The following is a 268,508-nucleotide window of genomic DNA, read 5'->3' as shown; positions in this document are numbered from 1 at the left end:
GTATGTATGTATGTATGTATGTATGTATGTATGTACATATGTATGCATAATCTATCTATCTATCTATTCAGTGATTTCAGCCCGGTGCAGATAAGATGCTGGAGGCGAGGATCTGGTACAACATCTCTTTACTTCAAAGAACAGGTAAGAGCCAGAACACAGGAATGGGGAAAACTGGGGCTTATATAATAACAGAGGACTAGCATGGGACCCAGGTGGCGCTGTGGGCTAAACCACAGAGCCTAGGGCTTGCTGATCAGAAGGTCGGCGGTTCGAATCCCTGTGACGGGGTGAGCTCCCATTGTTCGGTCCCAGCTCCTGCCAACCTAGCAGTTCGAAAGCACATCAAAATGCAAGTAGATAAATAGGAACCGCTATAGCGGGAAGGTAAACGGCGTTTCCATGTGCTGCTTTGGTTTGCCAGAAGCGGCTTTGTCATGCTGGCCACATGACCTGGAAGCTGTACGCCGGCTCCCTCGGCCAATAATGTGAGATGAGCGCGCAACCCCAGAGTCGGTCACGACTGGACCTAAAATGGTCAGGGGTCCCTTTACCTTTACCTAGCAGGGAAAAGATACATTTTGGCGGGAACCAATGGCACAGATTCCCTCCCACAGAAACCAATCCGGGAGAGGATCCAAATTCTGCACCCTGAACCAGCAAATGATAGACGTTCCCGCTGGAACTTGTACATTCAAATAAACTCTGTAATACAATACAATAAACTCTATATTACAATACATACTTGGCTGTGCTATTACTTTATTACACAACACTATCTATCTATCTATCTATCTATCTATCATCTATCTATCTTATCCTATATTATCTATCATCTATCTATCTATCTATCTATCTATCTATCTATCTATCTATCTATCTATCTATCATCTATCTATCATTTCAGGAAACATTAAAGAACAGGCACATTTCCTTGCAGCTAATAATTTCAAGGATGCCAAACACAGTATATTTCAGCCATCATATGCCAGGGGCAAACAGGAACAATTTTTAATTACTCCTGCTGGCTTGCAGGACATCTTTGGGAGACGAAACAGCTAAGAAGTGAACCTGACACAAATAAGGAGTGGCGTCAAGCTGGTGTCAAACATCTTGCTCTGCTTTCCTTTGGACCACATCAGCGAAGCTAAGAAGGAGTTCTTGTCATCTGGGCAGCCCAGGACTTCCATACCCTGTTTCTCCAAAAATAAGACGTAGCCATAAAATAAGCCATAGCAGGATTTTTTAGCATTCCAGGAATATAAGCCATGCCCCAAAAATAAACCATAGTGATAACTCTACCATACTTAATAAAAAAAATAAGACACCCCCTGAAAATAAGCCATAGTGTTTGTTTGTTTTTTGAGGAAAAATAAATATAAGACGGTGTCTTATTTTCGGAGAAACACGGCACACAATGCCTAGGCCTGTGACCCAGGGAAGTCGCTTTGGTGCTACAGGAGGCAACAGGCAGCAGTATATCAGTTTCTGCAGCCACAGCAAGTGTATTTCTTCAGCAGTTTGATTTCACAGCAAGTGTATTTCTTCAGCAGTTTGAGTTCACCCCCGGAGGCACACTCCATTGTAATAATAATTGCCTTTCAAAATGGACGGATGCCAACAATATTTATTTCATTTCCATACCACTTTATGTGTGTTTTTGAGGGGGATTCAAAGCATTTTACAACCTACGTTAAAACTAGAGGAGACATTCCAGAAATGAGGAGCCACCACTGGAAAGGCCCTGTCATGGGTCAGTGGTGCCAAACAACCTACAGCAAATAGCATCTTGAAGGGAGCAATTTAGGGAAGGTTTCTCCGATGCTGTGCTGCTTCCCCAGTCAACTTATCCCTCACCCCATGCTTCATGTAGGTTTTTAAAAGGGCAAAAAGTCCACTAGCTCTCCTAATATATCATAATACCATTTTGGCCCAGGTGGCAAGAGTAAAACCGCATTGAACTCCTGGGAGTTACAACTTGTGTAACTGATGTCATGAGGAACACGCTACACAAAGGGGGTAGGTGGTGATGTATAAGTTAACTGTATTGTTTTGTAGCACGGTAAATTTTTCATCACTTCTCATCTATGTTTTGGATCAGAAAAGAAGAAGAAGAGACATGGATCAGAAGGGCATAGAAGGTGATAAATATTTCACACGTTCTCTCCTAAAAATAAAAGGAGTCGGGTGGACTGCTTCATGAATTTATGTGTTCATGTGGCTTAGGATGATTAGATGTATTCATGAATGTTGAAATACAAAGGAAAGAACAGCAACAAACAACTGTATAAAAGAACCGGAGATGCCAGCATTGCTTATATTCATTGAAAAATGCACTTGTATTTTTGTGAGGCAAGAAGCGTGTTTCTCAAACTGGGGCAGAGAGAGAGAGAGTGTCTCCGGAAGGAGATGAAAGGCAAGCAGTGAACGATTTTGCGTATCTTATTGATAAAAGATTGGGATAGTCCTCACAGCTGATCCCAAGGATGAGAGGGACCATGGCAGGATGATATTTTCAGGGGGTGCTGGCAACTGCCTGAGGAGGCCTGCATATCATCATTTTCCCCAGACCCAAAGCCAGGGCACTTATCTTCCTGGATGTGCTCCACTGCGAGTCATGTGACCTGCGCCTCGCTCTAGCCCTGGAAAAGTGCTTTATTGGGGCAATATCTTGCATGGTGTCCCCAAAAAACCATGCATTTTGGGGTGCCACGTGAGATTGCGGCCCAGAAAGAGTGCTTTTTTCAGGGCGAGAGTGCAGGGCAACAGCACACAAGATGGCGGCACCCAAAATGGCTGCTGAGATCTCATGCGGAAAAAATGGAATGTGACTATTTTCCGGGGCATTCGGCAGGTAAGTGCTGGCTGGTGATGTAGGGCCTGGCCCTCCTGTGTGTAAGCAACAGACCTACCAGAATCACAGAGTTGGAGCTACAGGGTTTTCAATCCCTTACTTTTACAGGGTCAGAGGGTTTACAAGCATCTTAAATCGCCTTTGAGCTTCTCTGCTACTGTTTATTTCACGGGTAGAGGGAACCTCAAGTCTGGGGATCAAATGTGTGCCTCCAAACTTCTCTATCTGGCTTTTGGGACTCTACTCTAGAACATGCGCCCTCACCAGGCCTGCCTCACCGTCTCTGTGAATTCTGCAGAAGAAGCCATGACTGTCTAAATCGGCATGACACTCCTTTAAATGTATACAGGTAGCAACCATTTTGGGCGCGTCGGCTATGCGCATGTCTGCGCATGCACACCTCATGCCAAACCCAGAGGTGACCCAAAAATGTCGCAAAAAGGGGCAGAATGGGGTGGGGGTGGCCTGCTTTTTTCAATGGTGTTTCGAATGCACACAATTTCATTTATATCTGTGGTGCCTCAGAACGTAACCCCCGAGTAAATGGGGGTGGGGGTAGCCTGTAGTACAGCCGGGCGTGTCGGTCATTAAGTGTGTGTGGGAGGAGACGCTACCTCAGGTGGCACACACCCCTTTGGCGGTGTCCCCATCATACCTGCCAAGTTCCTCTCTGAAAAATAAGGGACCGGACCGGAAGTAGCATACCGGAAGTAGCGTGTCAGCCATTTTGGAACTGGGCGGAGCATGCTCAGAAGTGACTTTTGATGCTGCTGTACCCAGTTCCAAAATGGCCGCCGCACCAGAAGTCGCGCTGCAGCCATGTTGGAACTGGGCAGAGCAGCATCAAAAGTCGCTTCTGAGCATGCTCCGCCCAGTTCCAAAATGGCCGCCGCGCCAGAATAAACCGGGGAAAAACAAAAAAAATCCATTTTTTCGGCTGGGGACAGCTGGAAAAACGGGGGTTTCCCGGGGAAAACGGGAGACTTGGCAGCTATGGTCCCCATGGGCTGACTCCCCACCCACCCACTCACTGTCTCCCATCACTGGCAGAGAAGCAACACTGACATCTTGCAAGATCATGCAAGATCATGAGGGGGCTGGCTAGAAATCAGTGCCAATTCCAGTGCCACTGCACCGCTGGCAGCAGACACGGTGGGTGAAGAGCACAGGCAGCAGCGGCAGGGCAGGGTGGCATTTCTCGTTTCGCCTCGAGTGGCAAAATGGGACGTACCGCCCCTGTAGTGCAGAGAAGGGCAGAAGTCCCTTGCACCTTGTTTTTGCATGGATCTGTATCCAACTAAGCTTGATCCAGAGCAGACCCATTGAAGTTTACAGGCCCAACTTAGCCATATTCTTTCATTTCAGTGGGTCTACTCACTGAAATGAATGAAGTTGGGCCTAAAAAATTTCAATGGGTCTACTCCGAGTCAGATTTAATTGAATACCACCCCATGTCTTCCACTTAAATAATAATAATAATAATAATAATAATAATAATAATAATAATAATAATAATAATAATTTATTATTTATACCCTGCCCATCTGGCTGGGTTTCCCCAGCCACTCTGGGCAGCTTCCAACCGAATATTAAAAACAGTACAGCATCAAACATTAAAAACTTCCCTAAACAGGGCCGCCTTCAGTTGTCTTCTAAAAGTAAAATAGTTGCTTCTTGCCTTGACATCTGCTGGGAGGGCGTTCCACAGGGTGGGTGCCACTACCGAGAAGGCCCTCTGTCTGGTTCCCTGTAACCTCACTTCTCGCAATGAGGGAACCGCTAGCAGGTCCCAGGTGCTGGATCTCAGTGTCCGGGCTAAATGGTGGGGGTGGAGACGCTACTTCAGGTACATAGGACCGAGGCCGTTTAGGGCTTTAAAGGTCAGTACCAACACTTTGAATTGTGTTCGGAAACGTACTGGGAGCCAGTGTAGATCTCTCAGGACCGGTGTTATGTGGTCCCGGCGGCCACTCCCAGTCACCAGTCTGGCTGCCACATTCTGGATTAATTGCAGTTTCCGGGTCACCTTCAAAGGTAGCCCCACGTAGAGCGCATTGCAGTAGTCCAAGCGGGAGATAACCAGGGCATGCACCACTCTGGTGAGACAGTCTGTTTTCTAAATAATAATTTTTTTAAAAAAAAAGCCCACCAAACATTGTAACTTTTCCTCATAGGAGAGTTGCTCCAGCCTTCACAAACATATGGAGATGCACAGACACACAGAGAGACACTTCTCTCCCAACCCACAATTCTATGCTTAGAGTTGCTTTGTTATTTTAATTTCCCTTGCTCTACGGACGGCATAATCTTTGAAACAGGCTGTAGGATTATATAAATATATAGCTAACTGTCTCCACAAGCCCATTGGAGAGATGGCATTTCCACTGTAGCATTTCGTGACAGTGTTACCTGATGAGATGAAGCCATTTTATATATATATTTTTCGGTCAGAAAAGGGAAAAGGGAAGAGTTGGTGGTGTCAACATAAATCGCGTTACTCAGTTTCATGCTGAGATCAAGATTCCTAAAGGATCCTTCCTTACTCAACAGAAGAAGGGGGTGAGAAAAGCCAAAAGGAAGAGAGAGAAAAGAGATACTTTTGAAGAAGAAGGTTGATCAATTTTGCAGCATTGCTTTGACTAATGCACACATTTTGGGCACCTATCATATTTTATTTTAAGAATTTTGCCAGAGTTCTTTTTTTAAAAAGCTTGAGAAAAAAAATGAAAAGGGGGAAGAAGAAGAAGAAGAAGAAGAAGAAGAAGAAGAAGAAGAAGAAGAAGAAGAAGAAGAAGAAGAAGAAGAAGAAAGGGAAATAGTTCCCTTCATGCCAGCAAACAAAAGCAGGGCCTTAAAGAAGTACTCTGTTGCCCTTGAGCTGAGAGGGAAATTCATTCCCATTCTTTGACCTTACCTACAAGACTTTTCCAGCTGTTGTTATACAGGTAGAGCAGTCAGTGGATGTGGGTCTTCTAGGACGAATGGCTCAGTGCCCCCCAACCTCTGCCTGCCCCTCAACTAGCCCCACTTCTTACTTCCACCCAGTCCAAGGAGCAGCCCTACTTGTCTGTTTCCTCCTCCTTTGTCTCAGTATTACCTTGTAGACCTCAGCAAGGAGAAGGAGGGGGGAACTGTTTTTCACTGGCTCTGATGCCACCTACTGTTGGCCTCCCTCCCAGCACCTTTCCAGACGCATCACATGATCAGTGGTGAGTAGGGTTAGAAGCAACAGTGGATGGAGCCACAAAGGCATGTGGCCTCAGGAAAGTCCTGCTACAGTGTCCCTGGATCAGGGACTGTACCTAGCTGTCCACAACTTGTGAGATTTGCTGGAGCCGATCAATAGCTGCATCAGAGTACAGTACTACATGAAATGTTCCAAACAGGCCCTTTCTAGAACACAGCGCTTGTACTGTTAAACTAGGACTTGTTGTTTTAAAACATAAGGACACAAGAAGAAAGCTGCTGGATCAGACCAATGGCCCACTTAGCCCAGCATCGCAGTAGCCAACCAGATGCATGTGGGAAACCCACAAACAGAATCTGAGCACAAGAGCAACTCTCCCTTCCTGAGGTTTCCAACAAGTGGTATTCAGAAGCATTGCTGCCTCCGACTGTGGAGGCAAAACAGAGCCACATTGGCTAATTGCAGGGGCCGGGCAGAGGATGAATGGTGGAGACCGCCTCCCCAGCCTGACCCTTCCAGAGAAGGAGACAGTTCAGAATTACGACAGGGGTTTGAGGGAGGTCACAGCTCAGAGGCAGATGAGGGGGAAAGCTGGGAAATAATGGGAGGGGGGGAGGAAGAATAAGCACCAATGTTTTTAGAAAGCATTCAAGACCCACCCCTCTCTCCCAGAACACGGCGGGCCTTGAAAGTAGGAGAGCAAAGAGCTCAAAGGCAGAAGACACTTTCCAGCACCCATATTGATGACACATGTGGAAGTGGGAGAGACCGAGCTGGTGGAGATTCACTCGGAGCAACGCCATTATTCTGAGAGGCCACATTCCCAAGCCTGTCTCTGTGAATATTGAATAAAAGCGGATGGTAAGGTCTTTTCCTTGTCTTGTCCATTCCTGGAACCTGCCATGGGGTTGGTTCCTCTGCCGCCTGACACGAGTTGCCAATAATAGCCCTTTCCTCAATAATAATAATAATAATAATAATTTGTTATTATTATTTATACCCCAGCCACTCTGGGCAGCTTCCACAGAATATTAAAATACAATAATCTATTAAACATTAAAAGTTTCCCTAAACAGGGCTGCCTTCAGATGTCTTCTAATGTCTGGTAGTTGTTTTTCTCTTTGACATCTGGTGGGAGGGCATTCCACAGGGTGGGCGCCACTACCGAGAAGGCCCTCTGCCTAGTTCCCTGTAACTTGGCTTCTCGCAACGAGGGAACTGCCAGAAGGCCCTCGACGCTGGACCTCAGTGTCCGGGCAGAACGATGGGGGTGGAGACGCTCCTTCCATGAACTTGTTAGACCTCTTCTAATGCCATCTAGGCTGGTGGGCATCACTGCCTCCTGTGGGAGTGAGTTCCATAGTTCAACAATATGCTGCATAAAGAAATACTTTATTTAAACTGTCCTAAGGGAAATTATGACGCATATGTTTCCCTATGTGCCCAAAGTTCTCTGTGCACAGCCAGGAAGGCTGGGGGGTTTAAAGCATCATAATAACCATGGACATTGATCCTACAGACAGTAGGAGCCAGTTCTACCGATGGGATCTTTTTGTCCAGACAGTGATCTGAAGGCAAAAGAGGCTGTTCTCCAGCTGATCCCTGGTAACAGCCTGGTTAAGAGACTGCCTAGGTGCCATAAACAAGAGAGAGAAGCAGTATGGTATAGTGGTTAGAGGGCTGGAGCTAAGCCCAGTAACAGCTGGATTCAAATCCATGTAGTGAGTGACCTCGGACCACTCACTCTCAGCCTAATCTACCTCACAGGGTTGGTGTGAGGGTTAAATGAGAGTAAAGGACCATGTGCGCTTTATTAATCCCCTTGGAGAGACTGTGGGATGCAAAGATGATAAACTGATGTAAATTTAAAGATGTAAATGACTCCAAACTCCTCTGAAGGACAGAGAGCTATAAACTGGGATGAGTCAATGAAGTAATTTTATTACTTTACGGCCTCGGTCCTGTATACCTGAAGGAGCGTCTCCACCCCCATCATTCAGCCCGGACACTGAGATCCAGCGCCGAGGGCCTTCTGGCGGTTCCCTCACTGCGAGAAGCAAAGCTACAGGGAACCAAGCAGAGGGCCTTCTCGGTAGTGGCACCCGCCCTGTGGAACGCCCTCCCATCAGAGGTCAGAGAGATAAACAACTACCTGACATTTAGAAAATATCTAAAGGCAGCCCTGTTTAGGGAAGCGTTTAATCTGTGATATTTTAATGTATTTTAATGTGTATTGGAAGCCGCCCAGAGTGTTGGGGGGGACCCGGCCAGATGGGCGAGGTATAAATATATTATTATTATTATTATTATTATTATTATTATTATTATTATTTGCTCAAGTAGGCTGAAAACCCTCCTAATTCAACCAAAAGACCCACTTTTTCAAATTTCCACGGTGGCCTGAACCACATGCTACTAAATTCCTTCAGAAGCTCCTTCTCTCCTTCTCTCTCTCTCTCTCTCTCTCTCTCTCTCTCTCTCTCTCTCTCTCCTTTAACCCCCTGGAAGACTCCACCTCAAAAGCACAATAAACACTTTACAAAGGATAATCATAAGACTTGCCATTCCCACAATAGCAGATAATCACCTCCAATTTCTAGATGTGTTTTCATCTGTTTCTCTCCTTCTCTTTCTTCTTTTCATCTTTCCCTCCCAGCATCTTTTAGGTTTGTTGTTGTATGCTGTTTTATTTTCACTTTTATTTGAGAACTCCCCCACTCCACCCTGCTGAAATGAGTGAAATATGGTGTTTTAAGTGAGCTGATTTCTCTCTTCTGGGTGGTCTTGCTGTCCTTTGATAAGCATCTCTCTCTCTCTCTCTCTCTCTCTCTCTCTCTCTCTCTCTCTCTCTCTCTCTCTCTCTCTCTCTCTCTCTCTCTCTCTCTCTCTCTCCTTCCAGTGTAGATAGAAATCTAGATAAATAAATAGGCAGACCGGACAGGCACCTACGCTGGGTAGAAAGGATCAAACAGCCCTGCTCTTTCTCCTGTGTAAAGGAATGCAATATTTATCACAGCTTACTCATGGGGAGGAAGGATCTGAGAATATTCCCTTCTTCTGTGCTTTGGTCTAGGGGCTGCACATGCACATCCCGGTCCATTCTATTGGGTGAACTCTGTGCTCATTTCTCCTGCTTAGCCACTGGCTATTGGGGAGGCGGGAGCAACGCACACAGCACAAACCAGCTTGTTAGCTCTCATCTCCTCCACCCAAATGCTGGTTTGTGCTGTGTGTGGAGGGCTGAGTTTGAGGAAGCCTGTATTAGAGACTCAAGTCACATTGAGCCACACAATACATCAAAAAGCACTGATATGCAGTCGAGGGGAATCCTGGGAACTGTAGTTTGCTAAGGGTGCTGGGAGGTGTAGATCTGTGAGGTTAGCACCCTCGGCAAACTACAGTTCCCAGGATTCTCCATCGCTGTTAAAGTGGTACCACAGTGTTTTATATGCATGCTGCAGGCATACCCGTCAACTCGCGGATTGAAAAATACGGGATCAGCAGCGGCGCGGCACCGGAGGTCGCTTCTACGCATGTCCAGACATGCGTAGAAGCGACTTCCGGTGCCGCTCTGCCCTATTTCTGGTGCCCGGACATGGGCAGAGTGGCACCCGAAATTGGTTCTGCGCATGTCCAGACATGCGCCAGAAGGAGCCTCCCTGGCCAGCAGGAGCGGCTTTGAAAATCTGGGGGAATTATGGGATATCTCACCATTCGGGATAACAGCGGGAAACGGCTTTAAAAACGGGGGTTTCCCACGAAAAACGAGAGACTTGGCAGCTATGGCTGCAGGTGTGACCTGAGAGATACGGAGATTTAAAGATTCATCCATCCCTACCTGTCTGCATACACCTGGGAGGCCCACTTTGACATCGCCACACCCCATTCCACACCTGCTGCCTTAGCTGCCAATGCAAACAAGTGGGAGGCATGTTTTACCTGCGTCCCTGTCCCCCCAAACTCAGCGCAACTGGAGTCTGCATGCATCAAGGAAGGAGTGTGGTTATCTAACTTGATCGTGGCAAGTTGCTAAATAAATTGGAGAGCCAGAGAAGCGGGGGTGCTATAAATAACAGCAGCATCTGCATCAAGGGTCCTCCAAGACATGGGGTGGGTGGAAATTGTCACAAACACCACCTGTGCTGTGCGCTGATGTGACTTTTTCTTACTCCGTGCAGCAGACGTTTGTAAAACCCAGCTGTGGGTATAGTGCTAATTTAATAGGTGGTTTTCTGTTGTGTGTGTGCTCCAATACTCTATTGTACATTGTTATCCCCTCCCTTCTCCCTTGCCTTAATTAGGTTTACAGATACAGTTCAGGAGTGGAACCAAAGGCATATGAACCCCCGAGGTATAAGTCTCAAAAATGCAGGTGTTCAAGATAAAGAGGTTGGAATTGGGTGGGTTAAAGGTAGTCTCACAAGGTTCTTCCAAGAACTCATCCTAGCTCTGGTGCCAAGAATGGCTTCAGGAATCAACCAGGAGACTGAATATGCAGCAGAGTTTAATGGGCGACACAAACGCTGTAGGGAGGTTTTTAATGTTTGAGGGTTTTTGTGTGTTTTAATATTTTGTTGGAAGCCGCCGAGAATGGCTGAGGCAACCCAGTCAGATGGGCGGCATATAAACAACAAGAACAGCAGCAACAGTTTGAAGGGAAGGCTTTAAAAAAAATCCCAACGAACAAATAGCAACATGGTTAATTTTGAAAGTTTTAGACAATGCAGTGTTGCACAGGAACAAAACTGCAAATCACTTGCTAGGCTGGAGGTGAAAAGATGCAGGAAACCTTCACAGATATCCTATAATACCCATTTTTCCGATGTCAAAATGGCTCCACCCTCACAGAAGAGGAAGATATCTATGGGCTTGAAAGAACCGCAAAGATTCACAGAAGTACACTGCAATGAAAGCTGGGCATGCTCAGTGAGCATGGAATGTTGACTGCTGGTGAATGCAGAAAAGTGTGTGCTGTTAAAGGAAAGGAAATGGAATTGAGCGACTGGCATGGAAAGGAGTAATTTGAATCCAGAACAGAGAGCACTCCACTCTGCAACATTCTGTTACCGGTCCCATTTGTACGCCTATTCTTCAGGGGATCTTGGCATGAAGAAACTGGATAGAGATATTTTACCCCTCCCTCTCTCAAAGCACTAGAACTCGTCGACATCCAATTAAGCTGAATGTTGGAGGATTTGGGGCAGTTTTTTAAAAAAGCACTTCTGCATTCAGCACACAGTTAAACTACGGAACTCACTGCTGCTGGAAAACAGAGAGCAGAGGGAGAGAGCTTGATCCCTGCTTGTGGGTTCCCCACAGATCAGCCAATGTGAGAATATGATGCTGGACCTAGAATCATAGAATCATAGAATCATAGAGTTGGAAGAGACCACAAGGGCCATCCAGTCCAACCCCCTGCCAAGCAGGAAACACTATCAAAGCATTCTTGACATATGGCTGTCAAGCCTCTGCTTAAAGACCTCCAAAGAAGGAGACTCCACCACACTTCTTGGCAGCAAATTCCACTGTCAAACAGCTCTTGTTGTCAGGAAGTTCTTCCTAATGTTTAGGTGGAATCTTCTTTCTTGTAGTTTGAATCCATTGCTCCGTGTCCGCTTCTCTGGAGCAGCAGAAAACAACCTTTCTCCCTCCTCTATATGACATCCTTTTATATATTTGAACATGGCTATCATATCACCCCTTAACCTTCTCTTCTCCAGGCTAAACATACCAAGCTCCCTAAGCCGTTCCTCATAAGGCATTGTTTCCAGGCCTTTGACCATTTTGGTTGCCCTCCTCTGGACACGTTCCAGCTTGTCAGTAACCTGGTGGGCCATTGACCTGATCCTGCACATGTTTCTTAAGTTCTTACATTCAGGTCGGAGAAGCCAGTGTTTCATCTCTTTATTATTCCGGCCACCTGTGTTGGGGGCCTAGATTGCTCTGCTCCTGCCCGAAACTCGTGTCTTGAATGGCCCCTGAAATCACAGGTGTTCGCCATGCTTGCTCTGGGGTTGACACGCTTTTAGGTAATCCCCTGGGGGAAACACTTTAGTGTTGGCGCGAAGCACAGATTAGATAAAGGAATAGTTTTCCGCACTAATTGGTCTCTTAAGTGTTCCTCCTCGCCCCTCTTGTCACCAGAACCACTCACACCTGTGGGAACACACACCCATTTATAGCTTTGTCAGGACTCTTAGCAGGCTGTCAGAGTCTGGGGTGTTCGGTGACGGTGTTAACCTTTGGAGTACAAACTGTCTTTAATGCAACTACAAGGGAAAGAACAAAGATTTGAGCACACCGTCTCTAGAAAGCTTGTGGATGTTATTCCTGGGGGGACTTGGTAATCATCATTATCAGGCAGTAAGCCTTTCCCATTTGCAAAAGGGCACCACTTTGCAAAAACTGGAAAAGGGACCCCCACAGGTAAATTAATCCAAAGGTCTTTGGTATTTCCAAACCCACGAACCATCTTTAACACCAAACTGCGACCCGAGAGACACGTTTAGTTTTGCTTTATGCATTATTTTATCTTTATATAATGTTCCCACTTCCTTACTTTCCTGACTAGATTTGCCAAATTATCTCCTCTTCTCTGTCTCCTCTCTTTTGCCCGACCCTTTTCTTCTCATCTTTTCTCTTCAAAAGTTGAGGTGCCATCCAGTTTAGGTGCAGCCCAGTGGTGTACAACTGGAAGACCACAAAGTACCGCATCCCTGTCTCGGGAAAGCATATACTGTATATCGCCATGTAACATACGAACTCTCCTGAGTCTGTCTGTCTGTCTCTCATTCCACACACCCACACAACATCCTAATCCATGGGTCCCCAAACTAAGGCCCAGGGGCCGGATGTGGCCCAATCAACTTCTAAATCCGGCCCCCGGACGGTCCGGGAATCAGCATATTTTTACATGAGTAGAATGTGTCCTTTTATTTAAAATGCATCTCTGGGTTATTTGTGGGGCCTGCCTGGTGTTTTTTCATGAGTAGAATGTGTGCTTTTATTTAAAACTAGCTGACCCGGCCACGCGTTGCTGTGGTTCTTTCCTGTGATTCCCCCCCCCTGTCCCGATCCATGACGTATCCTGCCCCTCCTCCCTCCACCCCGGCTCATCCCTGTGTTTCGGTAGGGTACCCTTCCCTCTGTTGTCCCTGGGGAGTGTTGGCCCCTCCCCCCTGTATCTCCATACCTTGGCCCCCACCCTTTGAAAAGGAACTGTTAGGTTCTGGGTTCTATTTCCCAGAATGCACTTTTGTCTGAACCCTCTGTTGTCCCTGGGCAGTGTTGGCCCCTACCCTCGGTATCTTCCTACATTGGCCCCCAGCCTTGGAGAAGGAGCTGTCAGTTTCTGGGTTCCATTTCCCAGTATTTACTTTTGTCTGAGCCCTCTGTTGTCCCCTCCCCCCTGTGTCTCCATACATTGGCCCCTGTGCACGCATCGTGAACATTTCTATATATTTAGATTAAGGATCGGGGGTGATGATGCGCCCTAGGACACAGAGAACTACTTAAAGAATCCCAACCCAGGGGGGTCAAATAGTGAAGCCCCACAGCCCTGTAGCAACAGACAGGCCCAGACAGAAGGAAGGGGATCATATGGGCCACTTGGTGCAGGCCTCCAAATCCAAAGGGGGCCTCGGTCAGCATATTCACAATCAGTAAAATGGAAAAAAGTAACAAAAGGGTTAAAAACAGGGTCACATTATCTACCTGGTCCCGGCCTCTGTCTGGCCCTGCAAGGGCCTGGCAACAGAAGGTGCGTTCTGAAGCAACCAAGTTGTTCAGTTCCATAAAAAACCCAGGAAGTGGCAAGGGGAAGGTAGGGGATTGTAAATCGAGGGGGTTGGAATTGGGCATTGCATGGAAAAAAGTAACAAAAGGGTTAAAAACAGGGTCACATTATCTACCTGGCCCCGGCTTCTGTCTGGCCCTGCAAGGGCCTGGCAACAGAAGGTGCGTTCTGAAGCAACCGAGTTGTTCAGTTCCATAAAAAACCCAGGAAGTGGCAAGGGGAAGGTAGGGGGTTGGAATTGGGCATTGCAAATATCTGAGGACTTAAACTGGGAAGAGAAAGTGCATGGTTGTTTTTTAAAAAAAAGACGCAGAGGGTTGCATTCCGTCATAGTATATGTGAAATGGAGGGTAATAGCCCCCCTTCAGATCCCCCTGAGCCTCAGAGTCCCCCTGAGTCGAGGCGAGATACTGTGGAGAGGGCAGGTTTCATCCCTGTGTCTCCCCCCCCCTGTTCTGACCCATTACGTATCCCTGCCTTTTATTCATTGGACCTTGTTGCTGGAAAAGGCCTGTTTTCAGTTGAAACAAAATAAAAATATTCCTTCCAGCAGCACCTTAAAGACCAACTAAGGTGCTGCTGGAAGGAATTTTTTTATTTTGTTTTGACTACGTCAGACGTTGTGACTAATCCCTGTGACTGCCCCGTGTCCCGATCCATGATCTATTCAGCTTGTCTCCCCCCTCCATGACCGGTTTTGAAGGATGGTATTTATTTTTGTTGTCTTGTGGATTTTTTTTGGGGGGGGGTAGTGTTGCTAAATGGTAAAGTAAAAAGCCCTTGCGGTGCAGGGGCCTACATAAATCAAAGGCCGTGCTGCGGCCTGTGCCACCCCCCCCCCCGGCAGGCCCCGACCTACACTTGGAAATGTTGGTTTTTTGTTGGGGTTTTTTTTGGGGGGTAGTGGTGCTAAATGGTAAAGTAAAAACCCCTTGCTGTGCCCCCAAGTGTGTTGCTGTGGGTTCCCCCCCCCCGGGCCTGTCAGGGGCCTACATAAAACAAAAGCCTAGTGGTTGGTCTGATAATGGCCGTCTTGGTTTTCAGTTGCTTGGTTGATGATGATGTCATTTGGTTTGTGGGTGTGGCTTAGATTTCACAGGAAGGGAGGGGGTGTACTGTGGGAGGAATTCCACTTGAGGGCGCTGTTTGACTTGGTGGAAAAGCGGGTCAAATCCTGCCGAGGTGTGTGATTTGAGGTTTTTCATGTCCCCTACAACCCTCGGGGAGTGGCCTGGATCGCTGTGTCAAAATTTCAGGACGATCGGTCAAGCGGTAACGGAGAACATAGCGGCCGGCAATTTCAAGATTTTTACATTTTTATATATATAGAAGAAGATGCATCTCCCGGTTATTTGTGGGGCTTAGGAATTCGTTCATATTTTCCCCCAAAATATAGTCCGCCGCCCCCCCCCCCACAAGGCCTGAGGGACAGTGGACCAGCCCCCTGCTTAAAAAGTATGCTGGAATGGCATACGAAAGATGAGCAAACAAAATGTGTAATGATTAAATGGGCAAATGATGTAGGACATAATATCATGGTGGAAGATTGGGAAAGGTTGTGGAAGTATAATATGAAATTTACCACGTGTACAGTGTTAAAAGAAAACTTAATGAAAATGATGTATAGATGGTATCTGACTCCAGTAAAGTTAGCTAAGATTTATCACAAACAAGATAATAAATGTTGGAAATGTAAAAATCAAGAAGGAACTTTCTTCCACATGTGGTGGACGTGCCCCCAAGTGAGAGACTTCTGGGAAAAGATTTATAATGAATTGAAAAAAAGTGTTGAAAAACACCTATGTTAAGAAACCAGAAGCCTTTTTACTTGGGATAACGGGAGATGAAATACCTAGGAAGGATGTTACTTTTTTTCTGTATGCCGCAACAGCTGCAAGAATTCTACTCACAAAGAATTGGAAGAATGAAGAATTACCAACAGTGGATGAATGGCAGAAGAAGCTGATAGAATTTATGGAACTGTCTGAGTTGACCGGGAGACTCCAGGATCGGAGTGAAGTAGCAGTGGAAGAAGATTGGGGAAAAAATTAAAATTTATTTAAAGAATAAGTGTATAATAGATTAGAATCAATGGAAGTGAGGGAGATACAAAGAGGTTGTAGATAATACAATGGTGTGAAATAAGTATTGTTAGAAGATAGTTATAATTGAATTAAAAGGAAAGATATAGATAGCGTGTAAAATGGTAAGATATAAAATATAGAGAAATAAGGTAATATTAAGTAAAATTTAGAGTTTATATAAGATTTAGAGATTACTAAGGATGATCTGTAAAGGAACGCAGAAGGAGGTGGAATGAGGAAGGCATTAGATTAGAAATAAGGGTTATAAATTAGAATTTTTGTTTCTGTATTTTTGAATTTTTTGTATTTTGTATTTTTGTGTGTTTTGTATTTTTGTATGTTTTTGTTGCTTGTTAAAAAAAAATCTCAATAAATACATTAAAAAAAGAAAAAGAAAAGTTTGCTGACCCCTATACAAACGAAGAAAAAGAAACACTGAAGGTTTAGAAGGGGAGATCAGCTTTGTGGCTACAAGCCCAACTAGCAGAAGGTCTGTATGGATGTTCATTACACACATACACACATGCATCCGGCCCCAGGGCCTTAGTTTGTGGACCCCTGGGTTAGTGCGTAGGCAGCCTTAATTGCCAAGTAAGTTTTCCTGCTTTGCCTCTATTCCTCTCACCTGCTCAGCAAACAACTGTTACAGCACCACCTAGTGTCCAAGATGATCATTTCATCCGCTCATCAATGCAAGCAAGATAATACTGTATTTAGGCGAAACTCATTGCAAATGAGAAGGGGAGACGACAGAGGACGAGATGGTTGGACAGTGTTCTCAAAGCTACAAACATGAGTTTGAACAAACTGTGGGAGGCAATGGAAGACAGGAGCACCTGGCATGCTATGGTCCATGGGGTCACGAAGAGTCGGACACGACTAAACGACTAAACAACAGCAACAACATTGCAAATGCTCTGCTACTGTATATACGGCCTGCCGGAGACATTCTTAATTATTATTTTTTAGTCTATCCTATTGCAGTTTTAACTTTCTATATGTTTTAAATCATGGTTATAAGTCTTTCAGTGATAATTTTATTGTTTTACCTGATTTGTTAAACCGTTTTGAGGTTTCTTTTCCAAGCAAGTATATAAATCTTATGAAATGAAATTAACAAATAACAGCGGAATCAATGTACTTCATATAACGACTTTATATAGCGACATGAGGGAAAGGGGTGGGCAGGACTCAGCACCACCCAAACAGCATTTTGGACAGTGGGATGATAACAGAAGGGGAATAGGGGCAGGCAGGTTAATCTGTTTCTGTTGTGTGTTAAGTTTGCATTCATAGGCCCCCATCTGCATTGTACCTTTAAGGAAGAATCGTACCACTTTAAGCAGCATGACTACTTCCCACAAAGAGTCCTGGGAACTGTAGTTTGTTAAGGGTGTGGAGAGTTGTTGGGAGACCCTTCATAGAACTGCAATTCCCAGAATGGCGTAACAATCAATCCTTCTTCCCAGGGAACTCTGGGAATTGTACCATCCCCCAACAGTCTGTCAAATAATATATCTCCTGCCAAGTTCTTTTACTCCAAAGTTCTCACTGGAGACCTTTTGGCTCCACCGTACATACAACAGTCACCATTCATTCCTGTGGGAGAAAATCAATGGGCATGGCAACTTCTCATGAGTGGAAGCAGACCTGCTCTCCCTGGCAGTGGGCAGTGGTGTGTGTGTGTGTGTGTGTGTGTGTGTGTGTGTGTGTGTGTGTGTGTGTGTCCCCTCCACTCCTTTGAGGTCTTCTGCTTCCTTGCCTGCCCTAAATACTGTTTCCCAAGCACAAGGCAATTACAAATTGTCCCTTGAAGTGGCCGGCAGCCAGTACAATGGACCATATTGTTGCGCCAGCTGCAGCTTTCCAAACAGTGGTGGCTACGGGTTCCTTCAAGGGCCAAACCTGCCCCACCCTGGCCCTCTCCACTCTCATTCTACTCTAACTAGCATATCAAGATGGCAGCCTGTAGGGCTCAGGTGCAGAACCTCAGGCATCCTTGAGGAGTGGCGTTGCTTCTCGCATTGCTTGGATAGAGAAGTCTCTCTGTGTAGAAACCTCTGGCTGGAACGTAGCCTGCTGTACACAGGTGAGGATCGCTGCCTTTGCTCCTCCCACTTTTCCCTCTGGCCCTGCCCACCACTGGCACTCGGAAGGTTCCTCGGGGAAGAATGTGGCCCTCTGGCTCCAAAATCCCCCCAACCCTGCTGTCCTGTGGAGCGTGAGGTGTCTCGATTCCTTGTTCCCAACTGTGATGTTTCATGCGATGGGAGAAGCATGAATAATTGCGCTCCTTGAAAGAGCATAACGCGCTATGAAAAACTCCTCCTGCTTCAGTCACCAGAAGTACATGTGGCACATTATGCCTCGTGTGATGGATTGAATGAGAAAGCAGCGAGGGAAGGAATCCTTGCTCTACCCAAAGCGTTGGGACTCGGAGTGTGTGATTATCCTAGCCCCTGGCAGCTGGCGAATCGGTCTGTGTCAGTTTATATATATATATGCATCCCATTTGAAGTTTGTCACTTAACAAGTGTGATTTTAAAGCTTTCTGGCGGGGATCTGTACTTGCAGGGGGTTTTTTTTGTTTGTTTTTTTCCCCTCCCCTTCGCTTACCATTTGTTTTAATTATTCCTGATGTTTTTGCCTATCAAATTTCACATTGTAGGCTTCTTCAAAAGAGGAGAGACTGTGCAATTGTCATAACAACAAAGCTCTTCATTACCATAAGAACTTTTTGACAGCTTTATTTTTTATTTTTGGGTGTGTTTTAAAAAAAATAGGGTTTGGGGTTTTTTTATATAAAAACAACAACAGCAACAACCAATTACTTTTTATCAGTCTGATTCATGTTCTTCTTAAACAGATTACAGTCTTTGCTCCAGAAGTTACAAAGTGATGGGGAGAATGCATTATGCATACTTATGGAAACACACTTCTGGAAAACACAACAACAAGGAATTAGCAAGTCTATTTTCACAAGAAGGCGTTGCTGGCATCTTTATCATCATTGTGGCGGTTTGGGGTATTTGCAAAAGTGGGCCAGAACATATCAGCTCATTTTGCCCCCACCGACGGGCAGAAGCTTTCCATTTCTGTGTCTGAAACACTGGGCTCTTTCCGCCGCCTCCAATGCCACGTGCTAAGCAACCTTTGAAACTGGGGCAGAGAGTTTTGGCATAACACTGTTGTCATGATGGTACAGTGGTACCTCTGGTTACAAACTTAATTCGTTCCAGAGGTCCGTTCTTAACCTGAAACTGTTCTTAACCTGAGGTACCACTGTAGCTAATGGGGTCTCTCTCTGCTGCTGCTGCTGCGCGCGCCGCCACCGCACGATTTCTGTTTTCATCCTGAGGTAAAGTTCTTAACCTGAGGTACTACTTCTGGGTAAGCGGAGTCTGTAACCCGAAGTGTTTGTAACCTGAGGTGTTTGTAACCCAAGGTACCACTGTACTGCGGGAAATGGCAATAGCAGGTGCACAAGAAGTGCTCCTGGGCCCTCTGTTTTAACTATTGGCAGTGCCATGGAGTTGTTGAGGGAAGGTGGGGTGGAAATGTTTGGGAAGGTCGTAGCTCATTGGAAGATGTCGATCCAGAGTCGATCCCTGGCATCTCCAGGTAGGGCTGAGAACATCGTCTTACTTATTCCCTGGAACATTGCTGCAGATAATACTGAATGTTGTTGTTGTTTAGTCGTTTAGTCGTGTCCGACTCTTCGTGACCCCATGGACCAGAGCACGCCAGGCACTCCTGTCTTGCACTGCCTCCCGCAGTTTGGTCAAACTCATGTTCGTAGCTTCGAGAACACCGTCCAACCATCTCGTCCTCTGTCGTCCCCTTCTCCTAGTGCCCTCAATCTTTCCCAACATCAGGGTCTTTTCCAAGGATTCTTCTCTTCTCATGAGGTGGCCAAAGTATTGGAGCCTCAACTTCAGGATCTGTCCTTCCAGTGAGCACTCAGGGCTGATTTCCTGCAGAATGGATAGGTTTGATCTTCTTGCAGTCCATGGGACTCTCAAGAGTCTCCTCCAGCACCATAATTCAAAAGCATCAATTCTTCGGCGATCAGCCTTCTTTATGGTCCAGCTCTCACTTCCATACATCACTACTGGCAAAACCATAGCTTTAACTATACGGACCTTTGTAGGCAAGGTGATGTCTCTGCTTTTTAAGATGCTCTCTAGGTTTGTCATTGCTTTTCTCCCAAGAAGCAGGCGTCTTTTAATTTCATGACTGCTGTCACCATCTGCAGTGATCAAGGAACCCAAGAAAGTAAAATCTCTCACTGATAATACTGAATAAGATGGACCAAATGGTTTGACTTGGTATAAGGCAGCTTCCTAGATCCCTGGATGATGATAGCTGTTGTTGTTGACATTCATGTGTTTTTGGAGTCAAGGGAGGAATGCAACTTTGCATTCAGACTTTAGGAGAGTTACAGCACCTGCTGTGGCTGTAGAGAACAATACAGGAGAGACATGTTTTGTTGTAGACAGGGCAGGCGAAGGTATCCGGTTGTGCTGATGCAAGTGTGCCATGGCGTTCCTCCTACGTTCACTCCTGTGGTGACACAACCTGATTTGATTGTCTCCAGGTGCTGCGGTTGTCTTCAAGGGATTCCCACACGGAGGGTTTAACTCTGCCAGCCTTCGTGTCACATTTGCAGACATCTTTGTAACTCAGAGATGGGCGGCCAATGGGCCTGATGCCTGAAGCATCAGGATCCTTGGGGGTCCTGCCATCTTCCATTCCGTGGGCATGACCAAGCCAGCGTAGACATCACTGAGGCAGGAGTGTGCAAACATGCTGGGAATGTGGGCTTGGGAGAACACATCTTTGTTTGAGACTCTGTCCTGCCATGTGATGCCTAAAATCTTCCTGTGGAAGGCATTGAGGCATCACACACACACACAAACACACACCCATCCTTAGCTTATAGGCTTGGTGCTAATGCCGCAAACTTCATCTGTCCCGGGTAGTACCTGTGCAGGAGATTAGACACCTGAGCTGCAGGTGGTCAAAGGTCAAGAGGCAGATTGGACTGTATAATGGGGAGATGGGGAAAACAGAACCAAGGAGAAATCGAATTTCTCCATTCAGCACTCATGAGACCCGAGCTGACGGAGTACCGTAGTCTGGCCGCCACCGTCGAAGCCGAGTGTTGACAAATTGAAAAGGGCTCTCAAGGGGGAGAGAGATTACGAATGACAAAAGATCCAGATTATTCTAAAGAATATAAGGGGGGAAAGGAAGTTAAATTAGTGTCAGAGTGTGCTCCGTTCAAATAAGAGCTTCTCGTATGCCAGCTTGTCTCCTATTGTTTGGTAATTGCCCGATGGGACGAGAGAAAATGATCAGTGACAAATGGCCCATGATAGCATTTTTAAAAAACATCCTTGAGTTTTCCACTAATAGCAGCAATTTACCGCATGGGAAACAACCTTACTATGGAATGGGGTTGAGGGTTAGCCAACGAACCCAGGCAGAGACTAGGATTTAGGCCAAACTGGGCAAATACTTGTTAAATAAACATGTGTACGCTGATTTGCCTATAGAGTGGGGTTGTGGGGGGTTACTTTCAGGGGCGTACCCAGGATCAAAACTAGGGGGGCAAGGGGCGGGGCCAAGGCACGGGAGGGGAGGGGCCACAAAGTGGGAATGTGGGCGGGGCTACAGAGCCCAGGTGAAATCAAAATAAACCTGAAGCGACGGCGGCGAAGGGGAGAAAACCAGCGGCCGCCTAGAGGAGAAGAGGGAAGTCTGGGGGTGGGCGGGGGGGGAGAGAAGGGAACCAGGCTTGGATCGGGGCCTCCGCGGAGGTCTGGAGCAAAGCCCTGGCCTCCGCGAAGCTATCCGAGGCTCCGTTGCTGCAGCGGTCTGGCAGGCGCTGAACGACTCCCGACGTTCGGGAGACCTTTGAGCACAGCCGCGCTGTGCGCATGCGCCCTGCACGGCGGCCGCCGGAGTCCACAGCCGCGCTGTGCGCATGTGCCCCGCTTTGCGCATGCGCAAAGGTCTCCCGAACGTCGGGAGCGTCAGCCCTTGCCCCCTCCCACACAGCGCGGCTGTGTGGACTCCGCACGGCTCGGGCGCAAGAGACTGCTGCGGGCGCCGAACTCGCGCTCCGCTGGGCTGTCCTCCGCCTCTGCCCACCAGCCCCGCCGGCAGCGCCACTCTTGCCCGCAGCTGCCCGACCGGCCCTGCCTCTAGAGTAGGGCAGCGGCCCCTCCCTGCCCCGCGGTGGGTACGCCCTTGGTTACTTTAGAATCAAGGATGTCAAGGAAATAAGCAGCTATCCTATTTTTAAAAGACATCTGAAGGCAGCCCTGTTTAGGGAAGTTTTTGACATTTCATAGAATCATAGAATCATAGAGTTGGAAGAGACCACAAGGGCCATCCAGTCCAACCCCCTGCCAAGCAGGAAACACCATCAAAGCATTCCTGACAGATGGCTGTCAAGCCTCTGCTTAAAGACCTCCAAAGAAGGAGACTCCACCACACTCCTTGGTAGCAAATTCCACTGCCGAACAGCTCTTACTGTCAGGAAGTTCTTCCTAATGTTTAGGTGGAATTTTCTTTCTTGTAGTTTGAATCCGTTGCTCCGTGTCCGCTTCTCTGGAGCAGCAGAAAACAATCTTTCTCCCTCCTCTATATGACATCCTTTTATATATTTGAACATGGCTATCATATCACCCCTTAAGCTTCTCTTCTCCAGGCTAAACATACCCAGCTCCCTAAGCCGTTCCTCATAAGGCATCGTTTCCAGGCCTTTGACCATTTTGGTTGCCCTCTTCTGGACACGTTCCAGCTTGTCAGTATCCTTCTTGAACTGTGGTGCCCAGAACTGGACACAGTACTCCAGGTGAGGTCTGACCAGAGCAGAATACAGTGGTACTATTACTTCCCTTGATCTAGATGCTATACTCCTATTGATGCAGCCCAGAATTGCATTGGCTTTTTTAGCTGCTGCATCACACTGCTGACTCATGTCAAGTTTGTGGTCTACCAAGACTCCAAGATCCTTCTCACATGTACTGCTCTCAAGCCAGGTGTCTCCCATCCTGTATTTGTGCCTTTCATTTTTTTTGCCCAAGTGTAGTACTTTACATTTCTCCTTGTTAAAATTCATCTTGTTTGCTTTGGCCCAGTTGTCTAATCTGTTAAGGTCATTCTGAAGTGTGATCCTGTCCTCTGGGGTGTTAGCCACCCCTCCCAATTTGGTGTCATCTGCAAACTTGCTCAGGATGCCCTCAAGCCCATCATCCAAGTCATTGATAAAGATGTTGAACAAGACTGGGCCCAAGACAGAACCCTGTGGCACCCCACTAGTCACTACTCTCCAGGATGAGGAGGAGCCATTGATGAGCACCCTTTGGGTTCGGTCAGTAAGCCAGTTACAAATCCACTGAATGGTAGCATTGTCTAGCCCACATTTTACCAGCTTCTTTACAAGAATATCATGGGGCACCTTGTCAAAGGCCTTGCTGAAATCAAGATAGGCTACATCCACAGCGTTCCCTTCATCTACCAGGCTTGTATTTAATGCTGTATTGTTTTTAACACTTGATTGGGAGCCACCCAGAGTGGCTGAGGAAACTCAGCCAGATGGGTGGGGTATAAATAAATATATTATTATTATTATTATTATTATTATTATTATTATTATTATATACAAAAATTTGCACTGCCTCATGGACACTCTTAAAACTCACAGGCATCCAGCTGAATGTTGAAGATTCAGGGTGTATAACAGAAATGACTTCTAGTTACAGGTAGGTAGCCGTGCTGGTCTGAGTTGAAGCAAAATAATAATAAAAAATTCTTCAGTAGCACCTTAAAGACCAACTAAGTTTTTATTTTGGTATGAGCTTTCGTGTGCATGCACACTTCGTCGGATACACTGAAACAGAATCAACCAGACCCTTATTTATATTCAGAGGGTGGGGGTGGGGGGTGGGAATGGGTGATGGGCTGATAGGAGTGGTGAACCTGTTGATGGCTGTTAACGACTGCTGATGACTGCAATTGGTCCTGCGGGGGGGGGGGGGGGGACAAGGCACAAAAGAAAGCTAGATCATGCATAATGAGGCACAAAAGAAAGCTAGATCATGACTTCTTCACACAGCAGTTAAACTAGGGAACTCGCTTCTGCAGGAGACATTAAGGGCCACCAACTTGCAGGCCTTGAAAAGAGGGTGGACAAATTTGTGGAGGAAAAGGCTACCAATGGCGACTAGCCATGGCGACTAGGCTCTGCCTCCATGGCCAGAGGCAATAATACTTCCCCAAATACCTGTTGCTGGAATCCACAGGAGGGGGAGAATGCTCTTTCGCTTGGGTCCGGCTTGCGGGTTTCCCCACCGGCATCTGGCTCGCCACTGAAAAGAGGGTGCTGCTGGGCAGTGGGGCAGACTAACTTATGGGAGGAGGATTGTGGGCATCTATGACCCTCCAAGCGTCTCTATTTTCCAGGGACAGTCCCAGATTTACAGAGGCTGTCCCGGTTCCTGATTTGATCCCGGAATGTTCCCTTTCCGCTTAGGACGTCCCTATTTCCATCAGAGAAATGTTGGAGGGTATGAGACGGGCCATTGGCCTGATCTAGCAGGGCGCGATCTTATGTTCTTGTGCTCTTACAATCTCGCCATGATCCTTTAGATTCTGATTAAACAATAAAACCGACAAGGAGACAGAACAACATGTTTTATTTATAGAGGATGTTTCCTTTGCGTGCGCGATTCCTGTGGCACATGTAAGAGGCGCCTAGCTCTTTCCCTTTGAGAGATATAGTTCTGGTTCAGTTGTTACATGAGATGGCGTGGGGGGCAATTATTTAATTATGACAACTACACACATACAAGACGTTGCATTAGGAAACACATACGCACCATCTGCCGGGTACCATGATTTAGCTGTAGGCGTACAGGAGTGGAGACTTGCGGGCATTGACTCAATTCTGGGAGGCTATAAATGCAAAGTCTCGCCTGCTGAGCATTAGCAAGGGAGGCAGAGGCATATTTGGAGGGACAGTTACTATTACAGCTTTGGAAAGATGTTGATTTTGACAATCAATAAGTGGCATCCACTTAGCGCGAGCCGCTTTCAGAAATAAGCAGGTCGTTTTTTACGAGCTAGCAAGATGCAATTCAAAAAGAGAAGCGTCCAAGGTGGTATAAATAGCAAGGCGGTTTTTGCAGGCTAAGGTAAGGCTGGACTAAATACTGGAAGCAACAAATACTACCAACGATTGATGAGTGGCAGATGAAGATAATGGAATTTATGGAACTGGCGGAGATGACCGGACGAATCCGCAACCAGGGAGAAGAAGCGATGGAAGAAGAATGGAAAGATTTCAAATTGTATTTTAAAAAATATGCTAAAGTAACATATTAGACTAGAAATTAAGTTGTAATTAAAACTGTGGAATATGTGAAGATGTTATTTGATATAGAATTTGCTAATTAGAAATGTATATAAGAAGCACAGGAACGGGAACCCGAGGAGGTCCCAAATGTACAATGTGAGGAGATAAGATATAATGTTTTAAATGTTTTTGTTTTTTGTCTTCTTTTTGTATTGGTATTTTATTTTTTATTTTGCTGTTGTTTTTTTATTGTCTTGTGAATTTTTTTCTCTTTTTTGGAAAATTAATAAAATATTATTATATATAAAAAAGGCTGGACAACTTATTCAGTTCAGGGAAAGGCTTGGCGGAAAAACTATCAGGAGCTGGGGGGGGGGTCTGTTGGACTTGCAAGCCAGGATCTGTATGAATGGAATCCTGGCTCCCTATTGTATGGCCAGACGGATGGCAGGTCAGGACACTCCTATGGCAGCCCAAAACCCTCCTCCCATAAGTGATATGGGAAGTCTGGGTAACTTGTCAGTGGAGGAGCACAGACCCCCCAAATGTCCCTATTTTTCAGGGACAGTCCCAGATTTACAGAAGCAGTCCTGCTTTCTGGTTTGATCCCAGCATGTCCCACTTTTCCTCAGGATGTTCCTATTTTCATCGGAGAAATGTTGGAAGGCATGAATGAGAGAGAGCCAACTTGCAGGGGCAGACCTTGAGGTCCCAAATTTCAGTGGCACCCTGTGTGATGCTGAAATTCGCACAGGGCACCCCATCCTCTCTCCTTCCTTTCTACATCATAGTTACGGCACCCCCTGCAACACTGTTTTGGCTTCACACCTATTGCGACCAAACCGGTCGCGCTCCCCGAAATCAGCCTACGCAACTTGCCCACTCTCTGCGTTAGAATGAACCAGCCACCTACTTTTTGCACTGCTGTTGCAAACCTTTGAGTACAATGGTACCTCGGGTTAAGTACTTAATTGGTTCCGGAAGTCCGTACTTAAACTGAAGCATACTTAAACTGAAGCGTACTTAGACTGAAGTGAACTTTCCCATTGAAAGTAATGGAAAGTGGATTAATCCATTCCAGACGATGAAAAACACCCCCTAAAACGGCAATTTAACACAAATTTTACTGTCTAATGAGACAATTGATCCATAAAATGAAGGCAATAATCAATGTACTGTACTATAAAATGAATAAGACTGTATTGTAGATGATAAAAAATAAAATTATTACAGTGGTACCTCGGGTTAAGTACTTAATTGTTTCCGGGGTGCCATTCGCACCCCGAAAAGTACTTAATCCGAGCGGCAATGGTGCGTGTGCGTGAAGCGCCGATAGAGCGCTTCTGCGCATGCGTGAAGCACGCAGGTCGCTTCTGCGCATGCGTACGCTGCGGAACCCAAAAGTAAACACTTCCGGGTCCGCGGAGTACTTAAACTGAAAGTACTCAAACCGAAGTGTACTTAAAGCGAGGTATGACTGTATGTGGGACATTATTGCAGTCAAGCCAACAATTCATGTTTTGCCAGATAGCCACGTGAAAGGGCTGAGGCTCACAGAGCTTTCCAGTAAAAATTGCTAGAGAGAACTCTGTGAGATCACTTTCTCTGTCTGCCTTTGCAGGAAGCTGTAACAGTACATCCTTCCTTCCTGCCTGGGCATCTCTCTCTTTCATGCCTCCAAGCTGAGCACATGTGCCTGTTTGAGCTCTGTAGCTCAGACACCATTTTGAACTTAGATTTTGTAAATTAGCAACTTAGATGGTAGTTATAAACCTGCCTTCATTTTGCTGCTGTAACTGCTGCTTCAAGGCCTGAATTATGTAAGTAAATATTACTTTTACTTCTTGACAAAACAATGTGCTTGTGATGGTGTGTGAGGTGAAGGATAAAGTAGCTAATCAGCTGGGCCATACCCTGGACTGGATGCAGATAATGCCTGTTCCTTGACAGGATGGAGAAAGGCGTGTGAAGAAATCTCTGCCTTTTTCAAGACTGCACCATGGTAAGAATCGCACCTGTTGCCCCACCTACTTTTCCCTCTGGCCACACCCACCATTGACATGCGGCCCCTGGAAGACTGTCCCTTCAGCACCACTGATTTATCACGGTGTATTTAGGATTGCAGCCTGGGGTAGAGTAGGGCAGGGTGATCTGGCACTAAAACCAAGGACTTGGTGGTCCTTACTGTACCCCCAAATCCCTCACTGCTAGGTTGTGTTGTTGTTGTTTTAAAAAAGAATCGCATCATTCAATATACCCCAATTTATTTAAATCTGTTCTTTTTATTTCAAGTGCTAATTGCCTTTCATAACAAACAGCCTCTTCGGCTACAATTACTGGCACTGCACTAGACAGGCATCCAGAAAGTGTGGCTCGAGGCGAAAAAGGTTGCCTTGGTTACCTAGACCCCCCCCCCGGCAAATGCTTAATGCTTGCTTCTCATGCCTGTATTCCCTGATATGTGTGACTCAATATCATAAGCATGGGGGTGGGGTCCTTCCTTTTCTCCAGTCTCCCTCCATGCCTCTGACACATGTGGACTCACACCTTAATCCATGGACCCCCTCCAGACTAAGAAACACCCACATCTGGCAACAGGTGCCGTTCCCTGCTCCTGCTCCCACAAAACGCTGGTCCCATCCTCACTACAGTATTGATTTCAAGCGCTCTCATGCCACTTCAACTGGCCTGACCAAAGAATTCTGGGAACTGTAGTCCTGTTAAAGGTCCTGCGACTTATTAGAAGACCGTTCACAGAGCTACAGTTCTCAGCACCCTTAAACAACTACAAGGTAAGCTCGAAACCAACCCAAATGCCCTGAGAATAATGGCAAAATGGAAGCCACTTTCTCGGGGGAACTTGCAAGATAAAGGGAAGGACAGAGTTCCAAAGAGTACTATTTTTCATTTATTTAATGACAATTGTTGATCATTAAAGTATTGAAGAAATATGAACGTCTTAGCCTTATGCTTAGATGATCCAGCGCCGAAGTCCTTCTGGCGGTTCCCTCGCTGTGAGAAATGAGGTTACAGGGAACCAGACAGAGGGCCTTCTCAGTGGTGGCGCCCACCCTGTGGAATGCCCTCCCAGCAGATGTCAAGGCAATAAGCAACTATTTTACTTTTAAAAGACAACTGAAGGCGGCCCTGTTTAGGGAGTTTTTTAATGTTTGATGCTGTATGGTTTTAAATATTTGGTTGGAAGCCACCCAGAGTGGCTGGGGAAACCCAGCCATATGGGCGGGGTATAAATATATTATTATTATTATTATTATTATTATTATTATTATTATTATTATTATATCATGCAAACTTCTCTATTGGGGGGGGGGGTTCCAAAAGGAAGGTGCCACCACAGAAAAGGCCCTCTCTCTTCACTTTGGGGAGTCTCCACAAGGAGATCATCCCCTTTCTCTTTTGCATTTGTTTGGTTTCTTGCTCTGTTGCTCTTGTGGAAGAGCAGGGTGGGTGCTGGGTGCTCCTACCCAGAGGCAGATTTAGAGTGACTAGTTCCACCATACTGGGCAACAAGGTTAGGGGGAGCCACAATTATGACGTAGTGAATTGAGCAGGACAGAGGGCGAGAGGCGGGTGACACAGAATTTTGGTGTTGCACAGGGCGCTGTTGAAATTTGAAAGACCAAAGTTCACCCTTGCTCCTACCACTGAACCATAGGACCCAACTCCTAGGGGCCAATGTCCCTTTGTGTCAGGGATCATGCTGAGGAGTTCTGCACTGGGGAAGAATGGTGGGAGCCACACCCTCCCCCTGATGTGTCAGAACAGAAAGCGCAGGGGGTACAAGCTCAGATTACAAAACATAGGAGTGACATGGATTAATAGGGGGGGGAGTGACCTTAATTGGGAGCAATTTTGTCCTTTACCATGTTTTTCGCTCCGTAAGACACACTTTTTCACCTCCTAAAAACGAAGGGGAAATGTCTGTGTGTCTTAAGGAGCAAAGGCACTGGACAGCAGCGGGATCCCTCAAGCGGAGGGATGCCTCTGCCACCAGAGCCATGGCTCCCAGTGGCGGCAGAGGGACGAGCAGACCAAAATCGGGCTGCTGCTCCCTCCGCTGCCCCTTTGCCGCTGTCGGCAACTGCGGCAAAGGTTCGAGCAGCTGGCTTTGGGGCTCCTCCTCCCTCCCCCGCAGCAACCAACAACAACCTCTCCCAATAGTTTAGTAGAACATTTGATTCAGAATATATATTTTTCTTGTTTTCCTCCTCCAAAAACTAAGTGTGTCTTATGGAGCGAAAAATACAGTAGCTGGAAAGAATTCCCTTTCGTTTCATCTGCTCATTTACAGCCAGGAGGGAGGAAGCCGATTTCCCGAAGCCTGACGCTTTGTGGCCCCAAATAAAATATTTGAGGGGGCCAGGGCCCTCCAAAGTTGCCATTCAAATGGTGTGTGTGTGTGTGTGTGTGTGCGCGCGCGCCATGACTTGTGATGGATTAGATGGGACATCACTTACCTGCCCCCCCCGCTCAATATTTTATTCAAGTTGGCACCTCAGCACTGAGCTTTGGCCCTTTGCTATAGTAGAGAAGAAAGAAAACAAGGCTCCAGGTTTTGTGCACTGGGCCTAGATCTCCTACCCTACACCCTTTTTTTTTAAAGAAAAAGAGAGAAAATAGTAATAATTACAGGGAAAGTGCAGTGCCAGAAAGACCTAACTAGCTGCCATCTTAACGTACCCAGAGGCACATTGGTGTCATGGGTCTCTGCTCTGAGCCTTTTAAGTACCTAGCAATGCCCCTATGAAGAAGCCAGATGACTGCAGACCTGAACGGTGGAAGACGGACCTCTTTGATACGCTATCAAGCAGAGCTCTTAAAGAACCAGCCGCTCATGGCTGGTTGGGAGCTGACAAGCTTACCTTCCCATAATTGCTGGAGCAGTAGTTGGAATCTCCTTGAATTACAATATCATTTCAATTAAGAAACAGGCGGGGTGGGGAGGGGGGTAAGAGAGGGAGAGGACCATGCATCTGAAATAGCAGCTCCTTTGTAGACACAGCTGGCCTGTGTTAAAATTTTAACTGTTGCTTAAGATTCCATTTCTTAATTAGAGATAAAACTTTAAAACAGCCCAGCTGCCATCAAAGCTCAGCATCTGGTATGGAGGCGTGAAGGAGGTGAGAACTGATGGAAAGGGGTCCCTGGGGAGCAGAGATGCAGGGAAGGGGGGGCGGAGGAGAGATATGGACATTTGAAAGTGGTTCCTGGAGTGGCTAGTTTGCTCAGCCGTTCCTAAGAGACATTGCAGATCTATTTTTGTTCAGGACACTGTGTGTGTGCTGGATCGAAGCCATCAGGAGGGGATATCAGTTAGGCATTATGGGGGTGGGGAGCAAGAGAGATTGCTCCATGCCGCAAAAAACTGCACCCACTGATATCTGCAGGTCGAACTGCTAAGGGTGCAAGGACCAGGTGTTTAGGAATCCGTATCTAGAATGCTTGTGGTTTATCATCGCATATGAAATTTTATAGGTTTTCAGGCAAAGGTATTAGATTGGAAGACACGTGAGTAGTGTGGGGTCTCAAGGATCTGAAGTTAAGCTGACAGTATAAAGACCACTTTGCAAGTTCTCACCCGTTTAGGTAAAATTGCAAACTGCTAATTTTTGAATTACCTTGAGTTATCAGTGACAGGCCACCCAAGCACTTAATGGCTGTCAAACGTATGACTGACGAGTTTGTGTGGCTTTCTCTTGAGAAACCAGCCATTGTTCCATATTAGCGGTAACTGAAAAGCCCTCCTCCAGAGTAGACTGGATTATGCACTTTGTGTTGGGGATTAGCGACGATTTGATGTACTCTTTCAGTGCTATATGTTAAATGGCACTTATGCATTCAGCACAAGTGGTTTCATTAGGATCAATTATTTTATTTGCGTGCCACTTTCCGTTGGGACCGAACTGAAGAATTCACTTTGCATAAGAATTGGCTATCAGTTTTAAATTAGCTTTAACAAAAAATAGTGCAGCCAGCCTACTCAGAAACGCTTCCGTTCTCAAAGTCTCCACTGATTTCTTGAAGGCCCCAAAGGAATTGGCATGGGGAGCCTATCAGATAAAAATCCCTGCCACTCAGTTGTGGTAGTTATGCTGTGCCACCTCTACTTAACTGGCAAGTGGCAATGGTGCAGAGCGACTGACCTTGGAAAAGATGCTGCTGCTCTTTCGGAGCTGCTGTGGTCCAGCATCTCAGAGCAATATAGAGGTAAAAAGAGGGAGGAAATGTCCTTGCTCCCACCTCCACAGATGCCAAGAAGTAACCAGAAGGGCTGGCCGGGTGCTTTGGGGCATGAGGAGGGCTGGCAGAGTCAGCGAGGAAGAAACGGGGAATTTTTCTATGGCTTGGATTTTGATCCGAGCCGGAAAATGATATGGTGGGGAAAGAAACTTCAGCTTAAAAGTTTGCTGTTCCTTTCAAAGTGGGCTTTAACACCAAGGTTGCAGGTTCGATCGCCATATGGGACAAATGCATATCCCTGCATTGGAAGGGGTTGAACTAGTTGATCCTCGGGGTCCCTTCAAATGCTACAATTCTATGAACTTCTGAAATTTTCAAGCAAAGCTCTGGTGGATTTTCCAGTGTCACTAAAAAGGTGCTGCGGGCAACCAGGAAGTCTCATGTCCCCATTTAATAGAGGCATCCAGTTACTCACTGCTGGAAACTGACTGCTAGGCTAAACAAACTGCCGGATTAAGGCTCCAATCCTACACACGCTTACCTGAGAGTAATTTCAATTGAACTCATTGTTTTTCTTCTGGAGAGAAACGTATAAGCTTGCATTGTTAATGAGCTTTTGTTTTGATCCTGCAAAACAACGCTTCTATTCTTACATTTATTCTTGCATTTAAAACCTTTGGGCCTCTGAAGGAGAATTACTGGATAAGAGCAGTTTTTCTGCAAACAGAAGGAAAGTGTTGGCTTGGACACCCAACAGAAAGAATATCTTTTCATTGTCCCACAAAGCAACTTGGCCCGACCCCTGAGATCCATCTTAAGCTGCTCTACATTTTATCTGCCAGTTGTTTGAATTTATTCGTCAACGCACCATGTCAACATGAGAAAGTGACCATATTTTTATTTTAACAATTTAGATGACTTTTTGCAGGGTGTCCCCCCCCTACTCTGCTAGGAGGGGAGAAGAAGGTGGGGGGAGCTCTCTAGATCTCTTTTCGCTTTGGAGTGTTGGCCTCATTTTTTCCCTTGTAAAGATGTCTCAATTTATAGATTTTATTTTGTACTCTTGTCTTGAAGACAGAATGTATCTGGTTGCTTTTTTTGCATTTGCTTTTTTTTTAGTCCCCCTTTCTCTGTTCTGTCACTTCTAATTCACAGTTGCTAAGCGTTCCAAGAGCTCACCAGAGGGACCCTCTCATAGTGTGATTTGAAAACTTTCAGATAACACCTACCGACAGAAGCACCATATGCTCTGAAGTTTCATGACGCACCAACAGGAGCATTCCGTATAGCGTTTGAACAAAATTCCCAAAGATAGCATTCTTTGCTACCAACAAAGACCTCTTTGCGTAGGGTTATATATCCCATGCTAGCCAATTGTTACAGCATCTCCTTCCCATGTTCCCCTTCCATTTTATACTGTTCCTGGTCTGCACAATTACACCACACAGGTGCCATTTAGGGGCGGGTGAAAGGTTTTAGGGGAGGGGGATAAGATTGTGCAAGATCCAGTGGCCTGCTGTTGAATATATTCAAGGCCCGGCAGGCCTCCTCCTCCTCCTCAACCGCCTCCTCCTGCGGGCGGTAAGTGCCCCCTCCCACCCCTGCCCTGGGTCCTTAGGGTAAGGGGCGGGTGACGAATAAATTCATGGTAATAGGAATAATGGTAATAGGAATAATAGTAATCGACGAGGGGGGGCAGGCGGTGTGAGGTGCTGGAGGTGTTGACCCCCTCCCCAATATTATTCGCTTCAAAAGGAGGGGGCGTAAGAGCCTTCAGCCCCCTACCCGTCACAGGGACGATCCGATTGCATCGCCGCCACCACAATCATCATTGATTACAGTACTATTGAACCCCAGGCCCAGTTTTCTCCCCGAAAAGGGGAGGGCGGCACAGAGTTGGTGTGCCTCGTGATTTTTTTCATGGAACAAGTGTGCCGTGGCCCCAAAAAGGTTGAGAAACACTGGTTTAGAACAATCAGAAGAACATGGGAGTGATCAGGGCAGAAGATTGTCAGGAGAGAGCTGGCAGTAAAGTGCAAGTTGGAGTTAACTCTTTATTAGTAAGAACATGATCAGCACAGACTTGGCAGAGTGTCAGGCCTAATGAGCACAGCAGCTCATCCCCGGTAGGTCTTGCCCCGTGGATCAGTTGCTGAGAATGAAAGCTCCCGCTTCTTCTGTGTCGTCTAAGTCCCCTCCTGTCCAGAGATTTTCTCAAGCAATTGGGGACCTGCGTGAAGCCAACCTCTCTTTTCATGCCCTTTTCATGCTTCTTCAGCTTCTGGGAGACCAAGGTGGAGGGGAGCTTGTAGCAGCAGGAGAGGGAGACACCCGGGGCTCTTCACCAGCCTGAATCATCTCTGCCTCTTGGTTTCTCTCTTCCCACTTTCCTGCTTCAGCTACTGCCTCTGATTCTGGACTTCCCTCTGCCACTGACTCTCCCAGCTCACTAAGCCCCGTTACGTCTTCAGCTTCTGACACCTCCTCTTCCCAGTTTGCTCCCTCTTCTACCTCTGGCCACTCCTCCTCATTGTCCCACCACCATTCCCCGGGCTCTGAGCCTTCTTCCCTTGGTGGTCCCCCAGCTGGTTCCTCCCACCATTCCTCTGCCTCCAACCAGTCCATGACACAGTTGCAGTTTCATTGATGGCTGGTGCCCATTGGGACTGTTAGGGCAGGAAGGTCAATAACAGGTGGAGTCAGAGCCAACTCATTATAACTTTGTCCCCATCCGCTTCCCCGATGAGCTCTGCAAAGGCACCCACAAAGACCAGAGGCAGTAAGAAGGCAGGTAGGTGGGAACTGGCTGAGGTTGGTCAGATCCCTGCGCAATCCTCATCCCCCCCTTCCACCTGTTCAAGGAACGCCTGAGAAGAACAGCAGTTATTTGTGAAGACTTCAGATCCTCAGCATAGCCTGAAAATTGGATGTATGACCTCTTCACCCACCAAACTGACCACCTCCGTCGGTGATAGTGGTGGCCACATTAAAATCTAATTGCCTCCATGTTGGAATTGCGACCGAATTCCAAGGTCAGCTGGTGAATTTTCTCCCTCCCACCCCCATCGGCTTCATCTGTTGTGACATGTGGATTTCTTTGCTCTCTCTAACACTGATAATTCCATGTACCCTTTTTTGATAATAAGATGGAGCATTGAGGAATATCTTTTTGAATCAATCAAAAGCAAACTCCACATAAAACGCAAGCTGTTCCCTTTGTGGTTAATTTTCATCCAGCTGCACTTAACTACTGATGGAGCCAGCAGAGAAAACTACTTGGCAACATTTCCTAATTAGGGGACGTTAATTACTGCTAAATACTATACAATTTCAATGTTAGAAGAGTTCATCTCCATCAATGTTATTACAGTACTAAAGGAATTAATAATGATTTCAGACTTGGAAACTGTTGCCAAAGTACCCATTAGTTCAGAGTTTTAAAAGTGGTTCAACAATGCAGTTTCAATATATGCACTTCACAAAAGGCTCGGAGCCAGTCATTCTCTGCGTTTCCATCAGACAGTGAGAGCGGCCTGCAACCCTGCATTTGACAAGTTATTTCAAATAAATATGTGAACTCCAGCCTCTCTTGCCTCTGTAAACCTCTCATGTATGCTATTGTCTCTTTCTTCCCCAATCAAAATTTATTTCTTCCTCCGGTCTTTTCTTTACTTCGCTAGATCCAACTCTCCTTTCCTAAGACAAATGCTTTCTTTCAGCTAGTGCAACTCAGAACGTACCTCTTAGGTGGGTGCCACTGAGGGCCAGTGTTCCCAGGGGTGGAGGAAGCCTCTCCGCCACTGGGGGGCGCTAATGGGCGGCACAAGCGCAGTGCCCATACGGATTGCGCATGTGCAGTTGCCATACTGTGCATGTGCAGCGCCTGTACAGACGGCAATCAAGCGGCAGCCTGTATGGATGGTGCAAGCGCCCTTGGCCACTCTACAGCTGGGGGGAGGCAGTGGGCCATCTTGTCACCCACACCAGGGTGGCACCTGGGGGGAACCGCCCCCTGGGGGGAACCGCCCCCTTCATACGCCCCTGTCTGCTTGCCTTTACATTCTTCCAAGAAGCCCAAAACAAATATTTCAAGTCAAAACGGAAGCTGGCCAACGTGTGTGAGGCTTCACTTTTTTTTCCAGATCTTTGACTCCACCTAGCTCCTAGTCACGATTGACCAAACTATGGGGCAGGCCCAATTCATATTTCCATTTCTTCAATCCATCTCCCATGTAGGAGAGTTCCAGCACCTATTTTTCTGGGGGGGGGGGGGGAGAGAGCACTGCCTAGGACTTTTCATCTGAGGCCAACTCTAGATTTAATGTGGCCTTCACAAAGTGCCCTTAGTGGACCATTTCTAGGTTCATGGAGGTTCACGAGTTTACCTAGCAGCTGTAACGGGCTACTACAAACTGCCATTTCAATTTCCCACAATGCCCCACAGCAGTGCACCATAGGAAATTGTAAAAAGTGGAGTTGCTGATGAGAGGTGTTTTGTTTTTTTTAAAAGCACATAACACACACAACTTCCTATATAAAGCCTTGGAGAATCAGACAGAAGATCTGTCAAATCTAAGCATCTTGTTCTGAGTTGCAGCCGACCAGATGCCTCCATAAGGGCTGGGAGAGAAATTGGGGTTGGTTTGCAAATTCAGTTCTGCAAAGGCTGTGATGCAGTTCACCATCCAGAAGTTGTACACAAAAGTGCATATATTAAGGGGAAAGTGTGCATAACATCAGCGAAACCAACAGACACAATTGCATTGCATTATATTTGCGTAAGTTGCATACAAAAATGCTGATGAATTTATACGAGGATGTTATTGAGGTTAAGACGGATCACAACCCGATGTGGAAATGTGGCAAACTGAACTTTCGCTTGGGAAAACACAGGGGTGCCAACTTAAATTAAAAAATGGGGTGTGGGGTGGAGTAAGCCCCACCCTCCATAACTGATCACATGGCGCAGCACAGACACACTATTTAAATGGCGACGCCCACCAACTTTAGGGGGTCCCCCTCCACCCCCTTGGAGTTGGCTCCTATGTGCCAAGAGAAACAAAAAATGGCAGATTTGTCTATCCCTGGGCTCTATGAAGCTCCAAGTCACTCCATGTAGGGAAAGGTCCCAACTAGTATACTGCGTATGAATATGGAGGTTCAATATAGCTGTTATGGAAAGTTTTTGATAAGACATTTTCTTGGGAAACAGGGTCCCTCCAGATGTTGCCAGACCACCATGCCCATCCTCCCTGACCATGAGCTATGGGGCAGGGATGGTGGCTGTAGTCTAACTTGTTCACTATTTGTGCAAGATGCCATGGGTTTTCTTATGGGGTGTGTGTGAAAAGGTTCTCCATTTTGTCGGCCCTGAATCTACTGTCAAATCAGCTTCTTTGGATGACCTCAAAGAGGGAGCAGAAACCTCTACCCACTTTCTCCATGCCATGAGTACTTCTATACAACTCCATCCTGTGTCTCCCCCTACCCCAACCCCACAAACATCTTTGATGACCCTTTTCTCCACCACCTCTAAAGCCCAAAGTCCCAAATTCTGTGGCTGTCATTCGAAAGGAGCTTTCTCCAAGCTCCCAATCACTTTCCTTGTCCTTTTCAAGCTCGACGACCCCCGTCTTTGAGGTGGAATGACCAGAACTGTGTGTATGATAGTTTTATTTTCAATCCTCTCTCCTATACAGTCATACCTCATGTTACATCCGCTGCGGGTTACGTCTTTTCAGGTTACGGATGCGCCAAACCCGAAAGTCCCAGAACAGCTTACTTCTGGGTTCGGCACGTGTGCATGCGCAGAAGGCCAAATCACGCTTTGCGCATGCGCATGCGCAGAAGCGCCGAATTGCGTCACGCATGTGTGCAGACGCAGCACTTCAAGATGCGGCCTTTTCATGTTGCGAACGGGCCTCCAGAGTGGATCTCTGTATGCTGGTCTCCGACCGTAATAAATTATCTATCTATCTATCTATCTATCTATCTATCTATCTATCTATCATCTATCTATCCTCTCTCCCAATAATCCCTAGCAAAGAATCTGCTTTTCTCCCAGCTAATGTACTAAACAGTAACAGTTACCGTAGCCTAAAATCTCATATAGGACACAAACAGAATAATTTTCCTTCTTCTATGCGAATTTAGAGCAGCCAGGATATTAGCTCAAATGGTCATTAGGCATTTTAAACACGGTGTCCTTTTGTACAGTTAGAATCCTCTTGGTTCTCATCTGCCCTATTAAAGAATTGACCAGATGGAGATTTTCCTCCCCACCCCACCCCCGGCAAATCCTCATCTTTTTTTCTGCACAGGTTGTATTTAATTAAAAATGATTCTTCCTTTTAATCCTACCCCTGACATTTTATCTATCATCCAGATGTTACCACTGATCGTTTCAGCACAGAATCAGCAGGATAAAACTTACTTCTGTTCTCTGAAGGAAAAAAAAAGGGAAACCAAAGTTACAACTGAGCAAATTAAGTTATGGAGGTAGCTTCTTCTGTTCTGGTCCTCCTCAAAGTTATAAAGAGCCAGGCTTTATGGATCAGCTTGGCAGACATGAGTGGATGGGCATGGAGAAGGAAAGCTATTGCCCCCAAACTGAGATTTATCTGCTAAGAATGTCGGAGCACCAATTGAAGCCCATGCGCCTGATATTAGGGGCTGCTGCTTCTCATTTAGGGTGGCAGATTTCCAGCTTGTCTGATCTACTTTGGTTTTTACTAGAACCCCAAGAACTACCAACCAGGGCCAGATAGGTAAAGGTGAAGGTAAAGGCGCCCCTGACCATCAGGTCCAGTCGTGTCCGACTCTGGGGTTGCGACGCTCATCTCGCTCTATAGGCCGAGGGAGCCGGCGTTTGTCAGACAGCTTCCGGGTCATGTGGCCAGCATGACAAAGCTGCTTCTGGCGAACCAGAGCAGTGCATGGAAATGCCGTTTACCTTCCCGCTGGAGCGGTACCTATTTATCTACTTGCACTTTGATGTGCTTTCAAACTGCTAGGTGGGCAGGAGCTGGGACCGAGCAACGGGAGCTCACCCCGTTGCAGGGATTCGAACCGCCAACCTTCTGATCAGCAAGCCCTAGGCTCTGTGGTTTAACCCACAGCGCCACCTGGGTCCCCAGATACAAAAGGCAAATAGCTAAAATAATAATAAAACAAAGACCAGGATGCTTCCAAGTGCTCTCTGAAGCCTAGGAATTTGTTTTTCCATACCAGTGCAAAACTGAGCTCACAAACCTTTCACACACAAGACTGCTCCCGAATAGCTTTCTTCATGCCAGCAACATTATTTACAGGTGAAACTCGGAAAATTAGAATATCGTCGAAAAGTGCATTTATTTCAGTAATGCAACTTGTTATTTTTTATTTTCCTTTTAATTTTTACAAATGCTTTCTTTTGGAAATTCCGCAGTAATAAAACAAATAGTTACAATAATACAAAAATAAACATCGCTATTACATTTCATTAATTACATTCCATTTATAATTGACCCGCCTAAAGGTAAAGGTAAAGGGGCCCCTGACCATCAGGTCCAGTCGTGTCCGACTCTAGGGTTGTAGAGCTCATCTCGCTCTATAGGCCGAGGGAGCCAGCATTCGTCTGCAGACAGCTTCATTGACCCGTCTAACGACAAATAATTACAACAAATCAAGGCTTGACATATCTTGCTTTGCATGTCATGCATCTATCTCATATATTGGTTTCACCTTTTAAGTTGCATTACTGAAATAAATGCACTTTTCGAGGATATTCTAATTTCCCGAGATTCACCTGTAGATGCAGGAAGTCCTGTTATTGTTCCTGTTAAACTGGGAGTCAGAAATCCTTGTCAAGCTACTACAGATCACTCAAGAGATTGACCAGTATACCCCAGTCTACCCGTCTTCATCTCAAATTTGGGTCTCCAGCTGGACTACAACTCCCATCACCCCTGACCACTGGGACTGCTAGCTGTTGGTGCATGAGCATCTACTCTTAGATTTTCATTTCTGTCTGCAGCAGAGTTCTTTTTACAGAAGTTTTCCTGCATCTTTTATTTCTTTACAGCAGCAGCAGCAGCAGCAGCATTCCAGCTATCTCTTAGTGAAATTCCCATCACAGGAAGAAACACCATTTGGTTTCTGTTTCTAAGAGTCTTTCTTATTTACAGAACTTTACATTGGTCATTAATAAAGGGAGGGGAAAGCAAATAAAGAAACATAATCTTTTTCTCTTTTTAGCCATCCAGCCAGAGACCTGATCCTGACTCATTCACATAGCTGTACTCATTTACACTGACCCAGACTTAAGTTGATTGCATGCCCTGCTAAGGACACCTGTTGCTGGGGGAAATTTCCATTGCCTAGCATCTTGTCCAAGGCCATTTACAAGTTTCTTCTAGAATATTCCAACACTAGCTTGGTTTGATGGGAGTTGTAGTCCAACAATGGCTGGAGACCCAAGTTTTGAGAAACACTGTTCTAGGCAGCCCTGCAATCCTGCACCCCCCCTTTTTTTTAAAGCAAGCCAAATGTTTCTTTTTGAGTTGGCAGTTCCATGCAATGGTGGCAGCGGGAACTGGAAGTCTAAGAGAGAAAAGGGGGAAAATCCGAAGTCTGCCCCAGTGCCTGAGCCCCACTTCCTTCCCCAGCAAAAGGCAGCAACAAAATAAGGCACAAAGCTCGTGGTGGCCTGATCTTTAGAAAGGTAGCGATTATTTTTAGTTAAATCGCGTGTGCACGGTAATTAATCTCAAGCGAAACAGGAGAACAATCCCTGCACAGAATATTTTTTTTATTTAAACATATGTTCTTAAAATGTCAAGCAATTTATTTCTGCAAAGTTAGAAGTTGAGACAAGATTTCATGAAGTATAATCCCATCCTTTCTTATATTTTTTTTTAAAAAACCCCACCAGAGGCTCAGATTTAAGGCACGTGAAACAATTCTGCACAGTATTTGTACACGATTCCTCCCTCCGCCAGCCTACAAAGAATTAAAAGGACTTTAAAAGCAAATGGGAAATTTGTGGACAGGTCTGTGTACTGCATTTCAGAGTTCTGTTGAGTTCCTGTATGTGCAATGCTCTCTGCGAAAGCAGGAGAGGTTTCCAGCTCAAGAGCAGGTCGCTTGCATGCCTGTCGGGATCGCTCATTCAGAAAAATCCCCCAAATATCTCAATGAACGGGAAAGCTCCTGCTTTTCTGTGTGCTGCTGCCCTTTCCCTGTGCTCCAGAATCACTGGGCTCAGCTCCAAGGCATGTGCTTGTAGACTCTTGTGTAAGGGTGCGGCTGAGGTTGAGTTATGGTTTTAGCAGCCCGTAAATGCCATGCACCTTGCTGGATCTCAAAAAAAGTAGAGTACAGTGGGACCTCAACTTATGAACGACTCGACAACTGAATTTTTCGACTTACGAATGGGGCTCATGGCCGCACGCTTATGAATGTCTCGACATCCGGGGGGGGGGAACCACAGCGGTTTTAGATAGGGATTTTTCAACTTACAAATTTTTAGATAGGGTTGCTTCGACTTACTAATTTTCCCGTTTCCAATGCATTCCTATAGGAAATCGCGTTTCCAATGGCGTTTTTTGACTTATGAATTTTTCGACTTACGAAGGTGCCTTCGGAACGGATTAAACTTGTAAGTCGAGGCACCACTGTATCCTGTACAATGTGGAGTACAGTAGGTTGCAATCCAGGACGGAGGAACTACTTCCCACAGTCCAATCCCGAGTTTGCTATTCCATTGGCTGTCTTGTTCTTGGGGGGGGGGTAAGACTGGTCCTGCGTATCTGCGTGCAGAATCTGGCTACCGTCCGAGTTAACTTTTGCTCCTTTCCTAATAGCAGGGCATTTAGTTTGGTCTTATCTGGGAGGTCGGCCAGGCTCTCCAGAATGGGGGCGATGGTATCTCTGCGTGCCTTATCGCACAGAGGGCATCTAAAAAAAAAGATGTTCAGGGCTGCCTACTTCCCCCAATGGGCAGAAGCAGAGTCTCTGCTCGTATGGAAGGAGCCTAACAGCACTGGCAAGGGCAATGCCGAGCTTTGGGCAAGCGTGAAGGCTCTTCTTGAGTTTCTGGATTCTAGGTAAAAGAGATACGCTTCCGGGGCAGCAACGTATTTCTCGTTTTCAGCTATGTTGAAATCCGGGGACCTCATGCTGTCCAGCTGTCTCTCCGTGTCCACAATTCTTTGTCTGACCTATATAAATGAATCTTTTTGTTCTTGTTTAGACTAGTAACACCTCCCCGGCTCCCACTGAATACATCAAAAGTTGCTTCGGAGACTCTGGAGACTTTCAGATATCACTTGCAATTCAGTTTAGGTGGCAGGTGGGCATAAATAAGAGCTTCTTCTTTTTAATGCCTGCCGTTTGCATTATTTTGGGAACAGACCTGAAGCCTGCAGCCCAGCTTTAGAGAAGGGGCAGGCAGTCTCAGACACTTGACTCTCAAAAGAGTATGCAACTCTGTCCATCCTGATATTGGAGACCATGTTATAGTTTATTTCAGGGCCACCTTAAGGCAGCCTATGCAATGGGGAAGAGGGGTGGGTGGGAAACAGCAGTACAAAAAACAAACCCATTAATACAAAATTCACACTAAATTAATCATTTGATCATCTCTTTGCCCCTCTCCCCTCCCGCTGGTATTAATGTTGCAGTGAATGAGGCACAGCAAAATTGACCTGGGAAAACCTTCAAAATCCAGAATTTCTCTTATAATCATGAGCACTTGTCCGGCTTAGTGAAAAAGTGAGTCAGAAGCCCCTTGCCCTTTAATCCTTTCCCAAGCACATCTTGGACTTGTTTGCAAGAAAGGATTCGAGGACGTTGCTTGCTTACGCCTCTTCTGTGTATCCCCCTTTTTCTTCTTTTTCCTTCTCTCTCTTTCATATCATGAATTAGTCGCTGGTCTAAGCCATAGGCAGGTCATAGTAAGCTGCGTATCTGCCGGTCACATGGTGGTAAATCTGCAGAGTGGGGGGAGGGCAGTTGGGGAGGAAACGAGTTTACCGGAGCAGTAATGGAAAAGATGGAATTAAACAGGTGTAACAAAGCCGACAAATTAAGGGCAGGTTAACAAGAAGGCGGATGCAATTTATAGACTTTTAATTACTCACACCGATAAAAATAGCACTTCACCCAAGTTTTCTGAAGACATCTCCTTTGAGCATAAAATACACAAGATGATCTCATTCTGTCCTGTTTTTTGCTCCATATTTTATTTATTTGGGAAAATTTGTGGGCCGCTCCTCTCCAAGGAACAGCAGCACACATGGGGCTCATTTAACATTGCGACAACCCTGCAAGGCAGGTCAAGCCAAGAGTGTGTGGTTTACCTGAAACTACCTAGGAGGGCTTCATGGCCAAGTGGGTCTCTAGTCACTCCACCTCACTGGCCCTTTCCAGGGAGAAAGTGCAATTTGTGTTTGGGTCCTGCCAAATTGGGGTGTGTGTGTGTGTGTGAATAACAATTTTTCAAGCTTGGTCTGAAACCACTTGATTTATTCCAAAAAATTGCATTGGGCCTAATACATCTGTGAGGTTCTCTCCTTTCCCCTTTATGTGACTGTTGCCTTCCCGTTTACATCTTTTGCACATCCAAATCCATCTCCCAGAGCACCAGAGCAACTCTCATGACTGTGCCATTCATATTACAAGCCTCAGCCCTCAGCAGTGGCAAAGTTACTTGGGGCTGATGCGCTTACTCAAACCCGAAATCACACAAAGCATGTGGGGTGTGAAGGATCAGCCATCGCAGTCAGTCCTGGGGCTTGCCTCCCCCCCCCCCAGGAAGTCTTCCGCTTCGCACATTACATGCTTCCAGTGGTGGCTGCAAAAAAAAACCCTATTCCTCTCAGAGAGCTACAATCCCCAGAATGGTTTAGCAAATCAATCCCTCTCTTCCCAGGGAACACTGGGAATCGTAGCTTTGAGAAGGGGAATAAGGTAAAGGGCAAATGCACCCCTGACCGTTAAGTCCAGTCGCGGACGGCTCTAGGGTTGTGGCGCTCATCTCGCTTTACTGGTCGAGGAAGCCAGCATACAGCTTCCGGGTCATGTGGCCAGCATGACTAAGCCGCTTCTGGCGAACCAGAGCAGCGCACGGAAAGGCCGTTTACCTTCCCGCTGGAGCGGTACCTATTTATCTACTTGCACTTTGATGTGCTTTCAAACTGCTAGCTGAGCAGGAGCAGGGACCGAGCAACGGGAGCTCACCCCGTTGCAGGGATTTGAACCGCCGACCTTCTGCAAGCCCTAGGCTCTGTGGTTTAGACCACAGTGCCGCCTGCATCCCTGTGAGGGGGAATAGAGGTCTCCTAACAACACACTTAACAAAATAATACTTCCCAGAATTGTTTCGGGGAAGTTGCGGCTCTTAAAAGTGGCACAATACTGCTTTAAATGTGTAGTGCAGATGGTGGCCCTAGTTGGGTAGAGTTTGGTGCTGATAGTGCCCAAGGTTACAGGTTCGATCCCCATATGGAACAGCTGAATATTTCTGCATTGCAGGAAGGTGATCCTCAGGGTTTCTTCCAATTCTACAATTCTATGATACACACACACATTTGGCAACAGATTGTTTCCAAAAGTGTTTTTTTTAAGGAAAATAGGAAAGTGCCCTATACCGAGTCAGGCTACTTGTGCATCAAGCTTAGAGTTGTCAACTTTGACTGGCAGTGGCTCTCCAGGATGTTGAGCAAGCACCTTTCCCATTGCTCAGCTGCAGAGTGTGTGGGACTTTGTATGCAGAAAAGTTCAGGTTCCATCCCCCCTATCTCCATTTAAAAGGATCAGGTGGTGGTTGGTGGGGAATAGACCTGAGAGCTGCTTCCAGCCAGAGTCGACAATATTGGGTTTGACAGCTTCCGCTATTCCATCATCCGCTACCTGGGTTGTTGTTTTTAATGGATATGTCAGGGATTGAACCTGGGACCTTCTGCATGCAATGCAAGTGCTCTTCCTTTGAGCTCTCGGCCTTCTCCATTAAAAACCTTCCAGCACTTTGAATGAATGAATGAATGAATGAATGAATGAAGCTGGGGATAAAGGAAAGGGAGGGAGGAGATGGCAAGAGGGGCCCAGACTCACACTGCTTGTCTGGGGTCTCTTGAAAAGCAGATGGTGGGAACTGAATCTATGGCATCACAAACGCACAGCACAAGATCTTCACATGGGTTATACGATGGGTAACATGGTACAAAATGAACATATTACAACTGTGCAGAACCACCTTGCCTCCCCAAATGAGGTGGATCAGAACTACTGTAATTGGTAAACACCGCCAATTAAAAAGCGAGGCTCCATTATAAGCAGCAGTGTTAAAAAAAAGAGAGAGAGAGTTCTCAAAAGGCAATTTTAAAAGTCTGTACTACAAAAGTTAAAACCACATGGTTTTTTATTGGAGGTGGGATAATACACCATTAGTAGGAATAATAACCTAAAAATGTAGCATCAACACCAACAACTGGGAAACACTGGCCTGTGAGGTCTCCAGTTGGAGAACAGCCTTTACCAAAGGTGTCATGGGCTCTGAAGATGCTCGAACTCAGAACAAGAGGGAGAAATGCGCTAAGAGGAAGGCACATTTGGCAAACCCTCACCGTGATCAACTCCTGCCCGGAAACGTATGTACCCACTGTGGAAGGACGTGTGGATCCAGAATTGGCCTCCACAGTCACTTACGGACTTACTGTTAAAACCGTGTTCATGGAAGACAATCTTACTCAGCTACAAGTGATCGCCAAAGAAGAATTAGTAGGAATACTAACCTGTCTCTCAATATCTCCCAGCAAAGTGCTGGCCCCCAGGCGAAAGAGTTCTGGCTTTAGCCACTCATCTCCTAGTTCTTCCTTCATCAGCGAGAGCCAGATCAGGGCATCTTTGGCCGTGCGAATGCCTCCCGCAGGCTTAAAGCCAACCTTGATTTAAGAAAGAACAGGAAACAGGAAATTAAAATAAATACAGGAAATTGGCCTAGATAGGAATCTGCATATCCGTATACAATATCCGTATAATGGTATCCTGCCCCCACTGGAGACTCAGTGTCTACATGCGCCCCAGTAAGATTTGGAAGGCTGTCAAGAGATGAGGCCTCATCTGTGGTGGCCTCTCATCTATGGAACTCGCTTCTATATGAATTCCCTACTTAGCCCCTTTTGGTTCAGGCATTTATATCCTATGATTTTTATTCAGCTCTGTAAAAGCGTAACACATACAGTCGTACCTTGGAAGTCGAACGGAATCCGTTCCGGAAGTCCATTCAACTTCCAAAACGTTCGACTCCTGCAGCCAATTGGAAGACACGATGGACGTTCGGGTGCCAAAGAACGTTCACAAACCGGAACAATCAATTCCGGGTTTGCGGCATTCAGGAGTCAAAATTTTCGTCTCGCAAGGCGTTCAGGATCCAAGGTACGACTGTATTGAAAAAGAAACAGAAAATTGATAGCACCGCATTCATAATTGGGTATTTCAGCATCTGGGGGATCACATACTCCCTGTCTCTAGCTTGTCCGCCTTACTTTTCCCCAAACACAGCTCCTCTCCATGACCTTTCCTCAAGGGGAGGGCCATAGGTTCAGTGGGCAAACATCTGTTTTACATGCACAAGGCTCCAGGTTCAATCCCCTACATGAAACCCAAGAGTTGCTGCAAATCAGTGTATGCACTGAGCTAGATGGACCAATGGTCTGACTCTGTGTCAGGCAGTTTCATATAATGTACCGGAGGCTCCTCCTCATGTTCCCACAACTTTCAGGAATGCGCAGAGAAGCGGGCCTCAGAAACACCGATATACAAACAGTAGCTCTGTCAGGGGGACTCCTTACAGGGAGTCTCCCCCCATCATCCTGACACCAGCACTTCGCCCAGCAGCACTTCGCCCAACAATGCCTTATGAGGAAAGGCTTAGGGAGCTGGGTATGTTTAGCCTGGAGAAGAGAAGGTTAAGGGGTGATATGATAGCCATGTTCAAATATATAAAAGGATGTCATATAGAGGAGGGTGAAAGGTTGTTTTCTGCTGCTCCAGGGAAGCGGACACGGAGCAATGGATTCAAACTACAAGAAAGAAGATTCTACCTAAACATTAGGAAGAACTTCCTGACAGTAAGAGCTGTTCGACAGTGGGATTTGCTGCCAAGAAGTGTGGTAGAGTCTCCTTCTTTGGAGGTCTTTAAGCAGAGGCTTGACAGCCATATGTCAGGAATGCTTTGATGGTGTTTCCTGCTTGGCAGGGGGTTGGACTGGATGGCCCTTGTGGTCTCTTCCAACTCTATGATTCTATGATTCTATGAGTCAGGAGGAGGGAATGAGGAATGGAGCGGAATGGAGAGAGGGCTCAGTGAGGTGTCTGAGCCCTGGCAACGCTAGGGGGAACAGAGCGTGCAGGAGGGGCTCAGAGATGTGTCAGAGCCCTGGCACTGCTCTGGTCGAGGGTCAGCGGATGAGGGACTCAGCGAAACGTCAGAGCCCAGGCGCCGCCCCAGCCAGCAAGAGGGGAAACCTCTCCTTCCGGCGCCCGAATTGAGGCGCACGCCAACACGTAGGGCGAAGGGGCAGCGTTTTGGGGTGCCCAGGCTTTTACGCTGGCCGAAAAGCAGGAGGAAGCCATTGCCGGGTTCTGAATCGGACTAGGCAGTCATGTTATCTGTTATCTCTGCACTGTAAATAGTATGCACAATAAAATCCTTAAAGACAGTGCGGACCAGAGCGTCTTTACTCAAGAGTGGCCGCAACAACCCTCCATCTGCAACCCTTTGGATTCTGGCTGCCATCTTGGGTTTGGTTTCTTTTAGTTAAAACATTCATGTTCCCCGCAAATAATTACATTTATTTTCACCCAAAGCTACCTATTACTATCCTGTCTCTCATTCTGTTTGCCGACTTTCTACAGAATCCATCTGACTGCCAGAATGCACCACACACACACATATATCTATATATAATAAATGTTTCATTCAAGAGCTGAAAAAGTCGGGCTACTTTCCCCCTGCTGTTTCACAGCATTTCATTATTTTGTTTAATAAGTTCATCTCCTTGAGAATTTTTTCTCGTCACCTTATATTATTAAAAGTAATAAGTTTCTCTGGACTGGGGGATTTCCCAACAGAAAAACCAATTTGTGTGTGTCCTTCAATAATGACAGGAAAAGATTATTTCCCATTATGCTGCACACTTTTCATATCACTGCCGCAGCTTATCATTCAATAAATGTTACCCTGCCACCCGCTTCTGTCCTCGGAAGAAGTTTAATTTCTACATTAACCTGTTTTTATTGGCCAACGCCTTGTTGGAAAAGCATCTGTACAGCAGCCAAATTGGTTTGTTAAGGAAACCATTTAGAAATCTCTTGTCAGTGATAAAATTGTCTTCGTTTAATAAAAAGGATATAAACTCAGTTTACATCTAATTTTTATTATTATTATTTCCTGAGCAGGTGCATGCACCACACACTTTTGGTTAATAGAACTTTAAACACACACACGTCTGCTTAAATGAACGATAAATTAAACAGTTATTTTAATGACATGCAAAACCTCCATGGAGGCAAGGCATAGGACCAAGTTACATGTGCTACCACCGCCCAATTACCACAGAGCCTTGAGACAATACACAATAGTTGCCACAGCAGCTCAAAACAAAAGGTGGCGCCTTCTATGAAGTGCCCAAGTATCATTACTTAAAGCCCAGAGGATTCACCAGCTTGCACAATGGTTAGGGAGGGTATCTCTATCCAAGGAGTCAGGTGTGTGTTTATATGCCAAGCAGCAGGAGTTGGCATTATTGGCACGTGATGAGGTCCATCCCCAAGCAGAAGGGCTGGGTCATGACCCTGGAGTCACATTTCCCATCTTCAGGGGAGGAGACCAAGGATTCGACTGAAGCAGAGTTGCTCCTCCTACCGTGTTTCCCCTTTTTTAATACGTAGTCATAAAGTAAGCCAGGGCAGGATTTTTAAGCAGTTGTGAAATCTAAGACACCCCCTGAAAATAAGCCATACCTTGTTGCGTTCCTTTAGAGCGCAAGCGCTCGCCTGGCAGGGTAGAGTTACACGGAGGGATGCGGAGGAGGGAAAGCGTTCCCCCCTCCCCCATCCCTGCCAGTTTCCATGTCCTGAGGCTGAGCGGCGGCGGGAGGCCCGCGGGTCCTTCCGCGCCGCCAGGGCGACGGACGCCGGCGAGAGCGCTGCTGGCTCCTTCCGTGCCGACGGAGTGTCGTGGGCTGCATGGCCCAAAGCTGAGCGGCGGCGGGAGGCCCGCAGGTCCTTCCGCGCCGCAGGGGCGACGGACGCCGGCGAGAGCGCTGCTGGCTCCTTCCGTGCCGACGGAGTGTCGTGGGCTGCATGGCCCAAAGCTGAGCGGCGGCGGGAGGCCCGCAGGTCCTTCCGCGCCGCAGGGGCGACGGACGCCGGCGAGAGCGCTGCTGGCTCCTTCCGTGCCGATGGAGTGTCGTGGGCTGCATGGCCCAAAGCTGAGCAGTGGTGGGAGGTCCGCAGGTCCTTTCGCGCCACCGGGGTGACGGGCGGCGAGAGCACTGCTGGCCCCTTCCGCCGGATCAAGGAAGCGGCCTGCCGGGTCGGTGCCCAGCAGCGCCGCGCGGAGCACCAGATCGAGTAAGCGGCCTGCAGAGTCAGCGCCCAGCAGCGCCGCACAGAGCACCGCCTCCTCAATCCAGCTCGGGGCTGCTGGGCACTGACTCGATCTGGTGCTCCGCGCAGCGCTGCTGGGCACCGACCCGGCAGGCCGCTTCCTTCATCCGGCTGAAGGGGCCAGCAGTGCTCCCACTGCCATCCGTCATCCCGGCGGCGCGGAAGGACCCGCGGACCTCCCGCCGCCACTCAGCTTCGGGCCATGCAGCCCACAACGCTCCGGCGGCGCGGAAGGGACCAGCAGCGCTTCCGCCGGCGCCCTGGTGGCAGGGAAGGACCCGCGGACCTCCCGCCGCCACTCAGCTTCGGGCCATGCAGCCCACGACGCTCCGGCGGCGCGGAAGGGACCAGCAGCGCTTCCGCCGGTGCCCTGGTGGCAGGGAAGGACCCGCGGACCTCCTGCCGCCGCTCAGCTTCGGGCCATGCAGGCCAACCAGACCCAGTAGGCCGCCTCCGGGATCTGGCAGCAGCAGGAGGCGGCTTGCTGCGCGTCCCGAGCCCTGAGCCAGCAGGACCCAGTAAGGAGGTACCGTACTTATAGTAACAATAAAAAAGACACCCCCCGAAAATAAGCCATAGGCTTATTTTCTTGAGTGAAATAAACATAAGACGGTGTCTTATAATGTGGGAAACACGGTATTTGAGGTTCGGCCAGACGGTGACTGCTGCTGAAACAACATTCCTGCTCTGCTCGTTTTTGAGCCCTGCATGGAGCTGTCCAGGGTGCCAATGAAGCCTCGCTTCTGCACTGCTGAGCCCATTGCTCAACGAGAAAGAACTGCCCAAGGCAAAAATCTGGAGCTCCCTGCCCCTTCTGCTCCAACTCTGGGCTGCCCCAGCCTCTTCACCTTCTATTTCTCCAAGTAAGAGCACAGCAACAGGCGTGAGGAGGAGCTTGCCACACCCTCTCCCTCTGGGCCATAGTACAGAGTGGGCCCCAAGGGGGTGGCACTGAGGAGGACGTAGGCCTGTTCCAAGAGCAGGGCATATTGAGGACATCTTACACAGAGATTCCACCAAACCCCAGTGCCAACATTGCCAGATATCAAGGCGGTGGTGCTCTCACCATGCTCACTGAAGAATTGAGCGAACATTTCTCCACCCCCCCCAAAAAAAACATGTTTCAAGGGAACCTCAGAGCAGTGACCATTGAGTAAAAGGCCGAAGGAATGGGGTGCGATGTCCCTAGTGAAGAGGTGGTTCTCTTGCAAGAATCAGAGAGCAAGTACAGGATGACACAGCCAGGTTACTCCTACTGCCAAACTCTATGCCTTCCACCCTTCCACATACACATGACTAGGAAACAAGCCGCACCAGCAACAAAATGTTGCTGCATAAAATGCTCTTCTACAAACTCTGCAATCATACTATTTCCCATTCTATCCCTGCTCCTGCCCACTTTTCCTGCCCATCAGTCAGTCAGCGTTCAGCAGCCACCAAGCAGTCCTCGCTGGAGCGTTTTCAGGGTTCGCAACCTCCGTCGTCGTAGTATTTTTCCTCCAAATGTATTTTTACTTCTGCAAGCCTCTGGGTTCTCCCAAAGCTACTAATATCACCCCCTTGTGGCCAGATGGTGCTGCTTGGGCTACGTAAGTCAAGAGAATGAGTTTTCTATTAGAATACAAGATTGGAGATATTTGCTTCTCATTCTTCTGAGATAAAAGGTCTTCAAAAAAGTCCTATTCTGTATGAACCCTCCGTCCTGTCTCTGGGCTTCCATTCAGAAGGAGAAAGCACTACAGCTCTGTGTCACAGCCGGTCAGTGTGGTGTGGTGTATAACTTAGAGGAGTGTAGCTCAAACTTGGGTCCTGAGCTGTATTTGGACTACAACTCCCACCATCCCTAACTATCAGCGGTCTGGGATGATGGGAGTTGTAGTCCGACAACAGCTGGGGACCCAAGTTTGAGAAACACTGGGTTAGAGAGTATCAGGCTAGGAAGAGGAGGAGGAGGAGGAGGAGGAGGAGGAGGAGGAGGAGGAGGAGGAGGAGGAGGAGGAGGAGGAGGAGGAGGAGGAGGAGAAGAAGAAGAAGAAGAAGAAGAAGAAGAAGAAGAAGAAGAAGAAGAAGAAGAAGAAGAAGAAGAAGAAGAAGAAGAAGAAGAAGAAGAAGAAGAAGAAGAAGAAGTGGTAGAGTAGGAGTATGGATTTGATATCCCGCTTTATCACTACCCTAAGGAGTCTCAAAGCGGCTAACATTCTCCTTTCCCTTCCTCCCCCACAACAAACACTCTGTGAGGTGAGTGAGGCTGAGAGACTTCAGAGAAGTGTGACTAGCTCAAGGTCACCCAGCAGCTGCATGTGGAGGAGTGGAGAAGCGAGCCCGGTTCACCAGATTACGAGTCCACCGCTCTTAACCACTACACCACACTGGCTCTGAGGAGACACCAGTTCAAATCCCCCACTCTGCCAGGAAGCTCACTTGGGTGACCAGGGTCTAGTCACCATCTTTCAGTCTCACCTTGCTTATAGGGTTGTCATGAGGAAAACAATGGGTGGGCGGGGGGGGGGGGGAGAAACGGTTTATGGCACTTTGGTGGAGCGGCAGGATAAAAATGTAGGTAGTTAATAAATAGGTCTGGCAGTTCAGAGACCCTAAAGCATGGATAGAGGAACCTGTGGCCTTCTAAATCTTGCTAGATCACAACTCTCATAATTCCCGACTGCTAGCCATGCAGGTTTGGGCTCATGGGACTTGGAGTCCAACGAAGTCTGGAGGGCAACAGGGAAGCTTTTCATATTCGATGTTTTGGTGTGCTTATTGTTGGGCTCCTTGATCACTGCAGATGGTGACAGCAGTCACGAAATTAAAAGACGTCTGCTTCTTGGGAGAAAAGCAATGACAAACCTAGACAGCATCTTAAAAAGCAGAGACATCACCTTGCCAACAAAGGTCCGTATAGTTAAAGCTATGGTTTTCCCAGTAGTGATGTATGGAAGTGAGAGCTGGGCCATAAAGAAGGCTGATCGCTGAAGAATTGATGCTTTTGAATTATGGTGCTGGAGGAGACTCTTGAGAGTCCCATGGACTGCGAGAAGATCAAACCTATCCATTCTTGAGGAAATCAGCCCTGAGTGCTCACTGGAAGGACAGATCGTGAAGCTGAGGCTCCAATACTTTGGCCACCTCATAAGAAGAGAAGAATCCTTGGAAAAGACCCTGATGTTGGGAAAGATTGAGGGCACAAGGAGAAGGGGACGACAGAGGATGAGATGGTTGGACAGTGTTCTCGAAGCTACGAACATGAGTTTGACCAAACTGCGGGAGGCAGTGGAAGACAGGAGTGCCTGCCGTGCTATGGTCCATGGGGTCACGAAGAGTCGGACACGACTAAACGACTAAACAACAATTGTTGGAAGCCGCCCAGAGTGGCTGGGGCAACCCAGTCAGATGGGTGGCAACAATAATAATTATAAGAATTAATTATAAGAATTACAATGATTCCCCACCCATGGTCCAAAGCCTGTGCATCACACCAACATTGCTTTCGAGAACGCAGTCTACAATGAAAAGATGGAGATGGTACGAAGTTACCTTATAGCCAGTTTTCCAGAAGAAGTCTCTAATAGCTCTCACCATGACGAGCCCAACGGGAAAGGTAGCATTAACTGTTTCTTTTCCTGTGGAAGTCTTGATAAAATCAGAACCTGCAAGGGTGATAATAATAATAATAATAATAGAAAGGTAATAAACAGATGTGTCAGCAAAATTATCATTCTGGTTCTTAGTATGTGCAGATCCCGCTATCAGAATGCTCGTTAGCTGAAAATTCAGTTATCCAAACATAAATAATTACGCTCAAACTTTGCTGCTCACGCAGATGATTCAGATATCTGAACAGCCGGAGTTTGCCCACTTCCGTACTTGTTAGCTGGTCGGCAGCAGCCATTTTCGGGCAGGAACCACGGAGAGAGGGAGCAGTGAGAGGGATCAGGCAAGTCAGAGAGCAGGAGAGATTGGACAAATCAGTTTTCTCTCTTTTGCTGGTTGGCTGCAGCCATTTTTCAGATGAAACCATGGTGGGAGACCACAGATTAGAAATGTCCCCATAGGAAATGGTGGAAATCGTCAGCTCATTGTGCAAACGCTGACCTAACAAACGATTTCCTGGGAACGCACTGTGTTCGGAAAGCGAGAACTCCATGTACAATAAGCTTTACATTCGTCATCTGAATGTAACACCTTAACAAACCAGAAAAAGAAAGAAGTAGGAATTGGGAGGGGAGAATGTTCCTGCTTGTGAGAACAGGATGCTGGACTAGATGGGCCATTGGTCTCATCCAGCAGACTTGTCTTACGTCCTTAAATTGTTCACTGTGGAGTGCTCCTGTTCAAGATCCCAGCCAGCCAGCCACACCTTTTTCAGGATACTCCATTCCACCCCGGCCCCTGGCAATCCTTCAGGGCTGTTTTGGGGTTCCCAATCCCAATTTCAAGATATTTTTTTCCTAAACACTTTTTTATTTTTAATTCTGAAAACCTTTGGGTTCCTGCAAATTTTTCCAGTAGTATTTCCTTCTTGGGTAGCATAAGACACAGTGTCAGAAATGAGTTTCAAAAGAAGAACATAGGAAGCTGCCTTATTACTTGGTCAACCTATTATTCCAAAGGTCCGCATGAGACTTCAGTGGCAAAGGACACTTTCTGCATGCAGAAGGCCTGAGATTCAATATTTGGTGTCTGCACTTAAAAGAAGCATTCCCCAAGCGGGTGCCCTCCAGATGTTTTGGGCTACCATCATCCCTGACCATTGGGCCATGCCGGCTAGCAGTGAATGAAGGGAAGGTCAAACTAACAGCCTTCAGTTGGGTGCCATATACCAGTGGTCCTCAACCTTGGGCCTCCAGATGTTTTGAGACTACAATTCCCATCATCCCTGACCACTGGTCCTGCTAGCTAGGGATCATGGGAGTTGTAGGCCAAAAACATCTGGAGGCCCAAGGTTGAGGACCACTGCCATATACCACCGAACTACTGCCTCTTGCTGAGCTCTCTCTTTAATTGATGACCTCTTCTTCAGACAAGCAAGCCAAACTTCCTCGCACCAAATCCTACTTTTCCCTGTATTTCATTTAATTGTGGCGTTTAAGCCCTTTAGCACAATACTCCCACCACCACCACTACCACCCCTCCTCCTTGCAGGGTAAGGTAAGTCAAAGCTTTTATAAGTCTGGTAATTAGAAACCTCTATGGTACAGTTTCATTAAAAACATTCATTAAACAACATCTGCCCTTGTGTAGGGTCCCCTAATCAATTTGGTCAAACAGAAGGCCTTCTAATCGGCTGTTGATAAAAATAGAAGATGAAATTTTAATTCTAATAGATTAACCACAAACTCAAAGATAGTCTTCAAAATCCATCTCGCTCCATTCTCCAGTGGATTTAACGACTATTCAGCAACTCATTACTAAATAGAACAAGATGAACATTTTCCAGTTCATTAAAGAAATGTACTATGTATTTTTGCATTGTCCTCATGATTCGTTACAGGGAGTCTTAATTACAAGATAATGGATAATGGTTATTAAACGCAGGCTCCAGTAATGAAGCTCTATTCATTTGCGAGCCTTGGAGACTGCAAAGAAGGGAAAATAAAATTACTAGCTTCAAAAGATTAACGGATCAAATTATTATTCAATTCTGAAAATCTCATTCAGACTTTGCAGAAACAAGAAGGGTTTTTCCCCCCCAAAAAAATAATACTAGTATTAGGACTATAGTGATGCACTTATTTTTATTTTTTAAAAAAATAATAATATCTTAAGGCTATTAGCAGAATAATCAGCTTGAGATGTGATTATCAAACATACAGCCAATTTAGCAGCATCTTCAAACAAAGAAAACAATACATATTTTTTTCATTTCGTGGAACAAATTCTATTTATGATACGAGTGAGAGCTTGCTAGCAGGATTCCATAAAGAACATGGAAGATAAATGTCGCTCCTGAGCACTACAGTATAAAGGTATTATTAACATTTTATATTCCACTAATGAAAACAGAGACTTTGGAAAAAGGCGGGGGGGGGGGGAGAGAGAAGCAAATAGCTTGCTTTAAAATGGAGGCCATTAAACATAATTCACACTAGCTTTATAAATAACGTATTTCTGGTCATATTGTTCAGCTGTCAGTGCCTCTCTTTTTTAAGAGTGGTAATATAAAGGGCAAAGTTTAGGAAAAGAGAAAAGGTTGAGAATCTGATTCCACGGCAGTATGGAAGGGCCGTTCTTCTGTGATCCAGCATCTTCTGCTTTGCATGCAGAAGGTCCCAAGTTGAACGCCTAGCATCTCCAGGTAGGGCTACTGGAGAACCTCGATCGAAATCCCAGACAGCCTCTGCAGGCCACTGTCTTCTTCTTTGGCAATCACTCCTAGCCAAGTAAGATTATCTTCCATAAACATGATTTTAAAAGTAAATCCCTAAGTGACTGTGGAGGCCAATTCTGGATCCACACGTCCTTCCACAGTGGGTACATAAGTTTCCGGGCAGGAGTTGGGTCACGGTGAGGGTTTGCCAAATGTGCCTTCCTCTTAGCGCATTTCTCCCTCTTGTCCTGAGTTCAAATGTCTTCAAAGCCCATGACACCTTAGGTAAAGGCTGTTCTCCAACTGGAGCGCCTGCAGGCCAGTGTTTCCCAGTTGTCCATGTTTCACAAGCATAACAGTAAGATTGGTAGTACAATAGCTTTGTAAACAAGTGTTTTGGTTTCCCTGCGAACGTCCCGGTCCTCAAACCCTCTGCACTTCAATAGGGAGAGCCACTGTAGAGCTAGATGAACTAATGGGTTTGTCTCAGCATCAGGGAATTTCCAATCTTCCACTCTGTCCTCCTGCGATTCCCAGCAAATGGTATTCAAAGGCATGTTGCCTCCAACAGCTGGTGAAGATCACAGTCATCAGGGTTAGCAGCCATTACTAATCCTTCTCTGAAGAAATCCAAGTTGGTGGCCATCACTACCTCCTGGAGAAGATTCCATAGTTTAACTATGTGCTACATGAAGGAGTGGGGACGTGGGTGGCGCGGTGGGTTAAACCACAGAGCCTAGGGCTTGCCGATCAGGTCGGCGGTTCGAATCCCCGCGACGGGGTGAGCTCTCGTTGCTTGGTCCCAACTCCTGCCAACCTAGAAGTTCGAAAGCACGTCAAAGTGCAAGTAGATAAATAGGTACCGCTCCAGCGGGGAAGGTAAACGGCGCTTCCGTGTGCTGCTCTGGTTCGCCAGAAGCGGCTTTGTCATCCTGGCCACATGACCTGGAAGCTGTACGCCGGCTCCCTTGGCCAATAACGCGAGATGAGCGTGCAACCCCAGAGTCGGTCATGACTGGACCTAACGGTCAGGGGTCCCTTTACCTTTACATGAAGGAGTACTTCACCTTTCTCTGTGCTGAACCCCAACATCCAGCTTTGTTGGACGTCCACAAGTTCTAGTGTTACGAGAGAGGGGGAAACCTCATAGGAGAGTCACTCCTGAACAGTTTAGCTGCACGTTTCTGAACGTTTCCCAACTCTACGATATCATTTCTGAGGCGAGGCAACTGGAACTGCACAGAGTATTCCAAACATGGTCGCACCATAGATTTGTATATTGCCATGACGGTTATCAGCAGTTTTCCTTTCATACTGATCCCAGACACATATACTTTTATCTTTTTCACAGCTGCCACATACACTGGATCAACATCTGGGTGCACAAATTGTAACAAGAAATGAAGGAGAAGCAGGCCAGGCCAAAGAAGGTCAGGATGCAGTTTAAGGATGCAGTTTTGGAAGTATTTAAGTTCCAGCTGATGAATCCAACCATCTTGGGTGAGAAAATATAAATCCCCCAGGGTGGGTTAGCTAGTATAAGAGAAATTGGGGAGCAAGTAGAAGGAAAATACACACAACCTTTTGGAAAAGTCATTCTGGGCCACGTGTTTTTGTGGTTTCTTTTAAATCCTTCCTGGCCTACGTCTAGAAAGAGAAGGAAGACTACAATGTGAACTCATCCCGATTTCTTTTCGGTGATGGCTCCGACCTGGTGGAATGCTCTGTCCCATGAGACTAGGGCCCTACAGGATTTAACCTCCTTCCGCCGGGCCTGTAAGACAGAGCTATTCCGCCTGGCCTTTAATTTGAACTCAGCCTGATCTTTTATTTCCCTTCTCTTCCCCCCCTCCCCCTTTTTTATGAAGATTACCCGCTCTGGGACCCCACAGCTAATTCTCCCCTGGCCTCCTCACTGGCCCAAGTAGGACCAATTTAGCCAGCTAGCCCTGGTGACTATCTAATGTTTATTGGATGGATCTTCCCCAAATTGATTCTTGAATTTGAATTTTATTGTTATTCATGCTTTTATACTGTATTTTATGCTGCTTTTATGTTGTATTACAATTAGGTGTTTAAAATTTGTTATTAGCCGCCCTGAGCCTGGGTTTTTGAACCAAGATGGGCGGGATATAAATAAATTTATTATTATTATTATTATTATTATTATTATTATTATTATTATGCCGCTCAGTTCAAACAATGGCCAAAAAAAGCCTTTTGCATTTGTAAAAACGGTAACCATTTACATGATTAAAACTGGGAGAGTGGTTTTCAGCTCGCTATATCCAAAAACAATATTATGGTCCCATTATTAAGCAGTAAAGAATAATAAGCAGCATAGCAATCACAGAGTAATCACAATCTTTACGTTTCAAAGTGCCATAAAAACCCTGGGGACGTGATTATCTCCTGATAACCTCAGACTCCTTAAAGTTACTTTACGCTTAATAAAGAATGAGGACACAGTCTGCAATTTAAAATAATGCAGAGCAATCTGGCTGATGCATAATCTTTTGTATCACAGTTTCCCCTGCAATCCTTTCAACCGCACTAATGAAAGTCCAAATTGGATGGCCCTGCGACAGAGTGTTAACCAAAAGCAACACACTCCTCCCTCCACCCATGAGCGTAAGGGGTGGGGATCCTGTTGGGGATCTTATATCCCCCCAACCTATGTGAATCAAGTCTCGCAAGAAAGCCAGCACAAGGGCTGCTGCGCTCACGTCCTGCTTGCAAGACTTTCCGCTGGCAGCCAGTTGGCCACTGTGAGGATGTTGAATCCAGCGGGGTCCTTCTTAGGTTCTTAAGGCTGATTGCGGTTTCAAAGCCCCTTGCACAGCACTTCGCACGGGGCTTTGCAGGCTCCGCTAACCAGCAGGGCCTGCAAACCCCCCACCCTTTCAGCCCAACTGCATTTTAAACTGCCCCACACCTGAGATCATATACCAGGGGTCCCCAGACTTACCGCGCGGCGGGCCGGTGCCCGCCGCGCCGACCGCGCAGTGGGCCGGAGGGCAGGGGAGTGCGCGCGCAGCGGGCCAGAGGGCGGGGGAGTGTGCGCCCGTGCGCATGCGCACACGCACACGCGCGGGGGAAAAATCGCCAAAAATCGCTTGTGCGCATGCGTATGGGCCTCCCCCGACCCAGAAGTGCACCAGAAATGACCTCTTCCGGGTCGGGAGAGGCCCATACGCATGCGCACAAAGGATTTTCGGCGATTTTTTGCCGGTTTTTTAGATCGTCGCTGCGCCGCGCGCCGTGAGAGCGGGCGGCGGCAGCGGGCGCCGGGGGTCGTCGCGGGCCGGATTGGAAGGCCGATTGGGCCGCATCCGGCCCGGGGGCCGTAGTTTGGGGACCCCTGTCATATACGATGCCAAGTGTAGGGGCAGGCTGCCCTGACTTGGCTGAAATGGCCTCTTGGGTCCAATGGGGTAGTCTGGCATGGCCCTAAGGTATGCAGGTTGGAGATTCCTCAATGGTGTTTCAACCCAAGCAAGGCCGGCCCAATACGTTTTGTTGGCTGACCTGGAACAGCAAACACTCCTCCCCCCCCCCATGCACAGACACACCCTCATGGGTCAAGGTACATGGTACTCCTGAGCTTGCACTGAACTGGCATTAACTATTTTAATTCGGAACATTTTTTTTAAAATGAAACATTAGCTGTCTGCCTCGTCTTCCCCAAAGGCCAAAGATATGAGGCCTTTAAACCCAACGAACCGAGGAGGGATCCAGTGGTAAGCATTTGCTGAAAGGTGTTGATCCTATTGAGTTAATGCATTTTTCTCCCTCCCTTTCGTTAAATAAATCTGGCGGGGAGGATGCATAAACACGTATATCATACACACAGACACACACACACCATTCATTCTCCTAAAGGGAGCTCAGGGCAGCTAACTAAAATATAGTATATGCAGCAACAGAGCAAGAAACTTCACTTAAAATATTAATAAAACGATACAAAACACCATAATGAAACAGAATAACACAACAGCAATATCAGCAGGGAGTGGCGGGCGGGAATCTTACACTTCAGAGGCCTGGGGGAAGAGACATTTTCATTTGTTGGCATCCGTCCGTCTCTTGAGACAATGGAAGAGTGTGGCATCAGGGGTGAAGTCAAACAGTTGGAGAGTTTCAATGCCTGCTGTGGCTGTAGAGACAGATACGGAAGAGACATGTTTTGTTGCAGCTGGGGGAGATGAAGGTGTCTGGATGTGCTGCAGCAGATGCACCAGGGTATTTCTTCTCTCTGCTCTCCTCCCAGCCGTCATTCCTCCTCTGGTCACTGCTGTGGATACACAACCTTGACTGTCTGTCTCCAGGCAGTCTGAGGTCATCTGCAAGGGATTCCCACATGGCGGAGTTACTGTCGCCAGTCTTCATGACACATCTGAATACATCTTTATTACGCAGAGTTGGTCTGCCAACGGGCCTGGTGCCTGAAGCCAGCTCCCCATAGAGCACGTCCTTGGGGATCCTGCCCTCGTCCATTCTGTGGACATGACGAAGCCAGCGTAGACGCTGCTGAGACAGCATTGTGATCGTGCTGGGAGAACCCATCTTTGTTTGAGACTCTGTCCTGCCAAGTGATGCCCAAAATCTTCCTGACATATAGCCAGGGTCAGATTACTTGTACGGTCTTACCCTAAGATAGGGACCCAGGTGGTGCTGTGGGTTAAACAACAGAGTCTAGGGCTTGCCGATCAGAAGGTCGGCAGTTCGAATCCCCGCAACGGGGTGAACTCCCGTTGCTCAGTCCCAGCTCCTGCCCACCTAGCAGTTCGAAAGCACATCAAAAAAGTGCAAGTAGATAAATAGGGACTGCTCCGGCAGAAAGGTAAACGGCGTTTCTGTGTGCTGCTCCGGTTCGCCAGAAGCAGCTTTGTCATGCTGGCCACATGACTTGGAAGCTGTCTGCAGACAAACGCTGGCTCCCTTGGCCTATTGACTGAGATGAGCACCGCAACCCCACATTCTGACACAACCGGACCTGATGGTCAGGGGCCCCTTTACCTTTACCTTTACCTTTACCCTAAGATAGACACCTCACTTAACCTCATGATAGGGCCAACACTGACTACCCACCATGGCTGGGACAGTCGTCGAAAGGGCTGTAGCTCATTGACAGTACATCTGCTTTGAACCCAAAAGGTCCTTGGTTCAATCCCTGGCATTTCCAGGTGAGACCAGGAATGTCCTGGCTGAAAATCCTGGAGAGCCACTCCTAATCAGCGCAGGTGCCGACAGTGCTAATCTAGATGGATCAGTGATCTGACAAAGCAACTTGTAATGTTTCTAAGATTTGGTGTATATGGTACACTGCATTGCACAACTTTTTATTTTTAAGCCCATCTTCCAAATGTATTCATTTGCTCATAACCTAGCCTTCCTTGAATAGCTCTGAGGAACTTACATGGGGCTCTCTGGCAGTCTCTCCCAATCGAGTCCATACCAGCTCAGCTTCAACAAAGCAACAATGCTGGATGTTCCCAGACGATTCCCTTCAACTTATATTGCACGGAGCTACGGAACATTTCCAGCAACTCGATTTAACTTTGATGCTTTCCAGTGTCAGCAGTAAGTTGTTAAGTAATTTTATTAATAAAAGCCTATTGTCTACCAAACTTGGAGGAAAGTTGCTGAAATGGAAAAAAATGAGCTGCTTAAAATGGATTTAGAAAAAAATATATTACACTGAACAAAGCAAGCCGGGAAATTAGGCTCCTTTATCAGGCTCTGAAAGTGCTATGAATTTTAAACAACTTTTTTTTTTAAAGGCAGATTTTTTTTTATAAAAAAACCCGCACACACGCAACCAAGATCACCACACTTCAATGTCAACTTGAGTGTATTTTTCAATGGTTTCTGATAAAAAGCACTCGAATTGCAATAAAAGTTCATGCCTTGAAGGAAGGCAGAAGTTATCTTTGCTTTGAAACCTTTAGTATAAATGCCTTGACTGTGTCAAAAAACAGCAACAACCCACACACACAAAGTCTGCACCCAAGACATTAAAAAATATTTGCAAGGGATATAAGTGATGAAACTGACAAAAGCAAATGTATGTCCTTGTTAGCTATCCATTTCTACAAGCATACAGGGCATTCTACAGAATCGGATATCGTGGGACAAGTGCTTGCCCAAAAGAGCTTTCTTTCCATAATGCGGGAGGGGGAGCATGAAAAGGTGGGTGGGAGAGGCAGGGGGACTGTGTCCATGCACATTTCGGTATCTACCCCCATATCTATAAGGAATCGATTTCAGTGGTTCTTAAGTAGATCTAATGCAACTAGCTCTTTATCAACAGAAAATAACAACACTCTGGTTCGCCATACTCCAGCTAAGATGCCGCTGAAAAGGTAAAAGGTAAAGGACCCCTGGATGGTTGTCCAGTCAAAGGCGACTATGGGGCTGCGGTGCTCATCTCGCTTCAGGCTGGGGGAGCCGGTGTTTGTCCACAGACAAGCTTTACGGGTCATGTGGCCAGCATGACTAAACCGCTTCTGGCGCAACGGAACACCGTGATGGAAACCAGAGCAGCGCATGGAAACACAGTTTACCTTCCCACCTACAGTGGTACCTCTACTTACGAATAACTCTACTTACGAATGTTTCTACTTACGAACAGAGCTCCGTCCGCCATCTTGGATGCGGTTTAGACAGGATTCTTTCTACTTACGATTTTTTTCTCCCAATGGGATTTGACTTACAATTTTTTTCGACTTACGAATGTGCATTCGGAACGCATTAAATTCATAAGTAGAGGTACCACTGTATTTATCTACTTGCACTGGCATGCTTTCAAACTGCTAGGTTGGCAGGAGCTGGGACAGAGCAACGAGAGCTCACCCCGCCGTGTAGATTCGAACCTCCAACCTTCCGATCCAAGAGGCTCAGTGGTTTAGACCACAGCGCCACCCGCGTCCCTTTACCTTTTTGATACCGCTGAAACTGACCACTAGCTCCGCCCTCCCCTTCTAGCTTATCAATTTGGATTCCTCCCAAGCAGACAAAGGCTGCATCGAGCGGGCGAGCTCCTCCTCTGGGCCTGTCTGGCCTATTGCTCCGCAATGTGCAGGACTTTCCTCGATTGAGGTGGCAGGACTTGGACTGTTCTGCTGCTGGTGCTGGTGCTACTGTGTAGTTGGGTCAATCTGACTTGTCTCTATTTTGAGTCTGTGTTCGCACTGCGACTCTCAGCCTCAGACCCTGTCCTGACCCCCCTTGATCGCCCAAAGCCCTGCTTCCAGCACCTCCCAGCTCCTTCCTTCTGCAGACTGTCCTTTAGTGTTCCACGGCCAGGATCCAGGACCCAAGTCTTCTTATTCCGTGCCCTCCCTGGGGTGCTTTTGAGCAGGCGGTTCCCACCACTCTTCCTCATCCAGTCAGTCCCAGACACTCTGCCCTAGACCATCTACCATCTCCCCCTTCTGTGTCTGTGTTGCATATAGAAACTACCACAGGAAGTTCTGCTGAAGCACAATCGCCACACACAAAATCAGAGCACTGCTGAGTGATCGCTGTAAACACAGGAGGGAAGCTGCATTTAGAATTCCTGGCTTCAAGTTGATTTTAAATAATGTTATGCCAGCCCTTCGCTAAAACAACAGGCAACTCCCAGGGTGGTTTACAACAAGGCAATAAAAACAAAGAAACATAAAAACCAACAAATATGGACAAACAAACAATAAATCAAAATCGGGGGAAACAGCAGCGGAGGGAAGGTGTGGGGGAAATTCCCCTTGGGCTTTCGAGTACGGATGCCCACGCCCAGGGCCGGCGCATCCATTAAGGCGAACTAGGCAGTTGCCTAGGGTGCCAAAATGGAGGGGGCGCTGGCACGATGGGGAGCGCTGCTGGCTTCGCAGCACTTGCTCTGCCGTGCGTCTGCTGCGCCCCAATGCCACCTACCCGCGTCCAGGGCGGGCGGTAGCAGCGGCACTGGTGCAGCCCAGGCATACCCGGAGCGCCGAGGGCAGCAGCGTGTGGAGGCCAGTGGGGCAAGAGTAGCCCCTTCCCGCGGCGCACGCGCCAGAGCCGAGCCTTTGGCTCCAGACGCCGTTGCTGTGCTCTACTTCTCGGGCAGGTGGGAGCAGCTGCTGTTGCGCCCGGGGGTCCGTGGCTGAAGCCCGAGGGCGGCCAGAGGAAACCAGCCATTGACGTCACAGGTAAGCGGGAGGGGCGCTGGGAAGGGAAGGGGGTGAAGGCTGGGTCCAGGCCCGCAGGGAGGAGGCAGACGCCCGGGGGGGGGGCACCAGAAGGTGATCTTGCCTAGGGCACAAAAAACCCTAGCACCGGCCCTGTCCACGCCAAGTTCCCAGAAGGCCAGGCTTTGTTCAGCAATGCATTGCAGGACAGAGTCCAAAGAGCCTGAGAAAACTTTCCATCGCAACACACTCTCTACAGGAAAAATAAACGTCACCTCGGCTGTTCGTCCTCCGGCCAACTCCCTTCTGCCAGCCTATCGCCTCACTATGCCTTTATCCAACCACAGTCCTTGAAAACGCAGACTCAGCCCATTTTCTTTTACATGCAGAGGGCTCCTTGTGCCTCACCTGGAGTTGTTCTTCACTCTAACAGTCAGCGTTCGATCCCTCCTAAACCAGTTCTTACTGGTCTTATATGGTCAGGCTGCCCTCTTGCAGACGTGACACCGACCTCGGCGATAATGGGCCTTTCATTCCACGTCAACGGTCGGCAAAGAAATCTGGCAAGCAAGATGGCGGCGAGGGCATCCAGGTCACCGAAGATGACCCTAGTGTTCCGCCGGGTAGCTGATGTTACAGGAGGAAACTTGGGTCCTAACCAAGTTCTCAAAGTATTTAAAAAGCAACTCTCTTCAAGCCCGCCACCACCACCCCCTGGCCCAGCCGCTTTGTAGCATGAGGGAACTGAAGGAACGACATTCACTCGAGCACTTCAGAGAATCCACACCCTGCCTTTCTCAAGGCATCTGAAGTGCCCTGGGAGATCCTTGGCTCTTCTGCATCACCTGCTTCTTCTTCTCCTCCTTGCCCTTGTTCTTTGAAAGGCAGGAGCCGTTTGATCAACGAGTGGCCCAGATCAAGTCTTTTGCGACTTCAAAACACAGCTCTCATTTGTACCTTTCCCCACCTCCTAACACCCAGCTGACTTCGTCCGGGAGAGTTTGGGCTCCGGAGAACAAATGAGACTTATTTGAATAGCTTTATATTTTAAAAAAAAGTCCATCATAAGCATTAACATGCAGCCCCTGTCCCTCAAAAGAAAGGAAAATTTTAAAAAGCCCACTAAAAAAAATTAGCACAAGGGAATTAAATATTTATATCAAATACAACTCTTATCTATATATCTGGAGATAGGAGGGAACGGGAAACCTGACAGAAAGTGAAGTTTAAAAGAATGGGTGGGAGTGATCATTATTTTAAAAAAGGGGGGGGGGAGTTTGTTCTTCTCTCCTGCAACTGATTGCGGACTAAAATATCCATTTGAAAACGCCAAGCATCTGTTCGGTGGCAGCTGTAAGTAACATTACCCACACTCAAGACAATTTATATCTTTCCCTTTTATTAAAAAATAAACAGGCCCCTTTAAATTATTCACCAGCAAATTAAAACAGACACAACTGCAGCAGCAGCAGAAGCGGGAGCGATGGGGATGGCTCGGGAACCCGAGAAAGGAAGGGACCCCACCACCTCCTCTGGAGGGGAGACAATCCAAGACCTCTTCCATTGGACTGAGCAGCAGCCAGCAATCCATGCACTGACCCAAGCAATTTTCAATACAAGAGAAGCTCTGAAAGCCTCAGGTGCTATATCAAAAGCCGCATCTATAAATAACAATAATAAAAAAAACACAGATGCCAACTCTGCAAGTCTTTTCCTCCCTTCACAAAGCAGGCTGCGTGCTCTCTAACTTTGGTTTCCATTGCACCTTTTCAGTGGTTTTGGACCATCCTCTCCCCCCCCCCCCTGCCCATTTTGCTGGCTTTCCTTTTCACAAGCATTGCCTGCTTGTTTTCTGAACGGGTTTCAAGTGTTTTATATAACTGTGCTTTAAAGTCAGCTCAAGTGTCTAAATACAGAGATGCGGGAGTTTTCTTTCTAAAGAGAGTTGGACCTCAGTAGCAGCTGCTGCAAAAGCACTGTCCTTTTAATGCCCTTTTAAAATGTGGGGAATTTTTTGGGGGGGGGAGGGGTTATTGGGTTGTTTTTATTTTGGTTATGTATTTTGTATTTTTATACTGTCGTTTTGTCTTGTGAACTGCCCTGAGACCTGCGGGTATAGGGTGGCATACAAATGTTAACAACAACAACAACACCAACAGACCTCCTTCCTGGAAATTGCACAGCAATCCAGGGCGAAACAGCCTTCCCAGCCCAACCTCAGTTACTCTGGAAGCCTGGCATGAGACTGCAGGCCTTATTCAAGGCTGTATAAAAATGAGGCATGCCATTGATAAAAGTGGATTGGGAGAGGTTTTCTTCCTCTCTTGTGCTATTAGAACCTGGGGACTTCCAATGAAGCTGAATAGAGTGGTTCAGGACAGAGCAACATTTGTAACATACATTTAAAGCACTATTCTACCACTTTAAACAGTCATGGCTCCCCCCCCCCCAAGCATCCTGGGAACCGAAGATTGTTCGATTGTTGTTACCTATTCCACACACAGAGCTACAACTCTCAGAGTTCCTGAGGTAACTCAGTCAGCAGAGCTTGAGACTCTTAACCTTAGGGTCGTGGGTTCAAGCCCCACATAAAAGATTCCTGCACTGCAGAGGGTTGGGCTAGATGACTTTTGGGGTCCCTTCCAACTCTATGATTCCCGGGAAGAGGGCTTGATCGTTAAACCACTCTGGGAATGCTACCCCTGTGAGAGAAATAAAGGTCTCCTGGCAACTCTCAGGGCCCTTAAAAAAAACAAAATACAGTTCCCAGAATGCTTTGAGAGAAGCCAGGAGGTGGTTTAACAGGGCTTTAAATTTATGGCGCAGGTGTAGCCAGAAAAGAAAGAAGTAGTAATTTTTCACACAGCACATGATCTATGACAGTGATGGGCAACCTTTTGAGCTTGGTGTGTCAAAATACACCAAAAAACCGAGCATAACTCGGGTGGTGTGTCACTTCGAGAAAAAAACCCTAATTTCGCGATATTTATAGTTTAAATAACAAAAGTGTATAATTGTAATATATAACTGTATTTAATAAACCAAAAACTAATTATTTAACCAAACCAAAAACCCCTTATTTATCACAAAGTGCCCAGAGTTGTTGAGCATTTTGGGGGGAGCTGCTGATCAAAGGTTTGGAGGTTTTTTGGGGGGGGTGCAAAAGTTGCTTTGCTTTTGGGGGGGATGCCGCAAAGCTGCCGAGCTTTTTTGGGGGAAAGAGAACAGGAATAAATGACAAATACTACCTTCCCTGGAACTAACACGCAGCACCGACATAGTCTGCCAAAGCACCAAAAAACCCAGCACAGAACAGGTTAAAAACCGAACGCTGTTACGCCCAAGCATAGTCTGCCAAAGCGCCAGAACAACAGCACAGAAAGGGTTAAAAACCAATCTGGCTACCAGCAACAACAACAACAAAAAGGGATCCAGGTTTTAACAGCAGAGACAAGCTGTAGCGGAGACAAGCTGTAGGAGGAGTGGGAGAACAAATGGGGGGGAAGCAACAACAGCGCGAATGGGCCGATGGGGCTCGTGCCAGCAGTGAGGGCTCTGCGTGTCACGTCTGACACACGTGTCATAGGTTCGCCATCACTGATCTATGACTTCACAAGAGGCTTACCTTGTCCAGGGTGCTGATTCAGCAGCCAGCCTCTTTTTAATGTCCTTCCATTAGTGCTGGCTTATTATTATTAATTACATTTATATACTACTTTTATCCCCCTTCATGGATCAATGCCTTGTCGTGGCGAAGGGGCTTGAATAACTCAGAGAAGCTATGAGCTATGCCATGCAGGGCCACCCAAGATGGACAGGTCATAGTGGAGAGTTTTGACTAAACGTGATCCACCTGGAGAAGGAACTGGCAAGCCACTCCAGTATCCCTGCCAAGAAAACTCCATGGACAAAGACAGCAGGCATATAAAAGTTATGACGCTGGAAGATGAGCCCCTCAGGTCGGAAGGCGTCCAACATGCTACTGAGGAAGAGCGGAGGACAAGTACAAGTAGATTCAGAGCTGATGAAGCGGCTGGGCCAAAGCCGAAAGGACGCTCAGTTGCGGATATGCCTGGAAGCGAAAGGAAAGTCCGATGCTGTAAAGAAAAATATTGCATAGGAACCTGGAATGTAAGAACCATGAGTGGAGGTAAGCTGGATGTGGTCAAAAATGAGATGACAAGAATAAATATCGACATCCTGGGCATCAGTGAACTAAAATGGAAGGGAATGGGCGAATTCAGTTCGGGTGACTATCATATCTACTACTGTGGGCAAGAATCCCGTAGTAGAAATGGAGTGGCCCTCATAGTCAACAAAAGAGTGGCAAAAGCTGTAATGGGATGCAATCTCAAAAATGACAGAATGATCTCGATACGAATCCAAGGCAGACCTTTTAACATCACAGTAATCCAAGTTTATGCACCAACTACCGGTGCTGAAGAAAGTGAAATTGACCAATTCTATGAAGACCTACAACACCTTCTAGAAATGACACCAAAGAAGGATGTTCTTCTCATTACAGGGGATTGGAATGCTAAAGTAGGGAATCAAGAGATAAAAGGAACAACTGGCAAGTTTGGCCTGGGAGTTCAAAATGAAGCAGGGCAAAGGCTAATAGAGTTCTGTCAAGAGAACAAGCTGGTCATCACAAACACTCTCTTCCAACAACACAAGAGAAGACTCTACACATGGATATCACCAAATGGGCAGCATCGAAATCAGATTGATTATATTCTCTGCAGCCAAAGATGGAGAAGCTCTATACAGTCAGCAAAAACAAGACCTGGAGCTGACTGTAACTCAGATCATCAGCTTCTTATAGCAAAATTCCAGCTTAAACTGAAGAAAGTAGGAAAAACCACTGGGCCAGTAAGATACAATCTAAATCAAATCCCTTATGAATACACAGTGGAAGTGAGGAACAGGTTTAAGGATTTAGATTTGGTGGACAGAGTGCCTGAAGAACTATGGATGGAGGCTCGTAACATTATACAGGAGGCAGCAACGAAAACCATCCCAAGGAAAAGGAAATGCAAGAAAGCAAAATGGCTATCCAACGAGGCCTTACAAATAGCGGAGGAGAGGAGGCAAGCAAAATGCAAGGGAGATAGGGAAAGATACAGGAAACTGAATGCAGATTTCCAAAAAACAGCAAGGAGAGACAAGAGGGTCTTCTTAAATGAGCAATGCAAAGAAATAGAGGAAAACAATAGAATGGGGAAAACCAGAGATCTGTTCAAGAAAATTGGAGATATGAAAGGAGCATTTCGTACAAAGATTACCATAATCAAGGACAAAAGTGGTAAGGACCTAACAGAAGCAGAAGACATCAAGAAGAGGTGGCAAGAATACACAGAGGAATTATACCAGAAAGATATGGAGGTCTCGTACACCCCAGGTAGTGTGGTTGCTGACCTTGAGCCAGACATCTTGGAGAGTGAAGTCAAATGGGCCTTAGAAAGCACTGCTAATAACAAGGCCAGTGGAAGTGATGATATTCCAGCTGAACTATTTAAAATCTTAAAAGATGATGCTGTTAAGGTGCTACACCCAATATGCCAGCAAGTTTGGAAAACTCAGCAATGGCCAGAGGATTGGAGAAGATCAGTCTACATCCCAATTCCAAAGAAGGGCAGTGCCAAAGAATGCTCCAACTACCGCACAATTGCGCTCATTTCACACGCTAGCAAGGTTATGCTTAAAATTCTACAAGGCAGGCTTAGGCAGTATGTGGATCGAGAACTCCCAGAAGTGCAAGCTGGATTTCGAAAGGGCAGAGGAACCAGAGACCAAATAGCAAACATGCGCTGGATTATGGAGAAAGCTAGAGAGTTCCAGAAAAACATCTACTTCTGCTTCATTGACTATGCAAAAGCCTTTGACTGTGTCGACCACAGCAAACTATGGCAAGTTCTTAAAGAAATGGGAGTGCCTGATCACCTCATCTGTCTCCTGAGAAATCTCTATGTGGGACAAGAAGCTACAGTTAGAACTGGATATGGAACAACTGATTGGTTCAAAATTGGGAAAGGAGTACGACAAGGTTGTATATTGTCTCCCTGCTTATTTAACTTATATGCAGAATTCATCATGCGAAAGGCTGGACTAGATGAATCCCAAGCCGGAATTAAGATTGCCGGAAGAAATATCAACAACCTCAGATATGCAGATGACACAACCTTGATGGCAGAAAGCGAGGAGGAATTAAAGAACCTTTTAATGAGGGTGAAAGAGGAGAGCGCAAAATATGGTCTGAAGCTCAACATCAAAAAAACCAAGATCATGGCCACTGGTCCCATCACCTCCTGGCAAATAGAAGGGGAAGAAATGGAGGCAGTGAGAGATTTTACTTTCTTGGGCTCCTTGATCACTGCAGATGGTGACAGCAGTCACGAAATTAAAAGACGCCTGCTTCTTGGGAGAAAAGCAATGACAAACCTAGACAGCATCTTAAAAAGCAGAGACATCACCTTGCCGACAAAGGTCCGTATAGTTAAAGCTATGGTTTTCCCAGTAGTGATATATGGAAGTGAGAGCTGGACCATAAAGAAGGCTGATCGCCGAAGAATTGATGCTTTTGAATTATGGTGCTGGAGGAGACTCTTGAGAGTCCCATGGACTGCTAGAAGATCAAACCTATCCATTCTTAAGGAAATCAGCCCTGAGTGCTCCCTGGAAGGACAGATCGTGAAGCTGAGGCTCCAATACTTTGGCCACCTCATGAGAAGAGAAGAATCCTTGGAAAAGACCTTGATGCTGGGAAAGATGGAGGGCACTAGGAGAAGGGGACGACAGAGGACAAGATGGTTGGACAGTGTTCTCGAAGCTACGAACATGAGTTTGACCAAACTGCGGGAGGCAGTGCAAGACAGGAGTGCCTGGCGTGCTATGGTCCATGGGGTCACGAAGAGTCGGACACGACTAAACGACTAAACAACAACAACAACTACTTTTATCTTCCAAGGACCTCATGGTGGTGGTTTTCTTCCTGCCCATTCCACTCCATCCTCCCAACAAGCTCATGAGGGAGGTTAAGGCTAAGAGATGGCGACAGGCCCAAGGTCACCCCGCAGCATTCATGGCTGAGTGGGGATTCGAAACCTGGTCTCCAGGGTTCTAGTCCAACACTCTAACCATTACGCCATACTGCCTTCCAACGGAGGGCTCGTTTCTCAGAATTTCTGAGGAGAAGGAAACGCTCCGCTTTCACAGAGCGGTCTGATGTGTTTGGCCGTTGCACTCGATTCAAATGGAAACAAAAACATGCTTAGCCGCTAACAAAGCCGTAGATCAATGAAAGCTATTGTGTGTATTTAAAAATGGGAAGCTGCCACGGTGCTGTTATAACAATGTGGGCAGAGGAGGGAGGGGGGGATAGTGTTAACAGCAGAGCCATCTGCTGTACTGCAGTGAAACTGCATTAAAAAAAAAACATGGTGGAAAGGAGAGGTGAACTTCGGAACTTACTTTTATTTAAGGAAAAATCAAAACAAGGATTTTGAGAACCCCGCAGTGTTAAATTAACCAGCAGCCCCGTTCTAGAAGTTCTGTAGGAAAGGCTGCTAATTCTGCAGGGCTAACTGCCTACTTAAGGGTTATTTTCTGAATTTGTTCCCTACCCTTCACCGTAAGGTCTGAGTGCGGGTTACAACAATATAAAAATACATTAAAACCAGTTTCAAAAATTAGGAACCGGAAGAATAGGGTGGGTCCTGAATATCTATGGGTGGTATTTAGCCAAGAGTTATTCAAAGTAAACCCGCTGAAATTAATGAACGTGACAAAGTTAGGCTCATAAATTTTAATACGGCTACTCTGGGTAAAGCTTAGCTGAATACCACCCTTTATTTTAGGAGTCAAAGGGGAGGGTGGAGAGGTACATCATCGGATCTGCCTGGGATCTGGGCCATTGTACGTGGTGTCGTAGATGTTCAAGCTTTTTGGTTCAATTTTTCCTGCAGTGTCCCCTAGTCCTGTTATAGCAGATCTGACTGCTTTTCATATGGCCTCTCTTTCATCTTGCCTTGGTGCACTCTGCCCCACACAAGGCCTCCCACAACCTGGGCTGCAGTGGGCTTTGTTGCCAAAAAAAATCCGGTCACAACAGCCATTTATTATATCATATCCTCCAACATGTCCAGGCCAAAAACTGTGTGAGTCACGTGACCCGCGCAAGATCGCGGTCCCGAGGAAAGTGCAGGTGATGCAGGGTGGGGGATAACAAGCAACTAGCAATTGTATTTATTAAATAATAATAATAACAAGGACAGATCCTGAAGCTGAGGCTCCAATACTTTTTGCCACCTCATGAGAAGAGAAGACTCCCTGGAAAAGACCCTGATGTTGGGAAAGATTGAGGGCACAAGGAGAAGGGGACGACAGAGGACGAGATGGTTGGACAGTGTTCTCGAAGCTACGAACATGAGTTTGACCAAACTGCGGGAGGCAGTGCAAGACAGGAGTGCCTGGCGTGTTCTCGTCCATGGGGTCACGAGGAGTCGGACACGACTAAACAACAACAATAATAACAAGAAATAATTGAAGTTACCTGCCATCATGGCTACAAGGCTTGCTTTGTAGACATTAGTAAGCGATCCCAGCTCTCCTGTCCCCAAAATAGTTTTCATATGAGCTTCTCCACAGGCCTGACGACACTGACGTATTTCTTCGTAGAGACCTAGCGGAAAGGAAACAAAATTCATTTATAATAATAATAATAATAATCGCAATAGTAGGGACCCAGGTGGCGCTGTGGGCTAAACCACTGAGCCTAGGGCTTGCTGATCAGAAGGTTGGCGGTTCGAATCCCTGTGACGGGGGGAGCTCCCGTTGCTTGGTCCCAGCTCCTGCCAACCTAGCAGTTCGAAAGCACGTCAAAATGCAAGTAGATAAATAGGAACCGCTACAGAGGGAAGGTAAACGGCGTTTCCGTGTGCTGCTCTGGTTCGCCAGAAGTGGCTTTGTCATGCTGGCCACATGACCTGGAAGCTATACGCCGGCTCCCTCGGCCAATAATGCGAGATGAGCGCGCAACCCCAGAGTCGGTCACAACTGGACCTAATGGTCAGGGGTCCCTTTACCTTTACCTTTAATCACAGTAGTAATAATAATAATAATTTTAAATTTATATCCTGCCCATCTTGCTGGGTTTCCTCAGTCACTTTGGGCAGTTTACAACATATATAAAAACACAACAAAGCATCGAACACTTAAAAACAAAATATCCTATATGAGCAACAAACAAACCAATAAATCAATAGAAACCAATAATAACAACAACAATAAGAATAACAGTAATAAACAGTGTGCAGTTATAGCCAAATTAAAATAACCGCCAACCCCACCTAAACATATAACTCTTGTTTAGCATTAAATTCCTGTTCTAGCTCAATTGAAGAATGCTGCTTCATTCTAAAAGAAAAACCCAACAGCTAAGTTTAGTGTCACTGATCTCCTGTCTTGGAATATTCTTCCGACAGATATCCTCACCGCTAACTTTCCGGCACTTCCTAAAGACCTTCTTATACTGACACACCTATTCTGTTGATTAAACTTTATTCAGATAGACTCATAGAACTGTAGGGTGGGAAGGGATCCCTAGGGTCATCTAGTCCAACCCCCCCGGCCATGCCAGAATCTCAACTAAATCATCCATGACAGATGGCCATCCAACCTCTGCTTGAAAACCTCCAGGGAAGAAGAGTTCACCCTAAGGAGTTCATTTCCACTTTCAAACAGCTCTTATTGTCAGAGAGTTCTCCCTGATGTTTAGTTGGAATCTTCTTTCTTGTAACTTGAAGCCATTGGCTCGTGTCCTTGCTTCCAGAGCAGGAGAAAACCAGCTTGCTCCATTGTGACAGCCCTAAAGATATTTGAAAAAGGCTATCTTATCTCCTCTCAGTCTCTTTTTTCCCCCAGGCTAAACATACCCAGCTCCTTCAACCATAAGGCTCGTTTTCCAGGCCCTTGGTTGCCCTCCTCTGCACACATCCCAGCTTGTCACAGCATCTTTCTTAAATTGTGGTGCCCAGAGTTCAACTCACTGTTGACTCATGTGAAGCTTGTGGTCTATGTAGTAGACCCCTAGATCCATTTCATATGAACTACTGGCAAGCCAGGTGTCCCCCCATCTTGTATTTGTGCATCCAGTTCTTCTTGCCTAAGTGCAGAACCTTACATGTCTCTCCATTGAAATTCTTTTTGTTGGTTTTGGCCCAGTTCTCCAGTCTGTTAAAGTCATTTTGGGGGAGGCTGCACTCTTCCGTATCCAAAGGCTAGGTGTTCAAAGCTTGGATCCTAAGATGCGGTGGTAAAAGTGTTGGGCTAGGACCTTGGATGCCAGAGTTCAAATCCCCACGCAGCCATGACGTTTACGGGATGACCTTGGGCCAGTCACCATCTCTCAGCAGACTTACTCCACAGGAGTAGGGTAAAAAGGGGGGGGTCAAACCATGTACACCAGGCACGTCCAACAGGTAGATCGTGATCTACTGGTAGATCACTGGACCTCTGTGGTAGATCACTGGCTCCCCCCAAAGAAGTTAAACAAGTTTTGCTCCCCTCAAAAAAGCACAACATTTTTGCCCTGTACCCCTAAAAACCGGGCCTTCCTCATCCTAAAAAGCTCAACAACTTCGACCTGAACCCCTAAAAAATGGGCCTTCCCCCTTCCTTAAAAAAACTCAACAACTTTGACCTGAAGGGGGTAGATCACTGCCAGCCTTTAACTCTGTAAGTAGATCACAGTCCCTTGGGAGTTGGCTCCCCCTGGTGTACACTGTACGCCATCTTGAGCTCCTTGGAGAACGGGTAATAATAGAGAACTACACTCACTGGGTGACCTTGAGCCACTTCCTGCCTCTCAACTAACCTACTGTGGAGATTAAACGAGGAGGGGAAGAATCACAAACACCACCTTGAGCTCCTTGGGGAAAACGTAGGGCAGGCATCGGCAAACTCAGCCCTCCAGATGTTTTGAGACTACAATTCCCATCATCCCTGACCACTAGCCCTGTTAGCTAGGGATGATGGGAGTTGTAGTCCCAAAACATCTGGAGGGCCGAGTTTGCCAATGCCTGACGTAGGGTGCAGATGCAGTAAATAATAAATAGGAAATTCAGAAGATGAAAACCTCTGGTCCCCTGCTCCCCTGACAACACATCCTACATCGTTCAAGCCACTCTACAGAGGCAATGGTGGCTGCTTCTTAAGCTAACATTTTAGGATTGAAGCCCATGTTCAGCGCTGCATCACATTCTTTGTCCCTTGGCCGTGGTATATTAGTAGGGGTGGGGGCAAGCTAATGCGTGCGAGAGAAAATCGTGTGGGGTTTTTTAACATTTTCTTTGCACTAATGGAAAATTGTTAGGGGAAAGTCAACTATCAGAAAGGAGTTCAGTAACTCCCGTGCAAGGACTCGGCTCCTAAACTCAAAGAGGGAGCCGACACAAAGCAGTTGCTTTTATATTCCAATCCATTAGAGAGCACTTAAAATAATTGTTAAAAGACCAGGCTTAGACAAATTATAGTTCAAGTGGCGTGAAGATACTCAACAATAGGTAACAGCAGATTTAACTTAAAGCTTGGCGTAATTGGACGTACACTAAAGTACTTAACATTTTCAGCAATTTTTGTAATGTATTAACAACGTGGGGACTTGTTCCGAATGGCCACCAGTCATCCATCAAGCATGACCCTCAACTTTGCCATGGGCTTTTAAAAAAGCTCTTTAAAAAAGGGAAAGGAAAGACAGGAGAGACCGAGGGTGCTGCTGCTGCTGGAGAGAATCAAGGACGTTTTTCACCCACATTACGAATTTTACAAATGCAGAGTGCGCCGTAGAATTTCAAAGCAAGTGTGCTATCTAATAGCAGGTGCAAGAGGCAATTAACACACTCACAGCATTGTAAATACCCCCCCCCCAAAAAAAAAACTTCCAGCCAGCCGATAAATAAATCAACAGGGGCTAGTCTCGCTAGGGGTTGGCAGAAGAGGGAATCCAGCTGCTTTCTGTACTTCTGTGTTAAGAACACAAGAAGAGCCTGCTGGATCAGGCCAATGGCTCATCTATTCCAGCATCGTGTTCTCACAGCATACAACCAGACACCTGTGCGAAACAGGATCTGAGCACAAGAGCCCTCTTCCCTCCTGTGGTTTCCAGCAACTGTTATTCAGAAGCATTTTTCGAACCAGAGCAATAGCCACCACAGAACCGCCAAGTGTCCCTATTTTCCAGGGAGATCTCTGATTTAGAGAAGCTGTCCCGGGTTCTGATTTGATCCTGGAATGTTCCGCTTTTCCTATGTCCCTATTTTCATTGGAGAAATGTTGGAGGGTACGGAGTTATCTGACCCCTGAGCCGTCTGAAGGCAAGCTTGTATAGGGAAGGTTTTGTGTTTTTTAATGGTTAATTATATTTTTATATAGGGACCCAGGTGGCGCTGTGGTTAAACCACTGAGCCTAGGGCTTGCTGATCAGAAGGTCGGCGGTTCGAATCCCTGTGACGGGGTGAGCTCCCGTTGCTTGGTCCCAGCTCCTGCCAACCTAGCAGTTCGAAAGCACGTCAAAATGCAAGTAGATAAATAGGAACCGCTACAGCGGGAAGGTAAACGGCGTTTCCATGTGCTGCTCTGGTTTGCCAGAAGCGGCTTTGTCATGCTGGCCACATGACCTGGAAGCTGTACGCCGGCTCCCTCGGCCAATAATGCGAGATGAGCGCGCAACCCCAGAGTCGGTCACGACTGGACCTAATGGTCAGGGGTCCCTTTACCTTTACCTTATATTTTTATATATGTTGGAAGCTGCCTAGAGTGGCTGGGGCAACCCAGCGAGATGTGTGGGATATAAATAGTAAAATATTCATGGAATGGGACGTCCCTATTTTCATTTGCCGCTTCCTCCGCCGCTGCCCCACAGCAACGATAAAATGGTGCGGGACGGGGAGATAACTATGTGCTCTCCTCCCTTGAGCTCCCTGGAGGAAGGGAGGGTGGAAATAAATAAATAGCCCGCTTGAGTTCAACAGAACAACGATGCTACTTGGTAAAAGAGCCCTTTAGCACCACGTCTTCCAGCTAAAGAAAAGTTGCATTGTAATGGAAGGATGCTAATTGTACAAACACAGAGCTTAGTTACTGGAGCACTGTCAGCATTTAAAGGCAAACCATTCAAGGTACATTAAGAGAAAACCAATTACAGAGAAAAGCCTTCTCCTACTGTATTAAAAAGCTTGCTAATTAATAGCATTCCAGGGAGACAACTCGCAACAGCAATCTAAATGGTACTGAGTGTGCAGTGAGATTCTGCGAACACCAATTAGAAAACACAGAGATTCTGTTGTCAGGAACCAAACACACTTTCCTTCTTTCTTTTCTTTTTTACAATAACACTGGGCCAACAACCCCTCGAGTTCTTTTTAACAATTCTGTTTGGAAATAATTAGAGCGCTGGCACCCATGTAGTTTCCTTTCCCCTCCCCATTTCACATTAAGTTAAGACAAAAGCGGGAGAAAATTTGTTTTTCACAATATTCCTTTGCGGAAGGAAAGCTTTGTTAAAAAAAAAAGAAAAAGAAAAGAAAATCTTGCCGATACACGGGCCTGATCGTTGTCAGCGACAAATGCATTGGGGTAACGGGCTCCCCCTGCCATCACGAGACAGGCTGCAGCAAATTGTGCAAAAAGAGGACAAAGGCTCCGGGTTCAAATCCCACATAGCCAGGGGAAAGGATCAGGAAAAAGACCTGTGCTGATTAGCTTCTGGGCTCAAATTGAAGTGCTGGCATGGTACAAATAATAAAGTTATTATGATTACGATTGTTATTATTATTATCAGTTGTGCTTCAACTACAAAAGAGTTGAAATACAAATAGTTAAACAACATTGGGTTAATTTTTGGCTCATAATATCCAGAGCCCGAGGTAACCCAAGGAAGCTGGAAGATGGGAGATTCAGGACTGTTGTCAAAAGGAAGCAGATTTTCATTTGAGTGCGTTGTTAAATCGTGGCATTTGCTACCTTAAGATGGAGCGAAGGCTGCCATTTTGGATGGCTTGAAAAGGGGACCAGACAGATAATCATGAAGGAAATGTCCACGGGTCATGATGGCTATAATATCTCCAGTATCAAAGGCAGTACTGCATATGCCTCTTAAAAAATACCAGTTGCTGGGGGTCACCAAGGGACACGTGCTATCGTGTACATTTTCTGGGCAACCAGTTGGCCACTGTGAGATCAGGACGCTGGACCAGACAGGCCTTTTGGTCTCACCCAGCAGGGCTCTCCTTAAGTTCTTGCGACCATTTTTCTGTCAGGACTCCCTTAACGCTCACCTTCCCACTGGCCTGTCAGGACTAAGGTTCTGTTAATGACAATGTCGATCTCTCTGGCGCCATCTTCCACGGCGAGGCGGATCTCCTCCAAGCGGGTTTTCAGATGTGTCTGTCCTGCTGGAAATCCGGTTGCCACTAAGAGAAAAGGCATACACAGTGCAATTTATTAGAATACCCACAGGATCCTGGCCAGCTAGTCTTGGTGCAAGCAGAGAGGTAGGCAACAGGTATGAGCTTGCCAGATCTATAGAACTGGTTCACCACAGTCAGGTATTTCCCACAATCCAACCATCCACAATCCCTCCCAAATTTCCAGTCTCTGTTTTTCCTCAACAAAAGGGGGAAGTGTGAAAGTAAGAGACTGAACTAGCACCACACATGATATTCTAAAACAGAAGAGGCCAGCATGGTGCCCTTCAGGTCTGTTGAGACTACAACTCCCATAATTCCTTGCTGTTGGGTTGCGCAGGCTGGGTTTGATGGGAGCTGGCAAACCCTGGTTCACATATCGATGATTTCCAAGCATTCTGCCCTCATGTAATATAAACAGAAAAGGGGGGAAAGGAGAGCTGCAACAAGCAAATTAACTTTCATCAGCGCTGCGTCACATGCATATATAATCTTATTCGTATGCCACCTTTCCACAGCTCAAGCCATGCTCAAGAGAAGCAAAGCTACAGGGAACCAGGCAGAGGGCCTTCTCGGTAGTGGCGCCCGCCCTGTGGAATGCCCCCCCCATCAGATGTCAAAGAGAAAAACAACTACCTGACATTTAGAAAACATCTGAAGGAAGCCCTGTTTCGGGAAGTTTTTAATGTGTGACATTTTAATGTATTTTAATCTTTGTTGGAAGCCGCCCAGAGTGGCTGGGGAAACCCAGCCAGAAGGGCGGGGTACAAATAATAAATTATTATTATATTATTATTACTCAAGGTGCTTTACTAGATAAAAAACCCACATAACTACAACATAACAAAAGTAGTTATAAACAATGAATAAACTATTTAAAAATATAAAACCAAACTGAGCAATCTCCACGTAAATTTCACAACGAAGTCTAAATTAAAACACAAACAGCAAAAGCAGCAACAGCCCCCACAACAACAAAAACCCCAAACAGTGGTACACATTGTTGTCGCAGCCCCTATACCAGGGGTGACTAATAATCTTTGGCCCGGGGGCTGCATTCATCCTTCGTCAATCCTCCGAGGGCCACATAATAGGAATCCATGCGGTCAACTCAGGCTCCACATGAAGATAGAGGGCCTATACTAGGGCATTTAGACTCCCCTCTTGAAGCACAGGAGGAAAGCTTACCTGAAGCTACTGGGATGTCACAGCCAGCAGCCTTGAGTGCTTTCACTGCATCAGAGACTCTTGCTGGATAGACGCAAACGGCAGCAGTAGTAATGCCTGGAAACAGATCAAGAATATGGTCCACTTTAGTTTCCAACTCACTTTCAGGGCCAGCCTTGCCACAAGGCAGGGCAAGGCCCCTCTCCACCATCAGAGGGCAGCAAATTGCCCAATGCATAGATTATATACAGTGGTACCTCGACTTACAAAGGCGATCCATTCTGCGGCGCTCTTTGGAAGTCAAAAACTTCGGAAGTCGAAGCGTCCATTTTGCGCATGCGCAAAGCGCGATTTTGCACTTTGTGCATGCGCAGACCGCATGCGCCACTTCTACACACGTGTGGCGAAAATACTTCCGGGTTAGCGGACTTCGTAAGTCGAGGCATTCATAAGTCGAGGTACCACTGTATATAATTTCTCTGGCGGGGCATCATTTTGCTTTCCTGTTTCACAAACAGTAACCCTAAGGGCCCATCTCTCCCATTCCCCAAAGCAAGAATTCAGTGTTGAGAACTTAAATATTGGATTCATTAAGAACCTAAGAACTATGTTCTGCTGGATCAGGACAAAGGCCCATCTAGTCCAGCATCCTATTCCCACAGTGGCCAACCGGATGCCCCTAGGAATCCTGCGAACAGGACCTGAGGGCAACAGCCCTCTATCTACTTGTGAGCCCCAGAAACTGGCATTTGGGGGGCACAACGCCTCTGGCAATGGATGCAGAACAAAGCCACATCTTATTATGTACTTCCCGCTTCTCTTGAGCATCGAGAAGTTCCAGAGTTTCAAATCCCTGCAACACACCTGACAGCTACTGCATTTTTGTAATTCTAGCTTTATTTGCTAGTATGAAGACAGATCACAGCTGGAGACGAAGATCCCCTTTTAGAACTTATAGAAATTCTCTTTCACAGGTTTTTGCTTTTTTACTCTGACGCAGTTTTTTGTTTTGTTTTTTAAATGCCCCAAGCCATATTGCATGTGCCTTTGCTGCGAATCTGTAAGAAAACCAGAAAACCTTTTGCTTATGGGTGGTATAAAAATGTTGTAAATAAAATAGAATTCTTCATTTTGTAGAAGAACCTTTGTTTAACAAAACACAAAAACTACAGTGTGCGAACAGCCTGATTTGTAGCATGGCAGATACCCACTGAAAAAGCTAGGCAACTCAGCCGAAGAACCTGCGTTATACTGCCACCTAGCTATTTTATTGTATCTGACGGAGATTTGTTTAGCAGGAGACTGAACTTGGGACCTTTTGCAGAAAAAGCGGGTGCCTCGAAAAGGCAGGCAGACACACACCCCACTTATAAATGGGTGATGATGGGAGGCAGGGAGGGTGTTTGAAGATTATCGGGCTTACTCATTCCACGATTCCAACCATCAGGAGTAAAATTTCATAACAAAATGATAGCAAATATAACAACACACCAAAAAGGGGACAACGTTTCGGTACTATAACGAGATTCGCCTAGAATCATTCCACCTCCAGTTCGGCCACCACTGGCTCTTCTCATGTTCTTATGGCACTAGGAAAAATAACAAGGGAGCCTGATAGTTTCGCCTGGGTCCTAGAAACACCCCTCCCATGATTTTGCTCACAGTCCCTCTCCTGTAGCAACTTGCAAGGCTTGCAAAGGCAGGGAATGGGGTAGCTGAAACACAGCTGCCGGGGTGTCAGTTGTCTACAGTAGCTTGTAGAAAATCTGGTCTAGGGACCGTTTTTGCCCTTTCCCTGCTCAAAATTATTTCATTTGGGGCTTTGTGCTCTCGGTGCCAATCCTTAGGTAGCCAAAATGGCTATATCCATACACTTATACAGCGGTCTAAGCCGCAGAGCCTAGGGCTTTCCGATCGGAAGGTTGGCGGTTCGAATCCCCGCGACGGGGTGAGCTCCCGTTGCTTGGTCCCTGCTCCTGCCAAGCTGCAGTTCGAAAGAACGTCAAAGTGCAAGTAGATAAATAGGTACCGTTCCAGCGGGAAGGTAAACGGCGTTTCCATGCCCTGCTCTGATTCGCCAGAAGCAGCTTAGTCATGCTGGCCACATGACCCAGAAAAACTGCCTGCGGACAAACGCCAGCTCCCTCGGCCAGTAAAGCGAGATGAGCACCGCAACCTCAGAGTCGCCCGCGACTGGACTTAACGGTCAGGGGTCCCTTAACCTTAAATACAGTGGTACCTTGTGTTATTTACTGTTCCCCTTACGAATGCTGCGGGTTACGCGCTCCGCTAATCCGAAAGTAGATGCCCCTTGTTGCGACCTTTGCCCCGGGATGCGAGCGGAAGTTGGCGGTGCAGCAGCAGCGGGAGGCACCATTAGAGAACACACGCCTCATGTTATGAGCGGTTCCCTGTTACGAACGGACCTCTGGAACGGATTAAGTACGTAACACGAGGTACCACTGTACAGGATATCCCAGGCATCCCCAGACTTCAGCCCTCCAGATGTTTTGGACTACAATCCCCATCATCCCTGACCACTGGTCCTGTTAGCTAGGGATCATGGGAGTTGTAGGCCAAAACATCTGGAGGGCCGCAGTTTGGGGATGCCTGGGATATCCTAACACGGTAGCTAGATTGCTGACAGGGGCAGGTGGCCGACAGCACACAACATCTCTGCCGAAACATCTATGCTAGCTGGCTATATACAGGGTGAGTCCTTTAAAAGAGGCCCCGCAGAGTACACATGTTCCACGGGGCCTCTTTTAAGAATCACCCTGTACTACCAGGCCAGATTCAAGGATTTGTGTGGCTATACAAAGCCCTGGACCAATTTCGTCCAGGATGCTTTAAGGACAGCCCAGGCCCTTACATCCCAGGTTGATCACAGAGATCATCTCCTCCCCCCCCCCTCCCAGAATGGCTGGTGCAACCCAGTCAGATGGACAAGGAATAAGTAATAAATTATTATTATTACCAAACAAGGGAACCCTGCTAGTTTCCCCCCGTGTCTCAGAAACATGACTGTCTTCAACCTGAAGTTGGCCATTAAGTGTGGCTCTTCCAGCAGAGATCTGCCAGGCGTCCTCACTGCTAACTTTCAGACGCCTCTCGAATTCTTTTTTTTTTAATGCAGAAAAGCCTATTCCGTTCTTTAATTAACTCCCACTTCAAATCATTTTTATGACCGTTTGTTTCCGTGCTTCGTTGGATTTGTATGTACCACCTCGATGTTTTATACAAGTGGGCTGCGTATAAATATTTGTATAAATATAAGTAAAATAAGGAGGTATAAGCAGGAGTGGGGAAATGTCTGCAGAAGTACAAGGGGTGGGGTGACTTTAAAAGTGGGAGGGAACCCCAGAAACAGAACTGTTGCATGCTCTGTGGCCAAAGAATGGTTAAGACTATTGGGGCAGTGGGAGGGGAATGGAAAACCAGAAAGGGAGAGGAAATGCAGTGGAGAATTCTAGAAGAGGTTAGCACCCTCAGCAAGAGTGCTCCACACTGCAACATTTTGTTGCAGTTCTCACTTCTTCAGCTGAATCCCTGGAATCCAGATCGTCCTTCTGAGCGGGTCTAACCGTTCAGCAGAAATCATCAGGCACCAGAGGATCGACCCGAGGGCGTTGGCACACGAATAGCCCATGTGTCTTTTTCCAGATACACATGACCTTAACAGAACCAAGGTTCCGTTCCTGATAAGCACAGAAAGACCTACCTTTGTCGTCCACGTTCATAGCTTGCAACAGATCCCCTCGGATGGGATGCTTGGCTTTGTAGCACAATCTGCAGACGTTGGAAGGGGCGTCATCACCCGAAAGGGTGGTGAGGTCGATGCAGGTGACGGCCCTCAGGTGCCAAGCTGCCTTTGATCATTTAGAAATATACATATATATTAGGGAAAGGCCTTATCATATAGCTGCATGCCTAGAGAACATCTGGGACTTCAGAGGCCAGGACAGATATAGAGAGCTGGTACATAAACAAGCGACAATGAACCACAGACTCTCACTTTCCCGCCTCTCATCTATTTTCTGTGCCAGGAGGATCAGAAGCTTCTGGTGATATATAAACAAACCAGTTTGCTGAAAATGCTCCCAACCGCAGCTGACCAAACCCTGCTTTCAACAGGGATCCTTCTCATCGGTCCAGATCCTACTACCGTAGAACGTCCCCAGACCTTTTTGCACCCTAGTGCAAAGTGCTGAAAAGCAGACGTGCTATATTGAGAATGGATGTTATGAATCCAGGTCTCCTTGAGAATCATTTAGATTCCCTATCTCATGGAGAAAGCAGGGGTGGATACAAAGGATCTCTTCCCTTTTTGCTCTGAAGCGCTTTGTTTTGCTTTTTGTAAGTGTAGAAAGGAGACCCCCAAGTGCACTTTTATTGTTGTTGGAATTCCTATTCCAGCTAAAATAAATGGAATGAAAATTGAACGCATAATCAGCTCCTAGGAAAGAGATTCTGGCCTCCACAGTTGAAAAACGAGTTGTGAAGACAGATGTAGCAAAAACGGTTCCAAGAATTGGTGTGAACTTGTAGGGGGGCTTTTTGGGGGGTTGTTGTTTAACCAAGAAGCTATTTTTGCAGAAGAGGCTGAGCTATGCGAGTCTGACTACATATTCCATAGCCAAACCTTCAACAACACTCACGATATTTCAAAGAAATACGTCAGTCTAATCCAAGTTGACATTAAAACCCACTATTATCAGTTTTTAAGCAGAGACATTCAAATATCCATATTAGGGCAATGCCTTTAGCTGAGCAACCAAACGGGATTTTGTGATATTTCAGTCGGTAATATTGCTCTAATGTGTATGTTTTAATTAAGAAATTCTTTTTATTTCGGTAAAAACAAATAAGGCAAAGCCCATGAAAACCACACAGAATATCAACCAACGATGAAAAGAGGAAGTCCGATGTTCTAGGCTGCAACAGAAGTCTAGTGTCCAGAGTCCAGACCAAAGGAAGTAATAGCACCTCTCTATTCTGCCCTGGTCAGACCACACCTGGAATACTGTGTGCAGGTATGGGCAACTCAGTTTAAGAAGGATGTTGACAAGCTGGAATGTGTGCAGAGGAGAGCAACCAAAATGATTCAGGGTCTAGAAAATAAACTCAATAAGTTTTGGACTTGAACTCCCAACAGCCCCAGTTAAGGTTGCCAGGCCCCCACGGCTGACCAGGAGTTTCCAAGTATCATCATCATCATCATTGCTTTTTTTCTGGGGTACGCAGGGGTACGCATACCCCCTAAACATTTTGTGAATCTTTGTACTTTTGTCCATTTACTGTATTTTTTTCCCAATTTGAAAAATAAAATTGTGGTGTTCTTGAGTCAAAATGAGAGTACTCAAAAAAAGTTTTTAAAGGGGGAAAAAATACACTGATAATAATATCAGAATTGTCCAAGAGGTGGCTTAGAAAAGGCACTCCTACCCACTCGTGATTCAACACATTTAAAACTAATTTGTGGTTTTGCCCCTCTCTGAGGTGCCTCAACACCCACCACACATGTACACAGAAACTTGCTGTTGGAAAAGAATCTTTTTACCAGTCTCATTACCATGGTCCTCAAAAACGAATTATTAAAAAAGGCAAGCACCATCTTTTATGTCTATAGGCAACTTGAACAAAATTCAATACAGTCGTACCTTGGATCCTGAACGCCTTGGTACTCGGACGTTTGCGAACATTCTTTGGAACCCGTTTCCGGTTTGCGAACATTCTTTGGAACCCGAACATCTGATGGGGCTTCCTTGGCTTCCAATTGGCTGCAGGAGCTTCCTGCAGCCAATCGGAAGCCGCACTTTGGTTTCTGAACGTTTTGGAAGGCAAACGGACTTCCAGAACGGATTCCGTTTGACTTCCAAGGTACGAATGTATTAAAGCCCATGGAGGTAGAACGGACGTCTGTGGAACACGAGAGCAGAATACTCAAGGGGCAAAAGGACCTTGTCAGATCACTGGCCCATCTTGTGCAGCATTAACTACACTGACCGGCAGCCAGAGTTTCAAGCAGGAGATTCTCCCAGCACCTACTTGGAGATGCCAGGGAGCAAAGCATTTTCCCTACCCCTCGGACACGACCCTCTCCTGGGAGCCACTTACCTGCCAATTCTTTTTCACAGCCCGTTGTGTCTGAATTTGAGCTGCCCGCCTCAGGACCGCTGGCTGGTTCACCCGGACTCTCGCAAGCCAGCTGAGGTCTGTGAGGAAAAGTGCCTAGTTCTGTTTAGTACATTTATTATTATTATTATTATTATTATTATTATTATTATTATTATTATTATTATTATTTATGCATTCTTATCGCATCTTATCTATGCAACCCAAATAATAAAGCAGAACAAAGACATGAAAACTAAATGGCACCCCCAGATATGCTGCTTGGTGCCTATTAAGGCCCTCTGTCCCACTGTTTTTTTCTTTTTAAATTACATGTAGGATTATTTGGGGTCCCATTCCCCCCCCTTTTAACCTGGGCAGCAGCTGGCAGGGTGGACAGATCCATGCAGAGGAATGTTCCCCAAATTGCCAAGGATTAAAGGCTACACTTTGCAATGATGATGATAAGGAGGAGGATGATGATAATAATAATAATAATAATAATAATAATAATAATAATAATAATAATTATCACCATCATTTGTATGTTGCCCATCTAACTGAGTTGCCCCGGCCACTCTGGCCACTTTTGAATGCATCACCCAAATTCAGTAGCCTTTCTTATCCACACATAAGTTTAATCAGAATTAGATAATGCGAGGAAGAAAATAACAATTTCAATCCCCGAGCCGTTTTGCAGTGTGACGTCCATGCCAGTTTCTCAGATTTCAAAATGTGTCACCCAGGGACTGGAAAAGTTGGGGAGAACTGCTTCACAAATAAAGTTTCCCCCCCATAAAAGTATATACAGATTATTCCTAGGTAAGCAGGAGAAGACATATTATTATTAATTGGATTTCTTACTTGCTGTACAGGGTAAGGTCCCAGGGCAGCTTACATCAATTTAAAAATAAAGTATTAAAACCTTTTTTTAAAAAAAAAATTCAGTCAAGAGAAAAGGGTGGTTTCTAAAAAAAATATGCATTTCAGGTATACAAGGCTGGGAAAGATATGCAACCCTCTGTTGGGAACTGCTGTTTCAGAGTTCAGCTTTCCAGGCAAATGCAGGTCAGAAATCTGGGTATACAGTATTGGGTGGGTGGGGGGCCCCCCGGGAGGGAAATCATGTGTGAATCATCTCAAGTACCTGCCAAAGGAGGAGCGGGGGAAGCAGCTTAGATATTCATTAAACATGGAGCGTGAATAGTACCATTTTTTATATGTCATCTGCTCCATCTAAATATTCATGGGGCTTCAGGGATAAAAGTAATTAAAGCAGTTAAACTACAGCTAATTAGCCAACTTTCTTTTAATCCTCCTCTGGAAGGAAAAAAAATGTTTTACTCCCTATGAAGACGTGTCCAAAAAAAGAAGAAGAGAGAGTGCGGGGGGGGGGGAACAATCTTCAAAACTGTATTTAGAAGTTTCATGGGAGAGTCAATCTTTCTCTCTCTCTCTCTCTTTTTTAACTTGAGGGCCTGTGTCTGTAGGCAGCTTGTCCCATTGTGCCTTAGGGTACCGCAGCATCATAACTGCCAAGTTATCCCTTTTTTACAGGGATTTTCCCTTACGCTGAATAGGCTTCCTCACGAGAAAAGGGAAAACTTGGCAGCTATGCGCAGCATAGCTGGTATTGCGCTAAAGAGAAAAGGACGTTAATAAGATAGCTTTGAACTGGATGGCTACAGAGTTACAGGCGAATTCTCTTTAATTGGTATAAAACGGTGCCAACCCACGAAGCGACGGATAGTGGAATATCTGCCCAAATGGCTGGCAATGAAGCGCTGCACTTCATGAGGGGAGAGATGATAGCAGTCTTCACAGATCTCAAGGGCTGTCACATGGAAGATGGAGGGTAGGACTCGAACGGACGGCTTCAAGTTACACTACTGAGCAAGGGGGACCCAAGGCCTGTCTTGGTAGAAGCGAGATTTCTGCAAGCATTCAGAGATACCCATTTTAGACATCTAGGGCACACTGACAGCCTAAAAAAGATGTTGGACTCCAACTCCCATTAGCGCCAGCCAGAATGGCCCAGAAGACAGGGATCATGGGAGTTGTAGTTCAATACCACCTGGAGGTCAGAGGTCCCCATCCCTGGCCTAGAACCTCCACTAAGAAAGATCAAGTAGCCAATAATGGGAAATGGGCTCACCACTAACCCGGAGACACTGGCTGCTGCCAGTCAGAGTAGACAATAATGGGCTGGAGGGTCAACTCATCCGATCTGGTATAAGAGAGCTTACCATGTTCCCTACAATTCTCAGGATTTATTCACAGGGCCTCCTCAGTTGTGGTCCCAACACAATTTGTCTTTTGAGGATGCCCAAAACCTAGGGCTGGATTTCTACCCTCAGGCAGTTCTTCGGTGATATTTTGCAATTGTAGATGAATGGTGACTTTCTGTTCTATTCGCAGTCGTGAGCGTTCTTAGAATTTAATCTTTGATTCTTTTATATATGCATTGAGTTTTTGTTTGCTTTTTTTGGTTGTCTTTTAAAAGAAGCTCGTAGGACTCGTTAGCTTGCCTGAATGAGCCTGGACTGCTAACCTACATATGTGATGGTTTTGCCTTCCAATCTCTACATTTTTGGGATATTGTTTTTCAAATACATATATCCTGATTAGAGTTATAATTCCTGCATAGCAAGGCACTAAACCAGGCATAGGCAAACTCCAGCCCTCCAGATGTTTGGGACTACAACTCCCATCATCCCTAGCTAACAGGACCAGTGGTCAGGGATGATGGGAATTGTAGTCCCAAACATCTGGAGGGCCGGAGTTTGCCTATGCCTGCACTAAACCTATTACTGCCTTTTCCTTACTCGATCTTTGAACTTGCGAGTTTCTTTTATTATCCCTATATACTCAAGGTGTACATACACGTACCAAATCTGGTGCACTCAAGATGCTTCTGGACTAAAACTCCCATGACCACTGCTCATGCTGGCTAGGGCTGATAAAAGATTATTATTATAATTACTTACTAAATATGTATAAACCCTTGGGGTGTCTGGGGTGGAAGGGGAGTGGTAGTAGCTCTGGCAGGGTGCTCCTTCTGGTGTAATATGTTCACCTTTTGTATGTATGGTGTAATATGTTCACCTGTGGCTGCTAGAAACTGTCAGCATGCGACAGTGGCCACACCCTGGGAATGGCTTCGACCAGGTGAGGGTAGCCAATGGGTCTAAAACCCTTGGTGAGTTAGGGACATCCCCTCCAGCAGATTGAGAGGATGAGACCAAGAGTCGGTCAAATGGTCAAGAAGGCATTTTCTGCACATGCTGTAGAGGGAAGTGAATGGCACCGGTGGGGCTTGTCAACCCGGGAAGGTAGCCCATCTAGGAGAAGGAAAACTCTGGTCCTAAACCTCTGCTGTTGTCTTTGTCCATGGAGTTTTCTTGGCAGGGATACTGGAGTGGCTTGCCAGTTCCTTCTCCAGGTGGATCACGTTTAGTCAAAACTCTCCACTATGACCTGTCCATCTTGGGTGGCCCTGCATGGCATAGCTCATAGCTTCTCTGAGTTATTCAAGCCCCTTCGCCACGACAAGGCATTGATCCATGAAGGGATCAATTTCTTAAAGAAATCAGCTCTGAGTGCTCACTGGAAGGACAGATCCTGAAGCTGAGGCTCCAATACTTTGGCCACCTCATGAGAAGAGAAGACTCTCTGGAAAAGACCCTGATGTTGGGGAAGATGGAGGGCACAAGGAGAAGGGGACGACAGAGGACGAGATGGTTGGACAGTGTTCTCGAAGCTACGAACATGAGTTTGACCAAACTGCGGGAGGCAGTGCAAGACAGGAGTGCCTGGCGTGCTATGGTCCATGGGGTCACGAAGAGTCGGACACGACTAAACGACTAAACAACAACAACAACAAAACCTCTGCTGCCTTGTGGGATATCTTCAGGAGATGAAAAGGCTCAGGAGTAAAACCCCACAGAAATCTGGAATGGAGTCCCTAAGACAGTTTGGGTGGCACCTTGTATGCCTCCTTCTGGCAACTCCCGCAGCCAAGCTGATGTGGTCCAAAGGAAAGTAGAGCAATATGTTTGGCATCAGCCTCCCTAATGATTGGATGATGCCTTGCATGCTGGTGCCAAATGTATTGCTCTGCTTTCCTTTGGACCACATCAGCAAGGCCGGGGGTGTGTGTGTGTGTGGTCTTGATGTCCTGGCAGCCGAGGACCTCCAGACACACTGCTCAGGCTTGCACCCCAGGGAGGTCACTTTGGAGCTGGTAACGCAGCAATTTGATTTCACCCTTAGAGGCACTGTCTCTCAAAACAGGCAGGGTGTATATGTATATGTATAAATAATAATAATAATAATAATAATAATAATAATAATAATAATGTGCAGTTTTTGCAAGAGGATCCATGCACCAAATTTCCACCAACGTACTAAACCCACGTGCGATTCAGATAGATCTGCTCCCCTGGTGTGGACTTTAAACCCTTTCATAACAAGAGGAATTGTTGCCAAGGATGAGCAAAGGTAAAGGGAGAAGGGAGGCAGGGAGGAAAGGGAAGGCAGCTACCTCTACAATACCTGTGTAGCAGAAGGAGTTCAGATACTACGTGGACTCCCACAACCGCCCGTCACAAGCTGCAGTCTCTTCTCTCCCCAACTATTACAAAATTTTCTTCCTGGGGTCACCAGCAGGCTTGGGCAGTAAATAAAGCACACTAAGGCACAAGTTCCACTGACCTCAGCAGTGTTGCCTCTCATCTGCAGTTAGCATGCTGCCCTTAGATTTGGGAGACCAGGGTTCAAATCCCCACCCAAACAAAGCTCACTGGGCCATTTGCCAGCTCTCAACCTGACCTACCTCGTCTGGCTGTTGTGAGGATAAGACAAAGCATGCTGCTTTGAGCTGCCCCTCTGAGGAAGGACAGGATACCAATAATAATAATAATACTTAATATACTAGTGCTTAGGATTGCACTGCATGCTCTCACTGGATAGCAAATCTTATTAGCAGAATTTAAGGACATATACAGAAAATTGCACTGTTGGATACTGTATGAAGACAGTGGAATCCTTAAATATTTTTGGATTCTGGGATGCAGGGTCTTGCCAAGCCAGTTGAAGAGTGGGACACACACCCCAAAATACGCCAGTCCTGTTGCGCCTGGGGGGTCACCCCTAATGAATGCGCCCCCTGACAGCACCGCTGCGCATCCTTAATCAGGCTGGCACAGGATATCCCAAACCCTGGTGAACTCAGTGGGGCTTCTCCTGCAATCCCAGCCCCCCATTGACCTGGAAGTAAGCCACGCTGACTTGCGCAGGGCTTGCGTCTAAACGGGCACAGCTGGGATTGCTTGTGAGTAACCACGCGCGGGGCTTGCAGCGACCCTGGCGCCTATCCCCCTCCCGCTCCGCAGTGACCCAAGCAAGCCTTACCTAGTGCCGTCCCCTGGTTCCTAGCAGCCATGATCGTGGCAAACCCGCCTCTCCTTCCAGAGCAACGAGCTTCCCGCACTTCCTCCTCCTCTTCCTGCTGCCTCAACCCGCCTCCCACCCGCGCAAAAGTGTCTTTGCAAAGTCCGCGCCGAGTGATGATGGAGGGGGCGATGCAAAACAGGCTTGTCTTTTTGCTGCGCTTGCAAGCCGGCCTCAATCTTTCGCTGTTTTGTTTTCAAGTGCAATGTTTCCTACTGCTTGTTTGCTTTGAGTTCGCCCTGCAGCCTGATCCCAGGCTGATTTGACTCGGGAACAAGTGTCCCTCATTTGCCATGGGAACCTAGGAAGCTGCCTTTGGATAGAGTCAAAACCATCGGTTCTCCGCCTTGCTCAGTAGCAGACACACGGTTTCCAGGCAAGGGTCTTCCCCTTTGTCCTATATGGAGATGCAGGGGGGGGAGGGGTTGAACTTGGGACCTTCTGTATTCAAGGCAATCTATAAATGCAGCAGCCCCTAAATTGTGGGGATTCTCTCTGCAGAAGTGCGTTTAGCACTTTCATGTACAGCTTTCCTAGTATGCTGAAGGCACACCTCTTTAACCTGGCCTTTGGCACTTGGTGTGTGTGTGTTTGTTTAGGATCCACTTTAGTTGCAAGTGCAATTTGTTTCAAACTGAAGCCAATAAGCAGTCTTTGGCAAAAAGATACCTGCATTGCATTCCTCCAAGGAGCTCAAGGTGGCGTATATAGCAGATGGAACAGGGTTCTGGGTTTCCATCCGACCCCCACCTTGAGCCAATTTCAGGGGAAACACGGGGAGATGGGGAGGGGGGGACTACCCAGCCTCTTGGCCTTGCCAATCAGGTTGGTGGTTTGAATCCCTGCAATGGGGTGAGCTCCCATTGCTTTCCCAACTTTTGCCAACCTAGCAGTTCAAAAAGCATACCAGCACAAGTAAATACCATAGGTATCGTTGCGGCAGGAAGGTAAAGGGCACTTGTCACAGAGTCCCGTGTGCCTGAAGCAGTATGGTCATGCTGGCCACATGACCTGGAAAAGCTGTCTGCGGACAAACACCCATTCCCTCAGCCTGAAAGGGATGAGTGCCACACCCCATAGCCTAACTTTGACTGGACTTAACTGTTCAGGCATCCTTTACCTTACCTTAACAAGTAGAAGTCCCTTTCCAGACAGAGCTCACTAGGTGAAGCTTGCAGTATTGTCCCCATTGCCTACAGCGAGTTTCAGCCAAAAGAATAGGGCACCATCTTACAGCGAACACACATTTGGTGTAGCAGAACAGTAGTTGATGGATAGGGTGAGCCAAAAGCAATATTTTAAAAATATAAGATACACCAGAACACTGCTGTATATATTTCCTTCGAACCATACTCTACAATAAAGTTAATGAATACCTTTTCCACGCATGTTTCAAATACAGTCATACCTCGGTTTAAGTACGCTTCGGTTTGAGTACTTTCAGTTTAAGTACTCCACGGACCCGTCTGGAATGGATTAATCCACTTCCCATTACTTTCAATGGGAAAGTTTGCTTCAGGTTAAGTACGCTTCAGGTTAAGTACAGACTTCCGGAACCAATTGTGTACTTAAACCGAGGTACCACTGTATTAGAAAGCAAGTATAGCTCAACAGTAATAGGACACGGGTGGCGCTGTGGGTTAAACCACAGAGCCTAGGGCTTGCCGATCAGAAAGTCGGCGGTTCGATTCCCCGCGACGCGGTGAGCTCCCGTTGCTCGGTCCCAGCTCCTGCCAACCTAGCAATTCGAAAGCACATCATATTGCAAGTAGATAAATAGGTACCGCTCCAGGCGTGTGCTGCTCTGGTTTGCCAGAAGCGGCTTTGTCATGCTGGCCACATGACCTGGAAGCTGTACGCCGGCTCCCTTGGCCAATAAAGCGAGATGAGCGCCGCAACCCCAGAGTCAGTCACAACTGGACCAAATGGTCCTTTACTGTACTATATTTTGATCTTTTGGCTTCCCACCGTTTATTCATTTTAAAACACTTCAGAAACCTTATCAGAATGGAACTGTCATATTTGAGAATATCAGGGTCTTCTTAGAATGTACAGCTTTGGCCACAAATACATGAAGCACTCCAAACACATTAGGATACAGTGGTGCCTCGCTAGACGAATTTAATTCGTTCCACGGGTCTTTTCTTATAACGAAAAGTTCATCTAGTGAATCCCATAGGAATGCATTGATTTTTTTTGATTTTTTTTTTTGCCCATAGGAACGCATTAATTGAATTTCAATGCATTCCTATGGGAAACCGTGATTTGCTAGACGAATTTTTCGTAAAACGAATTCGTCTAGCGAGGCAACCTCCACTAGAAAAAAAACCTTTCGGTAAGTGAAAATTTTGTTAAGCAGGGCATTCGTTAAACGAGGCACCACTGTATTTGCAAGTTGCCTATATAATGGCACTTATGCACATTTAACTTGTGCACATTTAGCAGAAAAGCGGTGGGCACAGAGGAAGACAACTTGGGAAATCCCCCCCCCAATTGAACACAGTGTGACTATACACAATTTTGGCTTCATGCGCTAACCTCGGAACATAACCCCATATAAGTTGAGTCTCACCTGTATGTATTTATGAAAGGCTCATATTTATATTTATTCTCCAGTTAATACAGATTGCCCCCTCAAAACCACAACTTTATTCCTATACACCATATGTATAATCTGATGACACACAAAAGACCAAATTGAAAACGGAAAAAACAAAACTTATTTCTGGTGTAGAAAGTGGATGCTTCTGGGAGAAATTAAGATTGGCCCAAGATTGTTATTTTAGAGAGAAGGTTGATTAAATAATTTTTTTCAAGGTGGAGTGGGGAAAATAAAAGCCTGAAGCAGAAGCGAATTCAGCCACCTACATGCAAAAACTACCACCAGTCTTAGCAGACTTATCTCATTAAAACCTCAAAAATGCTCAGCGCTGTTAGTGAACAGATGAGTTAGCTTGTACAATTTATAAGCTCTCTAAAGAGGGTTGTTGTAGAGGCATTTTATTTATTTAGATGGTTGAAAACAGATTATTTAGATGTGGTGTACAACAAAAGGGGGAAAATACCAAATCCACTGTTTTTCCACAAAACCCTCTTTTTGCCAATTCTTTCCACTTTCAGAGAACACTCTACTAGAAGCCATTACATTTCTCCTCAATTATTAACACTATACTGAGTTAACCACAGTTGGAGAAACTGGGTCGCGACTGCCATGTTACATTCAGACATACAACAGGCAGCGGCGCTAGAAGATAGCGAAAAACCGTTACTGCTCATCTCATTCAATACTCTCAGCTCTCTTGAAAGACAGCCAGTTCCAATACATTCTCATCAATTACTGCCCATCTTAGCCTTGGGGTACAGTGTGCACCCTGGGACGCTGCTGCATTCCACTGCTTCCTTGATTTCGTCTCAAAATGTCCATGTGTTGCCATTGACAGCTGTGAACTTAAGCCTTAACTTCAGGAGTTGTGCTGTAGATGGAATCTGAGTTTTCAGAGCCAAGGTCTTCTGCAGAGTCAAGAAAGGAAACACCGACATAATTATTTTTCAGCAGGCAGATAAATTCATCTACTTTATTCAAGCATTCTGTCACACAATTATTTCAGGTACTCTTATCTATAGTCATACCTCGGGTTACAGACTCTTCAGGTTGCACGTTTCCGGGTTGTGCACCACACTGAACCCAAAGTACCAGAACGGGTTACTTCCGGGTTTTGTCGCTCGCGCATGCGCAGAAACGCTAAATCACGCTGTGTGCATGCACAGAAGCGCTGAATCACAACCTACGCGTGCGCAGGTGCGGCGCTGCGGGTTGCGAACGTGCCTCCTGCATAGATCACGTTCGCAACCAGAGCGTCCACTGTACTTAACAAAGAGCATTGCACTCATTAAGTGTGCGGCCCAATCATGGCTCTAGCAATGCTGTTTTGGCCACAATAGCAGCACCTGTACATATACTTGTCCCCATTCAGTGTTAAAATGGAGGGAAACTTCCCTGCTATGACTTCTAGACAGCCCTTGGAGCCATCTCAGATCACAAGGAGCTAGCTGCTTCTCTGCCACCACTCGCTTCCCCAAAAGGGTCTTCCTTGCACTCTTTCACTTGGTTTTTGAAGTTCCTGAAACTACATGGCTAAGCATGGGGTAGGAGGTATGGACCACCACTTTGCAGTGGTTGAGCATTTCACACTGGTTCCTATTCCACACCCACAACCCGCTCCCCCCCAACTGACTTAACACACTACACCGTAAAAACATATGTTGAGGCCATTATCTAAATGACTCTGGCACAGCTGTCAGCTCATTACCTAGATCTTCCTCCGCAGTTCCTGGAAGGTTGGCCTTTGATTTCGCCAGCTCTACACCTTCTTCTTCTACAGGGAAAGAAAACAGAGTCCTCTTTTCGTATGCTCAAACTTGCCAAACTTTGTTGTAAAAAGCGTAAATGCATGCTGCAGAACTGCAGGAATTCTGCAATTCACCAAGCAAATGGCATCACTGCTTTTCTGTATTTGTTGAATTCACCAGTGTGCTTTTCCATTATACGAATACTATGCTTTATGGGCCAATTTCAAGTAACTCACTGATGTGATCAAAAAGTGGCTTGGCATCCTCTTCCAGTTCTGGAAGTCCAGCAGCAGCAAAAATGAAATTTCAAAAAATCAGGAACTAAAGTGATGTATGTATGCTTCTAAGGTAGTAAAGCTTTTTCCAGGCTGCACCCTCTTCCTCAAGATGGCTTGTGTGGGCTCATACAGCAATCAATGCTGATCCGTAACACAAAAAAAACCAACCAAAAAGAAAACTAAATGTTAAGCAGGAAGATTAAGTTCTATCTAGCCTTCTCACCCACAAATCTGTTGTGTGGGCAGATTTGCTTCATTCTTTGGTGTGGAGCAGCGCACACCATGTGAGCCCACACCTGCTGTATCAACAGGGACAGTCCAGAGGTTTACCACCTCAGTGACTACTAGGCCTTAACAGATAACAGTTAAAATAGATGTTCTGCTGGTATGCAATTCAGTAAGATGCCACCAAGCTATTAAAGTAACGGAGTAAGATAAGATTATTATTACTATAAAACTGCATTGAAAATATTAAGCTTCTTGAATTTTACAGTGCACTTTTGTTCCATCAGTTCTTACCGGGGATCACACATTTCCAGAGACCATATGTTTTCCCGACTGTTGTCTGCCACAGTCTTAGCGTTCCATCCTCAGAGCCACTAGAATACAACTCTCCGTCTGGGCTAAATCTGACGCAGTGAATAGGCCCAAAGTGCCCCTTGTAAGATTCTGCAGGGAAATGGCAAATCAGTGAATTTCCAGGCAACAAGGAATGCATGCATGTGTTTTAACATGTAGGCTTAGGAATTCAGGGGGGGGGGGTAATGTCTTGATTCCTTAATGAATTTACCGGTCCAAGTCATAGGACAGTAATGAGACCCAACTGTTTATAACATGAAGAAGCCCCCACCTAATTTGTGTGACATGGAGAGGTGCTCTACCACTAAGGGTATGGCTTGCCACCCGAACGTGGATGTGATACTGCACCAACCACAAAGTTCCCTTGAACATTTTACTCTCAGCATGGAAACATTAAAAAGAGAACTGCCTGCAGCTATTGGAGGGTCACTAGGATCAGAAGCTCAAGCTTCAATCTGGGCACTTGCTTAGCTTGAGACATTCCTTACCCAGCATCTATGCACAGAAGACCTGCAAGGCCAAACATTAACAGGCTAAAAAGTTCCCAGAACATGAATAATTCTTAGTCAACACTTGAGCCATTTCCCAAGCTCTTAAATTCCATTTCTCCTTGGCCTGGCTACATGCCTCCTACTGCACTCTTGGTCAGAAGTTGTTGCCAGTGAATGTATTTCTTTTGGGTTTCCCTTACCTCCCCACTAAATAGTATGCAAAGGGTTCCCCCCCCTTCCTCTTGCACCCCATTTCTTCCAGCAGCCAGCACTGAATAAAAGACGTGAGTGTAGGGAAATACGACCTCGGGGAGGGAATGACTGGGAAGTAACAAGAGATGGCTGTGCATCACTTTTGTCTCTTTGGGATCTTAGCCATATGAAAACTGATCAACTTTGGTTATCTGGACAGCAATTACAGTCAAGGTCAAATTTAACTAATCCTATTAAAGCCTGCTGTTCTGACTGATGTGCAATGACAATCTGAGGAAGTTTGTGAAAGTGAGCCTACAGACATACAAACAGACCAAGAGAAGTAAAATGAAATGTGGCTTTGTAACAATGGCTTAGGAAGTTACCGTCTCTTCGTTATACCAATCACAAGAAAACCTGAAGGCTCCAACCTTTGGAATGACCAGTTAAGCAGGTTTTATATTTTAGCAAGAAGGCAAATGATAAAAACATGCTCTGGAGGTATTTCGAAACATGTTGGAACATACCTAGTTCTTCACCAGTATTATAATCATACTTATAAAGTTTAAAGTCCTCGCCACCCGCAACTAGACATTCTTTCTCAGGGTGAAGGGATGCGGAATTAATTGTTGCAGGAGCCTCAAAGGATTTAATCTGTTCCAGACTAAAGAAGGGAAGGAAAAAGGCATTAAAAACTAGAACTGGACTCTCCACAGAACCCTATACCAATGCATTTAAAAAACCAAACCCACAAAAGGTGGAATTCCATATAGAGGACTTACACCCACACTTACTAGGCCAGGGTCTTGTCATATTACCTAATGATTTTTCTACCTGTTCTAACAATAGTAATCAGGGTGGATAAAAATCAATTTCTTTTTTTAAAAAATTGGATTTTTTAAAATTTAAATCGGATTTTTTTAAATAAAATGTTTTTTGAGGAAAATATATTGCCATCCAAAGGTTATTCCATCATGAAATAAAGATTAGTTTTTTTAATTATGTAGAATAAGGTTGTATATGTTTAATTTTTTGGGTAAATAAATTCCATTAATCCATTCACAATGTCATGCTCTTCCAGAGGTTTTTGAAAGATTATTGGGCAGTTTCTCTGCCTACAAGATATTATCACAGATGCTTGGTTTACTTTTGCAGTTCTCAAAACTGAATTTGACTCAACAGAGATCACATGCCTCTTCTTCACAGCAAAAATGTTATAACATGAACAGAGTTGAGAAAAAGACCTTAATCCTATTGTTCTACAAACCTATGAATACAGAAACAACCCCTTCAGTGCTAAGTTTCAAGAAGTTCAGTGAATAGAATAGAAACAATATTTTTCTGATTGTTTGGAGTGGACAGTATTTAAGTTTTTCATGTGTAGGCTGGGCTGACAGTCTAAGTTTCTTAAAATATATATATTTTGTTTTTGTTTAGCCAAATTAGTTAACAAACATGGATGTTTGTTTAAGCAAATAACATATGCTGTAATGTTACTGTTTCAGTTGAATAAATCTATTTAAATTGTTATTATTAAGGTAATGATTATTTTTCTCCTTCCTAAGTACAACAGTAAAGTTGTCCAAATATGAATGATTAACCTATTAAACTGGGGATGAAAAACTAATATGAAAAGTTGTTATTCTAAAAATCATCTACTTGCATTATTAAAGTTATACCAGCAAGAATTAGTCTTTATGTAGAAAACTATGATTTAAATCAAGCCTTACTGACTCTTGATTTAAATCGTAATTTAAATCAGTTTGATTTAAATCAAATCCACCCTGATAGTAATGTTTTGTGCTAGCTGTTGTATGATTAACTGGATTTTTATGGCTGCATTTTTTATATTACCAGGCCTTTAAATGACTGATTTTAGGGCCACTCTCATTTTGGGTGTTTTTAGTGCTTTGTGTTTACCCTGATGTGCTTTTGCTATGTTTTTGTTTTGGCAGCAGGTTCAGAAATTATGATTAAAAACATTGTGTTTCGGAAGCAGGTTCAGAAATTATGATTAAAAAGCAAGGTAAGCTTTAAAATTAAGGAAGATGAATCCATTTCACTCACATGAGAAAAACCAAGAGGTTGTGAAAGTTTTCCAATCTGAATGATGATCTGCACATCCTTAATCAAAACTACAGAGACTTTCTTCAGGATCCAAAGAACTAAGGATTATATCCAATGCTAGTTCTCAGAGCAGACCCATTGAACTTAATGGCCATGACTAATCTGGGTTGATCAATTTCAGTAAGTCTCCTTTGAAAAGAACTTAGTTGGATAAAACATGAAGTATTTCTGATATTAGACCTAGTATGGCAATATACACACACTTCTCAACTGTTTACGCTACTCCAAAAAGTTGCCAATTAAGTTTCTTTCTTTCAAAACTAACCACATTAAAAACTCAACTTACGTTTCTGCACTGTGGAACGCAATTGTTTTTCCATAGGTGATTACTATTATCTCCCCTTCTGGAATATATTCCATACTGCTGACAGACATAGCAACATTTATTGCCTTCACTTCTGTGTATGTATTTCTGTCCCAGAGTCTGCATCAGGGACACAAAGGTAAAAATCTGTTTAGCTTATCACAAGACCAGCGCCATAGGTTAGATCTCCAAAGCCCTTATGGGTTGCATGCTTCCCTGCACTGTCATCACCTCCCCCAAGACATTTACAGTATGGCTTAAGAGCATTTCATGGTTTCCCTCCGAAGCAGCTCTGTGATTCTTCTTGCTTCTCAGCCTGGCAATCAAATTGCAGCTTTTTATGCACTTAAGCATTGTATACCTTACGTAAATCCAGCAATATTTAAGTCTGTCCTTTCCTGGTGCAGGGGACTGTATTGGGAGACATATACTCTGTAGGATAGCTCAGTCAATAGAGCATGAAACTCTTAATCTCAGGTTTGTGAGTTTGAGCCCCAAACTAGGGGCGGGGGGGGGGAAACCTGCATTACAGGGGGTTGGACTAGATGACCCTTACGGCCCTTTCAACTCTACAATTCTATGGTTCTATGGCAGAGCACACTAGCTGAAAAGCTAATTATATATATTTGAATTCAAAAGAGGGCCCTATAATGAACACCAATTCCAGAAACACATAAGGCAGCTCTGGTGAAAGGGAGATATTTGTTCCTTCCTACCTGACAGTTTTGTCATCTGCTGAAAGGATTTGTCTGTCATCACTGCTCCACAGAGCCTTTTTAATCCCAGACGTGTGGCCGCTGACGATTTGAGGGTCTAAACAGTAGGGGAAATATGGTGTTATATCAAAAGATCTCTTCTAGCCATGCACACCATCAAGGTAGTTTTCTCAACATGAGTTACGCTTCAATACCAAGTAGATTTACTAAGAGAATAGTGGCAATACAAGTAAGCACTGCACATGAGATATTTTATTTCCCTGCATAAAGTTACATAATGTAATTGCAAAGGGCTGCAAGAAATGATATTCAGTGCATATTCCCAAACTTATTGTGACTGGAATGAGCAGCAGTAGCTGCAGCATAACCACAAGTAAATCAGAAGCATACAGGGCAACCAAAGCAGTTTGTACCAAAGCCAGGCATATAACCCAACTGAAATGATCTAGAAAATAAAGTTTCCTCCTACAGCAACTGGATCTGGTCCACAATCATCCGCTCAAGAACTGTGCCCAAGAAGGGGAGATTAGCGATTGACTGGCTGGTAGTTACTTGGATTTTCCAAATCCAGGGTTTCTTGAGGAGTGATTTTCCGAGCACCTTGTCCACGTCCTTAAGACTTACTAGCTGAAACTCACCCAACACAACAGGGCTAGACAGTGCTCTGGACACCCCTTGAGATTCATCTGCTACAACAGCATAGGATTCCGGCTGATGCAACAAGTTTGTCCTCAAAATGCTTTGCAAACAAGTCACAGTGAGCTACAGTCGGTTCCACCAACTCCTTCGTACCATACTGTGAGAGGATCCGCACTACCCGGAAAAGCTCTGCCAGACATCATAATGAGGAGGCAATGGAAGAAGCACGGTATACTTTCTTTGCTGCCTTCACTGCCACATACAGTAGGGTGTGAGGACTAGTAAGTAAGGATGTGCCCTTACCCTACCCCAATCCCCAATGCAGCCTGGAATTACAAAACACACTTTCTATTGGGGGGGTTGAGAAGAGGGGAGTGCTTTGCAAGGAAAGGCAACAGCTTGCAAAAGGCAGCTTTTTTCCTCTCCCGTTTCAGGAAAGGAAACGTGTTTCCTCCGTTACCTTTACTGGCAAAAACAGCTTGTCTCTTCCTCCCATCTCCATCGCTTCTGCACACCCCACACAAGTATTTTGACAAATGGGTGGGCCACCCACCTGTCAATCATGTGACATCAGAACAATGGGATTGACAACTGGGTTGTTCTGCCCACCTGTCAAAGCTGGTCTGCGAAGAGGCTCCCCAAGCCTGAAATAGTGTAACCGAATGCAAAAGAATTTCAAAAAGAAATTATAATAATTAGTTTCACCTACTAACAGTAAAAACCCACCTGCCTCTGGCTTGTTTAAGTCATAGATACGCAACAGTTTATCTTGACCACCTGTCAGCAGGTAATTGCTGTCCTAGAACAGAAAACGAAAGCCACTGTTTTCATTGGCACAACAGTAATATTATATTAAACATCACTACTTTTAGAAACTGGTCTTTAAAATCAGTACTATTTTATTTATCATTATTTATTTAATACTAATAAAATCAGTACTAGTTAGGAATATGAAGCTGTTCGTTTGATGCCCTTGAGAAAAACATAAGAAAACAAAGGCATGCATTCAACCCTGAAACAAAGATATTTAGAGTCCGTTTTACCTGAGTAAAGTCCACAGATTTGACAATGTGCTTGTGGGCTAAGGTGATTATTTCATCTCCTGAAACACCATCCCACACTTTGCTGAAAGGAAAAAAAACATATAGCTATTGATATGATATACTGACTATATTCCAGACTTGAAATAATGCTTTTACACAGCTCTTAAAGATTACACACCAGGGGTGGGAGATTCAAGTGCATTAAGTGAGCTGCAAATGTAGTAGTAAAGAACTACTGGTGTTAGATACAAGACTTTCTCTTACGCAGTGAAATCTGCAGCTGCTGTAGCTGCTTTAGTGGCATCTTTATTCAAAGTGGCACCCCAGACAGCTCCTTTGTGACCCAGAAATGTTCCAATCCAATCTCCTGTGTCACCCTGGCGAAGCATAGGCTTCCCATCTAGAAAAAAAGAAATAAAACATAGGAGTTTAGTTTATCAACCAACAATCAAATAATCATACAAAGAGTATCTGTGAAATTAGGATTCAGGAGAGATTCAAGAGAGATTATCCAGCAAGAGGTTTGGGCAAAACCCACTGTAGGCTTTCTTGGTCATTTATACAGTATGTCACTATTAATCTCTATGAACTTCACCCATCAGAGACCCCTTGCTTTTATACAACCACTTCTTTACAGATGGGAAAAGCAAGGCAAGATCATGTGGGGGACTGACAATTCAAATTCAACCTCTGATCTAAATAAATTTTCAGGTGGTAAATCAGAGGTTGACGGTAGGTTAATCCAGGATGATGGGTCGTATCTACTACCCCTCAGTTGCCCGGGGGGGGGGGGGAGAGATCGCCTATGATCTTTTAAGGCAGCACTGCAAATAGGTTTATGGAAATGTTTGGAAACTTGTCTCTTTTCTCAGGTTGACAGATTCAACACAGTCTTATAGGTGCACAGAGGGGAGGGAAGGCACCAGGAATTTCTGCTCCATTCCCCCCAAGAAATCCCAATGGCTTTGCCTGTCTGCTTGCAAGAGCGCCAAGCAAAAAAGTTACTTGAAAGGCCACAATCCATTACAGGATTTAAGTGTGTTTCAGCTCAATTAAACATGTTTAAGCCAGCACTGAATTGTGGCTCAAGTGCCCAGTGTATAATAGATAATGCATGTACTTTAATACATCAACAATATTTGAAAGGCTCTGGTGGCCCTTGCATCATTTAACAGTTTAACAACCAACTTTAACAACTCAAGGCATTAGACACAGCATTCCCAAACAATACCCTATCCAGGCACTGGCCAGCTTGACTTCAGCAATGTTTCTGAATGATTTAGTCAAGATTCCTGCATCACAAGGGATTGGACTAGATGACCCTAGGAATTCCTTCAACTCTACAATTCTATGATTCTATAACCAGAACCATGGCATGCATATAGTTAAATATTAGGTACAGACACATTATGTGGCAAGAGATAAAGTGACTAAAAAAATTGGCTCATTATTGTCTCCATAATATCATCTACGTTCTTTACAAACACCAGCTTCAACAGGTCTCTACTCTCAAAGGCCTTACAATCTGAAAATAGAAACAACAGAGGAAAGGGAATACATAAAGGGAAAGCAGGTACAAGGAGGGGGTGGAAGCATTATTATTTACACACACTCTGGTTGAACAGCTTTCCCTGTGAAGGCTGCACCTTCAGCACAAACATAACTTTGGAGGACCCACTTCTTAAAAAACTAACACAACATGGCATTTGGGCAAGGAGGCTGTTTCAAAAGCTTTCCCAGAAAAGCAAGGATTCGAAAGTGGCAAGTAGTATGGCTGCTTACAAGGCAGGAAAAGGAGGACAGGGGAGGGGAAACAGAATTGCCTTCAGTAAAATTAAGAGTTTCCTTGTAGCCATTTCGGTTCAATGAGCCTTATACCCAAGATAAAGTATAAACCGCTGCAGTATTGCTCCAGCAATGTTTGATTCAACACTTAACACTCAGAACTGTAGTCAGAAGGGGCCCCCAAAGGTCATCTATTCCAATCCCCCCGCAACACAGGAATCTTTTTGCCCAACGTGAGGCTCAAACTCTCAATCCTGTGATAAACAGCCTCATGTAAGAGTATACAATTTTATTTATTTTTTGTTAAGTGAAGCAGAATAAAACAAAGATAGGACTGTGGACACACTGAGGTACGTAAGGTGGGTGTGTATAATGTATGTTACTATTAATGAAATTTGTACATCACCCTTCATCCATAGATCTCAGGGCGGCTCGCAGCCTAATTTTCTGAATACATAAAAACGACGTTATTATTATTTTTGAAACAGGCGAGAGGGAGAAAGAATTCGCAGTATTATTTCCATGCCTGCCACCCACCGACCCCTCGCAAAGAAGCCCCCGCTGGCCCCTCGCCTCACCCTTGCAGGCGCTGATGAGGAAGTACCCGTAGGGGGTGATGCCGCTGAAGGCCAAATCCACCACAGGCCGCGTGTGGCCGGAGCACGTCAGCGGGGTCTGTCTCATCGCCATGGCGGCGGCGTAAGGGAAGGAGAAGCGGGGGAAGAGGACGAGGGGGGCGACGCGAGGAAGGACGAGGGGAGAAAAGGCCGCGGCAGGGACGGAGAAGGCGGCCACACCGGGGGAAACGCCGCTCGCCCACAGCCACGCGCAACGCTCTGGCCGCCAAGGGAAGGAGGGAGGGATAAGACGGCGCCGGCGCCGGAAGCGACGTCGTCAGAAATGGCCGCTGCCGGAAGTCCGCGCCCATGTCGGAGGAAACCATAGCGACGCTTCCGGTTTCGCCCTAGAGCACCATAGAGTTTTGGGGATGGAGCGGCGCTCCTGCTCTCTCGAGCTGTGTGAGTTGTTGGTAGATAAATATACAAATTATCGTGAACGGCAAGAATATATGTAAATCATAGAAATATGAACCATAGACTTATAGCCTTAGAAGGGTCCTATGTTCCAACCAGGGATAGACAGGTGGCCCAAGGAATTCGAACCCGCAAAGTTGGCTTTGTCAGCCCCATATCATATATATAGCTCGCTAATCATTTAAAACCCGGAGCTAAGAAAGTGGAAGAAATAGGAAAGCGACTGTTGGGATTGGACTCCGCCCCCCAACTCAATTCCTTTTTTGAAGCTGTTTCTTTAAGAGGGGAGGGGACACTCCCCAGGCCACGCCCCAGAGGGCCCATATGTTTGCTCCCATTGGGCGCACAGCGCCGTATGTACTCTGACGCAACAGGTTGAAGCAAAGCGAAGGATGCCATAGGGTCCTCATGTGGTTGGGGGGACTACCACTTCAGCCTACTGCTGCATGTGAACAATTCCTTGCATTAAGAACAAAACTGGCTGACATCTATTGTTTTTTAACCCATTTATTCATTCATCTTTCAAAACGCAATCTTTCCTGTCTGGAACATATTATTATTAAGAAAACTAAATACAAGAATAATTCTCAAGGGCAGCTTAACATGAAAAGAAAATGCAAAAGCAATTAAAATACCAGTTAAAGGTGGTTGAGGGGGTCAAGGTAAGACTGGAGAGAACCCAAGGTCAAATCCCTGCTCGGCTGTGAACCTCACAGAGCAGCTTTGAGCCGCTTGCTTTATCTCAGCCTAACCTACATCATAGGGTTGTTGTGAGGATAACAATAACAAGTACTGTAGACTAAAATTCTCAAGCAGCTGGGCCTGGTTTTTTGTTTGTTTGTTTGTTTTACTTTCCCCAAGTAACAAAGTACTGTATTCACATTCTCACAACAACTTTGTATGTTGATTGGGCCAGGTTGATCATTGGTTTTTGGGGGGGGGATTGTTGTTTTAAATGAGAAATGTAACCAAATGATTGCGGCTGCACTGTTATGCCCAGCTTCCTGGGAGTAAGTACTTCTGAGCGTAGCAGGTGTCCTCACCCTTTAAAGACCTAGGACCCACCGCGCTGAAAGCCTTGGATTTATTTATTCAAAAAAATAAATAAATAACTCAAACATGCATTTTGGGCGCCCGTTACTTAATCTTTCGCCATTTATTTGCATAGGTTGTGACCTTCCTTGGATCAGGCCACAGACCCGCCAGTTGAAGTCTAGTGATGTATAGCATTGCATGGTGAATAAGTAAACAGATTCATTTTAAACCTATCACTACCCATTTATCCATTATTTCACCCAAGGGGAGGACATTTCAATTCCCTTCAAGGTCCCCCCCTCCCCCCGCTTCAGCCTCTTGACAAATGCAATCTATTTTTGTTGATTTCAAGTGCCATCTGAGAATTGTGTCTGATTTAATTAGTGGAGCTGTCTTCTTAAATTTTTAAAAGGCCCTTGGGTTGACTATTATGGAGAACTATGTGGTGCAGCCTCCGAGAGAGAAAAGAATAAAACCCAAGGTTGGCAAAGCTGACTTTGTAGGAAAACTTGAAGTAAGCAGTACAAACTGTGCAGCCTGAACAGCAGTGGCAATACAGAGCAAGCTGTGTGCTCCTCAAGAAAGTTTGATTTAATTATTCCCAACAGTTGGCTTGTAATTTAATTTTCTGTGCAATTGGCCTACAATTTGCCCTGTAGGCAAAGCAGCCATATTATATCCAGTTAGGGAGACATAAGCCTCCTAATAGTCAAAGGATAGTCATAAATAATATCAGAAGCACAAATGGAAAGACAGAGCCCTGGAGATAACAGGCTCATTAACATTGGGCTATAGTAAAAACCATGCCTGCTTTAAACCTATTAAAAATCATTCATTCATTCATCGCATTTATACCCCATCTTTCCTCTCAAGCAGCTCAAGGCAGTGTACATAGTTCTCCCTGTTTTTTCCCTCACAACAACCCTGTGAGGTAGGTTAAGCTGAGAGACTGACTGACCCAAGGTCAGTGAGCATCATGACCGGGTTGGGCTTTGAAGTCCCGCCTCCCAGGTTTTAGTCCAACAATCTACCTACTACACCACACTGGCTCTAGTGATACTATTGCTGCCTGGTTTTTTACACGACTTCTCTTCATAACTTTATAAGCCACCGTAGAGACTTAGCGTCTGATGCAGAAAAGGACACGGTTGAGTTGCTAGTAATGGGGCAGAGGTGCTTACCTGACATCCCAATTGTTGAGTCCCTGCTTCTTACTGGGAGGGGGCAGGTTTGGTGTGCTGCAAACAGACCAGCAATGCCGATCCAATGCTGCTGGTGGTGAATGCCTCACCCCTCTCCTTCCCAGTAAGTAATAGCGACTCACCTGCCGGGAGGACAGGCAAGCATCTCCACCCCGAACACCGCTGAGGGTTTCTGCCATAAATAAAGCAAGTAAGTGTGGAAGTGCTGGCAGCTTCTAGGAGCAACAAATGAGAGCAGAGTGCAGGGTGGAGACTAAAGGTGGACAAAATATCCCAGAAGAAGCACGGCATGCCCCCCCAACCAGAGGAACAACCCTTCCCTATTGCCAATGGGTCTCAAACCCTCAGTGAGTTAGGACTTCCCCTGCATGCAAAGACAGGCTCCAGCAGATTGAGTGGACGAGGCGAACAGTGGGTCCAATGGTCAGGAAGGCAGTTTCTGCATGTGCTGTAGAGGGGAGGGGGCAGGTCTTGATGTCTGGGCAGCCCAGGATCTCCATATGCCATGCCCAGGCTTGCACCCTGGGGAGGTCACTTGCGTGCTAACACAGCGGTTTGTCTTCACCCCCAGAGGCATATTCCATTGTCTCTCAACCCACTATTGGTCTTGTGCACTCAATCTGCCAGAGCCTGTCTTCCTATGCAGAGGAATTCCCTACCTGAGGGTTTGAGACCCATCAGCTACCCTCACCTGGTCTAGCCAGCTAGTTGAAGCCATTCCCGGGGTTGGGCTGCTGCTGCATGCTGACAGCTTCTACGAGCCATAGGTGAGAGCTGAGTAATAGTAATCAATAAAAGACCGAAATAACTCAGATTTCCTTGTACTTAAAAACAAACTAAACAGGAGCCAAAAGCTTATTCTGTAGTGCAGGCGTCAGCAACGTTTTCCGGCCGTGGGTCAGAGCATTCTCACGGACTATCGTCCGTGGGCTGGACATGTGCAGAAGCGATTTCTGGCGCTGCCCATGTCTGGAGTGCCGGAAATCACTTCTGTGCATGTCCGCAGCGCCGGAAAGAGCTTCTGCGCAGATGCCAGAAATCAGGCCTGCGCAGAAGTGATTTCTGGTGTCTGTGCAGGTGCCATTTCTGGCGCCACTCGGTGAGTCCCAGCGCTGCGCCGATTTAGTGCAGCGCACAGGGGACTTGCCAACCAGGCGGCTCGGTGATCAGGCGGCTCCTGGGCTGGATAAACGGCCTCCATGGTCCGGATCCGGCCCACAGGCTGGAGGTTGCCTATGTATGTTGTAGTCATAGCTGTCAACTTTCGGATTTGAAAATAAGGGATCAGCAGCCTCACCTGTCCTGGGGACAGTCTACGGTATATCTAACAATCCAGGATAGCAGCGGGAAACGGCACCGGAATAAGGGAATTTCCAGCAAAAAAAAAAGGAAGGTTGACAGCTGTGGCTTGGAATAAGGAAGTTTCTCGCAAAACAGTTGACAGCTAACCATGTTTCTCCAAAAATAAGACACTGTCTTATATTTATTTTTCCTCAAAAACAACAACACGGTGGCTTATTTTCAGGGGATGTCTTATTTTTTAAATTAAGTATGGTACAGCTTAACCTACAAGGTTAAACTGCCTATCACTATGGCTTATTTTCGGGGTATGGCTTATTTTTGGGGAAACACGGTATGGTTGTAGTGTTTATCCTTGAACACAATGTGCCCATTGCCACTAGATGGAGCTCTACCTATCATGTTGGACACCAATTTGCTTTCTGCTTGGAATCACACAGTTGTATGTTTCTGTTACTCATATGTGATTTATATATTGCATGGTTTAATCTACTTTGGTTGACCTACTGATCTCTAGGCAGGTGCAAGCAGGATAGGAATGAAATGAGGAAATGCTGGATCTTCCGTCTCTCTGCTTCACCCGTTTGCTTTATTCTCCTTATTAAAGCAGGTGATCTTTGTCAACAAGAGTGGAGCTGACAACATCTCATAAGAAGTAACCATTGCATTGTAGGAACCACCAGCCTTACGTCTGACTTCAGGACAGCTACTTGGTGATTTGCGGCCTTCAACTGCTGACCCCGTTCCACTTTGTGAGTTCATTTCGAGGGAGGAACATACGGTTGACAAGAAGCAGAGACGGTCCAAGGATTCAGCTCAGCACTGTTGCGCGAGCCTGGCGTGGCGAGAGAAAAGGTCAGGGGAGCCTCATTTGTATTCTGTTCTTGGAGCACAGCTAGAAGAGAGGCACATCAAAGATGAAGCCAGGTCAGCTTGTGGTTTTCTGCTGAAGTCACAGCAAAGGTTAAAGGTATTGCACGATTCCAGTCTCAGTTGGAAAGGGACTAACCCCAAATCTATGCCTTACATCAGATTGGGCTGCAACTTTGTGCTATTGCATCTACATGAATATGGAACAGCAAAAGGTGTGTAGCCCCTAATGGAACACAGGTAGGCCCATTGGTCTATGTAGATTGTCTATACTGACTGGCAGATGCTCTCCAGGGTTTCAGAAAGGGAATCTCTCCCCAGGCCTGCCAGCAATTGCCAGAGATTGAACCTGGGACCTTCTGCATGCACGATCAATGCTCTGCCACTGAGCTACAGCCCTGCCCCCTAATGTCCCTTGAAAATGCATACAAAGGATGAATGGCAGAAGAAGATGATAGAATATATGGAATTGGCGGAGCTAACCGGGAGACTCCGGGATCAGAGGGAAGAAGCGGTGGAAGAAGAGTGGAAGAAATTTAAAGTTTATTTAAAGAATAAGCATAATATTGGATAGAATTAATTGAAGTGAAGGAGGTATAATAATAATAATAATAATAATAATAATTTATTATTTATACCCCGCCCATCTGGCTGGGTTCCCCCAGCCACTCTGGGCGGCTTCCAACCGAATATTAAAAACAGTACAGCATACAGGTACAGAGAGGTTGTAGAAATATAAAGTGTAGAGGAGTAAATATATTTAGATGTAGTTATAAGTTTGGAAAAGGATTTGAAATATATGTTAAGATACAATAATATAATATAAAAAAGGCTTAGTTAAAATGGAAAATAAGTTTAAGGCCAAGATGTAGAAATTACTAAAGATGATTTACAATGTAACACAGTTGGAGGAGGAATGAGGAAGTCAACAGGGTTAGATTTGAACTAAGATATAGAAAGTTGGAATTTTATTTTTGTGTTTTTTGTATTTTGTATTTTGTATGTTTTTGTTTGTTATAAAATCAATAAGTATATTATTTAAAAGAAAGAAAGAAAATGCATACAAAAAGCAGCATGCTGCACTACTCATGGTGCTACCATCGGCCAAGATCAACACACACACACGCCAGTCGCTTTGTTGACCATCTAGTGCAGGCTTCCTCAACCTCGGCCCTACAGATGTTTTTTGGCCTACAACTCCCATGATCCCTAGCTGGCAGGACCAATGGTCAGGGATTATGGGAATTGTAGTCTCAAAACATCTGGAGGGCCGAGGTTGAGGAAGCCTGATCTAGTGTGATGAGAATTCCTGGAGAACTCAAAAGCTTGTGATATTTTGACTGCCTTAATAAATGCATTGCCGTAATATGGTTTTTTAATCAATATGATTCCTCTTTTTCAAGAGCCACAGAGAAAGACAGCAAGTTCTCACGCTGATAAATTGCCTCGATCTGTTCTGCTGATTACAATTCCCCAGCTCCATCTTCAGTAACTTTGCTCCCACACAGCTCCTTCTAACTTGCAGTAATTACTATTCCATGCAGAAGTTGCACTCCAGATTGTTGTGTTCCTTCTCCAGCTTTCCTCGAATAAATAAAACTGACCGCTTTACATTTTAATGCTGGGTAGGTGGATGGAAACTTAGCATGCCTGTGTCTGGTCTCCCCACGTACGGAGGCGTTGTCACAAGAAACCAAAATATAGCAAGAGAAATGCTTTCTTTAAGAAATGTTTTCTCTCCCCCAAAGCCATTTTACTTGCATTCCTTGAAATTTCTCAGACATCTGAGGTTTTGTTCCAAGGTATGTTGCTTTGTGCAATCTTGGGTAGACATTGTGGGTTGGATCCATGTTGCTGTCAGGTCCCATTGAAATCAGTAGAGTTCTGGCTAAATGAAGCCCTGCTAGTTCTGCCTTTAATGTCCCCAGGTGGCATTTTATCATAGAACTGTAGAGTTAGAAGGGACCCTGAGGATCATTTAGTCCAACCCCAGGAATATGCTGCTGTCCCATATGGGGATCAAACCTGCAACCTTGGCATTATCAGCACCATGCTCTAACCAACTGAGCTATCTTGGCTTGCCCCCTGCTCCCCTGGGGTTCCCGCATTGAGCAGAAAGATGAGCCTCTTCATGACCAGAAACTCTGAGAATGCAGGGGAAGCCAAAAACACACTTCCAAAGTCCCCTCAGACCTCCACGCTAAACGTGTCAAGAAGGGGTGTGCGGCCGGTCAACATCTGCAAGTACACTGGAGCCTTGGCTCCTAAATGACCTCTGGCAATTGGAAGGTGATTCACCTACCTTGCGTGGAACATATTGGCCATATTTTACCTGACCTGTATGTGCAGGAGGTGATAGTTTTCCAAGGATGCAGCTATTAGCCACACTAAATACCACTGGGAATGATGCAATACATCTTTACGAGGTCGTCCCGGTCAAAACTTATTTTAACAAAAGAGGTTTTCTGTTCTTTCTGTTCTTGGGGGGGGGGGGGAAATCCCTCCCTGTTTATTGGCATCTGCCCCAATGTCTTGCAGCTGTTTTCGAATTGGGGATATGTTTGTTGACCTCACGGGCCACATATTATGATGATCTAATATACTAGAGAACGGATGACACACTGGATTTTTAAAGAACCACCTAACGTGTGAAGAAAGAAAAAGATTCCCATGAGCATGGATTTATTGCATGCAAAAAACATGCAATAAATTTTGGAACTTAAGCCCCTTGTCGAATTAACTTGCTTGCTTGCAGTGGCCGCAGATGGGAGGCCATGGCTGCCTCTAATCAAAACCAGCTGGCATGTGGCCATTGATTTCAGTCATGTCTGCAGGTCTCGTAAATACAGATGCAATGACACTCTAAAACCTGCTTGCCTTCTTCTCCAGCTGAGTGGAGTTCAGGGCCAAACTACGCTGATGCCAGACCTGATTTTAAATGTGTGCTTAGCCTAGACCTAGAGAAAGGGACGGAAGCAATGGGGGGGAAAGTAACGGGGAGGTGACCCATAATGCTCCAAGTAGTGCAGAATTTTGGGATGTCAGCATTTGAACTTGTACAGCCAGGTTTGCTCACGCAACTCCAATTTTAAAAGATCTGTGCGGCTTACCTATTTGTTTCAGGGCTCAGTTCAAGGTGCTTTAACAAATTTGCGGACTGTAGGGCAGCAGCAGAAACACTCCTTCAGGTACGCAGGGCCGAGGCTGTTTAGGGCTTTAAAGGTAACACTTTGAACTGTGCTTGGAAACATAAAGGTAAAGGGCCCCCTGACCATCAGGTCCAGTCGTGTCCGACTCTGGGGTTGCGGCGCTCATCTCGCTCTATAGGCCAAGGGAGCCAGCATTTGTCCGCACACAGCTTCCGGGTCATGTGGCCAGCTTTCAAACTGCTAGGTGGGCAGGAGCAGGGACCGAGCAATGGGAGCTCACCCTGTTGCAGGGATTCGAACCGCCAACCTTCTGATCAGCAAGCCCTAGACTCTGTGGTTTAACCCACAGCACCACCTGGGTCCCTTTGCTTGGAAACATACTCGGAGCCAATGTAGACTGGTGTAATATGGTCCCGGCGGCCGCTCCCAGTCACCAGTCTGGCAGCCGCATTCTGGATTAGTCGTAGTTTCAGAGTTGCCTTCAAAGCCCCACGTAGAGCGCATTGGAGTACATATATTGGTATTTGTTTATTTTTTCTTGAAAATTTTACTTAATTGATGCAATTGTTTAAACTTTTCTTATGTTCGTAACTGTTTTATATATGTTTTTTATTATATAGTAAATCACTTCGGGGTGCCTCATGGGAAGTGATTCATAACGAAAATAAATCACCATCTCCTTTCTTTTCTTGGCAAAACTACCAATGATCATCTCCCACCCCCACCCCCATGTTTATTTTTCCAGCTGTCTTAACGCAGCTTTGGATTGCTGTCCCTTTACTAGGTTTTATTTTTAAGGCTGTATCTCATGCATTTTTCAAAAAGGTGCACCTGATGTCTATTTTCCCAGTCTTTAGATGCCAGGTGAAAACATACACTGCATGCCGCAGTGTGTTTTGTGGTGTTAACTGCTGGCAGTTATTATGTTTGCTGCTATTATTTTATTGTAAAGGTAAAGGGACCCCTGACCATTAGGTCCAGTCGTGACTGACTCTGGGGTTGCGGCGCTCATCTCGCGTTATTGGCCGAGGGAGCCGGCGTACAGCTTCCAGGTCATGTGGCCAGCATGACAAAGCTGCTTCTGGCGAACCAGAGTAGCACATGGAAACGCCATTTACCTTCCCGCCTTTGACGTGCTTTCGAACTGCTAGGTTGGCAGGAGCTGGGACCGATTAACAGGAGCTCACCCCATCACAGGGATTCGAACCATCGACCTTCTGATCAGCAAGCCCTAGGCTCAGTGGTTTAACCCACAGCGCCACCTGGGTCCCATTATTTTATTGTACTACTATATAATTTCTGATTTATCATGTTGTATGCCACCCTGAAATCTGATGCAATGAAAGGCAGGTGTAGAAATGTTTCAAATAAATAAATACAGGCTAGGGGGCCGCACACGCTGGTTTGCTGCTTTAATCACCCCCTGCCAGATTACAATATATTCCTGGAAGGTGCTTCATGCCGGAAAACAAGACTTTCAGCTGAGTTCACTATTACAGGGAGTGATTATATCTGCAGGATATACGTAACACCTTTAAAAATGTTCCCTCCATTGGCCCTTTTCTCTGAGTTGGTAAATAGCTTCTCCCCCCTCCCCCCGTCAAAATCAGTGGGAGCTATTTTGGGTAATGGAAAGAATGTATGGTTGTTATTCCAAAGTTTGGCAAAGCGGATCTGCTTCATAGCCTAAATGGTCGTAAACCAGATAAGCTGAGGCTAAAGAGTTTGAATGGATCTCCAGGGAATTTCCATTTTCAATGCAGCACTTGACAATGCTATTTGCTGGGGCCAATGTTTTGGGATGACTCTTCAGGAAAATAAACAGTTTCACCCGTTCCCATGATCTTAGTGTCATGAGAATTTGCAAACCATAGACATACAATTGATGCAGAAACGATTTCTGGCCTAGTCCAAAGTAATTGAGTTGTTGTCATTGGGGTGGGTGGGGGGGGAGACCTCTGTGAGGTGAGTGGTGAGATCAAGTGTCCTTCGGTACCAGGAAATCGCCCCCCCACCACCACCCGATTGTACAATTTCTGGGTAGCGCTCCACCCTTAAGAGTTCCTTTTGAGAAGATGCTATCGTGTCTAGGGCTGTGCCAAACATTTCTCCTGATTTTTTTTCCATCATGTCATTCCATTTGAAAGCTATGAAGGGGGGGGAGGAGAAATTCACTGAAATTCTCATGAGTGGGGGCAAGAGATTTGTCACACTTATTTTTGAGGTGGCTGACTGGGTGTTTGTGAGGGTCTTTTAATTCTGCAAATCATCTCCCTGGTGGTCTACACTCTGCAGCCTCCCTGGGTGCTCTTTTCAATCAGCACCTGGGGAGGCTGTAGAATGCTGGAGAAATGTTTAATGGGGATAGATAGATTTCATTATGGCACTAATTATGGCCCTCAGCACGAGCAGTGTCTTGGATTCTGACACAGAGCGGGGTGGGGGTGGGGAACCAACTGGATCAGAAAGATCAGGGGAGATGCTCAAAACAGACTGAGGCCATGACACCAAGCCTGAGCCAGGAACCTGAAGTGCTTGAACTTGAAATTGCAATTTTGGACCCAGGTTTCCCTGAGGAGCTTGATCACTTTACATTGGAGGGATACATGACAGTGGGAGGGGGGTCTGCTCACCCATTCAGGCAGTGCATAGGGTGGGAGCTGACTGCTAGGCTCCACTCCCAGGGGCCTGTCCCTTTAAGGCTTTGTGATGGTCTGGAAGGGGGCGGGGCCTGGGAAGGTCTCCAAACTGAGCTCCAAACTTCCTTGCAGCAAGCTATTTGCTTGGAACTATCCAAGGTCCTGTAACGCCAACCTCATTTCCCCTTTCCTGACCAAGGCAGGTATCTAGCGTCCCCTATAGCAGTGCTCCCCAACCTTTTTATCACCGCGGACCAGTCAACGTTTGATAATTTTACTGTGGCCCGCTGAGGGGGGGGGGCGTTTATTGTTTATATTTTATTTACATTGTTTTGATTTAATAATTTTAATTTAATTGTATTTAATGATCCTTAGGTGGCCCGGTACCAATTGATCCACGGACCGCTACCGGTCCGTGGCCCGGGGGTTGAAGACCACTGCCCTATAGACTCCCCTTTCAGGGTCTGGATGGGTGCCCCTATAAAAGGGCAGGAAGGTGTGCTTCTTCAGCTTTCGGTTGCCTCCTTTGGGTCCCTAGGGCAGTTCTCAGAACCATACTGGCTCCAGCCAGTGGGCCGGATCCTTACCTGCTCCACCCAGCCCAAGCTAATGTTGATAGACAGGTGGGCTATGTGCCTGTCAATCAGCTGAAATCTCAATGATATCACGTGACCTGGTTCCCACTGTCTGTGCAGTTCGAAAATTTTAATGAACTACATGGGGAAGTGGAGTGTTACTGAGGTTTAAGGGGAGTGGGGAGCAAGTGATGTTGGCAAGCAACTCAAGCAGGAGCAGTAATCACTCCCATAATTATAATTATAACTATTATTAAAATTTTATTATTATTAAAATTTTATTATTAAATTTGTATACCGCCATGTACGCAGGTCTCAGGGCGGTTCAGAAGATAAAATCACAATATAAAAACACAAAATGCATAATCAAAATTAACAAAAGCAACCCAATAACCCCCCCACGACACATTTTAAAAGGGCACTGGATGTCAATCAGCCAAAGGCCTGGTTAAAGAGGAAGCTTTTTGCATGGTGCCTAAAGGTGTTTAATTTATAATTAAATAAATTTGTTAGCCGTTTTATTTTGCCCAAGGCAACTCAAAGCAACCTGCAACCCTGAGTTTATAGACACAAACAGACAGAGGCTGTATTTTAAGATAGAAATCAGTTAATTTAATTGATGACTGCTCGCAGTGCTATTTTTCTAGGAAAAGTGCTGCTGGAACTCATCGTGAATGCCTTCTTTGTTGTCATATAATGGAAATGGTGCCCACCTGAGAGGTGCCAGAACTGAGTTCTGGTGAGTTCTCCCTGAAAAAAAGCCCTGGCTGTTCCTATGCTTTCCAAATATTTTTTTCAGTTATTATTATTATTTTTACAAGCAGACAGCCCTTCCATATATGGAAACAAACAGTCTGTATTTTTATTATTATTTAACACTTCTTAACTCCTTAAACCCTTTGCCCTTGAAACTTGGTGCTGTTTTGTAGGGTATCACATTCCACCTTGCCGTATTTTCTCCCTAGCAATTTTCTTCTATATAGGATTTTTACACAAGGGAAGGTTGGTTATTTTGTCCCGCTGTATTCCCATATCTTGAAGGAGATGAGCTTTTTGGGACCTTCGCCTTGCTTTATCATAAATGATTTATCAACTTGGACAATGCTGTATACCGTATAATCTGACATTTATTTGTTTTTGTTTTTTTAAAAATAATAATTATGCATAATTACGTCCTTGGTGCTTTGTTTTGTTTCTTTTCTGTTTCTAGGCAGTGTGCTTTGGGAGCATTGAAGCTCGTTGGCAGGCAGCAAATAGCTTCCTCCTGGTAATTAGTTAGCTTCTTTATAAAGAACTAGTGGTTTTCAGCCCGTTTAATAACGGGCGCTAGAATCCTGGGGTTTGGAGAAGCGCTTGCACAGCGCTTCTCCGAACCCTGGGACCTGTCCTTGCTGTCGGCGGCAGGGGGACAGGAACGGAGGAGGAGAAAGCGCTGCTTTCTCCTCCTCCGTTCCTCTCCCACAGCCGCCGACAGGAAGCAGACATCCCAGGGTTCAGAGAAGCGCTTGTGCAGCGCTTCTCCGAACCCTGGGACCCGTCCTTGCTGTCGGCGGCAGGGGGACAGGAACGGAGGAGCGCTTTCTCCTTCCTTCCTCTCCGCCAGCCGCCGACAGGAAGGACGCGTGCACTCTCCCCCCCCCCCGCCTCCTCCAACCGCCGCTCCTCTCACGGGCCAGGGAGGGTTGCGAGGAGGCCTTCGCCGGCCTCCACCCTCGCTTCCCTGACGTGCCCTGCAGTGAGGCGGTGTCCGGCGGGAGCGGCGGTTGGAGGAGGCAGGGGGGGGGAGAGTGCGCGCGGGCAGTCTCTGCTGTCCAATCCCTGTATCCCTGGGGCACATGCGCAGTACCTCAGGGACACACGGGACAACTGGACGCAGGGACAACTTGGACATTATTATATAGGATAGGATGGTGGCAGCAGAGAGCTCCATAGGCCTAAATCACCCAGATCTTGTGCCCGTTCAGACTTGAACTCTATTCGGACAACAACCTCAGTTGAAGGAATGTGTGGAGGTATGTATATATGCCAGTATCACAACTGCTGGCCTCCAAGCATGTTGGTAGCACACTCTCAGATCTATCCCTATGAGCCTCCCCGGAGGAAGAACCCCTGAGGCTCTTCACTAGTAGAGGCTGATACTAGCAGCACATCTCTTGACTAGAAAGCAACACTCAGGTTATCCAGCGACATTGAGGAGGGCCATTCCACTTCCCTACATTGGCTCCCAGTACGTTTCCGAGCACAATTCAAAGTGTTGGTGCCTAAATGGCCTCGGCCCAGTATACCTGAAGGAGCGTCCCTCCACCCCCATCGTTCTGCCCAGACACTGAGGGCCAGCGCTGAGGGCTTTCTGGCGGTTCCCTCCCTGCGAGAAATGAGGTTACAGGGAACCAGGCAGAGGGCCTTCTCGGTAGTGGCACCCGCCCTGTGGAACGCCCTCCCATCAGATGCCAAAGGAATAAACAACTCTCTGACGTTTAGAAGACATCTGAAGGCAGCCCTGTTTAGGGAAGTTTTTTAATGACTGATGTTTTAATGTATTTTTAATCTTTAGTTGGAAGCCGGCCAGAGTGGCTGGGGAAACCCAGCCGGATGGGCTGGGTATAAGTGATAAATTATTATTATTATTCCCTCGAATCTGAGTCCCAGCTCCCAACCATGTGGGACCTTCTGTGGGGTTTGAGTCCTCCTGTGGGTCTTGCCCACTGCCTCTCAGCCCACTGGGGCCCTCCCCTGTGTCAGAGTCTTCTGGCTCCCCAATCTCTTCCCAGTCTTCCTCCTCCAATCAGGGCTGCCAAGATGTTTCGCGATAAGTTTAGCATGGGCAGTCTCCCAGAGCAGGGGTCTGTGCCTGATTAGATCACTCTCCTCCCTACAACCTCCCCCCCCCCTTCCTCTGAAATTAAATCAGATTAGTAAGAAATGAGGGGATGCTTTTTCAAAAATCCCAAACAAATCGTCATCCAACCGGGAAAAGGAGGGGGGAGAACAGAAAGAAAAAAGAAAACACCCGATCTTCTCTAATGCAAACATTGCTTTCCCTTTTTAATCTTGCAGGATGTCCTCAAGAGTTTAAGGGTTGCTGAGCAATCTGACCTTGGCAGCACAGAACATTTTATGATTTCACATGACTTGTGTTGCGCTCCATCAATTTCTCTGGTGTATTAAAAACAAACTGGCTCTTCCATGTCCCTCACTGCCTTTTTTTTTTTTAAAAAAAACTCTTTAAGGCTGGTTCTGAGCAGAATTCAATAACATACCGAAAATTCTGCTTGAGCAATGAAAGCTGATTTGGTGCTCTTGTGCAACAAACCTCATCCCCTCCCTCCCCCTCCCCCTGGGATTTTTGAAATAAGGAAAACGATGTGAAGATACACTGGAAGGGGGGGGGGATAACAATTGTCTACCCTCCCTGCAAACATATTCCCCTTCCGGAGTTAGCAGTATTAGACCCCGCTGGGTACCAAGACATTATAAGCTACCTGGGCTGCAAAGTTGTCCTTGCTGGGCCTAATTTGGGAGGCCTGCATGACTCAGGTCCCACCTTTCACTGAAATGTTGCTTCCAATCCCAAGAATTTTTCGGGGGTAGTTATACCTCTGGATTCAATAGGTGATGCTTTCAACATCTTATTTGATTATTTAATTTCTATATCTCCTAATATATTAAATATATATCTAAGCAGTGTACCAAAAAAACCCCAAAGCAACAACAGACAAGTTAAACAAAAAATGTTACAAAAATACAAAGTTACATATAAAAATGTTATATTAATACAAAGTAACTATTGTGGGCTGTCTAGAGCAGTGTTTCCCAACCTTGTGCCTCCAGCTGTTTTCGGACTACAATTCCCATCGTTCCTGACCACTGGTCTTGCTAGCTAGGGATGATGGGAGTTGTAGTCCAAAAACAGCTGGAGGCACAAGGTTGGGAAACACTGGTCTAGAGGGAACAAGCTTGTTTTCTCCTGTTCTGGAGACAGGAATACAGGACTCAAACGGTTATATAGAAAAGATGTTTTTACAAAAACTGATGGAGAAGTGCATCTCGAAAGGATATGTTTTCCAGATGGAAATGATTGTCCGGGCCAGACAACTGAGTTTTTTTCTGTTGGAGAGGTAAAGAGTGTTAAATCACAAACACTACATTTTATATATTATAAATTTACCTGACGGATAATAGAATAACAATTGGCTAACAGCTGCAAAATGGCCCAGGAGGTGTAATAAGCCTGAGAACTTTGTTGTTTAGTCATTTCGTCGTGTCCGACTCTTCGTGACCCCATGGACCATAGCACGCCAGGCACTCCTGTCTTGCACTGCCTCCCGCAGTTTGGTCAAACTCATGTTCGTAGCTTCGAGAACACTGTCCAACCATCTTGTCCTCTGTCGTCCCCTTCTCCTAGTGCGCTCAATCTTTAAAGCCTGAGAACTACTAAATCTAATATTGCAACAGAAAGTACACAAATTATGTAATGCGGTGAGGAGCTTGGCAGTCAGCGACGTACAAATATAGGCTTGTGGTAATTGCTCTTAAAAATGTGAATATTGAATTTGTTTAACATCCTGTACTGAGACAGGTACCTGCTTGAGTCCCATGTGTTCACAACTGAAACAATAATCCAATGATCTCCAGTCATAACCCCTAATTCAAATCAGTTATACAGACACTGTGCAACCAAGAGTTAGTTCTCTCCAACCTTCCAGCAACTATTTGGACTTAGACTGTCCACTTAATTGCTATTAATGAATTAGGAATAAAAGTTAATCCCTATCTATGCCATAGTACACTGGAAAGCCCTAATTAAAAAATGGCTACCTAATATGTACCTAACTTCACCAGTCATTACTTATTTTAACAACTTTAAACAACAGCAAGTTGTCTTGCCAGAGTGGTGCATGCTCTAGTTATCTCTCGCTTGGACTACTGCAATGCGCTCTACGTGGGGCTACCTTTGAAGGTGACCCGGAAACTACAACTAATCCAGAATGCGGCAGCTAGACTGGTGACTGGGAGCGGCCGCTGAGACCACATAACACCGGTCCTAAGAGACCTACATTGGCTCCTAGTACGTTTCCGAGCACAATTCAAAGTGTTGGTGCTGACCTTTAAAGCCCTAAATGGCCTTGGTCCAGTATACCTGAAGGAGCGTCTCCACCCCCATCATTCTGCCTGGACACTGAGGTCCAGTGCCGAGGGCCTTCTGGCGGTCCCCTCGCTGTGAGAAGCCAAGTTACAGGGAACCAGGCAGAGGGCCTTCTTGGTAGTGGCTCCTGCCTTGTGGAACACCCTCCCACCAGATATCAAAGAGAAAAACAACTACCAGACTTTCAGAGGACATCTGAAGGCAGCCCTGTTTAGGGAAGCTTTTAATGTTTAATAGATTATTGAATTTTAATACTTCTGTTGGAAGCCGCCCAGAGTGGCTGGGGAAACCCAGCCAGATGGGTGGGGTATAAATAATAAATTGTTGTTGTTGTTGTTGTTGTTATGGCTTCAAGTTTCAAGAAAGGAGATTCCAACTAAACAGGAAGTTTCTGGCAGTAAAAGCTGTTCGAAGGTGGAATGGTCTCTCTGGGGAGGTTGTGGTCTCTCTTTCCTTGGAGGTTTTAAAGCAGAGGTTGGATAGCCATCTGTCATGGATGCTTTAGCTGAGATTCCTACACTGACCCTTGGGATCCCCTTACATGTCTACAGTTCTATAATTCTAAGCTGGTGTTAAAGGCATAGCTACAGGAGCAGGATCAAAAGTTGACAATCCTAGAATGGAACAGGGTGGGGATGGCTAACACGCTCTTCATCCAGGATAGCCTGCCAGCCTGCCATGTTTCCAAACCCAGTGCTCTATCCATCGCTCTCCTTTGTTCCTGGCTTGCCACCTGGGAGTCTGGGTTTTGCCCCACAGGGAGCCGGATTTTGCATCAAGGCTGCCAGCTGCTGACTCTTCCTACTCCATCTCAAGCCCGTCTAGCTTTCTCAAATCCACACCCAGCATTTTGCATCCCACCTCACCGCACACTGGCTCTCTAGAACATCACCTTAATTTTTTTTTAAAAAAGTTGCCCATACATCACCTACAACAATTCACAGTGTGTTCAAAAACCTTTCCACAAAAAGATGGCTCTAATTAAGAGCCGGTCTTTAAATCCACATTTTAATCTGCGATTTGTGAATTAATCAACATTGTGCCGATTAATTAATTCAGTGTTAATTTAATGTACAACAGGGCGTTGGAAAGAGACAAATATACTAAATTATGGAAAGAGACGCAGACCTGCATTACACGCTGAAGGAAAGCGGCTGATGAATAGAGCTGGAATAAGGTCAATACAATATAGTTAAACTCCCAGGCATGTACGAATGAGAATAAAAGAGGCAGCAAATCGCTCTCCTGGAACATCAAGATGAGTAAATGTGAAGGTTTTATTTCCTGATTAATGTTATTGCCACTGCTGTGCAGTGAATCAATCATACCTTTTGCAGAAACCCTAATATATTTTGAAATGTTCCCCTTCAGGGATGGAAATTCTCAGCCTGATGGCAAATGTCGTAAAAGTAGCCTTGGCAGGATAAACCACCTAGCTAAGGAAGCTACGGACCAGAGCTTCACTCCAGTTGTGTGCCTTGCTATGCTGCAGTTATCTGAAAGGGTCCCCATTCTGGGGAATCTGCACTGTGGCCGATGTCAACATAAAGAACCCTCAGGTGGGTACCAGGGCCCACTAGCGAAAACAGCTCTTGCCCATTTTAATGAGGAACATAGTACGACATAGGAAAAAAGATCTGGGGGTCTTAGTGGACCGCAAGCTTAGCATGAGCCTACAGTGTGATGCTGCAGCAAAAAAAGCTAATGCTATTCCGGGTTACATCAGTGTCCAGATCAAGGAAAGCAATAGTCCTGCTGTATTCTGCCTTGGTCAGAATACTCACCTGGAGTACAGCTATAGTTCCTGTAAAGGGGAGAATACTTCCAAGGCTAGGCCATATATGAGCAGCATATCCACACAGTGAAGAATGAAGCCGCCAAACTGATCTACCTTCATCACTGGCTCAAGAGAATCAAATTAGTTGAAAGAGGGGGGAACCACCCTATTTATTTGGAAGTGTTTTGAATTCCTCTCTGAACAGCCGTGCCAGCTCTATAGTTATAACGAGAGGGGTTAATTGAAAACTGCTCTCATAGTGTACAAGAGCCCAGCCTTGGGGGAGGATCGCCCCTCTTTCGATTGGGTGACTGTCACATTTAATGCATGTTATGCTCTTGCCGTTCACCTCCCTCCCTGTCTTGCAGACAGGAGAAAGCAATCTATTGTTCCTGGCTTGGTTTTAATCATTGCAACTGCCACGCCAATATGATAACTTCACCACTATGTATATCCAGATCCATTAAAACAACAACAATGACACAGCAGCGGCAGCAAACTGAAAGGCAAATATGAATATTGGGAGAGAGAAAAATCTGGATGCTTTACAGCAGGGGCGAGGAATCTCAAGCCCATGGCAGCTTTCTAGGCCTCTCGGAGTGACCCTCAAACTGTACCGCAGGTCACACACTCCCTCGGCCAGTCACCCCTTACTGGCTGTGCACACACTTTGGAACTCCCTGCTGATTGACAACAGCCAGGCACCTTCACCGTACTCTTCTTAGCAACTGCTGGAATCATGTTTGTTTAATTAAGCCAATTCAGACAGGAAGAAACTGTTGCATCTTTTTTTTTGCTTACTGTTAATTTTAATTATTTTTGGATGTTTAAAATACTTCCCAGTTGCCCGTCCCCCGTCCCCTCCCCCCGCTGATAATATTGTTTTTGTAAACCACTTTGAGGTTTTATTGCAATCAAGCAGTCAATGAATGTTGTGAAATAAACAAATGAATAAATATATGTTTTCACCTGACTGGAAGGTCGCCTCAAACGCTGATAATGCCTCTTGTTTGCTTGGGTGGAGGACAGAGGGATGTGTGAGTGCATGCAGAAACTAACCTGCTGTGTAAAGGTAAATTTTATAATCATTGCTCCACCCACTTTTACCTCTGGCCCCGCCTACCACCAGCATGTGCTCCCTGGGGGATGCTCAGAATGTGGCCCTCAAGCTGAATGAGGTTCCTCCTCTCTGCTTTATGGTATGATCCTGTGCATGCTTAAAGGTAAAGGGTAAAGGGACCCCTGACCATTAGGTCCAGTCGTGATCGACTCTGGGGTTGCAACGCTCTTCTCGCGTTATTGGCCGAGGGAGCCGGCATACAGCTTCCAGGTCATGTGGTCAGCATGACAAAGCCGCTTCTGGTGAACCAGAGCAGCACATGGAAACGCCGTTTACCTTCCCGCTGTAGCGGTTCCTATTTATCTACTTGCACTTTGACGTGCTTTCGAACTGCTAGGTTGGCAGGAGCTGGCACAGAGCAACGGGAGCTCACCTTCTGATCGGCAAGCCCTAGGCTCAGTGGTTTAACCCACAGCGCCACCTGGGTCCCTGTGCATGCTTATTTAGAGGTAAATCCCATTTAGCTCAGAGAAAATTAGGCTGCATTCCTATGCACGCCTACTTGGAAGCAAGTGCCATTGAATCCAACTGGACTTGCATCTAAGGAGACATGCATAGGGTTGTGCTGCGAAGCTTTGAATCCATCTCCCATCAGCTCTGCTAGCTAAAACGACCAATAGTGAGGAATGATGGGAATTGTAGTCCAATAACAACATCTGGAAGGCTAGGCATCGCCACTTTGGATATGCAGGTCTGGTTTAGCTATATGCAGCAGGTTATGAAGCACCAGCAAAAAAACCTGCGGCAACATCTCAAGTAAGAATGACCAGGCAGATCCAATGATTCATATCGGGGGTGGAGAACCTGGCGCCCTCCAGATCCTGCTGAACTACATCTCCCATCAGTTCTAGAAAGCATGACCAATGGCTAAGGATGAGAGGTGGTGGACTTGCTTTCCCCGGAGGTTTCAAAGCAGAGGTTGGGTGGCCGTCTGCCATGTATGGTCTAGTTGAGATTCCTGCATTGCAGGGGGTTGGACTAGATGACCCTCGGGGTCCCTTCCAACTCTACAATTCTATGATGGGAGAGTTGTAGTCGAGCAACTTCTGGAGGGCATCACGTTCCCCACACCTGATTTGCAGGAAGCCGTACATGCAACCATCACTTTGGAGCCCAATAAAGTATGTTAGCTTAAGTACATATATAACGCAGCCCCAAAGGACTTTGGCATCCTGAACGTGTGAACCGCCGCGCCGCTTCCTCCCCTCCGCGGGGCTTCGTCCACCAGCGAGCGAAGCCCGGGCCGTCCAGGAGAGGGCGCTACGGCCCGCGAGAAGCCCCGAGCGCACGAAGCCGCCGAGGCAGAGGCGGGCACTTTGGAAGCGGGAGCGGGCTGTGCGGAGGGCGCTTCACTCGGCAGCCTCGCCGCTCTCCCCGCCCGTCGGCTCGGACGCTCTGCGCGGACCAGGCGGCTCCTGTCCTCCCTGGGAAGGAAGGGAGAGGAGAGACGGGAGGCGAGCCCCGCGCGGCTGAACGGAGGGGGAAGGAACCAGCAGCGCGGTAAGAGGCGCACAAAAGGCGTCGGGGGGAGCGGGGGAAGGGTCCCTCCCCCCCAGAATCCGGGGGGAGAGAGGCGGGAGGGGTCGCCCCTAACCCCGCTGGGGCCCAGACCCACATTTTCCTGCTTTAATGCTCCCTCTAGGCGTCGAGGGGGTGCGAAGTACAGCGTCTGGGGCGCCATCTGCTCTCCTGGAAGATTTTTTTTGGGGTGGTCTCTTGGTGGGTTCCTCCTTTTTCCAAAGGGGTGGGGAGGGGGGAAATAGACCCCCCCAGTCTATTTTCCGCCCTGGAGCTCCTGAGACCCGCGTCTTTGCTCTCTCTCCTTCTCCACGTCCGCTGCTCGTGAAAACTGTAACGTGTGAAATGACCGCGTGTATTTGTGAAAGGTGGAAGGGGGCGCGTGTTCAGTAACAGGCGCTCCCCCCCCAGCCGCCGCCGCCGCCCTATCCAGTCGAGACGTGCGCTGCTCCGCTTCCCTTCCCCTGTAACCTGAGCACTCGCTCACTTACCACACCTGTGATCTATCTTGTCAGCTGGTTTTTTTATTCTTTTAAAAAACAACAACTAGGGAATGATTGTAGTTGCTGGCTTTTTATTGCTTCCTGGAGTAGATAAATGTGCTCGTTAGAGGAAATCCCAGCTTCCTCCCCCGCCCCCAAGCTTTTATATCTTTCCACCTTTAGGCTGTGCAGTCCTGACCCCACTTACCTGAGAGCAAGCCCCGTTGAATGCAACAGGACCTCCTTCTGAGTAGACATAGGACTGCAGCCTTTAAACTCTGGCGACTGCATTGCCTTTTAACAGCAGCTAGTGCTCCAGATTCTTCTCGGAATCAGGGAAGGGGCAATAAAAACTGCCCCAAGGATGTACAGTATACCTCTTTGTGTTCTTTCTCAGCTGAGGTAGTGGGGTGTAGTGGTTAGAGCATCAGACAGGGAGGTTAGGCTTTAAATCCCCACTTGGCCATGAAGTCCACAGTGTGACCTTGAGCCAGCTGCTATCTCTTGGCCTATCCTACCTTGCAGGGTTGTTGTTGTGGGGGGGAGAGATACTGCCTGGAATTCCTTGGGAAAAGGTGAGAAATAAATGTAATAGTGACTAACTAGCTATATTGCTACTTTTTCTGCCAAGCTCCTAATTGCAGGGAATGTCTTCTTATTGTGCAGTGTACAGACCAATCATTTCGAGCACTCACTTCCTAAGAATCATGAGAACTGTGTTTTGTTAAGGGTGCTGGGAATCGCAGCTCTGTTGGGGGAACTACAGTTCCGAGAATTTTTGAGGGGGTGCACTTTAAATGTATGGTGTGCAAGGTCACTTTTAACCACAATTAGCCACCGCCCATTTTGACGGTAGTAATAAAGTGCATGACCTTCTGCATGACCCATTTTCAGCCCACGGTGAGCTCTTTCTCTCTGTGTGTTTATTAATCTGCATTAGTGTTTGTGAGTACAAAACAGAGAGCAGTTGCTTATTCTCTCGAGGGAAAGCGACAGGGAAACTTCTCCATAGCAGGCTGGATAAGTGATGGTTAGCTAGGACTTCTCTAGTGGATTCTTGTGTTCCAGTTTATGATGCACTACCTGTTGGTTATCGGCCTGCTTAGCAACACTTAGTCGCTGCCTCTTGAGCTGTAAGTAATAATACCCATGGGTAATTATTGTTAAATATACTGTGTAGGGCGTCTTTTTACGACTGGGGTTTCCATCTGCTCGGTAGATATATAATAACAGGCAGCCCCACCAACTTCAGCCTTGAACTTTTATCACAGAACATCAGATGTTAACATGTGGTAATGTTAGAAGCAGGAGCCTGATGTTTTGCCATGGGTGGAACTGATGGATTTGTAGCAGGGAGTCTAACTCAAGAAGGTAGTGCCCTCCCCCCAAAAAAGATGATGGAGGGAGTCAGTGCAATATGCCAAATTATTGCTCCTTGCAGGCTGCAGTTCAGTGTTTAGCACTCGGGCCAAAAGGTGAGTCATGCAAACACGTGACAAGATTTCTGTCACATTTTTGAGCCTGCTATAGTATGTGTGAATTTTCTGTTTTAAAAATAAATGGAAAGTTAACTTTCTAAGTTAACTAAGACAGGAGTGCCTGGCGTGCTATGGTCCATGGGGTCACGAAGAGTCAGACACGACTAAACAACAACAACAAACTTTCTAAGTACAGTATTTCTGTTCTTTCCTGTTGAACTAACACAAGCAAAAAGTCAAATACTGGGACCACAAGGTGATAATAATTAGGTAGGCAAGGACCTCCCTTCAATTCCTCAGTTTGTGCTTAAGAGTTTGCAAAATGGTTTGCAGTGATAGCCAACTAATACATGCTTGGAGTAGTAGACCTATTGGAAACCACTGTGCTTACTCTAACGTTGGATATTACTCTTCGTACACCAGCAAGCACTTTCTAGTCTGGGCAGAACAAATGCAAAATAAAGGGACCAGTTTTGCTATGGACAATTCACATACTGTTGACTTTTGTTGCCATTGTTGAATTGGATGATTTTATTAATCTTTTTTGAGACTGGTCGGATGAATGCACCTTACAATGCTTCCACCTGTGACCTCCCATCTCAGATTCTGTCTCTAGCACTTAAGGTGAAATGTTCCTACTGTGCAACTGTGCTCTACTTAACAACTATGGTTGCTGCTACTTTGGCAGTCTCAGCCTGAGCATCTCTGAAGCTTGCCCCCAAGGCTTAACTCTAGGTGGTTCTGTAAAAGGCAGTTTCCATTTCTTTCCAGTAGAAATGTTAGGGTGCTTCTGGACTGTCACGGGGGGGGGGGGGCTGAGCATGCTTGTTATTGCCAAACTACGTTCATGCAAACTCCGAAAGGTGCAAATAAGTGCATTGCGGGTGGAGCAGAGGCAGTCTGCACCGTGCTGGACCACTTTTGCTTTTGTATGCACAGACCACTTTTGCTTTTGTATGAAGAAGTGTGCATGCACACGAAAGCTCATACCAATAACAAACTTAGTTGGTCTCTAAGGTGCTACTGGAAGGATTTTTAAAATTTTTGTTTCGACTATGGCAGACCAACACAGCTACCTACCTGTAACTAGCACTTTTGCTTGGGCTGCACAAATCGTCCTGATACCTTGTCCACACCTAAACCCCAAAGCAGAATCTGTCAGTTGCTTCAGTTGTCTTGTAAAGGGATCTCTTTTACCTCGACCCACGAGAACGGGACCTTGCCAGTACTGACTTCCTGTTTTTGGCATGTGTTTATACATCTTTAAAGTTTTGTTTTACTGGGTTTAGTGTTGTATCTCTGTTTTTGTGGCATCGTTTTGTTGTGTTTGTGTTTCTTTCTTTTTGTACATTGCATAGAGATTTTTAAATAGGAATACAAGCACATGCCACGGCTAGATACTTCGTAGTTTTCTTATTATTTTCGATTACTTAAAATAGATGCTCGATTACATATTAAATGATGCCTTGGTCGAGTTAGCAATTGTACAGTGAACCCAAGGTCAGCCTCTGCTTTGGTATCAGGCTTCAGAATCAAAATTCCCACGTTTTCCTTGCCTGCTGCTGCTGGCAAAACATCCCAGAGAAGTTACTTGATCTCCTTTTAAGAGGTGGAACGACTTTCTGGTTTCTCCAAGCTGAATGGAGACTTTTTGTATTGCTGGTTTCCAAAGCTCTTTCTCCAACTGTAGCAGAATCACTCTTCTCAACCTGCCTGTGGCTGCTCGCCAGGAGGAAAACCGGCCTGACACTTTTTGAACTCCAGCCCATTACAGGGAAGGGTCACACGCTTGACTCCATCCAAATCCTTTTGATTGGTAAGGGAATGAATGGTGTTAGCTCTCATCTCCTGGGTTTTGATTTCCTTAACATGGAGATCCTGAATAGAACATCTGTCTGGGCCAATTTCTTTATAGAGCTCAAACCTGGGCATGAAAACAATTTGTTCCTGGATTCCCCTGTCTCCCAAACCCCCTTCATCTCCTGAGAGCCTGTTTTGCATTCAGCAAAATGGAGCAATAAAGCGTTTTCTGGGCTGTACACCAGACCCTCAAAATGTCCCTATTTTCCAGGGACAGCCCCAGATTTACAGAAGAAGTCCCAGCTACAGGTAGGTAGCCGTGTTGGTCTGACATAGTCGAAACAAAATAAAAAAATTCCTTCCAGCAGCACCTTAAAGACCAACTAAGTTTTTAATTTTGGTATGAGCTTTCGTGTGCATGCACACTTCAGAAGAAGTCCCTTCAGAAGAACTCCCAGTTTCTGATTTGATCCTGGAATGTCCCACTTTTGATCCTGGAATGTCCCACTTTTCCTTAGAATGCCCTTGCTTTCATCAGAAATTTTGAAACATATGGTAGAACATCCCTATTTTCATCAGATAAACGTTGGAGGGTATGGAGTTATGCAACCCCTGAGCCAAGGAAATAAGTAACTACAATCTTTGGAAGACATCTGAAAGCAGCCTTGTACAGTGGTACCTTGGTTCTCAAACGGCTTAGTTGTCGAACAAATCGGCTCCCGAACGCCACAAACCCGGAAGTAAGTGTTCCGGTTTGTGAACGTTCTTTGGAAGCTGAACATCCAACACAGCTTCCTCTTATGTGCAGGAAACTCCTGCAGCCAATCGGAAGCTGCGCCTTGGTTTTTGAACAGTTTCAAGAGTCGAATGGACTCTCGGAACGGATTAAGTATGAGAACCAAGGTACCACTGTGTAGGGAGCTTATTTTAATGTTCAATGTTTTATTACGTTTTGATATGTCTTGGAAGCCACCCAGTGTAGCTGGGGCAACCCAGTCAGATGGGTGGGGTATAAATAAAACAACAACAACAGCAACGACGACGACGACGACAACAACAACAACAACAACAACAACAACAACCAAACAAATAATATATAGAGTAGGATATCCCTATTTTCATCGGAGAAATGTTGGAAGGTATGTGTACACTACAAGGTAGGCAAAGAGGTTTCAATGTTCCTTCCACGAGTGTCTCATGAAATATGGGTGAACCATGTATTCCACCTTGAGCTCCTGGAAGAAAAGGGTGGGATATCAATGAAATAAAACGAAATGAACAAAAGTAAATAAATATTCGCTGGATTGTCGCTGATGACAAATTGCATCCCTCCTCCCGCCCGAATTCGCTTCTAAAACTGCCACCCACGTCAACCTTGTTGGTACCAACTGCACAGCAGCCAAACAAACAGAAAAGCACGATACTAGCTGGTATCTCTTCAGCCACCGGACATCTACGTCGGCAATAGAAAAATGAGCTTCTTCTTCTTAAGTTGCATCTACTGTGGCTTCAGGAAAAGCTAAGATCGGGAAATGTCACAAGTCCAAACCAAATGCACCCATTCTCTAGCGCAGCATTGGATGCTGTGAGATAACAGTGCCTGCCTTATCGAGACTTACACCTGGTCTGCTTGAAAAGTGCGGTATTTCTGGCGCGGGGGCGATTGACGCACCTATCGCTTTCACTTTGAGGAGAGGAAGTAGAGTTTTATCCCATCGTTTCTCAATAGCAGGCCAGAACAATGAGCGTTCCTGCTCTTGTAATGTCCGTAACAATTCTATCCCTAATCGGATCAGAGGATGCAGGGGGCAGTGTTTGTGTGCAGAATTGTAACTGTCGGTACCATCCTCAACCTCTGCCTGTTGCTCAGCTCTCTTTACAAGGCACAGGAGAGTGTCTACATAGAGATAGCTTGTCTGCACACAGGCCTGGTTCATCTGTGACAGTGGCTTTCAACCAGTGTGCCGTGGCACCCTGGGGTGCCTTGAATGATGGTCAGGGGTGCCGTGGGCAACACTAGCCTCTGTCCCTCCTTCCTTCCTTCCTTCCTTCCTTCCTTCCTTCCTTCCTTCCTTCCTTCCTTCCTTCCTTCCTTCCCTCCTTCCCTCCTTCCCTCCCTCCTTCCCTCCTTCCCTCCCTCCTTCCCTCCTTCCCTCCTTCCCTCCTTCCCTCCTTCCCTCCTTCCCTCCCTCCCTCCCTCCCTCCCTCCCTCCCTCCCTCCCTCCTCTGATGCCCTCTCACTTGACATGAGTCAGCAGTGTGATGCAGCAGCTTAAAAAGCCAATGCAATTCTGGGCTGCATCAATAGGAGTATAGCATCTAGATCAGGGTCTCCAAACTACGGCCCGGGGGCCGGATGCGGCCCAATTGGCCTCCCAATCCGGCCCGCGACGACCCCCGCCGCTCGCTGCTCGCTCTTCCAGGTCGGAAAAAAGCGCCGAAAATCCTTTGTGCGCATGCGTATGGGCCTCTCCCCGACCCAGAAGAGGTCATTTCTGGTGCACTTCTGGGTCGGGGGAGGCCCATACGCATGCGCACAAACGATTTCTGACGCTTTTTCCGACCTGGAAGCGCGCCGCCGCGCCAGTAAGCGCCCGTGCGCACACTCCCTCGCCCTCCGGCCCGCCGCGCGATCGGCGCGGTGGGAACTGGCCCAAAGCCCAGTAAGTCTGGGGACCCCTGATCTAGATCAAGGGAAGTAATAGTACCACTGTATTCTGCTCTGGTCAGACCTCACCTGGAGTACTGTGTCCAGTTCTGGGCACCACAGTTCAAGAAGGATACTGACAAGCTGGAACATGTCCAGAAGAGGGCAACCAAAATGGTCAAAGGCCTGGAAATGATGCCTTATGAGGAACGGCTTGGGGAGCTGGGTATGTTTAGCCTGGAGAAGAGAAGGTTAAGGGGTGATATGATAGCCATTTTCAAATATATAAAAGGATGTCATATAGAGGAGGGAGAAAGGTTGTTTTCTGCTGCTCCAGAGAAGCGGACACGGAGCAATGGATTCAAACTACAAGAAAGAAGATTCCACCTAAACATTAGGAAGAACTTCCTAACAGTAAGAGCTGTTCGGCAGTGGAATTTGCTGCCAAGGAGTGTGGTGGAGTCTCCTTCTTTGGAGGTCTTTAAGCAGAGGGTTGACAGCCATCTGTCAGGAATGCTTTGATGGTGTTTCCTGCTTGGCAGGGGGTTGGACTGGATGGCCCTTGTGGTCTCTTCCAACTCTATGATTCTATGATTCTATGATTCTTTTGTCTTACGTGGTGTGATGTGGTCGCTGGGATACATCTGTTGATGGCTGGGTGGGGAGAGCTCTCCATGCAGAAGCAGATCTGGGGGCTGGGTATATGGTGCTGCTGTTTTTTTTGCATCTGGGTCTTGAAGACTGTGTGGCGTAGGTCCATTCTTCTCCTGCTCACTGCCAGTTTTGCTAGGTGTAGATGGCTGCCACAAGCCTGTGTGGCCTGCTCACCCACACATTCAGAATGAAATAAAAATATCTGAAGAAGTGAAGATATCTGAAGAAGTGTGCATGCACACGAAAGCTCATACCAAAATAAAAACTTAGTTGGTCTTTAAGGTGCTACTGAAGGAATTTTTTTATTTTGCTTCGACTCAGACCAACACGGCTACCTACCTGTAACATTCAGAATGGTTTCCTCGTCAATGGATCCTGCAGAGAAAACAATAATACCTTTCAAACAGTGTGGCAAATTCTCTTCCACAGGAGCCTCTGCATGCAAGCAATATACATTCCTATGCACCTGTATGCAGGCATCCCACTGGGTTATGGGATTTCATTCTGCATCGCTCTCTCATTTCTAAACATATTTTGGCAGCTGTAAGAGCTGTCAAATCTTGCTTCTTCTTTGTAATGGGAACCTAACGATTTGCACGGAGCTGGATTCTGCATTCCTATAGACCTGGGGGTGCCTGCTCATTATGCTCCTTGCTGCGGGAGTTTTGGAGGAGGTGCAAAATAGATCAATGCACCGTGGGAGCAAGTTGCGCTCCCGCTTCGTTGGAAACATCTATGCGCTGGCAATCGGGAGGTGATGGTTTTCTGTGATGCTGTGAAATGCGGGGATCAACTGTACGGTACGTGTCTGAGCAACATGTGGATGGAAAGTGGTGGAAGAAGCAGAGTTTTCTTACCTATAAAGTACACAAACAGCCTCTCCAGTTACCAGATTGTCATGCAAAAGGGATCTTTTATGCATTCATGTCCCCCTATCAGCCCAGTACAGCACCAAGTGACATGTGATTTGTACCAAACGGCATGCAAATTTGTTTTATGGTCACTGGCTATAAACGGCACTTTTGTTCACGATGTTTTCTAAGAGACATCTCTTTGCTTTCTCCCTTTGGGAAATGGGTGTGTGCTTTCTGTGTGTAGAGTATGGGAGAAATACGTAGTATGGATTGCAAGTAGTTTTATGTGTTTTTAGAGACCTGTTCCGTTAAAAAACAACAAAACCCACCCCTTTGACTTAGGAAGTGTGTTTTCTGTTAAAATTCAGGCACCTTATCGCATCTAAACAGCTTGCTTGAAAGGGAATACAGACACTCTGCTATCAGCAGAAGAAGGAGAAGGAAAGATGTTGGGGAGAAGGGGAGGGTTTTGATTTGACCGAGCTACACAGGTAGAACAACTTGCCCTTTCCCCATCAGACAGTGAAAAGCATTAAAAATGGTTTCAAACAGGAGCTGTTCATCTGTGAGCTAAGTCTTTTTGACATGAGCCACCTTTGAACTGTTACCAGTGCAGCTGGAAATGCAAAGGGGTGTTAATTTTGCAGGACATTCAAATTGGCTAATTATATTAGCCCAAGCCATCAGAAACACACTGTAGGGTGGGTGGGGAAGATTATACTGTAGTACAAAAGGGAGAATTCAAGCAGTGGTAGAGCACAGGCGGGTGCAGGGCTGGCGTGCGTCCCGGGGGCGTGGCGCGCCACCCGTAGGGGTGTGGCATGTGTTGGATTTTTTGAATAGTTAATAGTTACTTTAGAGCCGGTCTAATGTAAATACTGCCTGTTTAAGAGAAACAGGTGCAGGTGATTTCTGTTAATTGCCCACAGGCGTGGGCTCTGCTTCTTGTATATAAGGCTCTGCCAGAAAGCCTTCTGTATCTCTTAGTTAGATCTTTCAGTTTGATTCATCTCTTAGTAGATCACACTCTCAGTTGTTCTCAGTTTAAGAGATTCCTTAGTTGAATCTTAGTATGAGAGTTGCTTAGTTATAATGCTAGTTTGCTGTTAATTCTTGGGTAGTTTAATGGGAGTTTTGTGGGAGGTTTGGAAAGTGGGTAGATAACATTGCTAAGAGAGAAAGCATTTATCTTTAGTTTAAAGTCTCTTTAGATTCAGTTTGTTTTTCAGATAAAGAAACCCAACCGTTTGTATCTTCATCTGCATACTTTTACAAGTGTGCAGTTAGTAAGGGGTTTCATATAAGTGAAATAATACCCTACGTTCTTGGTGGTGTTTTCTTAGCCAGGTCAACTTCTGACTGCGTATACTCTGCGAGAAGCGTACTTTAAAGGGCCGTTGTAAAACTAGGATATATGATTTAGGTTAAGCAGGTTTCAATATCCAGTTTTCTCCAATATTATTCTTATCATATATATATATTATTTTCAATAGCATGCATCCTGGGGGCGTGGCGTGCCGTCTGTAGGGGCGTGGTGCCCAGCGCTGGTGGGGGTGCAGCCATGATGGCACCCCACCGGAATCGCGCTGCTGGGGGTGGTGAGCTCCCCCCGTACTCCTCTTCCTCCACCAGTGAATTCAAGTACCCATTTTTAGGATGTTTAGGAATATGCCTAGCACTAGAGGGCAGCTGCTAAGCACTCTACCGGAAATAAGCACTGTAAACTGGGTTAGGATTCGCTTCTGATGGGTGCAGATGTCTTTCCTCAACCTCTTAACCGGGGTTAAAAGGTTTTGAGAGGGCTGTGTGATAGTGTGTTCTCTCCCCCAAGTGACTCCCCTCTTACACAAAATGCCCCCCTCCCCCCTTGACCCCATCTTGGCTATGGTTAAGATCAGGCACCCCCAAACTTCAATTCCCATCTTCCCCAACCACTGGTCCTGTTAGCTAGGGATCATGGGAGTTGTAGGCCAAAACATCTGGAGGGCCGCAGTTTGGGGATGCCTGGTTAAGACTATCCAGGGTTCTCACCTTAGCCAGAATGTGCAAACCATGGTTAGCAGGGAATCACTGGGGAACGGAAGTAGGGAATTCTGGGACAGATGTGATGGCCGTTCCCTGTTCTTGCCACTATTTTGTGACATTTCGGGTTGGTCCATTGGATTTCGAGGTATTCCCCCCCTCCCCATAGGCTACTGCTTCCTTTGCCTTGAAGGGAACTGAGTACTATTGCACTTCTTTTATTATTTTTATTATTATTATTATTTATTGCATTTATACCCCACTTTTTCCTCCAAGGTGCATTGTCTGTCTCTCTCCATTTAGCCCCCATCACAACCCTGCGTGGTAGGTTAGGCTGAGAGGCAGGGGCGGGTCCAGATTGTTGTTCTCTTGGGGGGTGGGCTGAGTAAAGCCCCCTAACAAGAGTTTCCTGGTGCTCTCTGGAGTATAGCATTCACTATAATGAAAAGGCTAGAGCTAAAGCGATGATGGTTTTATCGTCAACTTATTGACTACCTGCCAAATCTGCCCTGAAGTGAGAGAGTAGCGTGCTCCTCGTGGCTGTAGCATGCAGCACATCAGAGCATTTTGTTGACAGATGACCTTCCAGGTTCTTGATTTAAAGAGTTTTATGTTGTTGCCAAACATAAGCCAGCCCTGTAAGGATATGCTTGCCAAAGTGAGGGATCCATAATCATTAGGAGAACCTCCTGCTGCTTTGATGCGGTGGCTGTTTTGCTCTAACATTGCTCTTCAGTGCTTCATTTTTGATCAGGGAGCCTCCCCCAGTGGTGCCTTCTGTTAGTAACGCCCTTGAGATGTTGGACTACAACTCCCATCATCCAGTGTTAGAAACACAAATGTATAAGCTAGGCGCCAAATAGCTCTTTAAACCAAGGTTGCAGTTGGGCAAAATAAAGTGTCTAGTTGCCATTTTGGGGGCAAGACCGGCTCCAAAGTTTTATTTTGACTGACCATGATTCTCAGTTAAACATCTGGCTACTTCAGATGAGAAGCTTGAGCTCGTTTAAGAACTTTGAGAACTTAAAGAAGAAAAGTCATTTGATTCAGGGACAGTCCAAATATGTATATATAGTACAGTCATACCTTGGAAGTCAAGCTGAATCTGTTCCAGAAGTCTGTTTGACTTTCAAAACGTTCAGAAACGAAAGCGCGGCTTCTGATTGGCTGCAGGAGCTTCCTGCAGCCAATTGGAAGCCGCGGAAGCCCCGTCGGACGCTCGGGTTCCAAAGAACGTTTGCAAACCGGAACACTCACTTCCGGGTTTGTGGCGTTCAGGAGCCAAAACGTCCAAGTACCAAGGCGTTTGGGATCCAAGGTACGACTGTATTGGCCTATTCCTACCTCTTTTTCCTAATGGTAACATGGACCATTCAGAATTTGGGAATATTCTTCACAACTGTGAGCAGGGCAGTGTGGTGAGGACAAGCTGCAACAATTAACTATAATGTTGTTCACTGCCCCTGCTCAGACTGCACAACAAAAGCATTTCACACCCCCTCCCCAAATTCACTCTGATTGTGTGGATAAAATATAACTGATAGAATTGCACAGGATGTGGTATTAGCGTGTGAAAACTCTCAAGATCCAATGATCCCCAGGCATGCACCTCCAGATGGTGGAGATGCCAGGCACCATCCTGGCGCCTGGGCATCTTCACTTGATCGCAAGTGGCCAATAGGTGCAAAATGCGCCTGGCGCCTGGCTAATTTCGAACTCTGCTCACCATTGGTCATGCTGTTTGGAGCTGATGGGATGGCAGCCTGGCATCCAGAGATCTCCACGTGGTTGCAATTGGACCTGTTCCAGTTTTGGTGACTGACCCAAGGTCACCCAGTGAGCTTCATGGCTGAGCGGGGATTTGAACCCTGATCTCCTAGGTCCTCTAGTCCAACACTCTAACCACTACACAACATTGGTTTCCTCGAGTCCTCCTGCCATGGGGCAGAATGTATACCTACTTAATATAAATTAAGTACCAGTAGGTAAATGAAAACGGGGAAAGCAAAATGTCACTTATAAAAGGATCTGAAATATCTTCCTTGAAACTTGAAATTGTGTTCTTCTGGATTGTTTTGTTTGACGTTTCAATGTGTTGTAAACTACTTTGAGTTTTTTTTAATTTTTAATTTAAAGTGGTATAGAAATGAAATGAGCAATAGCAGCAGCAGCAGCAACAACAACAAGTCTCATTGAGGGACAGGGAGAAATGGTGCCTAGACATTCTGTTGTGGCAACCGTAAATTGGGTTTAAGGTGCCATCTGGTGATTAGCTTATATATCTGAATTTCTAACACTGCTTGAATGGTGCTGTTTTGGCTGCATGTGGACCCTTCCTTGGAGAATGAGCTAGCTATTACTATCTAGGATGACTCATTATATACCTGGTGTGTATCATGCAGTGAGAGGACTTTGTTTCCTCTTTGGGACTAAAGACATTGCATACTTTCTTTCTTGGAAAAGGCTGCACCTGCACATCTCCTAATTATGATTCATTCTCCTTAATGAACTATATGTCATGATTTTTTTTTTCAGTGGGATGGAAGTGACATGTCACATTTTGAGAATTAAGTTGCTGAGATCTCTTTTTAATGATTTTTAAAGGATTTTTTAGGATTGAAAAGATATTATTCTGCCCAGAGCAATCATTCGCATCAGAAAATGTTTGCCCCGTGAGCTCTTGCGCTCAAATGAATTGTCATTTGAGTCATGTGTGTGTACTTAGCAATCACTGAGTAATGGCTTTAAGAAAAATATCAGGACATGCTGTGCATAGGTAAGGAGGGAGGCTGCTTTTGCAATGAATTTGTAGGTGTTGTAGCACGTTTGAGAAAATAAAAGTTGGTGCCCACACTGAGAAATGAGCAATTAAAAACAAAACAAAAAAACCCACTAAGGCAGCACACATTCTGTACCTTTAATTTATATTTGAAGCACATTCCCTCTCAAAGAATTCTGGGCAATGTAGTTTGTTGAGGTTTGCTGGGAACAGTAACTGCAGGAAGGAATAAACTACGTTTTTTTGCAGGCCCCACTGTGTGTGAAATTGCCCTAAAAGTTGCTTATTGCTAGGTCCAGCTTGGTCACTGATGGATTATGGCAGGGAGATTGTGGCTTAATAATGACTTCCAGGGCTCTTAATGTCTCTGTTTAAGAATCTTGTGTTTTAAAAATAAAAGGTATGGCTTTTGATCCAGAAGTTCAGAGGTGCTCTTAATTGGCAAAGGGGTTTCCAAGAAGACTTTGCATTTTTAATACAGTATTTGCTTCTTGTATAGCATATGTTTGGAAACATATAGTTTCACAGTTGTATATACAGTATCCCTCTCTTTAACTAATTCTTTGTGTTTGTAGTCTTCCATTTGTTGCTGTTGAGATTTCTAACTTGGGAGCGGGTAGAATATAGACTCCGTTCTGCCGATTTGCTGCTGGCCAATTTCCGATGGGCCAACTTCCTTAACTTCCTGGGTGGCAGAGCACACATTTTTGCATGCAAAAGCTCCCAAATAGGACCCCCAGCATCCCCAGTGAGAACTGGGAGAGACTCCTGTCTGAAATCCTGGAAAACTCATTCAGCTGATGTAAAACGCTGAATTGTCTAACTCTGTAGATGGCATCATTTGTATAGGCTCGCAGTGCTGGATTTGGTCCGAACCGACAACAAACATGGCTTAAGCAAGAATGCAAACTGAGGATTGCTATTAATTCATTCAGCCGTTGCCAACTTGATGGGATGGAAGTTGTAATCCCAAACATCAGGTTGGTAAATCAGTTGGTTGCACCTTAGCTATTAAGGAATCCTATATATTTTTCCTTCAGTAGCACCTTAAAGACCAACTAAGTTTTTATTTTGGTATGAGCTTTCGTGTGCATGCATACCAAAATAAAAACTTAGTTGGTCTTTAAGGTGCTACTGAAGGAATTTTTTTATTTTGCTTCGACTCAGACCAACACGGCTGCCTACCTGTAACTATATATTTTTCGAAGCTATATTTTTTTGGAAGCCTCCCAGAGTGCCTGGGGAAACCCAGCCAGATGGATGGGGTATAAATAATAAATTATTATTATTATTATTATTATTATTATTATTATTATTATTATTATTATTGCTTTGTAGGGGGGCAGAGGAGAAAGGGAGACCACACAAGATTGAAATCTGCCACTCCTGCTTTAACTTAACATTGTTAGTAGTTTAACAGCATCCAATTGGATTAGATTCCTTTTTTTCCAGGGACTACACTATGGAAAGAGGGTAACAATATCTATTCCAGTGATTGAACATATGTTTTGTTCATCAGTTTTCCCCAGCTGCATTGAGTTAATTTTTCAGAAGACGCTTGTTGTACACTGTCTATGGCCTAGCTGTTAGAATCTCTATGTGTATGAATGAAAACAATGACAAATAGCCAATACTCATATGGACATTCTTGTTTGTGTGGCCACTTTCAGTTGTTTCTGGCAGAGCTTCTAAATATCTAAAAACTCAATAGGCATTTCCCCCTCTCTCCTTTGGAATAGACATACAGAATTGTTAGGACTTCCGGAGCGGTGCGCCTACAGTCGGGTGGGGATCTGCGCTCCTGATATCTCGAGGCAGACCCGGTGTTGGAGAGAGGCAGAAATGGGCGACGAGGCATAAGTCACCCAACCTCAGGGGAGGATCCTGAGGGCAGAGCCCACGGCGGCGTAATAAGGGGTCTCCCAAAGCGAGAAAACAAGGTATATAGTCAAGACACAGGGAGAACCTCCGCACAAATGGGCTAATTCCCTCTCCGCACAAACGCCCCCAAAACCTGGCGAGGTAGCGCCAAACTCTCCAATGAGAGAGAGACTGTTAAAAATAAGACTTTTTACTCCCGAAAACGGAGGTAGAAAAACTCAAAAAACTTTAACAACTCCCCACCAGCGAAGGTGGTCAGTAAGGGAGAGACGAGATTAAAAGCTTAAAAGAGATTAAAAGTGAACCAGAGCAGCGCACGGAAGCGCCGCTTACCTTCTCGCCGGAGTGGTACCTATTTATCTACTTGTACTTTGATGTGCTTTTGAACTGCTAGGTGGACAGGAGCTGGGACTGAGCAATGGGAGCTCCCCCCTTAACTGGGATTCGAACCGCTGACCACCTGTTCGGCAAGCCCTAGGCACAGTGGTTTAGAGCACAGCGCCACCCGCGTCCCTGTGAGGGGGAATAGGGGTCTCCTTAACAACACACTTAACAAAATAATACTTCCCAGGATTGTTTGGGGGAAGTTGTGGCTCTTAAAAGTGGCACGATACTGCCCCCTTAACAAACCACAGTTCCCAAAGGACGGGGAACCTTTGGCCCTCTCAGCTTTTGGGGATGATGGGAATTGCCGTCCAACAATAAGGTCATTATGTGTAAATCACCTTGATCTGGTGGTTTACCAGTGATGGTGATGACAATGATGAATAATATTAATACACAGATTCCCCACTTGTGCATATTGCTTCCAAAGAAGGTAAAGTCCAACCCTCTGGTTTTTTGTTTTTGTTTCCTATTATCAGTTTATTGTTTTCCTGTACTTTTGCTGCTCTGCTATTAGATGATTATTCTTCTCCGTGTGCTGTGTTTTTTATTGCTCTGCCATTACTGATTAGCTAAATTGCTGTGAGATTTATTAAGTATTACACTTTGAAGTCTCAGCTGTTGGCTTGAGACAACATGTATCTGGCCAGTGGGCTGCAGAAGATGTTTCCTTTCTGGCTAGGGCCAGGCGTTTGTATAAAGAGGCAGAACTATTTTTAGGCAGTGTTACCAATATTATTTGCGTTGAATTGTTGCTGTTATGGCTTCGTGGTTTTAGCAATGCGTTAACTTTGTATAATGCTTTATCTGTTGGTTGTAGCTGCCTTGAACTCCCAAATGGAGAGAGAGGGTGAAATTTAAGAATCTTTAATGGGTGATTGTTAAGTTACTGGGTTCCATTTAGCCAACATGCCTTAATTTCTGCTGATAGGCATCTCTGCATTGGGCTGACATCTTCCTTTAAAGTCACCTAACACTAGTTTTTAGCTTATTGTTGTTTTTAATTATTTTTGAACGTTTTAAATAGTTGCTTTTAATTATTTTTATGGTGTAATTTGTTCTATTCTTTTTGTAAACCACTTTGAGGGTTTGTTAAAGTTTATTTTACAATCAATTTTTTACCTCATAAAAAAATAAGAACAATACGCTAAAAACCAGATTGAAATACCTGTTAAAGGACTACATATCTGGATTGGCTTGCCTAAATGCAAATGCACCTAAAAGAGTGCAATGCACTTGCCTGATGTCAACAGGCAGGGAGTTCCAAAGTTTGTGTGCTGCCACACTAAAGTATCCCTTTAAAAGAGGTGCAGAGTCATTCTTGGCAGTTGGCAGTGAGCCAGGTGGGGCAGAAACCTGATGGCAAATAAAAGCAGATTCATGTGGTCTAATTGCAGCCAAGCCAACATTTCTCAGGAAGTGCTTTTCTGAGACAATTCCGGAGACTTTCCTTTTCCTTTTCCTTTTCCTCACATCCTCCTCTTGAAAATATCAGTTTACAGAATTTACAGAATTACAGAAATATTGAAAATATCAGTTTACAGAATTTTCTCCCAAGTACTCGCCACCATTTTTTTAATGGCAGCTGCCATTTTCTCACCCCCCCCCACTCTTCATTGACCCTGGGGAGTTTTGGAGGATGGAAACTGGTGGCCAGTTTGCCAACCCAATTGCCACTGGTGCCAAGGGCATAACGAAAACCTAGCTGTGTCGTTGTCACTGTACAATTAGGCAAATTATTAAACAAGAAATACATTTATTTCCTTAAAAAAACACACCAAAAAAGCCCATTTAGAACTGCAAGTGCATAAGTGGACAGGACAATGCTTCAAAGAGGCCTATGTGAACCACCTGAAATTTCAGGAGGCCTTTTGACACTTCCGGCAGAGAGATCTGCCTTGTGGCCTTTGGTACAGATGTAGTCTTCCGCTCTCCATTGTCAGAAGTGTCTTCACCCAAAGAGTTAAGGTCAAGCTACTGGTTAATCCAAATTTGTTGAAGATTAGGGATGTGGCGGCATTTATAAAGGGGCCTTTAATCTGGCGGTTCTGAGTCACTGCTTAAATGCTGCATAATTTCCTCGGCTTATCGAGCCTCCCCAAAGCTTCCCTTCTCCCACCCTCTCTCATTAAGCTTTCCCCACGTGAGACAGAGAAGTAGAAAGCGAAAGGGAGAAATTGCATTAGCACACTCAAATCACAGCAGGGAAGAAGCATCTCCCTCTCCCTCCACCCCACCCCCTCTCTAAATCTTCCCGTCTTTGACCAAAGGTGCAATAATTAACGTTGTTATAATTAGAAATGTACTGTCTGTGTGTGTGGCGTGCTGATTGAGTGCAAGTATGCCTCCAGCTTGCTGGAACATGCATAATCATAGAACGTTAGAGTTGGAAGGTACCCAAGGGTCATCTAGACCAACCCATTACAATGTACTGTAAAGGTAAAGGACCCTTGGACGGTTAAGTCCAATCAAAGGCGACTGTGGGGTTGCGGCGCTCATCTCGCTTTCAGGCCAAGGGAGCCGGCGTTTGTCCACAGACAGCTTTCCGGGTCATGTGGCCAGCATGACTAAACCACTTCTGGCGCAACAGAACACCGTGATGGGAACCAGAGTGCACGGAAACGCCGTTTACCTTCCCGCCATAGCAGTACCTATTTATCTACTTGCACGGGCGTCCTTTCGAACTGCTAGGTTGGCAGATGTTGGGACAGAGCAACAGGAGCTCACCCCATCGCGGGGATTCGAACCGCCAAACTTCCGATCATCAAGCCCAAGAGGCTCAGTGGTTTAGAGCACAGCGCCACCCGTGTCCCATGCATGTACTGTAAAACACCCTGTTGGGTACTCCTGAAAGAGGCCTCTGGATCCAACCCAAGGCTTATCTAGTCCAGAATTCTGCTCTCACAGTGGCCAACCAGACACCTGTGAATTAAACCCGCAAGCAGGACCCACAAGCACAAGAGCACTGTCTCCCTCCTGTGGTGCCCAGCGCCTAGTGTTGCTGCCTCCGACTGTGGAGGCAAACCATCATGGCTAAGCAGCCAGTGTGGCGTAGTGGTTAGAATGTTCGACTAAGACTTGGGAGGCCAGGGTTCGAATCCCCACTCAGTCGTGAAGCTCACTGGGGATGACCTTGAGCCTGCCATTGCTTCTCCAGCTCGCCTACCTCACAGGGTGGTGGAGGAGATTGAATGAGGAGGGGCGAGAAGCATTGGGCTCCTTGGGGGGGGGGAAGGTGGGATATAAGAGCAATCGATCAATAATAAGCTTGCCCTCCATTAATTTCTCTAATCCTCTTGGGGAGCCATTGATGGAAGCCTCCTCATTTCCTTATGCAAACCTAGGATGGAAGCATATGTTTAAACTGGCAAATACACTTTACTCAAGCATGTATACAATACAGTACAATACCAAATACAGTACACCTGTATTTTGACGGTGGGGGGAGAGGGCAGAAAGAAGTTTTCAGGGAAGAACTGGCGAGAAAGAAGGTTGCTTAACCCTGCCCAGGGCTCTCCATCCCCCAACCCCTGCAAACACCACAGCTCCCCTCTCCTTAAAGTTGGCCTTTTTCCAGGCACAGAGCCTGGCTAGTGGAAAAAACATAGATTTAAAATACTCCACCCTCTGGAGTTCTTGCAGATTATATAAAACCTCCCTCCCTGTACAAATGCACACACTCCTGTCGTAAGAATGGATGCCTCGCTTGTGCAAATTTCTTTTCCAGCGTCTATGACTTGCTCCTTCTCTGGGAGCTTGTTTTGCATTGATGCAAAGGGTGTTTCTTCCTTTCTTTTTCTTTAAGCAGGGGTGAACCAGTGGACTCTCTGGAACCAGGAGCAACCAGCAGCATGCCACTAAGTCAATATTTTCCTTTTCAAAACACCACACGTCATTTCGCGGCTGTCAGGGCACTCTGCAAATGCATTAGGGCATCTTAGGCAGAGCGTGATTATTTAATTGAGGAGTGAAATCTAATCCTTTTTCATTTATCCTTAAGCTGCATCGAGGCCTCCCAAGCTGTTCGTGCATTGACACAAGTTTCCACTCTCAGTTTCTGTTTCTTAAAATGAGAGGGAGGCCTTGGATGTTGATCTCAAATAGCAAAACAACGCCGTGTGCGAAATAATGGTTCACTCAGCTGTGCCATCCTTCATGTGTACAGGTGATGCTTCAAAGAGCCATGCAGGTAAGCTCAGGGATCTGAGAAGCCCACGAGCTGCAGGAGAGGAAGTCTTCCTCAGTGAAGCTTAGAGCACATGGTTTGCAGGCAGAAAGCTACACATCCACTCCTCGGCTATAAAGGACTTCTCTCCACCATTGTAGAGCTGTTGCCTGTCAAAATAGACAACCCTGAGCTAGATAATCCAACCAATGATCTGACTTGGTATTTTGACAGCTTCATGCATTTCACATCTTCTGGATCAAGGTTCGTTGTGTAGAAATGCCAAGTGTACAGCTTCTACAACAGATTATTATAATTATTGCTTTTTTAAAAAAAGGTGTACAACTTTAACCTTCCAAATTTGAATCTGTGCTCTCTGCACCTTTTAATTCTTCATTATTTTTTTACAGCGTTGAATTCCCAGATATAATTCGGGTAGGTGGTGCTTAAAGGTTTTAGGTGGGGAAGAGCCTGAAGCAAAACTGCTAAGACATTTGCAAAGCTAAGCGGGTTTTGATTTGGATGTGGGACCTTGCGTTGATATTTCCTACATTGCAGGGGGTTGGGCTAGATGACCCTTGAGGGTCCCTTCCTACTCTATGATTCTATGATTCTTTGCAGATAGCTTAAGATTTAGGGAGCTGCATCTTCTCTTCCCACTCTGTACTGGTGAACATAGGAGAGGATTCCCAAAACTGGATTTGGGTTTGACTCCTCTTATCATGCCAGGGACCCAGGTGGCGCTGTGGGTTAAACCACTGAGCCTAGGGCTTGCTGATCAGAAGGTTGGTGGTTCGAATCCCTGGGACGGGGTGAGCTCCCGTTGCTTGGTCCCAGCTCCTGCCAACCTAGCAGTTTGAAAGCACGTCAAAGTGCAAGTAGATAAATAGGAACCACTACAGCGGGAAGGTAAATGGCGTTTCCATGTGCTGCTCTGGTTTGCCAGAAGTGGCTTTGTCATGCTGGCCACATGACCTGGAAGCTATACACCGGCTCCCTTGGCCAATAATGCGAGATGAGCGCGCAACCCCAGAGTCGGTCACGACTGGACCTAATGGTCAGGGGTCCCTTTACCTTTACCTTTTTATCATGCCACCGGCCTGCCCACTAGTTTAATTTCTGTTCTGGTACCAGCTGCAGGCAGAAGCTGCAATAACCGTCTTTCTGCCATCCCCTGTTATTAAGGGAGAGGACGTCTGTTTGTTGATTCATTATGCTTATACACCACCTTTATCTTTCAAAGATCTCAAGGAGGTGCACTTGGTTCCCCTCCCCCCCCCATTTAATCCTCACAACGACACTGGATGGTTGGTTAGGCTAAGAGATCAGCGAGTGTCTTGGCTGAGTGAGGATTCGAACCCTGCTCTCCCAGGTCCAAGTCCAACCCTCTAACCATTATGTCACACTGGTTCCTTCTGGCCATTGTTGGGCTGCGGCCCCCATAATCCATGACCCCTGACCAGGCTGGTGGGAATTGTAGTCCCAGACTCCTGGAGGCTAGCGGCAGCAAAAACAGCAGAGTCCTTTGACACACATTAAAAGACTAATTAGTGTTTTTTTTTAACGGCTTATTCTTTTATGGCCGTGTGTGTATGTTTTAAATCACCACATTAACTCCTGTGATCCTTTTCATTGCATCCAGATTTTCAGGCTAAATAATTTGATTATGCGTGCCCACATTCAAATTATCTGTGCTGTATAAGGGCAATATTCTTGTGTTCTGAAAGGCTTCATCTACTCATATGAGAAGCAGGGACTGTTGAGAAGCAGTCTAGTGAAGTATGGTTTTTGCATCTGCGTCGCTTGTTCCTGAAATTGCTTCCTTTTTTAGTTTGTTTATCCCTCCCCCCCATCTTGTCTCATTGCATGGCCTTGGCTTGAACCCACAACCCTGAGATTGAGTCTCGTAGTCTGCCGACTGAGTTGTCCCTGACATCTTCCCGGGGGGGACACTGGGAACTGTAGCTCTGCGAGGGGAATAGGGGTCTCCTGCCAGCTCTCAGCACCTTGAACAAACCAGAGTTCCCAGGATTTGACGGCATGACTATTAAAGTAGTATAACAGTGCTCCAATGTGCAGTGCAAACGCTGGCCTGCAAAGGTGTCAAATAAACTTGTTTAAAGTGGGGTGCTGCAGCTTTAAATGTTCAAGGGAGGTGGGTTCAAGTTTTCGTGCAAAACAGCTCCCTGAGCAAGGGCAAGGTTTTCTCCGGCCTACAAGGAAGCAGGAAACGCTACGCATTTGTCAAACAGAATGGAAAGATAAACCCACAATGAATAGTTCCGTTGTTCTATGAGTCCGCTCGCCCTGCTCCATAGACATTATGTAAAATGACTTTGCCGCAGCAGGAACAACAACAGGAGGAGGAGGAGGAAGAAGAGAGACAGGTGATAGTCTCCCTTTGGAGACAGAACCAAGGATCTTGGTTTAAGCCAGGCATCCCCAAACTTCGGCCCTCCAGATGTTTTGGACTACAATTCCCATCATCCCTGACCACTGGTCCTCTAAGCTAGGGATCATGGGAGTTGTAGGCCAAAACATCTGGAGGGCCGCAGTTTGGGGATGACTGGTTTAAGCACAGAGGAAAAACAGGTATGTGTGGGGTGTGTGTGATTATTTATTTATTAAATTTATGTACTGCCCTATACCCGTAGGTCTCAGGGTGGTTCATAACATAAAATCACAATATTAAGAAAAACACAAAATAATGCCCAGTGCTGCCCGCCCGCCCAGGGTCCCTGGTCCCTGCAGAGATGGAGATGTCATAGGAAGCAATGCCTAGTACATAACTCTACTTGCAAATTCCTTTTTAGCCACCACTAAACACGCTGTCAATCATCATTTATGACAAACCTATAGGGTACACCGGTATCAGGACCAGATCGTGATCTGAGGATGAAGGCTGAGTGAATAACTTGCTGAAAGCTTTATTGGGAAATTCAGCTCCTCTTTGAACTTTGGAGCAGGGAATCCCCCGTGGGATGCTGTCCCCGGTCTTGCTTGCCTTATCCAGGTGTTGCTAGAATTAAACTCTCATCAGCTTCAGCCGGCATAGTCAGTGGTCAGGGGGTGTAAGTCCCAAAGCCTCGCAGGGCCAGAGATTTCCCCCTCTCCCCCAGCTTTATAGCTTTTTATGGCAAGAACCTGCATCCCTGAAGGGCCATCATTTCATGTGCATACCTGCATGTGTATCCTTCTGAAATTGGGCAGGTAGCAGTCAGGGGGGAGGGACTGTGAAAAGCTCACTTGGCACCCACTGACATGTACCGTATGTTTGTTTTCTGGCAACAGGCAGTCCTTCTTAAAAATGGATAGAATTCCTTGAATAAACCAACTTTTCCAGGTTTGTTTTTTGTTTTTATATGACTTCTGTTTTCCTGTGGTGATGCTTTTAATGCATTAGAGCACGCTGTTAAATTGTTTTTAAAATGGATTTGTTACGGTTGTCGGGAGAGCTGTTTTACGCCACAGATGTGGGATATAAAATACACTGTAAATAAAATTAAGCACAATGGGACAGTTCTACAGAATGAGGCCGCAGCTCTGTGGCAGAGCCATCGGCCTTCCATGCAGAACGTCCCAGGTACAACCCCCGGTATCTCTAGATGGGATTGGCAACAGAATCATAGAATCGGAAGGGACCCCGAGGGTCATCTAATCCAATGCCCTGCAATGCAGGAATCTCAAGTAAATCTGAATCACTAGCTAGCTGCTGTCAGTCACATGCTTCTGAATCACTAGCTAGCTGCTGCCAGTCAGTGTTGGCAATGTTAAGCTAGATGGACAGGCTGTCTGACTCAGTATAAGGTAGCTTGCTATATGCTCTGGTCCCACGTGCTTCCTACCCACGGGAGTTGGTTAGTGCTTCTTTGCATTATGGGAGCTGGAGATTATGCTTTAACTCTCTTAACACTTAATCCCAATTAATTGCTTATTAAAGCAATCCCAATATTATTGCTTATTAAAGTTCTGTCCTGCCCTTCCCCTCAAAGGAGCTCAGTGCAACAAACAGCTAAGAAACAAAATAATACAAATAAATAAGAATGGCTATACAAATGTTGGAGGTTTTAGTTACTGGGTTCCCTACTAATTGGTTATAAAACTAGGAATTGGAGCTCTATGAGGGGAACAGGCGTTTCCTAACAATTCCCAGGATCCTTAACAAACCACGGCTCCCAGGATTCCTCAGGCTTTGATGCTTTGCATCCCAACAGTGGGGAGAAGAAGCCCTGAGCTTCTTCCATCTTGAGAAGTGGAGAGCAAAAAATCTCTTTACAGGCTCTAAACCACGCATCAGTTACAGGGTCGGATTACCGTAATCACCCATTATTTCAAACTTTAACCATGCCCCTGAACATCTGCAGGAATTTTTCTGGGGTGGCAGCAACGGTAAAGTAAAATGCTGCAAGCAGGGAGCCAGACTGATTTCTCTCTCAAAACATGAGCAAATGGCACTCCCTCTGCACTATTGGTAGTTTGTGCTGTTGGACTGATCCTTATAGACTCTCCAGTTTGTAGCTGTGACAGAACTGGAAGAGGACCAGGCTTGGTTTTGGCCTCTCTATACCATTCCCCAATGCGTTCATGTGAGGAGGCAAAGGGGTGGATTGACCTGGGACGTTGGTGGCGCTGTGGGTTAAACCACAGAGCCTAGGGCTTGCTGATCAGAAGGTCGGCTGTTCGAATCCCCGCAGTGGGGTGAGCTCCCGTTGCTCGGTCCCAGCTCCTGCCAACCTAGCAGTTCGAAAGCACCTCAAAGTGGAAGTAGATAAATAGGCACCGCTCTGGCGGGAAGGTAAACGGCGTTTCCGTGTGCTGCTCTGGTTCACCAGAAGCGGCTTTGTCATGCTGGTCACATGACCCGGAAGCTGTACGCCGGCTCCCTTGGCCAATAACACGAGATGAGCGCCACAACCCCAGAGTTGGTCACGACTGGACCTAATGGTCAGGGGTCCCTTTACCCACAAAATCCTGTTTGTTCACTCTGGATTTCAGGCAGCTAGTGACACAGCCTGAGTGGATTTATTTATTTTATTTAAAGCATTCTTATTTCACTTTTCTCGTGCTTTGCACCACATGTAAATGAAGCATACTGTATTTGAAATCTCCAGAATTGCTGCTTTTTTAAAATCAGAGCGTTGTCCCTAGCTTGATATCCAGGGCAGTGCCCTACCTCTATGGGTAAGTAGGGTCTTACAACCAAGTTCTCAAAATACTACCGATTTTGGAAAATGCGGTACTGTTTTTCACCCGGCTAATCAGTTTTTAAAACAAGGAATGGTTAAATAGTTGGCCGTGCTAATATTGATCTTTACTTATTAACCTGCTGCTCACGTGCTGTGTGTTCTGCCAATGCTGTGCATCAGTCTGTAGCTTGTAAAACAGTTACTGTCTGTGCCCGCAAAGCAATCAATGATTTAGCACACAGTTTATCAGCATGCCGTAGGAACACAGGCTGTGCAACTTAATTGGCATATGCAAACGACTAAATCTCGGACGGTGATAACATAGAATCATAGAGTTGGAAGAGACCACAAGGGCCATCCAGTCCAACCCCCTGCCGAGCAGGAAACACCATCAAAGCATTCTTGACATATGCCTGTCAAGCCTCTGCTTAAATCCGGCATTTCTCAAAGTGCACCTTCTCAGATGTCTGGGAGAGAACAGTTGCCCACTTTTAACTGGCTTGTATGTTTATTTCAAATGTGGCTTCCAACTGGCATGCAAAGGGCTGCTTCCTGAACTCCCACCATGGGTTATTCCGGAGAAACAGAAAGAGGACTGTTCTGCTTTGCAGTGTCAGGGAGATTTTCCTTTCACCAGCTCCGCTTTTGAGTTACTGAGCGGGCAGCACCTGCTTTTTCTCCTGGCAAATAGGAAGAAGTGTTCGAAGTGAGCTCCTTTGCAAGGGGAGGTGTGTGTGTGTGTGTTGGTTACTGGAAGTAGCAATGATTTCACCTTGGGTGGGTGGGGGAACTGGACAGGGTCCCAGTTCTGGAGAATCAATAGCTGGAGGACATATGCCAAGGTTATGTTGAACACGAGTCATTGACGGGGCAGTGTCCCAAACTGGCTTGCAATATGGACCGACTGACTGTGGGTATCTCAATGGATTGCAGGCTACTAGGGTCTGTTTTGAGTTGCTGACCTGGCTGGTGTCTCAAATGAATGCAAGCTAGGGGGTAAAGGGGGAGGATGTGATAACATGGAGGAATTTGGAATGAAGCACTCTCTTTAGGAAGCAAAAGAAGAAAAATTGTTTTGTGCTGACAGCGCAATCATATCACTGTCTACTCAGACGAAAGCTTTCCCTCAAGGAATGTGTAGGATTACAACCTTAATGACTCCTTGCTGTGTTGGAAATGAAAACGAGGCATGATAAAAAACAACAACAAAAACTTTCAGTAAATGAGGAAGAATTGAGAGAATGCAGTGCCCAACTTATACAAATTGCAGGCAGGAAAGCCTAGATGAAGATGTTCAGCAAATTTTGCTTTACAACGTGTAATCCCTTCTCTCTTTGTCAATTTTAATTGGATTGCGAACAGTTATCTTGAGTTCTTTGTTCTTCCCGTCCTCGTTTTTGGAATCGTTCTTTTGTCATTTCCTCCAAGTCTGGGTGGACTGCTTTTTTCTTACACGATTTAGCTACACCCTCTGTAGATGGGAACTACAGGGAACTGAGGATTGTAGCTCAATGGCAGAGTAACTTCATTGCATGAAGAAGGTCACGGGTTCAATCCCAGGCACCTCCAGGTCTCGATCCAGCACTCTAACCACTTCTCTATACTAGATCCCCTGCCCCCAACCACCTTTCCCAATATATAGGGACCCACAGACATTTTGGGGTTTTCTTTTCTTTTTCATCCACTGAATTTTGGAACAACAACAATTTATTATTTATACCCTACCCATCTGACTGGTCATCAAATATTAAAAGCTTCCCTAAACAGGGCTGCCTTCAGATGTCTTCTAAAAGTCTGATAGTTGTTTATTTCTTTGACATCTGATGGGAGGGCGTTCCACAGGGCGGGTGCCACTACCGAGAAGGCCCTCTGACTGGTTCCCTATAACTTCGCTTCTTGCAGTGAGGGGACCGCCAGAAGGCCCTCGGCACTGGACCTCAGTGTCCGGACTGAATTATGGGGGTGGAGGCGCTCCTTCAGGTATACTGGGCCGAGGCTGTTTAGGGCTTTAAAGGTCAGCACTAACACTTTGAATTGTACTCTGAAACGTACTGGGAGCCAATGTAGGTCTTTCAAGACCAGTGTTATGTGGTCTTGGCCGCTCCCAGCCACCAGTCTAGCTGCCACATTCTGGATTGGTTGTAGTTTCCAGGTCACCTTCAAAGGTAGCCCCATGTAAAGCACACTGCAGTGTTCCAAGCAGGAGATAACCAGAGCATGCACCACTCTGGCAAGACAGTCCACAGGCAGGTAGGGTCTCAGCCTGCATACCAGATGGAGCTGGTAGATAGCTGCCCTGGACATAGAATTGACCTGTGCCACCATGGACAGCTGTGAGTCCAAAATGACTCCCAAGCTACACACCTGGTCCTTCAGGGTCACAGTTACCCTGTTCAGAACCAGGGAGTCCTCCACACCTACCCGCCCCCTGTCCCCCCCAAAACAGTACTTCTGATTTGTCAGGATTCAACCTCAATCTGTTAGCCGCCATCCATCCTCCAACCGCCTCCAGACACTCACACAGGACTTTCACTGCCTCCACTGGTTCCGATTTAAAAGAGAGCTGGGTATCATCCACATACTGATGAACACCCAGCCCAAACCCCCTGATGATCTCTCCCAGCAGCTTCATGTAGATGAAACTAGGGAGCTTCATTTCTGTGAACAGTTTTGCTTCTTAGAATTGTAGCCAGTGGCTGTCCTCTCCTTCATGTGAATTCAGGCTGTCTCACTCTTGAAACTGGTAGAGAGCTCCAGTTAAGCAGGGAACCTCATTTCCTTCCATTGAAGAAAGAACAAAACAGGAGCCCATCAAATATATATTTAAAGCTCCTTCCCATGTGGCCAACATCCTTTTCTCTGGCTATAGAGCAAATCCTGTGACTTAAGGCAGGCTAACAACCTTCCAGAAGGGAACCCAATTCGAGCCAAGCCACCTCCACAAATTTCCTCCCTGTCCCACGTCACTATCTGGTGTTTTGCTTGTGCAGCCATCGTTCATTAATTGCTTCCACATCCAGGGCTATAAACAGTGAAGTCGTATTAGCGGGTACTGTCTCCCACGCTTACTGGTGAAATCTGTTCTCTGAGCTACTTTTATGTCGCCCAGAACCCAGTACTAAAAATCCATCGCTTAAACAATTTTGTCTACGGAAGCGTGGGTTCTGCTTCCGCCGTTACCATTTTGGAAAGCAGATTAGCTTTGATTTCCGTGTAAGAAGCTGCTAATAATAAAAACCTTTAGGATTTGGAATGCGAACACATGTGGATGCAGATCTATCTGTCTATATTTGGCAAGTGGAGATTTTAAAGGCATAGGCACAATTTTGAATTTGCAAGACCAGCCTCAGCTGTAAATTTGATAATATGACAGTGGTTCTTGGCAGACATAACTGTGGTTCAGCATACAGTATCTCTGTTTTGCAGATCCAGTATCGGGCATAGTTCAGCATTACTTCTGAATACTTAAAGCCATGGTTAAGGATTAGCTAAACCAAGATGTGACTGTGCATCGTGCTTAGAAAGGGATATTGTGGTTTAAACACTGTTCTTTGGTCTGGTCCAGTAGAGCTCTTCTTGTGTCTTTGAAAGGAAATTACATGGGTTGTATCCAATGGTAGCTCAGAGAAGGAACCTAAAGTTCAATGAGTCTACTTTGAACAGAACTCAGTGGGGAAAAGGCTCATGTACAGATCCCACCAACTGTGAAGATAACAGAGATGGAAGAAGCTGGTGACTGATGTGCTTTGCTATGCAGGGAAATGTTTTGGATCATTATTATGGTGTTCTCTGTATTGTGGCACGCTCTCTTTCATTGCACTTAAGCTGCGATAGCTCAGTCGGTACAGCCTGACTCTCTTAATCTCAGGGTCGTGGGTTCGAGCCCCACGTTGGGCGAAAGAATCCTGCATTGCAGGGGGTGGAACTAGATGACCCTCGGGGTCCCTTCCAACTCTACAATTCTATGAATCTATGCAGTCGGATCACATTTTAGTTTTACTTTTGCGATCACCGCTTAATGGCCAGTTAATAAATAAAATAAATAGAAAGACTGAGCAGGAGAACTTGGTTTTCTGGTCTCTGAGAGGCTTCATGGAAAGAGCTTCTAACCCAGGCATCCCCAAACTTCGGCCCTCCAGATGTTTTGGACTACAATTCCCATCATCCCTGACCACTGGTCCTGTTAGCTAGGGATCACGGGAGCTGTAGGCCAAAACATCTGGAGGGCCACAGTTTGGGGATGCCTGTTCTAACCCCTCTGCCTTGCTTACCAAGCTCTGGGAGGGTCGCACAAGATTTCATGGGGCGTCTGGGATCCTGCGAGATCCCAGACAGTGTGGTCGTTCTCAGTTTGCACAATTTTGCTGTCACGTGCAAGCCCCGGGAATGTTAACTCCTGCCTAGGTTGCAATGGCACTGTATATTGCTGTGTGTCGCCTCAATATCTTCTATGAATTAGTGGTGCATAAATATTTTAAATAAATAAAGACAGAAACATACCGGGTAGGTATTTTTTTAATTAGGATGGATCTGGGTAGAAAACACAGCTGGAACAGCACCCATTAAAAGGAAGTGATGTGGGCAGAGGCCCAGTTTTAGCGCAGTAAAGATATCAAATACACTCCTTTATCAAATATGTCTCAACAAGCTGGGTATGAGATTCTTTAACATCTCCACTGAGTGTCTTTCTCGCCTCACACCTCCTTTATGGCAGGTTTCCAGAGAGGTCTGTAGCGACAGAGGTGAACCCAGCGGAAACATACCACATATCTGAGCAGGTGAAAAGTGAGCTGGTGTGGCAACAGTCAATTTTCCAGATTCTTTCTCTCCACCAGGCATGCTGTGAAATTCTCCAGGGACGCTCACCTTTTACAGAGCTGCTAGAACATAAATGTCAGCTGTTTCTAGCTATGGGAGGGAGGTGTTTGTTTTCACACGTGCATGCCATCAGTGTGCAAACAAACAAACTCTCTATCCAATCCAGGGTGCTTTGGGATTTGGCTAATTGGCCTCTGGAGTCGTAATGGTGCTGCGCAGAAGCTCATGGTTTATGGAAACCTAGCAGCCCCCCCCCTTTTAAAAAGGAACAAAACAACCACCACTTAATCCTAAAGACGGAACTGCTTTTTAGATTGTTTCAAAAGAACAAGAGATTAATTGCATATAGGAGAATCGTCTGGGTTGCTTGCTAATCCTGGTAAATCCCGACTCTTTCTGCGTCTAATGTGCTTTCGTTTATAACCTTCCCGCCGCTCGCAAAAACAAACTTGAAGTAGATAGAGCGATGGTATCTTGTGCATCGGAGAAATCCCCACCTTCAAATTTCTAGGCCAGCCTTGCCAATTATTCTTCCAAAGTTAATAACCCATTATTGTTTTTTCCCCCTCCAGCCCGTACCAAGTTTACCAGGTATGTCCACTCAGTCACTTCAGACTGGGAAACCAACAGTTTTACAAGTGCCAAATAATGCTCGTTTTGCACTTGTAAGGAAGCAATATTTTAGCTTGGCAGTTCCTACACTCTGGAACTCCCTGCCTCTTGACATTAGGCAGTTGCCTTCTCTGCCTCCTTTTCGGGGCCTGCTAAAATACTTTCTACCCAGATACAGTGTTTCTCCGAAAATAAGCCACACCCTGAAAATAAGGCATATCCCGAAAATAAGCCATAGTGATAGGCAGTTTAACCTTGTAGGTTAAACTGTACCATACTTAATAAAAAAATAAGACATCCCCTGAAAATAAGCCACCGAGTGTTTTTTGAGGAAAAATAAATATAAGACGGTGTCTTATTTTTGGAGAAACACGGTATGTTACATTGATGTGTATCGTCATCTGTAATTTCAGTTTGAAATCTATACTTTTAACTCTTGATTTTATTCATTTTGTGTGTGTGTTTTATAAACTTGATTTTAATGTTGATAACAATGTAAACGTTTAAATATTTATGTATCTTCTTTGTAAACTGCTTAGAGGTTTTATTTATAGTTAAGTGGCATACAAAGTTTGTCAAACAAAATACATACCTAAAGCTGTCTATGCTGAGGGGGCAAGTTGCAGCTTTTTTGAGCTTTCTTTCCTGGTTACCCAGAACAGTTAAAAAATAATTCATACTGGGTTTTTTTTATTGGGGGGGTGGGTGGGTCTGCAAGGGGTGTTGATTGTTCTTGGTGTCTTCTGGTTTGCATTCAATCCCTTGCAAGCACAGGTACAGAATCTCAGGTGTCTGCTCCCAATTGGCTTAGTTTTGGCTTGCAGATGTGAGCAAGCAGCTGAGGAGCAAGGGGGAAGACCTTTGCTGGTGTTGTCTGCACCTGGGAGGAAGTGAAAAGTCATCTTGGCTCAGGAGAAGCCTCAGTTGCATAGCATCTGCTTTGCATTCGAGTCCCAAGTTCAGTCTGGGAATGTCCCTTATTCTAAACCCCTGGAAAGCAACTTCCATGCCAGCAGAGGCAAAACTGAGCTAGGTGGAACCAAGGCTCTCTCAGTACCAGCCGGCTTCCTATGTTCCTTTGGGGGAAAAACAGCCAAAATGCACAATTCAGGATTAATCTGAGGGAGCAAATGGGGATACGCTCTGGTCACCTGTTGCATGCACCTAGTCTGAAACAAACTGTATTCCATAATTGAAAAGAGAGCCCGAAATGGCAAAAATGACCGGAGGAACCAGAAATCAGAAAGACCAAAAAAAGGGAATGGGGAAAATTTATAATTTAGCTTAAAAACCATTGTGAACAGTTAAAATTGTTAGTAGGATTGGAATAACACTTGTAGTCCAATGGTGAATTTTGGATATAACGGAGAGGAAAAAGATTTGGATTATTATAAAAGATGCAGGAGGAAATGATTGACAGTAGGTCCCACAAAGGGGAGGAGGGGAGGGAAGGGGAGGGGATTCTTTGGAATCTTGTTTTTATGACGTATGTTGGATGGATATGTGGTTGTAAAACTTTAATTTGAAAAACTAAATGAATATATCTATATATATAAAATAAAAGATGGCCCTTTGGGAAATTCCAGAAAATAGAGGAGGGGAAGCACAGCTTGACTTGTGTGCTTCTTTTCCCTAAGTTTCTGGCTCTTCCCTGGGCAGAGGGACACATTTTGTGTAGCTCCCCTTTTGGAGTAGGACTGGAAGCAAGGGGGATATGCAATGCAAGCCCCCCCCCCCATGCCTCCTCTCCCGGGAGCTGGAAAGACTCCCGGGATCATGGAAGGTTGCATGGGGCATCAGAAGGCAGTGCTCACTATAAGATCCATGTGTGGGAGCCCTGCACACTTTGGTCTATGGCAACCGGATTCTGTGCTGCTGCCTGTTGTTTATTTTGTCAGTTATAGCAGTTCCCATTCATCTCGTCTTCACCAGCAGTTCTTATTCATCTTCTCCCCTGGGCATTCCAGTGTAGCGCTTTCCTGGCATGCTCATTTGCTAAACGGAAACAAACTCTGCTCATGCCATGCTAGGAAACATTTCTAGCATGTTGCATGCTGTTTGTGTGTGTGCGTCCCACTGTGTGTGGCCATAAGCCTGTGCTTGTAATGAAGATGAATTGCTGCTAATGAAACAGCTGGGTGATGTGACCCCGTTGTGCCCTTGGTCGTGCAATACTAGACGGTAGGTGAGATGTTTTTCTAAAGAAATTCATAGCTCGGCGATGCAAATCCCTTTGCCCTTTCAGATAAGCAGAGGGCTGGAATGGTTTGCGATTAGTCTACTACACTGCACAATAAATGATTTTAAAGGGAAACAAAGTTAATATGCCCTAGAGCAGTGTTTCCCAACCTTGAGCCTCCAGATGTTTTCGGACTACAATTCCCATCATTCCTGACCACTGGTCTTGCTAGCTAGGGATGATGGGAGTTGTAGTCCCAAAACATCTGGAGGCACAAGGTTGGGAAACACTGCCCTAGAGAGTGGTTTACTTTTCTGGCTTGGTGCAGATGTGGGCCACAGGTTCTTTCCTCTCCACGGGTTAAGCACCATATCATGATTATATTTGTGTTTGTATTTTTTTAAATAAAATAATCTATTATTAATTTCTGCCCTGCATCCTTGCCATCTCCATCAAGCAGCATTTAGAATATTCCAAAAACCTCTCCACACTGGCTAGGAGTGCACCTGCCCAGCCACACACTCTCAGGGATGCTCCTCCGCTGCTCTGGGTGGCTAGCGTGGTCCACAAGCTCCTCTGGGTGCCTTGGCGGAGGAATCCAGTCACTGGGATGGGCTGCCACAAGAGCCCTGCAGGACCCCCTCTCCAGTCAGCCAGTGGTGCTATTAGAAGTGTGAACCGAAGTGCCCAGCAGGGCTAGGCGGGAAGAAGGACAGAGAAAGCAGGCGAGAGTTGCAGGAGGAAAAAAAGGGAAGGAGGGAGGAAACAGGAGGGAAAGTAGCAAGTTGAGGAAGGAAGGTAGACGGATCAGTGGAGGAGGAGGAAGGAGGAGCAGAGCAGAGCAAGACCCATCCTCATTGGCTGTGGAAGAAGTCACTTGTAGAGTGCAAAAGCCATCAAAAAGCAAACTTTTTGAGTTTCTGGTCCAGGATCTCTCCCAGCTTCGGAGACACAAATACAGCTCCATGCCAAGGGCGCAAGGGAGCCTAGGTACGCCTCTGGTCCCTGGCACCCGCCCCAGGTAGAAAGCCTTGTCTGAAACTCTTCTGCCAGGGAGTGCAGCGAATACTGAGCTAGGTGAACTAGCCCATGGTCTGGCTCTGTAGCAGAATGCTTTCTGTGTCCCAGACCTGCTCGGCTTCAGCAAGGTGGCTGCGTTTTGTGCCTCCAGACCTTGCCTTTGCCCCAGCGAATGGCTCTGTTTTTTTTTTAAACTGCTTGGTTATATTAAATTTCCCACATTCAAAGTAAATCCTCTAATTTAATAAAAACGTACTTGGCACATGGGTAATGCCAGGGAGTTACAATTACAGCCTTGGGATCTAATTACGTCAAAAACCCAAACAAGCCAGCCAAACCTCCCAGAGATACAGGAAGAAGGCCTTTTCCCCTCCCACCTCGTGTTCTTTTCATCTGAAGAAGGCTGCTCCTTGAATTGGTTTCCCCCTTTTGTTTGGCGCAGTTGCCATGGCGATGAATGAGCCGCTCTGTAGATGTGTGCATGTCCTCATTCTTCTAGGTAGAAAGGCTGACCCAATCAACATTGGTTTCCATTCACATGCGGTGTGCCTGCTGCTCTGGAAGTTATTTACCTCCCTGCCCTGCTCAAATAATCGTCATAATAAACGGAACGCAGAATGGGTAATCTGAGTTGCTCTAATTATTGGCTCCCTCTCAAGCTGCAGATTTGCCTCCTCTTGCTACTGGCAGGCTGTGCGGTCGAACTGTTTAGATTTTTCCATTGCGTGCCTTGTAAATTTCCCGAACAGTCATTGATGTGTCCTGTTGCTTGCTTGCTACATAACAGAGAGGAATGTGAGTAATGAAATGAACTGATAATAAGCAATTCAGTACAGTGAAAGGTAAACGTCCCTTTTTCCTTTAGTAAGAGAGACCAGTACACTTGCTCCTGAGCATGTTTTACTTAGAAGTCAACCACATTCTTTTTTTTGGAAAAGCAATTCCACTGTTGTCCAGGCAAATAGCAGTGAAAAGAACATGCAAAAATGAAATTGCTCTGCAAAAGAAAAGAAAAGTGTATCTTAGGCAAAATTGTATAGTCGGGTTGTTGGAACACCTAGAGCAGAGCAGTTTCAGCCCTCCACAATTGCTCTAAATCAGGGTTTCCCAAACTCCCATCATCCCTAGCTAGCAGACAGAACCAGTGGTCAAGGATGATGGGAATTAGAGTCCCAAAACAGCTGGAGCTTGGGAAACCCTGATCTAGAGCAGTTGTGGAGGGCTGAAACAGCTCTGCTCTAGATGTTCCATCAACTCGACTACTTCCCCAGGCTTCTCTTCTGAAGGAGCTGATATTGGAAGCACTAATCTGTTGAGTACATCAGCATTGCCACATGGACTACCTGCCTTGTGCATCATGTATGATCAAACTTTCAGACCGAGGACCCAGTTTTAACTTGAACATGCATTTGGGGACCAATTTATTGACCTTTCACCGCACATTTGCATGGTGGCCGTGCTCCTGCTGCGACCCACCTTGGATCAGGCTGCGCTCCACCAGTGGGTCCCGCCCCACTGTTTGCAGACCAGTGTTGCAGAGAATCATTTACTCATAAGTTGAATGCAGTGCTTGACAAGAATAAGGGGGATGAACCAATGCCCACAATGGCTGCAGCCCGACTACAGTGTTGATTTCCTAAAACTGCCCTACCAAAGGTTTGTGGTCTGTTATCATGGTGAAGGACTTCCTATGCAGGTACTAGGTGGTTTGGGTGTTCGTTTTTCCTGCCAGAAAATAAACCTTGGCTCCTGCTTGTGGTTTGTGTGGAGGAAAGCAAACCTTGAGCACTAGGTTCGTGTGTAAAGCTGAGCCAAGTGTTGTGGTTTGTTTCTCCTGGCTGTAGAGAGGGTGGACTAAAGTAGGAGCGATTGAGTAGCTTTCTGTGATGTGTGCACTAGGCCCCTGTTGTATGTTGCTTTGAAATTTGATGAGATACACATTTACCTAAGGAATACAGGTTAAGTGCTGGAACAGTAAGCAACTTGTGTTCCTTTCCTTGTGCAAAACTGCCAAGACTCACATTTAGTACGAGGCAAGCGACTTTGAGAATTTGAAGAATCCCGTTTAGGAGGCAGTATTCAGATAAAAAGTAAAAAACCAGTCAATTATATGTTTTGCATTAATATGTCTTCTACAACAGCCTTGCTACATTCAAGGAGTGTGTAGGCATGTTGGTTTTGACTGTTACTTTGTATTGCTATTTTTCTCTGAAGTGGTACATTCTGAATTATTCATTTTGGGCCAATTTTCCCAACAAGGCTTCATATCTAACTTGGAATACTAATACTAATACTACTACTACTAATAATTTATTATTTATACCCCACCCATCTGGCTGGGCTTCCCCTGCCACTCTGGGCAGCTTCCAACAAACATTAAAATACATCAAATATCACAGATTAAAAACATTTTCTAAATGTCAGGTAGTTGTTTATCTCTCTGACCTCTGATGGGAGGGTGTTCCACAGGGTGGATGCCACTACCGAGAAGGCCCTCTGCCTGGTTCCCTGTAGCTTTGCTTCTCGTAGCGAGGGAACCGCCAGAAGGCCCTCGGCGCTGGACCTCAGTGTCCAGGCAGAATGATGGGGGTGGAGACGCTCCTTCAGGTATACAGGACCAAGGCCGTTTAGGGCTTTAAAGGTAGGCACCAACATTTTGAATTGTGCTCAGAAACGTACTGGGAGCCAATGTAGGTCTTTCAATTGAACAGTGTTATGTGGTCTCGGCGGCCGCTCAGTATACTGTGATACTGTGACCAGTTCTGGGCACCACAGTTTAAGAAGGATATTGACAAGATGGAACGTATGCAAAGGAGGGCATACAGGATGATGATGATGATTATTATTATTATTATTTGAATTTATATACTGCCCTATACCTGACGGTCTCAGTGCAGGATGATAAAGGGTCTGGAATTCAAGACTTATGACAAATGGTTGAGGGATTTGGGTCAGTATATCTTGGAGAAGAGAAGACCGAGAGGTAATTTGATAGCCATCTTTCAATATCTGAAGGGGTGTCACATGGAAGAGGGAACAAGCTTCTTTTCTGCTGCTCCAGAGGAGAGCAGCTAAACCAATGGATTCCAGTGACAAGAAATTAATGACTAACACTAGGAAAGACTTTCTTTGTCCAACAGTGGAACTGGCTACCTAAGAAAGTGGTGGATTCTCCTTGCTAGGAAGTTTTTAGCCAGAGGTTAGATGACCATATGCCAGGCATTCTTTAACTGGTTCCTGGATTCCATCTGTACAGTTCTCTAAATTCGCTTCACGCCGACTTGTCACCTTGACAATGACAAACATACGAGTTGGGTCTTCCATATCTGTTTTCCCTTGGGAGGCTTACCCCAGTCTGCATTGTGCATCACTGTACATGAGTGATTGGCTGATAGGTGTGGTAAACCTGTTGACGACTTTAGTTGGTCTTACAGGAAAAAGCAAGGGGTGAGATGGCTAAAAATAGCTTTATCGTGTATAATGAGATAAGAATCCAATGTCTCTATTCAGACCAGGTCTCTCCATGGTTTTAAGTTTGGTAATAAGTTGCAATTCAGCAACTTCTCTTTCCAGTCTATTTCTGAAATTCTTTTGTAATAAGAATGTCCTGGGAGATTGAAGTGTTCTCCTACTGGTTTCTCTGCCTTGGAATCTCATCAGGAACCACAAGACAGAGAAACTAGTAGGAGAACACTTCAATCTCCCAGGACATTCTATGTTGTTGTTGTTGTTGTTGTTTAGTCGTGTCCGACTCTTCATGACCCCATGGACCAGAACACGCCAGGCACTCCTGTCTTCCACTGCCTCCCGCAGTTTGGTCAGAATCATGTTGGTAGCTTCGAGAACACTGTTCAACTATTCTATACAAGATCTCAAAGTAGCTGTCTTATTTCAAAAGAATTTCAGAAATAGACGTGGCAGATTTATACTCATGAGGAGCTCAGGAATCAGTGGCAGTTGGTGTCCTTTAGTATAGTGTACTTCATGCTAAATTGGATCACTTTCTGGGGCACCAGAAAATGGTCTGATGTAAACTATCCTAAGCAAATTATCTTAATTTGCATGTGAATATGCACAACCTAGATTCATTTGCATAGGGAAATAATAAAACTCAAAATTTCCCAGAAAACCAGCTCTTGATGAATTGTGGAGAGCATATTGTTTCTCAGACACAGTTACGCTGCATCCTGGATTTCTGTGTTGTGTTCTTTAGACAGCTGTCGTTTTTTGCTGTCCTGGAAATAAATGGGACCAAAAGTAACCAGGAATGGGGAGGAGCTGGAAATGCTTCCTGTTCACTGTGTATAAGTTCCCAAGCATCCTAAATTCCTGGCAGTGGAGGCTGGTCCTTTAGGGCAAATGAGACGCTGCCCCATTGACCTCAACCCATCTCCACCTGCTTGCATTCCTACTTACAACCAACGAAGGGATGGCTCTGCCTGTCATTGCCTCTGGTGCCCCCTACTGTTGGTCTTCCTTCCATCTGCCCTACCAGTCCTAAAGGACACCAACTGCCACTGATTCCTGAGCTTCTACTAAATTCTGATGCCAATACACCACAAGCATTCAATTTGAAGTATATGGATTTTCTTGCATACTTGCTAGGAATAAACACCTTAAGAAAATCAATTAAACTACAACTCTAAAACTACCTTGCTTGATAATACTGTATTTGAGTTGATGCTCTATGAACTCTGGTCTTAATTTCAAGAGAGAGAGAAATGTGTTTTTAACCTTTTTTAAAATCACATTGCAATGCATCTACAACCCCCAAATTGCAGTTCTGTGGACCTATGGCTAAGGGAAGATTTCTGAAGTTTGATCCTGCAAGTGCAGAGTTTTCTGTATCGCCAAGTCAGCAGCTGCACAAATACGGCACAATGTAGGTCAGCCACAATTTCTAGCATTTCATTCATAACTGAGAATTGGAGGGATATGCTGTCCTCTCACATTGATGACTTGACATGCCTCCAATGATACACTGTGGCATGCTGTCTCTCCATATTCTCATCTTCCAAAGAATTTGTGAAGTGCAATGAAGAACTTTGAACATGTGCAAGATCCATGTTTCCAATTGCTACAAGTGCAGAATTCCTTAGTACGAAACCAACCTCTCTATTAGTCTTCTAATAGGTACTATAGATACCCTTACATTCCCAATTCCTTCCCTCCTCTCTTGCTGGTTTATTACCCTTTCTAACTCCCTCCAACACTATCTTATCTTGATTTAGATTGTAGAGTATAAAGGCAAGGCCCAAGGTACTTTCTGCATACACAATACATACACTGCTTGAGCAACAGGGAGGCAATTATCACCGTCAATTGTACAAAAAGGAAAGACATTAGCCATTTACACTAAGGATTCCTTTTCACTCTTCCCCAGCCTCTGCTAACTTTTAAATCCATGCTCAGAAAGGGACAGGGTCCCTCAGCATACTTTCAGCCTGATCATCAGTGACATGCACATTGTCGGCCAGTTGCAAATATATCTCAGCCTCCATGTAATAAATAATAAATATAATTAATAATAATAATAATAATAATAATATAGAGCGCCAACAAAGCATGAGCTGCAAGTACTGGGTTGGCATCACAGCGGAAGTGATGCTTCCTGGAGTGTGATACTTTTACCAGGCCTTTAAGCGGGTTGTATTCCTTACAAAGTTAAAAGGACTATTCCAATTTACTGCTAAAGCACAAGACAACACACTTCAATGCTGTTGATTTAACTCTTAACATACAGCTGTGCCTTTAAACACATAAATTGCAGATCTAACAACTTACAGCGGTACCTCGGGTTACAAACACTTCGGGTTACAAACTCCGCTAACCCGGAAGTAGTACCTCGGGTTGAGAACTTTGCCCCAGGATGGGAATGGAAATCGCGCACCAGTGGCAGTGGGAGGCCCCATTATCAAAAGCGCGCCTCGGGTTAAGAACGGTTCCCGGTTAAGAACGGACCTCTGGAACGAATTAAGTTCGTAACCCGAAGTACCACTGTACTAAGTTACAGGTAGTCAGTCAGATGGCCAGCACGGCCAATGGTCAAGGATGGTTAGAGTTCTAGCCCAAAACATATGGAAGGCAGCACAATGGCTACCCTTGCACTAAGCTAAGTACAACCTCTGTTGGAAGATGGATGGCGGCTAACAGATTGAGGTGGAATCCTGACAAGACAGACAAGACAAAAAGACCAAGTCATTTTGGACTCACAGCTCTCTATGGACGTGCAGGTCAATTCACATGCTGCTTGTGGGCTTCCCACAGATATCTGGCTGACCACTGAGAGCACAGAATGCAGGAAGAGATGAGCTGTTGAGCTGATAATAGTACAGTTCCTCTTATAGCCTTATGTTCTTGTAAGAGCACAGAAAATCACAGAATTGTAGAGTTGGAAGGGAACCACAAGGGTCATCTAGTCCAACTCCCTGCAAATGCAGGAGTCTTTTGCCCAAATGTGGGGCTCAAACCCATGACCCACTGGGATTAAGCGTCTCATGCTCTATCAACTGAGATGGAAGACAGCCCCGTACATTTTACTAGACTCATATAACGTTCTGCTGTGGTGGTTTAGGCAAAATGGGCAAGTCCATTTTAGTGCTTTTGGGTTGTTTTACTTTTTTTAGTTGCTAAGTTTGTGTTGGTTTCAGTTCTTTTGATTTATTATTGATATTCATGTTTTTAAACGTAGCATTGCATTTTGCGTTTCTAATGGTTTGGGAACTCGGTTATATGCTGGTGCACACATCATAAAACAAATGCATCTTCTTTATTTTTTAGAACTACCAAGATGCTAGAAAGGAAGAACATTTTTTTTAAAATCTCATGGCAGCCATAATTGCCATCGGGAAGGGCAGAAATGATGAAAGTTTATAATATAAGCAGAGAGAAACTCAAAACTGCAGAAGCACGTTCCTCAGCATGTATTACACGATAAACTTCACTGTGGAACTTTTTCCGTTGTCCTGAAAGCCGTTTCACTTAGAAAATTAATTAAAATATCCAATTACTTCAGCCGACATCCGCTCTAATCTTTGTATATTTCTTTTTTTAAAAAGAGTTCTGTGAGGTAATTGCCACAGTTGCTGCCAATTAGGTGTACAGGACTAGCTGATTCAAATCAAACCTTGCTAGAGAGATGTTTCCACAATGGGCCCAGAAGGGATGTTTCAACACCACTTACAAGTTTTGAATGAAGATATGAAATGGCTTGTGGGTATTGGGGCAGAAAAGGAGGCCCAATTGCCTCTCCGCATCCTGATTCAAGTGTGGCCTAGATATGGCAATCATTATTTTTTTACATCATTACAAGGATGCTAGTCTCTTGAAGAATGCCATAATTCATAGTAAATGCTGTTACGCAGTGTGCAAAATTATGAAATTGCTCTGTACTCTTCTCTCACACTGTTGGCCTCGAAGCATTCCTAACAGTAGTTAAGCATCTTGGGTGTGTGTGTGAGAGAGGGGGGGTCAATAAAGAGAAATGACCAACTTGAATGTCTCATTGAATTCAGTCCCATGGAAGGTAACTGCCCCTACATGGTGCTGACATGCTCAAATCCTGCAAGCAAATTCTCGCTCAGCCATGAAAGTTCACTGGGTCAACTTGCGTCAGAAACTACTGTCTTCAGCCTAACCTAACGAATTCCTATGCCCCACAAATAACCCAGAGATGCAATTTAATTAAAAGGACATATTCTACTCATGTAAAAACACGGACTGTCTGTGGGCCAGATTGAGAAGGCGATTGGGCCGCATCCAGCCCCCAGGCCTTAGTTTGGGAACCCTGTTCTAGCAGATCAAGATAATCAGGTGACAGCAAAAACTGCAAAAAAAAAATAGCAGGAGCAATTAGAATAAAATCTTTTATTTGATAATTGATGTAAACCTCTAGAATATATTTTGCACAGTTAAGTTTTTTACCTCTATCATCAGTACATTTCATTTCATTTCATTTCATTTCATTTCATTGCTATGGCTAGTGACTAATGCAAATAAAGATTCTTCTGATTCTGTTTTGTCCTGTTAGTCGTGAAGCTAAAGGTATGTTTCAGAGGGGACATGACTACAGAAGCGTTGATCGCTTCTGTGCAGCACACTCTGCTTTTAATTGCTCAATTAGGAATTAGGGCTACTCTGTTATATTCCAGGAAGGTTTGAGCTGTAATCTTGAAAGCCTCTACCTCTACCTAAGGAACCCGTGGCCTTCCAGATGTTGCTGGATGGGAGTACAGTATTCTAACCACACTGACTTCCTAGAGTACTTCTGCTGTGGGGCAGCTATATAAACGAAGTAGGCAAATAAATATGGGGAAAGCAAAATGTCACTTAGAGAAGGAGCTGAAATACTTTCCTTGAAGGTTGAATTTGTTTTGTTCTGGCTTGTATTATTGGAGCTTTTAAATGTGTTGTAAACTGCTTTGAGATTTATTTATTTAAAACATAAAGTGATATAGAAATGATTTGAATAGTAATGATTATAAACACAATTGCAAAAAAGGTGCCTAGACATACGGCAACTGTAACCTAGGTTTAAGGTGTGGTGCCATTTGGTGGTTAGCTTATATACCTGAGTTTCTAATACTGCATGCTCCCCACCCCAGGTGTAGGTTCTTAACTTTTTGTGGGGGATCAGCAACTGGCAATCAAATTTGGCCCTTTGAGAGTTGGTGTCTCCCAGCTGCCGACCGAGGGATGGGGTAAAAACACTGGGAATCGAATCTTTGACTAAATTGCACTCTCTCTTTTACTGATCTTCCTTGATAGGCTGTTGTGAAGGAGAAGAAGAGATCAAGCTGCTTGTTAGGAGCTGCAGAACATTTATGCTTCTTACTAGTTTGCCCTGATCTGTTGTTCTCCTCTTTCTCTCTTTCCCACCCCTATGCCAAGTAGTCCAGCTCCCAAGCAGACACCCAGAGGGTTAGCAGGGTGTGTATTCTATGTGGTTTCCTTCTTCATCTGAGTGATCTCTGGCAAAATCAGTTTTCATCTGCAGTTTGGGGATTTCCTGGCAATTAGTTGTTGGATCAAAGGCTTGGCAGTTTTATTTCATTTAGGTACACCCTGTGGTCGTTAACCTTCAGGATATGCCCTGCCTATTGGCTGCTGTTGCTTAATTTTCTGTGTGTGCTTCCAATTTGAGAGGAAACCCGAATGGAGTTAATACTGGATCGGTGGTGAACGCATTTATAGTACAAAGGGAAGGTATTTTGATGATGAGCATTCCTTCCGGAGAAAATCAGCTGGGTCATAGTCCAAGCTGGCATAAAACAGTGAGTCAGAAGGGCAGGCAAACAGGTATTTGGGTACAGCTGGTTGGATCTGGCCAGCTGCCTGATTTCTTGGAAGTATTTGGACCACATTGTATCTGAACATTTTCACGTGCCGCACAGATCCCTTGCGCTGTAACTCTGCTCACATCCGATCTCGCCTGCATGGATGGTGGTCCTGCGGATGTTGGGTACCAACTCATGTCAGCTCTAGCCAGCATCGTCAACAGCCAGGGGTGATGGGATTTGGAGGACTGCAGGGTCCTCCCCCCCACACTTTTTTTTTAAAAAAATATATTCAAATTTCGAAGATAAAAAAAGATTTCTCATCATACATACCATAATAGAGAAATTCGGGAAAATACAATTTGGGGGGGGGGCAGTAGAAGAAAAAGAAAAAAAGAAAAAGGTAAGAATACATAAGAAAAAAGAAACATTTAAAACAATTCACTTCCGATCATTTGTATATCACTTCCCTTTATATAGCGTCATTCAATTGCTATTCCTCTAGAAACATTTATATCCATGCCTTCTCAATATCCTAAATACATTTGTATCCCCTCTTGTATCATTCAATCTAAACATGTCACTAGATCTATTTTTATATTCTCTTTTCCCAAAAATTCCTCCACATATCTCCACTCAGCTTTTCCTTTTTGTTTCAGTATTTTTCTAATTGTTGCCATCATTTTTGCCAAATTCATAAATTCTATCAATTTGATTAGCCATTCCTGCATTGTTGGGAGGTGTTCCCCTTTCCACTTCTGTGCTAGTAGGATCTTAGCTGCTGCACACGCATATAGAAGAATATTCTCTCTTATCTTTCGGGATATTTTCGGGAATCATACTGAGAAGAAACACCTCTGGTCTTTTTTCAAAAGTAATCTTCAACATTTTTTTCATTTTTTCATAAATATTATTCCAGAACACAGCTACTTTGTTACATTTCCACCAACAATGGTAGAAATTTCCAACTTTCCCTTGACATTTCCAGCACTTAGCCTCATTGGTCTTATAATTTTTTGCCATTTTATCTGGCGTTAAATGCCACCTATATACCATTTTTAATACGTTTTCCCGAATTCTCATGCATGCTGTGAATTTTATGTTTACTCTCCATAATTTCTCCCATTGTTCAATTAATATTGGCCTGCCAATGTCCTGCCCCCCTACTTTTAACAGGGAATGAGACTATAGAGATGGGGCTGTCAAGAGCACTCTTGAGGACTTTTATCCGATGCCCACAAAGCCTATGACCCCCACCTCTGGTTCCTTCATCTCAAGGTGGGGAGAAACTTTTTCCCTTTCCTCCCTTGGAAAGCACATAGAGCTGAAGGAGGAAGTTGGAAGAATGATACTTTGACCCACTTTCTCTTTCTCATCTCTATGAGATTTTCAAGGCACCAGCCCCACAGCAGAACGAAAAGCAAGGTGGCTGAGAGGACAGGTGGGAAAGGGGGGTGATCTGGGAGACTGGGGAGAGCAAAACTGAATGTCCAAGGGAGGCAATTTGGAGTGCCTCAGATATCATAGGGTTGTGTGTGTGTGTGTGTGTGTGTGTGTGTGTGTGTGTGCTCACACATGCAAATACATATGCACAATTGCCGCATCAGTAAAACAGAAACAGATTTTTACTGTGCACTCCACTACAGCAAATCCAGCTGGTCCCAGGTGTGCTATTCATGCTTTCCAGTCCATAATCCTCTGGACCTGAGAAGTCAGGTGTTGCCAGAAAACTAGCCTCATACGGAGGCTTTTACTAGAGGGGAGTAATTTATCTCCGAAGGAAGTCATCTAGTGGCCTCTGGTCTCCAAGGATTTCTCACTGCCTGCTCACCTGCTCAAGGTGTTTGCCTTTCCCTGTGGCTTGAGTGCCTGATAATTACCTCCGCCAGGTACACACTGCCCTGTGAAAGGTCATGTCTTATCACTAATAAATGGTTACGCAAAGTAGGAGGGAGGAGGTTTGGGCACTTCTGACAGCACCTGCCAGCTGCAAGGAGTCAAGGATACGGCCCCACTTCTGCTGAACAATTGTGACCAGCTCTTAACCTTCAGACTTGCTCTTGCAGTCTAGATTTAGTTGGGGTTGGGTGAAAGGGAGAGTATGTTTTGAAGACCACCCTGCTCACCATAGGTGTTCTGCCACCCAAGTTATAGCCCCAGACTGGAATAGCTCAGTCAGTAGAGCATTAGCCTCTTAGGTTAGGCTGAGAGATGGCAAGGTCTCCCAGTCAGCTTCAAGACTGAGGGGGAATTTGAACCCGGATCTCCCAGGTCCTAGACTACTATTAGAGTTTTTATTAATCTATGTTGAAATGTAGAGCGGTAGCTTTCTTTCATTACAAATGGTAACCTGTTTGATGCATGAGCCACCAGGATCATCAAGGTTCATGTGATTAAAGGCAAGCATCAGTCATCACAAATCGCGGGTGGTTAGAAATTTCATAAATCCACTGGGTTAAGCAGGTCAAAGAGCAGCTCATAGCCTCTGTTTATAAATACTTCAGGATACAGAGAGGGAAATCGTGACCTAAGCATCTTCTTTATGGATGTTAAGTGATTGCTGTTTCAGGAAATGGCAATTTCCTGCATAAAATGTGATCAAATTATGTTTTGGCTGCGACTGCAAACAGGAAAACTGTGTAAGTGAAACAAAACGCTGTTTCTTAAGAGACACACATGTTGTTTAAAATGTGAGATGGGAACCTAAATTGGAGAAAGCATTGAACATTCATGAATAGGTTTGCTCAGCTAAGGAACATCTAGAGCAAGGTGCCACAAGCGGATGGGAATTATAGTCCTAAAGGTGTGGAATGCAACAGGTTGTAAAAGGCTGATTTAGAGTGTGTTTTTGCCTAATCTCACCTTATATTCAGGTTCGAAGCTTGGGTAGCGTTGGGAGTGAGATATAACCTGTGTAATGTCCTCTTAAAAACGTCTCTCTTGTACTAGGAGGAGACCGTGCTGCAGGCCTGCATTAAGAACCTTATCAGGGAGCTATATATATCTATCTATCCCTGTTTCATACACCATTTATGTACCAACATTCCTGTGGAGGTTCAGCCAAGCAGAGCCCTTCATTGTAACCTGCTTCCCCCATGCTGCATTTTCTAACCCTGGTTCTCTGTCACGTTTCCTCCTTGGCTTCATCCTCCAGGCCACAATCCAGGTCTCCAGTGTGTGTGAATGAGTTTGTGTTCCTTCCAGAGACCGAGCAGTTCAGAGTCTGCTTAGGCTTCCGTGAGCTCATTGGGTCTTGGCCCATGGGTGGAAGGAAGCAGAGCTAATAGCTGATGTGTGTAGGCTCCTTAAGCCTTTGCCAAATGGTTATATATATTTTCTGCAAATCAACCGTATAATTGAAGGTGCTTTGAGGTGTGTGTGTCATCTACTAAGTGTCCGGAAACTGACAACGCAGAAAAACCTCAAGTTGCCCTATTAGTGCACAAACAGGAGGCTTTGTCCTCATGCTTCTGTATGGGTGTAAAACAATCTGTGGTTTTGACATCTCAGCCTATTGTCAGCAGTGCGTGTTGAAAAGCTGTAAATACGTAGGGGAAAATAACCTCCTGTGTTTCCTTTGTGCATGGAAATTGGAATAGATGCTCCCTCTTTTCTTTATGTGCTGCATAACTTGAACTGAGACAATGCTGCAGTTGTTTACATGTTTTTTTTAAAAAAGAATAGTGACTTCAAGGATGGGGCGAAAAAGAATATAGATATTTGGGTTGGATCCAGTTTTGGTGATGCTTAGAGTAGACCCAGTGAAATCAATTAGGCTTCTTGTGGATTTTAGTGGGCCTGCTCGAAGCATGACTTATTATGGGTTGCATCTAATGAAGTCGTAAAATCATGGAATTGTAGAGTTGGATGGGACCACAAAGGTCATCTAGTCCAGCCCCCTGCAATGCAGGAATCTTTTTCCCAACATCTTTTTGGGCCCACGACCCGGAGATTAAGAGTCTCATGCTCTATCGACTGAGCTATCGCAGTTTATGTACAATAAAACAGAGAACACACCACAATATAGAGAACACCATAACAGTGATACAAAACCTTGCCCTGCTTATCAAAGTACAGCAGTCACCAGCTTCTTCTGTCTCTGTTATATTATCACATTTACAGCTGAGCCTGGGTCTGCAAATTGGAAATCGAGCTTACGGCCTTTAAAAAAACCAGCCTGCCAAAGATTATAAGCTATATAGAGATATATAAAAAGATTCACCCAAATTTCTAATCCCAAATGTTTATTATTAGCAGCTTCTTACATGGAAATAAAAGCAAATCTGGTTTCTAAGACAGGTAAGGGCTGAAGCCACACTTCCACAGACAAAAATTGTTTTGGTAGGACTTCTGTGATGGATTTTTAGTACTGGGTTCTGGGTGACATAAGTGGCTGAGAGAACAGATTTCACCAGTAAGCGTAGGAGACAGTACCCGCTAATATGATTTCACTGTTTATAGCTCTGGAAGTAGAAGCATTTAATGAATGATGGCTGCACGAGCAAAACACCAGACAGTGACGTGAGACAAAGAGTAAATTTGTGGAGGTGGCTTGGCTCGAATTGGGCTCCCTTCTGGGAGGTTGTTAGCCTGCCTTAAGTCACAGGATTTGCCCTATAGTCAGAGAAAAAGATGCAAAAAACACAGCATCCACAATTCTTTCCACAAGGGACACACTCATGGTTTCTTTGAATAAAGTATGTAGGATCTCTGACCCAAGGGATGCTGGACATATGTTCTCACATTACTTCCAACACACAGCCTTGTCTCTTGATGTCAACAAAAGCACCAACCATTCACAGCTTCCTTGCTAATCCCCCACCAAGTCCTGTAATGCCAAATTATCCTCTGCCAAATCCTGCAATGTCCCCATTTTTTTCAAAATTTAGATTGGGGGTGGGGAAACTGTTGCCCTCCAGATGTTGTTGGACAACACTTTCCATGATCCCCGACTATTGGCTGTGCTGGCTGAGGCTCATGGGAGTTGGAACCACGTGCCCCTCAACTCTGCTTTAGATGATTCCCTACTGAGGAATGAGAAAGTCACAGAATCATAGAATTGTAGAGTTGGAAGGGTACCCAAGGGTCATCTGGTCCAATCCCCCGCAATGCAGGAATTTCAACTAAACCATCCATGACAGATGGCCACCCAACCTCTGCTTGAAATCCCCTAAGGAAGGAGAGTCCACACTCTCTTGAGGGAGTCCATTTCACTGTTGAACAGCTCGTACTGTCAGAAGAGCAGGAGAAAACAAGCTTGTTCCATCTTCCATGTGACAGCCCTTGAGATATTTGAAGGTGACTGTCATATCTCCTCTCAGTCGCCTCTTTTCCAGGCTAAACATACCCAGTTCCTTCAAATGTTCTTCATAAGACTTGGTTGGAGCTTGGCTTGGCTGCCAGTGGCCATAGCGGTGGCTCGGTTGAGGGCACTTTCTCCATTTTACAATTCTTTCAAAATGGTCCCCCAAGAAACGTCTTTGAAAACGTCTTTGAAAACGAAGACCTTTTAAACAATGGTTTGTTATTGCTTTCAGCTGCCCAGCGGTGAATTCAAGGCAAAGTCCACCATAAATGATAGATGTCACCTTCTGTAATTAACATTCCTTCCCTTGTATGGTACCCCAGTCCCGAGCTTTACACCCATCTCTTAATCTGTGCACATTGTGTGCAGCTAAGACGTTTTATGTGTCCAAAAGTTTATTTCTCTACAATCCGATGATTCTATAGTTATCTACCACCCATGTCTTTAAGGACGCTTAACAGCTTTATGTAGGAGACCTGTAAAGTTGTCTGGGGTCAGAGTGCCAATATGAAATTTCTATGTTCGCATAACGGAGAGGAGAACAGAGTAAGCCAAAATTAAACGTAGGAAACCTTGACAGCCACAGTTGGGTTCATCTTCTGCTTTGCCTAGGGGCCCCCTCTCTGGCCTGGCATTCCCATCACAGTTCGCACTTGTGTCTACTGCCAAGATGATGTGCTGCTCCCTGTTGTGGTACCAGTCACGGTGCCGTCTCCCCCAGGCAGCGAGTACTAAGAGGTGTGACAGAACAAACTCAAACAGACAATGATCTGCAGGAAGCACACGTGGCCGGCCTTTATGCATTGCCTCCTGCCTGGGCATGGCCCACAGCCAATGCCCAGCCAGGCGGCAAGGCATTGCGCCTCCAGTGGGGCCTCTGATTGGCCCATTTTATCTTGGTGGTTTTGTGTGTGTGTGTGTGTGTGTGTGTGTGTGTGTGTGTGTGTGAATCCTGCTCTGCACTTCTTCCATCCAGGGAATTCCCTTAACAGCCAGCCAACATACAGCTTCTGCTGCTGGGGGCGGTGGATGGGGCGAAGGGCCTCAACCGGGGCCCACAGATGCACTGGTTGCTAGTTTTTTTCTAAACCTAACTCAAGGTGCTTGGAGGCAGCCCATAAGCTGTCGAACTCTCTTCTCACATAGATGTGGATTTATGTGGAAATTGTTTTCCATTTGGTAGTGTACCTTTTGATGTGCTTTATTTATTGTTTATGACTTTTGCTATGTTGGTAATTACCAGTATGTAAATCTTGTCATGTTGTAAGCTGCCTTGAGCATTGTTTTAACTATGGAAAGGCAGCATACAAATAAGATGATGATGATGATGATGATGATGATGATGAGATGTGCCGGGCATCTTCATTACATGCCAAAGACACACCTCTTTAACCACGCTTTTGACTCCTGAGTTGTATATTTTTTAGGACCCACCTGATTTATGTAATTGTAAGCTGTTTAAAAGGGACCCAGGTGGCGCTGTGAGTTAAACCACAGAGCCTAGGGTTTGCTGATCAGAAGGCCGGCAGTTCGAATCCCTGCGATGGGGTAAGCTTCCATTGCTCAGTCCCAGCTCCTGCCAACCTAGCAGTTCGAAAGCACATCAAAGTGAAAGTAGATAAATAGGTACCACTACAACGGGAAGGTACTTTGGCCACCTCATGAGAAGAGAAGAATCCTTGGAAAAGACCCTGATGTTGGGAAAGACTGAGGGCACTAGGAGAAGGGGACGACAGAGGACGAGATGGTTGGACAGTGTTCTCGAAGCTACGAACATGAGTTTGACCAAACTGCGGGAGGCAGTGCAAGACAGGAGTGCCTGGCGTGCTATGGTCCATGGGGTCACGAAGAGTCGGACACGACTGAACGACTAAACAACAACACAGCGGGAAGGTAAACGGCGTTTCCGTGTGCTGCTCTGGTTCGCCAGAAGCGGCTTTGTCATGCTGGCCACATGACCTGGAAGCCATACGCCGGCTCCCTTGGCCAATAACGCGAGATGAGTGCCGCAACCCCAGAGTCGGTCATGACTGGACCTAATGGCCAGGGGTCCCTTTACCCTTTACCTTTAAGCTGTTTAAAACTTTTTGTAATGGTGTGTTTTCGGTGCTGGGACTTTTGGGTGAAGGTTGGTAAAAAAAAATCATCATCATCATCATTCAGCCACGTGGCTTTTCAGTGGCTTTCAGTCTGTGCCCAGGCCAGGCTCCCTAGCCTTCAAGCAAGAGTGGTCCTCCAGCTTTTGTTGGACTCCAACTCGCATGGTGTCCTAATCGTGTTATTCCGGGGGGTGTCAGTTTGAAGCAAACCTTTTTCTTTCTTTTTTGGTTAGGGGGATTTGAAGAAAACTCACACATGGTTTTCCCACTAGCAAACACACCCAGTAATAATGATCATGGCTCGCTTGAAATGCTGTCAGTTGTGTGGTTCCGACCTGAAAGTTGTTTTCAGGTGTAGTAAAAGCTTGGGAAATATAATTTGTTTTTAGTTTGTGCTGTGCCGAATGGAACGTTTGCAGGGTGTAGCTCATCTTTTATTTCTGTGAAATAACTTGTCTTTTTGGCTGTGCAGTAACTCACCTTTTAATGAGTCATATTTTCCCCTCTCCCCAAAGCTTGATATTTAAATTAAGCTTAGGCTGAGAAGTCCCATGCTCGCTTCCGATGTCATAATGACATATGCTCAACTGGTGGTGTTTTTAAACAGCCACCACAGTTGTAATATTTTTTATTTCCAAAGAGTGGGGATTGCTCACAAGTGGAATGTGTACGGTTCTGGCCGTGTTTGAGGATCAGCAACGCAAATATCATGAGCTGGTGGTTTGTTTGTTTTTGCAGTGAAATTGCTGTAGAAACTTTGGGATGGCGAACACTGATAAGACAAGCAATTGGAATGCTTTAGGGCTGCAAACGGATAATTTATTGCATTGTATTGTATTGGGGAACTGTATGTGGAAAGAATAAAAGCTCTGCTTGAAGGGGGTTTATAATTTGACCAGATGAAGCAGACAGATAGCAGGCTTCATACAAGCAAATAGGCCATTGTATTATAAGTATCAGTCAGGAATGGCGGGTGTGGTCTGAACAGGTTGAAACTGCCTAGTGAATTGGAGCAAAAAAATCCCCTCTTGAATGGAAAGGAAGGCAAACATTAAATTTTATTCAGGGTGCCAGCAACTTTCTCTCTCTCTCCCTTTCCCCCATGCTTCCATTGCACAGATATATTGCAGTTTTTGTCTGCTGGGATTCTCTCTTTCCTCCCCCCCCCCCGGCCCCAGCACACACACACACACTCACACACACTCACACTCACACTTAGAGAACAGGGCACAGATGGTCTAAAATGCTGACTAGGATTTTTTATCCATCAAGCGTGGCAGTTTGGTAGGAATTGGACTGCCCTGTGGTAGAGGATGTGCTAAGCACACTGTTCTCCCCTCTCTCCCCCCCCCCCCCGCCTGCCCTGCCACACTGGATTGGTGAGGAAGGTGCAAAGCAAACCCTAATAAACAAATGAAACCAAAGAGACACATGTCAGAGCTGTTTCCATTGCCTCAGGGAGTAGATGCACTGAGTCAATGGCACACTGGTGTTGTTCTTTAAATGTACTAGTTGGGATTGGGGTTGCTTGCTGGGAATACATTCAAAGCATCCCGGCTGGCGGCACCTTCCGGGGAAGCGCCAGCATGTTGGGTCTTTTGATGGAAGGAAGAGACGATGGTTCCAAACGTCAGCAGTGCAATATTTTATTCTCACTGCTAGAGGACTTGATGTTGCGATCAAAGATAAACAGCCTAAGAGCCCTGCTGAATTCAGGGGCTGCCCATGTTGTGCCATCCAGACATCATTGGACTTCAGCTCCCAGCAGTCCCAGCTAGCATTGTAAGGGATGATGATGATGGGAGTTCAGGAACTTATATATATATATATATATATATATATATATATATATATATATATATATATTATTTACACATACATACATACCCCACACATCTGGCTGGATTTTCCCAGCCACTCTGGCTGGCTCCCAAGAGAATATTACAAACATGATAAAATATCAAGTATGGAAGTGAGAGCTGGACCATCAAGAAGGCTGATCGCCGAAGAATTTATGCTTTTGAATTATGGGCTGGAGGAGACTCTTGAGAGTCCCATGGACTGCAAGAAGATCAAACCTATCCATTCTGAAGGAAATCAGCCCTGAGTGCTCACTGGAAGGACAGATCGTGAAGCTGAGGCTCCAATACTTTGGCCACCTCATGAGAAGAGAAGACTCCCTGGAAAAGACCCTGATGTTGGGAAAGATTGAGGGCACTAGGAGAAGGGGACGACAGAGGACGAGATGGTTGGACAGTGTTCTCGAAGCTACGAACATGAGTTTGACCAAACTGCGGGAGGCAGTGCAAGACAGGAGTGCCTGGCGTGCTATGGTCCATGGGGTCATGAAGAGTCAGACACGACTAAACGACTAAACAACAACAACAACAAAACATCAAACATTAAAAACTTCCCTAAACAGGGCTGCCTTCAGATGTCTTCTAAACCTCAGATAGTTGTCTATTTCCTTGACATCTGATGGGAGGGCGTTCCACAGGGCGGGTGCCACTACCGAGAAGGCCCTCTGCCTGGTTCCCTGTAACATCACTTCTCGCAGTGAGGGAACCGCCAGAAGGCCCTCGGAGCTGGGCCTCAGTGCCACAGCTGAACGATGGGGGTGGAGACACTCCTTCGGATATACTGGGCTGAGGCTGTTTAGGGCTTTGAAGGTAAGCACCAGCACTTTGAATTGTGCCCAGAAACATGCTGGGAACCAATGTAGGTTTTTCAGGACTAGTGTAATATGGTCTTGGTGGCCACTCCCAGTCACCAGTCTAGCTGCCGCATTCTGGATTAATTGTAGTTTCCGGGTCACCTTCAAAGGTAGCCCCACGTGGAGTGCACTGCAGTAGTCCAATCTGGAGGGCACCACATTGAGTATCCCTGCCTGTCATGGACTGGCTGGACACAGAGGAGTGGTGGGAGGAACCAGCTAGAGAATCCTCAGGGGACAAAGGCTCATAGCCTGGGGATTGGTGGTGGAACAGTGATGAGTGATCACAGGGAGAAGACTTGGGAGGAGGAGGTGTTGCAAGTTGAGGAGGCAACAGGGTTTAGTGAGCTGGGAGAGTCTGTGGCAGAGAGAGGTCCAGAATCAGAGGCAGAAACTGAAGCAGGGGAGGAGGGAGCTCAAGAGGCAGAGATGAGTCAGGCTGGTGAAGAAGCCAGGGTCTCACCCCTCCTGCTGTCTTTCCTGCTACCCATAACCCTAAATAAGTGTTGGGTGACAATCTCTGGCTGTGCAGCACCAGGTCCAGTGTGGGGCATGGTAAAAGTGTGCATGGTTTTTTTTAAAAAAACTTAGACTGTGAAAGTCTGCTTGGAGCTTTTTTACGGTGTTTACCTTAGGGTTGGTTGCACATTGCACTGAACATGGGCAAAAGCCATCTCTGCATATGTACAAGTGTGTGTTTGAAAGAAGTTCCCTCACTGTGAGAAGTGAGGTTGCAGGAAACTAGGCAGAGGGCCTTCTCAGCAGTGGCACCCTCCCTGTGGAATGCACTCCCATCAGGTGTCAAGGAAATAAAGAACTACAGTATACAACTTTTATAAGAAACCTGAAGGCAGCCCTGTATTGGAAAGTTTTAAATGTGTGACGTTCTACTATGTTTTTATATGTGCTATAAGCTACCCAGAGTGGCTAGGGAAACCCAGCCAGATGCGCAGGGTATAAATAAAATAGTAGTAATAATAGTAATTATACTTGTTCATTTGTACAGCTCAATTATTTGTATACACAGATTGCGCACTTGTTGAATGTAATATGTGAACATCCCCCTTGGTTTGTAGAAGTGGGTTAAGGGGAAAAAATTCAGTTTGAATGCAAGCCTACTTATTTGCACTTCCTGAAACAATGTGCGAATGAAAACACACTTCTCCAATTAAAAAAAGTGTATGAAATGTGTATGTGAAGAGAAAGTTTCTTTTTAAAAATGCAAGTATTACTGTATATAATATACAAATAATGCATAGTTAGGAAAATTTGCAAAAATGTCTATGCAGTTACTGTATTAGGCAAAATTGCATAAAATGTTTATATTGGGAGAAATGTGTACCCAAACGCTGATGAACTTTCATGAGGACTTGAGAAGAAAAAACAATGTGCAACTTGACGAGGAAGCATGGCAATCTGAACTTCAGCTTTGAAAAACGAGAAACAGAGAGACTGGCATTGCATGTATACGGGCAAGACTGTACTAGCTGTTCTCCCCAATGAAACCATTTAATGACTTGAAATATTGCCTTTTCTATTTAACTACCGTTTTGTTTCCTGGCATGTTCAAAGATTGACAAATGCCATGCAATAAGGAATAGGAAAGACCACAGTGTGCCTTCCTCTTCGCAGTGACATTTACCCAACCTTTTCAAAAATAAAAAAATAGTGCTTTGTTTGCTCTTTCTGTAAGAAGATACTTTCTGTGAAAGTTATAGTTTGTATCATCCGGGTTTCTCAGATTTAGCCTTTACTTGCATTCACCACAGCAGATGTATACCTATTTTTCTTATAGAAAAACCTGGTTGTTTCTTGTTACTATGTACTTTTCAGTGCAGGGATATCATTAATGGGGTCAGGAGGACTTATTGCTCCACCTTGGGATCCTGTTTGCCCAAAGACATCCTCACCACACTCTGCACAACACACTGAGCTTAGAAAGTGGCTTGTTGTTGTTGTTTAGTTATTCAGTCGTGTCCAACTCTTCGTGACCCCATGGACCATAGCACGCCAGGCACTCCTGTCTTCCACTGCCTCCCGCAGTTTGGTCAAACTCACCTTAGTAGCTTCAAGAACATTGTCCATCCATCTCGTCCTCTGTTGTCCCCTTCTCCTAGTGCCCTCAATCTTTCCCAACATCAGGGTCTTTTCCAGGGAGTCTTCTCTTCTCATGAGGTGGCCAAAGTATTGAAGCCTCAGCTTCAGGATCTGTCCTTCCAGTGAGCACTCAGGGCTGATTTCCTTCAGAATGGATAGGTTTGATCTTCTTGCAGTCCATGGGGCTCTCAAGAGTCTCCTCCAGCCCCATAATTCAAAAGCATCAATTCTTCGGCGATCAGCCTTCTTTATGGTTCCATACATCACTACTGGGAAAACCATAGCTTTAACTATACGGACCTTTGTCGGCAAGGTAATGTCTCTGCCTTTTAAGATGCTGTCTAGGCTTGTCATTGCTTTTCTCCCAAGAAGCAGGCATCTTTTAATTTTGTGACTATTGTCACCATCTGCAGTGATCAAGGAGCCCAGGAAAGTAAAATCTCTCACTGTCTCCATTTCTTCTCCTTCTATTTGCCAGGAGGTGATGGGATTGGTTTTTTTGATGTTGAGCTTCAGACCATATTTTGCGCTCTCCTCTTTCACCCTTATTAAAAGGTTCTTTAATTCCTCCTCCCTAGGAATTAAAGGAGGAAAATGAGGAGTGAGGAGAAAGTTTCTAACAGTGGAGAAAAGCAGGGGTATAATATGACCATGGATGAGGACCATGGTTAGTCCTAGTGGAGAAGGCTGGAGGTGGTGGGACCATCAGTTGTGCCACATTGACAGCCTGGTTTATGCTCAGCTTGGGTGCTGATGGGTCCTACCTAGGCAGAAGAAGAGCTCACATCAAGTTGGTTGGATGGATTGTTAGCTGTTGTTGATAATTTGCTGATGATGGAGGGGCAGCATAAAAGTCCACTGTTAGCTGCTGCTCATCCACTTAGCCTTAAATTATAGTTTAGGATTACATGTGAGCTCAGCCAGTTTTTGCAAGAGACCACTTGAAAGCTTCTGCTGTTTGTACAAAGCCCCATCATTGACACCTGCATTTGTTCAGAAAGAACCCTCTCGCCCTCCTTTTAAATAAAGTTCCTTTATCTCCCATATGTTCTGTCAAACAGAACCCTTCATTGTCCTTTTCATATGTCGGCAGGACTGCACAAAGTGTTTTGAATGCCATGCTCACCTCCTGACCTCCTGGCTTTGAACCTTTCAAGCCTTGGCTGCTAGGCATTTGGAAACAAACATATATTATCACTGCACAGTATAAATAGATGACCTTGGAATCTACCGAGCCGGGTCTCAGACTTGTAAATAATTAAGCACACCTCCTCATTGACTTGTTGCTGTACTTTGCCTGAACCTGAGCTTAAAAAAAAGAGTGCCAATTTTTTTTTTACAGCTCTTGCCATTTTCCCCTTGCAAAGAATTTTTGTATATAAGAAAAATGAGTTTATTTAAGAAATATGTGGGGATTCCCCTGGCTCCCCCTTCACAGCATGAAGTGCTTACTGTGGTGCTTGTGTAGTTAAAAGCTACACAAACAGAAATAATACCAGTGGGAGGATCAGAAACAAGGCGTCTTGCTTGTTGAACAGGCCTGCTACCGACTGTCTGATATTTTTTCATTTTCCTTTTTGACCACCCCCTTTTGAATTCAGGAAAGGAATTTCCATTCCCCCAAAAGGCCAGGCTACAGCTACATGGGATGTTGAATGTGTTGGGGGCTCCTGATCACAATGGGCTCAATAGGGGGAAGCTTTCCCTCTGTTTCCATTGGAAATTGCCCTTCCAAAAGCTGCTAGTTTTTACACTGGAAGCTCCCATTTGGGCAGTGATCCTGGGGGATTTTGCCATAGCATTTGGGTGGCTCAGCAACTGCCTCTATCATATAATCTGGTTCATTGGTTTCTAGCTGTAGCTCAGTGGTTGAGCATCTGCTTTGCATGCAGAAGGTTGCAAAATCAATCCCCAGTATCGCCAGGTATGGCTGGGAAATAGCTCACTTGTAGACAGTATGGAGCTACTTGAACCCAACGGTAGAAGGCAGATTCTTATATTCCTACCTGAAATTGATTAAAGCCATTTGACCAACTTATGCTGGCCTGTGGCTGTGGTGCAAAGCATCCGGAGGCACCTGTTTTGGGAAGGCGGACCTCTGTCTTCTTCATCTTTGGCGATCACTCATAGCCAAGTAAGATTGTCTTCCTTAAACACAGTGAGTCCGTAAGTGACCGTGAGTTTTAACAGTGAGTCCGTAAGTGACCGTGGAGGCCAATTCTGGATCCACATGTCCTTCCACAGTGGGGACATAGGTTTCTGGGCGGGAGTTGATCACAGTGAGGGTTTGCCAAGCGTGCCTTCCTCTTAGCACGTTTCTCCCTTTCATCCTGAGTTTTAGCGTCTTCAAAGCCCATGACACCTTTGGTAAAGGCTGTTCTCCAACTGGAGCACTCACAGGCCAGTGTTTCCCAGTAGTTTATTCTACATTTTTTAAGATTCACCTTGAGAGAATCTTTGAACCTCTTTTGTTGACCACCAGCATTACACTTACCATTTTAAAGTTCAAAATAGAGTAGTTGCTTTGGAAGATGATAATCAGGCACCCACACAAGACGACCAGTCTAACGAAGTTGATGTTGAAGAATCATTGCTTTGACACCGGTGATCTTTGCTTCTTCCAGTACACTGCCAATAGTTCGCCTGTCTTCCCAGGTGATGTGTAATTTTTTTCGGAGACACAATTGATGGAATATTTTGGGGAGTTGGAGATGGCGTTTATTAGTGGTCCATGTTTCACAAGCCTATAGTAAGGTTGGTAGTACAATAGCTTTGTAAACAAGCATTTTGGTTTCCCTGCGAATGTCCCAGTCCTCAAACACCCTGCACTTCAAATGGGAGAAAGTTGCACTTGCAGAGCTCAGGTGATGCTGGATTTCGGCATCAATGTCTGCCCTTGTGAATGGGCCTATAGAGCAGTCCCAAGCTCAGTCATTGCTGTGCATCTGATTTGAGGAAAAGTCCTGAGCAATCAATGACTGACGTTCCTTTTCAGTTGGTACATATTCTCCAGCGGGCTAGATGGTTATTGTACATCTCTCACATCCTGAAAGCGAAGGAGCTGAGGAGCTCATTTAATGCTGGACTAACTTAGCGTGGGCATCGCTCGACAGTGACAGCTTACGATGATGAAAAAGGACACTTAGCCATGACATTTCAAGGCAGGCGTAAGTGGCGGTTGCAACAGGCAGCTTACAAAGGTGGCCACGTATCCTTATTACTCAGTGTTTTTAGGATGCATCTTAGTGAGCTCAGATGATTAAGCTGTGCAGTAGTTGGATGTTGACATAAAAGCACAAGCTAAAATTTGCATCAGCCAGCAATCTGACACTGGACCAAATTGAAGGTTTTGATACTACACAGCCCAGGAACAGGTTACTGGAGAGGCTGCCTTATCCCTTATATAAGGCAAAGTTAAGTTCAGTCCAAGCCGACTATGGTGTATGGCACTCATCCTTCTTTAGGCCAAGGATGCCGGTGTTTGTCCACAGACAGCTTTCTGGGTCATGTGGCCAGCATGACTAAACTGCTTCTGGTGCAACGGAGGACCGTGACAAGTGTCAGAGTGCACAGAAATGCCATTTACCTTCCCACCACAGTGGTACCTATTTATCTACTTGCTCTGGTATGCTTTTGAACTGCTAGGTTGGTTCTTTATGTACCCTGGAGGTCACTGTGTTCTGCAGGAGAGCTTCTCCTTCAATTTCCAGAGAAACCTTCTCCACAGTAACTTGAATCAAGTCTTTCAGTGTGAATGTCTCCGTTTTGTAGGACAGTTTGCATGTTGAGACATGACAGGCACTCAACTATCTGCACTTTCTGGAAATAGCAGAAGACAAATTTCCAGCTAAACGTTTTCCCAGTTGAATGAACATGTCTCTGTCATGGGGGTAAATTTTGTATTATTTGTAAGTTCATCTTCTCTCTTTTGCTTCTCTTGGTTGTTTTATTATATTTTGTACATTGCCTTGAAATATATATGTGGAAGGTGAGTTTGTATGAGGGAGGGGGGGAATTCTCTGTACAGTTGGGGAAGGCCCTCTGGTGAAATTGGCCTTTAAAATAATAGCACTATTTTGGGAGGGCAGAAGGAAGATAAGAGCAAACTAAGGTGGATTTAGTTTATAGGTGTGAATTCGGAGGCTTGCTGGGAATTGGACTGAAGGACAAACACACTTTTTATAAGCCAGGTATTAGTCCTGGCTATAGCATTTTCTCTTCCGGACACCCTCTCCCTTTTCTCAAAATTGGATCAGCCTTCAGGAAATAACAGTTAGCTATCCAGCCTGGAGCAGCATCTGTTCTGTGTTGTCTCAGATACGTGGTTTGACAAATGTAAACAGAGACATGCTATTTGCAAGACGGGCAATGTATGCTGCATTAACCATGAAGGGAACAAATTTGGCTGCAGGGAACGAAGATGAAGAGTCCTTTGGGGCACACTAGACTCCCTCTGAAGGTTACACTTGTCCTTGTGGGAGGCTGGACCCAGCCTATGCTTTTAAACAGCAGGCCAGCCATTGAGCTAAAGGCACAGTTAAGTATGCTTGTCTGTCTGTTGGCAATTACATCATGCAGACTCAGGTTTTTATCTTGAGTTCACATGACAGGGATAGCCGACATGCTGCTCTCCTGATGTTTTTGTACTTCACCTCCCATGAGCTTCAGCTAGAATAGTCAGGGGCCGGGGATGGTGGGAGATGCAGCCCTACGACTTAGGGAAGGTACAATGTCAGCTACCTCTGCCTCATAAGAACCTAAGAGTTACTTTGATAGATCACAGCAAAGTCAGGCAAATCCATTTGGTTGCCATAGCAGCCAGTCAGATGCCCCTGAAAGCTTAAAAGTAGGTGGTAGAGAGGGTAACCACTTTCTGTTGAACCCAGAACCTGCTAGAGTACTTGTGAACATGGGGGTTCTTGTTCTTCTTCTTGTTAGCTCTTGTGGATAATAACCAGACGTTGAGCGACCTCTCTATGAATTTCTCTAATCCTTTTAAACTATCCATCTAAACTAAAAAAAAATAAAAAATTGTCTAGTAGCACCTTAGAGACCAACTAAGTTTGTTCTGGGTATAAGCTTTCGTGTGCATGATACCATCTAAACCAGGCATCCCCAAACTTCGGCCCTCCAGATGTTTTGGACTACAATTCCCATCTTCCCCGACCACTGGCCCTGTTAGCTAGGGATCATGGGAGTTGTAGGCCAAAACATCTGGAGGGCCGCAGTTTGGGGATGCCTGATCTAAACTAGTGAGATGTTTTTGTGTTTAGGGAGTTTGGTTTGTTTGTTTGATTTCTGGCCCTCTTTTTGTGGTAAAAACTCTCTCAAACCATATTTGAAGACACAGAGTAAATAATCAAACTATATAAAAAGCAATGAACCATGCTTGTATGGATCACTAATATAGCTGCAGCATAATAACGCTTCAGTTAAAAGCACAGGGTGCTAAAAGTAACCCAATGCAGACTGGTATGCATAAGTCTGTAAAATGTTCCCAAAGGCCAGCTTCTTGGAGGAGATTCTTCCAAAGATGTGGGGCCACCACAAAATAGGCCTTGGACCTCAGGTGCTGATCTTAAAAGCCTTAGTTACAGGTGGGTAGCCGTGTTGGTCTGATGTAGTCGAAACAAAATTTAAAAATTCCTTCCAGTAGCACCTAAGAGACCAACTAAGTTTGTCATTGGTATGAGCTTTTGTGTGCATGCACACTTCTTCACATGAAAGCTCATACCAATGACAAACTTAGTTGGTTTCTAAGGTGCTACTGGAAGGAATTTTCTTAAAAGCCTTGTATAGGTGCAGACAGTTCTTCAGATTACCTGGTTCCAAACCATTAAGCTGACTCTTAATTATGCTTAGCGTGAATAAGTATCCCCGCTCATCTGTTATTGAACCTACAGTCAATCAACTGGGAGCTGAGAGTTGTTAGCAGCCCCCTATCCCCCATAGCTACAATTCCCAGAATTCTCTGGGAAGAGGGATTCCTTGTTAGACCACTCTGGAAATGGTAGCTCTGCGTAGGGAATAAGGGTCTCCTAACACCTCTCAGCTCTTTGAACCAATTTCAGCTCCCAGGATTCTTTGAGGGAAGCTATGTCTCTTTAAAGTAGCATGATGCTTTAAATGTGTAGAGCAGATGGGGCCTTAGAGATGAGGTTAGCACATTGAGGAGCCTTTCTCCTTCTATTCTAGAGAGCGAAAATTCTGCATTTGTAGTTGCCATAGTTTTGCACGCATGTGTTTCTTTTAACTTTCTTTTTTGTATGCATGGACATATTGCCTGCTCAGAACATAATAATTAAAAAAGAGGTGATAAAAAGCCCGATTCCCCATATTTTTGGGAGGCTTTTTCTCCCTGTTGAGACGAGGAACTTGGTAGATGTACTTTTCAGCAGATGCACTGCACCACTTCTTTGGCAGCAGCGAACAAATTGTGTATCAGCGCCACAGCTGTTATTTCTTAGAGCTATTAAAATCCTGGGAACCTTGAATGGAAACCTTTGTGTGTGGGAACGTAATATTTACGTGAAATACAGTAATGTTCGGTTTTTAAAAGTTTATGTGGGTGCTGTGAATGTGATTTCTTGGATGAGGTGTGTGTGTGGGGGGGGGGGGATATTCCTTCCTTGGATCCCATTTAGTCTGAATGACAGAGAGCTGTACATGCCAATTCACAGGGAAAGGTTGCTGCAACTGCTGCAGAAGGTCTGTATAGTCAGAAATTTTGTGGTGGTGAGTCCTGATATTATGACCAGGTTCACACATAACTCTCAGCCAAACCACTGCTTAGTGCAAACAAGCAAGCCGTTCGGGGCATGCTTGGACCTAAGATCTCTACCACTTCCCTTCCCCTTCCGCTTAACCCGGGGCTAAACCTTGGCTTATGTTTGAACTGAGGCTCATGGTTTGTCTCACTCCCGACAAACCATGAGCAGTAACTGAGGCATGTTCTTTGTTGACCCATTTATGGTTTGTCTGGGAGAGAGAAATCTTGAGTCCAGGTTCGGATTTAAAGGGTAAAAGGTAAAGGACCCCTGGATGGTTCAGTCTAGTCAAAAGCGACTATGAGGTTGCGGTGCTTATCTCGCTTTCAGGCCAAGAGAGCCGATGTTTGTCCACTGTTAACTTTCTAGGTTATGTGGCCAGCATGACTAAAGTGCTTCTGGCGCAATGGGACACCGTGACAGAAGCCAGAGTGCACGGAAACGCCATTTACCTTCCCGCCACAGCAGTACCCATTTATCTACTTGCACTGGCATGCTTTAGATCTGCTAGGTGCTGGGACAGAGCAACAGGAGCTCACCCCAATGTGGGGATTCGAACCGCCAACCTTTTGATCAACAACCACAGCGCCACCCGCATTTCCCATGTTCGGATGTAATGCTAAGCCAACCATGGCTTAGCCCCAGGTGGCTCAATGGCAGGTGGACATGGGAAGGAGTGGATCAGCCATGATCTATGGGACATGCATGTTTCCTCATGGCTTAGCGTTACATGTGAACTGGGCCTAGGCATATACCTAAGTGCATGTGGATGGAGGCGAAGCATTACACAGGGTACCCAAGTCTTGCTGCCTGCAATTATTACTGGGGTTGCCATTGTTATAAGAATTTTAAGGTCTCAAATATAGAATAAATATTCATAAATGCACACATATCTAAATATATGGACCATGTGTCTGAAATAGCATGGGAGAGCAATCCTGAAGCCATTTTGACTTTCCCAATGACCTCAAATATTCCTCTGCAGTAAGGGAGGCAAATGGGGAAAGCCTTCCCATTGTCTTTTTGCTTGCAAATCCTGTCTTAAGGGCATATTTGTGTAGGAATAGGGTGAGCCTGTGACCTGGACTCAGAAACTAAAGTATTAACCATCACAAAAGAATGGCCACACTGCCCAGGTAATGCAATCAGTGACCATTATCAGATACTTCTGTGATGTATGTTTGATGTTTGTTGGGGGGAATCTTGGGCTACAGGGTGGGCAATTTCAAAAGTCAATATAAGGGCTTTCACACCATTGTTCTGGGTTCCTCCTCCCTCCTGTGTGTGGTGAGTGGGGATCCTGTTGCAACAGTTCCTTGAATAAAAATCGGGCTTACTAGCCGCTTTGCTTCTTAATATACTCTGGTTGGCCTCTGTTACGTTCTCCTACCGATAGGGAACCCACTGAAGGAATCTATACGGGCTCTGGAATACCCCATAAGGGAAAGGGAGCAGTTTTTCTTACAACACAATCAATCATCCGGTAACAAATTAATCAAGTAATTGTTAGTTTATTAATTGGTAGGGCTAAGTTAGGAATGAGAGAGATAATGTTAGGGAGGATCTCTATCTAAACCACAGAGCCTAGGGCTTACCGATCAGAAGGTCAGCGGTTCGAATCCCCGTGATGGGGTGAGCTCCCGTTGCTCTGTCCCAGCTCCTGCCCATCTAGCAGTTCGAAAGCACGTCAATGTGCAAATAGATAAATAGGTACCGCTGCGGCGGGAAGGTAAATGGTGTTTCCGTGCGCTGCTCTGGCTTGCCAGAAGTGGCTTAGTCATGCTGGCCACATGACCTGGAAGCTGTCTGTGGACAAACGCCGGCTCCCTCGGCTTATAGAGTGAGATGAGTGCCACAACCCCAGAGTCTTCCGTGAGTGGACCTAATGGTCAGGGGTACCTTTACCTTTACCTATCCCTTCATTGCTTATTACTTCCTGGTTATATGCAGAGATATTTAAATGTAGTTGGTCAGTTGCTAAGTGGCAATTTTTAATAAACTAAAAGTGCTTTAACCAGACAGCACTATTTATTATGGGCTTTTCTTTTCGCAAGTCAGCTTTGTTGTGAACAAATGCACCACTCAGTTTGGAAAGCAACTGAAAGATCCCCCGTAAACTTTACCTGGGCATTTTTATTACCTGTAGTTCCTTGCAGAAACCAGTGGATTTAAACAACAAACAGAACTTCAAGGACAGTTTCACCTCAGAAGAACATGAAGTGCTGGAAAGCGAAGCTGTGAGCAGGAAGGCGCTGCCTTTGACCGCAAGTTCCTGGCTTGGTCAGGGCTGCATGAATTTTAAAAGGGTCATGTTACCTGTCCGAGGAGCATTCAAGGACACAATTTTTATGCACAAAGGTAGTATAACCTTGTGGCTTGTGGCATTGAACGAGCCGGGATTTTTAAAATGGAAGATTCATAAATATTTTATTGTTCCAGATCAGAAACTTCCAGAACACAGTGGTTGAACATACTGGAGCCAGTTCTTTTATTTCACCCTGCACTGGAGTGGGGGCACTGGAAACACTTTTGTGATGGGCCAAATCTGCATTTTATTAATATTATGCATTTAAAGTGGTATCATACCACTTTAAGCCATCATGGCTCCCCCCAAAGAATCCTGGGAGTTGTAGTGTCTCCAGGGTTCTGATAATTGTAGGGAGGCCCCTCAGCACTCATAACAATCTACAGTTCCCAAGATTCTTTGGGAGTAGATGTGAGTGTTTAAACTGGAATGGTACTGCTTTAAACCTATAGCACAAATGGGGTCTTTCTCATTTCCTTCTTTAGGAGGTGGCATCCCTCCCTCCCTCCTTTCTAGGATGGTAATTCTAGCTATTCGCAGGGGATAGATGAAAAAATATTGAAGCTTACTGCAGAGGTGATTGATTCATAATTGATCTGTGTTTCTGGCAATCGTGTGGCTGTCCTCTTGCTGTCCTGAAGTTCAGAGCAGCACCTTCCGTTTTACGAATCCTCGTGATGCATGGAGCTATTTACAGAACAATGCTGCACAGTCCAATGTCTTGTACATTTCAACCAGGTTAAACAGAGGGTAAATATCGCCGAGTTTTGGCTCAGTTTGATATTAAAACAATCTGTGGCGGCAGCTGCTCATTCACGATGGTGTTCCGACCAAGAGATTGTGTGCCTATTTTGAAGAAAAGCTTCCATAGAGGAGCTTCCCCCGCTCCCCACAAATAAGAAGTGCCACAGCCCCAATTCAGATCAGGACTATGGTGGAATCCAAAGGGTAACAGCCCCTCCCTGGTTCCAACCCAGATTGGGCCCCTCCTACAACATGAATTGGTAACTACATGATTGATGTCGTGTGTAGTTTGCTAGTTTGCTTTATGGAAGGAATAATAGAATTGCAGACTTGGAAGAGACCCTGAGGATCATCTAGTCCAACCCCCTGGAGTGCAGGAATGTGCAGCTGTCTCATACGGGATCGAACCCGCAACCTTGGCATTACGCTCTAAGCCAAGTCTTGCCACCGACTGTCCACTCAAGAGGCCATTCTTGGCTCTTTTTCAAGCGAGCCCATGTCATCATATTTGTCCCGTTTCCTCCTTACACATTTATGTAGGAATTAGATTTTAGTTAGGAAGAACAAATTAGCTGAATGTTATCTTTCCTGTTTCACACTTGCGAAACTTAATAAATGTTAGTTTGTTTAGCAATTATATTTAATTCCCATTAACAGAAAGCTTAAGCGAAAGCTACAGACTGGATCATTTAATGCTTATGTTCGTTCCCTCTTCCCTCCTATAAAAAAAACTGCGCAAGACGCTTCTTTAAAATTTAAATAGCAATAACTTTTTCACACAGTGTCCTCACACTTGTTAGATTAAATGTGTATATATGAGGCTGGCAGGTATTACTTATGTTACTATTGTATTACATAGATTTATCCCCAAGACTAAAAGACTCTCACAGACTCTGACTAACACTGAGGCAGACGGCAGCAGAACAGAACAGACCTCCTGCTCAGCTGCACTGACAACACAAAAAGGCTGCTATTAACTGACATAATTGTACCAACTTACACAAGGTATATGACCTTGCTAAATTCTTTCTCTGAATGTCGCAGGCCTTGTGAGTACCAGCCCTGCCCTTAGCTTTTTGGATGCTCATATCTCACCATTTTGATCTATATCTACATCTGTCTTCTAATGCACGCAGGGTTTGTGTACACAGCGCTCAGTCCCAGGGGCCAGATTCAACCCCCAGGACTCTCCCTAGGCTCTACCCTGCTTGAGTGCTTTTCCTGAGAGATGTGCCTTTGAACTGAGCTGATGCCTCTTCCCTGCTTGGGTGGAGACTACTTGTTGGAGAGACATGAGTGCTTAAACCTCAGACTTATCCACCCTTCGTCAGCCTGACGAAAACTAACATCCTGGGTCACCACTGAGGTGGTAGGCAGTTTTGTCTACCTGGGCGCCACCACAACCAAAAATCTCTCCATCCACGCTGAGCTGGACAAGAGTATTGGTAAGGCAGGCTACTGCAACGGTTCACCTCTCCAAAAGGGTTCGGGAGAACGTGACACTAACGTCCAATACCAAGAGGAAGGTCTGCAAGGTTTGCGTGCTGTGTACATTGCTTTGTGGAAGTGAGTTGCAGGCAACTGACAACCACCAAGAGCAATGCCTCAACGCTTTCCACGTGGACCATGTCAGGAAGATTTGGGGCATCACATGGCAGGAAAGAGTCTCAAACAAAGATGGATGATAACATTGAATTCAAAGAGGGTAGTGAGTTGGTGTTACCTCTGAAAAATTCAATCCAGGGTCTTGAAGAGCCTGTGGTTGGAGTGAATAAAAGACAGTAGGGCGTTGTGTAGGGCGAAGTTTCCATTTGTGCTGTCAGCTGCACTGCTGATGTTTGCCCTGACCAGTTAATAAATGCTGCCTTATTTGCTTGCTTGAATGGGGTCTCTCGCCCCAGTGTTCTGCCAGGCACTATACAAATTCCGAAAAGGATCCCAATAAAAGCATTTGTGTATGATTCACTTTAAGATCTGGTGCAATCTGTGCACCGTGATGGAGGGGGTCTGCCAGCGAGGAGAGCAGAAGGGTATGGCGATGCAGAACTTTCACTCCTAATTGTTGGAGAGGCTTTAAAAACCCCAAACTCTAGATTCCTCATACAAACAAAACAGTTTTGTTCTTTCAAACTCCAGATGATTCATTATTCATACAGCTCTGCAAAAATTCTAACAGCTAATTAGCAGAAAGGTGATCTGCCTAGCAAGTTAGAGAGACAAAAGGCCTATGAGGAAGCTGCTAATTTTAAGTGCCCTTCAAGGAATACTTTAAACTGCAATAGGTCAACTGCTCATGAAAATGTGCTTGTAGCCTGAATGGCAAAAAAAAATCATGCCACTTCCCCAAAACATCTGCTTTATAAATAAGGTGTTTGTGTGTGGGCAGGTACAGGACTCCTGCTCAGCAACACTTGACCGACGTTGGCCGCAGTTGCTTCTGGCTTTCCGAAGAGACTTGGTTGTGACTTTTGTGCAATTTCCCAGCACCCCTTGAAAAACCTGGGGAGAGCCTGAAACACTTGTGCTTGAATGCCTATACAAAAAGTGGCAAATCTTGTTTGTACTCAGGAATAATGCATTAGAGTTGCAGAACTAGGAGGGGACCCAAAAGATCCCCCCCCCCCCGCAATGCTGGAGTAGATTAAATGGATTTGCCTCGAAAATGCAGAAAAGCACCACGTTGAGCAAAAAAAAGGTCTTGGAAAATCCAACGTGTGGTTATTTATGGAGAATGTTATGGTATTTTGACAGTGGGCTTCATTTTAATGCAATGTCCGTAAGCTAGGGTCAGGGGCGGTGTCTGTTAAACTTCAGCAAGTGCAAAGCTTTCCTTTGCCTGGTACCAGCAGTTGCAGTGTTTACATTCTAGTGCAGATATAGAGAAATGGTGATTCAGAACTTCAGCCCCTATCAACTCTAGCCAATGGTCACTTGGGATGGGAGTTGTAGTCTAAGAGCCTCTGGAAGGCTACAGGTTTCCCATAATCTGATCTGGTTGGTATAAAGGCAGCTTCTTATGCTCCACTTGCCCTGGGAGAATGGGAGAAACTGCTTGAAGATTTCCAGTGCTTCAAGCCGAAGGGATGCCAGAGATATATGACTTTGCAGTGGCTCACAAGGAGGAGTTCTGATGATCTTCTAGTCCTTGAGGGATGTGCTGTTTGCTTTGGGGAGCTGATGTTGCTTTAAATTCCTGTATGGTCTGCATGCTTGCCTGTTCCCACAAGCTGGATTGGTACGTTTGTAAAACTGATAAGAGCGAAAAGCTCCGTAAGATTTTGGTGTGCTCTCCTCACAAGGAAATGGATTCTGCGGCAGTCGCCTCTGGAACTTCCTGGGCCAGTACAGAGTTCTTAGGTCTGGTGCACAGATCGTTTTCTTTCAAACCAAAGATCTACTCAGATGATACGGATTGATAACCTTGTGCAGGATTTTTTGAGGTTGCTGTTTTGCTGGATGATGAAGATGTTTTTAACAATAGCATTCTTTGTTTTTAGAGGATGGGTAAAGTTAACAGTCTTCTTCCACTATCTTAACTAAGGATGGAGGAGAAATTTGATTCTAAAGGGAGCTAAGCTAGTTTGTACTTCCTGAATCGAAACATGAATCAAAACATTGCTGACCTTTGAACTTTGCACTCCTCCAAAAATTGTGATACAGTTTTCCAACCAAATGTGCATATGTTTCAGAGGGGGTTGTGTGTGTCTGTATACATACATGTGTATGTGTGTGTGTGTGTGTGTGAAAATAATTTACCAAATGCATTATATTAAGGAAAATTGATTGTGTACATTTCTCAAAACTACATACTGAACTGCATGTATTTGGAGAAATACTGGACACTCTAAAAGCTGACAAATCTTCACGAGTATTTTAAAAAATCTCTTTGCTGCAGAAATATGGAGAAATTAATTTAAGACTGGGAAAATAAGAAACTTTGAGAGCTGGAATTGACAGATTTCATCCATTGCTAGTCATAAATGGCATATTTTGCAGTCTTTCTTAAATGTTTGTTAGCATTATTGTACTGGTTGCCCTAATGACTTTTTCCTCTCCTGTTTCCACAGAGGGAGTGTTGATCAGAATGAATGGCCATATTTCAAATACCCACCCAAGTGCATATGGAAGTTACTCTTCTCAAGTAAAGTAAGTATATTATCCCACCAACATGACCCCTCTCTGCCACCCAAGTTCATCGAAAATAAAATAAAAGGAAGAAGAAGCCCTAAGGTCTCCTCTGAGACTTAACATTTCATTTTCAGCCTGGAAGCTATTGCCATTTCAGACATAAGATCAATTTCATATGAGCTTGGATATAATAAGTGCACCAGCCTGCAGATGCACGAATACCTTTTTCAAATCAGACCTCAATAATGTGAATCTCTATAAGTGTTTTTGTTGCTTCCTGTGTATCCCAAACTTAGATGCAACAAAAGCTCTAGGGTCCTTGCAGTGCTAGAACCTCAGATACACAAGCTAGGTGCTAAGGGGCTCCTTAATCCAGGGTTACAGTAGCCCAAACAGAATGCCTAGTTGCCATTTTGGGGCCAGACGGCTCCAAACTTGAATCATTCCAATACAAGTTTTTGGTTCCTGAAATTCATTCTGATCGTGCAGCCAAAATCTAACCTATAGAATTATCTAGGATGTGTTGCTGGTGTGTGAAAACAGTCAAGATCCAAGGATCCCCAGGCATGCACCTCCAGATGATGGTGACCTCAGGCACCATCCTTGCACCCAGGCATCTTCACTTGGTCGCAAGTGGCCGATAGCCAGGTGCAAAATGTGCCTGGCACCTAGCAAATGTCGAACGCTGGGTCCTTGCACAATTGTTCCTAGATGAAGCTCGTAGAGAACTGTACCTATCCCAGTCCTAAGAACTTAAGAAGAGCCTGGTGGGACAAGCCAATGGCTGATCTAATCCAGCATCCAGTTCTCACAGTGGTCACACAGATGCCTGCAGGAAATCCTCAGGCAGGGCCTTAGCACACCAACACTCTCCCCTGCCAGATGTTTCCAACATCTGGTGTTCAGAAGCATCTCTACCTCCATCTATGGAGGCAGAACGTAGTTGTCATATAGTTAGTTGCCACCAATAGCCTACCCTTCCACAAATTTGTCTAATCCTCTTTGAAAGCCATCCAAGTTGGTGGCCATCGCTGCCTCTTGTGGGAGTGAGTTCCATTGTACTTTTCTTTTTTCTATCCTAAATCTTTCAGCAAGCAGCTTCATTGGATGCCCTTGAGTTCTAGTGTTGGAGAGAGGGGGGGGGAAGCTTTACTCTCTCCATGCCATGTGTAATCTTGCAAACTTCTGTCATGCCATGTGCAGGAGCATTTACAGTCAACAAACTGCACCCATCACCCAGCTCCACCAAGGTTAATTTGTTGGTATGTGTGTCAACATTTTGGCTGCAGACTGCAATGTTGAAGGTAAACAGAACCATAGCAGTCGGCTTCATTTGTCTCTGAAGCCCTCGCTTGATTTCCTGCTGGGATCCCAATAAATCTCTGGTCGTGCACCGAGACTTCTGTGGGTGCACTCAATTTTCCTGGGATTTCCCCCCCCCCCCAAAAAAAGCTCATTGCTTTGTCTTGGAAGCTGTTCCTGAAGTTATCCCAAGATTTCAGAGAGATTTGCACATGTCAGGCTGTGGAGGTCCAGTGGCATCCGCAAGAATCACCTCTCAGTCTTTAGGATCCAGACTTTTGACTTGAAAGGACCGGAGTTACTTCTCCTACTTCACAGATGTCCTGTCATGAAGAGTCTTTGTGGAGAGGAAGTTAAAGAGAGAGCAAAGACTGGTGGTTAGAATAGCTGTTGAAGAGGGTAGTCAATAACAGGGGACATTATAGATCAAGGATGAGGAATCTTTGGTGGCTGGGGAAACCCAGCAAGATGTGTGGGGTATAAGTAAGTAAGTAAGTAAGTAAGTAAGTAAGTAAGTAAGTAAGTAAGTAAGTAAATTACTACTACTACTACTACTACTACTATTATTATTTATTGTCTTTTGGATGTTGTTGGACTCCAACTCCCATCAGCCCCCAATGATCAGAGGTGCTGGGAGTTGTAGTCCAGCGACATCCGGAGGGCCACAGCCTCCCCACCCCAGTTATAGATGAGAGTCAATATTTGTTCTTTACAGACGCTCTATGCACTCATTACTTGGGGATATAGGAAGCTGCTTGGTTCATATAGCTCAGTTGTCATGGACCAGAGGAATGGTGGGAGGCATCAGCTCAGTGGACCCTCAGTGGACAAAGGATCAGAGCCCAGGAATTGGTGGTGGAACAATGATGAGTGGAAAGAGGGAGAAGAGGGCGAAGCCTGGGAGGAAGAGAAGTCCAGAAGCAGAAGCTGAAACAGGAGAGGATGGAGTCCAAGAAGCAGAGATGAGTTAGGCTGGAGAAGAAGCTCAGCTCGGGTGTCTCTCTCTCCTGCGGTGACCAGCTCCCCTCCCCCTGTCTCCAGAACCAGAAGAGGTATGCAGAGGGAGGAGCAAAGTCAGGCACGGCACCCGAGTCTCAGATTGCTTGGGAAGGACTAGGGGGAGGAGGAGATTTAGGCAGTTGTGAGAAGGTGGGGACCTTCAACCTCCATGGGGCAAGGCCTACTGAGAAGAGCAGCAATGCTCACCAGGCCCGGCACTCCTGAGCAGACTTTGTTTCTGCTAATAAAGAGTTAGCTTCACGTGTGATTTGTTGCTGACCCCGCTGCTGACAGCGGTATTGTCCACACTGACCGATAGTGGCTCACCAGGGTTTTAGAACTGGAGTATTCCCAGTCCTAAATGGAGCTGATGGGGATTGAACCTGGGATCTTGCATATCCAATGCATGCATTCTGCTACCACCAAGCCGTTGAGTTGGTCAGGACTGGCATAAATAGTAGGAGCCTGGGCATCTACCTTCACTTCATCATCAGGAGAGTGGTGCGGGCTGGTCTTCAGTTTCTCTGCCTTCAGCCCCCAGCTTCTACTTCTGTGTTTTAGTAACTGGCCTCTGGGTTAGGCGACACACACTCCAGGCCCAGGTTCAGGTATGGCTGCTTTCAGCTCCATCCTTACTTTAACGAAGGTCACTCTTCAGACTTTTAAACTTTTCTGATCTCTATTAGGGCCAGAAAACTAATTTCCCTTTGGAAACAGCTGTCCTATTGGTTTATGTACAACTGAATGGGTAGCGGCTGATAGTGCTATATGCTGTTGATTGCCAGGGGCAACCTTCTACCCTTGGAAAGCTACTAATGGGATTTCCTCCCTCATCTAGAAGGAGATTCTGTGATTTGTAGTAATCTAAATAGATTTATAAATAGATCAGATGTTGTTTGCTCAAGCCAAAGCCATGCATAATTTATGTCTCTGTGTTTTTTTTTTAATAGAAAAAGCAAGGGGTGAAAGTTGTCTCTTAAAAGACTCCGCAATCTGAGGTTGCAATTCTGGTTTTGAGCTTGGATGTGTGTCTGTTTGTGTGTGTGTGTGTGTGTGTGTGTGCATGCTCTAGCAAAGTTATGTGCACGCAAATATATACTCGCACATACTTCACACACACACACACACACACACACACACACACACACACACTGTAGCAAGCATTAGCTGTAAACAATAAAATTTGATTCACACAAAAGCTGTGCTCTCAAAACAGGCACACACAAATACAAGGGGAGAGCCTTAGATAGTCCAGTCATAAGACAAACTTGCAAGCTGCTTAGAAGCACATTTATTCAAATAAATGATGCTTGGCCTTGGCTGGAATAAGTAACATCAAAACTATTTATAAATGTATTTAGCTGACTGCAAACCATAGGCTTTACTAAATTGGGATCACGGGTTGGAAATCCCATGAGAAGCTTTCCAAATCTGGGAGCATGCTGCTGGAAATTGACACTGTAAATAACTGTGAATGTGAGTTTCCCAAAATCCATAGCACCATGCAAAACATTCTGTAGCCTCCGTATGTGTGTTTGCTTGCTTTCAGATATTGGTATGTTAGACCCAATACACAGGCCCCCTATGTCAAAGGTGACGTTGTGAATTCTGCTTCTACATGTAAACCAAAAACTAAGGAGTGGCATGACTTTACTTCCACACGTCCAAAGGGGGCTTGAGTTTCTCAAATAGCAGCTGGTCTCCCCCAGCTTTTGGAACACAGGATACTGTCAAAAGCAGTCTGTGGCACCGGTTGCCTGACCATTCGAAGAAGAAGTCACAAATTCCAACAGGCCGACAGAAGTCCTTGGACATGCTTTCTAGATCCTGGTCATCTCCAGACACCCTTGTCACTTCTCATTTAGTAGTCAAGATTAAATTCTTCTCTTCATCCCCACCCATCCCACTCCCAGTAGCTCTCGCCCACCTTTATAACCATTTTGAAGATGGGAAAATTCTTTGCTGCTCTGAATTCTGTTCACAGGCACTGTGATTCTGCAATAGAGCTAGTGTGATGTAGTAGCTGTCAGCCAGGATGCCTGAGGTCTCCCTCCACTGGGGGTGGGGGTGGGTGGGAGGCAGGATTCCTCTGAATACCAGTGGCTGGGAACTGAAGGTGGAGAGAGTGCTGGTGTTCAGGTCCTGCTTTCAGGCTCCCCGTAACACCTGGTTAGCCACTGTGAGAGCAGGATGCTGGATTAGTTGGGTTGTTGACCTGGTCTAGCAGGGCTCTTAGGATTGCTGGCCAATGACCAGGATCACATCTCCACTCAGCCATGATGCTCACCTTAGGCTAGTCACTGTCAGCATCACCATCACCATCATCATCATCATCATCATCATCATCATCATCATCACCATCACTTTTATTTATACCCCACCCATCTGGTTGGTTTGCCCCAGCCTCTCTGGGCTGCTTCCAACATACAGAAAAATAATAATGAAACATCAAACACTAATAGTAAGAATCAGATCCTGTATAAAAAGTCACAATAACTTGTAACCTACCTCACAGGGTTGTTGTGAGGATAAATAAAGCGGGTTGCAAAGTTGAGCTCCCTAGAGGACAAGCAGGATATAAATATCGGGTGACAATTGTGGCTCAAGCAAAGCAGTGGCAAAACAGGTGATTGTGAAGAGAACGATTTGTATGAGACATTTCTATTATCTGTGACCAGCAAAATGATACTAGTGTGCTTATTATAACAGGTGTGCATTTATTTCATTGATTTCCTCCCTGCACAAGGACACCCCACCATGCTGGCTTTCAAAATAGCCGCACAGAATCACTTGATGCAACCACTTCAGCTGAAACACCCACTGGCATATATGAAATAACAAGTAATCACCACATGGGCTTTTTAAATCCTCCCTTTGTTGTTGTTTAATTGGGTTACTGAACCTTTTGAATTTCTGGATGGCATTATCTTGCTTGTTGTTGGTTTGACGTTGCCAGATTTTGTTGTAGTTTTATTGGTTGTTTTGTATTTTATATATTTATTGGTGAACCATTCATTGATTTTGAATGAAGGGCGGTATCTAAATAAAAACAGTGGATGAAAGAATAGAGATACAGAGAGCGGGGGATTTGAATGGGTGACAGGAGGCTGTAGGTGTTATAAATATAGCTCCACATAAAATAATTGCTTTGCATAATTTATTTTTCTTTAGCTAGCCACTTGGGGAATAGAGAAAGCAGAGCTGTGTGGGGCAGTAAATCTCCACCTCTTAGAAATCTATTTTCTGAAGCATCAGTAGGCCTCCTGGTTTTATTTCAAGCACGTTTGCTGTCAATATGGTCCAGAAACATGAAAGCCAGGAGTTTTCAAGTTCCTGTGCTCAGTGCAAACATTATCTCTGTATGCATTTTTAGCTTTATAAGGTATGCCGACTGGCTTTTTGTCACAGGAGACCACGCACAAACAATGTACCTTCTCTTGCAGTGGATATGGATCCCCAACATTTTCTCAAAGCGAGAGGGACCAGGCGTCGAAGACAAGTGCGAAAGCTTTGTACGGTAAGACTCATTGGCTTTGCGTGTGTGATAATGCCACCGGGTATGAATTCCTTATTAAGCTTGGTGGAAGACATCTATCGCAGAGAATATTTAAAGCCCCTCTCCCTTGCTTGGTAGGCAATCTGTGCTGTTATCTGCCGATCTGCTTTGAAAGTAGAAATACTAGCATCTTCCTGGGGGAGAGAGGCCGGTGATGGAGACTCCAGAGGGCTGAGGAGTTCTCCAGACTTTTGCTTCAGGCATAGAATGAATTTGGGCAGCTCTGGTTTCACTGTAGTCTTTTGCTCTGTGCCTTCATGTGCTTCCGGAGCTCGGAAATGCTGAAACACATTAGGAGATCAAGGGATTCCCTGTGCCCAGGAGTCCTCGGAAATCCAGACTTTGGGGTTGTCCCACAGTCTGAGAGTGGGTGGTGTTGCATTCACAAGACTTGAGGATTCATGGGCATCTCATACAAGATGGCCTCCTTGGAAGATCATGCGTGTGTCCTTGCCAAAAAAACCACCCACTTCTCTAATGAGTGTTTGCAGACATTGCTTCTGTGATCTTTAAGGAGCCCACCTAGTAACCCTCATAGCCCCCAAGAGAGGGCTCCTCCTAAGCTGTGGTACACACACACACACACACACACACACACACACACACACAAACACACTGTAAGGTGCATGAACTGTAAGGTACATCTATTATAATAATTACATTCCTTATACAGCTTCTAGCAAATGCTGAAAGCATACCTCTGGGTTTGGGTGCTGGAGATGTAGCTCTTATTTTTGTACTTGTTTAAAACTGTTTTTAAATTGTGTTTTAATGATGCAACCCAGCCTGAAGCCTTAGAGTGAAGGGCGGGTGTTTAATATTAGTACAGTCATACCTCGGTTTAAGTACGCTTCAGTTTGAGTACTTTCAGTTTAAGTACTCTGTGGACCCGTCTGGAATGGATTAATCCACTTTCCATTACTTTCAATGGGAAAGTTCGCTTCAGGTTAAGTACACTTCAGTTTAAGTACTCCGCGGACCATCTGGAACGGATTAATCCACTTTCCATTACTTTCAGTGGGAAAGTTTGCTTCAGGTTAAGTACAGACTTCCAGAACCAATTGTGTACTTAAACCAAGGTACCACTGTAATAATAATAATAATAATAATAATAATAATAAATTCTCCCTCCCTCATGATCTTGAAGCCCCCTTCTTCCATGAATTGTGAGAAGGGGGTGTCACAGGATTAGCAAGCAAAGCCTTTCATTTGTGCAGTGCCTTGACACTGGGCACGTTGATGGCCCTGCCCTCATGCCCTCACGTGGGCCAGGGCTGGGTGATACCTGGTTTTCAACACTGTGGTATATCACCAGCCAAACCTCATGATATACCAGTATATTACGACGCCTGCAGTAAGGATGGAGCTATGTAGAGGCATTGGCTGGCTTCACAGTTTTTCCCACATTGTGATTTTGGCCCGCTCTTGTGATTCGCTGCTCCCCCGCAGGAGAAAAGCTGTGCCTGCAGAGTTAACAGCGGCTGCCGGAATCAAGAGAAGCATTGGCTGGCTTCATGCTTTTCCTCACATTGTGATTTTTGCATAGCATGGGTGCACACGCACACCACATCATGATTCGCGATAAAACAATTTGTTTTAATTGTATTTTGTGATTTGTATTTTTGTTATATGAATTTGTGGAAAATGAATAAAAAGCATTTGGGGGGAAAAACATATGAAATCTAAAACATAAATTAAACCTAATTTGAACAGAAATATCAGAAATTTAAATGAGAACATGAAAATGAAAATGTCAGAGAAGCAGTCGTGACTCGGAAGGCATCCTGAAATGATTTTAACCAGGTGCCTGAAACTCAGCAGTGACAGATCCTGTCTGACTTCTAGTGGGGAGGAGTTCCACAGATTTCAGCCCACGACACGGAAAGCACAACCTCTAGCCTGTGGGGGACCACTAATAACTCTCCCCTGGGTGTTGCTGTTGTTAATTAAATTTGTATCCCGCCCTTCATCTGAAGGTCCCAGGGTGATGCGATACACAACAGAAAAATACACAGTGATCACCAGGAGTGATCTCAGTGATTGACCTTGGATGTGATGTCTCTCCTGGGCCTAAGTCATTCAGGGCTTTGTATACCTTTGAACCTGGCCCTGGTACATAAGTCATGTGGGGGAGAATCATGTTTTGGCTTGCTCAAGGAAACAAAGGGACATACACTTTGGCAAAAGGAAGGCCAGAAAATAATGAATTGAAAGCAAAATATAAGGTGAGGATCACATTGCTAGAAGCACAAGAGCAACAGCAGAGAGGCAGTCGGACTGTTGCACGGCGAGGGAATCAAATGTGTGCCAAAGGAGGAAAAGGAGATTGTGGAGAAGGGGGATCGATTCTCTGCTTCTGTCTTCCTTGTGGAAGGGCAGATCTGGCCACAGAATGCTGACACTGGGGGGGGGGGCGGGGCGGGGGAGAGACAGAGGAGAGAATGGAATGTCTGAAATCCTCTTCGCTTCACACTGCAACATTTTGTTGCAGTCCCCACCAGATGCATTTTGTTTCTAAATGCAAACCACATTGAAGATCCTCTGGGATAGAAATAAAGTTAAATAATGTGCACAGGTTCATTTCTGCAGAGTGTGTGAACTGATCCTTTAAAAAATCTCCTGTGTGTGTATATTTCTTTCTGCCAGGTGGCATTTTTCTTCTCCTCGCCGCCTCCCTTTAGCGCTGTGCGTCATCCCATTTTTTTTGTTGAAATCCCATCAGTGAGCACTATTGCCCTGTCACCTTCCTGAATGGAAATAATTAATCGGTGTTGGATTGATCTAGATTTTACTACTTTTTTTAAAAATCCCCATATTTTGTCAGGGGCAGATGGATTTTATTTCTTCAGATCCTCGTCCAAGCAGAAAACCAAGAAAGGTAGCGAATGATAAAAGAGTTGGCTTGCTGTGTGTGTGTTCGTGCATGTTTAAAAAAAAGCAGGTTTTTTTCCCCTAAAAAGAAATGCTGCAAAAGCAAAAAAAGATATTGTCAACATTTTGAAATGATCAAAGGATTCTTGCAGTGATTCTTTGGAATAATGAACTCATTAGCATTGGAGCAGACGATTGGGAATTTCAGTAGTATGCTTTTGAGCCTGTTCCTCAGTGTTTTTTCCCCTTTGTGACTTGCATGATATGTTGGCAATTTACTGTCTCCCCCCCTTCCCCCCCCCATTCCATACTAACACCTTCCTTAGTCAAATTATTTACATGAATGAGTCGTCCTTTTCTCTCCACACTCCTCATTTGCTCAGCCTGTAAAAATGATGGGTGTATTCACAGAATCACAGAACTGGAGAGGTGGAAGGGAACCCAAGGGTCATCTAGTCCAACCCCCTGCAATGCAGGAATCACAGTTAAAGAATCCCTGGCAGATGGCCATCCAACGCCTGTTTAAAAACGTCTGATGACGGAGAATCCAAGACCATTCATTCCACAGTTGAATAGTTGTTCCTAACGTTTAGTTGGAGTCTCCTTTATTTTTATTAAAGATTCCTTAGTTCCATTGGTTCAGATCCAACCCTCTGAGGGGCAGAATTATCCCCCATCCCTTCTGCTCCTCTAGCGTCTGCAATAGGTGTTAGTTTGCGTTTTAATGAGAAACCACCTAATTTACGCTTCTCGAACCAATATGCGAACTAAAACCCAGCTATCCTTTGAAGGGTGCTCCTCTCCAAACACATTATATTAGAGGAAAATGTGTGTGTGTGTTGTGTATGCTAGTGACAAATGACACTGCAATGAATGAGATTTGAAAGTCATCCCAACAGTCTAGAAGAAAGGGGGAAATTAGCTCCACCCACTGAAATGGTTGCTTTCCAATTCTGGAATGGAAGGCAAACGAAACAATGGTTTGCCAGTTCTGATATCATGGCAAATTATGTTTGCCACTCGGCAAAAGTATGGGCACAGGTATGTGTGGAGAAGAATTGGTTATTGGCAAGAGTCAAGGGGGTTGTCTTTTCAGGTCTGTGCAGGTGTGGGCTGTGTGTGTGTGTAATTTGTGTGGGGATTGAGTGTGTGGAAGTGTGTTGAATGAGTGGGGTGGATTTTATGGTTTTCGATATTTCATCTGTTTTCTTCTGTGTTATATTCCAATCTTTTGTAATGAAAGTGGTACATTAATACTTTAGACAATATAATGCTTTCTTCTTCTTTTTTTAAAAAAATGAACTCGGTTGGATGTTCAGACCTTTAACCTCCCCCTTAAATAAATTCAGGCAAGACTCAAATTTTTGGTTTGGTTTTTGGCAGAATTTAGGCCACAACTTTATTGATTACAGCAAGTGAGTGGTTGCATAGGCTCTGGTTCAACTAGCTCCCTGCAGATGGAGATGTATTTGAAGGCTGGTAATCTCAGGATAAATGGCACTTTAAACATACCCTGTGCAAAGAGTAAGCTGGAATGTGAAAATGAAGATGGTAAATCTCTCTCTCTCTCTCTCTCTCTCCCTCTCCCTCTCCCTCTCCCTCTCCCTCTTATTTTTTTAAAAAAAACAGAGCAAAGGAAGAATTATGCCCGCGATAGTGCCAGCAGCATATCTGAGACATCACAGTACCATGTGGAGGTAAGAATTCTACAGATTTATTTGTATTATTTCATTTACAATATTTATTAACCTAATTTTCACTTACGGGATTTGATGGAGATAGCTGCAATGCTGGACAAGCCTGAAGATTAACCGTCAGACTTAAATTACTTGTACATTTACATACCTCCCCAACATAAATACAGACTGTTCTGTTTAATGGAAGGAGTGTTTGAACTAGGTACTAGGGGAGCTCAGGGTTGAAGGCACTGACTAACCACAACCCGGCTGCAAGGATGGAAAAAGTGAGAAGAATTCTGTGTGCCAAAGGGAAAAGGACAGCCTGAAAATAATAATAATAATAATAATAATAATAATAATAATAATAAATAATTTATACCCCGCCCATCTGGCTGGGTTTCCCCAGCCACTCTGGGCGGCTTCCAACAGAAAAATGAAATAAAATAATCCATTAAACATTAAAAGCCTCCCTAAACAGGGCTGCCTTCAGATGTCTTCTAAAAATTTGGTAGCTGTTTTTCTCTTGGGAGGGCGTTCCACAGGGCGGGCACCACCACCACCGAGAAGGCCCTCTCCCTGGTTCCCTGCAACTTGGCTTCTCGCAACAAGGGAACCGCCAGAAGGCCCTCGGTTCTGGACCTCAGTGTCCGGGCAGAACGATGGGGGTGGAGACGCTCCTTCAGGTATACTGGGCCGAGGCCATTTAGGGCTTTAAAGGTGAGCACCAACACTTTGAACTGTGCTCGGAAGTTAAACAAGTGTTGCTTGTTGGTTGCTTTTGTCTTACTAACTTGCAGCCTGCCTCCCATCTGTTTTAGAGAGACTAGTAAGAAAAGGGAAGACAAATCAAATCGTTGGTTGATTGATTGATTGTGAGCAGAAACAGCCGTACACTGAACACTTAAGACGTAAGGACCATTAACCCTTATGGAGCTCACAACAGCCATATCACCCCTGCTAAGCCGCTGAGAAAGCCTTGCTCCAGACGCCTCTTGGTGGTTAAGGTCCTGGAGACATGAGCAAGGCTTTCTCTGTGGTGGTGCCACAGTTAGGAGACTCGCTCCCTTTGTTTAAATTAATGCTTGAAGTATGCCACATTTTCTGGAACTCATTGTGTTTTGCGTGTTTAGACCTTTAAACCTCACCCTATAAATAAATTCAGACAAGACTCAAATTTTTGGTTTGGTTTTTGGCAGAATTTAGGCCACTTTATTGATCACAGCAAGTGAGTGGTTGCATAGCCTCTGGTTCGACTAGCTCCCTGCACCATTGCAGGTAGCGTTGACCTGGGGCACACCATAGGGCAGCCTTGGGTGAACACCTGGAATGGCAGAAAGCCGGGGACATGCTATGTCCACCACCCAGATGTCCCCCTGGACTCAGGCACGGGCACAACCCCTCGCAGGGTTGACCAAACCATTGGGTCCCTGGATTCCTTTAACGGAATACCCTTTGCATAGGGATGGCGAGAGCGTTCCCCCATCCCTATCACCTGAACCAGAGCCTATCTGCAACCTTACAAGTTGTGACAATTTGCTACGTGGCAGGCGAAATCCAAATGGCACCAGCCAATCAGCCAAGTGGGGAAAATTCCTGCCATGCCGCTGTCCCAATGACAGACGATACACGACGGCATAGCAAGGTCAAGCGTGCAAGCCCTAAAAATAGGGAGAGGTGGGCGGGTGTTCCGATGCAGTGACCAAGAGAGAAAACTCTGAGTCACGTGCATGGGACTATATAGGTCCCTTGATCGATTTGGCTAGTGTCCCATTGGCCTGATTCAGCCCAGCCTCAAGGGACCTACCAATAGGGTGTTGTGGCTATAGAATCAAACCCACCCACAACACAGGGTTCAGTTGCCAGGTCGCACCACAACACGTGCCCTCTTTGAAGGAGGACATGATTTCTGATCAGTTTCATCCAACGTAACATTTTTACCTTGCAGTTTTTCTGTAACGATTGGGGCGTAGCGTTAGGCTGGAAGCTTCCTGCGGCTCCATTCAAAAACATTCCTTAAGGCAGAAATAAGCCTTATTGCATTTAGCACCTCAGATGTCGACCTCTGCAAGTAATGAAGAGCCTTCGAAAGAGAGAGCTGGAGCAAGTGAACAGGGGTGGCTTTTGGAAAACCCTGATTTAGTGCTCTCTGCGAACACAGAGCTAGGATTTCAGAGTCTTTTTAATGGGGCTGCCATCCTGTCGATGATTCCGAGTTAACCCCTTAGCTTAACTCTAAGCCTCTGGTGCACGTATTTGGTCAAGGAAGTAAGCAGAGAGGCTCATGAGTGTGTGGAAAGCCAAGCAGAGGTGCAGCGGAAAATGAATTAAGTCCTTCTTTGCTCACCTTGGGCTGAGTGGCTGCACAAATAGTAATGAGGGCCTTGTAAATGTTACTTCCCACACACTTCAAATTAAACCCCAGTGAGTTTCCAGGCTCCACACTCCAAAGAGCTGGTTTTGACCTTTAAAACTCCGGAAAGCCTGTGCTGTGATTGTTTGAAGGAACGCTGCCTCTCTTTCGTCTTTTGCCCTCCGACAGAGGCAATGGAGGAGGCCCTGTTGAGGGTGGCTCCACAGTCTGGGAAATAGATGCATGGAAGCAGGTCCAGGGCCTTTTCAGTTGTGGCTCCTGGTTTTTGAGATTCCCTCCCAAAAGAGGCTTGCCTGGCCACCTTAGCACTTGATTCTAGGAGGGCTTACTAATTTTAGATGACTTCTATGCATTATAGTCATTCATCATGTATTGAAGCTGATTTATCGGTTGCTTTCAGTTCTTCAGCTCAACAGTTTGTTGATACGCATAAGTTGTTCAACTCCAGATGTAAACCTGGTTTTTTCCCCGCACTTGGATTTTTAAATGTAGACACTGTATTAAAAAACCTGGCAGAAACAGACACACACAAATGACCGTTCCCCAAGGAGCTCAAGGTGACTTAGATGGTTCTCTCCTTCCCCATATTATCCTCACAACAACCCTGTGAAGTAGGTTGGACTGAGAGTTGGTGACTGGCACAAATTCTCCCACCGAGCATCATGGCCAAGTGGGGATTTGAACCCTGGTCTCCCAGGTCCTAGTGCAGCACCCTAACCATGGTTCCACGCTGCCTGTTTAGCTGGCACCTAAATTGCAGATCTTAGGAAATTATCTGTCTGATACAGTATTTTGTTCTAATGTTTTCCTGTTTTCCGTATCTGCTGTTGCAACCTGCCCTTAGGGTAAAGGGCGGGTTACATTTTTGTATTTTAAAGTAAAACAAAAAACATTATTCGTTCGTGTGTGTATCTGTCCCCTGCTTTGCCCAGTGTTTCTCAACCTTTTTTGGGCCACGGCACACTTGTTCCGTGAAAAAAATCACGAGGCACACCACCATTAAAAAAGTTAAAAAATTTAACTCTGTGCCGCCCTATATTATAATTATGACTGTAAGAAACACTTGCCAAATATTGCTTTCCGGCAGGTCATTGCAATGTGACAATGCAAATCGCCCTTCTCGTCGCTGCACGTCGCGGCACACCAGCCAGCGTCTCGCGGCACACTAGTGTGCCGCGGAACAGCAGTTGAGAAACGCTGCCCTAGCCCCTCTTCAAAACCGTATCCATTTTTAATCTGTTTTCCTCATCTCCCTTAGCACTTGACTACTTTTGTCTTGGATCGGAAAGAGGCCATGATCACGGTAGATGACGGCATAAGGAAACTGAAGTTGCTGGATGCCAAAGGCAAAGTGTGGACACAAGATATGATTCTCCAAGTGGATGACAAAGCTGTCAGTCTGGTGGACTTGGAATCAAAGGTATCATAAAAAGCCTTTTAAGCATTATGCCTTCGTATTTTCAAAGTTGCTGGGGAAGAGAGAAATTGTCTTGGGGCTAGAGGGAAACCGCTTTCTTTTTCAGGGTATTGTATCATTTTTTAATAACTGCTTTACAGTCCTCTCTGTGTGAGCAATAGTTCATAAGTCACGGAGCTTCTTGAGCTTCCACGCAATTGGGTTCTTTGATTCAGTGGCTTTGAGTAATAATTTGAAGATTTACCATCAAATCTTCCTTTGCAGAATGAGCTGGAGAATTTTCCCCTGAGCACAATCCAACACTGCCATGCTGTGATGAGCTCCTGCAGCTACGACTCCATCCTTGCCTTAGTTTGCAAAGAGCCTGCCCAAAGCAAAGCAGATCTCCACCTTTTCCAGTGCGATGAAGTTAAGGTAAGGCAAAAGACAGCAATTGAGGGCGCTTGGCCTTTTAACTTTGCTTGCCTTAGGGCTTATCCACATCCACCTTTCCTCTGCTCTTTCATTCTTTCTTCATTTCCCCAATAGATTTTATTAAGGTTCAGAAGAAAATATACAAAGGTTAATATCATATATCCAGTGTCTTTGTATCACAGATAAAAGAAACCAATCTAAATAGAACACAAACCAAAAGGAGGGAAGAGGAGAAAAAGAAAAGGGAAGAAAAAAAAGAGAGAACTTTCGATTCTTCATCTGTCAGCTATATATAGAAAATTATTCAAAGCAACCACTCCAAGATCACACCTAACAATTCGCTCTCTATAAACCAATATTTTATCCAGTCCTCAAACCCAGATATCATAAGTTCATGTTCTTTTTCATGCAACAAGTCTGAGGAGAGGACTATGGGAAGGCTGCAATTGTCCCCTGAGCTTCGAGTTCCCCGCCCTTGGTCTAGATAGAAGACCTAGGGGGTTAAATATGCTTTTCATGAGGAATGCTTTTAGTTAGGAATGCAAGAAGAGTCCTGCTGGATCAAACCCCAAGGCCCATCTAGTCCAACATCCTGTTCTCACAGCAGCCAACCAAATACCTATTGGAAGCCCACAAGTGCAGCTATTTGATTGCTGATGCAATGTTTTTAACCTTGTGACTTGGGTTTTCTGATTTGATTTTTGAATGGGACTGCCTCTCCTGGTATGTCCAGCAGAGGACCTTAAGGTCCACGAATAATAACAGCCTAAGGGTCCTGGGCCCTAAAGAAGCCGTATTATCCTCCACCATGGCCCAGGGCCTTCTCAGTGATGGCACCAACCTGGTGAAATGCTCTGTCCCATGAGACTAGGGCCCTGCGGGACTTGCTCTCCTTCCGCAGGGCCCTGACCCTCCATTCCTTTTTCCCTTCCCTTTTTCTATGAAGAAACCTTTCTGGGTCCCCACATCTAAATACTTCCCTGGTCTCCAGTGCCATTATTAGCTGTACCCGCCCAAGTAGTGATACCTGCTTTTATCTAATAATTGTAAAATGGTGAAAGTTTAGACATATTATTTATATATGTACCCTCCCAAGTAGTGATAATTTCTATTATCTAATAATTTTTATAATGGCTATAGTTTATATTTATTGTATATATTTTAAATTGTATATTGGATTGTTTGATGTATAAATGTGTGTGCTGGTCAAGAACCATAACAATAAATTAACTAACTTCCCTGGTCTCCTTGCTGGCCATAGGAGGACTAACTTGGTCAGTTATCCCTGGCGATGCTACATTTATGTTGTATTTTATGCTGTTTTTAAGTCGTTTTTAATCAATGTTAGCCGCCCTGAGCTCGGTTTCTGGACCAGGAAGGACAGGGTATAAATAAAAATTTATTATTATTATTATTATTATTATTATTATTATTACTATTAATTATGAACTGCCTCGAGAACTGTTGTTGTTTTGCTCTGAAAGGTGCTGTAAAGTAGTAAATGGATTGCCTAATTTATTATTTAACTAAGACCCATCTGGGACAACATTCTGTTTCCAGCAGACATGAGCCAGAGGCCGCTCGGAGCACATCAGCCTCTGTTGCCCTCCAGGTGTTGGACCACAGCTCCCATCATCCCCAAGCAGCATGGCCACTGGTCAGGGGCGATGAGATTTGTAGTCCAGCAACACCTGGAAGGTACCAGATTTCTTAGCTATGCAACAAGCCATGGTTTTTCAGACTGAGATTGAGTCCAAACAGGGCCAAAGTGTGAACTGACCTTTAGCTGAGCCGCTCAGTCCACCTGCAGGCAGAGCTCATTTTCCTGCCACAGTAATGTTTTCACCTGCTTTGCCCTCAGGGTATCCATGTAAATTGCTTGGGTAGTTTACTCTGCCACACTGAATCAACTGGACATATATTGGAGGTGACATTCTGTTTTCTCCTGAATAAGATGCTTTTGCAAACTACTGAAGGGAGATGTCTTGCTTAGGGGTGGAATGCTTGTTCTGCAGCCTTTGTCTGTTGCTGGATTTCTATTTTTTTTAAAAAATATATATTGTGAACAAACTTGATCCAAGTGTCCCCAAACTCCAAGGAACGTTGGTGAATGTTGGCAACCACCGAAGTGTGTTTGTCAGCATTTACTGATGAACACCCCAAAACTGGGGAACAGATGGTGACTGTCAAACATCCCCCAGTGTGCGTCTTGAGCGGTTGGATATTCGCAGAAGATTTCCACAGCTGTCCACATTCATTAAATTTGGGTCATTCGCTGTACTAGACAGATTAAAATATATAACTCCTTTCCTTTAAGCCTTAGTGTTGTATCCAGCTAAATTCTACTCAGTGAAATTAAGAAAGAAATTAAGAAGAGCTTGTTAGATCATGCTAATAACCCATCAAATCCATCATCTTGGTCTTGTAGTGGCCAACCAGGTGGCCATCAATTTCAGCAGGTCTACTCTGAGTATGGCTAGTACTGGAGCATATTCACAGGAACTTCATTTGCTTTTTCAGTCCCTGCTCTTTATATCCTCTTTCTATGTGTCGCAAAGTACGGCCTCTTGAAGATCTGATGCTTCTGGAACTGTTCCAATGATAGTAACAGGATGATGTCTGGTTGGCCCATGTGGCTGCCTAGCAGAATCTGTTTTCCCAGGACAATGGAAGTGGGCTCCAAGAACATGTCAGAGCTGCAGTGTTTTAGGAGATCGTAATCGTGAGTGTAAGCAGGCAACTTCCGAACTATCCAACAAAGCTGTAATTGTAGCCGTTTAAATTTGTTTCCTGCCCCTTAGCTTCCTTGCGAATTCGAGAATAGCCTTTCTGGTTATATCAAAGGTCCTCTCCGAGGTTATAAGCAATAAACAAAACAACAAAAGGCGCACAGCCAAATTGTACAATTTCCACATAAATTGTTAGATCCAAAATAAAGACCCCCAAAATGAACAGCAACAATGCCCCCCCATGCAATACCTAGATTTCAACATTGCAATATATCACCAGATAAACATCGCAATGTACCGATATCTCACTATGTCTGAAATAAGGATGGAGCTATGTAGAGGCATTGGCTGGCTTCACGGTGATTTGTGATTTTTGCATAGCACACACACACACACCATGATCCGTGATATATTGGCAGGTCACAATTCCCAGAACCGATATAACAATGCGGACTTCAAACCAATTTTGGACGATATAAGGCCCATCCCTACTCATGAACAGTTCACATCAGACAATGACAGAATGGGCCCCCTTGAGCATGCCCAAGAATTCCTGAGTTGGCTGGCTGATGTACTTTGAAAATGACTGCCAGAGCCCGTTACGAGGAAATCAGGGAGACAATGATCAGAGCCTTCTTTCAGAGTCTTGGTTTGACAGGGCAGCAGAGACTAATCAGCCCTGAGCTAAAAGTGACTTTTAAGAACGTGACGCTCCAAGCCTGACTGGATGAGAATGTGATAATTTTGGCTTGCAAAGAGAAGTGCAAAGAGCACTGACTAATATTGGCAACTTTACCCATGTACGGTTTTTAAGGAGCAGCTGTTCTGTATTTACTTGGAAGTGGAAGATTTGCTGTGTGCAGAGTACCCTTAAAAAAATTTTTTTTTGCTGGTGTGCCAGTAACCTCGAAGCAGAGTCTGACTTGCTGCCAGCCAACATCCCTAAAGATTATTGACTCCCACGTATTACGGCTGTCCTGAGGTGGTTGGCATGTGAGCAGCTCTGAGCTGCAAACAGCAATCTGTATCTCATAGGCATTGAGCTCTGTAATGAGGTTCACACCCATCCATCTCAAGAGACAATGGAGGAGAGCACCTTTGGAGGTGAAGTTGGAATGGCTGGAGAGTTACAGCGCCTGCTGTGGCTGTAGAGACCAATATGAGAGGGAGGAGAAACACAAAAAACCATAGAATGGTAGATTTGGAAGGGAACCCATGGACTCAGTGAAGTCGAATGGCAATATAATCAGGACGGACTCAGAAATATCATTCGCTGGAAGTATTTGCTCTGCCAAAGATGGAAGCAGGATTATGTACTAGATATCTCCTCAGTTAGATCTACCAGGGCTCTTGCATCCTGACAACACCCTTCAGGGATGTGTAGAGCCTGTTTGGCTTCAGGCAGGGATGGGGAATCTGGCATGTGTTCGACCATTGGCTATGCTAGGTGGAGCTGATGGAGAGTTATCCCCATCCCCAAAGGTCCCCATCCCTGATACAGGGCTCTTTACTTTCTGTGTGTTTGGTAGCCTGTGAATTTCCGCCACTGAATTAAAATTGGCAGTGATCCTGGGATGAGGCTTCAGCATTCTCCATAACTCCTTGCTTCTTACAGGGACTAACAGAACTTGGATAAATGGTGCAAACCACATTCTAGATGTGCTTAATTTGTGTGATCTATGCATCTGCCCTGAGACCTGTGGGTATAGGGCGATATGCAAATTTAATAAAATAACCATTCTTCTTATCTTGCTGCTGAATTTGTGTTGCTCTCTGGGCAGGATTTTGCTTTGCTCAGCATCTTCATAAAACAGCCCTGCTTTTAAGATCTTGCAATATTCGCTATCAAATTTTCTGTTTTCACCTGTTGAACTGCTTCTGCCCAGGCAAACTTGATCCACGAAGACATTGAAAGTGCAATCAGCGATAGCAAAGGGGGGAAGCCAAAGAGGAGACTCGAAACACTCAGGTAAGGCATACGTTTGGATTTGCAAATCATATCCTATATTCTTCCTAACAGTGAACTCGGGTGCGGAGCACCGATAGAAGTGGGGTCAAAGTGCAGCAGAAACGAGAGAAGAGGGGGAACTTTGTCAGCGTGCTTGCAGCATCCTTGGGGCTTAGTCCAAGGCAAACTTCCTGAAAGGAGGTAGGCAGGAACTCTGCACACACACACACACACACACACACACACACACACACACACACAGGGTTATTATGTGCTCCACATGGGTAATTCCACTGCTACAGCAAGGATTTTAATTTCCTCTTCTCCCTTCTGAGCCCTAGAAATCTGCCCCAGAGGGTCCTTCAGCCCAGGGGCATTTCTAGCTGCTCTGGCACCCAGAGCAGTGGGGGTGGGACGATCCGCCCACGGGGGTGCCATGGCGATCTGCCCACAGAGGCAGTGTGGCAATCCGCGCATGGAGTCTGCCTGGCGGACGCAAGCCCCATGCTGTCGTCTCGGACAGCGTGGGGCCCCGAACCACCGCGTCACTCCCAGGAGAGACGAATGGCTCGGGCACGCTGCAGTCCAGGCCCTGTGGTAGGTGCCACCCCCACAGTGTGCCATTTTGTCACCCCCCCCTCCAAGATGACACCCGGGTCGGCCCGCACCCCCCTTCCTACGCCCCTGCTTCAGCCCACCAGAACTGATTATGAGGTTGCAGGGGCTGTAGGGCTACAAGGGACAGATGAGGAAGAAAAAGTTCTGTTGTGTGCACAGATATCTGTGTTGGTTACGGCCCACAGTGTAATACTCTGTACTAAAAATGCTTAAATTCTTTAACAAAAAGAGCTACAGTGGTACCTCTACTTACGAATAACTCTACTTATGAATTTTTCTACTTACAAATGGAGCTCCGTCCGCCATATTGGATGCGGTTTAGATAGGATTTTTTCTACTTAACAAATTTTTAGATAGGGTTGCTTCAACTTACGAATTTTTTCTCCCAATGCATTCCTATGGGATTCGACTTACAAATTTTTTCGACTTACAAATGTGTGTTCGGAACGCATTAAATTCGTAAGTAGAGGTACTACTGTAAACGCTTTCACTTACGTTGTCTTACTGTTCAGCAGTGCCCTGTTTTTACGTCTTACATATTATGGTACTCAGGAACAGAAATGTGTGGGATTAAGCAGTAGTATTTTGTTGCAGGACTCACGCGTGTAGAAATGTTTGCAACCTTGAGCATTCCCTGGGTTTTTTTTGGGGGGGATGGCCCACTTCCTCGTGGACACTTAGTCTCTTTCCATAATAGCGTCATACTCCTTTGAAAAAAAAAATCACACCCTGCCTTCAAATTGGGAAAGGGGGCAGTTCCCCCACCTACTAGTGAAATCTCTTCTTTTATAGATGCTGACAAATTATCTTAAATTCTCTGGAAATGTGTGTCAGCTCTTGCTCAAAAATACATTTATTTTAGCGGTGTGTTATTTTGCTTTTAGACTTGCCCCGGCTGATATTACTTTGGTTTTGATATGCACGATATTCAGCCTTATTGAAAGTCTCTTCCTCAGATTCAGATTTATAATTTATTGATGTTGCTTTGTACTGCTTTCTAGGGAGGGAGAGAGATGGCAGGTAGCTGAGAGTTCAGAGTATAAGGGTTCTTTCTCTCCCTGCTCCCCAGCCGTATTCTAATGAACCACGGGGGGAAGAGATTTCATTTTCTCAGCATTTCACTTTTGATTTGCTGTGTCTCCCACCTAGGATGCTTTCCAAAGTTGACGGTGCCATTCCTCCGCCTCCGAGAGCACCAGCTCCTGTCCCCCCAGGTACAGTCACGCAGGTGGACGTCAGAAGCCGCGTAGCAGCCTGGTCCGCTTGGGCAGCTGAACAAGGAGACTGTGAGTGTTGCAGAAACCATGAGATAACCTTGCAAAGCAACTTTCTCTGCCAAGCCTGTCGGTTGCATGGCCTTGGGCTGTGTGTGGCCTTGTTGACCTTGCCTGTGACAAACCTCCTCTCAGGGTAATGGCAAGGCTGTCTGAACTCCACACACAAAACCGCCACATTTGTTTGGATGACTTATCAAGAAGAGCTAAATTCTGCTTTTGCTTTCATCGTATTATTTATTCTGGGTTCTTTCTTTTTGGGGAGAGGATTTTAAGCTACAGTGTTTTCCACATGTACCAGGGAAGAAGCTCTGTTGAACATTGATTTCTGTGTAAAAATGCATACAATTGCTTTGCTGTGATTTTTCTTGCCACGGAGAAGGGCAATTTCTGTATTTTTTTCGTGTATAACATGCCCCCATGTATAAGGCAACCCCTATTTTTTTGGACCACAACAAAATTTTATGGGGGCGAAATTGCCGAATGTTGTTGAACTCGCTGCCAAAAGCCCACCTGTCCACTCAACACAAACACAGACGATTGCACGCACACCTCGCCACTGCCGTGAATCGACGGCCCAATTGCCGCAGCCGCAGCTGCAGCCAATCATCAGCAGGCCTTGCCAAAGCAACCAATCACACGCTCAATCGTCGCTGCCAATCTCCTGCTGGCTGCTGCCACCAATCACCCATCCCCCTCTGCTATCTGTGTGTAAGACGAACCACAAATTTTGCTTATTATTTCTAAGGAAAAAATATTGTCTTATACACGGAAAAATACGGTAGCTAACCTGAGTAGTGAGGTCTCAACCTCTGAAAATCTTCTCCAATCACTCAGTTGGCTCCTAAGATTTCAACAACCACAGTTTGTTGTCCAAGCAGGATCAGTCTCACAGATAGTCCAAGTCACTACTGGTTGCTTCTGTTAGGCAACATCCACACCAGGCATTTAAAGCAATATGATGATGCTTTAATACAGGCATAGGCAACCTTGGCTCTCCAGATGTTTTGGAACTACAACTCCCATGATCCCTGACCACGGGCCCTGTTATCTAGGGATCATGGGAGTTGTAGTTCCAAAACATCTGGAGAGCCAAAGTTGCCTATTCCTGCTTTAATAGTAGTAATTTATATTTATATTTATATTTATATTTAATTTATATATGCCACCCATCTAACTGGGTTGCCCCAGGCACTCTGGGTGGCTTCCAGCAAAATATAAAAACACAACAAATCATCAAACATTAAAAGCTTCCTTATCTAAGAGTGCCTTTAGATGTCTTCTAATAGTCATATAGTTGTCTAAAAGTCATATAGTCAGACAGTCATGGCTTCCCCCAAAAGTATTCTGACAGCTGCGAGTTAAGAGTGCCAAGAGTTGTTCAGAAATCCTTATTTCTCTCAAGAGCTACAATCCCTATAATGGTTTGACAATCATTCACTCTTGACAGGGAAGCCTGGAACCTGTAGCCCTGTGAGGAGAATAGGGATCTCCTAACAACTCTCCTCACCAATAGCAAACTACCGTTTCCAGAGCTCTTCAGGGGAAGCCATGATGTGGTATCATAACGTTTTAAAAGTTTGCTGTGAATGCAGCCTTCCTTTCCCATCACGACTCATTTCACAACATGTGACACACATCGTTCGTGATGGACTAAGAAACAGCCCTTCTGTTTCAGGTGTTGTGGGCTGCATATTGTGGGTTGGCAGTTGTTGGACTTTGAAAACACTCTAGGTTCCTCTCCAAGTTGAGTGGATCAATTGGTATGTTTCCTTCCTTAGTTGAGAAATCTAGACAGTACCACGAGCACGAAGAAACATCTGAATTGATGGCAGCCAAGATCGACAGAGATGTTGTAAGTGAAAGAAGTGTGTGTGTGTGTGTTCTCTCTCACCATGTTGTTCAAATCTGGTGAGATGTTGGATGTTAGCTGCTTTGTGAGGTGGGAAGACAGTTAATGGGTGCAAGGCCTCTTGGCTTCTAGATTACCCAAGAGCCGCTTCATTATGCTACATTTCCAAAGGGTCCAACCCACTTTGAGTTCCTGCCTCAAATCTTAGTTGTAAATGGAGTTGAATAGTCACCTGCTTTCTCCTTTTCGTTTTTACCATTCCTGGCTAGTTATTAAATGTCTACCTCAACCTTAGAAAGCACTGCTAATACCAAGCCAGTGGAAGTGATGATATTCCAGTTGAACTATTTAAAATTTTAAAAGATGATGCTGTTAAGGTGCTACACCCAATATGCCAGCCAGTTTGGAAAACTCAGCAATGGCCAGAGGATTGGAGAAGATCAGTCTACATCCCAATCCCAAAGAAGGGCAGTGCCAAAGAATGCTCCAACTACCGCACAATTGCGCTCATTTCACACGCTAGCAAGGTTATGCTTAAAATTCTACAAGGCAGGCTTAGGCAGTATGTGGACCGAGAACTCCCAGAAGTGCAAGCTGGATTTCGAATGGGCAGAGGAACCAGAGACCAAATTGCAAATATGCGCTGGATTATGGAGAAAGCTAGAGAGTTCCAGAAAAACATCTACTTCTGCTTCATTGAGTACGCAAAAGCATTTGACTGTGTCGACCACAGCAAACTATGGCAAGCTCTTAAAGAAATGGGAATGCCTGATCACCTCATCTGCCTCCTGAGAAATCTCTATGTGGGACAAGAAGCTACAGTTAGAACTGGATATGGAATAACTGATTGGTTCAAAATTGGGAAAGGTTTTTCTAAATAAGGAGGCAGGCAAGGGCATTGGTCCTAATGGTCCAGGGTGGTGTGTGTGGTTATATTTTTGTTTGCTCCCCTTCCCATGTTTTATCTTCACTGCTGTCCTAGCTTAGGGACACCCACTGAACTTAAGGGCTGAACAGGGATTTGAACCCAGGTCTCTCCAGTCTTGCCTGACACTCTCACTCAGGGCTAGCAAATGTAGTGCCTTCCAGGTGGTTTCTCGAATCCAACTCCCTTCACCCTCTGCCACCACAGCCAATAATCAGGGTTGGATGGGAGTTGTTGTCCAACATCTGGAGGGCTCCCCATGGACTACCCCTTCTCTAACCATTGTACTATACTGCCTCACAAGCAGAGGGTGAAAGCAGTCTAAATACCTGTGAAGTACATGCATCAGAAAAGTCTTTGGCTGCACTGGGTTATTAGCTCAGTCAGTAGAGCCTGAGACTCTTACTCTCAGGGTTGTGGGTTCAAGCCCCAGGGGTTGCACTAGATGACCCTCGCCGTCCTTTCCAACTCTACAATTCTAGGCACCATACAAGGCCTTTGCTTTGCCTCTCAAGCTGAGGGCTAAAAATATTCGTGGCTGAATCAGTTTCTTTTGCTCCAGAATGCAAGAACCCTGGCTGTCGAAACAGTAATAATTTTATAGCTTTATAATAGCTGCACATTTGAAGACTTAAGTTGGCCAGGATGAGGCGGGGTGAATGATTAGCTGTCTGTACCACCCCAGGCAGGCCGATATTTCAGCAGTTTTGCCTGTGTGTGGGAGAACATGTAGAAGGAATTAAGTGTTCAGCCCCGGGACTTAATCATCTCAAATCTTTCTTAGTAAGAGTCTTTATTGACGATGACTTCCTAAGGAAAATATAGGCCCGAGCTGCATAGAAATGTCAGGCATATTAATTTTAGCATGTGTCGCTTCCTGTGGATGGAATGTTCTCTTCATCCCCGCTGTGGGTTCTAATTCTGCTCAGTGACTAACTGTGCTGCACTTTGGGTGGAGTCCCTGGCATTTCTGATCTCTTTTTTTTCCCCTCCTCCTCCTTGCCCCTTCCTCTTTCCCTTAGCAAATTCTAAACCACATTTTGGACGACATTGAATATTTTGTTACCAAGCTTCAGAAAGCAGCAGAAGCATTTGCGGAGCTTTCAAAGAGGAAGAAAACCAAGAAGAATAAGAAGAAAGGGCCTGGGGGTAAGGGGGTTCCTTTCGCCTGAATGGCTTTCCAAGAGACCCCTGTCTATCCAGCTTCGGGGATGAAGGCCCTGTAACATTTTCAGTGCTTGCATAATCCCTGAGCTGACTGGGGCAGATGGAAGCTGGGGGTCCCACGACATCTGGAGGGCACAGGGTTGGCTACTGTAGAGCCTGAGATTTGGGCAAAAAACCACAACATTCCAATGTCCCTTGTCATGGACTGGTTGGATGCAGAGGAATGGTGGGAGGAACCAGCTGGGGAACCCTCAAGGGAAAAGGCTCAGAGCCCAGGGATTGGTGGTGGGATGACAATGAGTGGTCAAGGGGAGAAGATTGGGAGGAGGAGAGGTTGGAACCTGAAGAGGCAGCAGGGCTTAGTGAGCTGGGAGAGTCTGTGGCAGAGAGAAGTCCGGAAGCAGAGGCAGAAGTGAGTCAGGCTGCTGAAGAAGCCTTAGTGTCTACCCTGGTCTCCCAGAACTCAGAGAGGCATGAAGCGGGAGGAGCAAAGGCACAGTCTCAGATTGCTTTGGGGGTAACCCTGGAGAGGAAGGGACTTAGGCAGAAGTGGAAGGCAGGGACCTTCAGTCTCTGCAACTGCCTCATAGGGGCCAGACCTAGTGCAAAGTTGCTGTGCTCATTTGGCTTGACTCCCCTGTGCGGATTCTGTTTTTCTAGTATAAAACACTCTGTGTGATTTACTGCTGACTGGTTCCTGACACCTGAGGACTATGTAAGCTCTCATGGAGAGAACCACTGAGATCTTATGATGAAGGGTGGTATATAAAGTCGTCATCATCATCATCATCTTGTAGGCAATTGTGCAGTTCAGTAATTTAAAGCTATGGACTTAATGGCCTTGGAGGAAACCAAGGTAAGGGGTGGTAGACTACAACTCCCATCATGCTGGCTGGGGCTGATGGGTGTTGGAGTCCAATTTAACACAGCAGGGGGAGTGCTGAGCTAGGACCACTCTCCCTGATGCGCTGCTGCAGCTGCTGCCACTACTGTGTACCTTCAGAGGCACCTCATTCTGCTTTCACATGTTGTGGATGCCTCCAAGAAATCCTGCCAGGTGATTTTGCTTTGTTCTTTGTTCCCCAGAGGGTGTCTTAACTCTCCGCTCCAAACCTCCGCCTCAAGACGAATTTGTCGACTGTTTGCAAAAATTCAAACATGGCTTCAACCTTCTGGTAAGTGTCTGTGTGCAAAATACTCGCAAAATGCAAGAGCTCTGCTGGATCGGGAGGAAAAGCCCTTCTTGTCCAGCATCACATTCTCACAGTGGCCAACCACCGAACTCGTAATTCTCAGCAACTGGTATTCAGAGGCATACAGCTGACTACAGTGGAAGTGAAAACAAAAAAAAGGACATCTCTCTGCAAGGATCAAAGAGAGGAGGAGGGACCTTGCATGCCCAAGGCATTTTACCCATCATCCAGTCTGAGACACATCGTGTACTGTGATTAAATAAAAAGGTTTGATGTTCTGCCTTGACAGGCAGTATCAAAGAGCTTTCCTGCTACCTGACAGTGTTCTAACTAGTAACGAGAAATTGCCCTGGACCTTCTAAACAAAGCCTGCATGTTGCATTACTAAAATTTGTCATTTCCCATTAACTGCCTTCAAAATAGTTATTTCTCTTTCTCTTTCTCTCTTCTCCTGCAGGCTAAATTAAAGTCACACATCCAGAATCCTAGCGCATCTGAATTGATTCATTTTCTGTTTACCCCTTTAAATATGGTAAGATTATTTCTAGAAATGAAACGTCACAGCGTTTCATAAAATCGTAGACTTTATGATCGGAAGGGACCACGAGGGTCACCTAGCCTGAAATCTCTTGCCCAATGTGGGGCTTGATCCCATGGCCCTGACTGAGCTATCCCAGTTTATAGCTTTGATGATCTCTTTGAAACTAATCAAATGGGAAATTGACAATGGAGATGATGTATGCCATAAAAACGAAAATCATTGCCTACACTAAAAAAAAAAAAACACCTTTTGGTGGAACCCAGTTAATGCTCTTGCATTTGTGGAAGAGCTTTTGATTGAGGGGACACTTCTGCTAACTGGAGAAGAAGAAAGACCATTTTTTCTCATTTCCTCTGTAAGACCAAATGTTATCTAGTCCCAGCCAGATGCCCAGGGGAAGCCCTGCAAGCAGGGACCTGGGTGCAACAGTGACTTTCTACACTTGTGATTTGCAACTGGTTTTAAGAGGCATACTGTATTTGACAATGGGGACAATTTTCATAGCCATTGTTACCTAATTGCAATCGATGTAGGCTTTCTCCCTGAAGCCCCCTTCCACCTGTTCTGAAAGGTATTGGGTGGGGGCACCGCAGATAGAAGGGGAATCGGGAAATATCATCAGGTCCCTTCTAATCCCCTTAGTAGAGGCATCCCCTACATCAAAAACTTCCTGCAACTGTGCCAGTTGGATTCAGAACCCATTGCTATTTCACTAACATCTTGTCCGATCAATTGCAAAGGCTCCATTTGGCCAAGTGTAGGTTAAAAATGCTGAAAAGAAATTGGAACTAGGTCCCAAACGCATGACACAAAGTATGTACCTGTGCAACTCATTGATAATTCCCTTTAAAATTCATAAAAGCAGCAGCTGAGAAAGGACTCCAGCCTCATTTGCATGTGTGTTAAAGGAGAAGGCGGCGATTTTCCTTTTTACACTTGAACCCGAGTACAAAACGCAGGGTGAGCATCTTCCCTGGCAATGCTTCCTCAAATGCCAGGTTCAATAACATCCATGATCACTCCTACCATATCAACAATAAGCCTGCTTTTAATTCTCTTTGTCTTAGGTGGTGCAGGCAACGGGAGGGCCTCAGCTCGCTAGCACAGTCCTCAGCCCCCTCTTAACAAAAGACACAATAGACTTCCTGCGTTACACCGTCACAAGTGACGAAGGACAGCTATGGGTGTCTCTAGGTGACACGTGGACCAAAGCCAGGTAAAAGGAAATTAACATGCTTGGCTTGTTTATCTACCGATATGAGTTGTGTTATGCTTCACGGGCATCATCTTGTTTTGTTTTCTGTGCTCTGCCCACACTGGTGTGAAGGCTGAGAACATAGGAGGCTGCCTAATAACAGAGTCAGGCCACTGATCCCTCTAGCTCAGCATTGTCTGCACTGATTGGCGGCAGCTCTTCAGGATTCCAGACAGGGAATCTCTCCCAGTCCTACCTGGAGATCCCAGGGGGTTGAACCTGGAATCTTCTGCATGCAAAGCAGAGGCTCTACCCCCTGAGCTACGGCCCTCCCCCAGTTGTTTTGCCATGGGGTCAGGGTTCTGAAAACATGACTTGCTGGTTGAAAATCTGAAAAACTGCCCCAAAGAGGGCTTGCAGATCCCACCACAACATAGGCTTGCCTTACAAATCCCCTGGTTTGTGTGAAGAACACATGCCATGCCAGGGAAAAAGCTGCGCATGGTGGGGTGGAGTTTCGCAGTGAGCCTTGTGAGTACTGGCATGTGACTTCCTATGTTGATAAGATCATCTTTAGATTGGCATTCATAGAGTGGGATGATGGTGCAGGCGATGGAAAGATTAGAGATGGGGTGTTGTCTGAAGCTCACCTCCATTTAACCTGAAAATTATCCTCACACCACATCAAAAGAGCTCAGATAATTTTAACAATCCTATTCAGGGACTCGTGGAAAATTACCCATTTTATTCAGTCCCAAAGTCTCATGAAAATCACCCACTCTCTGTCCCTTCTTCTATCCTAGCTCAGAGCTAAGTGCCGTAGCTGTGACACTTGTCAGCAGATATGACTATTATTTTTTTAAAATACCCTGCCCTCTTCTCACCTTCCCACCATGCCTATAAGTAAGCAAAAACAGCATCGGTGTCCTATTAATTCCGCCTGCTCTTAGGGCTGGTTCAGTGGCATTTATTACCTTCATCCATTTCCGACAACACCTGTAAATAAGAGATTGCCGAGAAAAAGGAAACCATGAAGTGTCTTTCAGGGAGCTGTATGTGAAAAGGCAGTAATTCAAACCACAGGGCGATGCTTTCTATGCATGGTGCATAAGCATCTCTAACCCTGCGGGGGAAATCCTGCTTCTGGTGCAGTAACATCACATAGTGAGAGCCAGCTGATCTCAGCGGAATATCTTCACTGATTCCAGAAATCCTGGTCTATTTAGACGCCGCCGACAGTGATATGCTGTGGGAAACACAAGTGTTGGAAAAGTGAAAGCATTGTGGCTTCCTTTTTAAAAAATAAAATAAAATAAACTTTATTAGAATTCAAATTAAAATACATTCGCAAACACATCAAACAAAAATAATAACATAAAAATAATAACATACAAAATCATATATAAATAATAATATAACATACAAAATAATAACGTACAAATTCATATATTATTATTAATAATAATAAAGAAAACACAAAAAAACAAAAAAACAAAAATCATACATTCAGACATACATTCGTACCCAAAATCAAAATGCATTTAGAAATATAAATTTAACCTATAAATGAACCTATAGTTATCAGCTAGAAAGCATTGTGGCTTCCTAGCTTTGTCCATGTAACAACAACAACAACAACAACAACAACAACAACAACAACATACATTTACATACTTACATAGTTCAGCATATAATGCAATATTGCAATAAAGTAAAAAATAAAAAAAATATGATCTGGTTGTATACTGTCCCTGGCATACTGGAATATGATAAACATGGCGCATCATTCTGAGAATCTTATTTGTACATTAGTTTCTCTATAATAAACAGGACTGTGATCTCTGGATGAGGGGTGGTATAGAAAATTTAATAGTAATAATAAGTTTTTTTATCTCTCAGGGTTTGTTTGTTTTTTTTATTTAAAAGTTACTCTTGAGGCTAGTAGCTGTTCTCCCCAAGCTGTCCCTTGCTTTAGCAAAGCTTTGTTTTTTTTCAAAAGAAAGTAGAACATAATCACAGAAGAGAAGCCTGCCGGATCAGGCCAATGACCCACCCACTCCAGCATCCTGTTCTCACAGCGGCCAAGCAGATGCTTGTGGGAAACCCTCAAGCAGGACCTGAGCACAAGAGCACACTGTCCCTTCCCTTCCAGCAACTGGTTGTAAGAAGCATTACTGCATCCAACTGTGTGGAGGCAGAGCACAGCCATCGTGGCTCGTAACCCTTGATAGTATTATCCTTTGAATTTGTTCAGTTGGTCACCCAATAGGTTGAGAGTTGCTTCCCAAACTTCCTGCAATAAATTCAGATAATTTAGTAGTAGTAGTAATCTGGGGAGAGTTGTTTCGTCCTGGGCAACCTAGTCATGTCTTCAAACATCTTCCTCCTTGAATGCAGAGCTGAGTGGCCCAAGGAGCAGTTCATCCCGCCCTACGTGCCGCGGTTCAGGAACGGATGGGAGCCTCCCCTGCTGAGCTTCATGGGATCCCCAAAGGAACAAGAGCTCAACCAGCTAGCCGAGTCGGTGGCAAACGTAGCTGAGCACCAGCGGAAGCAAGAGTTGAAAAGGTTATCAACCGAGGTAGGGAAGAGGGCTTCCGCCGGCTGTGAAGCCCAGGTGGAGGCCAGCGGGAAACAGCCATGCGATGTGATCCACACAGCTCTTCTGCAATGGCTGTTTATGTGCCCTGACAAGCGCCGCCATCCTTTCTTCCCTTTGGCATCTTCTTCTTCCTCCTTTCAACCCCCTGGCTGCTAACTCCTTTGGAGAAAGAGGCAGCCATTGCAAACGCAGGCAAGCTAATGGGCCCAAGACTCGGTACCTGTGAAGCATCTTAAAGATGGATATTGACTGGGGGCCATAGCCAAGGTGGGGCCAGTGGGTGCATTTAAAAAAAAAACAGAATTTTTTTAAAACAGCAGTAGCTGGTGCCCCACCCCCCTCTGCCCCACAGCAGCAATGCTCAACATCAGTGCCAGATTTACTCTCTTGGGGGACCCCAAAAAAAATTAAGGGGGGGGGAAGCTGGATGTACATTTCCAAAATATAAGTTTAAAAACAAAATAAAACTTACACACAGCAACAGTGTTTTGTGTTGTGCGGGCCCCTTCTGCTAGCCTGCTCCCTAAAATATCACTGGTTTGCTCACTTCTATATTTCTATACTTTGATAAAATACATATATTGTTATGTGCAAATGGCTTTAGATACCTATTAGGTCCTTAAATTACCAGATAGCATATATTCAGCACAAAAAAGCAGTGACAATTTGTTGTTGACAAAGGACAACTGGACATATAAAGGGCCCCATTACTGTCAGTAGCTTAGGGCCTCATCAAACCTCAATCCAGCCCTGCTCAACACTCCCATCTATCTGACCCTCCCAGTTCTGCCCATCCATGTTTCCTGCTGATGGATTTTTTTATATATAAAAAAAGAGTTTCTCTCTCTCTCTCTCTCTTGTACTTATGTGAACCTGCCAATATCTTACATTTTTGCTCTGGTGGAAAGGAGCATGGCAGGATGCCTAGAGGGGAAGAAGGAGTAACTTAAGGATGTTATTATTTATTTAAGAACAATGTTCTTTATAAGTGCACGAAAGCTTCTGAATGTAAAAAAAATACACCCTAAAAACAAACCTGTGCTTATCCAGGTTATTTACTTTGGATGTTAACAGTTCGTGGGCACTAAGGTAGACATAGGCATTTGGGTTGGGTGAGAAGGCAGTAACCAAATGGTTATGGAGAACTTTGTGCTATTCCGTTCACTTATTAGCAGCACCTGCTAGCAAGTGCTGTAGCTTGGCTTTCATTCAATTTTAAGGGCAGAAATTACAAAGCTCTTTAATTCCCACCATGAAATGTAAGTTAGACTCGTTTGGCTTTGGTAGCATAGATGAGGTATAATGATAATGGTGAGCATGTCACGAGTGCATCTTTCCATTCTCCCTTCAAAGAATAAAATATAGTGGCCTTGCATTTCACACTAAACCATGATTTAGTGTGACATGCTGGAAACAAGCCCAAGTTTTTCTTAAGTTGACATGTAGGCTCTGTTTCACTGGATCCCAGCTTGTCGGTGAATATGGGGTTCTGCTTAACAACAAATTCTGATATGTTTCAAAACAAGCCAACTTCAAACTGTGGCTTAGGAAGCTGGCTTCTGAAACCAACCAGAGTTTTTTATAAGCTACAATGCTTGCTTTGCATGCAATGGCATGCCAGGATTCTGCAAACAAAAAACAAAAAAACCCTAACCGCTTTCAAAGTTGTCGTCCAATGCTGAAGCAGGAGAGGGGCTGGAGAATGTGCAAATCACGCTATAAACCATGGTTTAGCTTGACATGTAAATGTGACCATTACCATCACGTCCAGAAATTAATAGTCGTGCAAGAGGAACAGAAGACAGTCCTTGATTCTTAGTAAGACAGGAGCAGCATCTTGCCTGAAAGAAAGAAAGAAAGAAAGAAAGAAAGAAAGAAAGAAAGAAAGAAAGAAAGAAAGAAAGAAAGATCAGAAAATTGCCAGGTTTCACAGTATCCAACTGAAATCTGTGAAGGAATGACATTGGCTTCTGGTGTCTCCATCTAGGTGCATGTTAGAGGTCTTCCATAACTCTTAAATGAGCATGCAAACTCTGCCCAGCTTCCAGGCCCTGAATTTGGGCTGACAGATTGCAACCTTTTACTTTGATGGAAAGGTGTGGAAAAGATCAACACAGAAACTCCAGCCTTCGTTTCCTTTTCAGACTAGAGTCGCATGCACCCAGTGAGCCAGCGGCATGGAAAAACTTCCGTGTGCCCTAAGCTCAGAGCTCACCCCCACAAGATTGTCTCTTTCCTGCAGGGCATCCTTTTTTTTTAATACAGAAAAATGCACCCCAGTGTGAGTTAACAGCATACTTGTGGCTGCCATGGTTACAGTGCCTAACCCGGAGAAGTAAGCTTTGATCTGACGTCTAGGAAAGTACATCAGAAATTCTGATTCCTGGAAATTATTCCTAGCTTCAGCTGCGGTGACATCTACTGGCATTCTCCCCCCCCCCCAAAAAAAACCTGCCGCTTTGAATAGGTTTCCTGCTTGTGCATAATTACTGTAATGAACTACAAGGTGGAGTCAGTTGTTTCCATTGCAATTATTAAAAGACATTTTGTGCTTTTGCAGCACACTGGAGTCGTACCAGTGGCTGCAATTCACGTCCCTGGCGGTACATGCCAGGTGGTAGCTGTTGGATCTTAGCAACTTCGGTGCTCTCAAGTACATTGTGTAGCATCTGCTATCGGATGTTGCAGCAGCTGGTATCCATATTGCAGATCCAGGAAGCATCCACATAGCTCAGTGCTGTGTCCCAGGCTCAGTCCCTGACAATCCCAGTTAAAAGGCTCAGGTATTGAGTCTGGGCAAAGGCTTCTGCCTGAGCTTTTGGTGAGCCACTGGCAGTCAGGTTGGGGAGCGGCCATAGCCTGGGGGTAGAGCATCTGCTTTGTATGCAGGTATCTCCAGTTAGGGCTGGGAGATGCTCCCTGTTGTACTTCCACTGTCAGAGACATTATGCTTCTGAATATCAGCTGCTGGGAATCGCAAGAGAGGAGAGTACTGTTGTCTCAGGTCCAGCTTGCAAGCTTCCCGCAGGCACCTGGTGGGCCAACATGAGAACAGGATGCTGGACATGATGGGCCATGGCCCAGTGTCTCCTGAAGTTCTCATGGAAACCTGAAGAGCTGCTGCCAGTCAGTGTAGACAGTACTGAGCTAGATGGGCCAGTGGTCTGACTCAGTGCAAAGCACCTTCCTATGTGTTGGTGTAGACCAGGCACAGGCAAACTCGACCCTCCAGATGTTTTGGAACTGCAATTCCCATCATCCCTGACCACTGGTCCTGTTAGCTAGGGATGATGGGAGTTGTAGTCCCAAAACATCTGGAGGGCCGAGTTTGCCTATGCCTGGTGTAGACAATACATACTGGGATACAGGGACCAGAGTAGGAGGCAGCTTTCTGCGCCCGACACTCTGAAACAGACTTCTCATACCTGGTACCTTCCAGATATTTTGGACTACAGCTCCCATCAGCCCCAGCTAGCATAGCCATGAGGCTGATGGGAGTTGTAGTCTGCAATATCTGGAAGGCACCAGATTGGGGAAGACGGCAGTAGTATGTTCTCTGCTTAGCTTCTGGCTGATATGAGTCACAAAGGAATTGTGCACCATATATGAAGAGAGGCTTCCTTCAAACCTCTGTCGCGGAAGCAAGGCACAGGGCGAACCGTCTCCTGTCTCCCAAGACTAGAAGCGAGGCAAAAAGTGTTCTGGAGCCGATGACATCCATGCATTGGAGGCTTGTGAACCTGCTGGCATGAACCCAAGGCATCCCCGAGGCTGCTTTGCCCTGCCAGGTTTTCCATAGCTGTGCGAATTAGCCTTTAAGACAATTAAGGCAACGATAGTGGTGTGAGTGCACAGAGAAGCTGTGAATTATGTGCAATGGAAAGTCAGCTGTGGGCTTTCTGTGACTGACAAGAGTTCCTTGTTTTCTCTCTTTCAGCATTCCAGCATCTCAGATTATCCTCCGTCTGAAGGGTACGCATTCAGTAACACGGCTTACAAGCGAGGGCCCTTGCCGGACCAGGGGGCAGCTGTAGCCGCTTTTAAGCAAACTGTTAGCCGACATGTAGATAGGTAACATTTCAGTAGATGTCATGTGCACAGCTATGGAGAACTGTCCCAACCGGTTGCTTTTAGGGTGGAGGACGCCTGCCTCTCTGTACTTCTACTTCTCTCCATTGGTTCTAGAAGTAGACAATCCTCTCTCTGTGTCAGAGCTAATATCTAAAACCTCTTTTACTCTGCTTTTACTCTGCTTTTTCTAAGGGGCCTCTGACAAATTATGTCCTGATTCACTACTGTCAATGTTTGCTTTCAAAAAAGAGATGAAAAATTGAGTCGTATGCTCTGAATTTGAGCCCGGAACATTATTACACTTACAAACAACCCATTCCCTTGTTGTCTGTGGCCAGGGTCAACAGTGGCATGTCCATTTTTTTTAAAAAAAATGTGATCTTGCTGTAGCCTTCAGCAAAATAAATACAGGAGGGAGATGTTCCCCGCAGTTGCCTGAGGTCTGGTTACGTGGACTGGCTCCCGCACTGCCGAGTGAACGTGAGAAGAGGCTCATAGCCTATGGGTGGAAGTCTCTGAATTCTGGACTGGCTCATGAATCCCTCACCATTTTCACTGGTTATGAGGCTTGGGTGTTACCTGTTTGTGCGCCCCATCTTAAGCACACATCTCCTGGTCCAGGTAGCCTCAGGTTTAGGGCTGAAAGCCACTTTCTTCCCAGACCAAATGTATGATAGGCAGCCCCCTCTTCAAATCAGCCCATCCCTTCCCTGTCAGCCAGGTAGTTTTATAATCCCTTGTTAATTACTCCTCATTCTTAGAGTGCTTTGTTTTTTGCAAAGCAACCACTTCTGCAGCGTCTCCCTCTCCCTTTTCATGTCCCCTGAAGAGTAGCCATATTAGGGCAAATTTGCAGGTGATGGGGAGCATTAAGAAGCAGGTGCATGGATGTGCCCAGGACTCCACATTCTGCCTTAGGCTGTATTGTTGCCTGTGGGCAACTTACAACATATCAGAGCCACCAAACCAAAGCAGCTATTGTCTCCCCTCCCCATAATCTGCCTGTCTCTGTGAGTCTCTGTCTGAGTTAAGATTTCCTCCCTCCCGGCTATTAATTGCTTTGTGCAACAGCTGAAGACTGTGGTGGCTGGCCCCCTTTGGGGCTGATGGGGCAGAAGCCAGGGAGCCCCCCAGTAGGTGGAGCCAGAGAGGCAGAGCCAACTAAGTCTAATTTTGTCCCCATTCTCCTCCTTCCTGCTGACTTCTGCAAGGTGCAAAAGTGAGACTGTCACAGCTCTCTAGCTGCCCCGTCTGTGGGAACAACTTCTGGAGGAGAATAAAGCTAATCTATACCACCGTTTGAATACTTTTTGTAATAAACTATCCCTGGCTTGCCACCACTTTTGTGTCTTAATGTGTATTTATTTAAGTACATACAACATGCATGCGTGCACACACATTTGATATCCCACCTTCCTTCCATCATGAAGCCCAAGGCAGGATACACAGAATTCCCGACCAGGCATTGATAAAATTCAGGCTTGCTTAGCTTCATCAAGCTGGTTGCATCCTCTGCCTTCAAACCATGACCTGGGCTCAACCTGGCTTCCCAACCGGACATGATTTCTGATGAGCTCCTCATTTGGCAAAACCAGCAAACACCTACAAGTTTTAAATACTGACAGGGTTGTTTTTAGAGAACCATATGACAGCTTGTTGCGAGTACCAAGCGCTACGTGTGAAATGGGTGGTCAGGATTTCTGATTATTTGGTCTTCTGTTATTTATGGCTCTTTCCATCTTGCCCAAGTGATGTGCTTACCTTCAGGCACACATCTTCACATCTCAACCTCATTTATCCAAATGATTTCAGGTGGGTGAGGAAGAACGCAGAGTATTTACATCACCAAAGGGTGGGGGGAAATGGGGGTGTTGCTTATATTGGCCCACATCTGCAGAAGATAATTGGCTATTGTGACAAAGTCAGGAGCATTTTGGATAAGTGAGGGCCAGTCAACTCTCTGATCTTCTTCTGCTCCCCTCTTCAAGTAAACTGGAACAGTTCTCCACAGCTAACCAAAAAATACTAGGTAGCTACTGGAGTACCCAAAAGGTGTGCTCAGAACCAGTAGTTTACAATGGATGGATGATGATGAAAACTTGTTTCCTGCCTCTGTGATGTGCCATCGGCACTGGCTGTTGCACGGCCATTGCATTCCATTTCTCATTATGTGTTGGGTTCCCTTTACTTTGTGCTTGTGACTGATTTATTAGCAGTAGTATTCCTCTCGTTTTTTAAAGCTTTTTTTCCACCTCCCTGTTCCTGATTTGTAAAATAAGAATGTTTTTCAAAAAGAAAATACATTGCACAGCTTCTGACAGACAACCTATTTTTATGTTATTTTTCGTTGATAAAGAAATGTCTTGTTCCTTCAACCTGGGCTTGCCTTTGGCCCACTCTCAAAACCATGGGGACAATAGTGTCAGGCTAACAACCCAAAGAGCTATGAAAACTGAAACCGTGGCAGCCAGTGTCCCTTAGCTTCCAGCTTATTGGAGGCTAACAATTTGCAGATGGTTACACATTTCATGTTTTTGCCCACTTTGGGGCGAATTGCTGTGCTTTAATGTTCTGCGATGCATTAAATACACCTGCAGTGCTCATCTGCAGACCCTTTTCAAAACGGAACACCCATCCTCTCTCGTAAATTCAATTCATATTTACAGCTGCTTCAGTGGTTAATGGTATTATTGTCCATTGCCAGCTCTCTCTTTTTTTTTTTTTTTTGCTGCTGTGACGGATGCCTTATTGCATGGCATGGCAGTAAATTCTGGGCAAATCATCGTTACTAATGATATTTGCCAGCAGGCGGGACTCCTTGCTTCACTCTTCTCAGCTATGGTTCCCTGCAAAAGGAGTCGGATAACATTTGGCCTCTTTTTGCTTTGTAGGAATTATGAGGCGCATAAAACCCCAACCAAGAAATATGCCAAAACCAAGTATGACTTTGTGGGAAGAAACCAGAGTGAACTTTCTGTCTTGAAGGATGACATTTTAGAGGTAATGCAGTGCTTGTTTTGACCTTTCCCCCTTCCCTGGTAATTTTCTGCTCCGTGCGGCACGCTTCTTGAATCGTGTCGCTAAAAGTTTCTGTAGAGCTTAGGGAAATTTGCATTTAATGTGATTAGTTCAGCTGCATGCTTTTCTTTCCTGGAAGCATTCAGAGAATTGACAGCATTAGAACAGAAGGAGATGCGTTGTCTATTGAGCAAAGAAATTTTAGACCTGGGACTGGGGGAACGTATGACCCTGCAGACTTTCTTGGACTCCAACTCCCACCAGCCCCGACCAGCATGGCCAATGGTCAGGGGTGATGGGATTGTAGTCTGGCAACATCTGGAGGGCCACAGGTCCCCCACCCCTCCTTTATCTAATTTCACAGAGGTCTTTTTGCTTTAGCATGAGAAAAATGTATAAAGCGATGAATAATAATAATAATAATAATAATAATAATAATAATAATAAATAATTTATTATTTATACCCCGCCCATCTGGCTGGGTCTCCCCAGCCACTCTGGGCGGCTTCCATCTATTCCTTCAGATGTCTTCTAAAAATCTGGTAGCTGTTTTTCTCTTTGACATCTGATGGGAGGGCGTTCCACAGGGCGGGCGCCACTACCGAGAAGGCCCTCTGCCTGGTTCCCTGCAACTTGGCTTCTCGCAACGAGGGAACCGCCAGAAGGCCCTCGGCGCTGGACCTCAGTGTCCGGGCAGTACGATGGGGGTGGAGACGCTCCTTCAGGCATGGCATTAAGAAAATAGATATAGAAAAGTTTTTCTCCCCCCCCCCCCCATAATACATGGAACTCGTGTACATTCAGTGACCAAAAGAATAAGAATAAGAGTAAGAAAATACCCCACCCATCTGGCTGGGTTTCCCCAACCACTCTGGGCGGCTTCCAACAAAAGATTAAAAATACATTAAAACATCAGTCATTAAAAACTTCCCTAAACAGGGCTGCCTTCAGATGTCTTCTAAAAGTCCAATAGTTGTTTATTTCTTTGACATCTGATGGGAGGGCATTCCACAGGGCGGGCGCCACTACCGAGAAGGCCCTCTGCCTGGTTCCCTGTAACCTCATTTCTCGCAGAGAGGGAACTGCCAGAAGGCCCTCGGCGCTGGACCTCAATGTCCAGGTTGGACGATGGGGGTGGAGACACTCCTTCAGGTATACTGGGTGGCTGTAAAAGAGGATTGGGCAAGTTCCTAGAGGACAAGGCTATCCAGTGCTACTAGCCACAATGGCTATGTTCTCCCTTCTCTGCTCATAGGTGGACAGAGTGCTATTTCACTCATGTCCAGTTTGCAGGCTTCCCACAGGCATTTGGCCAGCAGGCTCGTCTTAAGCTCTGGTCTACTCTGAGTAGCTGTGGCTTTCCAGAGTTCTTTCTCATCACCTGCCAGCAGATCCCCCTAGAGATGCCAGGAAATGAACCTTGGACTTCCTGCATTCAGAGCCCAGGATCTACTCTTCTCTGGACCCTCCTAAAACAGAGAACGCCCACCACAGAGGCTGTCAGCTGATTAAAAGCTGCATTTTAGGTGTGCAGCTTTGAAACTGTATCCCCAGGAAACCCTGGTGGTTCCTTGCAAGCATATAAAACCTTGCTGTAAACAGAGGTTCATTTAAATCAGTTTTTACATAATCCTCAAAACACTTGCAATCGGTCTGCAAATATATCACTGGGCATGTCGCATGTTGTGACTGCTTGTAACATGTGTAAATTACAGGGGAAGCCTGGTCCATTGTAGCTATATTTGGAAATGTAAGAATATTCAGAATCCTTTTTCTAATGCTGAAGAGAACCTGCAGAAGACACCAGGTTCAATCCATTCAGATGAATCAGATAGCAGGTGATGGAAGGGCCCCTGTATGGAGCATGGTTGCTAGGCAGAATAGAACATTCTAGGGTAAGGCAGTGCCCTGTTTTTTCCTATCATGTAGGTCAGGCATTCCCAAACTTTGGCCTTCCAGATGTTTTGGACTACAATTCCCATCATCCCTGACCACTGGTCCTGTTAGCTAAGGATCATGGGAGTTGTAGGCCAAAACATCTGGAGGGCCGCAGTTTGGGGATGCCTGATGTAGGTGATGAGCCGACTTTCCATTTCCTTATGACCATGCTTGCTTTATTCCAGGTTCTCGATGACAGGAAGCAGTGGTGGAAAGTCCAAAACGCCAACGGGGTCACAGGATTTGTGCCAAACAACATTTTGGAGCCTCTCCGATCTCAGGAAAGCGGCAGTGCGGAGCCATCGTATACACACACCATACAGGTATGTATCCCCAGTTCCGTAGATGGTTCTTGTGGGAGAAAGGGGGTGGGACTTTTCCCCAGAGGGGAAAGGCTCAGGCCAATCTGTAGAAAGATTCCCCAGGAATGCCAGGCAAAGCAAGCTCATTCTGGGAGTCCGGCAAAGCCAGTTCTGTCTCAGCATAGCAGTTGTGGAAGATAGTAAAACAGGTCAGGTGGAGAGCTTTCCGTCAGGTAGAGATCAGCCAGGCAATGGTGCCATCAGGACAGAAGGATGAGCAAGGGTGCTCCCCCCCAACAAAGCTAGGCTAACTGCTAGGAGTGTAACAACATCTGGACGAACAGCCATCCTGCAACTCCAACTCCAAATAGGCATCTTCCCTGGAATGCAATACAGATTCACTTCATCTTTTATTTTGCTTTTATTTCTAAGCTGACTTGATTCTTCCTCGTGTGGAGTCCCTCTAAAGAGTTGTCTTTAAATATATGTAAGCCCTCCATTTGTCTGTATTATTTAGATTCAAAATCTGCTTATGGATTTATTCGCATTTCAAATAATTTCAAATGCTTGTTATATACCGCTAGCTGTTGATGCCAAAGAGGGAGTTTGAATTATTTAAGGTAGGGCTGTGTTCCGCACCCCTTTCCCCCCTGCCACTTCCTCCTTGACATTCCCCTTCCCTTTTCCCCTCTGTAAGTTTGAACTCTGACCTTTTCTCATATTTTGCATTGCATGTGTGTGGACTGATGGTTTTCTGGCTTGTTTGAGGTGGAAGTATGAAGCTTTGACTGTATAGAAAAAGTTCTCTAGGTGCCATGTGTGCTTTGAAGATTCTTTTGCATTTTGAAGGTTTGGGAACAAGTTTTGTAATTGATGGTGCACTTTGCAATGAAATGCCTTCCTTTTTTCTGCAAAAATCGGAAGCAAATAAGGATTCAGTAAAACTGACAGTTTCAAATAAAACACACAGCTATCTCTCCACCCTCTCGTTGACCCTGACCCTGTAGCAGACAATAACTTGTGTATGATATGTACAGATGACTTTGTACAGAGGAAAGTCATTTAGATCCACCTGACGTTTGTCACTCGAGATGCAGAATTTGGGAACCCAGCTTATTTCTGTGACTAAACATTGTTTTAAACTGTTTTAATACTGGGTTTTAATTGCTGTAAGCCACTCTGTGACCTTAAAGGTGGGGGGCAAGTAATTATTATTAATAATAAAAACAATAACAACAACAATTTTTTCTATATTTCTAGATGCCTAAAGGAACCCTTACTGTTCATGAGGTTTAGGTTTGCTGTTCCATTTCCCTTCTTAGAATAAGGCAATATTCCTGACCTAAACCCTAGTTTCATGCTCCAGCTAAACCTGTCTGATCTTCCCTTGAAATTGCTTCATTTTCAGTTGTATTGTCTGAGCCAAAAGCTAAAGCCTTTAATAGGATGATGAAGATTTTCCATTATTTACCATTCCTTATTCAGAGGCTAAGATATTGACTTATACAAATCGTAATGTAGCAATAAAGGCTGATGGAAACATTGGGAATCTCTTGAATTACTGGTTTCAGGAGAATTCCAGCCCTAGTTCCTGGAAAGTTGGTAGAGATAATAATAATCTGGGCAAGCATTGATTATGCTTGATCAGACTCAACCTTTGTCTCTTGTGAAACTACAGTGTGTACTTTCACTATTTTCAATAGTTGTGCAGTGGAGAATCGGCCGTATTCCTCCTCCTCCTCCTCCTCCTCCTCCTCCTCCTCCTCCTCCTCCTCCTCCTCCTCCTCCTCCTTCCTCTTTTGGTGTCCTTAGCTTTCTCCTCAACCTAGGTCCTTAGGGCTGCTCACAAAGAGGTAATAATAATTCAGAACAGCATAGAAACCATTAAAAAAACTTTAACAAGAATTTCAACAGCTCCATCAGCAATCTCAGCAATAGCAGTGGACAGTAAACAGCACCCTAGCTAGTTTCTATAGCAGAAGTGAGGAACCCATGACTACAACTCCCATAATCCCTGACCTGCCTTGGCAAGGACTGCTACAAGAGGGCAGCCACCACAGAAAAGGCCCTGAAGAGGCGATCTGAGTAGATTCTTCCCTTGACAACCATAGTATACAGGAAGTTTCACATGGGACTAAAAGTCCTTAAGGTTTAAAGGGCCCACAGCACACTCCCGAAGATGGTACATTTGAGCAGAAAACTGTACCCATATATTTTCCTCTCGCAGGGAGAAAAGCACCTTGGGAGGGTGATTTTTGAGTGCAGAAATTATTTAATCACTACCTTCCCTCAGAACTGCTCCTCCAACCAAAACTGCTTTTGTTGTTCCTGTTCTTTTCAAGTTACAGGCAATAGTATGTGACATCTAATTTGGTCCCTGGGTGCCTGAGCTCCAGATCATTTATACTTTAAATTGCATTTGAGGCATGGGGTAATTTATTATTATTATCATTATTTATTTGCTTTGACTATGGAGTATTGAGGTAATTGGAGGCCATAAGGAACTGAGGAGGGGGTCTACAGCTTGTTAGGGTGGGAGCCTCTCGTGTATGTTTTTTTTTTTTTAAGAACCCTGCAACTTGGCAAGATCCTGTATGGAGTGTGGTTAGTTTGTGAAGGGATATAAATTTTCGAGCAGACCCAGGAAATCCTTAATAACTGAATATCTGGACAAGATCAGCACATTTCTATCAAAAAACCCAGAGAGACTCATCCTGCAGAGGTGTGTAAGCATGTGCGGAAAAATGAGTCAGCGGTCCTCATCCTGCGCTCTATCAAGCAGAGGGAGTTGCAAAGTCACAACATATATCAAACAGCAAGCCTGGATTGTTTCCACGTTTTGTTTGCACTGTGTGGTGTGAAGCATGCTGTTGGAGTGTTCCGGAATTTCTGTGGTGCTGATCGGTTTTCATTTGTCTGTTGGTTGGTTGGTTGGTGTTTTATATACTGCCCAATTAACCATGTCCTCTGGGTGGTTCACAAATTTAAAACAATATGAATGCAGCCACCAGCAATCAGGTAAAACAAGGCAGAAACGGCATGGGTCCCAAAATTAGCATGACCCTTCGTGAAGCAGCCTAGGCTTGAGAAAACAGCACTGAAAACTCACATTAGTTCTAATTAAAAGGCCCAGGAGAGCAAAAAGCGATGAAAGATCATAGGGCCCAGGCAAGCATCTCCGAGGAGAGCGTTCCATGGTTGGGGTGTCACCATTAAGAAGGCCCACCTCGCTACCTCAGATGGATGAACCTGGAGAATGATCCTCATGTGTGTTTTCTCTTTTGGTGTGTAACACATTGGCTACCTACTTGCAGCTTCATAATACTCACAGTAATGAAACAATTCATGGGTGTTTCAGTCAAATTTTCACTTTAGGCTAGTCATTTCCCCTGGTGAAACCAAGGGTCACTTCACAGTGGACTTATTTTGGTCTTGGATATATTCAGCATTGAGGCTGCTGCCCCCTTTGAGTCCTCCTGCCAATTTTGTCTCCTTGACCCTGTGAAAGCGGAGCCCTGCCTCTAAGCAACCCTGTCCCCACTGGTAGTTTTTATAGTCTGTTTTGAAGCAGATATTTGTTGTCAAAACTTGCTATAATCCATGAATCCCACTTTTTTATTTTTTAAAAAAATGGATATGAAAGTATTGCATGAGCAAATTGAACACTATTTTTTATGAGGGAGGTTTCACAAGACCCCAAGGAAGAGGCTGGAGGTTTCCTGAAATGATCTCATCCCCAGGGCACTTAGTAAGTCTGGACCTGGCCACATCTTAGCTGGCAGATCACCCAAGAGCCCCCAAGAGCCAGAGCATCAGTTCCTCCCTCCTCAGTGGAAGAGACAACAGACAGAGACCATCACTCCACCCAGAAAGAGGATCATAAAAGTGTGTTGTTGGGAATGGCCCCAAATCCAGCCCCCTTGCAATGCAGGAATCTCAACTATAGCATCCATGACAGATGACATTCTGCTTAAAAACTTCAAATGAAGGTAGAGTCCACCACCTTCCAATGGAGTCCGTTTCACTGTTGAACAGCTCTTACTGTCAGAAAGTTCTTCCTGATCTTTAGCCAGAACCTCCTTTCTTGTAACTTGAAGCTATTGGTTTGGGTCCTGCCCTCTGGAGCAGGAGAAAGCAAGCTTGCTCCATCCTCCATGTGAATACCTTTAGATATTTGAGTTAGCTATCTCAGTCTCCTCTTTACTAGGCTAAATATACTCAGCTCCTTCAACCGTTCCTCATAAGGCTTGATCTTCTTGGTTGCCCTTCTCTGCACACTTTCCAGCTTCTTGATATCCATTAAATTGTGGCACCCAGAAGTGGAAACCGTACTCCAGACATGGCCTGACCTTGACAGAATAGAGTGGTACAGTTACTTCCCTTGATCGGGACACTATAATTCTGTTGATTCAGCTTCAGAATCATCCATCAACACTCCTACGTTCTCAAAACTCCAATCACTAGAAAGACCAGCCTACCCTTCTGCCTTGGGTCCACTACCCAAGGACAACAGCTCAGAAGCCACCACCTTTAAATCAAGCCAGGCTCCCTTAAGGGTGGAGCTCTCGTTCACTGTAGGGGTAGAGCCAACAGCCCAAAGGGAGTCAAATACTTGCTTAAGACTCAGTCAAGAGTTTGATAGTTGTTGGAGCAATATTCATGTTTTGCTTGTTTGGCACTCAGCTGCACTCTGAGCTCTCCGTGGTGCTGATTGCATCCTTGCCCTCCTTATCTTAGAGCCTTCCTTTCTGGACTTTGTCCCTGGCCTGATTTGGCTGCTCCAGAGCCAGGACCCAGCTGTGCCCCATCTGGCCTACACCCCCACCTACAGGAGGGACTACTGCCTGAAACGGAACAGTATGTCACCGTGCAATGTTAAGACTTGCAGATAAAAGAGATACCTGTGGTCTGGAGGTGTTGAAGCAGAACAGAGCATGTGGAGCCTGCCCACCTCCCCATCTGTTTCCTCCATAGTGGAAGGAATGAGCTTGAAAGGAGAAAGTTCCATCCCAAGGACCCAGCAGGATGAGAGCTCAGTACTTCCACCTCTCTGCCTGAGCGCAATATGGGCAAGAGAGGAAGTGAGTGCCAAATTCACCACGGAGTCCTGTGCTGTAGCTGTTAGTTTGCTCTGCATCCTTTCCATGGATGGGCAGTTAGGAAAAGAGGTGGGGAGCAGAAAAGGGAAGAGAACCTAATTCACCACCGCCTTTTTCTTTTCTTTTTAAAAATGCCCCACAGTCCCCAAAGCTCATGTTTATGCCCTTATCTTTGAAGAGGAAAATAGGGTCATGCAATGTATGTATTGAGTAAGGTAAAGGGTAAAGGGACCAGTCAGGTCCAGTCTTGGACGACTCTGGGGTTGCGGCGCTCATCTCGCGTTATTGGCCGAGGGAGCTGGCGTACAGCTTCTGGGTCATGTGGCCAGCTTGACTAAACCACTTCTGGCGAACCAGACCAGCGCATGGAAACGCCGTTTACCTTCCCGCCGGAGCGGTACCTATTTATCTACTTGCACTTTGACGTGCTTTCGAACTGCTAAGTTGACAGGAGCAGGGACCGAGCAATAGGAGCTCACCCGTCGCAGGGATTCGAACCACTGACCTTCTGATCGGCAAGCCCTAGGCTCAGTGGTTTAGACCACAGTGCCACCCGTGTCCTTACAAATTGAGTAAGTCGAAACAAAACAGTGGGTGTTGAAGACAATGTAGCAAAAGTGCTTGCCTGATACCAATGGGCAGGGACTTCCAGAGCGTAGCTGATGCCACACAGAAGGATCGGTTCCTCGTGGGTGTGGATATGTCAGTTTCAATTTCTCTTTTTCCCAATCTTAAATTCAGTTCTCCACATTTCCACGTGAGTTTGCCAGGGATGGGGAATTAAAGTCTTCATGAAGATTCACCAGCCTTTTAGTGCAAATCTCTCCTTATATACGCATTTCTGTATGCAATTTGCTAATATGCCCCATTTTGCAAAGCAGTTTTCCCTAATGCAACACATTTTTGTATGTTCTTTTCACTGATACATGCAATCCATGTACACTTTTACATTAGTTTATGCAGTTTTTTTTACACATTACTTGAGTCTAAATTTGGAGAAATTTGGAGAAGGGAGACTAGATATTCAAAAGTTTGATACTGATTCAATTAAAAATCATATAGCTCCTAATTGAATGCATTACATTCACTACAAGAGGCAGAAAAATTACTAATTGGTCTAGCAAGACCCTAAATAATTTTTGAGTGATCCATGGGACGGGGGAGGTTTGAGAACCACAGATAAAGAAAAATGCATATGAGTGAACATGTACAAAATAGACACAGGTCAGGAATGGGAATCCTAACATACAAGCCTACCCTCACTTTACAGCTCAGCATATTGCCTCCTTGCCTTTTTAATCCTGGCGCTGGTTTAATGAGTTTGTTTTTTAAAAATATATATATATTAATATTTCTTCCTGCTGCCAAAAGATCTTGGCCATTTGCTCCCGCTTGCAAACATGCTGGTGCCAAGTTTGACCAGGATTTCCCCTTGGGATTCACTGCTTTCTCTTTGTATTCTTTGGAGTCCACCACTAAACCTTCCACAAGTCTCTTTATTTATCCGTTTGTGGCAAATGTCTCTCTGCGGGGGGTGCAGCTTCTCTTTCACACACATTTCTCGTGCCCAGATCTCCTGCCAGCTTGCTTAGATCCAACACAAGTGCCCACTGCCAACTGCTCTCACCCTCCCTTTCTCAGCTGCCTGGGAAATGTGTTGCAAATGAAGGAATGCACACGGGCAGGTGCTCATTCGCAGTTGCCAGAATTGTCATTAAGTCTTTGCCAGTACAGTATTCCATGCAATACCATTCTAGCAGAACTGATTGGTTGGGGATGAAGAGGAGGCGGGGGTGCTCTTTTTTAAAAAAGAAAGTTTAAACAGCTATGGTGTTGAGTTTCTTGTTTCCAAATTTATCCAAATGATGGCAGTACTTTTTGAAAAAAAGAAAACTGTTGCATGTGCAAGGCCTGCTCAGACATGTTGCATTTTTTTTCTTGGTTAATTAGATTTGGTCCATACAGTTATGTACAGGGGTATAAAGCCTGTGCAGAGAAAAATCTAGACTTGGAGTCTGCTCACATACTTTCTGGGCAGAACTGGGAGTGTAGAGTTAGCCACCTCCTTCTACAAATAGAGCATGGTGGGAGATGGTGAATGGGACTTCAGCTGGGAGTTATGGTGCCCAGACGTTTTGGATGTTCAGGGAGGAGAAGGCTCTTAATGGCTGTTAGCCATTATGACACCACTGTCTGGTGCTTTATATCCACTTATACCATTTCCTGGGAATCGCAATACAGGAAACTCCCCGCATCCGTGAGATGTTCTTCTGCGTGACTACGCACATGTACAGTGCTGGGAACCTGAAAGTGGTGGGTGGCTCATGTGGATGCCCTCCCCAGAGCCCAAAGAGGATGTCCTCTTTGGGCTCAGGGTGTGTGGGTGTCCCCTTGCGAGCCAGAGGCAAAGCAGGGCTTTGTTGAGCCTGCTCAGCTGAAAGCGGTGGCTGCTGCACTACCCTGTGCACCAGCTGGTAGGCGGGGAGGCTGAGCAGCCTCAACAAAGCCCCACTGTGCCTCTGGCTTGTGTGGAGCCCCTGCACAGAGCCCCAAGAGGATGTCCACTTTGGACTCTGGGAAGAGTCTCCTCGTGAGCCACAAGGACTCTCCAGGGTGTTCCCCACTTGCACACATTTATCTTATGTGCGTGGGGAACCAGAGCGTAACCCCCACATAAGTGGGGAGTTGCCTCTATATGTCTCTTCCTGTCCCCTGCCTTAACATCATGGTCCACAGAGCTCCCTGGCTAACATTGACCCCCCCCCATAGTTGTATCCATTCAATTCCTGAGTTACACATCCACACGGGCAACTTGAGGGATTTTTATTTAAAACCCAATATTTCTAACAAGTTTCTGGTCCTCATGGCTCACATCAGCGTAGGTGCCATCTTGTGCTGGAGATTGTGGGTGACCGCAACGAAGGGCTTGAACTTTGCCCATTGACTTTGTGGGGGACCAGTGTACATCAGTGTTTCTGAGAACACCTTGCCCATTTTAAAAGCGCTTGACTTGGAAAAAGCATTGCATTACCACATGATACAGTCTTATTACCCCAGGAGGCAGATAGGTAATACAATCTAAACCACCTTGTTAGATTTTAGTATAATATAACACACAATCCTGAGCTAATATAACACAAGCCATGGTTTGCTTTGTTTTGTGACTGCACATTGTCGTCCCTGCTGGCGATGGTGGGAATTCCAGTAGGAATTCAAAAATTGGCAAGTAATTGTTGCCATCAAGAGCCAATGGATGCCACTTAAAATGCTGGAAGGCTGCTGATTCTATGGTTGACGTTTCAACATTGTTCCAACTTATCTAATTTGCTTTGATTTACTCCGCTTTTCTTGTAGCAATTACTGGGAGAACTCTCTGAGGTAATTCAAATTGTTCTCATATAAAATATATGAAGCGGTGTGCCTGCCTTGTTAAAAGCTTTTTGGGAACTGTCCGTAAGATCTTCTGCGCTCCTCAAAAGCCTTCTCTCCCACCTCACTACTGTTTCCTCTAACAAATTCTCAACTTCCAGCCTTAGGGAGTCTCAAGCGAGGCTTAAGATCTGAAGCTGCCCTATGCAGGGTCAGAAAACTTGGTCTGTCTAGCTTATTGCTGAGCTGGTGCAGATGGAATGCTAAGCAAAACTGTAGCCTAGCAAGAAAGCTCACGGTTCGGGAAAGGAAATCACTGCAACTACGTTCTTCCCCCAGTTCTTCTGCCATGAGCTAAGCCACGGTTTAGCTAGCTTTGCATGTCATGGTTTGTCTCTCTCCAGACACACCATAAGCTGTAACCAAGGTTGGATCTTGGGTTTACAGCTCATAGATTGTCTGGAGAAAACATGCTCTGCTTCAGGAAAGCTCAGTTGGTTAGAGCATGGTGCTGATAACACCCTACGGGACAGCTGCATATTCGGGTTGGACTAGATGATCCTCAAGGTCTCTTCCAACTCTGATTTTATGCATCTGTAAGACCTGTGTAGGTGACTCCTGCTGTATTCGTGGAAAGGCCATAGTAATCATAGTAGTAATAATAATAATAATAATAATAATAATAATAATAATAATAATATATTATTATTATTATTATTTATACCCCGCCCATCTGGCTGGGTTTCCCCAGCCTCTCTGGGTGGCTTCCAACAGAAAAATGAAATAAAATAATCTATTAAACACTAAAAGCCTCCCTAAACAGGGCTGCCTTCAGCCCTGTTATATACAGTGGTACCTCGGTTTATGAACACAATTGGTTCCGGAAGTCTGTTCATAAACTGAAGTGTTCATAAACTGAAGTGAACTTTCCCATTGAAAGTAATGGAAAGTGGATTAATCTGTTCCAGACGGTCCACGGAGTACTTAAACTGAAGCGTTCATAAACTGAAGCGAACTTTCCCATTGAAAGTAATGGAAAGTGGATTAATCCATTCCAGACGGGTCCGCGGAGTACTCAACCGGAAGCGTACTTAACCCGAAGCATGGGTGTAATTGGTTCCGGAAGTCTGTTCATAAACTGAAGCGTTCATAAACTGAAGCGAACTTTCCCATTGAAAGTAATGGAAAGTGAATTAATCCGTTCCAGATGGGTCCGCAGCGTTCGTAAACCGAAAATTCATAAACCGAGGTGTTCATAAACCGAGGTTCCACTGTATAGGTGTGTGCCTATATTCCTGAGCATTGACATGACACAATTCTGCATGATTAAGGAGACAGATTAAAGGATCCCGTATGATCCTTAAATCTCTTATTTTTGCACAGTGCTTGAGCCTTGCTATATGTGGTGGCTATTTAGCAAGACTCTCCCTTCTGCACACTACCTCCCACTCTCCATTTTTTCCAGATCCCATGTAGCTTCCCGGGAGAAAAAAAATGCCCCTGTGTTGCCATCTCCCCTGTGGTTTCCTCGGCTGTTAAGCGCTCTTGAAAAACTATAATGCCTTTTGAAAACATAACACAGTCAGACCTCTTGAAAGTTTGTAGCCCACTTAGCAGGCTGGGACTGTAAAGGTGTTTGCAGTGTGAACTAGCCTTTTGGGAGTGCATTCTTGCTTGCTCTCTCCAGAAATAAGAAGGTATTCCCACGCTGTGGACCAATTCACATTGTCCCCAGGCATGTAGGCTCTGCAGTTGGAAGGGATGGAGGAGTAAACCTTGAGCTGATGCACACCCACATCTATGGTGATAGGTAAACAGGCAGACAGATGCATCAAAATATATTTTTTTATTAAAAAAAGAAGACCAAGAGATGGTGATCATCTACTGACTTAGGTTTCACTCTCTATTTTTCTCTTCCTGCAATGCATGGATATCCTTTACCTGCAATGCCTCTCTCGTGTTGCACAGGTTTGACGCGTGAAAAATAAGCAAACAAGTGTTCACTCTTGCAGAGGTTTAGTTAATGCATATATTCTGCGAAACAAAAAAACCCCAACAACTTGGATTTCCCCCACAGCTATGAAAAATGTAACCTCTTTTTTGGTGTGCATTTGTAGAAGCAAAGGACGGACTTTGTGCCGAAGCAACCTGACCCCGCTCCTGCCGTCCCTTCACCGCCCCAGACGCCACTTCCTGTCCCTCTCCCGCCAAGTATGCCAGCGCCCATCCCTGTTCCTGTGCCAAAGGTGCCTGGAGCCATCAGCCGCCAAAGCAGCACCTCAAGCGAAGGCGGGCGAGACGGCCAGAGGCAGAAGCCGCCCCCTATAGATCGTGAGTCTCCCTCTCTCTTGTTCTGTGGGCCAGAAAAGCCATGTGTGTCAAAATAAGTAATTAAGCTGCTTATATCCAGTTAAGTCATACACCACTTATGTCAATGGCCTTAACTTGCTGAAATTCATTTATTTCTGAGTATGACTAGTGTTGGCTACCAGCCTGTCACTTGGGGGGGGGGATGTGTTCTGAATACTGTACTTGTCATCCAGAAAATTTGGCATTGGAGGTGGTGTTGAGAACCAAAGGTTCTTGGGTGTGTGTGGTTTTTTTTAAGCCAAGTTTCTAGCTCTTATGGAGGCAGACTGTACAGGGTATCCTCTGGTCAGGAAATGGGCTTCTTCTATCCTCCTGGGTCTTCTGCAGCCCATCTGCCTTCAGTCTCCATGCACGGACTTTTGCTGTTCCCCCAACCCAACAATTCCAGGTCCTTTGGAAACATGGCTGTGGAAAGCAGACTTGACTAATGCAGACATGTTTAATTTTCATGATTTATTCTACTCGCAGAATCACTCGGGTTAAATTTTGGTGCAGAAGTAGCTGCAGCCTTGACCAGTGAACAGTCAGCTATCGCAAGGCTGGTGCTCTGATCCCTGGAGGGCTGTGCCAGCTTTTCATTGTGCTTGCTTTGCTATGTGCGGCACGTGCTAATTTTACAGGCTGGGAAGGAAGAAGCACAGCCAAGGCTTCTTGGCTGGTTGAATTCAAAGTAGTGATTTCCCTTTGCTTTTGAAATAGCCAGTGTGGGAGACAGAAGACCGAGCTAAGGAGGAGAATGCTGCAGCAGCAGCCCAAAACCCTAGTGATGGACTGTTTTTTGGTGTCTACAGAATTGCCCTGCTAATCTCAAACAGCCAGTGCTATTCTGGTAATATATAGAACCATCCTAAAGGTAAAGGGACCCCTGACCATTAGGTCCAGTCGTGACCGACTCTGGGGTTGCGCGCTCATCTCGCATTATTGGCCAAGGGAGCCAGCGTATAGCTTCCAGGTCACGTGGCCAGCATGACAAAGCCGCTTCTGGCAAACCAGAGCAGCACACGGAAACACCGTTTACCTTCCCGCTGTAGCAGTTCCTATTTATCTACTTGCATTTTGACGTGCTTTCGAACTGCTAGGTTGGCAGGAGCTGGGACCAAGCAACGGGAGCTCACCCCGTCACAGGGATTCGAACCGCCGATCTTCTGATCAGCAAGCCCTAGGCTCAGTGGTTTAACCACAACACCACCCGGGTCCCATAGAACCATCCTAGTACATCCTTATATATTAAACATATATGGCCCTAAATCAACATCAAGAACTCCTAAGTCCCATTGATTTTAATGGGGGAAGTGAAGCACATCCTTAGCTCTCTCATTGAACGCAATTAGGCTTAAAAGTGCTTAAGTTTGGTTAGATCACACACTAACCCTGCAATGGAGTTCACCACAAATCCTGTTAAATTCAGGGGAACAGAATTCTGCAAAGTTGGTTATGATTTATCCTTAAATCCTAAAATTCTGGATTAAACGGAAAAAATCTGACAATAGCTATACCATTTAGCAAGAAAATGGTACAGGGCCTCAATTCTATGCACATTAACTGAGGAGTAAACCCCACAGCCTTTACTTCTGAGTAAACATGCATAGGATTGCACTGCAGTTAAAGCAATCAAAGCGGATGGCAGGAATCAGTTTCCCTTTGAGTCATTTCTTCAAATACATATTTTAAACAACAGTCAATTTTCCCTCATTCCTTCTCCTCCTTCTTTTTAAGGGCGGAAATCTCAGATGGAGGAAGTCCAGGATGAGCTCATCCACCGGCTCACCATTGGCCGAAGCGCTGCCCAAAAGAAGTTCCACGTGCCGCGATCCAATGCCCCAGCCATGAACATCAGCTACGATTCCTCTCCCGAAGACGTGAAAAGCTGGTTGCAGGCAAAAGGCTTCAACCCAGTGTGAGTTTCAAGGAGCAACATTTTCTGATAAGAGTTGATCAGAGTTAAGAGGCTACTCAGCGCCATCCTGTCCGAAAGAGCTGCATTAAGCTCAAGGGCAGAGCATCTGCTTTGCTTGCAGAAGGTTCCAGATTTGTTTGTTTGTTTTAAGTGTTGGCATATGGCTTAATTGCCATAGTCTCTGAGCCATGTGCAAGTAACTGAATGCTGAGAAAGGGATAAAAATGGAGTGGGACTTGGGAAAGCAGAATTTGCATCCCCTCTTGGCCATGAAGCTCACCTTGGGCCAGTCACCATCTCTTAGCCTAACCTACCTCCCAGGGTTGTTGGGAAGGTGAAACGAAAAGGGGAGGAGGAAAACCATGAACCACCACCTTGAGATCCTTGGAAGATAAAGGAGGTATATCATTGTAACAGATAGGCAGGTTCTGGAAGTTCAACAGGGAAAGGGGCCTGTCTGATCTCAGCTGGAAGGGAGTTCCATAAAATTGGGCCCACAATACTTAGGATGAGGTTGGCACCCCCTGCCTGGAAAAACAAAACCCTGCTTGAAATCCATTGCCATTACTGATCCTACAGTAGGTGGACCTATGGTTTGGTTCTCTTCTGAATAAACTCCTCCAAATTGCTGGCGTACTTTGTTGGCCACATGAAAATCAGGATCAAATTAAAAGATGATGCTTGATTCTCTTCCCTTCTGAGTTCATTTTGGGACCAAACAAATATGCTTGGTTCTGAGTTTAGGCTTTCAGGAGCCTACTTGGGGGAAAGGCCTTAGCGATTTCTGGTTGCGTGTTGCGAGTGAGCAATTTCTTTCCTTTACCCGAGTATCACATTTTGCATTTTCTTGTTTGTTCGTATATGTAAAAAAAATAGCTTCACTGTGCTAATCTGTTGCTGCTAATCCTACAGAACTGTCAACAGCCTTGGGGTTTTGACTGGCGCTCAGCTGTTCTCCCTCAACAAAGACGAGCTAAGGACTGTGTGCCCCGAAGGAGCTCGAGTCTACAGCCAAATTACTGTTCAGAAAGCTGCACTGGAGGTACGTGCTGAGTCGGTTTCTCCACCAAATCCATCAGCCTTTGCCATCCTAGTTCCCCATCCATACTCTTAGGTGTTAGGCATGGCTATCCGGATGCATCAAGGATCGAACCGCCAACACACATTGAGCTCTGAGCCCTTCCACTCAGGGTAATGATAAAAGTGGGGTGAACACTGAGTTGGGTGTCATTTAAACACTGACTTGGAAGGGACTTCTGCAGGAGTTTGGACTAGATGGCCTTGGATTTGCCACTTCCTCCCAAAGAGGCACTGTGGCAGAAGAATGCCTTCAGCATCTCAACAGTTTATCTGAGAGCCTAGCTGTACAGTCAACAGAATCACACAGGGCAGCTCTTGCTGGCTTGTAGCACTTCTAACTGCATGCGGTAATGTTCCCTCGCACTCTTAAAATAAGCAAACACACCACAGCACTAAGATCAGAAATAAGCTTCCGCTTGCTCTAGGATAGTCATTGGTGGCCAGCAAGTAAAGGAGGCTTATCTCTGAGCTTAGCACTGTGGAGTCACAGCACTAAGATTGGGGGAAAGCTTCTTCTTGCTCTAGGATAGTCATAGGTGGCAGCAGAGGCAGTACTAACATCAGGGATAAGCCTTTCTAGTATCAAATAGTCACAGCGCTAAGATCGGGGGACAGCCTGTGGCTGCTCCCATGGCTAGAATTTTGAATCACCTGGCATCATACGGCCTGTCAAAGTGGCCTGTTTGGAATCCAACCCTTTGGCTGGGTCCAGTTCCCCAGACCTGTGCTACACATTGAAAATGGCAGTGCTGTACGGAATGACTCTGTCCACCTTTCTCAAGTAGCAAGCCTACTTTCCAATGCGTGGGGAGTTTAGGGAGCAGGAGGCAAGTTTGAACATGCAATTTCCGACCTTCCACCTGAAGTAGCACATGCCAGTAGCAGCTGCACTGAATGGCTGCTCCCTCTCTCATAACACTGGAACTCTCAGATCTCCAGTGAAGTTGAAGGTTGGAAGATTCAGCACAGAGAAAAGAAAGTGCTTCTTCACACAGCTCATTGGGAAATTATGGAACTCACTCCCGCACGAGGCAGTGTTGGTCACCAAGGGTCATCTGGTCCAACCCCCTGCAATGCAGGAATCTTTATCCCAACATAGGGCTCGAACCCACTACCCTGTGATTGAGCATCTCATGCTTTGGAGGATAAGGCTATCAGTGACTACTAGCTATGTTGTCCTCCTATGCTCAGAAGCAGCAATGTTTCTAGATACCTATTGCCGTAACTTAACAGAAAGGGGGGTGTGCCCTTGTGAGCTCAAATCCTGCTTGCGGGCTTCGCACGGGCATCTGTTTGGCCACTGTGAGAACAGGATGCTGGACTGGTTAGGCCATTGGCCTGATCCAGCAGGCTCCTCTTATGTTCTTATTCTTGGCTTTGGATTTCCTCAACATGTTTTGCTGAATCAGAAACCTTCCACCACTCCTACCCCTGTTAAATAAATGGATTTAGTAGATGCATTTCATAACTGAAGTCAAATCTTGGCTCTTGTGATATAGCCTTGTTTTGAATCTCTCCCCCCCCCCCTTTTCTGATTTCAAAGGCTACCAGTGGAAGTACAGAATTACAAGAGATTATGAGAAGACGGCAAGAGAAACTCAGTGCTGCTGCCACGGACTCGGGAGTAGAGTCTTTCGACGAGAGCAGCAGCCACTAAATGCATTCTCTGTCCATTTTTGTTTGTACTCGCTCAAAAAAGAAGGAAGAGCTCCCATCAATCTGGGCATTGTCCCATCATGCTTTGTTTTAGGAAGCCATGAAGAGGAAATGTCTGGTTGATGACGACTATTTATGTAGACACAACTTGATGCCATAAACCAGCCTTCCTCAGCCTGGTGTTCTCCAGATGTTTTGGACTGCGACTCAACTGGGACTGATGGGAGTTGTAGTCCAAAACATCTGGATAGCATGAGGTTGATGAAGACTACCATGAAGAAAGCATGCAGCTGGGAGATCAGTGGGACAACTGGTGCTTCCCTTCTCCCTTACTCAAAAAGCACATTTAAGGGGAAATGAACCAGCACTCCCAAGGTTGGCTGGATGAAGCTAATCATTTCATGCTATTCTGATCTTCCCCCTTTTTCTTCTTCAAAGCAGGCGAGCAAAATCACACCGCTATTTGGGGGGCAAAGACGGCCACTGAGCCACCTGATTAAAAACAGGCAGGGAAAATCTGTGGGACTGTTGTTGTAGGACTCCAGCTTCTATCAGCTCTTGCCAGTCTGTCCAATGGTCAAGGCTGATGGCAGCGATAGGCCCGCAGTGTCCAGAAGGCCACCAGTTTCCAATCTCTGCAACAAAACAGGTTGAAATCTGTGATCCAGTGTGAATCCAAAGGCACATGATCTAGCCAGGGAGAATCTCCTTTGATGTCAACCCATTGATGTCAACAAAGGAGTTAAACGTATGTGAACTTTTGGCTCTTTGCTGCTGGAACCAGTGGAACTTCGTGGCATTGGGAGTGCTCCCTTTCGTGTGTCGTGTCACTGTCATCCATCGCCATGGGCGCTCTTTCTCTCCACATCTCATTTCTCAGCACCTGAGATGCCAACGGCTCGAATCTTCCATGCAGACTATGGCCATTCTTCCAACTACTTCACAAGATGGCTTCTTAACGGAGATAGCAATAGCAGAGGTAACTTATTCTGGATTCCAATTTTACGGCTGTTCCAGTGGGGATGAGCACAAGAAAACCAATAAAGGCACAAAGGAAATGATAACACAAGTGTCAGTTTTTTTAAAGGTTCAGGGCAGGGCAGTTGGACATTGATTTTGAAGGTCTCCGTGTGGTCCTTTACAGTATTATTTCTGAAAGGCATCGTGTTAACTTCACCCGTTGAAAGGGAAACCCAGGTTTTCTGGGGGTGGGGTGAAAGGCGATTGCGAAAGAGAACGAAGTATTAATTTCCAACTGAAAACTTTTGAAACATGGCCAATCTGAGTTAAATATTCCAGTAAATGTTGTTTATGGTACTATGACGACTTCTTCCCCCACCTGAGTTTCCCCAGTGCAAAATGTTCTGTTCTGTCACCTGTATATAAAGACATTACAAAAAGAAACCCATCGTGTCATTTAGAAGAAATACATCATCTAGTTATATTAATTTTCATGGTGCCTTTTTCACATGACTCAGCTGAAAGTCTGCAATAAACACTATTTGATGTATGTAAAATGCTTTGCATTCTCTGTCGTGATAAAGGGAGGGTAGAAATAAATGGTGAAAGGTTTACATCCTCCCCTTTTGTCCCAAAAGAATGGATTCAGACATTCAGAAACCAGCAGTGGTATAGTCCCAAGTTATAGCACTTAGATTTCAGGGGGGTGTGTGGAGGGAGAGAGGGAGAGAGGGAGGGAGGCAGTTTGGAAGCATTTCCCTGGCTTGTTAGGCAGTGGTGGACTTCGGACTCTCAAATTTCAGTGGCACCCTGGGTGATGATTAAATTCCCCCTGCTGTTGCCTCTCATGCTCGGTTGTGGTGTCGCCTGGAGTGCAATGCCCAGTGTGGCCAAACTGGTTTGTGCCACCCAAACTAGTTGTGCCACCTCTGGCTGTGGACATTTCTACTCTAGGTCCCCTCTCAGACTAGCTTTCCATCTTCAAGGATCTTTTGAGATGAAACATTTAAATGTGATCATCCACCTGCATTCCGACATTATATAGTCCCTAGGAGGACTCATCTACATGACTATTTAATTGCTTGAATTGGCTCTTCAAGGAGAAACACCAGTATGAAAACCGGGATTTACCATCTAGCTAAATTCTCTGCAAAGCAGGGCATTTGGCAGATTGGAACTCCGGATTTTTATTTAATTTGCTGCATTTCTATCTCGCCTTTCCTCTACGGAGCTTCAGGCAGCTTGTGTGATGTATCCCCCCCCCCCCGTTTTATCCACCCGACGACTATGTGAGCCAGCAAGTTGGTGAGTGACCAAAGACCACCACTCAAACTTTGAGACTGAGTCCGAATTTGAATGGTTGGCTCCTCCTGAGCGTGAGAGAGGAAGCTACGCCTTGCTGGGCTCCACACTCAGCCTCCTCCCAACGATGCAACGTTGCGCACCGTTTGATATGACAAATACAGTCATCCTAGCCCAGGTGGGGGCATGAAAAGAACACCCCCACTGCCAAACTGGTCTCGTCATTGGACTGTTGCAGCTGAGGGTAAGTAATTGAAAAAGTTTGGGCAGTACCATTGTGCGGAAGACACACATGAAAAGGATTGGTGCTCCCCTCCTTGCACAAACCTTAATGTTTTCTCCAACAAACACATGTTCATGTTCTTTCCCACATTCATGCTCATGTGCTCTCTGATCTCAAGGACAGTTTCCAGCATTCTATGTCTCTAAAATGCAGTGTTGAAGAAGGAAGAACCGCAAGTCAGGGACAGAACATTTGCTTTTCCTAAACAAGGCCCCAGATCCAATCCCGAGCATCTCCCAAGTAGGATTGGAAAATTTGAGTCCTTGCCTGAAACCCTGCAGAGCCCCTGCCAGTCAGATAGTCGTGAACTAGTTGTATCAATGGCATGACTCTGACAGAAAGAGAGAAAATGTCGTGAACAGGCTATTGTAGATAGATGCCACTTTTCTCTCATTGCTGCTCAACACAGAAGGTTCCGCAAGTAATTGCACAATGACAAAATAAAGACGAAGCAAGCCATCTAGGTGGTGTTTTTGCATCGATCAGTGTTATTTGTGCCGTTCATGTTCATACAACTCTGGCCCCATGTTCAGATTCTATAACTCTACAACCTCGAAGAAGCTAAGCCTAACACAGAAATACTTTTCTAATACACAAATTGCTGCAAAACTCAGAACAGTCCCAACTGAAAGAAATCAAGACAATTGTTTGAGGTGTCGCCCCAAGCTCTTCCATAGGATTGCAAAGCAACACAAAACCATGTTTCTGTGGCCATCCGGTGTGACAAGCCTGCATTACCATGACGATCTATGGGGTTGGTTCCTAGACCACAATGTTTGGTTTCTCTGCACCCAGTGTTTTGGTTTTTTTGTGATGGTATCCATGGCACTTTTATCAAGATACAAGCACCAGTGTCATTTTTAACCCCCCCCCCCAATCCAGATGCTTTGAGCAAAGCAGTAAGAATCTGTAACCATGCACACCCAGACTTTCCTGACAACCAGGTTTTTGATTTCAGGATTCAGCCAGGAGCTCCTAATGCCTCCCTTGAGCATATGCAAAGCGCACACCCCTTTCCAAACACCAGCTTTTGGTGTTTCTGAGCAAAGAGCATCCAGCTTAGGGAACACAAATTACTTGCAGGTTCGAAGTCCCATCACCTCTTTATGTAAAATTTGAACAGTGATCCTCCTATGCATTGTGAGAGTTCGCACACAGAGTTTGTGTTAATAACTTGCTGATCAAAATCCTGAAACGAGGATGCTAATGGTTGGTTTTGAGTCTGAACTCTGGCAGCTTGCTAGCTTTTATCTCGTTTTGGAAGTGTGCACCCCCAAAATGTGGGACAGTGGGCAGGAAAGAGATGCACGATTTGGTCAAGCACACAGAAATCACTGTCCTCAGGTCCAGGACAGATGGACTGCTGGTCTCTGGGACTGCTGGTATGCAATGAGAGCATGGCACATTCATAGCTCGTCTTCAGTGCGCGTATCCAACTATAAAAATGCCTGCTCCCATAGCTGCCAAGTATCCCGTATCCGCCGGGAAAACCCCTTTTTTCTCACCGTTTCCCGGCGGTCTCCCGTTTGGCAGAAAATCCCAGCATTGTCCCTTAAATTCGATTCTTCCCGGCGGCCATTTTTCTGGTGCCGCTTTGCCCTTCTATGGGCACCAGAAAATGGCGGCGCCGGCGCCGGAAGTCGCTTCCGCGCATGACCGGAAGTTGCGTGACGTGACTTCCGGTGGCGCTTCGCCCTTCTATGGGCATCAGAAAATGGCGGCGCCGGCGCCGGAAGTCGCTTTTACGTGTTTCCGGTCATGCGCGGAAGCGACTTCCGGCGCTGGCGCCGCCATTTTCTGGTGCCCATAGAAGGGCGAAGCGCCACCGGAAGTTGCGTCACGCAACTTCCGGTCGTGCGCGCGCTGCCGATCCCGGATCTTTACGATCCGGACTTGGCAGCTATGCCTGCTCCCCCCTTTTTTGTACATGTGGTCAAAACTCAAGCTAACCTGGCCTGAGATTTTTCCCTTCTTTCCTTTGGTACCCCCAAAAATGCAACTTTGCAAAACACTTGCCTGTGCTGTGTGATCTGCTTCCGCAGAGCATTTGATACCGAAACCTGGACTTCTTTGGGGGGAAGTTTGTCATGTTGCGAACACCCGTGAAAATTGCTTCTTTAGAGGCATCCAAGGAGGCGCTTACGTTGTCGTATGGCTCTGCAGAAATAGAGTTGGTAGGTTTTTGGCCATCTTGGTGGTGCAAGGTCATTTTGAAGTCGAAAAGACCCTGTACCCTGACGACTTAGGGTTTAGCCACACTCCCTCTTGTCCTGCTGCTTTCGCCTGGGGAAAACCACTCTTTAGCGTTGAAATGGAGCAAATGGCAATCAGGCTTTTTGTTGTTGTTGTTTTGCAGATGGCCATTTCTTTTCTGTTTTAGAGCTAAAGTGGGTTTTCCCTGGGAAAGAAGCAGAGCAGGGGGGGGGGGAACTACTCATACCTACTCGACCCATGCTTTCTAGGCACATGACAAGCTGATGTGAGAGTGAGCCCTTTGGCTCTGATCCTAAACCTGCTTCATTTTTATTCACATGTAGTACAGGATCCAGTTGACACTGTGGTTAAACCACTGAGCCTAGGGCTTGCTGATCAGAAGGCCGGCGGTTCGAATCCCTGTGACGGGGTGAGCTCCCGTTGCTTGGTCCCAGCTCCTGCCAACCTAGCAGTTCGAAAGCACATCAAAAAATGCAAGTCGATAAATAGGAACCGCTACAGCGGGAAGGTAAATGGCGTTTCCATGTGCTGCTCTGGTTTGCCAGAAGCGGCTTTGTCATGCTGGCCCCATGACCTGGAAGCTATACGCTGGCTCCGTCGGCCAATAATGCGAGATGAGCGTGCAACCCCAGAGTCGGTCACGACTGGACCTAATGGTCAGGGGTCCCTTTACCTTTTCCTTTAGTACAGGATCGCACTACCAGTCTGCTTATTTAACTGAGCAGATTAAAGGACAGCACCCTCATCTAAGTCATGCTTTTCAAAGACATGCAAGCCTGACTAGTTGTGATGACACGGGTGTGTTTTTTTAATGCTCATCCCATAAGTAGCAAGACCTATTTCAAGGGTGGCTAACCTGTGGCTCTTCAGATGTCGCCGGACTCCGACTGCACTTAGCCACAGTCAGTAGGACCAGTGGTCAGGTATAATGGGAGTTGTGGTCCAACCACATTACCAGACATCTGATTGGCACCTGGGTTTCCTAATAAGCACCTAGAAACTTGCTTACACAGCTCTCCTGAGCTAGATCATCAGCACGTAAGTAAATAGTCCAAAAACCTAGCAGGAGAAATCCTTTTGAGATCAGCTGGCCTCTGGCGTGTTTCTGCGACACCCCGTGCTCTGTCCTTGTGAAAGCTGGTCAGTCAAGAGAATAAATGTGTAGGAGCGCCCACAAATTCTGGAAAAGCAGATGGGCTTGGCTAGAAGAGCTCCCTGGAGGCAGGAGCAGAGCTGAGCTTGTGGGGTTGCCGCAGAGTTTAAGGGCACTTCCAAGACAAGCACTCAAAAGGTTTGGCCCACTGCCTGCCACACATCTACTGTATTGCAGGGACTGGGGGTAGCAAGGTAGTGTTCTGTTCACCCTTCACTTGTAATAAAAAATAAAATAAAACCTGGATTTGGGAAACGGCTTTAAAATGTGTTTGTTAATGTGGCAGGCAATGGGAATTAAACTGCAGGTGTGGGCAGCTACCACAAGTTCTGTAACTGTGATTTCTCTTGCAGTCACCTCCACCCAGCAAAAATAAACACCCACCCATTCCCAAACTGTTTCAGTAGCTCTTGCACCATTTAATAGCTTCTGTCTGAGCAGGGAATTGGGGACATCAGCCTTATCTACATTTGGGACACTTGACCATCACACCATATTGGTTCTCCATTGCTCAGCCTCAGGTGGCCTCCACCATGGAGACCCGGCTGATGGCTGAATGCCCCCCATACCCAACGTTAGGAACACCGGAAGCTGCCTCATACCATGTACATTGGTCCAGCTGAGTACCAACTGCACTGACTTTCAGCACCTCTCCCGAATTTCAGGTAGGGGACAATGCCACTCGTATCTGCAGATGCTGGGGAGTCAATCTGGGACGTTCTGCATACCAAGCAGTTGCCCACCACTGACGGACTCCCTCCACCCCAAATCCTCAACATTTCTTCCCAACTTGTAACCTCAGGGCTTTCCTTGGCATCCTGGTTGGTGGGTACATTGGCACTGGACAGTCCATGGCAGCCACAAATCTCACCCCAGCTTCCATGTTTTCATACCATTCATTTAAGGTGAAAGGCCGCCTACAATTTTCTGGTTGGTCCTTCCCACTTGAACACCTTTAAGGTGGGGAAAGCTCCAGATATTCATATGAGGGGATTCCATTCCCGCCTCACCTATGAGCTCAGCCTGGGCCAGGTGGGTTTCACCCCCTGCCACACAGACACACATGCTATCCTCACAGTTCTGATCCAGCGCACTAACCACTGCACCACACTGCCATACTCTTTGAAACTGCCCTGTTTTTGCAAACATGAGCATTTTTTGTTCTTTCTTTTCAACTCAGCCCATCCCCTGGGCATTATATTTTGCTTCCAGTAGTTCCAGAGCCAATCCCTTCAGAAGCTTTCTATCAAAAGAAAGTCAAATAAAAAGGGGCACAAACGAGAAAATGCCACCGATCCCCACCCTGGCAGCATCCCTGTCATGACGTATAACTCACCTAAGCAATACAATAACCCAAAGAAAAGAAGAAATGCTGTGTTACCCTAACTCAGTTGGTTGCTCTCTGAATGTTTTGCGCTACGTCCCCCATCAGCCTCAGCCAGCCCAGCCTTGGGGTTGATGGGAAACGTAGTCCAAAACACCTGGTTGCCAAAAGTTGCACTACTGATTCCAGAATAAATGGCTTGCAGGGAACTGATGAGTGGCATACATGGGCACCACCTAGGAGCAAAGCAGTCATTTCAATGAGCCTAGCATGCTAAAATAAATCCTCACTTTCTCAGGCCATTGGACACCACCGACATGTGTTTACCACTGCACTTTACTTCCCTTAACACAACATCGACAAATTTCCTAGTTTTGTGTTGTTGTTTTTCGTTGTTTTTTGTTTTGTTTTTTTACACAGGGCGACCACACAGAAAACGTACAAAACCAAGCCAATGGAGAAGGAACAGGCAGCAAAGGCTCCTACTAAATGGGGATAGTGATGACATTTGAACCAGACTCGTCCCCCAAAGTGGCTTTTTTGTGTCCATTCACAGTTCCACCCAGGATCCAGGTGCACAGGATTCATTTCCCCTCTATCCGTACAGGCTGGTTGAGCAGTCAAGAAGACATTTCTGCTGAGATGCACTAATCTCCCGAGCTTCTCGGAGTGCTGTGACATTTCACCATTGATCTCTGTTCTGTTGTCTCGTTCAATCTTTTAAAACGTTGGCTGTGAAGTGAAGTTTTCTCACCTCCTCTGTTTTCTTCTCACCTAGCTTAGAGCCAGTTTGTTTTATGAGGACGGCTCAACTTGGAGGTTCCTCTTGAGCATAGACAGCAATATCCCAAGATCTTCTTCCCCTAAGATCCACAGTCTTCCTGTCCCTTGCTCCATGCTAATGAGGTATCATTCAATACCCTAGCCCTGCCTTTTACAGACCACACCAGAGTCACACTTTGAAAGCTCACTGTCGTTTGGATTGAGCCTTGAATATTGCACTTTCCTTAACCTTCAGGCCCAACCTGCGTGTTTAAAAAATAAATAAAGAGAGGGTTTGTAAGAAGAGAAAGACAGAAAACCTTTCTGAAGCACGGAGTTGGATTTGGTCCAGTGTTACAAACTTCTTTAAAAAAATACAGAAAGAAAATAGTCCATACAAGACACTGCAGGTTCCTTAAGGCTATGTCTCCCCAGAGCTTCTGGATGTGAAATCTCATTTTTATTTCCACTTGTCCATGGGTACTGTCATCCATGGCCAATCAATAAAACAGTAAACAAAACAAAAAAATCCCAGAGAGAATTAAAATCTGAAGCAAGGGAAGATGGATGTCTTTCATGTTCGAACCTGCAACGGAGAAAGAAAGAAAGATATTGTAGCCTTAGTTTTAAAAATGAGCCATCAAATGAGCTAATATTATAGCAGGGTTGTCAAATCAGTGAAATGCTTTTGTACTGATTAATTGTTCTATAATTTAACTCGGTCAACACGGAGATTGGTTTTGTTTATGTTCTTATGGTTCATGTTTTCGCTTTGGGATGTTTTGTGGGAAGCGATTCACAAATGAACGAAAGAAATTTGGAAATCTAAGGAACGACCGCGGGTATAACAAAATACCAATTTCGCAGAAGAACAAGCTGGCAATGCTCAGACCTCCACCTAGCAGGTGAACACAAACACACACACACACACACACACACACACACCCCACAAAAATGCCCCTTTTTGTGATGATGGTGAAAGTGTAAGTTTTCCAAAAGCTAATCCCTCGCTGTGAAATGGAAAAGCCACCTTTACTTCTCTTTTTCTTTATTGCAGGATCACACCCGGAGCCAAACAAGGCCCAGAAATAAATAAACGGTCCCTTTGACTTGCAGCCCCACTGACTCAAACTGGCACCCACTGATCGATTAACATCAGTAACACAGCACATCAGCTGAAAACGCTGCATGCATGTCATCACAATTGCCCTGATGCAGTTCAGAAATTTGCACATGTAAGCAGGGCTCAGGCAGGCATATTCCTGGCTGGACTGGGAACAAATAACATAGACTGGAGATAAAGGAAGATGCAGCCTCTCTGCCTTGCATCTAACAGGAAGAGCATCCTGATGCATATTCAGATGTGCACCCCTATTTATATCCTTACATGTTAGCAACTTCCACGTAAGTGTGTGTGTATATAATTCAGTATTATTGATGCCCCCTTACTGCAGGGCAGAGGGATACATTGTGCAAGCAGAAATCCTTGTGTTACTGATTCTATTTTGCGGCATACAGCCTAACAGCTCTGGCTCCACCTGCTGTCGGCCTCCTGCCTTGCACCCTGCCCAATGGATACCGACCACCACTGGTTGAAATCCAGCTCTGCATCTCCTCCTAAGCAGTTACGTTTGGCACTACCATTTATTTTTAAACCCGGCTATGAATGGGCAGCTCTAGCGACTGAGCCTCTTGAGTTGCAATCACAGGTAGAACTCATCAAGCCAGCACTCCATATGTAGAACCCGTCTGCCGTATGCTAGCTGGATGGGAGTATCTGGCTTCAAGGCACGGCCCTTGCAATAAATAAAAAGGCTGGGGCTTTAATATTTATGACAGCAGCTGCTCCTGAGCGAACAGTCAAAACTCAAGCATGAAAGCCAAAGAAAGGCTCCTCGGACTCACCGCCTGGCCTGGAATTATGACTTGCTGACATTCTCATATATAACGTCGCTGATGCAGAACTGCTTCTTTTTCCTTAGCCACATTAATTGCACACACTGGTGAATAAAAATGTATTGTTCCTGCAGAGAGAGAGAGAGAGATTGAGAGAGGGAGAGACCAAAAAGCAGCCTATCAGATCCAGCGGGATCTGTTTCATGAACCCAGCCACCCACATCCATTACACATGTGCTAAAAGCAGTCTTCCTGATCCTGATGGATCCCAGAAATGACATCAGCTCCCCTGGGACAGTTGGGAGCAAAAAAAAAAATAAATGAATCTTATATGGACAGCGTGAAAGAAAAGAAAAAAGGAAGAGGAACTGCTCTGAACATTTGGCAGAATTTTTCATATAATTCATTGCTCTGTCAAGATTGGTTGTGGGGTCTGAACTGGTTATATTCTTTATCCCTTCTCATGACTTCCATGGAAGGTTTTGTTTGAGTGGTTCCGGTTCAGTGACCAGCCTTGTCGGGGTCTAAGAGATTCCTTTGAAAAGCAGGCTTCCAGTTTTTTCCTAGCTGCACGCAACATTGGCCTTCGCTTCACCCAGAAGGCTTGAGAGCGATGCGGTGAGCATAACCAATTCATTTTCCACTTCAGAAGGTAACCTGAGACCAGGTGAGTGGTGAGCACAGTGTGGTTTCAAGTTTTCTGCGGAAACATTCACAACCCTCCAGAGGCTGGTTGGCTTCCAGCTCCTTAAAGCGCACTGACATCTAGTGGCTGTTAAGAGAAGTATATCCCCCTCCCTTGGATCAACACGCTTTCGGAAATGAACTGATGGAGGGACAATTAAAAGAGGCAGAATTGTTCTTCCCTGGAAGCGCCAAACCAGAAAGCATGCACAAGTTTGGCTATTTAAAGAGCATTCGTGGTGCAGAGAGAGAGAGGTACATGATAAGAAATATGCTTTGTGGGGAGAGATTTTGCAAAACTTTCCCCCTGCATAGGAGTTCAAGTGGGATTCTCACTTCCTGAAGCTTCCATCACTCACAGCTGTCCATGGAGGGGCAAGTTTATTCCGTGTTCAGGACAACTGTCTACCAGCTCTGGTTGTCTTCCACTTGGGTTACTGCAATGCTATCTACATGGGGTTACCTTTGAAGGTGACTCGGAAACTACAACTCATCCGGAATGAGGCAGCTAGACTGGGAGTGGCCACTGGGACCATATAAAACCAGTCCTAAAGGATCTACGTTGGCTCCCATTTCCAAGCCCAATTCCATGTGTTGGTTCCCTACAGAGCCTGCAAAGTCTCAGCCTTGTATACCTGAAGGAGCGTCTCCACCCCCATCATTTAGCCTGGACACAGAGATCCAGCTCCGAGGACCCTCTGGCAGTTCCCTCACTGTGAGAAGTGAGGTTTGTTGTTGTTTAGTCATTTAGTAGTGACCCCATGGACCATAGCACGCCAGGCACTCCTGTCTTGCACTGCCTCCCGCAGTTTGGTCAAACTCATGTTCGTAGCTTAGAGAACACTGTCCAACCATCTCGTCCTCTGTCGTCCCCTTCTCCTTGTGCCCTCCATCTTTCCCAACATCAGGGTCTTTTCCAAGGATTCTTCTCTTCTCATGAGGTGGCCAGAGTATTGGAGCCTCAGCTTCAGGATCTGTCCTTCCAGTGAGCACTCAGGGCTGATTTCCTTAAGAATGGATAGGTTTGATCTTCTTTCAGTCCATGGGACTCTCAAGAGTCTCCTCCAGCACCATAATTGAGAAGTGAGGTTACATGGAACTGATTATACGACTTTCCATAGACATCTGAAGGCAGTCCTGTGTCAGGAAGCTTTTAATGTTTGATGTTTCATTTTGATCCATTATATTCTGTCGGAAGCCGCCCAGAGTGGCTAGGGCAACCCAATCAGAAGGATTTAGTACAAGTAATAAATTATTATTATTTTTCTTTTGAGGGAACAGAGGTGGGGTGAAGCATTCAGGTCTCCTGGAGCAGGAGCAGGTGTCATGGGCAGGTGGGTCAACCTGCATACTTCAGAGGCTGGGCCAGCAAGCTCAGAATTGAAAGGACAGGATGAAAGCACAGTTCCATTTCAAAGGCATTATGAGAGCTCAATGATGCTTTCCAGGTAAAAGCAATCAAGGATAACCCAGGGTAGTATTGGTGAAGGACCCAAGGGCCAGAGAGGACCACATTTATTCTCCTATATCCCAAGCCTATATAGAGGATTAAATCTTGTGGTTTCTCCTTTGGTTGCTGACTCCCTCCTCGCTTCCCTGGACACTCCAGCCCCTGGCAACTAGTTCATCATATCCTGCTCCTGAGCGTTAAATACTGGCACGAGTTTGGGGTGTTCTTTAATCCAGATCCGGTTTGCTGAAGCATTACAAAGCCCTGCTGTCTGCTGTGTTTGTGCATGAGAGACAGAGAGAGGGGATGTAGTGATGCTCTGCCAATGGAACAGGAGGAGAGGCCAGCTGGCAAACAGCAGGAACTCGGAAACTGCACAGAAGCTGGCAGTCTCTAGTGCGTGGGCACTTTGGAGGAAAGCTAATTGAGCGCCACTATGCAAACAAGTGGGTGGCATAGATAGGGGGGGGGGGGAGGAACAGCACCTCACCTGACAGTACCCTAATCTGCTCCACAGAGAGGTACAGCACGTCAGAAAGGCCTGGGGTGCGGACATCTGTCAGTTTTGTTTTCTCTTTGGATCTCATTTTACCATTCTCAAGTTAAGTTCTCCACATTTCCAAATCACGTTGTGGTTATTATTTTTAAGAGTCTTCATGAAAATTCACCAGTGCTTCAGTTCAAATTCCTCCAAATATGCAATTTTTTTCTTTGCAATTTTGTAAAATGATTTTCCCTAGTTCCAAACATTATGGTATGCTATTTTCACTAATGCGCGTTTAGGCACACTTCAATAATTTGCATTTTCATACATATCACTTGACTGGAAGATTGCATCGCAACATTCAGAGATGGGTGAATTTCACAGGGTGGCTGTGTTTTCGTTTGCGTATGGTTTCAAGAAAGCGAATTGGGTAGACTTGCATTTTAAATGTGAAATCAATCCAATTTGCCTTATCCCTAAGCATGAGGCTGTTAACTGGGACTAGATGTTGTGATCACATTAGGCCAGCGCTTCACCAACCACACTGGCTCCTAATTTGTTTCCAGGCTCAATGCACAATCTTCATCTTGACCTTCAAAGACCTCAAGCTGCTCATCCCTGCACGAACCTGCCCATGTTAAAGATCATTAAGCAAAGGGTTTGAGAATAAAATACACTGGGAATACTGTGTACAGTTCTGGTCACTGCACCTCAACGAGAAAAGATATCACTGAATAGGAAAAGGGGCAAAACAAATGTGTCAATCAAAATAATCAAGGGGCTGGAACAACTCTCCGGTGAGAAAAGGTTGCAATATTGAATGCTCCTTAGGAAAAAGGAGTGTAAAGGGGAGGGCATGCTAGAACTGTATAAATTTAAGAATGGTGTGGGAAAGTGGAGAAGTCCCACCCTCTTGTCCTTGCTGTCATAATACTAGAAACTGGGGTCATCCAACGAAGCTGAAGGAGATTCAGGAAAGATGAAAGGAGGTGCTTCTCCACATACCACACAGTTTAGCTTGGATAGCTCGGTTGGTTAGAGCATTGTGCTGATAACGCCAAGGTTGCAGGTTCAATTCCCACATGGGACAGCTGCATTGCAGGGGATTGGACTAGATGATCCTCAGGCTCCCATCCAACTCTACAGTTCTATGATTTTAAGTGATGCAAGCCTTCCTCCAACCTGGCGCCCTCCAGAGATTTGGGGCTATAATGCCTACCAGCTCTAGACAACTTATGATCCACTTCCGTACTTAAAGCTGTGCTGGCTGTGGCTGATGGGAGTTGTAGTCCGAGACTGTGAGAATGGGATGCTCCATTGGTCTGTGATCCAGCAGGCTCTTCTTGCATCCATGCACACACAACTGCTGTGTCCATATGGTGCCCACTGCTGCTGCAGCCACCTCTGCAGCATTTAAGCAGGCAGTGAGCAGGCACCAGCCAAAGCTGTGAGTGAGGGTGGCCAAGAGTTGGAGGATTGCCCAGCATCCCTCAGCCCAAAGTGGCTGGGGAGACTCAGCCAGATGGGCGGGGTATTATTATTATTATTATTATTATTATTATTATTATTATTAAATTTCCCCTAAGCTAGCCTGCTGCCCTCAGGTGTGGCAGATACTGGTCCCCTTTCCAGTCCTGCCTCCAGGCTTCCCACCTGGTTGGCCACTGTGGGTACAGAATCCTGGATAGATGAGTCTTAGGCTTGATCCTGCTCAGCTCTTCCTATGCATGCTAAGATCTTCAGTGGAGCTCCTTCTTTGGGCACACCCATCATCTGAGGTGGGGCAGGTGGCTGCAGAAGAAAGGGACTCCTTAGTGGTGGCACCGAGTGCGGAATGCTTTTGACTTGGTGTCAAAGGACATCCTCAGGCTTTTCAAACCTTTATGTGGCTTTGTGCTTGTTTCACTTCTGCAGATTGCTTCGATACTGCACTGTCATGTTGCTGAGTTTTAATTGTTTGGGTGGTGGTGGTAGTTACTGTCATTTTAACTTTCTGAAAGCCCCCTGGGATTGACAGGGTATAAATCCCACAAATAAAGCAAATAAATGCACTGGGGGGGGGAACCGAAGGTCTTACCTCTGTCTGTACCATAGACATCCGATAGGACCGCATGTCGGACACCAGCCCCAATATATCTACAAACTCGTGGTCCCGAATGTGCTGTAAGAGTCGGTCCAATGCTATAAAAGTCCCTGTCCGTCCCACGCCGGCACTGCAAAATAGAGGGGAGCAGTGGGAATAGGGATGGGCACTTCTATCCATTTTTTGTTTCTCTGTGTTTTGCTCATTTATCCAGTCTGAAGACCCACATTTCAACGTCAATTTGTTTTTTTTCCACACCAGTTTGCAAAATAAAACCAAATAAAAGTTCTAATGAATTTTATTTATTACGCAAGTTTTTTCCTCTATGTGATTTTGCTTAATATGTGGATTTTTTTTTTGCTAATCAATTTCCCCTTAAAATCATGCATTTTTGAACCCAGAGCTGCATTGCAAAATTCAGAGATTCACATTTTAAAAGATGGCTGGGTCTCGGTTCTAGTATTCTTGCAAAAAATAGAAAAGTGCATATTTTGTAGGTTCACCTTTACATGTAAATCCCATCAAATTTATCCCTCATCCCTAAGTGAGAATGTGCTTGAAATGCAGCCTCATTTTGGGAAACACATTGCAAACATCCACCACCTTCATCACAGGAGATCACTTATACCAGGCATCCCCAAACTGCGGCCCTCCAGATGTTTTGGCCTACAACTCCCATGATCCCTAGCTAACAGGACCAGTGGTCGGGGAAGATGGGAATTGTAGTCCAAAACATCTGGAGGGCCAAAGTTTGGGGATGCCTGACTTATACGCTGTAGACTACTAACTTTATGCTGTCCATTGTGAAGCTGCTTTCAGATGCTGCCTGGGAAGCAGTTCATAAATGAAACAACAAAAACAAAAACAAAAACAAAAACCAACAACAACTTCCAGGCATTTCAGGTCAAGATTTGCCAAAGGGGAAGAAAAAACTTTTCATGTACAGTGGTACCTCAGGTTACGAACTTAATTCATTCTAGAAGTCCGTTCTTAACTCGAGGCGCACATTCCCTACATACGCCTCCCATGGCCCCAGAAGTGGATTGTGTTCGTATCCAGGGGCAAAGTTCGCAACCCGGGAACCTACTTCTGGGTTTGTGGAGTCCGTAACCCAAAGCATTCATAAGCCGGACTGTTCGTAACCCGAGGTACAACTGCGGCTAGAATATCGCTAGCACAAAGATGGAAAAGTGTTGAAATGCCAACTGAAGAAGAATGGCAAGGAAAATAGATGGACTAAGCTGAAATGGCAAAATTAACGGAAAGACTTCAAGACAAGGACAATAGAGACTTTAAGAAAGACTAGGAACCATTCGTGTCATATTTACAGAATCAATGTAAAGAAATAGACTCACTTGGAAGGTTTGACTAAACACTTGCAATTAACAAAATAAATGTAGGCAATAGAATGAGGATGTTAAAATGATAAGAGAATAATAATAGTGTTAAAAAATGTTAAAGAATAAGATATAACCAATAAGCAGGGAGAGATAATATGCCAAAAAAAACCAGAAGAGGAAGCTGAGGGAAGTCGTGGAGAGGAGGGGGGAATGGGGGGTGGGATTTTTGTTATATGTTATATTTTGTTGTTAAAAATGTAAAATTTCAATAAAAATTGTTTCAAAAACACATAAATGAAACAATAACAATACTAACAACAAGAAAAGCAAACTGTACAGCCACCTTTGCGAGCGCTTTGAAGGCATTGCAACAACCTTCTCTGCCCCTTGCTTTGCTGACGTCTTCCAGGGAGAAAGGAGAGAGGCTCACCTGCAGTGAATGATCATGGGGCCTTTGCTTTTTGCTGCCTGCTGCCTGACCATCTGCACAAACTGCAAGATGCTTTCGGCCGCGTTTGTAGGAGGGACTCCGTGATCAGGCCAAGCCGTGTAATTAAAATGCATCACGTCCTGCACCTCATCGGCCTGGGGAAAGAGAAAGAAAAGTGGTGCTTAGCTGCCGTTGCGTTTATAAATCGGTGACCACCAACCCAGGCCAGGTATGTTTGGAAAGGCGAGAAAGGGAGCCATTGGAATTTACCTCCCGATGAAAGTCACAGTCCCTAGAAATCCAGATTGGGGCAACAGCAGGAGAAAAGGGTTAAAGCACCCACCTCCAGTCAGGGCCCTACTCAAGATTGGCTGCTTTAAAATAAACATTCCGCAAATTATTATTATTATTATTATTATTATTATTATTATTATTACAGTCGTACCTCGGTTTACGACCCGTTCGGGTTGCGAACACTTCGGGTTACGAACTCCGCAAACCCGGAAGTGTTTTCGGCGCGCGCCCCGCACATGTGCAGAAACGGCGCACACGCTTTGTGCATGCGCAAAGCGCAAAAATCATGAAAATCACGCTTTGCGCATGCGCAGAAGCGGCGCTCGGTTTGCGACCTTTTCGGGTTACGAACCGCGATCCGGAACGGATCGTGTTCGTAACCCGAGGTACTACTGTATTATTATTATGCAAATTTATAAACCTCTTCACAGCCTAAGGCCCTCAAAGAGGTGTGCAAGGTAAAATGAAAAATAAAATACAAATTCCAAGACCAATTAAACCCATTTCTACAGACTGTAAAACTATAAAGCCATTCCCACAGATGCCCAGTTGGTATTTCACAAATGACTGGGTCAAACCTCCAGGAAACGTCTTCAGTAGGTGCCTAAACATCACAGCTAATTTCAGCCGGCAATCTGTTCCAGAGAGCTAGAGCTGCAACACTAAAAGCCCAGTTTCTAGTATAAGCTATGTGCACTTTTGGGGCATACGGTACTTTCAGTGGTGCCCCATCTAAAGAAGAAGAAGAAGAAGAAGAAGAAGAAGAAGAAGAAGAAGAAGAAGAAGAAGAAGAAGAAGAAGAAGAAGAAGAAGAAGAAGAAGAAGAAGAAGAAGAAGAAGAAGAAGAAGAAGAAGAAAGAGGAGGAGGAGGAGGAGGAGGAGGAGGAGGAGGAGGAGGAGGAGTAGTAGTTCGGGTTTGATATCCCGCTTTATCACTACCCGAAGTTAGTGATAAAGCAGCTAACATTCTCCTTTCCCTTCCTCCCCCCCACAACAAACACTCTGTGAGGTGAGTGGGGCTGAGAGACTTCAAAGAAGTGTGACTAGCTCAAGGTCACCCAGCAGCTGCATGTGGAGGAGCGGGGAAGCGAACCCGGTTCCCCAGATTATGAGTCTACCGCTCTTAACCACTACACCACACTGGCTCTCAATTGACCACAATTGCTGGGCAGGGATATATGGGGCAAGGCAGTCCACTATGGATACACTTTATTAATAAATGGTTTATGTCAGGCATCCCCAAACTTTGGCCCTCCAGATGTTTTGGACTACAACTCCCATCATCCCTGACCACTGGTTCTGTTAGCTAGGGATCATGGGAGTTGTAGGCCAAAACATCTGGAGGGCCAAAGTTTGGGGATGCCTGGTTTATGTTTACAAGAGGTGTGAATTAGTATCCAAAGTTTGCAGGACTAACAACATTAGTAAAAAGAAAAACCCCTTCACATTGACCTACATAGTTGATTCTGAAATTCCTAAAGACCCAATCCGATTGCTCCTCTTCAGAAAGCATCTCCACTGTGATGTCCCCATAAGGAACCAACTCTTCTGTGAAAGGCCAATAGTGATCACATTTTACCTGGAAGAAAAAGAGCCGAGGAAAACTTTTCAAAGTCTTGGTAAGCATCGTAGCTTAGTCCCAAATCCGAAGAAGAAAAGGTTTAGGAATAAACTCTACACAAATCCGGAGTGGAGTCCCTAAGACTTTTGGAAGGCACCTTGCATGCCTCCTTCCGCCAACTCCTGCAGCCAAGCTGGTGCCAAACGTATTGCTCTGCTTTCCTTTGAACCCTATCAGCAAGGGGAGAGGGGGGTCTTGTCATCTGGGCAGCCCAGGACCCCCATACAGACTGCCCAGGCTTGTGCCCTGGGAGGTCACTTTGATGCTGCTGATGCAGAAGTTTGACTTCACCTCCAGAGATGCACTCTATTGCCTCTCAAAACAGAAAGCTGCCAACTTTGTGTGTGCATGTGTGTATAAAAATAAATGCACACAATTTCTACTAAGGACTTTTCAAAAAAATAATCTTTAGAAGCTGAATTCTGCACCCAGCTCCATGTACTATGCATGGCAGGTATGCACACACACACACACAGAGAGAAACACAGAGTTTATTCCCTATAAAGGATTGACCTCTGATATGTAGCAATGTGATTACTGAGGGCTGTATTTCATTGTACGTTTTCTGTAAACCTGATTACACATGGGACGTAAGGGAAAGCATGTCATATAATGTGGAGATAAGATGTGAATTTAATCTTCTCCCTATTATAACAAGGAAACCGCTCCCCGGGGAGTCAGTAAACTTCACGCTGCGGGAAGCTAACATTCGCTTTGATGTCCCTACATCAGAAGTATGAATGGTTTGGGAGATAGTGGATAGATATATGTGTCTGTGCATTTCGTAGTACTAGAATGCAGGCATTCAATGAGACTGAGCGGCAGGAGGCTTCAGACAGAAAAAGAGGTAGCACACCATGCCGTGCGTAACTCTAACACAGTGGAAATCGCTTCTACAAAATGTGGTGATGGGTCAATAGATTAGATGGCTTTAAAGTGGCAGTGTGGTGCAGTGGTTAGAGCATTGGACAACACCTGGAACAGCAGGGATCAAATCCTGACTCAGATATGAAGGTCACTCAGTGGCCTTTGGCCAATTACAGGTTCTCAATCCAAGCTGCCTCGCAGGACTGATTTAAGGTTAAAACAGGCACAAGGAAGGACCGCTTACTTATTTTATTGAATTTGTATCTCATCTTTCTCTCAAAGTACCACTAAAGGCGGCATACATGGCTCTTCTCCCCCTCCTCAATTAAATCCCACAACCATCCTGTGAGGTAGGTTAGGAACTGAAGCAGTGACTTGCCCAAGATCACCCAGTGAGCTTCATGGCCAAGTGGGGATCTGAACTCTGGTCTCCCAGGTCCCAGTCCGATGCTCTAACCACTGTGCAACACTGCTTCTCACCAAGTACATCACCTTGAACTCTTGGGAGAAGGGGTGGGATATAAATAAAATAAATAGATGTTAGTGAAATTAATGGAGTGTGGTTCTATTGATAGAAATTAGTTGTGATGACTAAACAGAACTTCCATGATTTGAGGCAGTGTATATTTGATTATCCCCATAACACCCTTTTTATGAGTACTATGGCATTCTGAATGACTGTAACCGAGAACAGAATTCTGGGTAAGAGGGAACGTAGATCCACTGCATATTTCAAAAGCCTTGGAAGATTTTTCACACATACATACCCTTCTTTTCTCATTGCATTGTGTGAGCATGACAATGATTTGCGACTTCTGCTGGAGAACCATCTTCCAGAAGTCGTTCCTCGTC

General features: G+C 45.5%; 4 protein-coding genes across 5 annotated transcripts in view; 1 reads left to right on the top strand and 3 right to left on the bottom strand.

Moving 5' to 3' along the window:
• Window positions 1-38,819: 38,819 nt before the first annotated feature.
• DERA (deoxyribose-phosphate aldolase) lies at window positions 38,820-91,082 on the bottom strand. Of its 2 annotated transcripts, XM_035127592.2 has the most exons (9): window positions 90,756-91,070; window positions 85,347-85,444; window positions 82,951-83,098; window positions 79,251-79,346; window positions 77,934-78,068; window positions 72,152-72,280; window positions 52,675-52,787; window positions 45,261-45,410; window positions 38,820-42,458 (listed from the first exon to the last, which is right to left on the bottom strand). In XM_035127592.2, the coding sequence occupies exons 1-9, from the start codon at window positions 90,784-90,786 to the stop codon at window positions 42,402-42,404; spliced, it is 957 nt and encodes a 318-aa protein (XP_034983483.2). In that variant the 5' UTR covers window positions 90,787-91,070; the 3' UTR covers window positions 38,820-42,401. The 2 variants fall into 2 exon arrangements, with proteins under 2 accessions (XP_034983483.2, XP_060136007.1); XM_060280024.1 differs by lacking the exons at window positions 38,820-42,458; window positions 45,261-45,410 and adding an exon at window positions 45,423-45,909 and having other exon boundaries at window positions 90,756-91,082.
• A 2,291-nt stretch (window positions 91,083-93,373) lies between these two features.
• Window positions 93,374-104,159, bottom strand: STRAP (serine/threonine kinase receptor associated protein). The gene is made up of 10 exons (XM_035128337.2): window positions 103,877-104,159; window positions 101,778-101,913; window positions 101,514-101,595; window positions 101,197-101,269; window positions 99,832-99,928; window positions 99,098-99,235; window positions 97,212-97,348; window positions 95,942-96,091; window positions 95,105-95,170; window positions 93,374-94,304 (listed from the first exon to the last, which is right to left on the bottom strand). The coding sequence occupies exons 1-10, from the start codon at window positions 103,986-103,988 to the stop codon at window positions 94,243-94,245; spliced, it is 1,053 nt and encodes a 350-aa protein (XP_034984228.2). The 5' UTR covers window positions 103,989-104,159; the 3' UTR covers window positions 93,374-94,242.
• Window positions 104,160-124,472: 20,313 nt separating this feature from the next.
• EPS8 (epidermal growth factor receptor pathway substrate 8) lies at window positions 124,473-250,179 on the top strand. Its single transcript, XM_035126529.2, has 21 exons — window positions 124,473-124,644; window positions 192,996-193,074; window positions 198,801-198,874; window positions 203,414-203,481; window positions 207,093-207,254; window positions 207,516-207,665; window positions 212,281-212,363; window positions 214,110-214,246; window positions 216,016-216,089; window positions 218,034-218,160; window positions 219,265-219,353; window positions 219,829-219,903; window positions 220,980-221,128; window positions 223,505-223,688; window positions 227,647-227,681; window positions 230,672-230,780; window positions 232,922-233,059; window positions 243,624-243,837; window positions 245,593-245,773; window positions 246,686-246,815; window positions 248,397-250,179. The coding sequence occupies exons 2-21, from the start codon at window positions 193,013-193,015 to the stop codon at window positions 248,508-248,510; spliced, it is 2,355 nt and encodes a 784-aa protein (XP_034982420.2). The 5' UTR covers window positions 124,473-124,644; window positions 192,996-193,012; the 3' UTR covers window positions 248,511-250,179.
• An 8,233-nt stretch (window positions 250,180-258,412) lies between these two features.
• The window catches only part of PTPRO (protein tyrosine phosphatase receptor type O), a 127,186-nt gene continuing 117,090 nt past the window's right edge, over window positions 258,413-268,508 (bottom strand). Inside the window, exons 23-27 of the mRNA XM_060279443.1 lie at window positions 268,424-268,508; window positions 266,625-266,747; window positions 264,875-265,029; window positions 263,099-263,234; window positions 258,413-258,531 (exon numbers count right to left, since the gene is read on the bottom strand). The exon at window positions 268,424-268,508 is cut by the window's right edge and continues 50 nt beyond it. Coding sequence (XP_060135426.1) covers window positions 258,427-258,531; window positions 263,099-263,234; window positions 264,875-265,029; window positions 266,625-266,747; window positions 268,424-268,508 — 604 coding nt within the window. The 3' untranslated portion in view covers window positions 258,413-258,426. The remainder of the gene's footprint in view (window positions 258,532-263,098; window positions 263,235-264,874; window positions 265,030-266,624; window positions 266,748-268,423) is intronic.

The sequence above is a fragment of the Zootoca vivipara genome, chromosome 10, assembly GCF_963506605.1.
Source record: "Zootoca vivipara chromosome 10, rZooViv1.1, whole genome shotgun sequence".
NCBI classification, from domain to species: Eukaryota; Metazoa; Chordata; class Lepidosauria; order Squamata; family Lacertidae; genus Zootoca; species Zootoca vivipara.
Note: the sequence above shows the minus strand (reverse complement) of the source record. Positions and strands in the feature narration are given on the sequence as shown.

Bases quoted from the DNA above. Each gene is read 5' to 3' on its own strand.
- EPS8 (XM_035126529.2), top strand. From the start codon at position 193,013: ATGAATGGCCATATTTCAAATACCCACCCAAGTGCATATGGAAGTTAC. The intron at 198,875-203,413 runs GTAAGACTCATT...TAAAAAAAACAG, and splicing joins AAGTGCGAAAGCTTTGTACG to AGCAAAGGAAGAATTATGCC. The intron at 233,060-243,623 runs GTATGTATCCCC...GTGCATTTGTAG, and splicing joins CGTATACACACACCATACAG to AAGCAAAGGACGGACTTTGT.
- STRAP (XM_035128337.2), bottom strand. From the start codon at position 103,988: ATGGCGATGAGACAGACCCCGCTGACGTGCTCCGGCCACACGCGGCCT. The intron at 99,929-101,196 runs GTGGGTTTTTAC...CCTACTGTTTAG, and splicing joins CTTAAACAAGCCAGAGGCAG to ACCCTCAAATCGTCAGCGGC. The intron at 95,171-95,941 runs GTAAGAACTGAT...CTTTCCCTGTAG, and splicing joins CTGGAAATGTGTGATCCCCG to AAGAAGAAGGTGTAGAGCTG.
- DERA (XM_035127592.2), bottom strand. From the start codon at position 90,786: ATGGCTGCTAGGAACCAGGGGACGGCACTAG. The intron at 79,347-82,950 runs GTAGGTCTTTCT...ATCTGTTTCCAG, and splicing joins TATGAACGTGGACGACAAAG to GCATTACTACTGCTGCCGTT. The intron at 72,281-77,933 runs GTGAGCGTTAAG...CCTTTCCGCTAG, and splicing joins CCTGACAGGCCAGTGGGAAG to GTCTCTACGAAGAAATACGT.